Here is a 276,572-nt window from a genome sequence, read left to right on the forward strand (position 1 = left end):
CTTCCCGACATCCACCGACCGTCGACCGTCGACCGCCTACCGCCGCCCCACGCCCACCGACCCTCGCCCCGCGATCCACCCCTGATGGCTCGGCGGGCTGTTTACACTGGCGAGCCTTGTCTAGCATAAAGTTACCTTCTTGGCTGCCATTTGGAGATTCATTTCGCCGAGTCTTAGGTACATATTCAATTTTATGCTTGGCATGTGCCGCCAAGGTAAACTTTGCCCCAGCGCCGTCTGCCGTCTGCGGCAGATTCTGTATCTGGTTCTGAATCAGATTCAGATACCGCTTTTGGGGCAGACAGAGATTCGGATGCCGAGTTTCGCTGCTCGCTGATTACTTGACATACAGTAGGGAGCAAAATTGAGTACATGTTGAAAATTTGATGTTTAAGTGCTCATAACACATAAACGCGAAAGTAAATGGTAACACCTTTTTTTTCTAAGATTATATATCTTATTCATAACAAAATGGCATATTTATTTTAACCATTAAAAAAGCCGTTTACTAGATATAAATTAAAATCAGTAGCAACATGCAATATACTCAGTTTAGAACCTGACGTGATTCGAACTGTATTGTTGCTTTTATTAAAGAAACCCCTGTAATAATAAGTCACCTTTCACCATCATAACTCAGAGAGCGACACGTCAAAGAAAGTTTCTTCATTGATCTAAAATTTTCTTTTTGTTTTGGTGATAAAATGAAAAAAACATCGTCAGATCAAGAGAACAGCAGTATGTTGGAGCTGTTTGCTTTGTTCGGCGGCGTGTAAAACTGTTTTGGTTACTCTTCGCCATCCACTTCCTCTCGATTTGGCTTCTTGGGGCTTGTCGAAGGTTAATTTCAGCCAATCTTTGGTCGTAAAGTTTTTGGAGCCGCCGTTTTGCGCCCCATTCACCTTCGAGGAGTCACGGTTCTGGCTCTGTGGAAACTTGACAGCTGTGTGATAAATGAAGCGCATGAACGACACAAAATGCAACAGAAGCAGCAGCACCAGCAGCAGCCGAAGTGGCAGTAGCAACATCAGAAGCTGCAGCACAAACAGCAACATCGATGGAAAATTGCAACAAGAAGCCAAGAAAACTACGTTGACCTAGGCCAAGAACCCCTGAAGCTGGCCAAAAGCAACCCACCCACCAACCCTTCATAGTGTCATCCTCCTGCCAGCAAGTTTGTAACAAAATTTACTAATTTAATTTTAGCAATTTGGTTGAGTTTTTTCTTGCTCTTTTTCTTTTCCCGGCTGGTTCCTTTTGCATATAGGGCAACCACCCCGTTAGCCCCATCCTTGGTCCTTGCACGCTACCCACCCCCGTAGACGGGATGTTTGCAACGTGCTGCCCGTGGCACTTGCAACGTTTCGCGACTGTTGCAAGTGGCACGTTTCACGTGCTTGAATACCGAGGCCACCAAAACAAACTACACAGGACGAAAGAACGGTTCGTAATATATTTTTTATTAAAGTATAAGCTTGATTATAAATTAAATATATTATTAGGCTATTCTACGGGTTCTACAAATTTTTATTTTTATTTTTTTAAGAATAAAAATAATCTTAAAGCATTTTTGGCAGTGCCTGTGAGCGTTGTCATCGTGCAACTAATGTTGCATTATTAAGTTTTGAACTTTGTTGTGAGGCGACATCGTGCATCCGGGCAACAACAACAAGTGCTGTGGAAACAGCAGCCGGGGCGACATCCTTTTGCTTCATTGCTCGGAAGATGCAGCTCAAGGTGTCAATGGCAGTGTGTGCGCCAGTGTCTTGTTAGATCATTAAGAGTCCATTAGTCATTAAGTACGCCGGCGAATGTCGTTGCAGCTGTTGCCACCATCGCCCCCAGCCACCCATCGAGCGATCCGCCCAAATCGCTTGTTTTCAGCCGCTCTCGCCCTTCGGGATATATGAAATTCCATTTGATTTTAATGGAAAATTTGTTGGGTTAGCTTGACACCTAAGATGCTGGCGTTGGTTTTTTTTTTGGGACTCCTTTGAAAATCTTGGCAGTTAATAGACACCTGACTGCCTCCGCTCATGTGGAAGGCCAGATAGCGACACACGGTGGCGCACGGTGGCACACCATGTCAGTTGCTTGGCCTATCTCCTCCGGGAAATGGGTTAACAGGCTATTCACCGGACTGAAAATTAGTTCTACGATAGAAAAACAGCCAACGAGATCATAAAAATCCCGGTTACTTTCAGTTACTTTAACGGTTTTACGACCATCGAAATGCGTGCGGGTCCCAAAACGGTTAATTAAACGTTGTCTCCTTAACAACAGGGTGTGTATGACCTACCCCGGCTTGTGTGGGGGGTGGAAGTGGCACAGAAATCACTTGAGCGTGAAAACTAATTGTAGACCAGAATGAGCCAAGACGGGAGAACATTTTCGTATTACCCACTCGAAAGAAGGTTGGACTTGAAGCCAGCCAAGCGTTGGATGCGACATAATCACAACAGGCTGGAACAAGAGGGAGAAGCAGGGGGCGGCATATGGCATCGAAAATCAGTAACAGAATTCTCCATAAAGACCAAATAAAGATATTTTTAACAAGGTTAATTTAAAATAAATAAATCCATTAGGTTTATTTTAATTCAACCAGTTTTATATTCTTAAATAGGTTCTAGGAAAAAAATTTCGATTCCTATTTTAATAAAAGTGGCTAATGGTACCTCATCCTATGGTCTTGCTGCAACAAAAGTATCTCAACATATTGCCAAGCTTGGCCAGCAACATGCTCAAACCGGCTTAAACCGCTCAAAGCGGACTGGGCTTGAAAAACGTAAACACAACATGTTCGAAGGCCCATGTGGCTTGAACGCGTTGGCCTAGGTCGCTCGGCACCCACGCAACAACCCGAACCGAGCCCGAGCTAAGTTTCAGTTTTTAACGTTCCAGCTGCGCCCCATTTTTCTCGTTAGTTCCATTCGGAAAGTATCTCAACATTGTACCAGATATATGGCCAAATGTGGCTAATATCTAGCAACATGCTCAAGTCGTTAAATGGCTCAAATCCGTCTAAAAATGAGAAGAAAATTATCCCAACCAATACTATTTTTTAGAAAGATACTTCACAATTTTATGAAAAAAGAAAACACCATAAAATATCGAATACATTGTATCCAGAGGTATGTGTTTGTTTGAAAAATATGGTACATTTGATTTTGAAAATATTTAGGAATTACATAATTATTTTAAAGAATTCAAATCCGCAATAATATTAAGATTTAGGCTAGATCTCTTGAGATGTTGTTGCTTCTGTTCATGTTGCTGCTGCACATGTTGCTGCTGTTCATGTTGCTGCTGTACATGTTGCTGCTGCTCATGTTGCTGCTGTACAAGTTACTGCTTCGGCTTGGCTTTTCCGGCCCAATTCCAGTCAGTTCAAATCGGAACATCGTGCGGATCGGATGGATAGCCTGCTGTTGCGTCGGGTCTTTTGAAGACATTGTGACTTGTAAACGGTGATTTGTAAACGGTGATAAAGTGACCCGGTGACACGGTGTATCTGTATCGGCAAGCAAAGATTTGTGGCAACAGTGACTGTTGCACTCCGAATGGCATAATATTAATAAAGGTATGGCCCCAGGCCCGAGAAAACAAAGTGGCTTAGAGTGATTTTCTGTTTAAATTTTTAAGCAACGCGACTGACGGATTCCGGATTGTTTTGTTCCTTTTCTATAATCCGGTGTGCTGCCAAGTGCTTTACATATATCCCCCATATCTCGGATGTTTGTGTGTGTTTGTGGAGGTGCCGGGAAATACTTTGACACACTTTTACTTCGTGCACAACTCCCGGCCATCGGTTATGGCGTGTCCTCGAAAAAGTTACAGCTACAGTAAAAATAAAGTAAAGGCAGCAAGGACCCAAGGAGCAAGGACGGGGGAAATCTCGGCCGGGAGAGCAAGAAACTGTTGTTGTCATTGTCGTCGTCGTAGTCGTCGTTCGCCTTTGGCTCATCAATAAAAGTTTCCTTGACATTTTATGAGCCAGAGGATTTCGAGCTCGCTTTACTTACTCCTTTCGCAGGATGGCCAATATATTAAAAGCGACAACGGATTAAACGCTCGGGTGCCCTTTTTATGTCCGCTTATATTTATGGACAATTATTTAAAAAATTGTCATTCCCCGGACTGAAAGTTCACACACATTTATGGTCTGTGAATGTTTTATGGGATCGCCCAAGGAGTTGAAATCCTTGAAGCATCCAAGTCATCCCTTTCCTTTCCCTTTCGCTATCACAGTGCCAAATTTAATTAAGCCTCTCCGCGATTGTTTATAAATTCATGTTAATGATATTTGGACAGCCGGAGGAAAGTGTTTCTCGCCCTCATCGAGGCCCAGCCGAAAAGTATCTCCAATTACGTGGAATCGTTGGGCGCGAATTCCGCTGCCAAACTTGTGAGAATTTTCCGCTAATTGTTTTCTGTCGAGGAGCAGTTCTCAATCGTCGCCAGCTGCGCGGCAAAGGACTTTTATTCAGGCTTGGCTCGGCAGGCTGCTCCCCCTCGGTTTTGATATGCAAATGGCCTTAAATTCCACACTCGAATTCAAATGGAATTGCCTCAAAGTTTTTGTTTGCCCCCCACATCCTGCAACCAACAGTTTTTGGGGGGCGGCACGTGCGCCGCAGTCGTTTAATTTTAAATGCCAAACATTTTTATTAATGGTTATTGCCGTGAGTGGCAAAAGTGGAGTTCAGTCGGTGTAATAATCGAAAATTGTTTTGGCATTAGCGACGAGAAGAAACGAGTGTTTCAAAACTTAAAGCCGCCAGTGTGAGAGCGTGGGAATTTATTCCGTGGCAGAGATTGAAGCATCAGGCCGCAGTCCGCGCATCAAACAGACATTCATTTAAATATTTTTACAAACTTTGACGACATTTCGCGCAATTTCGACGCAATGTGTGTGATCCATCCTTGTTCCTGCTGTCGTTCCGCTTCCCCATCGCCAAATATCCTAAAGGATGTGGGAGCTTGTGAGTTGGCCCCGGCATTTATATCAATTTCTTTATTCCTCACGGCCTTCCGCTGGCAGCCGCCTGCATTTTGGCATTTTTGGGAAAAATCTTCTTTTTTGGCGGGGGCCGGAGCTGGTCTAGGAAATTTATGTACGCGTTTTATGGCTACGTGGCTCGTAAATAAGAAAAATGTTGCAGCACCACCAGGATATCAGGGTTTTATCTTTCGCACATATGGTGGCAAGTTGAGGGAGGCCTTCCACCTCCGCAGAGTCCTTTAGTTTGGCGCTCCTTCAGCGCCCCAATCAGCATTTGATTTGAAAATGGCAAAAGAAAATTATTTCATATATCACATGACACTCGGCTCAAATAACTGCCTCGATGGCACATTTAATATTTGATTTGTTTATTTGATTTCGTTGCCACAGCTTTCCATGACAGCCGGCAGGAAGCTCAGTCCTTTTGAAAAGGTTTAAAGAAAATTAAATTAAAAATTTTTCCCATCCATTTCCAAGAAAGTAAAATTGCATAAGAACTAATTCGAAAAATTTGAAATCAAATATATTTGGCTAAGGAAGGGGAGAGTTGGGCATGGAGTGGGAGGCGAAGCGAAACACACGCACACTTTAAATACAAATGTGTGTTCAGAGGGGCATGCAACACAAAACTAAGAGAGTGATTAAAGGAGAGTCTAAAATAGTTTATAGAGAAATATAAAAAAAAAATGTTTAGGTAAAATAATACTTCACAAATGTATGTATAAATATTATTTGATTTTCAACAAAAAATGTTTTTCACAAAACTGCTAAAAACTGTATTAATCAGGCAGGAGTGTGATTGTCTAAAGTTTATACTCCAAAATTTATGTTTATTTTTTTGTGTGTAGAGTGGACCTAAACAAAGCCTAGTTCGTTAAACTTGCCCGTTTATACCGCACACACATGCAGATTTCACCTTTTTTTGTTGCCGTGACTAGCCAAGCAGAACGCCACAGTCGACGTCGGTGTTTCGTTGGATTTTATTTAGTTTTCGGTACAGTTTGTATGTGTATGGGCATGTGTGTGTGTGGCGCAAGTTTGGAAAGCCAACTGAAATTTCCACCCCACCTGCAGGTGGTGGTGGTGCTGCTGCATCGGCCCGATGTTGCATCAACAAATGGACCTGCAGAACAGACCCTCCCTCCGATCCACAACCCTCATGGCCTTTTCTTGTTTTGTGAACCAAATTTGAATATTAAAACAGAATTAGCCAAGTGCAGCAAGTGGCTGCCCTCCCTCTCAGTCCATTCTACAGTTCACCGGAAACGGAAATGTGCTAGTGGGCGTGGGCAATGGTTGCATGCAAAACAGGGCCAATTAATGGGAATTATTGATATTCTCGGACGTGCCGACTCCGAGGCAGGGTCCTTGCATCAGAAACTGTCCTAGTCTGGTTGGAAGTGTTCCTTGAAATACTGTCGCACTTTTGATTTTCTTTGAATGCGGTCAGAAGGCTTTTCCCAGAAGCCAATTGCATTGAACAGGCTTTTGTTTTCGTGGAAAAATATGGCAATTAAATGCGATTTAGTTGGCTCCTGTGGGCCGAGAAGGAGGTGCCCACCTCATCAATTTGCATAACAAGGGCAATATGGGCAATCGGAAATCGTTTTCTGATCCACTTGCTCTAATGAGCCACACCACCGTCGCACCGTCGGTGGTGTTGAAATCCAATAATTGGAAATCTGAACTAGCCACCGTGAAGAGATTGCAAAAACAAACAAGCCAACAGGCGTTCAGCAGAGCCAAGCAGCAAAACGGCAAAAAAACGGCTAAAACAAGAAATCGAGCCAGAAATAGAAATGAAAAACAGAAAATACCCACAACAAAAAAAAAAGTGAGCAATACTACCTCCCGTAACTGTTAGAATGGCACCTGCCACAGCGTCTGTGGCTAAAATTTCAAATTTTCATTTAGAAAAACACCCCAGCCAGATGCAAATAAAAACAAATTTGTGTATGTGGCCGTGCGGCAGCTGCATGCGCAACTTTTCCATTGTACTCCCAGTTTATTTTGTATATTGCTCATATTTTTGTCGAATTTTCTGGCCCCCCCACCGCCACTGCGAATACCGATTCCGCCTCGCATTCCACAACTTTTCATTTTGAATATTTGTTTTTATATGGACTTTTTTCTTTCCACTAGGCACAAATTAATTAAATGCACTCGACTGTGATTTATGCGCTCCTGAGAGCCGAAGGGAGTAAGGGCTTGGGATATCATTCCCAGCCCCCAGCCCAGTCCGAGTCCCAGGCCCAGGCCCTGGCCAGATAAGCCTGCCACAGAAGCTGTTGCAATTAGGCAGAATATCGAGTAGGGGCGGCGAAGTTTCCACTTGAAGCTAATGTGAAAACCATTACGACTCACCGCGGGCGGGCAATGATCTTGCTTCATGGGCCTGGCATTTAAAAGCCAAATCCACTTAAGATTAACTTATCACAACGCTGCTTCTTTGTTGGTCTTAATGGAGGCTTTATACCCTTGGGGGTATGGTAATCACATATTGTTGTTTTCAATTTTCATAAACAGTATATTTCAAAGCAGAATCAAATAAGTAGGAAAGTAAGTATTCGTATTAGAAACGTATAGAGTTTCTGTATAAATATGTAAACTTAAATGTGTAAAAATCGAAATTGATTAATTTGTTTAAAGAAATTAGATATTTGAGACTGATTGACGGGTATACTTTAAGTCGAGCTTTTACCCTTTATGGCTCTGGCTTTTGTTAAAGGCCATCAAATTCGAGTTGGAGTCAAATGTCTAATAATTTTCAGCTTAAAAATTCATTAGATACAAATCGCCGAACCCATATCAAAAGCCCCAAAGCCACAATGGGCCACTGAGAGAGTCCGAAATGATTTACTCGCCCAGTTGAGATGGAGGGCCTTGTCTGACCCTGACTCGCATCTCCTGGCTAATTTCGCACTAATTGATTTCTTTTTGGGCCAAGATGAGAAGTCGAAAGGAGCTTTAATTGAGCGACTCCGCCTCCCTCTTTGGACGGCTGTCAAATGTTTTCTTCCGAGCTTGACACGCGTTGACAGTTGGGCACGGCATAGTTTTTGTTGTTGGGTGTCTGGGTCTCGGTTTCGGCTTCGGTTTCGGCCTTTATGTTTTGTCAGTCTCTGGCAAATCGAAAACTAAGTGCAGTCAAAGTCTCATTAGCTGATGACTTTAATGCCCGCGCCACGCCCCATTCCGCCCGGGCCTCCCCGCCTCATGTAGTTCCGCCTCTGATTGGGTTTTAATGCGTTTTGGCAGCCGAACATTGTCCACGATTCGTTTACAGAAGTTTCATAATTTGTCGCTGGCTCTGATTGATGGGCCGCGGCGATCCCCCTCCCAACTGGCTTTCCGCCTGCTTATAGTTTGTCATCTTTGGGCCATTATCCAAAATGATGTGGCCTAAGCTCCCAGAGATTCCGATCTTCAGCTAGACGCTTTCACATCTACCACGCGCAATTTGCCACGCACTGCGAATGCGGAGGCACGTGTTGCAGAAACGCCTCCAGTTCGACCCTTGAACTGTGGAAGATTGCCATGGGCTACACCCAGAGAAAATGTTTGCTTCTTATTCGATAATCATCATCGTAAACCCTCCGTCATCGAACAAAAATGTTACTTTCCCAATTACGATTTTGTTCTCAAGTGCAGGCCACTCGAGAGGCGTCGTAATGGTCCTTTTGGACAACAGACACATATCATTTGGTTAAAGAAAGAAACGAACAGATAAATTTTGCACTTTGTTTGCTCGCCACGCCCACATTAATTAGAGGGGCTGTGAGGGCCCGACGACTAAGAGGTTGAGGCAATGAAGATGGCTGAGGGCCTGCTAAAGTCCGCCAATGGATTTCGGAATGCAATTTGCAGCGACGACGTGACTCTGAGAGGCCATCGGAGTGGTCTAAAGTGGCGGGTCACGCTGCCGTAGCCGGTGATGGAGATGGAGCTGGGATCTCGGAGCTTGCCGGTCGGCTGCATGCACCTGTAGTACCTGTACAGGTACACACATGTGGGCAATTTAATGCCTCACGCCTCCACTGCTTTGCTTAAATCAGAGGGAAATACAAAAGAGCGACAGGCAGACTGCCAGACAGACAAACTGCTTTCAGTTGGATCCATTTCAGGGCCTTCTTTTTTTCTTGCCAGTAAATTATATGAAAATGCAGGCAGAGCGAGTCGAAATTGGCGATTCAACGCTCCAGTTCCAGTTCACAGACATTGACACACTTTTGGCCAGCTAGGCAGCTGCCTGGCTTGCTTTCTGTGGATTCCGTGGATGGATCACTGTACAGTGATCACGTCTCGGATGTGTAGGAGTCATCATCGCCGAAGAACCTCCGCTCACATTTCTGGCTGCAATCTAATTAGCAGCGTACAACGTGCAGCATGCAGCATGCAGCGTTCGGCGTGCAACGAGCAACTTGCAACGTGCAACTTGTAATGATCCGACAACTTCGTGCGGCTGCTGAATGCTAAAAGGCCTCATCAGAACTGGTTTTTTTGTATCCCAAAAAAGCAGAAAAAATGAGAAAACGACGTTGTTGGTTTTGCTCGGTTCGGGGCCTCATAAATCTTCAATTGTCATTATTGTTTGTCCGTTTATTTAACTTTATTATTATGGTACCCCTTCCGTGACTCTTGCCCCATGCCCCCTCAAAAATAAGCTGCTTAAAAGATTCCTGGGAATGCAGCAGAAAATAACCCAAAGAATGGATCTTCTGTACCCAGTTGAAGGCAGACAAAACTGCTAATGAGCCTGGACAGCTGAAGAAAGCAGCTTGGTCATCATTTCCCATGCAGCTTCTCCGCCTCCCGCCCATTGATGCTCTATCAAAAAATACCTACCCGGAGAAGTCACAAATCTGTGGCAATTATGTTAATTTGATTTGATGCCATTTACATTGCTTTTTCGGCCATTTCATGGTCAAATAAAATTTGTTGCCGCAATTGCATTAGCACAAGAACTGAATAAAAAAGCGGGCCGGCAGGATGGCGGTGTTCGCATCGAAATATGTGTTAAGGTCAGGACAAGGGGCCAATCCCAGGACGAGGAGCAGGAGCTGGGGCAGGGGCAGGGGCAGGAGCATCAGAAATGAGCAGAATAAAAAGATTGTTATGACAAAGAAAATGAAAATAAATGAGGCCGCAAATGTCGAGGACGGGGGAGCACCAAGTGGGCCACAGATAAGCGAATCGTATACAAATGGTCAACTTAACTAAAACAATAACTACCCCCCGATTGCCTCCGCAAAAGCGGGAAAGCAGAAGAATAACACTAAAATGAGCAGAAGAAAACCCCCATAAAAGAAAAGCGAAAACAAAAGCCGACAAAAGCGGGCGCCAGTTGTAGAGAAAACAATACAACTGGTGGGTGGCAGTGGGTTGGAGCTGGAGGCTTGGGGGGCCGACTGTCCCAAGGAAAGCCAGCGAACTGCAAATGTAAAATTAACAAGAAATCAATGCGAAAAGCCAAAACAAACAAAATCTGGGAAAATCGGGGAACTACAGCACAATAGACCGTTGCCAAAGATACCCTCTAATAAATATTGGTATCGGGTTTCTGTAGCTATAACTTCTACAACTTTTAGTTCATAAAACTTGAAAGGGTTGTTCAGTTTTCAGAAAACTTTTTAATATGAATGCTTTATTATATAATTATAACCAGAAATAATATTTATTCACTGATCAACTGTGTTGAATCGATATACCTTCGTTTGGCAGCAAAGCCAATCTGCAACTTGGTTGAAATGAAAACCGAAAGAAGTCATAAATAAAAATTGAATGAAACGAATTTCAGTTGGTAGACGCTTTTGTTATTTCGCGGTTATCAATTCCGACGCACAGCTGGCCAAAGGCAGGCATCGACTTGGATGGCATTAGCCAACAAGACCCCCACTTCCACTTCCATCGCTGCCGCCACCCCCACCACCCACAGCCGGCTTCCCTGGATAGTTTCCACATTCGAAGCGCTCCCACGCTCCACTGAACAGCTCCGCGAGGGGCAGATGGGGAGACGAAGGCTGCGACGAAGATGTTGCTTGGCTGGCACATCAATTTGCGATTATGAAAGGCTGCCTGGCCAGCAGCAGAAGCAGCACCAGCAGCATCAAAAGCAACAGCAGCGGCAGAAAAAGCAAAAGCATCAGCCTCAGCATCAGAAGAATGGGCCACTCTCTATTCAATCCGAAGAAATCTGAGCATTTAATGCGCAGCCAGCACACTAGAGCTAGCATCGTTAGCGTCGTTCATCAGAGGTCGAGGGTGCTAGTACAGAAAAAAAAATAGTTTTAAATAATAAGAATTTTTTAAACAATAGTTTTATAATTACGAGTGAAGTTTTGAACTAAAAGATCTTAAAATATCTAGTAGAAGTTACAAAATATTGCTTAACATTATTAATACACAATCATTTAAAATAAAAGCTATTTAGGGAATAGCTGAAAGGCTTAGAATTACAACTCTTTAGATAAAATATATAGTTCTTCAGATCAATAAGTAGATAATTCAGAAAGAGGCAAAGAAAATGCTAGTCTGATGAGATCATGTTGCTAATATTAGACAAGAATTGCTAATAACATCAAGAATATTTGATTTATAATTGTTGGCTATGAATATTTTTTTCTCTGCAGCTGTAGATCGTACAGCTGCATTTGGCTATTCCGAGGCATCTCCTAACGTCTGGGCCTCGTTTGGCATTTCTTTGGCTCAGGCATGTGGCCTTCGCATTTAACAATCCATTCATGTTGCTGCTGTAGCTGTTGCCGTTGCTGTTGCTGATGTCGATGCTGTTGCTGTCGTGATTGTTGTTGCCGTTGCGACTGCGCATTTATGAGGCTCTGTTTGGCTAGTTGTCTGTGGAGAGTCACTGTCTTGTGACTCTTCTGCCCGATCGGTGACAAACTGGTTATAAGCGAGGTAGATCAGGCTCGAGGGTAACATGGTGACCTTTTCGTGCAACACAGGGTAAATGGCATTCGATTCTCTGCAACTATTTTTGACCATAGAGAGTTGAATGGGTTTTGCAAACAAGTTGGCACAAGGAAGCCTTAACTTCATATGGATTGGTAATAAAAAACGCGAAATAAATGTAGCTACGTTAATTAACTAAAAAAAAGGAAATACAGGAGTTTATTTCGTTATGCAATATTGCATGAATTTTGTAATTCGAAGAGGAGCAACAACTCTTGTTGAAAGAAAGTATTTCGAAGCGAGAGTATCCTAAGATTCGGTTTTAAATCAAACCATGTTCTTGCTGTTTTTTCAATGGTTCTTCATTTGTTTTTTAGTTTTATGGCCGGCTAGTACAACAGGGCACAAAGCAGTGCCTCAGAATGATGTTTCTGTGGCTGTTGTTGCATTTGTAGCTGTCGTTCCGCTGCAGTGAAGCGCATCACCGCTGGCTGCTACTTCTTCTTCATGTTTCTGAGCCGCTGCAGCCGCGTGCTGATTCTTATTTATGCTGCCACACGCTCCACTCCGCTTCGCCCCACTCCACTCTACGCCACTCTACTCCATCCGCCTCAAAAACGCGCTTGTCCGACGCTCCTACTCTCCTACACTCCGATCGCCTCCAGATTAGTTGCAATCGGATCCGACTTTTGCTGAGTTATGATTAAATGGCATTTCGTGCGAGTCTCCTCTGGTGTCCGAAGCTCCCCCGTCCCAACCGGCTTTATGGTTATTTCGTGCCTTAAAACGAAAAGAAGTCCACGTCGCGGATTGAGAACGAACGAATGTTTGTGGCTGTTAATTTAACGCTAAATGAAGTGCGAAATTACAAAATAAAGCCCCCTCTGATCCCTCGTTTGTTTTGGCTATGAAAAATGAAATCGGTTCTTGTTTCTCCTCACAGCTTGACTCACATCCCGCCAACACCACTCCGACCCAATGCCCCTCCGACAAAAAATCTCAATAAACAAAACAAAGGCTTCGGGGCGCTGGATGATGAGTAGGCTGTTGTGTTGCTGAGCGAAAATTTGTTTTTTTCGGTGAATGCTTTTAATTGTTTGTTCGGTGGGAATGTCATGATTGGGCCGAGAGTCCCCTCGCAACTCCAGATTTCGGGGGACTCTTTACGCCTCCCTGGCTGCACACGTGCGCCGGAAATGACAGCTCGGCAGTTTGAGGAAATGCGAGCCTGATAAGCCGGGCCATTGACTCAGGATCGGTCAACAGGTACACAGGGGGAAAACACATACAAACATCAGTATAATTGGGAGAACAATCATTCGAAGAATTAAATAAACAAAATGTTTACTAAAATGCTACTATGCATAACTAACATGGTAGTAGATGTTTCCTAATTGATTCCCAATACAACCCACAAGATACCCATTTTATTGACATTAGCAAGCGCCGGTACCCTAGACAGTTTCAGTGACATTTTCTGACTGTGCAGGCGGCTGAGGAAACAGGCAGCCCAAAAACATACACACCAGACAGAGACTAATGCACATTTAATGCACTGCCCCTGATAACAACAGAAACGCAGGTAGACATCGACTGAATCACCGGTAATGGCCAGAAATTGCCCAACAAAACGCCGGCACTCATAGCGAGCACAGCACTCCTCAAACAATTTGCTCTGTGTCTATAAATAATTAATGTCCTCCGGGCGGAGGCGGAGGTGGACGGAAAATGCAAAGAAGGAGGCTGTCTGGACGAGCGCCTGTCAATTATCAATTCAGCGAACTCGGCCTGCGACGCTCCTTCGGTCAGTGCGGGTTAAAATGTTAACCCGTTCGGGGCATGAATATCGATGATGACTCCCACTCCTCGTATGATGAATCAACGACTCTGCTACACTACAAAAAACACACTTGGAAATATATTTTTAGATTCTAGATGTATAATATCACTAAGATTGATTATATGTTTGCTGAAAGTCCAAAATTTGTTCTCCGTGTGGCCCCTGGCTTGATTGCCTCTTGTGTCTGTTCGTTTTGTGTGTGCCGGAATAATAAGCAGAAAATAATGCACTCCCTCCGGGGACTGCTCCCACTCCAAGGGCAATCAAAGTGATTTACTCGCATCCCCAACTCGGAGATCTGCTCGGATCGGCTCATCTGTGTGACCTGTGGCAGCTGCAGTTGGGCGGGCGGCCGGTCGTCCGTAGTTTCAAACATTTTTGCATAATTTATGCAATTTTAATTTCCAAAAGCTCGACCAGAGTCATCATTATCGCAGAGCTGGACAGGGCCGGGCCGGGGATGCGTGGGCGGGATGGTTGGACAGAATTTGCACTTTTGCCTTTTATATTACTTTTTCAAAATTATATCTGAGGTTGCCGAAAACTTTGCCCTCCGTTCTGTGGCACATCCCCCGTTCCATCTACTCTCTGGCGACCCCTCTATCATTCTGCTTCTGTTACCAGTTTGCATTCAATTTTGCGCCAACGTCCGTCCAACTGGCCGACTGTCGTTGTCATCGTCATGGCTGGCTAACAGTTTTCGCCATTGTTCGTCTCTGTCTGGGCCCTCTGCCGCAGACCCCGTCCATTTCCAACTCCATTGGCGCATAGTACACCTTTCCCTGTTTGCGGGTTTATGGTCTATGGCCACGTAATTTACCTGTTTCTTTTTTTTTGCGCCCTACCACATTCGTACTCGCATTCAGATTTAGATTTTCAGCAGAATTGTTTTCGAAAAGTTCGTTAGAAAGTGTTTTGTCTGATGCGGGGCCATGCTCCGTCGAAGATCTAACTATTGCCATGGTCATGGATAGACTCCACTGGAAGAAAGTATTTTTAATTGAATAATAGCCCTGGGAAAGCTATGAGGTATAAGCTAATCAGTGTTTTGAGCGCAGGACTTTTTCAGCTTCTTTTCACTGCCGTAGGTCCTGCCAAGTTTGATTTCTTCCACTTTTGTTTTAGAGGCAATCCCTCTCTGAATCCACATCCACCTGCTTATGGCTCGTGGCGAGGCCCGGTGGTGGCCGCCCAGGTGCTAATTACACCGCACACCCCCCGCAGTATTATTGGCTTGTTTGTGGGAATTGGCTTCAATCTTGATTCAAGCGATTGCCCAAAGTGTTTTTGTATTGAAGTGTTTGCGTTGCTCACATTCGTCCTGTTGTTCTTGTCAATGGGCGCTTAATTAGCTTTTAAACGGTGGGACAGAACTTGGGGGGGCTAGCCTGCGAGTGCTGCCTGGGGAATGTGTAATTAATATTCAATATGTGAGAGCCACCCACTGCCAACTATACGCGACATTCAGCTAATTAATAGTGTTTGGCTTGACTGCTCGACCACTTGCGATATCGATATATGTATGTATGTATATACCACTGGTTGTGGGTGGCGCTTAGCTCGCTGGAAGAAGAACCACAGCGACCACAACAATGCCATGGTGAGCGAAACACACACGAGTGCGTCGCCAAACCCCATTCTCAACCGAAAGCGAACGGAGCGTACCTAACATCATTATCAAAATCACACAAATATTTACCCAAATAATTTGTCAAGTTGACACGAGAACTTAAACTTTAAGCGGCCGGGAATGTGATATTCTTAATGCGATACGAACAATGGCCAGAAGGCCTTTTTTGTTTCGCTAAGGATACCATCTACCATCACCAGCCACCTCAGCCAACACCTGACATAAAAATCCAGCGAGGCGAGCATAATCCTTTATGAAATTTGTTTTCACCTTTCTGGCTCTTGGCCCGTTTTCTGCAGCGCCTTTGGCTGTTGGCCATAAAATTAAAATTTTCTTTACAAGCATTAAACGCTAAATGAACCTGAAAATTACGCAAATCGTCAGTCCGACACACACAAAACCGGGAAAACCAGGAAAAACCAGGAAAACCAGGAAACCGGGAAATGAAGAACAACAACAGCGACAACAAAGCGGTGATAAAAGAGCGCCAACACCTTGACAGCAGGTGGAAATGAGAGGTCCTGGCGGATGAGTTGACATTGACATTCCGGGTTCGAAGGGGCGCTGTCAGAGGGCTTGGTTCGGATTGAGCCAACGAATAAATCTGGCAACAAAATTTTACGCCTCAATGTACCCGGGCACACCCACGTCTACCTCCCCTCCATACACAGCCACTCACACACATCCTGTTACCAAGTATTCGTGCGCACGTCAAATTATGACAGTCGCTAGATTAAGCGCTACCTGCCACCACCCACACATGCCACCGCCGCCACCACCCCCACTTATCGGCGGTGCAAAGGGCAACCTTTTTTTAGGCGCGTTCACAAATTTCGTTTACACTAAATGCAAATGCCTCCATGAGCGGAAGAGGGCAAAGGGTTCGACTCAGCAGGTTGAACTTACACGGATGACTTGTTCCTGCCGCAATGGAACTCAGGGCCCAAAAATACTACCACAGGTACAGGTTGCCCTCCCAAAAAGGGTCTAACGCTGTTAGGGTTTACCATTTTTGTAAGGATATTGGATTTTTGGATAGAATTTCATATAAGTAATCTTTAAGGTCTACACGAAAAGGTTCTTATAGTAAAGGTATACTTATAGTAATGTATATTTTTTCAAGTAGCCACAAGTTATTAACAGAAATATGAGAAAGGATTAGTAAGGAATATCCCTTAGAATGTCGTTCAAAAGATTATTACTAAGTCTCAGGTGGTTTCCATGGTTTAAAGTACTATTTTATTAAATATGGACAAAAGAATCTAACGAAAATACTCTTAATTTTTGTTTGGCAAAGGATATCTGAAAGTTTGGGAACCTAACCCAACCCAACTCGATTCCCTTCGGTTCGCTCAACTGGGGAACGATGTCTCATAATTTGCTTATGCGTACATGTGTCTGTCGCCGTGTCTTTTCCTCCCATGAATATAGATTTTCCCTTCCGCCCACTGGGCTGGCACAAATATGCGTCCTGAGCCATCGGAAAACATGTTGTCCCTAAAAGCAAGACACGCAACATCAACAAGAACAAAGATAGCTGCAGGGGGGATGGGTGGAAAATCGAAGGATAATAAAAAACAGAGCCACAGAGGGACACAATTTTCGGGACTGGGCTTTTTTGTCATTTTTGGGTGTGGCAACATAAAGGTGTTGACACATTCTGTGTTGATTCTTATTGGGACTCTAAGCCGATTTTTATTCCAGACGCAGACGCATACACCTACATCCGAGTGTAATGGGATTGTCCTTGAAGGGGGAGCTGGGGATGTCTTGGTGTCCTCCGGCTCTCCTCTTTTCGGGCCTGCAATCAATTCTCATTTGGCTGCCTCTTTTGTGTTTGGCCAAATCCTAACATACTTCGTTTATTTTTCGCCACTAACCCAAGTGCATTTTTCTTTGTATTCTTGCAGGTAAGCCAAGTGCCATCCGAAGAGCGATAGTATCGAATCGGCTAGATCTGGGAGGCAGAGGCGGAATAAGCTTCTGGTAAGTTGCCTCCAAGGCCCCAGTTGACAATGCCACCTGGGACAGGTGCGCACTCTATCGTAAAGTCTGCCTGAAAAGTCGTTGCACCTGTTGACGATGAAACTAAAGCGACGCCTTCAGGGGACTCTGGGAGGTGGCAAATAGCAAAAAGTATAAAAATAATAAATATAAAATCATTTTCGCCATGCTACAGCTAGCTGGGACACATTTCACTGGAAGCATTTCTGCGCCCGTCGCGTCGCTCAGAACTCAACAGTACTGCTGACACGATGCTCGCTCTGATAAATCTTAAATGGGGGAAAAGCATAAAAATATTTTATACACATACATATACGTATAAATATGGCAAAATGAAAATCTAATTTAAAGCAAGGCAGCCCAGCCGGGCGTCAATAATTGCCCCGAACAGAAATTATGCTGAAAGATTAAAGTCATTTATTATAATTTATTTATTCTTGTTTTGTCCTCCGCTGTTGCCAAGCGCTCGTATGGATCCCAGTCCGGATGAAGGGCAAATAATGGTGGCAATGTTGGGGTGATAGAGAGTGGGTGGTGGTAAGGGGGGCGGTAGTCCTTGGCAATTACTTTGAAGTGGCGCACTAGCCCAACTATGTACTCGCAGGGCCGTGGCGCCCCATTAAATTTGCCACACTTCATTGGCTCGCACAGAAATAATAATTTATTATTTAATTTCTCTCGGACAGCGGCGGCTGCTGCGTCCGGGGCGTGGCACTTGGGGGAAGTTGGTTTAAAGTAATTAATTTCGGGAAGTGTCAAAGTTGCTGCATGGCCACGCCAAACTTTTCGTCTGGCCAGGCACGAGGATACGCCAAATAGGAGTCGGCCATAGAGCCGGATGTAGCTGGGGGCTACACGGCCATGGGAGTCGAATTATAAAAACCAATCGGGTACTCGAAAAAGCATAAAACGTATTTATATTCATTTATTTACTTAACCGATATATTGAAACATAAATTTTACATTAAAAAAGCGTAAAAACATACGTGGTTATATTTGAAAAAACATTTTCCAGTCATTGTTTATTTGTTCTTTTTATATAAAACATATTTCCTTTATATAAGCTATATGGCAAGACACAATTAATTTCTAAATTATTAAATCCTTAATATGAAAACATTACAGAAATGGTATCTCCGCATTTTCCTTTTATTTCCTTTGAAATTTTTTCCTGACCTCGCCTCGGGGCGCAGTGGCAGCAGCAAGTTAATTTTCACTCGCGAGTGGCCCGTGGACAGTGTCCATAAAGAGAGGAAATAAATAAATTAAAAAATTTAAATTAATTTTTAATATGCCTGAGTCCCGCCGGCTCCGAAATTCATCATCTTCAAAGCTGCAATTAGCCTTTAATTTACGATGTGCCACGTCCCCGAATATGTTTTGAATGTATTTAGGTAGCTCGAAATGCCCAGACATAAATTAAAGGGTCCCTTTTTGCTTTCTTTTATCTTAATGCTTCGCTTTCTTGCACAATCATTTAAATGCGTAAATTCTCATAAGGTATTTTGTGTAGCGTTTTATTGCATACTTAGGGCCTCAGCCAGGAATCTTCACTGCGGGGTCCGAGGGTTAAGGGCTGATGGCCATTATTCAAGGTAATTTAATTTGAAGCGAATTGCGGACTTCTCTATGGAGGAGTGAAGCCACCGTCCAAATCGAAGGCTCCTTCCGACTGTCAGCCTTCGACAGGCGAAATAGGAAATGGCTGTGGTGTGAGAGTAGGTGGGCATGATGGTTAACCGCAGAAGGAATGGAATGGAATGGCCATAGCTCGCAACCACAGTTGAGCACCACAGTCAAATCCAAACAAATAAACGCTTGACCCACTCTGGCCAACAATGAGCAATGTGCCAAATGAACGGCCAAAGTTCAGACCGAGAATTGTGAGCTGGGAGCGAAAACTGAGCAGGCGAAAACATTTTAAATGCAAATGAAGTGCCGCACTTAGGAAGCCGTCAGCTGGGAAGCTGGGGAGCTGGAGAGCTAGGAGGCGAAAAAAATAGTATGGCAGGAGGAACGTTGAGAATAACTGATAAATTAGAGAAGCCCAGCTCGATTTTAATAAACTTCAAGCTGGAAAAGCTCCAACAGCGACTCAAAGTATGTCAAAACTGGCTAAAAGCACAAACAGCCTCATCGTCTCGCCACTCAATCAACCCTCGAGCTACCCAGCTTGAAATTGCAAAGTTTGGCAGCGGGATTTCAAAATGTGTTTTTATGATAAAATATTTTAAAAACAATTTTTTGTCTTCCACAATCTCCGTCCCACCAAAAAATAAAAGGAGGAAAAAAATCCTTGAACCAAGTGCTTATGGCTTTTGACTGCCCTCGAACAATCTAGCAAATTGAAATACTCGTAAATAATAATCAGTGACCACCGGACAGGAATTTCCTAGCTGCAGGATGGGTCAAGTTGTCCGAAACTTTAGCATACATTGAGGCGGGGAGCTTAGCCTGCTCGTTTCGGGGAATTCGCGTGATTTATTTGTTGCATAACTCGGCCAGGACGCAATGGGGGGTGGGGTGAGAGAAACTTGCAAAATAAATTGAAAGCAACATAAGTTTGTCAGTCGCACCGACTTCTGGAGCGGAAAAGTTTTGCCTTGCAAGTAATGTACTGGGAGAGGCGCTTGTAAAAAATTGCTAGCATACTTTTTGGCGCGCTTATAATTGTTTTCCATTCCCGGGACCCCACTTTCGATTCTCCACTCTCCGCTTTCCGCTCTCTACTTTCTCCACTTTCCATATAACTCATTAGGCAAAAGTTTAATGCGAATCCCCCCTATCCGCTACCGCCACCTCACTGTTCGAGCCCAGCTGCGGGAGTTTATGTTGAGATTTACTTTAACTACTCTTGCGCCTGCAACTATGCAATAAATCCTGCGAAATTTGTGTCCTCCTCGCTCTCTTCGTGCTGCCAGCCGCATAGCCATGACCCATATATAAGGATACCGAAAGAGGAGGAACCCGGAAGGAGGAGGGCCGCCGCCAACCGCTCAATGGAGTGGCTTAGTGAGGGGCGGCGGATGAAAGTTATATAATAAGCAGCATTAGCTACACATGTTCGTGGTAAATCGCTCGGGGGCATTGGGACAGTGGTTCAGTTGGCATCCTGGCCAGCTGGTGGACATTATTCAGTGGGCTCTGCCGCTGCTTGAGTGCAAGTGCCGCAGAGTCAGATACTCCACTCGGTGTAGCCCCCTTGGCTACTCGCCTCCTCGCCATCCAGCTGGACTGTCGAAACTTTTCCAATCTAAGCTAAATAAAAGGAAAAGTCTCTCGTGTCTATCATGTCAGTAGGTATTTTATTATTTTTAACCTCGACGCGCCACCACCACCACCACTACCACCAACCTCCAACGACCACCGCCAGTACAGCTGTCGCTCTGTTAACCCACCGCCTCACCGCCCCGCACAATATTGTGGGAGTGCTCGTGTTGTCTTCTGCAACTAATTTGTCAATGTCAAGTGTTATTTCTTATATTTCGCTTGGTTTTTTTCGGCTTGAATTTTTGTACTGCTGCTGGCTGGCTGATGCTTGCAAAACTTTTGCGCACGCACACCCACAGCGAGACATCACTCCAGGCTCGCCTGCTTCTTGCCACCCACAAGCCATCGGTGGTGCACGTAATATAGTATGCCGGGATGGTGTGTACTCTAAGGCAGTCGTGCATAGGGATCTCTCGAAAGGCTAGACAAATAAATATATTTCGGTACATAGGAGTAGATAATATTTTCTTCAGTCCTTGATCCTTGAATTAAATTTAAATAAAATAATCATTTTCCTTTTGCCATTCTACAAAATAAGCACTTATTCACTAATTCTCTTTGATGAATACATTTTCTTCTAGATCCAAAAACCTTAAAGGACATTTAATTTATGTCTTGTTCCAAGCATCATTTTCAGTTCTTTAGATATATTTTTTTTAACTTCAGGTGAGGTTTCAATTAGGCAACAGCCGCATTTAAATTCTCTTCCAGAGGTGACGTCAAGGAAGCATTTTAAAACTTTTCCGGGCAGCTTATAAAAATTGCTGAGCCGAGGAGACCTTAAGCAGAGAATGGTGCTCGAAAATAAAAGGCTTTGTGTCTCTGCTTGCAATAGTTTTTGGGGACCTGCCAACTTCGCTTAACAATCAGCGTCAGGCGGCAGCCAGGTGACAGTTCCCCACCTGAAGACACACCCGTGTGCCCTGTCCCGTCTGTCCGAGGCGCTCGCCTAATTGCCGACACCGCTCCTCCGTTGAATTTCGCTAAGTAGATTTTCTTGTACGGAATTTTAGCGAGAGTGGCAGGCCCAGATCGGAGCGAAGGAGCAGCGGAGCATCAGGGCATCAGAGCATCAGAGCAGTACAGTTGACACTTTGTGTCAAAGTTCATTGCAGCGGCAGTCGGTCAGGAGCCGTCAGATGTCCTTGTTGCTGTTGTCATGGTAGTTGCTGCCACTGCGGTTGTTGTACTTGTTGTTGCGTGCCCTCGAAGCATTTTTCGGTCCTTTGCTTCCATATATACATACTTTTTCCCCCGTTTAATGCTAATTAATTGGATGGGGCTTGGGGCTATGGGGTGAGGTCCTTGCTTGTTTGCCAAATTAATGGCCAACTTCTCAAGTGCTCAAGAGCAGCTCAAGCAAAATACTTTTTAGCGGATTTCAATGGAAAATGCCATAATTGTATGGCACTCGAGTGACGTTCGCATAACAATTGAATAGGATTTGCCAGGATGCAGGAGCGCGGGAGCCCGCCATGACGCGGCATGTGAGCTAAGGCACATGTGAGGCGCCCCAGCGTAATCACATGGCCCAGTGAATTTATTGAATGCCTCGGCAAAGACATAATACAAAATAATACAAGTACGAATATGTAGAATTTTGTCATGCCAAGGCTGCTGAGCTCTAGTCCGCCCCGAAGTACAAGGACGAGGGCGCAATCAATTCCGGTGGGGGGAGAGCCCCAGGTCTATTAGGCGCAACAATTGCTTTTTACGCTCATCAACAGCAGCACCCGAAATAATGCCCCTCAGCCCCATCACGACTCCCTCTCAGGTTTCGATATAAGGTCCCGGGGACGGGCCATATTATGATGGTGATGACGATGATGCGGATTCCGAACAGCTGCTGGCTTTTTTACAACAAAAATAACTTGAAGCACCCAAAGTAGAGGCACATATGCTACCGAAAAGCTGTAAAAAATGCTGCGACAAAAATTGCCTTGCAAAGTTTATAAAAATTAAGCGTCAAATATATATTTACCAAATTACTGTGACAGGCAAAGCACGTAGCTTAAATGCACTTGACGAAAGTGACAGTAATTTATATTGAATTAGACTTCATCGGATATTGGAAACAAAATGTTGCGGGAGGTTTTAAAAAAAGTGAAATGTTGGATAAAATTTAGGAGCATATATACTAGTAGGAGCCATTTAAAAACTAAAACTGTTTTTTTCTTGGCAAATATCATATCTAACTTACAATCCTTAAAGCTTTTTTTTCCCTGTGCAGAGGCCAGAGCAGGATACCTGCCGTTGTCCTTGTCACGACCCCACCTCCTCATTCGACCTGACCCGACTACTGCCATCACTTGCGCTAAATTAGATTTCGCCCGTTCCAGGCTCGTTCGGCGTTGTCGCTTCATTTTGTCAATTGTTTGGACTTGTTAGACTCTGTCAGAGAGACGGACGAGTAAATGGCCAGAAGCCAGGAGCCGAGCAGGAGAGGGAGCTGACGAAGGCGGAAGGACACAATGACCGCTGCTCGGCAAGGTCCCATTGTAAAGCGTGAGCCCAGGCCCGGCATTGTGTTTGGGGACTAAGTAGATTAGGGCCAATTACACTGGCATCAGCATCACCGCCACCATTGGCGGTCTCGCAGATGCGTCTGCCTCTCCTTCTCGCCATCATTGTTCGTGAATGAAACTTGAAGTCCTCGTCCTTTGACAGCAAGGAATTCAGACGTTTGAAAAGGAGCTCGCTGCTTCCCTTACTCCGGCTTACAAACCGCCTAATGTGCCAAAAAGCCAAATGAGTTTGCCTGCACAAACACCGGTCCGAATGCAAATGCGACTGCGGATGCGAATGCGGATACCTATGAAATGCAATCGTCAACCGCACCACGGAGCACGTGCAATGTGTGGCTTTTCTGTCATTCGAAAGCCAAGGCAAACACAAGGTCCAGCGCAATCGCAAACGCCCACATGCTCACGGGGCCAGGTGCCGTCATGCATACGAAATATTAAAGTTTCGGCACACGGATGTGCGGCAAAGGTTCAGGGGAATACCCTTTCTCAAGGATTTGCACAAATTTTGATATTTGTTTAATATTACTAACATGATGTTGAATTCAACTGTTGGGCGTGAATGCTCCCTAAAATCCTTTAACATTAATCCTATTTTTTGAATCCTGTTTTTGCAAATATATTTCTGTGTAAAATCAGAATTCTCTGAAAAAGGATTAATTTAAATAAATCTCTCCCTGCTTATTTAATGTTAGGCTAACTGCGAACCTAATTAAATGGTTTAAAATTACTTTCCAGGGTATTAGAAGCATTTGAACAGAATACTCGTTTTGACATGTGTGCATCATGAAAAACAACAACAAAGGCAAGAACATTATTATTCATAATTCAATTTTCTATCGGCAGGAGGAAGGTGCCCTGGGAAGGCACTCCCTGGGAAGGTGTGCGGCAATAATTTCACGGCAACCGCGTGTGGGTAGCGCAACCGTATTTGTGTGCAGTTAATGTGCATTCGGAATGCATACGGGGTTATGCAATATTAAGCATACGCATTCGACATGTTTGCACTAGGGCTGGAGCAGGAACAGCAGGCAATGTGTTGGTTTTACCTGGTGGGCGAACAGGTGGACTGGGAAGGACAATAGGATGGCAAGCAATAGCAACAGCAGCAGGTTAAACAAATGTCAAAGCAAACCGAAATTCACATCTCGTCCTCGACATTATATTGCCGTGTGTTTATTTAGTCGGGGATGCGACAGGCAATGCGATTCCAGGCCGAAACCAGGCTGGCATCCTGCATTCGGAGTTCAGCTTCGTGTGTGTGATGCGGCTCAACTAATTGTGTTTTGTGCTCCGTGCTGGCAAACAAATCTAAGCCCGGCACGTTTGCCGCACGGCCATAAATTGCCATCAATTTATGCATTTATTTCGTTAGTTTCCGCCTCAGATGCAGCTGTGTTTTGTGGATTCAATGCAATTAGGCCGGCGAAGATGCTTGCACACAAATTCTTACCATAAATATTTTGGCATCATAATTAAAACGAGTCCTGCAAGTGCTTGCCCCACTTTGCATCCAGCGGCATATAATTTAACGCGACATATCCGCTTGCCGGGCATTTAGGCTTCATTCAGCCACTGCAGCTGTCGTTGCAAACGAAACTGCAATGGAGACTGCACTTGCGACTGCAACTGCAGCGGCAGGTCTCACCTTCCGGCTCTCTGCAAACGGATATCCGGCAAACGCAGACCGCGACTCACGTTCCAGCTGCATTTTTCTCCAACTTGAGCCAAAGGAACAGGCCTTTGTTCGCAGCTCAGACATTGTAAAACAGAAGTAGCGACAACAAGGACGAAATGGAGAAATGGAAATGGCCATTAAAAGGAAACACTTTGCGCACTTTAATTTATTTTCAGCGCCTTGGAAAAAACTCAGAGGCATGCACAGAAAACATTTTGTTTGAAACCATACCTAGAGTCCTTGGCTAAATTTATCAAAAGCTTAATTTTTAAAATCATTTGACTTAACTAAGTACTAACTTACTCAGTCTTCGTATTTTTATACACTGCCCTAAAAGAAAATCTCAGAGATTTTCTTTCCACATGACCAAGTTAAGGTCTAAGGACTTCAACGAGCTGAGTGGTAGAAAATTCGCCAGAAACAATTAAACAAGTTTCGTTCATAATAATGTGTCCTGTTCTGGGGCTTTTGATTAACTCTAAAGAGTGGAGTTTGAAGTTTTTAGAGTTTCTGAGCAAATATTGACTCAAAAAACTGCACTTTTCGCTTTCACCGCCCTTTGGGATATCGCTTGCATGTCTAGTTGCTATCCTTCCATCGCTCAGGCTTAATTTAAATAAATGTCACACCATGTGGCCAGGGGCTATGGGACCAGCCCCTTGACCTCCCGCTGGCATCACCCGTTCAAAGGTCGCCCGCTGGGTGAATCGCGACATTTTTGTGCTGCGACACTGCTCAACTCAGGCAATTTGTTGTTATTATTTTGGTAACACTTTAATTTCTGTTCGCGGCCCTGCCACACGACACGCAGCGCACAACAACACAGCGTGAGCTAGTTAGTTGGCAATAAGGATATGGCGTTATCCTTTTACCAGCTATTTAGCATTTAAATGCTTAGCGCTTTGGCCTCGTTTTTTTGTTGGTATCCTGTTGGTTAATTCTAGGTTGAGGGTATATTAGGTCGGAGAAGCTTACAAGTTGGCAGTTTATTTTTAAACATTTTTATTAAAAGCAGCTCGCTAAGAAGAGTTGGCAACATAAAATACTTTATGATAACTTATAAACATTTTAATATCTCCAGCTTTTACTTTATTGCTACTTTATATTTTACAACTTGTTATTCATTAAAGTCGTGAAAAATAGTAAGTACTCGTCAGTTCTATTCGAAACTATTCTAACAAAGAGCATTATTTGTTTTATTTTCGCCATTCGTGGTTCTCAGAGCCACCCAGGGTGCGGTCTTGACTACGTGATGCCAATTTCCAACAATGTTATCGTGGTCTTATCTAGATTTTGTCCCAGCTTTCTGAAGCTGCTGCTCATTCTTACTGCTAATGAGTGCCAAACGCAGAACGCGACTCCGATTGTTGCAAATTTTTGTTAAGCTGTATTACGTATACGCAGCGGCACTTCTCCTCCAATATTATTCTGCGCACTTAATCAAGCTAGCCAAGGGTTTATTACACACATGAACTGCTCGAATACTGAAACTACCCCACACAGTAGCGCAACCGGGCGTATGCGTAATATTTGCTTGCTTAGGCTACATACGAAAAATATTTAAAAAATAATTCGTTCCAAGATTTCGATGCATATTGAATTGGTATCGCTGTGCAAATCGTTAAGGTATTCCGCTCAAGAATCGGATCAGTATTGGCAAAGATATAGCCATCGCTGTGGGCCATATTGTGGCTCCATGCGTTCTTGTGCATCTAAAAAATATTTATTTTCTAGATTTTGATGCAGATTGAATAAGAATCGATGTACAAATCGTTTAAGGTTTTCCCTTCAAGAATCGGATGATTATTGCTGGAGCCGTACATACGTTGGACTCGCTCTCTGGCCAAATGAATTGTGGGGTGTAAAATTTTTGCGCCATTTATTTAAATTCCCTTCGAGTACGCGGGTATGTTGTACACACTTCTAAGCGCATGTAAGCCGTCATTCCACCCAGCCACGGCAAGCAACTCAAGTCAGAGACATTAAAAGCATTTCTTTTGTGGTTCTCAAAGGGGCCAGAGGCTGGGGATAAGGGAGGTGGCTGGGGCGGGTGCCACTGACAAGCATTCACAATTTACTCACCACACGGCAGAACTAACCGCCATCCGCCCCAATGTAATAAGCAATAACAGTTACCCAAACGATGGGCATGATACGGGGGGATAAGGGGGTGGTCTGGCAAGGCGCGAAACTGAAATGGCGCAACTTTATTTAATATCCGTAAGCAATGTCAGCTAAACAAAGATAGCGAACTGAAGGCAGAACTGAAACTGACACACACAGAGACGCGCAACCGGGCGTATGCGCAATATTTGGTCGCTTAGGCGGCATAGGAAAATGTTTGCATTCGCCAAATTGCCTTGCGTGTCAACACTAAATAGCAGACAAGTCTAAATACTTGTACCCTGCCCTCAAGCCACCCACTCCTCAACCCACTCTGTTGGAAAACTTTTGAATGTCGCGCAGTTGTTTTGCGGTTCGGTCTTTCAAAAATATTTTCGAGCTAAATTTACGCGTTCTTGGCACACACTTCGAACATCCTTTTCAACTGTTTGCTCACACTCACACACACATAGAACACACATACACACATTTTCATATGCGTGTGAGCCAATATTTGTTGTTGTTGATTTTAGCCGAAAAGCAAAGGAAAAGCAGCTTAACTTATGTCAACCCGATAGCATCGTGAGACCATAAATGTCTCCCCAGACAACTTTGGCCGCCTTTGCCGCCTCTCCCCGCAAAACATCGAGACAGAAGAAATCGCTGGGACGTTGCGAAATCAGTGGAAAGCTTTTCAGAAAGTTTTTGTCAAACATTTGTGTGGCACTTGTAAATTTGTTGTGATTTCTTGATAGCTCCTTATGCTCGTGTGTGTGTGTATGAGTTTGCGTTCCGCCCACAAAAGGATATACCTCCCATCCTCCCACCCTGGTAGGCTGGGTGAGTTTTATGAATTTTCATGTGCTCTCAAGCGTGTCTGAAGAGAAAGCCGAGAAAATGCCAACATGTGAAAGAATTCGCTCACTACCCCCAACTCCTGTCATCACCACCCACTCCGCAGAAGGGTGTGTAGAACTGAGTGTGTGGAAAAAGTTTTTCTTTTTCAGGCTTGAGTAACTTCATTAGAAAGAATTTAAAGCAGCCGCTGGCGTTGATTTATGGCAGATATATATCCGCAAGCGGAAATGATTATGATAGAGCCAGATGAAGGAAATGAGAAACGAGAGCTTAACATCCCGAGAAGCCAATAAAGCCGTATTCGCTTTCTTCACTGCGCCATTCTGTGGCAAATTATGGGGCCAGAGCACTTGATTGAGTGCAGTGAAATGCACGCGGCGGAGGAGGGGGCGGCGAATTCTTATCGCATCCAAAACAGTTGGAGGACAAAATCAATTTCACCCCCCACCTAGTAGCGCACCACCCACCCCCAATTGGCCAACTTCGCACAGCATGTGGTCAGCTTGACATTTTTTGCTTGCAATCTGCGTCGCCGGAGGAGAAGCAAATTCCTGTGCAGCTTCTGGCACTCAATAAAAGCGACCAAAATAGAGGGAGAGGCCACGTCCTTGGTGCCGCGGGGCACGCCCTTTCGTGGCTGGCACTTCATCATCATTTGGGCCACCCACCCGACCCCCTCCATCAAAATGAAATGTCAAACTAAATGGCAACAATTTTGATTGAATTTTTTACAAAGTGCCATGCCACTGGGCTGCCAATTTTGGTTGACCGAAAATGTGCTGCAAATAGCACCACGTTCCGCCAAGGATATCCAACTGAATCTGAGGTTTTCGCACTCGATTTTAACTCACAGCTCGGAATTCGGAACTCGGGACTTGGGCCTTTAAAAGTCCCTCTCCGGGACGTGACGAGGAGACATGCGAAATGCCAACAATAAAGTGCAATTCATTCTCTAAACAGGCTGCATGTCCTCCATCCTTGCAAGTGGCACATGGAATGAGAAAATCACTGTGCTTCACGGGCGGGGGAATATGTGCTGGGCTTGGGAGGCATAAGAGTGGGCGTGGCACGGCATTTTATGACAATGCCAATCTAAGCGAAAGCGAGAAAGACGTTGACATATTTTTCTTGACAACGTGCAGTGCATTTCTTTCCAGGCCGCTGACAAAATGTGCCCGTTACCGCAATGCAATGAGCCAGTGGCGTAGTCGAGTCACAAGGGGATCTTTGAGTTTGCTAAATCATGGGCTGGCTTGAGCCTCCCGCCGCCCGTTTCCAACCTGTATCGGGACTAGTCAAAATATTGGCTTAAATTGGGATATCAAGCCCTCTGCCTCTGAACTGCTTTCTCGTCTGTCCCGAGGATACCCCGGCCATATATCCTGACTCACTTCGAAACTGACTGGGGCTTAGAACCCGGTGGCTCCGACGGCTCCGCCGGCTCCTGCATCAGCCGCTGCTGCATCAGACACAAATACTACATTAACCCAAATGCAAAGCCGTGCCAAGAGCCCGGCAAGTAAATGCCCACGGGACGTGTGCATGTGTGAGCAGCCATTGCTGTGCATCTATGTATTTGTATATGAGAGGCACAGTGCATCTGTGTGTGTGTCACCCGCAGCTGAATTGATGAGAATGCGGGGCAGAACACTGCCAGTTACCAGCTACCAGAGTTTTCAGCCCCCTTAAAGCGCCAGTTACGGGCGCAGTTACCCAAGAATACGACGAAAGGATTTTATTGCCAATGATCGCATTTGGTAAGCCCAGTCTCCAGTTGACCTAAATTGATGATGGAAAGACTATTAAATGCGTCCTCTGTCTAGGCGCTTTTTGTTAAGCAATAAGAGATTTTAATCATACGTATGAGGGAATATTCTAAATCAAATATTGAACGAAAATATTGAACCAGATTAAATGAAAAGCCAATCCGTTCTACTGCTTATACCTTTTTCCTAATGAGAAACTCAAAATTCCTCGTATTACCTTTTAAACTGAAGCCATTGCCAACCCACGGCAAGACCCTCAAACAGTCTTAAACTTGCGAAACGCAGTGTAATTGCTACTTGACTTGGCTGCCGCCAGAGCCCTATAATGTTGTGCAAACAATGGGACGAGTTTAAGCACCGCATAGTTAGCATTAATGCTAATGCCTTGAACTTGAACCCAATTTAAAAGGGGGCCCAACGTTTTGGCCATTTCATTTGCATTGAGTTTTAAATAATTTGAAGACGGCAGAGGCTGTCTACAAGGGCAACCGACCAAAGGATGTGTCACCCAAAAAATATGAAATGGACCGAGATGGGTGAGCCAGAAAAAGCCGACCAAAAGAAAGGGAAAAAGGTCAAAAACACTTGGCAGTACATTATCTGGGCCACTGGCTGAATCGGAGCAGCCAACCGATCCAAGGCAACTGACAACTGACGGCGGACAAACTGATGACAGACGCTTGGGCTGACATTTTCGTTATTATTCTTATTGCTGCTGTTTCTGGTGCGGCTTCTGGGAAGCATCTGGGTTTCATCTATAGCTGATGCCACACCCATTCCATTCCATTTCGCTGGTCTGCTGATGCCACTGCCACTGCTACTGCTGCTGCTGTTATTGTTGGCTCAATTTCCTAGCCATTTCCGGCTGTTCTTCTTCTGCCCGGCAAAATTACGTAAAACATACAAAAACAGAAGTTACTCGGGACAACAACAACAAAGTAGGTTTTGGGGCTTCGAGGAGGGGCAGAGAAAAAACACACAGACCGTGCGGGTCATTCCACTTGATTTCCGAAAAGGATACTGGCCACACAAGGGAAAAAATGCCCAACATCGTAGGAGGTGTGGTGGGGGGCAAAAAAAAACCGCAAGTACAAAAGAAATGAACTGCTCGGGAGGACCCTCACCGTCCCACTACCACTCGTTCTTCGGCCTTCAGTCATCGGCGTTCACTGTGCTGCTCACTCAATGGTCCATAAATCGGTTGTCAACTATTCAAATGCAGACAATTGATTACAGCGATAAAGCTGAAGAGCCTTTTGTGAGCGATTCATCCTGCTCCTGCCCCGGCTCCTTCGACCCCTTGCTCTTTCGCTTTCCGCCTCCTTCTTTGCCAGGCTCTAATGAAAGCAGCTGTGCCATTCACAGAGACCTGAAGAAATAGATGGCTAGGGATACGGACTGGGGGATTGCGATATCTAGGTGGTTTCCCTATTTTTCCTATTTCTGCTCCTCCTTTGATGTGTCGAAGCCATAATGAGATGAGTTGGCTTTGGGGCCGAAAATGAGGAGGCGCAAAAAGTCAATAGACGGTAAGAACATTTAAGCCAGCCACAGAATTAGGTTACAGCTGCACACACATTACCACAGTAAATACGCTTTGCTGCAAACTGCAAAATCAACACGCACTCGAGGGTGTCTATCGATTGAATGGGTTGCGGATGATCGCAGCTCCTCGGGAGCTAAGCTCCTATGCTCCACCTTAGCCCGCAAAATATTTATTCACAGTTCAATAAATAAAACTCCATGCCGTAGTTGTGGAGGAGCCAGCCAAGTCATGGATCTAATGGCTTGGTATCCATCCATCGACCCACCCATCTTGCTATCCATCCATCCAGTCAGCCAGCCAGCCAGAAAGCAGTAGTTTTAAATAAGAAATGAATACAACGCCTTTTGTTCGGGCGCGCCGACTTGGACTTAACTTCAAGTTGGATTGCAAAAGGGAATGGGATTGCTATTGGAATGGCTGCGAAGGGAGAGGAACTGAAACTGCAGTTTGAATTTGAGTTTTAATATGGGGTATATACGTGCACTCGTATTTGCTTAGCTTATGCCCGCACTAAGCCCCGGGCATTTAACACTTTGTATTTACTGCCGCAGCTAGAGCAATTGAAGTGCTCGTTTGTAGGAGCAATGGAAACGGCAGAACGACTTAAGCACATCTTCCCCTGCAAGCCATAAGAAACGTAAAGAAAAGCTATACACGGAGGAAAAACGAAAAACCATTTAGACTAAATGAGTTTACACCACAAAACTTAAATTTGAGGAGCGAACGTTGTACGTATTTTGGCATAAAAGAGCAAGATACTTTGGGGTTTATTTGTGTTTCCAGGATATGTATGCCACTGGATGATGATTTTAATATGATTTCTCCAGAATCACCTTGCTTTTCAACTTTTCAATTTGTAGTTTAGGGGGAAGACCCTTATGTAGAAACTTTTTTCTTTTCCTGTAAGAATAATGTTGCAGCAACGTTGATTGGCCTGCATCAAGCCGTTGCAAGCGGCATTAGGAAGTGCGGCCACGTCTGGATCTGGATCTGAATCTGGTCTTGGATCCGGGTCGAAAGAAATTGTTATGGCCAAGTGCGAGTGAATTTCCGACTGCCCTGTCGTTCTTCTATTTATCTATCAACTGCTCCGTGTGTGCCTGGCTTATAGATTTTCTGTGGCGTGCGTCTGCTAACTTAAGTTGTTGGCTGCATACAAAAAAAAACAACATTCTGGCCAGGAAGAGGAGTAAACAAATTGCCCAACGTGATATACACCCAAAGGAAACAAGGAAAGAGGGCTCAGCGGGACTAATTGGCAAAACTTCAGCGCGCCATCGAACTGTCAATTGTCAAAATGCAGCAGGTCGAATCTGGCCGCAAACTAAGTTAAGGAACTTGCCAAAACATAATTCGCCAGCCCCGGGGGGGAAAACGGCTATTGCCGAAAGTGAACTTTGTGGGTGGCAGTGGAATCCCGGGCGCCCTGGCGGTACCCGGGCTGCAGTTTGTATGGAAGCCAGGCCAATAATTTAAGAAGTTCACGCTACACAAAGTTCAAGTGAAGTATGCCAGGTCTGGCTGCCTCGTCCTGAAAGATGGCAAACGGAAATTTACTGCAGGCACGAACAGTAAATGGTGCGAGGAACTGAGAAGGTTGGAAGGGGTAAATACAAGGAACTCCAAGGACTCCGAAAGAGGTTTGGCTTGCCGGAGCGAAATATGCACATTTCCACACTTAATAACAAAATATGTTAAACAAAATCATTTGATGTTGGGTGTAATTTTTTCAACGCTGCATGGCTTAGTGTGTGAGTGTGGAGTTTTTCCTTACATATGTGTGTATGTGCCGTTTCCATGAGGTCCTCACACACACACACACACACACACGCCCACAGAAACCCACCAAGACACACTCGGGTAAACAAAACACATGTTTACATGCAAATTACATAAAGCAAGCGGCAGCAGTGGCAAACAAACGCAAATTATATGCTGCATACTTTTAGGCCTGCGACTTTATATATCGAGTTACCAAAGTAAATTGTATGGGGATTTTTTCCCCTACATCCATTTCCGCAGAAAAACGGCGTCCAGACAATGTCGCGTCGCTTCCAGGGCCCTTTATAGACGTCCGCCAGGGTCCCTTGCGTCTAGCCACCTCGCTTTGCATATGTATTTGGAGAATTTTCGTTTTGTAAGCCGTAGCAGAAATCTTCAAAGTGGAAATCAAAATATGTATAATTAAAAATGATATTGTTCTATATAAGCTGTTGTAATGACATGTAAGATGTTTCAATATTTCTCTATGTTTCTATATAATTTCAAAACTTTTTCAAGAGTATTTTTTGCTTCGCTCTAAAGTTCCCTACTGTTATTATTTCGTTTCGCCGCCCTTAGTTGAAAGTCGTTGGAAAAAAAAACACGCAAAAGCGGCGTAACATGTAAACAAACTCATTTAACTGATTTTCAGGAAGGAAAATGTGGCTCCTGGGCATGGTGTCTGGTGGTAATGGGCGGTGGGCGTGGTGGGGGATGTAGGATGGGGGATTGAGTGTGGCGCTGGAACGACCGCATTATCATCATCATCTCGACGCTTTTTGCCCGCAACTCTTTTACAGGAACAGCAGCAGCTGCCGTGGCCGCAACCTGAGGCTAGATTTACATGTCACTCGACTTAAGTTGGGCCTTGTCCCAGGATCCCAGGGTCTGGGCGCTTCCACTGGTCCAGGACCTCATCCACCTCACCACGGCGACAAAGTTAAGTTGCCCAGTCTATTTGGTATCCTGGATTCAGTATCCAGGATCCTCCAACCCTCAAGCTGTGCACATAATCTTTGCATAATTTCCAACTCAGCTTTTCTTTGTGCCAGCGCCTTTTTTCACTGGCTGAACTACAAAAACGGCAACTGTCAGCAGAAACGGCAGGATAAACTAAATACAATTTCATTCTATTCTTTTTGGTCCGCCAACGCTGGCCAAAAAAAGCTGGACAAGAGCTGTGACCATTTGTTTTTGAGAGAAGATTCCCGCTGTATCCTGCACGATAATTTCTAAATTATTCACTTTTTAGAGCCTACTTTTGAAGGCCGGCCATATCAAATGGCGGAAAATGAGATATAAAGATCCTGTTAGTTTCTGTTTAAAGTATTTTAATAAAAACTTGCCCATAAAGCAATAAAACCGAGAACTTTCAACTCCGTTGGCCAAGTTTTCACTTTGAAATTGGACCAACAAAAGCGCAAAACTTCATCCGAAAGGAGTGGGGTTGTTTCATGTGTACAAAATCAAAAGGATAATTGAGACATGTGAACAATATTCCTAAGTGCGAGACCCCAAGCAGCAAAAACAAGAACATCACAGCCGAGACCAACTCAATGAAAGGTCGCACATCAAAGGTGGCCCCCAGACATTTTCTCAGCTTGCCCCTGATGAAAAGCAATTAACAAAAGTAAAAGCAGGAGAGTACTGACTGGAGATGGCTAAAAAACACAAAAACAAAATAAAAATGAAAAAGAGCGTGGAAAAAAGAAAAATATTAAATGCTTGAAAAGGGCTAGGGGCAGGAGACAGGACCACCTCAAAAAAGTGCCAGGCACTCACAAAACGACGTGAAAGGGGTGGTCGTGAGCAGGCGTGTGGAGCGTTCGGAGGTTCTCCTCACACACGCACGACAAAGCAGAATAATAAATTTCAATTCAGACGACGACATGACGTCTCTGCCTCACGTCGACGTCGACATGCATGTTGATAAGAAAGTGTACAACCCTTCCAGCATCCTCCACCCACCGCCCCGAACTGGCTTTTTCCTCTCTTATCTACACCCAGAAAAACCATATCAAAGTAATCCCCTCAAATAAAACACTTTCTTTACATTTTCTAATTAGTAATATTCCAAGTTAAAAAAAAGGAAAGAAAAGCTATGATGAGATGATGTGGTTTGTTTGGTTTCCATTTTAAATAAATGAATATATAATTTTTACAATAGTATTTTTCGCAGTACACCGCCAGCCGGAGGCACTCACTTTAGCCCTGGCTTAGCGCGCTGAGCGCCTCTTGGCCAGGTCGGGATATGTGGGCGTAAAAAAGAAAAACCGTAGAATTCTGCATGCGAATGGGAAAAAGTCGCGTATAAATGCCACGTGGATGAGCACTCATACAGAGCGGACTGCGGAAAGGAAATGCGCAACGCAGCCCAAAGGTGTCAAGCGGAAAATAAAGCATAATAATAGCTGCAGTCCAGGAACAAAGGCCTCGATGGTGTGAGGACATAGCCTAGACACACGTCACTCAACCGGAGGGCGTGGGTTCAGAAGTCATATTATCCTCCTGACAATGACTTCCTGCAAAGATTTTTAGGAATGAAATAAGGTCCTCCGAACATGCTAATAAAATATACAGTGTCCTCGGACCGCCATCAAACGAAATACAAAATTAAGATCTATTTATATTTATACCTTCTAGGAAGGTTTAATTAAAAAATAGGCTAAATTTAGGGTTTTGGGGGAGGGAGTTTAAATATATCCTCAGACCAACACATTTAATGAATTTTATGTAATTATATTGCTCACTTGCCACTTTCTAACTATTCCTTCTTCTAATCCTTTTCAGATTCATGCGAAAAAGATGCAACGCCTGCTCTCCAGACAAAGTCTAGACCTAGATCCTGTGACCAGACCAGTGTCCTCGAGAACAGTCAGAGCCACTTGATGGGCAACTGAAGAGCTCCGATCTGATCTGGGGGAACTAGCAGAGGCCCCAGCAATAACGGGAATAGCAACAAACGTAATTTGAATTTGTGCAGTCACCGAAGGACTCGGGAGAGAGGAGCAAATTGTGTACATATTTCGCCTCTGTCTGTTCCTGTTTCGTATAAATAAATGCAATGCAAAAAGCGAAGCCGAACCAGAACCAAAAATAGCAAAAGCAACAGCACAAGGAACAGGACTAACAGAGAAATGGCAAAAAAGTGCAGTTAAGCGTGGAAATTGCATTAAAAATTGAGCAAAAAAATTGAGAAAACAAAAAGCTGTAAAAAGATACAAAAAGAAAACAGAAACCGTCGAAACAAACAAAGACACAAAACGAGAACGCTGAAGTTAACGAGCGCTAAAAAGCAACAAAAACCGGGCTTACAGACACCGAGCGACAGGGAGGGATAGAAACCCGGAACTAAGGGGGAAAAAATAGTAAAGTTTTGATTGAAAATTTCCACTGTGCTTTCATTTGACGGCGCGCCGCATCCTTTCTTGATTGTGTAAATTTTTGATTAAGAAACAAAAAACCATCAGAAATCCGCGTCGCGTGAAACGAAAAATAATATCTGCCAAAAAAACAAAAAGACTCTACAGTTTGGTCGGATTGGATTCGATTGGATTCGAATTTTGAAAAGACGAAACTAAGACAAAAATATCAAATATCAAATAATCAAAGGACTTTGTATACGAGACATACAACTTTGCAGTTCGTATTTGAGTTTTGTCATGACAGTTCGGGCCTACGTTATGCTATATTTTTTATTGTTTATGCACAAAAAGATCGCCGGAATCGAGTTCGGAATCGGAGTCGGGTGCAGTTGCGGTTGCCGTTCCCATAAACATATCTGACTGATACACAAAATTGAGCGGTAAACACTAAAAGTGAGTCGTGCAGTTAAAGTCAAAGTCTGCCCCACCTAACGTCCAAAAAAACAAAAAAAAATAAATAAATAAATAAAGAAAAGAAGCTAACGCCACCCCGAGCCACTCGGGTCGTTGACAAAGTAACGCATTTAGTGATAAGCGCCAAACGACTTTGGCAAAATGAGCAGCCGAAACAGGAGCACCAGCAGCAGGAGGAGCAGACGGAGCAGTAGCAGGAGGGGCACAAGGATGGGAATTGGCAGCACGGAGATAACAGGCCAACTATTGCTCCTTATCGGCATCGCAGTCGCATCATGTTTGCCGGGTAAGTGTCAACAGCAGTTCCCCTCTCATTTCGACCCGTTTCGTCCTGTCTCCTGTTTCCTGTTTCAGGACAGGGCGGACTTATCGGGCGGCGCCACCCCCCGGAATTAATGCAAATATTTAACGTGCTTTTTATGGATTTGTCGTCGTCATGCTGTGTCCTTTCTTCTCCTCCCCCTACTTATAGGAGGCAGCCTACTTTAGGGCCCTGTCATAATGCCGAGAAGATGGGAAAAAGTAGATGGGGATCTGGTTCAGGCTAAGGCTTTGGCTCAATCTCCCTTACCGGCTCCGGTCTCCACTTGACATGACTTGTAAATGGCTTTCGATTAAGTTGTCACATTAGCATTAATCTTGAGCTACGGAGGAGAAAGAATCTTCGAGCTCATTGAAGTTCAATCAAGTTGTCTGGCAGGACTCCCCGCTCCTTGAAACGTGCTAATGAGCCGTGAGCTGATGAGTTCGTTCTCTCTTACAAATGTCCCTCTAGAGTTGCGACTGTATCCTTTGAGGGGATCTGGGTCAGTAGAAGATCGCTTGAGTCAGTCACCATATAATTGAAATATAATTACCTGGCCGAAAGCCGCTTAAAGCGTTCAGCACGTAAACTCATATACATTCATTATTTCATAATCAATTCAAGCATTTTACAGCATTGCTGCTGAATTTTTAATGAGCTGAAAAAGCAACAGCAAACGGTTCAATAAATATCACTGCTTATTATGTATATGCATTCGAAATGATCCAGCATGTTGTTTTCTCACAAGTGTAATCTGCTTAATCGAACCAGCTCAGGAACAGAGTTTAAGGCAATTATTGAAACAAATTGATTTTCAATGTAAACGGTTATTGTGACCATTTTTCCAATTCATCCAGACTTTGACACAAAAATGTTTTTGTAAAAACTTGAGAGACAACAAGAATGGCTGCTAATTGGCTTCTGTTTGGAATTTAATTAAACAGTTGTTTACCTTTCTAATCAAAATGACGAATTAAACAGAAAGTTCACATGACATTACGTATACGCAGCGTTGACACACCCATTGACAGACCATTGCCGGACCATTTTCGCATGAAATACAATGGGCCAACGTCAATGTTAGTTTCGAATGTACTATTTTTTCGGGGGCATTTCTTTTATTTATCCATCACAGATCAGCAGCTGGGCCCAGAATTTGTCATTTGATTTCGGTCGCACGGTTCAAAGTCCCACCAGTTCGCATTGTTTCAGTTCGCCCGGCTTGATTTGCAATATTTTCATTTACAGCAACAAATTCCGGGCTTCCTGTGTTTGGGCTTTGTCTTTGCTCTCTATTTGCTCTCCATTTGTGCTGTTTTGCTAATTCAAACCGTTTTGAAATGTTTTTGGGCTGTTTTGGGGGCCGGGCGGCATTCACCAAATATTTGTTATTTATTTTGGGAGCCTTTCGTATATTGTCGCTTGTGTTTGCCGTCGCTTTCCTAATTCCGGAACCAGAAAATAGTTAATGCGAAATTAATTTCCAAATTGAAACGGACCTATAAATAAAACATTCGGCTTTGATTGGAACGAGCATTTCTTTTCATGTCTGCCGCTTTTATGGCAGCGACAAAAATTGGTCTCAATAAAAATTTACGTTTCATAAAATTTATTATGTATGCAATACAATGGTCTCAGCACAGCCCGGGCAGGGGCGAAATCAAAGCAGGAATGACCAAAAAACAACAAGGAAATGAACAACTTTATATGCAGGATAATGGCCAGGACATCATGGTGGCGAGAGTTCCTTGTTCCTTTCATTTATGTGTGCTTGTGTTCATGTGTGGCACTCAAGCAGTTTGAAATTTATTATGGCCCAGGCCTGGCCTGGGTGTGAGTGCGAGATAGCATCGGACAATCCTTGCTACGTTCTCACACTTGAACTTTGCACAACTATTTGGCTTTATTCGAAATCATTGACCAAATTCTTAAGTAATCAAACTGAAAGTTTCCTCCTCTCTCGACTTCAACTCGGACTGATAAGAGCTTTTCACTTGCCCAGATAAATACAAATCATGCAAACTGTCCAAAAACAGAGCCAAAGAAAGAAAGAACTCCAACATGACTTTTCAATTTTGTAATGTGTTTAATGGGCTTCGGCTTGGGTATCAGTAACGCTCCAACGTGTGTGTCTGACTGTGTCAATGTGTGTGTTAATGGAAATAGGAACCATGGCCCGCCTGGTTCGGGGAATGGAAAAATCACAAAAGTTGGAGCCAGGAAAAGTTGAGCGTAATACCAAGTTGGGTGGCAACTTTTAATGGCGCACTAAAATAATGAAAGCCAAAACTTAATCAAACCGGGTCCAGGTTTCGGATTCAGGTAACAGATTCTCTCCAATCGATATTGCGCAAAGGCACTACCAAATTGTAATTAAAGGAAAACTGCGACCCGCAGAATTGCGCGGAAAACTGGGGGGAAATATGAAAAAATTGTCGCTTCCTCTGGTGCGGTTGCCAAGGCTGCTGCGGTGGAGCACATAGCACAGAGCACGTAATGAAAATATAGCTCACATGTAAACATCGTGCTGAGCTGGGTTCTGTTCCGATCCCAGGACACAAAGGTGTTCGTATGCGACGCCTGATTGCAAACAGATTCCTGCGGTGGCACGCGCCTAATTAAATTAGAGAACGCAACATTTCGGGCTCAATTGAAGATACAGATGAGGACGGGGAATAGCAGCTCCCCGGGTGCTTAATCCGCAAACAAAGTGAGTTTAGAGAGCGCAAAAGGGGGAGGATGGGCGCCCGACATGTGTCCTGTCATCGATTTCCATGCTCCTCTGTTCCTCAAGGACCAAAGCATATTTTCGCCTAGCAAAATTATGCACAAATTTTTAAACCGTAGTGGATCTTTGTGTGTGTGTGTGTTCTGGCAAGCAAAGTCGGGCAAATATGTGCACACACACCCTCAGGGCGTATCCAGGGTGGCGGCACATTTCTCCCGGGCTTGATAGTCCTTTTCTAATGCAAAATAAGCCAAAAAAGCACACGAAAAACAAAGCAAAGGCCAAAGGCAGCCTTCAGCACTTAGCTTTTCAAAGGTATTTGCCAACAGAAAACAAATCAGGATTATTTAAAAAATATTTAAAAGTAACTATTAATCAAAGGAGACCCAAAAAGTTATTAAAGTTTTTTTCGTGTATATACTTTTGAATAAATCTTATATAAGCCAAAACCATTAAAGCTTTATTGAAAGATTAAATATTATGAAGTACTCTCTACAATTGCACTCCTCGAATGTATTAAACCATATTTGCTTATCACAAAATAGCTTAGTTTTTCAAGTGTACTTTGGGGCATCTCTTTATTGTATGAAAATTGGCACAGATTATGTATTTTCCAGCAAAACTTCAAGCAGCGTTGTATACGAATTTTCTGTTTTGTCTATTACACGGCCGGAGGGGCAGCCCCAAGCTAGTGCTTTCCTCGAGGCATGCGACGAGGTCATGGTCGGACTGCAGGTCTTTTGCCTGCAAACAGCATTCATTATGCATGCACTTTAAATTGTAAATTTTGCTACCTTGCATATACCAAACAATCCGCCGGATTTATACACCCACCAGACCTCCACCCGCTCCGTTTTCCAAACTGGATTTGGTGGCAGCCACAGCTTCTGTTCCGGCTTCAGTTGTTCCGACTCCTCCGCCACCGCCTCCCAGAAAAAAAGCTGTCAGCTCAGGGCCAGGCTAAGACCAGCTGATGCGCTTGATGAGCTTTGGCCGTATTGTTTGAATTTTCAGCAAACCAAGGACTTAGATCGCCGGACCGTAAGTCCATTATTCCCCCTGGGAATCTTGAGCCTTTGTTTGCCAAAAGTATATCGAAAGTTTAAACAGAAACTTGAAAACACTTTTTCATTAACAGCAGTCCCACACAAATTGGGTAATGAGTTGATCATTTTGATGCACTAAGCGGTAGGGTTAATTTAATGAAATTAGTTGCAACATCGGCATCCCGACAACAATTTGTGGCCGTTTAAAGTGGCCCAAGAACTTCAAACTGTTTAGCAAGTATTATTACGAGACGAGGAGCAAACCAAATTGAATATCTCCTTTCAGAATTGCCATGACAACTGTGGGACGGGGTGGTTCGGCGATTTCCAAAGGCAGAGCCACCGAAAAGTTTGTGGCGCCTGGAAACTTTTGTGCGAGTGTGAGTTACTGGTCGTGTGGCATAGATCAAAAACGTAGAAAGGGGTTAGGGTTAAGGGCTTAGACCGGAGCTCAAGCCGGGTCTGGCTATGATGGAGATGACGATAATGGCCATTCAGGCAAATAGGCAAATCCGATGGCAGGGACACAGACTCCGAGAGTGCGGGATGGCGAGATGGCGGGTCGTCGGGACGTCGAGACTCCCGGACAGGTCCCCTTTGTTGGCAAGTGGCAACAAAGTCAGCCAAACAAAATCCGACCAGAGATATATCTCTGTCTATGGACTGCAAGCTAAAGACTTCTTTCGCCTAGTAAAATACACACATGCCAAATCCTTTTGGGTCAAAAACTTTTCAAAGACCTAATCCCCATACTAGTGGGTAAGGGAGCGAAGAAAAGGAGAAGGCTTAGGGCAGGTCTCCGTTTCAGCACGATTATAAATAGAAAATTGTCCGTTTTCTTAGGGTCAAGCGTGTGTGAGTGACGAGCCCCGAACGGTTCGGCCATAAGTCTGAAGTCTAAGCTGATTCTCAGCTCTATTAATAGCTGATTGGCTCGGGCGAGAGCCAGCTGCACCTGACGACTCCTGGCAGTCATATTGATTCGGTTATGACGGCCGGCGTATGCCACAACCTGATCCCTGCCAAAACCCTAAGTGGAAAACCCTGTCGTGGCCGCCTTATGTTTTCACTCCGCCCCCTCCGGGCGAGTAGAGGTGGGCGCCTCGGGAAGAGCTTAAAGAGTTTTTTACGGCCCAGCCGGTGGGCTTACCTTTTGGCGCAGGCAAAACTTTCCGACCCAAATGAGCCAACTCGCATTCGTCTTTCGGCCACGACAGAGGAAATCAATTTGGGGGAATTCCAACTATTTGGCCCACCCAAAAGCCAGTGTAAATTGTTGACGGCAGCCACATGAAAGAGCGGACTTAGATAATTGAAACTGCGAGCGGTTGCCCCAGCAATGTCCGGCGGAACCTCAACGCCCGCCCCCCGGTACTCCCCGGCCCCGTTTTGGCCCGAAAGCTGCAGTAAAAATTAACGACGCCTTTCTGGTTTCTCGTTTGCGTTGGCTTTTGCGTTACGCCAAAAGTTTGCGCAGATAAGGCTAGAACAACAAAGTGGCAACTGGAAATTGGCCGGCGAGCTGGATGAAACATGCACTGAAAGAAAATCTCCCCAGAGATTAAATAAATTAAATAAGCCAACTTACAAATACGCTTTAATAAGCCAACTTGCTTTTGATTTCATAGACAGGACTATACTTTTCATTGTCCATCAGAAAACTTAAGCATCTCTGCTATTTTTCTGCGTGGGTCGTAAAGTTAGATCCAATCGATATTGCCGTACGTCGCGTCACGTCACAGCCAACCGAAAGCAAATAAATCACAATATCTTGTAGCGGTGGACAAGTCGCCAGGCGCTTGAGGTGAGGCCTTGACCACAGGGTACAGGATACAGGACACTGGATACGGTATAGGGGACTCGGAACACCCAAGTGTGCTGGGGGCAGAGTATCGCAGGCGGAAGGCAGCGCGTCAAGTTATCAAATGATTTATTTACGAGCCCGTCAGGCAAACAAACAAGTCCGGGTGGAGCCTGTGTGGTTTTTAGGTGGGGTCCACGACAATTTGCCGAAACGACAAACGCGTGCCAAGCGTGGTATAAATGTCACAGACTCCTCGGCAAGTTCAAAACTGTTGAACCCGGGCCCTCGCAAGAGTTATGGCCAAAAATAAAGACCCACACCGTCTCTTAAAGAGCTCACTTTTGTTCTTTTAACTAAATTGAACTGATACCGATAGCCAACCAAATTCAAAAAATGTTCAAGCATCTGCCGCCGGTCGTCTGTCTGAATTTTTGTCTATTTGGCCGCCTGTCATAGCAGCAGATATGCCCCCCAAATAAAATTTAATCATTTTAAAAGCCATTCAAAATTGACAAAAAGGACAACTGGTGTCCACTTGGCTTCTCCCACGAAGGATTGCTTTTAAATCTCAGCAGCCCCTATTCCGGCCCCTTTATGTTTATGAATTTAAATTAAGATCTCTTCCGCCCATTCTACACATTAATTCATTTACCTGCCGCTGTGCTCGGAGAGTGGGTCTCAAATTGAAAAGGTAATTCAGCTCGCTGCCACCCAAGACACTCACGAAGCACGGGCAACGCAATTTGCTGCAGAAACCACAGAAATTTATGTTTTAGCCAGGCGAACGCTGGAAGAGCTGCGATTCGAGGATTCGAGTGCGAGTCGAGCGCGCGCACATACAATAATTTTCAATTTAAAGGTAATTTTAACCCCGACTAACACACAAGGACTCACACATGAGCAGGACTCTCGCCAGGACTAAAACAGCAGCAGCAGAAGCAGCAGCAGTGAACAGCATTTCGACCATAATTTAACTTACAACAAGTTTCAATAAGCCAGAGGACACGAAGGGGCGGCTGGGAGGGAGGCCACCTTTGCCACCTGACTGTGTCCTGCTTCCTTCCTTCCACTTCCTCTTTTCCGCCTTGTATGATGGGATGCGGGTGTGTGTATAGACGTGTGTGTGTGTGTTGGCAAAGTGGATTTAGCCATAAAATGGCAATGTGCCGCAGCAGCGACTACGTCTACGAAAAGCACAACAAAGTAAAATGCAGTTGATTTTTGTTGCTGGCCAGGCAGGCGAGGGAGATTTTTGAAGTAACCGCAATTCATATTTCATACTGCCGGTGGCCATAAAAAGGCTGAAAGGAGTAAAAGGCAGGAATAGCGTGAAGAAAATGAAAATGACGCAAGGCGAAGACGACCGAGCAGGACCTTAACCCGCCGCTGACTTCGCTTGACTCCTGCAACACGGCAGGTGCTTGGCGCCCAGCTTTAAGGGCGGCTAAGCAACGTGGGGTGAAGTTGGTGCAAAGTGTTTGCAAAGTAATTTCCGTTTCCTGCTTGCCTCGAGTGGCAGGACTTGAGCTCTTCGGCAGGAACTCAGTTTGTGATGCAAGGGGCAAGGTGGAGCGGTGGAGCTGGATTATACCTGGCATGCTCATTAAATTGCCGTTTCAGCACATGCATAAACAGACCGAACAGCTTCATGTACTTGTCAACCCGACGCAACCGCACTGCTTAGTGCACCCGGACTAACCAGACCGACTAAACCACCGACTAGCAGGCCATCCGACTTGGACACTTTAATCCCGAACGGCATTCAAACACCGACGGCACCGAACTACAATCGGCGAACGGCAAACGGCGACGTAAGTCCGTAAAATCGAGAAACGGAAGGGAAAGCGCTGCATGTGAAGTGCATTTGAAACGTGCTTCTCGACAGGATTTCGGGTTCGAAAACCATTTAAATTCCAGTTAAAATGCAGACACAACAATCCAGCTCCGCCCACTTGCTGAAACGAAAATCAATACCCGAAAAAAGCCCGAGTAGAGCTTAAAAAAAATACAAACTCTAACTGGGGCAGCGAATGAGTACCTAGACAATTATTTTCAGCTAACGAGAAAGAAAGTCCAAGACTGCCTGAGTGAGAGTTACTTTAGAATGATTTTGGAGAAATCGTGAAAATATTAACAAACTAACTTAGTTTTTAAGACGAAATAGAAATACAAATAACCGTTTTTATCCAATACTCTTACTTAAGATGAAGCTTATTTGAAAAGAAAGAGAGAAATTTTGAATACTTATAACGATTTATTCCTTTGAAATGAAAATTCTAAAACTATTTTCCATTTAGTTTAAATATTTAAGCGAAGTATTGCAAACATTAATCAATGTTTTTGAGTATTCATACTCAGAGCAATCAAATCAAAATCAGGGCATCAAAAAGTCATTTGAGAAAAGTTTTTTCTTTAACACACGAAATCGGAAAAACATTGATGCCATGATTATGCAATTATTGGGGTGTTTACAGGGCCGGAAGAAGAGGATAAGGAATCGGAGTAAAAAATATACTTGTTTGCCAACATACAAGGACGAGTAGGGGAAGAGCCGGGCAGGGGAAGGGCCGGTCTCCGCATCGAGTTAATTTGATTATGCGGCCAAACAAAAGTAATCATAATAATCCGAAAATAATAATGGAAACGGAAAGCAACAAACGGTGGCAGTTACAGGAACAGGAACAGCAACAGCAACATTCAACAAAAACTCCATTAACTCATAACTATTAACAACTACAGAAACCAACAACTCGTAAACAACGGCGAAACTTATAATGGACACATGTACGGGGCAGTGGCACTCGCACACACACACATTGGACACTACAAAACCGCATTACATTCTGGCACAGGCTCACACACACACACACGCGCGCATGCTTACAACCACAGGCTCATTATCCTTTTTAATAAAGCTTATCAATGCCAGGACATGCGAGCTGCCAGCCGCAGCAGGAACATCGACAGTGGGAGCTGGAGCGGGAGCGGGAGCAGGGGGGCGGTCAATTATCCCGACTCAGACAAACATTCCCTCACACACATTCACTATCCTGGCCAGAGGATCCGTTGACAAGACTGCTCCGGTGACAAGAACAACGGACGACCAACCAACTGGCAACAACAGCAACAACGGACAACGAACAACGAACAACGATGAGAACGACAAACAGTAAATTCAAAGATAATTTATTATAGCGACACCTGTAATTACCATGAACCATAAAATAATACCCTCACATACACCCAGACACATGCATCTCCCAGTGGCAAGTGGCTATGCTTGTGCGAGTGTGTCACTGATGTTGCCACCACCAGTGCCTCCCCTTCCCCATCTCGAACCCCACTCGGCAGAGATTAATTGTGGACTCGGAAGTGGGACAAGACTATTGGTCGGGACAGGTTGAGCTCTCTCCACCATTTTCTTTTTTCCCGCTCCTGGGCTTCCCATCTTAATCAGGACACACACGGAAAACTAAATATGAAATTGCCACATTTAATTGTGCTGCGGCAACAATGTTTGGGACAACCAACCACAACGCCAACCGTTTTGTACTATTTGTACGTTCAAGCTTTAGAAGTTGTTTCAATCTTGTGGTTTTTATTTTTAGGATACCCTAGAAACCGAGCTGACAATGGAGGAGTTAGGAGTGCTCTCACAGCCCTGAAACTTTTGTTTAATTTATTACATCAAAGTAAAATAATATGTTTCAGTTTTGGGTAAAAACCATAATAGTAGAGCCGCTAAAAAAATAAAGAGGATTACCGCATAATATTCGGGGAGATGCGAACAGTTAACCAGGTTTTTTCCGCCATTTTTTTTAAGAGTATTCCTGGTGTCGCTCATCCGATATGAGGAGAATCGCTTTTTGTTTTTTATTTTTTCAGCCCCGAGCTGGTAACACTTTAATCTTGTTCAGAACACCGAACACGCACGTACATATTTTATATTTATGCTCCTGTTTGTCTGTCTGTTCCCCAACCGACTGGCGGAGTGACTGACTGACGGGCGGCAGCAGTGGCAGCCAACTAGCCCCGCCTTCTTTCGTGATGCCCTGACTCCCGTGACTTGTAGGTATTTTGTGGTCGTCGGTGCGGCATGAAACTAACAAATAGCGACGCGGATGGAGCGGAGCACAGAGGCTAGCACTCTCCTTGGAACAATACTCTTATCCTTTCACATCCTGCCAGTGGCAGTAGAATCCCATCCCCGATCCTCCGTCGCGTGCTCCTCCCCGTTGATTGATGTGCTTTTGGCCCGACATTGGTGTTTCTGTGGCGCGGTTTCTCATTTTATTGCTTGTCGCTTTTTGTGTCGCTTTGTCCTTTGTCTCCGTTTTAGAAATAGTGGTCCTGTGCGTCCATTTGCAGTGCAAGTCCCGTAATCGCATACGTCAGAAATTATGTTCGTTTGCCATACGAAATGGCAACGATGCCGTCCTGCAGTCCCGTCACGTCACAGTGCGAGAAATCTTTTCAGCGGCAGAGCGTTAAAGGTGTCCCCGAACGAGTCCCGACCGTCTGGCGGGATATCTTTTTAATTACACTAAAACGTGCCGACTCCCGAATGGAGGTCACTTGGGCTAACGAGCAAGCGAGTGAAAGTCGCTCTCCCCGAATATCCTTATATTTGCCTCCACAAGCCAGGATCCAGTCGTCCCACCCAAACACACGTTCAAAAAAACAAAAAACACTAAAAGAGGGGAGTAGGACACACTAATCCGATTAGTTTGGCTGACATTCTGCGCCCGGGAGGTGCAGCCGGTGCCCAGGTTCCTGGCCAAAGGATCTCCGGCTCATTCATTCATTTCATTCAAATGTGACAAGCCGACAAAATCCGGCAACAGAGGCAAAAGGAAGCGTCGCAGGCCAGACAACAAAAGTGGAATAATTAAAAACAACGAAAAAGCGTGAAAGCGGAGAAATAAATTCATCCTGACAAAAATGGCCCAAAACTGGGTCAACATAGAAACTAGATTTAGTGAGAGCCGACGGAAAATTTTTTGCAAGCTGTGCTTCATTTGAGGTACTGTGGAATGCACCGACCATATAACACATGTGCTCTATCGAATGCCTCCTTTTACGATTCAGGCACTTAAGCGACAACCTTTCGGCTGCCCGGCCCAAGGACTTTCATTTTTATCACATAATATTTTATTTTAACGGCAATAAAGCGTAATTTAATGAGCCTATAAAATGAAAATACATTATATGGCAGGCCGTGCTGGCCTGGCGCAGGATGTCTCGGTCTCGCCACCAGCATCCTGGATGGTTCTATTTGTCGGGGGAGGGACTACCTGCGTGGCCGCCCCCATCATCTCGGCCATCTGTCATCGCGGCTCATTTTTATGCCAAATTAAATGTCTTCAAGCCCTGCCGAGATTTCCTGCTGGTTAGAGGAGTACTAGGGGAAGAGCTGGGGTGTGCACGAAGAAAAAAAATCAGATGGAAATAAAACGATTTATTTTATAGAATAATTAAGCATTCGATTTATTGTCCACAATAAAAATCACTTATCTAAATTAAATGATTTTTATTTTTGATTTCCGATTGTTATTGGGCAGGGAAACTCAGCATATTATAATAAAAGCGCCCTATTCAAGGATAAAGTGCAGAGAAATGCAAGCTTTACGTTTTCTCTGTATTAAAAGACATTTATTAAGCCACGTCTCTTTAGTCGTGGGCCTGCCATCCCATTTCTTATACAATTTTCGCTGTCGAGCATATTACACATACGCCCCATATTTCTCGTGTTTACCGAGTCTCTTGGCCCGGTCTGGTGGTTCTGCTTCTTGGTATTCCTGGCTCGTGCCAGCCACTTGCCTAACAACCACCCACCACCCACCTGCCACCAACCGCTTCCCCTTGCATGTCTGGGAACAGTTCAGTGCCTGACTCTGACTGCGACTATTTATTCGCTGTCTTCGTTACATGGCATGACATTGATCGAACCGGGCTGGCTGGGGGATTGGGTTTGGGCTTGGGCTGGGTTGGACAGGGTTCAACTTGGTATCCTTGGCGCATCCTTGAAAGGCAATAGACTCCACTGCTGCTTTCAGCTGTTTGTTTTCGCTTGGCAGCCATTGTGCTTGTTGACTGAATGCAACTTGTAATAAATATTGCAGGCGCTCCACATCCACTGCCACTTTCTATCGCCCCTCGACCCATTCGACCCACCGCTTCCTTCTGCTATAAATATTTGTTAGTCGTTTACTTTGCCATTGCTGATTGTGATATTTGCCGGAAAATATTGCCAGCTGCAGCAGTGCTGCCCTATGGCATTCCAGAGCAAATTGATCGCATGAATATGGACATGTCCTGGCCCAATAACGGGCAAGCACTTAAGTATGCAACACATTTGCAATGAATTCATATTAATTACCCCGATAAGAGCAGCTTTGCAGCACTCTCCCGCACTGCCTATTTCAATATGAAAACGACATAAATTGCCCAAATGCAAAATCGATTGCATTCCGCAAAATTTGCACACAGCAGCCCAGGGACTGACTGAGCTGGCATATGCAATGGGGATAATGCGTGCAGGACATTAGAGTGCGCATGTGTCAGTAACTGGGGCGACGGACAATACGCTCAGAATAAATTTTTAATTAACCCAAAATTTCGAAAACTAATAAAATGGCACAATGTAGAGGACCAGTGGACACTGGACAGTTGTGACATTGGGCAATGAGGCTTTAATAATTCACGCAACGAAGCCCACAAGCAAATACCGTCAGAATACCTTCTGCCCAACCCAGCCGCCAAATGTAGTTGCCCCGTTTGTTCAGCGTTTGCGGCATCGATTTGACGGCGGAGGGCAAACAAGGAACCGAACATTGTTATTATGCAATTACGCCGTTACCGAGTTAATGTACTGCATGATTATTAAAATATTTCGCAGCCGCTCGGCAAACATTGCGGGCAAAAGGCAGGACTACGAGTGAGCTCTCCACCAGTGAGTGTGTACACTTTGTATAACAAATCATGTACAAACAGTGTCACAACAACACCTACTAGAGAGCCATGCCACCCCCGTCCATCCAGTTTTGCAAACAAATATTTGCACACGGGCTGTGGCTCACGAAGTGGTGGGGAGGGTGGTTCCCTGTAAGACCGGAAACCGCTGCTAAATGCAAGCGGATGTGGGACGCAACAAGCGGTATATGGCGAGGATGATGGCCAAAAACTTTAGCAATTAAACCAGAACCACTTAACCCAAAGTGATAACCCAAATGCCCCAAGCAAATCATGACAGCGGCAGGAAGCGTGGCCAATTCTCTCAACAATTAACTGGGCGGTAGGCCAGGGTCTCTTGGCTTTATTCTATTAACGACTAACTGGCAGCGAAGGCCTTGAACTGACAGCTGGGCGGTATGTAAGCGCCCCGGGGAAGCTCATAAACAATTTAAAATGTCATACATGGCGTATACGCAACGCCATCGTTGCGTCTGCCAATTAAATAGTAGGTTAGGAATTATTTAAGTCAGAGTCGGAAAGGCAGCCTTCTTGGCAAGCGGCTAAGAAAACAAGCCGTAAACAAGACCAGTACACACACACACACACACAATGGCCTGAGTTTACGAGCTTGGGCGAAATTCTCGTACGTAAAGTTGTTTTTACGGCACCCACGACTACGTTTGAATGACATATATGCGTTTGTGCGCTTGTATAGCTGCGTTTGTGTGAGCTTTGCTGTATGCCCTTGTATGTGTATGTGTGGTGGCGTACGTGTGTGCTCCTGACGTGCCTGTGTTTGTGGTATCAGTGGCCGAGTAATTAAGCAAAGTACAATTTCGTACCATTAAGTAATTTCACTCCATTCATTGACTCACAGCCCCTCTGCCTCTGCGACTCTTGCCGTCCGTGTGCGACGGACCTGCTCATGCGCCAGTTGTTGTTGTTAATTTATCGCCAAGCCAAATGGACTTTCCCCGGCAAGACCAAAAGCAAAAGCAGCGATGGGTGAGTGCATAATGCCCAGGCCCAGGCCCAGGCCCTAGCACAGGCACAGGCCCACGCTGCGTATGTGTAATGTGTTGGCTCATTTACGTGTACGTTTCGCTTGCTATTAAAAAGGATTTCCGGGGCAAAAGCAAGCTTATGCTCTAACGCGGACTCTATTTAACATGTGGTCCACCTGTCCCTCTTATACAGCCCCACCCCCATCCCACAATCCCTCAGCAAATGCCAGCCGTAAAGTACGCTACAGTAGGTCAGATGGTATCCTTTTTGGTTGGCCCGTCTTGGGATGAGTTCTGTTTATGGTCGGTTAAGTCAGTAAGTAAATTTTAATGCTCTTTTCGGTTAGTTTATCTTTGCCTTATTAATGTCTTCGGGAAGTGGAATTGGAAAGGGCAAGTGCCCGCAGGCCATTGTCGGAGGTCGCAGGTCGACCCTTCGATATGCATTTCGATGAACATTTCAGATCTCAGATGGCAACAAGGAATAACAATAAAGGCAATGGTAGCCCAAAAGAAGAGCTCACGTCCGGTGCCGACTGTTTGTCTGCCGGCTGTTGTTTGGCCCCACTCAGCAGGTTCGGATGCCACACAATTGGCCAAATGCCATGCCAACAAGGCAGGGCCCAAGAAAAACACACAAAAATTGAAACCAGTGCCGCAACCGCCAGTTGGTAACTGCCAGCTGAGAGAGTATCAACTACATGCACACAGACTGAAACAGTGGGACAGCCGGGACAGCCAGCCAGCCGGAGTCGGACTCGGAAAACACACAATGCAAATGTGGCCAGGAGCAGACGGAGTTGCTTGTCGGATTAGCCAAGTGTCCTGCATGTAAATCGAAAAGTAGTCCTTGTTGATCGGTGTTTGATTCGGCCTACAAATTGCCGACAAGCGCAGGAAAGGCTAGGCTCCGGGCTGCAGATGAAAATCTACATATACATCAGCTAAATGATACTTTTCAAAATAGACATGTACGGATACAGACACAGACACAGGCATTCGCATTCGCATGACTAATATGCTGCAGATGGTGAAATTGAAAAATGTATGAGAATCACAAAATAACAGAGTTTCTCCGCTCTCATAAATTATATTCCCTGGCAGACAGTTGAGACAAAAGTGCTCGAAATGCACAAATTAATTTAATCAAAATTACTCTAGAGTCGGCAAATGTTAAAAGTCAGCAGAAACAAAAACGGAATGAAAATCAAATCAAATTAAATTGCAAGCCGAAGATTCCAAAAATTTGAATTGAAATGTCCATGGCAACGGAAACGGAAATATAAATATATGGATGCATATTTTCTCTGGCCAATGCACTGAACTCTGTGGCGTCCAGTTGGGCATCCGTCCAATCAGCGGACACCGACTCCGGTTCCGTCTCCTCCGTATCCTACTCCGGCGGAGTGCCGAAGCATGTGTGTGACAAGCTGATGAATAATGCCGTCCTGGCTGGAGCTGCAAACTTTCTCTGCTTTCTCTGCCAAAAGGGTCAGGGCTGCTGGAACAAGGGCCGAGCAAACTTCTATACATTTAAAATGTTTTTCAATAAAAGTTTATCGTACTGCAATTGTTTTCCATCTCCCTCCTGGTTCTCCCCTGCTGTTTTTATTTCCTCTGCGCGGCTCTGCGAGGACACCTTCAGCAAGATGTCGCAGCTACCCTTGCCGAGTTCCCAACTGTCGGTTCAATTGTTTTGCACTTGAGGGGCAATTTATCTTAGCAGCTGAGCAAGAAGAGCACTCAGCTTGCCATGCATTTCCGGCATCCACCCTGAGCCCCTCTGAGTGCCACACACGAGTGCATAATCCTTTTAAATACAACTTGACTGCAGCAACGACATGTTCTCGCCGAGAACTAGAATAGAGCACTCAGAAGGACTTGACACAGACCGGGTACCGGGCAACGGGCAACGGGCACCGGGCTAAACTTGTTGGCCGACTACCCTCCCACGCAAAAATCAGGACAATCATTGGAAATTAACATTTAATTAGGCGAAGAAATGCCAGCCGTAATCGCGAACAGTCCGCCTGAGCCGGGACATAAATAATTTTATGACGGAGCAGGCAGCAGAGCGTAGCGCGACGGGCCGGAACATAAAACGGGACAAACAATGCGAGCCAAATGTCCATCCAATAAAAAGCAGTTGGCTGTGAAAAGCGGACATTTAAAACTTGATAAGTAATTAAAAACCGGGCGAGGACCTGGAACAACACCCAGCCCCGACCACGCCAGAGATAGAGGGATATCGCCAGTCAGCAGAGGCCATAAAAAATATGAGTTAGGTGCGTTACCACAAAGTTGTAAAGGATGAAGTTGCCACTGGGGGCAGCCCGTAAAGTACGGAGCTAAAAGTGTCGTCCTGGCTGGCGCAAAGGACATCGGCTCGTGCGGCAAGCGACTTGTCAGACAAGGCTAAATAAAACATGAAAACTATGTGACAAAATGACACAAACGCACTCGCATGGCGTTTCCCTGGGAATGTCAACAAAATAAAAATAATAAAAATAATGCCAACAACAAAATGCGACACTCAAATACAACACAAAAAAGGAGAGAAGCATCCACCCGGAGAGTGAGATAGATAGATTTTGGAAGAGCTGGAGCGGGTTATGGCTTTGTAGGAGCTACACCAGAACCGGCAAAGGAACTAGAAAAGCCAAGGAAAGGAGCTCGCGAGCGAATTTTCCCATAAAAACTGGAAAAAACGGAGCTTTTCCTATTCGTCCCCCCTCGTCGGCCCTGGGAGGCGAAACTATTAACAGAATACCAAAGCGATGGGGAAGGGGTAAATGGGACGAAGGGACGAAGGGGGCTTAAACTAGGTGAAAGCCGCACAAAACGACATCGTTGACAAAGGCTGCTATGGGGATGGGAGAAAAGGTAACGCTAAAAATGCCAAAAAGTGAGGATGTGAACGAGTATATCCAGTATATCCTTGTGAACGCACACTCCTACATGCTGGGATGCCTTTTATGTGCCGGGCAGCCATTTGTAGTTTATTGTTAAATGTGTGCGTGTGCGTGTGTGAGTGTACCGTTATCACTTTGCGTTATGTCTATGAGCAGCAGCCGTCGAGATGGCCATAAAATAATATTTTATGATCTGCGGTCGTTGCTCCCTCAAGGAGATTTTCGTTTCCGAATTTGTTGCAATAAGTTGTGAGCTAAAAAAAAGATACAAATCTGACCTACATCCACCGCACACATAGCCCCAACCTCCTTGCTTGATATAGAGATCCTGGCTTAAGTCGACTGAGCTTACACGTAAATTTCCCATGGCTTCTGCCGTTTTTTGCTGCTTGAGTTTATTTTAACATTCGCACACCAGACGTGAGAGCATTTTGGAACTGGGTGTTAAAAGCGAGTGCATTCGAAACCCCCAGCCAAAGCTCCCACATCCCAACTGCTTGTTTGCCATTTTCCCTGGAGTTTCCTTGTTTCCACCTCTACAAATATTTGCACGATCCGAGCTTAGACCGTGCAGTCGTGCACCTGAAGCTCCTGCGTCTATATATGAAAGGTCATGCCAAGGATATAACTTTCTGACGCATTCTTTTCATAAAATATTTCCTCTGTGGCGACAACTGGGCGTATGAGTGATGCATAATTGCCTGTGTCGCTTATTGTCTTCCTTTCGGCTGCCAACCACTGTGCAACTCTGCCCACAATGCCAATCAAAAGTCAATACTATAAGCATTCAATTGTTTGCCGCCACATTTACACAAACTGGCGAACTCTCACACAGACACGGGTATCCTCGCTCAAGGACTCACGAACACATGATTCATCTGTATGAATTTTTACCACGCTTTCACGTACAATTTTTATTCCCTTAACTTATAGGAGCTTTGTATTTTTATTGGTCAATTGGAATTTTCTGATAAAAAAAGTAATGTTTCCTTTTTTCCTTAATTCTTTTGTTCAAAGGTTATACGAATATTTCATTAACCTTTTTCAAAAATAATGCCTCTAAATAGAATATTATTTTTATTTTGTTTTAAGCTTAGAGTGTATTTCTATTTTACCATACTCCACACATATTTTTGCTACTCTTAAAAGTCCTTTTTCACTTTACTGATTTTCCCAATCATTTTCGCGAATGCGCTACCGAGAACAAAGCCATCCACTGGCAGTGCCCCGCCACTTCCGTCGCCGACATCGTGCAAACAAATGCGCATAAAAATCCATTATTTTAGCAAACACAACACGCACACACCCCAACACTCCGCAGTCCTAGCCTCCCCATACCCGCCCAGCACCCTTTACAATGCATTGCAATGTCTACAGAGCTACAAACAATTTTTTTCCGTGCAAAAATAAATATAAAAGCGTTGAAACGAAAACATTTTGGAACAATATAAAAATTGCAAAAACGAAAACCGAGCGAGGAGAGAGTGTAAAAGTGGAAGAACGTGCCTGTTGATAGTGGGGCAAGGAGTGGGGACTTCAGAGGGGTGTGATGTAGAAAAGGTACCCGTTTTCATTCCGAGTAGAGGGTCAGTGAGGGGGGCATAGGGCGGGGAAATGGGCCAAACTCGGGGCCAGCGTTTATTGGCAACAGTGTTGCTATTTGTGTAAACGACTCGTAAATTTTTATGTGGAAGCTGTTTCATAGTAGTGGCAGTGGCTTTTTTCCAGAGTTATTTCTATCCCCCACAGTCCACCCACTTCTAGGACCAAGGTCCTTTTTCGCATATAGGCCGGATTGAGTTGAGCTTCGTTACTTCGCGGGTGTTGCATATTTTTCGGCTGCAGTTTTGGTTGGCAAATGATGCAAATGATTGCAAACACTGATAACAATTATACGGGCGGAGGTTGGGGGAACGAGAGCCTTTATCTGAGCCCCGGTTCCCAGCCCCTGGCTGGTGCGTTTTCTTTTCAATTTGTTTTGTTGTCAGCCCGGGCAAAATTGACATCTATTTTATGTTGCAGCTGCATTTCAATTTCCCCCAGTCACATGGGTGCTTCATGGAATGAAATACATGTAAATATTGGATATTGATTGCATTTCGCTCCGCCTGCCAACTTGTCAATGTCAACACAGAGGGCCGACTGCGGGCGCATCATCGGGAGCAGGCATATCAATGGGATACGGGCCGGGACCGGGACCGGGACAGGGACCGGGCCCGGGGCTGGGGCCGGGAAATGCGTGATAGATCGCTCAACAAAGGCGCCACCGGATGAGCGGAAAACTTTTATTGAAATTCATTCATTAGTCGTGCGCTGAAAAACTTTACATATTTTTACTTCCGTCCTGTCATATAATTTCCCCAATTTTTTCGAACTTAATGAAGTGCAACTGACATTTGTGCTGGTGTCCCCTTTCGAACGTAATTTTGTATGTTTGACGGCCCCGGGAAAAAGTGCAACTGTCATCGTATGCTCACTTTAAAAATGTTAAATTTTTACGATTTTATGAAACATTTATTATACTTTTAATTTAAATCAAATTATTTGGATTTATTATTTTTCTAATGGGTTTCCTTTCAATTAATCATTTAATATTATTTTACATTGTATCTTATTCTTTTAATAATATTTTAATAGTACAACTCTATATATGTCACAATTGTTTAAATTTGGTCTCCATATTTTTTCAAGTGCTCCTGCGGAATCCAATGCTCCTTCACAGATTAGAACTCCAGGCCCCTTTCTGCTGATCGGTTTTGGGGAAACTGAAGAGCAAAGATTTAATTTGCTGATGAAGTTCGTTCCCTGCAGCTGCTGTTTGCTCCCAGTTCGTCGCATGCAAATAGCCGAATGTTGACCCACTCAGTGCTGGCAAATATGATCCACTGCCGGAATAGTCGGGCTAAGGGTCCTGCATTGAGCCAGCGATGTGTGTGCACTTGTCTCTGCGTCCCAAATTAGAAACAAATTTGTTTTAATTCAATAAAAAGTTGATTAAAAGCAATGCAGGCTAATGAGACCATACAGGCAGAGACTGTGCCGTCCTACCAAAATACATGCATGGAACACACTCTTGGGAATGGGCTGGCAATTAATTTTGCAGCAAAAACCCTACCGATATCTGACGTTTTTCCGGCTGCCAAATGGAATTATTTTAATTTCAAAGTTCCTGTGGGGTGGCGCACAATCTTCTAGCTCTCGTGCTTACAAAAACCCAAAATGAAATGCAACCAAAACATCTGGAAAAACTTTTCATAGCCCTTCAGTGTGTGTGTGTGTTGTGTTTTGTTGCTTTTGCCTGTGGCTTACTCATCATTGAGGTCACACAGAAGGGAGGGCACTGGGCTCCTACTTTCTGGTTTGGGTTGCAAATGAAAGTACAACTTTTCCGCTGCATACATTTGTTATTTATCCCGGATATTGGGGGGCGCCCGAAAGTCTGCGTGCCAGGAGGAAATGGCTTAATCTCGTTACCCACGAGTGAAAATAAGGCCAGGGCAAGGGTTAAAAATTAATGACGCGTCCCGGGACCCAAGGAAAATTTTGTCAAAGGCATCAAAGTGCCTGCCCACACACGCCCACACCCAGAGTCATACACACGCTGGCGCTGGCGCTGGCGTAGGGAGCGTTTCCAATTAAGCCAATCGAGCTGCAAAAAGCAAACCAGGAACAGAAACGGAGGGGATCGGGTGATGGAAAGGGTAGTGGCAAAGGCGCGTAATTAAATTTTAATTTGCGCCCAAAATTAGACTATGAAATTTCAATAAGGCCCGTTGGTCCTGTGGAAGGATCAAAATGTGTGTGCAAGGCAAATATGGCGCAGAAAAAAAATCCAAATAAAAACAGAGTAAATTAGTTAAATTTTGCCCAGGAAATTCCTTTGATTAAACGCACTGAAGTGTATGAGCTGGTTGGGTGAGCTGAGAAAAGGGAATGGCTATGGGGGAAGGGTTGCCCTGTTCTTGCCTTAAATAAATAACCAAGACTCCGCCAAGCAGCCAAGCAACAAGACAAACACGACATCTCATGTGCTTTCCCCCACACACCACTCCCTTTGGCATTCTACACGCATAAATTGTCAAAACGAAGCGTTTGGATTAAGCTGGGAGTTGTTGTGGCTGGCTCCGGTGGTGCGGAGCAGACCATGACCTCTGCTGGCCGGAGTGCACCGCCGACTCCGCCACCCACCTGCTGGCCAATTTATTTATACGCATTTAAAACTGATTTATGTGCGGAGCCAGGGCGACAGCTTCCCGCCCCTGCTGGCCAGAAACCACGTGAGTTGCGTCTTTAATTTAGCTGCCAACCGAAAACGCTTGAGCCAAGCGAAAGCCCTCCTTTCCTGCTTTGCTCCTGAAACCTCTCTTAGCCAACCACGACGCTCGCCGCAAATGCATTTTCAATGGAATTTCTCACTTGCTAACGTGTGTTCAGACCTCAGAGCTCCGCCACTTGGCTGCCAGTGAGCTGCCAACAATTTATGTTCCATGTTCTGGCATCCAGCGCCCGCTTAAAGTCGGACTTACCTTAAATCTGTTTTGGCACAATAACGCATACCCACACTCCACCAAGATTTCTTTTTTTTCCATCCTGGTAACTAGGCAACCAAGCCCAAAGAAGCTTTACATGGAGCACACACTCTCCGGGAAAATCTGTTATCGCATTAACAATTTCCTACTAATTTCGACGCACAGACTCAGGCCCGTCGCCAGGGAAAGCGGAGGGGACGTGGAAAAATCCAGTAAATATAATTAAATTGCGTGCAAAACTAACCAGCACTTTGGGGGAGAAATGTGGCCAAAAAAAACCATAGAGAATAAAATATACTCTTCAAAATATATTATAATCATACAGTTGAAGTTTAAGAGAAAAAAAATAAATATTTATGCCAAGTCTATCCTAGACTCATAAAGTATAGTTTTTAATACATATTTGAATCTTAAAGTACCTAATATTTCGAAAAACCTAAAGAGAAACAAACAATGAACACCTATTTTAATTGCATTTCTTATTTATGAAAATCATTAAGTATTAATCGTGAAAACCACCGAATAAATTGGGTTAATAATTTCCAAACATTTGCCTATTAGTCAGAAAGTCATTCATGAATAAAATATTATAGCCGGCGACATTGAAAGAGTATAGCAAGTGGGAATAATAATTTCATTAGACGGTGTGAGGCCTTGTCTGGCAACAAAAATCAGGAACAGAAACCTTAATATATCCCCCTTGTATTCGAGTAATTATGCCGGAAAAAGTCCCCAAGCGGGATGACTGAAGGGAAACACGCTTTTCTGTGCCTAAATACTGGCGTTGTCATTTATTCATACGGAGCAGACTTAGTTGTGTATAAACATGGTATTTATAGGACCGAAGGCGATTCGTAAACCAATTGCCAGGCTGGAATCGACAAGGACACCGGGGGCACGCACCAATGCAGTGTGTATGGGGCACGGGGGCTTGAGGCAGGGCGGCGACTTAAGTCCCTGCACATCGACTCAATTGATGACCCTTTGGCAGTTAAACTGCCTCAACATCGCTTAATGTGCAGTCCATCAACATAAATCACTCATACGTCACGTTAAACACGCTCAAACTTCAAATGACGTGTATTTAACCGGGGCGATAAGGAGCGGCGTGGGGCTGGGGGGATCGGATCAGAGCGGGGCCATGGCCATGGCCATAAATTAATTAAACCTGTCCGCTCAGCTCCGCTCGCCCCCGGGGTCCAGGCGCGCGACCCCCCAGCGCCACCTCCACCCTTAAGCTGCAATTAAACTGTAAAAGCGAAAAGCGAACGGACCCGCGAACGGCTGCGATGGCGGCAACAGCAAATTACAACCATTTACAATTAATTTGAACAACACGCTGCCATGCAAATGGCGTGCCATGGCTCATAACTTCCAATGGCCGCCGAAACTCCCAACACACTCACGTTGGACCATTAAAAAAGGACCAAGGCGAGCAAGACGTGCAAATACTCAATTAGCATATCAATAAATCAAGAAAAGAGTGTCGGCGGGCCACGCCCCTTGCCGCCACCTTTCCTTGGGTAATCAAAATTTAGTTAACAACGGCAAACAATTTATTAACTCGCTGCGCGATCCACGGGCTTCGACCTTGAGGCTGCCAACGTGACGTATACGTAATCTGATGGCGTGCCAAAGCAATTAATCAAGACGTCCTGCGGCAGGGCCATATTGGATTGCACTTTTGTCAGCATAAGCATAAATATATCATAAGGGTCGCCGGGGTACGACCTTTCCTTTGTGTACGCCCCCACAGGGCGTTAAAAATAACGCTTAATAATTAATGCCACCCCGGTCAATTAAGCTTATTTTAATTATAAAATGTTGCCAAAACCAGAACCCATTCGGGCTTTCAGTTGAAAAAGAGATGTTGCCGCGGTGGCTGATACTGGTTGTGAGGGAAAATTTGGACTACAAACCGAAGAATTTATTTAAAATTTTTATTGCCATTTAATAATGCAGGTTCTGTTGTGGTTCTTGAGCCTCATAAACTCTGAAATAAACTGCAAAGCAGAACGGAAAAAAGCCGCAGTAGGTAGGAATTATATTGAGGCATTTAAGTATCTGTGTCCTATCCTTTAAGGCTTTATCGATCATGTGCTGTGAGTTAACCCGCCCCAAACTAGACAAAGGAAACGCCGACTGCAAAGCCTCTCTAAACCTGCCCGTTGGGCGAAAGTTTAACTTCGCTGAGCTTTATACGATTAATATGGTAAGAACATGATTGGATTTGCCCCTAAAGATTTGAAGAACTTGAATCATATCAGTGCATAGAAGAGTGTAACTACATAAGCTCTGGCTACATAGAAGTCGATCCACCATATCACTTGGACCTGGGCAATATCCGCACCAACCTAGAGACATTTATGCCGCAGCCACAATTGGAATCGATTCCCTTTATGCTGGAAGCCTACAACAAGTGCGAGGTATTCCGATCGTTACACGGAGGTCGGTACACATTCCACTTGCCGGACGTAGACTTTATCGAGGAACCCTGCAACCCTTTTGCCCAACAGATCACAATATGTATGCGGATCCTGGCCATGCAAAAATGTCCCGCCGCTTTCCAAGTGGCCAGCGAGGAATGCCAAACGGCCAGGCAATACTTTATCCAGTGTGTTGGAGATATTGAATCGAACCTCGCCTAGAAAATAATGTAAAACAATGGGAGGAAAAATGTGAAAACTTCGATCCTGAACTGCTTAAAATTGTGGAGGAAAAATAAAAGGAAAAGTCATAAAAGTCGTCCAACATGAAATATGGCAATTTGACTCAACGCTCTAAATTTTGGGTCCTGGGTGCGGGTGACTCTGCTCCTGGCTGCAGTGTCACAACTGCAAATTGAATCAAACACAGGCACACACCCGTACACGTACACTCAGCCATTCTTGCATGTCAATGTCCTTTGCTGACTTTGCATAACTTCGCCTGCTCCTGCAGAACTCCTCCCCGGGCCTCTAAACTTGTTAGTTTTTTGACACTTTTTTTTTTAACACATGCATATTACTTGTAATGTGCAAAAAAAGGGCATGCACTGTTTTGGGAAAATATGTAAATTAATTACTAAATGTTATGATATGGAAATTAGTGAAGTTTAAAAAAGTGTAAATGGAATTTTTTATATTTGAATCTTTAAAGAAATTGGTAACAAAACTAATATTTTTAATGGGTAATTCATATTTCATCCTCCATTGCAGTATGCATCTTTTTCTCTTGCAGAGTCAGCAGCAAAAGTTGCCTCTATATATAACACGTCTGTCGGTCTGTCTTCGTTTGGTTTCACAGTGTTTTTTTTTTGTCGGTGTCGCAGGACATGTTATGCAACTGGAAGAAGGAAGCAAAATTTATGTGCTTGCTGGAGGACTGTGCCAGCCAGTGATTCGCCCCGAACTTCGCCCCTCGCCAGGCTCTGCTCTGTCAGGTTAAACGGGATTTATGTCCTCCAAGACATGCAGTCTCAGCCTGTTTTCTTAAAACAATTAACGTATTACGGAGCATCTCTTTTGCCCTGCTCGCTGCCAAATCCATCTGTGCTTCGTGTTTGTCCCTCACCCTAGGCCAGTCCTGATTTGCATTTCCTGCCGACACTAACTGCCAAGGATGCGACTTAAAGGACCCAAGGCCCCCCTGCCCCCAGGCTGACAATCAAAGGACTTTGGCTTGGCTTGGCATTTTTCTTTAATTACGCCCTCGAGTCGAATTAAAAGCAAATGATAGTTGTCTTCACTTCTCTTCTCCATCGTCATGCCAGTATCCTTTCTCCGGCTCGGCTCCTTTATTTCTTGCGGCTCTCCGAGATTTTCCAGTTTACTTAGTCAAATCAAAGCTTTCAAGAAAATTGTTTTTCTTTCTTTCTGATGGTCCATTGGCTGACCAAGGACCTCGTAGTCGTCCAGTGGCAGCCCACACCCGCACACATACTCCTCATAGATTCCTATTACATCTGGACTGCTTTGTTAGCTGCATGTCCTTGGGTGCACTTGAGTGGTCGGAGCTCGTGAGTTTGAGGTTTTTGTGGCAAATAATTTGTGTAATTAAGTGACCGCGTCCCCCCGATCGCCCTTCCCCAGCTCCCCGCGGTTAATTGCTTATTTGTGTAGCTAATTAGTTGGGTATTGCAAACAAACATGATGCTGTCGAGCGCAGTTCACCTTGCAGCTATACACGTAAACAGATTCTTGTATTCTTTTAGTTCCCGGAAACCTTTCAACATGAAATTTCAAGGGGTTTGATAATTAAATGATTATGTGTTATCAAAACAAACACTTGGATGGGGGATGGAAATGCCTGGGGTATGCCGATCGAAGCCAGTTACCTGAAGCAGATAATGAGTTGCAGGAATTTTATATTCTAAAAGTACTTCGCCCCGCCATCCCCATCCGAGTCTGTCTGGCACTCGTAATTAAAAAAGATGCATAAAAGCGTCGGGCTAACACAAAAAGCACATGAGTGGGGGCTGCATAATTCAGAGAGTCACTGCACCACCGAACCACCAGACATAACAAGCTGGTGGGGCTGGAGGCGTGCAATCAAAATTATTATAATTGCGACGCGTTCGCCATTGTGCGACAACAATGACTTCCGCTTCCGTGCTGAAATTCGCCAGTGTCTCTGTGGGTCTACTTGTAGTTCCATCTGCATGTGCCATGTACCCACTGCCGTCCTCCGGCTGCATTGTTGTCAGTGGGGGAGTGGTGTGTGCGAGGTGGTGGTGCAGCGCATTAAGTGCCTGCAAAAGACGCGCTACAAAGTGAACAGCCCCGGGTAGGAGGTGGAGCACGAAGTGTGCCATAGCCAAAGGATGGGGACAACGTGCTCAAGTCCTGACAAAGCTCAAACCAAAGGGAGCGCCGAGGCAGGGGTGGAAACACATTTTATGCAACCAGTTAGTATAATAGAGTGCAGCCAGCAAGCCAAGCTTATCTTAAGCGGCAACTGACACAAATGTCCTGGCTTAGCTACGCCTTCCAACTTGGCTACAACTCCATCTAATCAATCAATCAATCAGTCAATCCGTCAGCAACTCTGGGAAGTTAAACACCAAATGCCCAAGCCCACACACATTGCCGGTTTGATGAAATAATTCAATTTGCGCTTTTCTTTGGTATGATTATGATTATTATTATTATTACAACACTGGCAAGGCGTATTAATTTTGGACAAAGTGTTGGTCCTTCTGGCAAAGGCAGGAGCTCTCCGCCCGACTGTGATTGGAAGCCAATCAATGAAAGTGCCAGCCACACGCAACGTGCAATTTAATCAGTTTAATTAATAGGCAAACATAGTTTGTCCGACATTGTTTGTCAGGGCCATAATCGGTGTCCTGAATAGCAGCGCTGATTGCGGCTGCAACAAAGTCTAAGTCGCGACCAAGGCCTTTTTTAATTGACTTATTTACGACCCACAAATGGCTTCATTTGTCTGACTCTGACACTGACTCCGGCTGATTTATCAAAACTAAACGTTATTGCCGCGTATTTGTCACAATTTTGAATGAGAAGACTTTATCGGTTCGTTTCAATCCCGCACCGGCCCACCCAGTTTCGTTTTTAGTTCCAAGCCCTAATTGCCTCGCATGCGACAGGTGAAGCCGACCCTTTTTGCATATTTTGTGAGCCATACCAGGGGGCTTAGTGCCTCCGGCAACCAATTTCGCACAGGGATTTACAGCTGTATTCGAAACGCAACCTTTAGTCCCGTGATCGATGGTCGTGGACATTAATGGTGCTAAGTGGGCCATAAAACCAAATGAAACTCAGCGTCGACTGCAGCTGAAGGCGGTTGAGGTCCTCCTACATATTATATAAAAATTACATACATAAACTCGAGTGGCTACTTGACTGCCATATGAATTCGCAGAGCTCGAGTGGAGCTCTCAGACACAAATATTACAATAGGAGCGAGTACAATACAATAAATCAACGAGCTCGCCTCGGGCCCGGCTGCCTGCTACAAATAAATGCATAAACTTCGAGTGTCAAACAACAAGGAAAAGTGGAAAAAGTAGGAAAAGCAGGAAAAGTGGGTGAAGTGCTAGAATTGGGGGGACAAGGCCAGGGACAAGCAGGTTGGATCGTTCCAAGCCATTTCGTACGCCGTTCAATGAGCTATGAAAATATGAAAAACGTAAACGACAAAACGTGTCATCCATTGTCTAACCAAAATAGCAAGTGTGACATTTGATTTTGGGGTCCCTCGACCGCCGTCGGTTTCCAAACCCAAATCATTTTCCATCTGCAATGGGTGTGATTGGTCAGTCTGCGTTACGCATACGCATCGTAGCCCCAGGAACATTCCAAATAGCCACTCACAGGCACTCCCTATATGCTCTGCTGTTTGTGAACTTATGAAATAATACACGCACGCATCGATATAACCTTTACAAAGGCGTGGCAGGGGCCACAACAGGGAGACACAAAGCCTGGCAAAGAGCAGAAATCTGTTGAATATCAAATAACAATCACTTGGCAAGCTAAATATATCATTATGCTTAAGTAGGAGGTGGGTCGGTGGAAAAGGCAACCCACCCGGCCCTGTCGAGTGGGCCAGCAACAAAAAGCTTAGCACATGCGAACATGCGAGCCAAAGAAACAGGATCTGACATGGGACTGGGGATTTTGTTGCTTTATGTGGGGATGTGGGTTCTAAGATGGCTGTTTGTTGGGGCCATCCTTTTTTTTTGTTGCCATCCTTCATTCTTCGCTCCGTTTTTATAATCCTCACAGCTTGCATGTTTGCTTAGCACCTCCCAAGGAACCAAGGATGGCCTGATGATGCGGAACAGGTTTAAAAAGTTTAAGCCGAAGAATCCTGTTGTTGCGGCTGCTGCGGAGGCGCCTTTTTTATATTCTTTTTTTGGTTTTGTATATAATACATTTGGAGAAATTTACAAATCATCTTGCATATTTGATTTGCATACAAGATTTTTCATCCTAACTGCCAATACCTTTCCGAGAATATCCTCCCGGGTGTATGTGCCTGTGTGTGTTTGTGTCTGGATGTTCTTGAACTCGTTTGTATGTCGCCGAATTGCACAAGAGATTCACAAATTGCTTTCATTGATTGCCGACAAAGCCAAAGTGGTGGAAGGTGGTGTGGGATGAAACTGAACAGGGAATTCGTGTTCGGAGTCCTTCGTATGTCTGTGTGTGAGTTTTATTTTTGTGTGGAAGTGGTAGCTGTGGACTCCTTCTTAAATTCTCGGAGAGGAGTTTAGCAGCGGAGAAGAAAAATTCAGGGACCACGTTGCGAATGAGTAATGTCGCTGTGGGCCGGCACTGTTGAAGAGCCCAAACAGCATTTTATAACTGACCAGATGCTAAGAGCCAGGCCGCGACCAGTTGACCTACTTGACCGTCTCACCCCCCATCCGGCCCACCGCCTGTTTCTTCCTCTCCTGGCTATTTGTCGTTTGTTGCGTGCCGTGGACGTCTACGTGAAATTATTACGCTGCAATGCATCATCAAAAGTAAACAGCAGCAGCAGCAGCAGCCCGGCACTAGACAGGATGAGGAATGTAGGAGGAAGAAGGGCTCAGGGACGAGGGGACGGCGTACCGAAATGTGCGTCTGACATATTGGAGAGCGTCGAGAGCCGGAAAAGTGGGAGTGGCAGAAAGTGGGACGAAAACTATAAATCCAGCCAGGCACACGCTTTTCGAAGCGAATTTTGCGGGCAGCACCCCGAATGTATTTAAACAGCCAGTCAAAACATTTAGTTGCCAAACAATGGAAAAGAAGGAACTAAAATAAAACTAAATACATTTGTTTTCATACCCTGGATGAAGAAAACAAACAGGGAAAGCTATTTCTATGGCATAAATTACCCGTATTATAAATATTTCATCACAAATTCAGCTGCTATTTCTGGTAACAATTTAAGGCCATGAATTAACAATGAGAGTCATGTTTCCCATGATTGGTGGAACTAAAATAACATATTGGCCGTGCTTTGGCGGTGCAGGGTATCAGCGCAATAAAGTATTAAATGAGACAGCCAACAGCTAGCGGAATACAGGATGGCGGACAGCCACTAGAGTAATTGTTATCCTTGAAGGCTGTGCACAGGCACGTAAAGTCCTCGAAAAAAGTGGGAAAAGCGAGAGAGGAACAGGAGCCGGCTAAACAACAACGCCACTTCACTGCACGAGGCAAGCCAGCCCAGGCAGCAGCAGAAACAATCCTGTAAGCAGCACTCAGCGGCACGCACTTGAGCTGGCTGCTTGGAGGAGTTTTCGAGGGGGATATAGCCAGATCCGAGATCCGGGAAACAGGAAGCAGGACTGGTAGGATTGGCCGGACTGGCTGGACTGGCTGGGCCAACAGGCAGCTAAAACTGCAATCGCAGCTGGCTGCCGGGTTCTTGTCTGTTTGCCTTTTCCAAAATGGTGCCAGGACAACGGCAGGACGAACGCTGCCCAGCTGGGGCGGCAGTTTCATTTTACGGCACTGCCAAGGCTCAAATTTCTCATAGCCCCTGCTTATTTATTTTTAATATTTTTATTTGCCATGCAAATAGGCGGCAGCGGTTTCTCTCTGTTGTATTTACTTTCGCTTTATTTCGGCATTGCTTTATTTTTATTTGCCTGCGGTTTTTGGCCAGGCAAATCTTTACATTTCAATGCGTTTCAATTAAGTGGAGCGGCTCTTGTTTGGTCACGCAAAAATTAAGCAGCTCTCGGTGAAATTCTGGCACAGACCACGGCACGACCCCTCAAGCTTAGGCCGCATAAATCAACGAATTAAACTGCAATGGTAGAGCTTTCGCGGACATCATGCAACCGGGTCCTGGGCCGGGATTGGGTATCTGAATGCGGCACGCTCGCGCTTCCGTAATTGAAATACAAAGCCAATTTATACAAAAGCCCGATAAAGGGCACTGACGCTCCCAAAGAGCGGAACAGGCGACACCGCCGCCGGGGAGGAAGTTGAAATAAAGCAGCAAAGTGGCAATCACGCCAATCACGCGTAATAAATCATTGCGTGAGCGAATGTTGCCCAGCACCCCCAAAACCTACACACGCACCCCAACAATCCTCGGCTCCCAACACGTGTGCTGGGTGTTTTGGTCAGGTAAAAACGGTGACAGGACGAAAAGAACGAAAGCTCAGCGGGACTAACAGCAGTCACGTGTGGCTGCCGCACGCAATCATCTGAATGCTATTTTTTATATGAACACGGAAAGAAAAACAGTTCCCAAAAATGGATTCAATAGATCCATAAATATTTATATGTATTAGCTTTAGAGCTTGGACTTTATAGCTTGGAGTGAGGTCCTCTCCTTGCAAAAATTGGATTTTAATTCTAGGAAAAGCTTGACTCATTTTATGAGATATTTTATTTATAACTTCTCCCAAAACCTATTTCCAACAAATAATTTTGACAAGTGCACCTTTATGCGGTAGGAAATACCCGAAAGCACGCATGAAAATCGCAAGTTGACAGCCAAACAAAAGCCGAAAAGCTACCAAAAGTTGGCCCATTGTGAGCGATGACAAGTGCCGACTGGCTCCGGCAAACAGCAATTAAAAAGCCAAAGGGCCTCAATTAATCCCTGACCTCTTGATATCGACCTTCTGACCGAAGTGGCTGACCTTCTAGACCTCCTAGAGTTGGCAAGGAATGTCTCGGGGGTTTCTTGCCTTTTCCGTCCTTATCATTAGGGAGGCGAACCAACAAAGTGGCGGGCCACGCCCCTCCAGCAGGAGCACCATCCCCACATCCATTATCTTGAGCAAGCAGCGCGTGTAATTTTCCACCTGTAATTGGTGTAATTGAGTGCAAGTGCGGAGAAAATATTCAACATGCCAGCAATTAACATAAATTCTCCGCTACGCGTACCAAAAATAAAATAAAAAGGAAAAGGGAGCCGTGGCCAAATGATAATGAAAGAAACGCACACTCCCACACCCACACATACATGTGATAGCGAAGGGGTTGGGGGAGGTGTGAAGATAAGCAAATGGCCGCCATGCTGTGGAGCGTTCATAATTGCCCGCTTTTCCGGGCGAATGTGTGGGAGGTTGGGAGTGGGGAGTAGGGAGTAGGGAGGGCGTGACAAATGCAGCGAGTGATTTTGAAAAAGGCGGAAGAAGGGTTACGGCATACTTACATGCACAGCGAACTGAACCGGAACTCCTTCTCCTCAGCGGAAGTAGTTTATGTTAATGACCGAGCAGGCACTTGCCGCGATTTTCCACGATTTTCTCAATTTACTCGCTTTTTCCCCCAGAACATTTCCCAGCCAGAGTTCCATAGTGTCTCACATTTTCCCCATTTGTCTCGTTGCAGGAATCGTCGAGGGCTTCCAGCGATTCTCGGAACAGCCCAAATACACGGAGGTGAACCCGGCAGAGGACACCCTGCTCACATGCAAAGTTATCGACAAGCGTGGCACGTGCTCCTGGCAAAAGGATAACAAGGTAATTATATCAGCCCAGCGAGCCCATCTATCGATGGTCTAGTTTATAAACATTTTGATTAAACTCATAACTTGGCCGAAAGACTTGGCTGCTACACACACACACATACACACACGCAATCGAACTTCAAACAAATAAACGTGTCCTGGCCAAAGGAGCCTCATATGATATGCGTGGCGCGTCCTGCGGTTCAATTAAGTGTTGTTCTTTTGCCCTTCACATGTGGCGAATGTAATTTACACCCTGGCCAGGACGAGTCAATAATGAAAGTTTCCCATGGACACGGGGAGGTGGCACTGCCAGGGCTGGGGAGCAGGACATCAGACAGGAGCTGGACATGGTAACATGGCCCAGACGGAATTTCTTTGTCCGCCCTTGATTAGAACGCTGGACGGCGTAACTTTTAATCGAAAGTGCGTGACAGCAGCTGGTCGTGGTGGGCAAAACTCGATTGGCTCTCATGCCGTTGTTTTAGTCCTGACGTGTCATAATGGTGTTTGGCAGCAACAAAAATTCTTTTGTTTTAATTAATTTGGTTTGTTCCGTCATTGTTCCGGTCACCTTCATGAAACAACGCCAAATATTTTCATTTTTTCATGGGTTGTATCTTTTCATGTATTATTCATAATATTACAATGCATATTTTTGTTTACATACTTCTTAACAAACTTGTGAAATAAATCAAAATGGTTTAAAAAAGCTTAGTATTTTTCATTTCTCTTAAAATGCATTTAAAGTAAACCTTCAACTGTCACTAAAAGAAAGGTCAAGCTAATTTAATTCACTCCATTATCCAAAGGCCGCCCAACTTAAAGCTCAAAATTCCCATTTTTTGCACAATTTCATGTCCGTATTATATTTTTTAGTTTTCAAATTCTGCCAACTATTTATGAATACAAAATAGAGCAGGCACCTTGAATGGGAATACCGTTCAGGCCATTTGTTGTGGCGGAGAGCTGAGCAGAAACCTTGGCCTGGCCGCCTTCGTTTGCATACCATTCCAAAGTGGCCTCATTACGGATCAGGAGGAAAAAGCCGCTGGTGCTGTGGCTGAAGCTGGAGCTGGAGCTGGAGCTGAAGCTAGAGCTGGAGCTGATGCTGTTGCCGTTTGTTATTCATTCATGGCAATTGTGTGCGTTTGAAGCACAACTTTTATTCGCCAATCCCCCGCTGGGCGCTTCCCCGGCCTCCGGTTGTTGTGGTAGTTGCTTATGCAAATGCACGGGTCCGACGCCATTGTATGACAAAAATCAGAAAGCATTTCAAATGTCCCTTTTCATATGCTGCGCATCGCAAACTCCGAAGCTCCTCTCGTCCTGCACTCGGATACTTGGAGGTTTGGATGTTTACATCCTTTGTGTCGGCACTCGAACAAGTAGAAGAAGTGGGAGCTGGGCTGGGCGACGAGAAGGACATGGGTTCGGGGGACAAACGAAGAAAGGGACATTTGCATGCATCGGACGTTCCGAGCACAAACACAAAATCCAATGCTGATGTTGCTGTTTGGGGCTTCATTTAAAATTCTTCTTATTTCTGCATACTTATACCGCTTTTCCTATGTGTGTTTAACGTTTCCCAATTTCCTCCATTCGGGGCGTGTATAGTTCTGTCCATATATTTTACGTGTAGTTATCATAAGAGGAGACATTGGGCTTGGGCGGGGTGTCCATTTTCCCGAGCTGCATTCTAATTTCAGCAAAAAGTTTCGGATGAAAAATCTTAAATTCTCTCCAGGTCTCGTCTGTGTTTTCCTTGCACTACACTTCCTGATAATTTCAAAGCTCAAATGGAGTATGATATCAACAACAACCAAGCCCACCAAACATACAAGCAAACATGCTTTTATATCCAAGCCCAGCCATTTGAATAAATGTAATTTTTTCTCCGGGTATTGCACATTTTTTCTCCCCAAAATCGTGGCAAACAAAACCAGGCAGAGGGCTTTCCGCCAGACTTCTCCTTCGAGTTTGTGCCATGCAGAGGAAGCCTTTTTCATTCTGGAGTTGGGAAATGCGGAGAATTATGCCGATACGAATATCGATTGGAGAATGTTTTGGCAGCAACATCAGCTCCAATGGGCCAAAGCCAAATATTTGTTCGATTTCGGTTTTTTATCTCTTGGCAAAAAATTGTTTTCCTGGCAACTTGGCATCTCGGCAGCTTGGTCTTCCATTCCATTCAGGCTCCTTCCATTGTTGCCGCAAAACCTCAAACTTAACCCTCAATGGCCAAAGTCCAATCATGGGGTCAATGAAATAAAATTTCTGATATCTGAAGTGTCTGCCGCAAGCGTTTAAATAATAAAACCGACGTTTCTTAGTCTCTGTCTCCTGGTGGAGGTGCTCGAAAGTCCCTGTCACAGTTGGTCTTATCAGTTTGTGACAAACAAAATGCATTTGTGGTCATTTGCGCATATTTAAGCATCAAATATGAACTGGCCAGCCGGCAGATATTGGATTACGCACTTGCATTTCCTTTCATTTTCTTTTAATAAATTTGAATGCTCGTTTCGAGAGTGGCTATGGAACCAGTGGCAGGAAACGAATTCAATGTTGCAATTAATTTAACCCATTACGGCACGGACAACGGTCGATGCCGAAATGCAATTAGGCGGCTCTGTTTCGGAAACGGAGTCGGCTTGTACCCATAAATACTTAAATGCGAACGATGGGACGCTCAGAGATCACTAATTGTAATGTAATTTCCAATTAGCAAACAAACTAATGCCAATTTACGGACAGAAGCGGCTGGAGAGCGACTGAAAACGAAGCCAAATGACACGACGGTGGTGGCTGATGGTCCTGCGAGGGGAAAAGGGCGATTGTGGGTGGAAATCGGACTGGGATTGGGCCCATTTGTCCGTGTATGCTTGTGCAAATCGGAGACCAAATTAGACGCCTGACTGCATCGAAAAGTTAAACATGCTAAACATGTAGCAGACGACGCCCAGTTCATTTCAACGCCGTCATCCATGATGTCCCCTTCTCCCTATCAGGGCCGCTCCCTGCCACAATGTTCCGTCCAGACACTAAACGAATCAATTTTTCACCCTGTCCAGCCCGTTGGCATCTACACGAAGAAATACGAATGGGCCTCACGTCTGCCGACTAACGACAATGGCAATGTCCTGCATCTGGACCTTCATCCGCCGCCACCGGTGCAAGTTGGCGGCGACTGCTCCTTGTGGATCCGCTCGGCCACCCTGGACTTTGACGACGGTCTGTGGGAGTGCCAGGTGACGGCCAGCGACTTCACCACCCAGGACGCCCTGACCAGCCAGCCAGTGCGTCTGGTTGTACGTGGTAAGTGCCCAGACTCCTGCATGAGCTGCCTAGTTTGTGCATAAAAGGGGCCTGTCTTCTAATTATTTCCCTTGTTTTTCCAGTGGCGCCACAGCGACCAAGACTCGAGTACGAGGCGGTCCACGTGCCCCCGGGACACAATATCACCGCAGATGCCGGCGCCACGGCGACGGTCAAGTGCGTCTCCCATTACGGCAATCCTCCGGCCACCCTGAAATGGTATTTGGGTAAGTGTTGCATTCAAGCATTTCACGCCTGTTCATCAAGCACTTAAAAAAATAAAAATTGTACTTGATAGTCTTCTTTTAAATAATCTAAAATGGTGTAGAGAATATGTAGAAAAATAACATATTATTTCCTGAAAATTATAAAAGCTGTATATGTATTTTTCCAACTACCAATAACTGTCTCCAATCCAGAAGTTTTTTTGAGTGCACGATTAACCGACATTTCCCTGATTTCAGTTGTTATCTACCGGTCATTGTTATGTTAATTAATTTGCATTCCATTCTCCACCATGCAGGCGACCAGGAGATCTCACCCATCCACCCACAGACGAATGCCACGGAGCCTGATAATCCCCGCACCTGGTCGGCCACCTCGGTGGTGCAGATTTCGGCGATGCGAGAGCGGCACGGAGATATTCTGCGGTGTGCCGCCTTCCACGAGTCCTACTCGGCCAAGTCGGTGGCTGTGGAGGCGAGGCTGGATGTGAAATGTGAGTGGTGCGATAACGATAAGCAAACTGTACTACTGACTAGACGCAGTCGAGTATCCTCGACATCATTTGATTTGGCTTAAAGTCAAGACAACCCAGGGTAGATACAGAAACAGCAGCGCCGAATCAACAGCGGAGACAAAGACATGGTCAACACAGTTTGTAACAATTAAATTAACAACAATTTTCTGCAATTTCCTGTTTTTGCTGAGCAATTCAAGAGTTTACTTGTCCTCCCAGAAGCAGCCATCCGGCTTGTTGACTTGGCTTGTTGCTGTTTCTGTTTCTGGTGCCTGATTTCTATTGCTGTTTTTGTTTTGAACGTCTACATTTTGCCATTTCTTCGTTTCCTCCATTTTGCAGACGCGCCGAGCATTCGTCTAATTGGCTCGCCGGAAATCGACTTGGAGGAGGACAAGGATGCGCTCATCCTGCGGTGTGTGGCCGATGCCAATCCACCGGCCAGCATCGTCTGGCGACGGGCGGGTCGCTCCGAGATAGCCAGCCTGCAGGTGAGTTCTGGTCCCGGTCTCCGAGCTGCTCAGCTGCTCCTCTTTCTTGTTTATGTTGTTTCTAAATTGCCCCCGCACTCTGAAACAGGGGAGCCAGCCCCGCTCCGTGCTGGGTATTTATCTGGAGTGAAACAGAAATTTGTAATTGTATTAAAATCTTCTCCTTCTGCCACAGGAAACCCTGCAATTGCGTCCCGTCGGACGTCGGGATGCCGGACTGTACACCTGCCAGGCGCAGAACTCGGTGGGCACCTCCGAGCAACTGTCGGTGCAGTTGGATGTTAAGTGTACGTATCCCGAATGCACTGTTTACCTTGGACAAAGTTTTCACTTAGCTCTGGTCTCCGTTGCCCCTTGCATTTCCAGATCCGCCCAAAATTGTTTCAGCTGGCCCAGACCGCCTCACCACCGCTCCGCTCTTCAGTCCCGCCGCCTTCGAGTGCCTGGCCGACGGTAATCCCATGCCATCTTTCAAATGGGTACAGAGGTGAGTTGAATTTCACATAAATATATTCCTATTGACATCTCCAGCATATTATTTACCAATTAAGATATACAGTGGTGCCACGGAAAACACTAGCGATAATTTGCAAAAATTAATATAACAACAGGCACAATATAGGCCGCCATCGAACGCTATATCTTTGCCAAAAACTATCCGTTTCTTGAGCCGAATACCTTAAACGATTTGTAGATCGATTCTTCACAAATCTGCATCAAAATCTGAAATTTTGAAAATTTTCTGTATGATCCCTGTATGATTGTTAAATTTTCCTGGGGGATCCCCTTCAAGATGTACAAAAACTCATGGAGCCACATAAAATTGACGCTAAATTTATTTTCTGTGGCACGCCCTATGGTTTCTGCATTTAGCCTGTTTAATATCTGTAGCATTTAGTATCTGTTTATTTGTACACAGTCCTAATTATGCATGCACTTTGTGCAATAATTACGTAAAGCTACGATGGAGTTTTCTTTTGATGGCGGTTTCGTTGGAAAAACAACCTTTTCCTCTTACGTGAGCACGTTTCCTGTTGCACATTTCCATTTAAGACGCCTTCAAATGCTTCTCCAGGGGTTGTTGATATTTTGCGTAATTTTAATTAGCTACCCAACGGAAATTTTATGTAACAAGGGAAAGGTATACGAAGAAGGACTAAAATTTGATATAGAATTGTAAGGATACTTTCTAGTTGATCAACTCATTTACAAAATCATGAGTTTTAAAGAGTGCTTAATTCATCATTCAAATATGTGATCAAAAGAAAATTATGAAATAAAATATTCTAACCTTGACGGGTCGATCATGCCCTCCATTCGCCAGGGTAGCAATAAGCCATCCATAATACATGCCGGATTAGGCTCCTTCCGTTTCGACTTTGGTCCTTGATGTCGTTTTGCATTAATATGCAAAGCAGGAAAATTCTGTGGAAAAATCCAAACACTCCCCGCGCATATGATTGTCTATAGTTATCCATCTCATTCTGCCTGCTAGCCTCCTCTCTCTAAGGCCTCTTACCCCACAGAGCTCTTTGCCACTGCCACGTAAATACGTGATTTTTGTGATTCCATTTGTTTGCACTTGCCCCCAGACAATCGGGGCAACATAAAACATATACGGCTGTGGCAGATCGTGATCGGGTCTGGGGTTGGGGGCCTCGGGGAAGCGGATGTTGTTATGCGAAGGTGTCGCCATCTAATAACGAATGCCACATGCAACACATTGACGTGTTGACTTAATGAAGCAAGCGAGCGCGCGTGTTTATCAGAAATTAAATGTCAATTGTTGAAAACTAATTTCCACGCATGTACTTTGAGCGGAGCAGCCCCTAGGCCACCCACCGACTACCCCCTAGACCGCCTGGAAATTAAATGGCGCGTGCCGTGCTGAGTAAACAGCGGCAAACGCCCGCTGGGGCGTCTGGGTAATAAATCAATGCCACGAAGTGAGCCGCTGACAGGACGACGTATGCTCGAGACTCCTTAATCTCCTCCCAGGTGTCCTTGCACTGTTCTAAAACTGCAACCGTTGGGCGGTCGTCTTGCAAATGAGGCACTCAAGGACATGGCACTGGACACGGAGTTCTGTCACTTTGATTTACGTGATTTCTCTGTTCCTGTCCCGCCAGTACCCTGGCGAATAAACGAAGCCAAAATAAAGAGCCGTGCCAAACTTTTCCGACTTTGGCGATTTGCATTTCAATGGCTTTCTAATTTATTGCTTTTAATTGCCGGGGTTGCCAAAGGACCTCTTACTTAAAGATCCTGCTTGGCACTTTAAACGCCACCAGAATGAATGTATCGGTTGGCAGCATTTTTTTTCCGGCTTCCCCAAAAAGGAATCTCTATTGGAGCTGGGGGAGAAAAGCCTTCTCGCAGCTTGAAAGGCATTTCTCATATTAAAAATGTATCAAATATTTCTGTGCAGCATCTCTTTGGCCAACGAGCCTCGCAGCCTGGCAGCCTGCACCGAAAAATAACTCATACGCATACGCAATTTTCAATATTGCCAAGCAGGGATTGCACCCGTCCTGTGGGACACATGGGAGTAGTGAAATCAGTAAGAGGAGGGAAAGGGGGTAGCTGATAGGGAGACGAGACAAGAATGTTGGCTTCTACATGCATTTTCATTTTTTCTGACACAGAGACTTCAAAGAGCTGGAGCAAAGTATGTGGCATAAATGGTCGTGCAACCGATTGAAAAATCCTTGCTGTGGCAACGCGCATTTACAATTAACAGATATAGCGATTTATCAATAGATTTTAATATTTATCATTAAGTACAATAAAATTCTTTATAGGTATTTCAGCATCCCATGTTTTTAAACCGACTAATTCAACACTTGCATTTTGTATCTTCTCCCTTACAGAATTGCCCATGGCTCCAAATATGTGGAACGTGGCTCAGAGTCCCGATTGGTCATGGACAACGTCACCTACGAGTACCAGGGAGACTACGAGTGCCGAGCCACCAGCTACATCAACGGCCAGGAGCGGGTGGCCATATCCGATCCGGTGTCGCTGCAAGTTGTGGGTAAGTCCATAACATATCTGTGGAGCTTGTGTGGTGTGGCCATAAAAACCGCAACGCCACAAAATATGACGACAACGGCAAGTTACAAAACATGCAAACAACCAGGATGATGCTGCACGAACTCCCAATTCCCTCCTATCTGACGGAGTACCTCCGAGACAGGATTGGCTATCAACCCGGTGGAGAGAGTATTTGGGGTTAAAGAACGGACTATGTTTGCGGTCATAAATCTCCATGTACCCCCTTCGTTAGTTTTTCTTTTTGTGTATTTTTTCGATGTCAATTTTTGCCCAGACTGGAATGGAGAACAATGTCATGGAGATGACCAGCATAGCCACAGAGAAGGTGACAACGCAACCGGAAAAAAACAAACGTATTCCACCTCGGGCTACTCATTTAAGTCCGCCCCTCGTGCTGCTCCCGTGCAACTAATGCACACTTAAAACAACTAACAAAACTCCATTAAAAGCTGCAACCGGAAAGCGCCTGCAAAACATTTTAAGCGCTTGCGTTGCCACCTCCTAGTTTCTCCAGTTTCCCGCTTTTCCGCTGTCCCTGCCACACAATTTCGTGGTGGCCGGCAACTTGCAACTGGGCAACGGACTAAACCAAAACGTAACACAAAATCAAAATGAACTTATGACCGCAGCGCCAGCGAAAAAAAGAGGAACATCTACTGCCGCGAGCGAAAAACTGGACAACGAACTAAAAAAAAAAGTATAAAGAAAGAACTCTAAAAAAAAGGAGAAGCAAGAAATATTTAAATTTAGTGCTGAATACCACAGCACGTACATAATTTATGACCAGCCAAGGACACGAGCAATTTAGCAGAGTCGGCGACAAAAAAATGCACAAAAATAAAAGCACACGAACAATATATATTATGTATAAAAAAAACTTTCCTATTTATACATATATGTGCACTCTCCGGGTATATGTGATTGTGTGCCAAGCACTAAAAAACCCACTAACCATCGCAGCGTGCGAAAATGCCGGCAAAAAATTAAATAAGCCAGAGGATCTCATTATTTGACGAATATATCTCAACTTTATTTATGCCTTGGCAAGATGACATAATGAAAAAACATGGCCTTTAGCGTTTATTTGTCAAATTTAAATATGCGACCATGTTGCGATAATTTTTTTTTTATGATTTGTTTATTTAAATGGACACCTTGGTCTGCTGGCTATTTTGCACCTTAAAAAAGTGAAAAATAATATACCAAGTTGCATTTAATATTTATGGAAATATTAAATGCTTGCGTAGATTCAGAAAATGCAAAAATGGGAATTCAACTTTCACAAATGACTCCTTGGAAAGAATGGAATCCGTAAACCAATTAAAACGTAAAAGGATGGAACACTGAACCCCTTAACCGTCTAATAAAATTATCTCCGGCTGTGCAGCTCGTCGATTGCGTTGTGCCGCACCGCCACACCACCATCAGCCCCTCCAACTCAATTAAAATGTCATCTGACCGAACTAAACTCGGCTCCTCCGTGCATTTTTCACCTTATTTCCGCTGTCTTTGCAGGTGCCCCTCAGGTGCTGCGCCTGCACCCCTCTCCGCAAACCATCACCGTCAAGAGGGGAGAGGCCGCCGTCCTCAACATGGTCGTCTGTGCGGATCCACGGCCCCTCCGCGTCGCCTGGGAGTGGGGCTCTTTGCGTCTGGAGGCCGGCTCGGGCATCGGTGCGTATACTTATTTGATTTGATAGACAGTTACCGTTCGGGGTTAAGCATCCGCTCTGTTGACCGACGACTGTCGACCGGCGTAACGGTTAATGCAATTAGGTCCAGAACCTTAGTTTTGCCTATTCGGAATTCAATTAGCGCGGCTTTGCAGGCTCGAGGGCTCATTAGATTACCCGCTTCGAAAAATGTTTGGTGTACTCGCTATTCAGGAGTTCCGCAAATCAAGACAAATTACATGACCGAACGGAGTCGAAATTGGAGTCGGAGATTGGAGAAGCTGCCAGTGTCATGTCCGTGTTTCATGGGGTTTCTACCCATTTGGGTGGGATGGGGAGAAATGGGGTAGCCGCGAGCAGACTTCCCACGCCTGTCAGCCGCCGGTAATCCGAGCTGCAACAGACAACCAACACATACCACTGCCCGTATTCCAGTAGAAAGTCTTTTTGGATGTGCATCCGCCGGCAGCTGCAACTGCATCACGGCTCACTCCTCCTCGCTATCACGAACTTTGAACTTGAACTACAGTGTTGCCTTTCATTGGTTTCAGAAATCTTACTTTTCTTTTACTTAGCTCGCAATACAAATAATATATTTTTAAGGAATATGTTGTCAGACTTATACGATGTTGCCTAAGGATTTAATACAAAATTTAAAAAAATAATTACTAGTATAGTATGGTGTTTAGAAACAGAGTTTCAACTCCAATATAAGGCAACCGTTTTGGCACCACTGGTGCGTGGATTGCACTAGTCCGCATTATTCTTCATTTTCAGCTTGTCTGCCCGTGTCCATCCTTGGATGCCCTTCGTGCGTGTAATCCAGCGTGTTCTCCTGCCACTGACACAAATCAAGCGATTCACATTGCGAGCCATCCGTTGGCTCTCACTCCTTGGCATTTCGTATCCACTACAGTGTTCCCCTGCTAGTTAGCCCATCGAGTCGAATGATTAATGTCGGACGCCGACAAATTGTGTGCAATTCTAGTGCAATTACTTAGCCAGCCGCATAAGCCGTTCGCAGAGTAAGAACAATCCGTTTGCTTCCTTCCCCACAGATCGCTTCCGGGCCGACGACATGCAGCCGGACAGCCGCGAGGACTGCTACCAGTCCACCCTGAATATCCTCCACACGAACGAGCACGACTCGAGGCTCTACTACCTAGAGGTGGAGAACGAGCGGGGCACCGATCGCCACGCCATTCACCTGATTGTGGAGGGTACGTTTGCAGGTGCATAGACTTTTTATTTATTTTATTCACCCCATCAGTCATTCATAGCACCTGAACCACATCACTTGAAAGTTGCTCTTTAAATATTTAATATTTACTGAAATTTAATATTTACTGCTCTTGTGTTCACTCAGAAACCATTTCCGTTTCATTACCTTTTATTGGATTAATTTTAAGAGAAAATGTATTTATTGAAGTATTTAATTTCAAAGGTAGATCAGTCTCAGTCGTTAGTCTTTTGAAATTTATATCTTAATTTTAACTAAAAGTATAGCTCACATAGTGTTTCTGAGTGTATGCAACCTCATTAAATGTTTTCATATCCATTACATCAATTTCCATCGATTTTAATTAAAAACATTCACATTTACAATACTCAAATATGCCGTAACTCATACGTATAAAAACGAAAATTCCATTTAATGTTTGCAAATTCAACACGATGCCACCACAACGACAATAACTTCAACCACATCGAATGTGAAATCATCCGCCCAAATCTGCCGGACGGACAGAACCTTACGAGATGAGCTATTTAATGGGCGTGGCCGGGGGCTGCATGGCGGCCATTCTACTGCTGGTATGCCTCTGCATTTATGCCATCAAGAGCAAGAGATGCTGCTTCAAGGGTAAGTTTTGTGGTTAAACGGGAGGAGTGGTGGGGACGAATTCCGGGACGAGTCAGAAGCTGAACAATCATCGGGCCTGTATTAATTGCACCGCCTGGCTGTCAAGGCCGCGACAATTAAAACTTCTCTCTTCATTACGACGCCTGTTTTATCCCTCCCTTGGCACTCTACACCCTCCCCCTGACCGCTGTCACACTAATTGCAAAAACACAAAAACTTGCCAGAACACAAAGAAGTGAAATGCGAGACGGCAGCTGGGGAAATGGCGGAAAAAATGGCTGCCAGGATGGATGCGTCTCCTACTTTTCTTTGTGTGTGTGTGAGAGTGTTTGTATTCGCCTTTTTATTTTACTTTTCTAGTAGAAACTTGAAACTCAAATAAATCTCATAAAATATTCATTAGCGTCCAACGCCTGCGGTCAGTCTCCGCTTCCTTGTTCTCCTTTGCCTCCCATAACAAAAGGGTTAAGGGTTTCGAGCTGCCTTTTTGTTTGCAGCCCCAACATTTTTAGCTCTTCCACCGCATCCACCGCTTCTGCCAGCGATGTCTGCGAAAAGAAACTTTAAGCTCGGGCACTGCCTAATTAGAAATCAAAACGCAGACAAAACTTTTTACAATTGTAAAACAATTTGCACAGGGAGTCGCGAGCGGAGGGCAAGGACTGGAAGACTGGAGGAACTTTGCCATTGCCCAAGGACATTCGAGGTGCTCCGGCACACAACCTTCTTGTCTGGATCTGTATACACTTCGAGAGCTGAGCCCCTGCACCTAATCGCAATTTTTCAGTTGTCAATCAAGCTGTCAATTTGACTGGCTGTCTGACTGGTGCAGCTGCCTTCCAGTTGTCAAATGCCGCTTGACAGATCTCTCAAGTGCGACCTGATACTCCCAGATACTATATGCGACTAGATGGATTGTTGGGGATGCCGAGACCACCCCAACGAGATCCATCAAAATTTGCAAACGCCTCTGCGGGAATTTGCACGTTCCTGGCAATCAATAAGTCGCCGGCTCATTTATCACAATGTTGGGGTAAAATTTAACAAATATCTGTCTGTCTATCTGTCCGATTGTAAATTGCCAGCGGTATTTTCACAGCTAATTTCTACTATTTTGCAACCAGACACTGACAACCAACCACACCCTTCACACAACACCCTACCTATAATGGACGGAATTTATATTCCTGAATATTGCGAGTTCTAATATGAAATTTTCTCCCCTTTTCTTTCACGCTCCTCACCGGGTGCAGGTTCCACGGGCTATAAATCATCGGATAAAGACAGGTAAGTTGAAGCGTAATACGTACACACCCCTTTCGGCCCGTTCTCGCCGAAACACACACGCTCGCACACCCGTTGGCTCGCTTTTCCACTAGAGCCATAGATAAATGACCGTTTTGATATATTTTTATGCAGCGACTCCAACAGCCAACAGGTGGCGCTGGCGTGCCAATTTATGCGCCCCTACTGGCCGCATCCGGCAGCTCAGTAACCCATGCAGGGCACTGGAACAATGAAAAATGCTTTTCCCAACCGTGTGTGTGTGCGTCTGTGCTTGGAACATAAAATATTATACATTTTTCATATATTCAATATATGCAGTGGGTGGCAGAGTGCGAGTGGGTTTGCCTTTTTGGCAGCCAACTTTTTGTTTGGTCAAGAAAGCCAGCAGTAATACTCTAACATCAGGTAGAAAGTCTTTGGGGCTTTTGACCTATTTTTTCCTATTTTAATATACTTTGAAAGTTATTGGGTTTCAAAGACATAGCTCCTATAAATATTTTACTTTAGTAGACCACACATTTCTGTTTTGATTGTCAGTTTAAAATTCCTAAAGTCTCACATTCTATTTTACAAAACCCTTTCAATATTTAGAGTATTGAAATATTTCTTTGTTTCCGAATAATAACAAAACGGAAGAGAGTGGGTCAACCCATCGCTCATGGAAATACGGCCCCGGTAACATGAGTTATGAGTGGTTGTTTGGCCATTCGCCCCTCGTGGCCTCCCACAGTGGGTCTTGTTTAGGAGTTTTAAATTACTAGTATTTCATCTACGTAACTATAGACCCGCCGTACCACATGGATCAATATGGAAAGGAGACCGGAAATGTATTTTGAATTTCCGTTCCAGCCAAGTCCATTGGCCATCGACTATCGACCACATTTAGCCAAAAATTCGTTTTGTATGCCACCGATGTCGGTTGGCTCATTTAGGCCGAGTTTCTGCTCCAATCTCGGATAGGAAAGCATTGAGAGGAGGGCAGGGGGTATCTCATTTCCTAAACCCCAAGTAAACAATTGCCGGCGGCAAAACTAAATAGATATTCAGATATGCGTGAGGGATACAATTTGGCAATCAGTGATAGCAAGCCCACCCAACCACTTAGCCGCCACCCACACAATTGTCACTTGGGCAAACAATTTTCGATAACGATTTCGTCTGCTCTGTCTCTTTATTTCTCCCGTTCCCCGTTTCGCCCGCAGCGAGAAAGCTGATTTGAAATCCCGCTCGGATAGCACGAGTGGCCCTCAAGGAGATTCGATTTACACCACGCCCGCCGGCTTCCATCATCACCAGCAGCAGCAGCAGCAACAGCAACAACAGGCACAACAGCAACAGCAGGCGGCTGCTGCGGCGGCGGCAGCCCTCCACGCCGCGTCCCAGCATCCGCAGCAGCAGTATCCGGGCCACGGATCGCCGGAGGCAATGAAGGTACGCATGGCTGCAATGATATTACAACCGCCCACTAGAGTCTAGCAGGCAATTGATAGTGATACCAACGAACAGCAAACGCAACACAAACACGAACATGAACAACAGAACACACAGAACGAACAGGACGAACATGACGAGCAACAACTACTGGATGACAGTAATGTCATCCTGAACAACAACAACAAAAGTTCCACAACCACAACGGCACTGACCAATAGCGATAGCCAGACTAATCCCTTAGAGGTAGCCAAAAGTAGCAGCAGCAGCAACAACAGTGAGGGCAGCAGTTCGTTGAGTAGCAGGAAAGACTTGGAGAACAATATGAATAGGGAGATAAAGCCCCAGGCGGCAGCCAAGCTGCTCCATCTGAACGTTACCAGCGGGGGTGACCCAGTGGTCGGGGAAGCGGCGGGACCTCTGACCCCTGAGGAGACGCAGGTCTTGCTCCAGAAGCTGAGCATTAATAATCCGTTCTACCGCTTCCGCAAGCAGAGCAACTCCCTCAAAGAGCTCCACCGCCAGCGTAGGCCGGCACCCCACCGGTCCCGCTCCCGCTCCGAGACGGATTTGGGCCAGGTGGCGGGGCGTCTTCAGGCCATGCCGCACCCGAACCAACACAGTGAAGCCAAAGTTGTAGTTGTACTAGAGAGTAAGCAGCAGGAAGGAGTAGCCATAAGTAGGCCTAGGAGTAGCGTTAGCCTTAAGACTAGATCCGTAAGCAGTCTCACGCCCTCCGCTAATCAGGCGGGGGCTATGGTAGCATCCGCTGACAGCTCCACGGTGATCACGAACCCCTTCTCCATCTTCCACGACGACGAGATCCTCACCCTGAGCGTAAACACCCGACTACGTTGTGCGGCCAATGCGCGCAGTGGTCGCCCCCAGCGCCAAGGCACCGGTCGGGGTCTCCGCCGGCTTTTTGAGTCCTCAAGGCAGCCGAATCCCGCGCCGGAGCACCACTACCTGCACGGAGTACCAGTGCGTCGCTTTGAAAGACAGGACTTTGTCAGCGAATCGGAGGACTTGGCCGGTAGGAGAGTCCCTTCAGGAAGCGGCAAGCCCAAGAGGTCGAAGGCCATTTTCAAGCAGCTGTCATTGCGCAAGCTGCATCACCGGGCCGCCGAGGAACCGCCCTCGCTGCCCAAGCTCAAGCTGAGCTACCCCAACAGGACGCAAAGTATCCAAAGCATGCGCACTTCGGGCGGCGGGGCCTACGACATTCAGCACACGGCCTACCACCCACGACTAAACCACCATACCAGCACTTCTCCAGTAACCAAAGCGAATTACTTCGAACGCCTGCAGGCCAAGACGCGACAGGGAATCCAAAAGATTCGTGACAAATGTCGGAATTTCAAGGCAGGCCATGGCGATGGTGGATCGATAGGTGGTTCGGAATTCAGCGGCTTCCACACGCTGGCCAAGGACGAGAGCTTCCGCTTTATCAGCGACCGGGCGCATATCTCCAGCTACGAGTCGCGCTGCAAGCAGGCCACCATCTACAAGAGCTACAAGTCGGAGATCGACCTCAGCAAGAACCTGCACTACCTAGACGCATATCTAGAGCAGAACTTCGACCACCAGTTGAGCACCACGAAGCAGACGGCCCACTCAGTGGGCAGGGTAAGTGGCGCCCAAAGAAGAGCCCTGGCTAAACAGGCCAATCCAGATACGGACACGGATCTGGCGCCGGAGAAGGAGACCGCATCGCCCAGACGATTGCGCCACAAGAGAAGTCAATCCCAGGCGGCCAATTATGGGGTCAATTACGAGAACCTCGGCACACTGCCCATTGCGTCCAAGTCGAAGGTCAGGAGCTCAGCCTTAAACTCGGACTCGATGAGCAGTTCCGACTACGCCTCTGTGTTCAGTGGACCCACTACCACCACTACCACTGCTACTGCCAGAAAGGAAAAGGAGGAGGATCTCCGCTACGAGCACCCGGACAAAATGTGCGAATACTACTTTGACAACTTAACGAGCTATGCCTTGGCTTTGGAGGAGAGCGAGGACCTGCTGCTGGCGGAAAGCGCCAAATCAGCTACGTACTTTTACGATGACGATGATGAGGACGAGGCGGCCGAGGTGGATGAGGTGAGGGGCAGGACTGTAGAGGACGGAGGAAAGCCCGATTACTTGGCCCGCGACGTACGCATCCGAGTCAGCGTAAACGAGTGCGAGGATGCTGATTGGCATCAGCCAAATAGTGCGGCATCCTATAATGAGAATCTGGCCGAGAGCACTTTCTACCAATCCCTCAATCAGCACTTGCTACACCAGCAGGCTGAGGACTCGCTGGAGGACCAGAGTCTCCTGGCAGGCGGTGGTGGCTTAAGCGGTGGGGAAAGCTACCTGGACCACTTTCAGCGGGAGCGAGGAAGTCGCAGGGAATACCAACGTTCCACCTCCTCCCTCTACCAAAGGGGAGAGTTCTACGGCTTTGGCAGGTCCGGGGAAGGAGAGGAGCCGGAGGAGGGTGCATACCCGTCACGCCAGCGGAGGGCGGACCTAATGGAGGCTCACTATGCTCGCAGCTATCATGCGGGGGGCCGGGAAAGGACTCGAGAAAGGACAGCAAGGGGTGTCAAAACCCCCTCTCGCTATGGAAATGGCCTGGAAATGGAGCAGCAGCAGACACCGACGACTGCGTCAAGAGCATCCGGAGCAACAGCAACCACAATCCAGCTACCAGCTGCAACAGGCAGTGTCATCAATTTGGCTCTGCCAGGGCAGAGCACGGATGCCCTTTATGCCACCAGCTCCAAGCAGCAGATATCGATGCCGCTACCGCCCACCGCAGCAACAGTACAGCCGGGATTAGGAGCTGAAACAGCAGCAGCGGTAGCAGCCGCAACAGCAGCAGTAGCGGTTCCTGGCAGTAGCGGCAGCAGTTCAGCCGGAAATGCAAACAATCGCTACATGCTGGAGAATTTGCGCAAATACTATGCAAATCAGCAGCAGCATCCGCCTGCGCATTCCGTCAACTCCTCTTCGTTGTCGAATTCCTCCTCATCAAACTCGTCAATGTCGCAGCACCAGCAGCAGCAGCAACAGCACCAACTAAAGCTCAATATGCAACTGCAACCCACCGGCGCCAAGCAGCAGCACCATCATTTGGGGAGCAATCGGCGCAACTCCAGTACTTCGAATGCCTCCTCCACCGCGGACAACTTTGACACCTTCATCGCGTTGCGAAATTCAACAGCAAATACCAGCACAGATTACATGGCCAAGCAGCAGCATCAGCTCCGTCGTGGCCAGCAGCAGCAGCAGCAACAGCAGCAGCAACCCGTACCGCTCACCTCCGCTCTCAACTATTACGGCCACGGCGCGGTCACGCCCGTTGCCAGTGCCACACCCACACTGACGCCCGCCCTCGCTTACAATGGCAAATTAACGGCCACCGCAATGTTGTCGCAAGTAAATTTGAGCAGAGCAGCAGCCTCGACCAGCGGAACGACGGCAGCCCACCAGCAACATGCGAGGTCCTCGTCCAAGGGAGGGGAGGGGTTCATCCTGGAGTACGAGTGTTAGCGGCCAATCGATAGGGGGGGATACACTCTCACAGGATACACAGATATAGCGACGGAGGAAGGAATGAAGCACGGGCGGGGAGTCATCGAATTGCAAGTTGTTTCTTTCTCGTTCGTTTTTTGTTTGCCTTGCCAAAAATTACAATTACAAATTGGCACATTTGCTTCTACGCTGATTAGAACTCGTGTGTACAGCTACAGATACAAACTTATAGATACCGAACAACTACCGTTCGATGTGTAATATACGTGGAGGGGAAACAGGCGCAGAGGGCCGAGAAGCCAATTATTCGTATCATATCAGATAACAATATATCAGACAACAAAAAATTAAGGATTATATAAAGGGGAGAAAGTGAAATCGTTTGCATAGACCGATGCTTATCCAGTTGATTATGTTAGGAGGATAAATTAACGTAAACTACGACAATAATGCAACAATTCAATTAAAACCGACAAAGATTTAATGATTGCGGTGAAGAAAGACATACGATTCGTGTTTAGCATAGAGCATAGCCTAAATTTATTAGTCACAATCTTAGCGAGGCAGCATAAATCAAATTTATAGTTAAATCAATACACGCATCCATGTTACGCGTTCTCCTCTCTAGTGTATGTGTATGTATGTATGTATTTATATCCGTAAAGTGTACAATACTATTGTGCGTAAGTCACCCATATCCTTCGGGAATAACAGCGTTTTTCAAACTCAACTTCAATTAGCCGCCCCCACAATCGATGTTATGTTTCTCATTTTGTAAACCAACTTGAGCAAAGTTACTACAAGTACCATAAAGTACATAACTACAACTACATACCTTTATCAAGTATCTACATATTATATTCGTATTTATATAAAGTTCAGCGAAAGAAAACTGAACTCCTGACGGAGTTTGTTGAATTCTATAAAGGAAAATCAAGAGCACTAAGAGCTTCCACTCGATAAAACGAAACGAATCGAAACGAAATGAAAAATTCACTTGCTCGAGAACGTGTAATTATGTTAAACAAAATTGATTTGCAGAGGAAACTTTGGAAATTTTCCGATTGTAAATACAACTACAACTCTTAGCCGACTGAAGTTTTTTTGAAGCCGGAGCAGGCCAGGCGAGTGCCATCAGCGATCGACTTTAATGAGCCTACAGTGCGTATGCGCAATATTTTCTCATTACACATCCGTCCCTCCGTTCGTTGGTATTTTTGTGTTTCGCAACCACATAAATATTTTCACAGTGGCCAAAAAAAAAATACACACACACACTCGCACACTCTGGGGAGTAACAAACATGCTGAATGCTTTGCGGAAAGCGAAATACACTCGCATGAAAATTGCAAAAAGCTGAGAGACGGCGGGATACTGGGCTACGAAAAAAAGAATCCAACTCTCCGTTTGTGCAATGTATTTCATTTCCATGCCACAACGCCGTCTGGGGGCCTCCATGCAATTATCTGTGTGCGCGCAATTTATCTCATTTGCGGTTGAGTTATTTCCGACTGCAGCAAATAATACTGCCAGCGACCAGGCATCGTACAGATCGTGTTGCCTCACTTTTTGTTGGGTTCCTCTTTATACCCGATCCCCGATGCCAATCCGAGCCCCGAACCACCCTTTGCCGCAACACACTTTTCCGCTTAATTTACTGGCAGGCAGCAGCTGCCTTCACTGAATTCGCAGCACTGTCAGTTGACAACAGCAATTGCTGCATAATGCATGCCCAGGACTCTGTGCAAGTTCTCGTCCTGTCAACGTTCCTGTCCACTCGCCATTCTCCACGGTGTGGCCCCCGTCCTTCGCCGATTGTATATGTGGGCTTAATGCCTGGTGCCGCCTCAATGGCTGTTTGCTCGCCGGCAACAATAATAATTCATTGGCTGCTTTATGGCTCACCATCAACTTATCGGCAAAGGCAGAGTCGCCTCGCATCTGCAGCGACATGATGCAACATATAAATTAATAAAAGTCAAATTAAAATTACATACTTTGACGACAACAAGGAGATGCGATTGCAGCTCCACTGATGCGGGGATAAGATGGATGGAGAGACAGGTATCTTAACATTAATTTTGACCGCTGATATGGCCAACTCATTTGTCTTGCCCGGCCATAAATCTCTTGCCCATAGCAGGAATGTCACCATCCCCGTAGACCTCATCTAGGTGTATACAAATGTCCAATAGCTTTTGTCGTAAGTAGGTGTGAATTCAAATCAAAATATTTTGCATACGATAGCACTGCATTTAGTTTTTCTGTCTGAAGGATAAAATGGCCATTAAGGAAATAGCTTACATCGAAGTTTTATGTGAAAAATACTGTTTTACTTCAGTGATAAAGTTAGCAGATAGAGAGCTAATGTGAAATTGTAAAAACAACCACTGTTAGTTGAGCCGTATTTTTGTTAACTTACCGACTGCCAATGGACACGAACCGACAGATACGGATACAGATACACCTGCACACTCGATTTGAATATACCTGTGCCCAGGACAAGAACTGCCGCCAAGCGTGCATTTGTACAACTTAAATTTTTTCCACTTTTCTATATACTTATTTCTATATACTTTTACACATATATACCTATAATGCCTAAGTCCTATGTTCGTGTGTTTACGTTTGTTTACGTTTAAGTAATGCAAGATGAAGGAAAACCAAAAATGACAAAAAATCAGAGGCCAATGGCCGAATTTATTTAAGTACGATATATATATATATATAGCATTTTCTACATTACACACACGTAAATAAATATATATAGTTATATATATATTATTTATATATATAAATATATATGGTACCTATTGATACATACAGCGTATGTATGTGTAGGTGATCTTGAACGCATTCATTATGTTTTACGTTAACATGCTAATGCTCATTTAGTTTACATTATGTATATGTATGTATAACTTATGTTAATGATGTTACTACTACTACTACAAAATACTACTACTACCGACATTTATTCGATTCGATTAGTTTTCCTTTTCGATATGAGATTGAGATTCCCGAAGGTGCAACAACTAACTATATTGTAATACTCGAACAAAATCAAAAACATAAAAAGATATTACCAAAAGTACTCTATTTCACACCAAGCGGAATGTTTTTACCTTGCCCGCCCCTCAATGAACCATGTAAAGCATTAAATCAAAGCAAATAATCCAGTAATCAGTAATCCAGTAATGCTGTAATGCTGTAATCCAGTAAACAACTGTCTGTGCTCGATGCATTTTGTGCAACTCAAAACAATTCCAGTTACGTTCCCCAAAAACGTTTTATATTAATTCCAATTTTTTGGTTTGGCTTTTCTATTTCTGTTATCCTTTTGCCCTTACGTTAGTATTTTTACATTCTTATATGTATGTATGTATGTATGTGTACTTGAGTTACCATTTCCGTTTCCGTCCAGAAAACACTTTTGTATGTGACAGTCTTTAGCAAAAACATAAGCATCAACACAAATACAACCACAATCAAAAGCAAAAACAAGAAACATGCGAGCCAGCAATGCGAATTCCATAATCAAGTTTTTATTGCCTGCTTTTGGGCGCGCGCGTGTCGAAAATATTTACACTTTCGTTTTGTCCAACATGCAACGTTAGCTTGTCGTGTGTTTGTCTGCTTGTTTGTTTGATTAACAACCTGCAACATGTTTTGGCCTTATCTTTTCGTTTAACCCTCTTCCCACCGACCGGCCATCCTTATCCTCATTTTTGTTTTTTCTTGTCCTTAGCTGAATCGCAGCCAAGCTGAGAATGTAACCGCAAACTGAGAATGTGAACGTCTGTAACCAGATTTTTGTGTGCTTTTCCACATATCTATCTCTTTCTGTGTTTACCTACCTTTCTCTCTCTCTCTCTCTCTCTCTCTGTCCTGCTCATCGCTCACACCTTATTCGTGTTGTTATTATTGTTATGATTTTGCCTTGCTTCCTGCCTCCCTTTTACGATTCTTGTGATTATTTTTATTGCCGCAAGTACATACATCAGATTTTACTACTTGTTTACTACTTACAATATCCTTGGATGACTGCGTGTGCGTGCACCCATACACACATGAGGTAATTTCGTTTCTTTGCATTTTGAATCCTGGCTAGTGCGGCATGTGTATGCGTGTGTGGTGTGAGTACTGTTTTCTGTGTCCTGTGTAACAATTTGATCCGAAAGTTTTCCTGCATTTTAATTAACCGCAGAGAAAAGAAAGCAGACGGATTGAAGAGCCCAGAGAAAATACCATTATATTTTGCATACTTTTACATTTGTTTGCGTTCCAAGGAAGAAACAGAAACAAAACTCATAAATAAAAGGCCCAGGCACGCACCACAAACTGTCAGTGCATAAATCACAAGCAACTTGCAACTTCTACCCGACAAATGGCCCCCAGTACCAGAAACAGATTCGGGATCAGGACCAGTACCCGGACTCGGCCAAGACCAGAACCAAGACCAGTCCGTCTTAAGTTGGCCAAAAGTTTTGGCCCATCCGTCTGCTGGCGCAGACATTTCCATGCAATTTGTTAAGCGCAGCGTAATTTTCCCGAGTCAACAAAACGTTTCCATTGCATCATTTAGCAATTTTGCGCGCCCTATGCCTTTAACTGAAAACAAACAGATCGGGAGCTGCATGCCAAGATGAAGAATGTTTCTTGCTAATCGCATAATCCAATTAGCTGTTGATCCATGTGAAATGCTTCATAACTTTCAAAAATGTCTTGTTTCCTTGGTTATGCAGTGCCAAGAGGCCGAAAAGAGATGGTCGAATCCAAATCCAAGCTTTCACCTTTGCAGGTATTTGTTGCAATCTTTTGGACTGCACACACACACACACACACCAGTACATTGCCACACCCCCACATTCCCCCCAAGCAATGGCACACGCATGCTCACCCTCACACAAGCAAAGCACTTTTTCACTCACAAGGATATGGCTTAGATACTCGGAAGAAACTAATACTTTTTAAAAATTTTCGCAAAAACCATGCAGCTATAAATTGGGCTTTAAAAACCTGAAGCCAATCAAAAAGAGATCAAGAGATATCCTTCGTAAATGAATAGCAAACAGTTCTTGAAGATCAATATTGTGTCGAATGTATCTGTTCACATTTCACGCTCCGCCAGTTTGAACAATTTTTCTGCGGCAATTATGGTAGTTAATTACAAGCAATTAAGGACCGAGTCGAGCTTTCGAATCCATTGGGCCATCCACTCCCACACTCGATTTGCTGAATAATTCGCATCAGAGCGCAAACAAATCAAAAAGCAGTGCAAATAATAACAATAATAACACCATCGCCACAACAGCAATCATCATAATGCGCAATTATAATAATTTCATTCCGCTGTCAGTCACAAAATTGGTTTGCATTCATGTCCGAGCCATAAATAAATTCGTGTATTGTCGAACGACATTCTCTTTAAATAGTATTCGCACAGAAATTAATTAAAGTCCGAATGAAAAAAAGGATAAAAAAAACGTTTTATTTAATTAACAAAATTAAAAAAAAGAAAAGGAGTGCAGAAATCGGAAAAAGAGCAACATGCACTTTGTGCATATTAAAATTGTTCAATATTTTCACGGAACGTTATTCGATTTGGACACCGATTTTTTCCTCGGACTACAGTTTCATTCAAAATCACGTTCAATATTTGTTTGCGTGCAAAGCAAAGGGTAAAGTTGTGTCAAAGAATATTTAATTTAATTTGTTTGTCCACCTCATTTGTGTATGGTATGATAAGCCCCCCATAAGTGTGTGTAACCAATTTTCGGTTTAGTGGTTCTGAGCTTGATTATTTGTTTTGATTTGTATGTTAAATGTCCAATTTGTACTGCCACACCTTTTGTACTTTTGTATTTTGAATTTTGTGTGTTATTTTTATACCAAATTAATATTTAAGCAAGCCTACATTTATCCCCTTACATTTAGTTAAAGGTAAAAATATACGAAACCGAGCGTCTGCAGACGCCAATTAGAATTCAAATACCGAGGTCGAGCCAAGATCAGAGCGAGGCCGAAGACGATACCGAAACCGAAGCTTGATCCAAGTCGAAACGATTTTAGTTGAATCTCCATTCAGAGCAATGTATAAATGTATGCACCTTGTATTAATTTATGTTTATGTATAATAAAATCATTAATCTTAATCATAATATTTATTTTAGCAAAAACGATTTATTTTCAATAAAACGAATCTGATTTTTGTAACTGTTTTGTTTTTGCGTTTATTTTTACTAACTTCTGCAAGTGCTGATGTTTTTACTCACCTTCCTCCGAGTTTTTTCTCCTGCACCAAGCTTTTATTTTTTTAGTTTTAAAAACCTTTTTCAGATGGTGTCCATAGTTTAGGTAAACCCGTTGTTACCCGTGGACTTCATTAATGCAATGGATTATTAGGAAAATAATAATTGACCCTTTATCAGGACGTAATATTAAAATTTGCATTCAAAACGTAAACAGTCGTTGAAATTAGTTTTGGGAAATTTTCCGCAATAATTACAATCTTTTAATATTGAAAATCTGCATTTCCTTGATCAATAAGTTACTAGAAGACTTTGATTACCGTCCTTGCAGACAAAATTAGTCAAACTAGCCCTTAGAGTACCCATTATTCCCCTTCGTACACCAGCAACACACACACTCGTACTAGTTTTAATCGATTTAGTTTTAAATATCCATTATATTCCCATTTTGGCTCTAGCTCTGTCTCGTGTTTGTGGCATTTTGGTTTATTTGTTCGTACTTTATTTATAGCAATCTTTATGGAATTGTTTAAGCAAGAAAACTAAAAACAGAAACCCTGCAAACAAATAAGTTATATAAATATTTATACAATAATTATTAATAATGCAGAGCAAGTAATTTATAGAAAAAAAAACGAAAAACTATTACAAAAAAAAGTGCAAGGAGGGAAAAAAGCATAAGTAACACATTATGAATGAAATTTATAACGAATAAAAACAATTTAATTGCGAATGCGTGTGTGCGTGTTAATATTAATTCATACTCGTATTCACATGTACTCAGTTCTGTGTGCCTTAATACTTTTTCAGTTGAGTTTCCCATTAATATTGCATTGGGCATTATTATTAATATTGATTTCGTTCATTGTATTCCCACTATGTCGCTGTCTGTGTGCGTGCGTTCGAATGCGCGTGTGTGTGTGTTCCATGTGCCATGTGCCATGTGCCGTGCCTTGTGCAAACATTTGGATAATTTTCTCTTTGTATGTACGGATGGATATGGAACAATAAAACATGTTTTTCGTTTTTTCAGTTCTGATTTATTCATGAGAGCTCTGCGCTCCCAGTTATCCCGCCACTGCCCCATTTTCCCGCCCAAACGTTATGAATTTTTTAAAGCTCAGTGCGCCGATTTTTTTTCCCCACCAACCTACCATCTACCACCTACGATTCTACCGCCATCCATCACAAGACACCCAATCCTCCATTTTTCTTAGTTGATTGAAAACGATATTTTTAACACATGCCATCGGCAGTTTTGATGAGTTAGTAGATCAAGAACATTATTCGATCTTGGATACCATCAGATGACCACGCCCAGCTAGACACCTAGACACTTAGACACATAGACACATAGACACATAGACACCTAGACACAGACTCAAACATACACTCTCCCACCAAAAAAAGAAAACACACACTTACCACCTTTGGCATATGCTTCAATAAGAATTTGAATATGACTTTGAATGCGAAACCTTTTTAAGTAATGTCTGTGATTTGTGTTAACCAAACTTAGTTACTAATCATTCACCAATTTCCACGTATGAGATTCTTTCAAGCGATTACGACCAACAACTGACCATCGCCGGAAGCAGGCAACCGGATTCAGCTAGACTCAATAAATATAGATAATAAAAGCAAAGCTCATTCGAGAAAGGATGCAGCGATATGAAAGTAAAATAAATAAAAATCAGAGCAACCGAAAATTTTGATTTGATACTTCCGAGAGCCCCCAACCCATTCGAAATGATTTTTGGTTTCAGTGTATTTTGATTTCGATTACGTGGACTTGGTGAGCAAACCCCACCCAGCCAAATACCCTCGTCTTGTTCCTCTCTCACTCTCTCTGTCTCTTGTGTCTCTCTCTATATATATACGCATACATGTAAATTGTTTAATTATGGATTGATTGATTGACGACTGACCTTGAATATATACATATATATATATATAAAATCCACATACATATATCTTTACGATATGTACATCTTATATTAATGAATATTTATGTAAAGGATTACATTTTACTTTCTCTTTTGATGAACTTTCCATGATGTAATAATAAGCGAATGAACTGAATTGAATTTTTACTTTGATATCTATATATCCAAGCATACACTCCGTCACAGTCACAGTAACAGTCACAGTCACACCCGCAAACACATATACATATATATATATATAATAATATGTATTTATCCTGCCGGAAGTTGCTGCCATTCGTTCCTCGTTCGTTCGCCCGTTCGCTCGCTGATTGATGATTGATGATCGTGGTTTGCCAATTAAAATACTACCTACTACCTATATTATATACTCTATGTTCCCCAAACACTACAAATTTCGATGAGCTGAGTCATGATTTGTTATGTGGTGCAAGCGAAATGCGAACGTTTTATTGGAGTTTTACTTTCGTCTCATTTCGTTTCGATACTTGTGTCCAATAATCTAATTAAACACCAACTATATATCAATAAATATTTACCTATACGATGAATTATACTACAATCTAGCCACTAGTGTACGCATCATCCAGTGCATAATGTAATTTTAACTGAATGTCTTTCTTGTGATACTCAAGGAAACTCCCCAAAGACACTGAAACTCTGAATCACATTACTTCTACACATGTCCAAGACATAATACTATACATTCCTGCGCACATACGACATTTTTTTATCTCATTTTCGAACATTCCCTGATCATGGCACACATGGCGTATACTTGATATTGACAATTTGCTTAGCTGCACCACCAACCTCTTTTTATACGTATAGCTAGCTGTATATTTCCGAATGTCTCTCTCACTATTTTGCACTGACACGGCACAGATGCCACTGAAAAACTCATAAATTAATTAAGCAAGCAATTAATAATTTCACGTTCAATTTAAGTTTGTAAATGAATTAATGTTTCCCCAGCACCAGCCACCATCATCATCGTCACTGTACCCGCTAGAGACAAGGGCAAAAAACAGCCAAAACTAGTAACACGCCTACCCAACTAACCGAGACCACGCCCCCGATCCCAATCCAACCAGCTATCCAGCTACCATCCCGCCCAAAAGCCATACATTTTTTTCAAAGCTTTTGTTGTCGTAGCCTCTAAGCCAAGCATAATTACCCGTGCATTTTAACACCCTTAGCCCTAGCCCTTAGTCCTTAGAGCTTCAGATGTGCACCACCTCGTCCCGACACCCCGAAAGTAATTTACATATGGCAACAACAACTCCGTTTTAGCTTTTTTCGTGTTGTTGCCAACTAGTTGGTGGAGAGAGAAAAAGTTTTTAATTGTAAATACACAGTTTTTTGTTTGGTTAATTGCAATTTGAAATGTTTTAGCTAGCAAAAAATATTAACGTAAATTGAGTAAAATTGAATTAAGCATTTCACCTGCAGCCACAAACAAAAATTATAATTTATATTATCTCTAAACTTCCATCTCTTTCTGTGTCTCTCTGTCTGTCTCGCTTCTGTCGCCTGTTAGTTGTTGTGCTCCGTATTATTTTACCTATATTACGTTTATTTTAATACAATTTTTTTCTGCATTGGCAAAGTTTATTTTGCTTTAATATCAGTTTCCGAACGCAAATGCACTTATTATAAATTTCCCAATTGAATTATACTTTCACCAGCCGCACCGTCTCTCTCACAGCCTCTGCACTAATATTGCACAAAAATATAAATACTAAGATAAAGCTCGTTGCACCGGCACAACTTTGATTGAATCTTTCTATGGTATTAAGCAGTTGTATGTTCATACGAAAATTCGCAGCGGAAAGCGCCTTGTGAGCTCTTAAAATTGTCTGAGCACCTTATGACAATAATAAATAAATAAAATAGCGTAAGTACTGTCGTAAGCTTCCCAACCAGTTCCCCCCACATATGGTATTCTCTTTAGCAAGCTTCTTAAAATATGGCTAAAAGTAGCTGGCCTGCATATGGGCCAGAAATGATTTATTCCACTCGACAGTTGACTCCCGTGTTGTTGCTTTCTTAAGGCCTCGTTATTTGTGTGCCTTCTTTCAACGGTGCTTTAATGGCTCATTGCATTCGCAAATACGAGTCGACAGACTCGACGACATCCTGGCAGGCAGGACGACTCAGTTTGGAAAAGAACATATAATGCCTTGGCATTAATTTTATTACATCTCTGGGTGGACTTCTCTTTCCCCTCTTGCTGTTGGTCTACTGCTGCTCGTGCGTGGGAAAATGTGTGGGGAAAATACAGAAAAAAGCAATGAATTTTTGGACCCTGAGGCGAAGTCATCAATGCACTATAATAATATCAAATTTGTTTATTGGTTTTCATTAAAAAATCATTTATTTTTATTTTTCTCTCGTATTGAACTAGTTAATTACTAGATATAGTAATGAATAAGTAACTAATTTACGCACTCACTCGAAAAATATTTAAACCATTTGAAAGAGAAAGCTATTTATCAAAGAATGTCCTTCTGCTTTAAGAGTCCATTCATTTTTCACATACAAATAGACTTCATAAAAATTATTTGAGCAGAAGATATTTAATTCATACTTTTTATTATGATTTTTTCTAAAAACATTCTAAAATGAAGATTACCATTCGGAGGAAAAAGAAGAGTATGCAACGCCGACATAAATTTGATTATTTTTATGCATCTTTGTTTCCGTCTCAGTGGTGCTGAAAGTTCGCTGCATCGGACGAGCGGCATGCAGAAGATTTTATTGTATTTCGTTTTAAGTTCAATGCACCATAAATTTCCAAAATGGATTTATGTTGCACTACCGACCCACTGCTCCCCCATTTTCCATTGCGATCCAGTTGGAGCTGCTTTATTCGATTCTATCCCACTCCATTTCTTGCAGCCATAATTTATTGCGTGTGCATTTCCGCTCCGAGTTCATCGAGCCAGTCGATCCGATTCTCGGCGTCTTAAAGTGTTTAATTTGGCCATTCGGCAAATAATGCTGTCTGAAAATCAGAAAACAATTTGAATGCTCTGAAAGTTGGCTCGGCGGCGGCGGTGGCGGCAGGAGTTTACTTTTGGGCCACAGGCCACGTGAACTGCGAGAGCTGTAAAACAACTGAGAGCCCATAAATTCCTGCAGCTGCTGCAACCACTCCTGAGTTGCTGCCACCAGCTACCCCTTTGCCAGGAAACTAATAACAAGTCCCGCAAAATGAAGAAACAATGCGCGCATAAATTACGCTCAAGGCGGTGCCCGAAATTGCATAGCAATGGCTCGGAAGCGAAAACTAAACGCAGAGACAGTGCCATAGAAAAGTGGGTAAAAAAGACAGGATTCCCGACTGTCGCTGCAAAAGCAAACTGAATTGGAGGGGGCGAAGTCCTGCAGTGGGATTAAGGAAAACAATGGCGCATCAAATTACAGCAAACAACAAACAGCGAGTCGAACTCGACTTGGCAGACAACTGCCACGCCCATCGACCGAACTTTGCATTGTCGTGGTTCGGTTTTTGTTTCAAAGTGCCACACGCCGTATACGCAATTTGCTGCTGCCATGTGTGTTGGTGTTTGTGTTTGTGTCTATTGTAATTTGTATTATTAAAAATCCTTTATGATGCCTGGCAACGTGGCAGTAGCAGCAGCCGCTCGGATTTCAGTAAACGCATTCTGTGCGCTCTAATTGCGCCATTAAAAGATGACAAACAAAAAGCCCCGGACTTCGCACTCCTGACTCGTGGCTCGGGACTTCGGTTCCAGATTCTAGCTGCTTGGAAGACTAAGGCACCGAAAACAATGGCGACAGGCGAAAGGCATTTAATATGCTTTTTATGCGCTACCATTCCCTATTCTTCAGCCTTCCATTTTCTTTTTTTTTTGTACTTTTGGTACGCGGATGTCATAAATGGCATGCTTCATGGGAAAATGGCCAAGTGTGTGTAGGTGTGAGTGTGCGCTTGCCAAAGTTTCCGCCAACAGGACCACTATAAATATAATTTATGTGTGCGTGTGTGTGTGTTTGCAGGTGCATTTTATTTTTTAATATGCCCCGGGCAAACACAGCACATGAAATTTGCATTTTATGAGCTCCTCTTTCCTTTTTTTGGGCCAGCCAAGTAAAATAGTAAATATACACACATCTAGTGACCGTAAAACTAATTCAAACACGCATAGCAAACCCCTTCTAAAGTCCTGTTTACCTTTTCAGCATCAACGCACCTGCCCGGCAGAGCTTTGCAGCTTTGTTCGCTTGAATGATTTGCAATATAGCCATTTTTGACACAGTCGTTAAGTCCCATACAGGAATTAAATAATTAACCCTGTCCGAGATGTGAAGCCTTTCTAATGGGATTAAAGGGTCCACCGACCATTTAAACTGACGTTTAAATTTATTTCTAGTTCATTGGGCAACATTAAAACTTAATGCAATAAATGTTGTGTTAAATTCACGTTACAGTTCTTCCTTTTAGGGCTTAGCCCTTTATAGATGTATGCTCTAAAAATGTATTAGCTTAATACGACTGCCTCATAACATAACTTTAGTCCCATCTTAAGGAGCTAACACCTTCTCTTCCAAAGTAAGCATAATCCAAACTAAATAATGAACTCACTTTTTCTAAAAGAAACCCCTAACAGGTCTTTCTATCCTTCAGAATCTGACTTGCCTTGTCTCAGATCCTGTGCTTGAATTTCCCTTCTCTCCCGTTTATGCGGCCTTATTGAAAAATTAAACTTGTAATAAAATTTAATGACTTGGCGGTTTTTAATAAAAATGCGCCAACGCCTTAACCAACAAAAACGAAAGGAAACGCCCGCAATTTAAGCGCAAATTTGTGTTCATAATCACAATTTCGGTACCTTTTTTTTCTCTCCGTCGGTTATGCGGTAATGACCACACAGAAATTTTGGCTTACCCTCGACCTCTAACACCGCGCCAGTGCGTGCAATAAAAAGTAACGAGGCTGTTAACATTAAGGCAAACGTTTGCCTTTCACTTTGGTCAAGAAGTCAGACGGAGGCTGAAACAAAAATAACTACAGACACAGGACCAGTACGACGGCGACGGTGGCGGCGGCGATCGCCATCGCAATGGCGGCAATGGCAATGGCGACTCATCGACGTTAAGTCGGGGCGTTAATATTTAAATTTATATTGCGGCCGGGCTCTGGTCACGGCAGTCACGGTACTGCCACTGCCACTGCCATTGGCACCGGCACCGGCACTGCCAGTCGTACGGTCTCGTTTGGCCATCAATTCTGCGTTTAATGCCTGCGCAAATATTTGCGCAATCAGCAAACAAAACAAGCGCCGGCCAACCGCCGACTGTCGACTGTTTAAGCAAAGCAATTGACCGTTGCCCAGGACAGCCAGCAGGGACCAGGACATGAGGGCCAGGTGAAGGGGCTCGATGAAAGCGACACGGCCGCAACTTGTATTTCCTGTTGACCCGTGTCCGTGTGCGAGCTGGAACTACGGAAATGCTCGCAGGTGCGGCGCCCCACCTTTTTATTTATTTTTTGTTTTATCTGACCTGGCTGCTGTCTCGTGCTGTAAATATCAGTGTTAATCATTTAATTAAACTGCTCTCGCTGCACATATTTTTCGGGCATACATTTGGGTAATTTATGGTACGCTTTGGGTTTCGACAATTACTACCTCAATATGCTATCTTTAATGGGCCATTACTGCATATTTACAACGAGGCGTATGCGCAATAATTTTCCATGTTTTTTGCACCATCAAAATCCCTAGTTGCATTCAAAAACAAAGACAGTGGCGGTGACAATTAAATGACAGCAATATCTTTCTTTAAAGGTTCATTACGGCATTCTGTGAACATGGCGTATACGCAATATTATTTTCTTGGCGGCGAAATAAAGCGTTGCATACTTTTTTGGGCGTCATTTATGCACTATAACAATTCCGTATTTTTTTTTATTTAAATCTGAAATAAGAAAGTGAATACCCGTCGTCCTTCCCCGCGCGAAAATGCCAGAAGAAAGAAAAGAAAACCGTAAACATTCTTGCACTCTTGCAGCGCCAGAGCCCTAAAAAGTTTTCGGTAAACGCATTTCAAACACTCGCCGAGATAGTTATTACAATTGTACACAAAGCAGCAACAACAGAGGCATGCGTGAGGATACTTGCGGGGGCGAGGCCTGTGGAAATGGCGGATCCTATGGAAAGCGGCAGCTGCGGGAAAAACTTGTAGCATTTTTCTAAAATGAAATGCAAAACGAGCAGAGCCATCTTCCACTTCTTTTTCTTATTCGACATCAGCAAAGTAATATTTACAAAAGAATATTTTTGTACATTTTTTTACGTTGCCTGTGCTTTGTAGTGCTGTAGTTGTATGGCAGATAGAAGCCATTTTGAAGTGCAGTTAGCTTTGATCAGTGTGTGAGTGGAGGAGCTGCACTGAAAAGAAAATGTGGGGATTATTTACAGTATTTATTTTTACAATGTATTTTGATACAAATTGTTATCTTCCCACTAAGTTAGTATAATTGGAACATGGAACATAATCTCCCTTTAAGGCTATATTTTTTTCTGTGTCCTTTTGGCTTAGAAAATTTGAGAGATATAAGGACATGGGGGAGAAAGGAAGAACGGTGATTTGGGTGGCGGATGTAGCGAGCTTAGCGGAAACGTGGCTGCAACTGTCGTCGGCGTTGTCGCTGCCCCTGCTCACTCTATATCTCTATCTCTATCGCCCAGCTATGGCCCCGTCCCACTCTAACTGAACTTAACATCCGCCGGACAATTGATGAACGCCTTTGTTGTTGTATGCAGAGTGGATTCCAGTTCAACTCCAGTGCCTGTCCTCGTCCAAGTTTCGAGCAAGTTCAGTTACCATTTGCCGTGTGGAAAACTTTGTGCAGTTGACAGGCTGGGCCAGGGGAAACGGTTGGGGGTGTGGGTGGTGGGGAATCGCGATGGAGTGAAGGGGGCTCAGCCATTTTTATCCTAAAGGTCCTGCGGATCGTCGCCTGATGTTTTTCGTTTCGTTTCGCGCCAGCAGCAAAAGTGCCAAGCTCAAAGTTTTGTTTACAAAGTTTTCAAATTTTTGTGGCACTGAGTTGAACTTCCGCCGAGTACACCCCATTCCCGTTGCCGTTGGCAGTCTCTTTCCCATTTCCCATTTCCGGCTGCTGTTGATGATGTTGCTCCTGAGCTGGTCCTTCCTTTGAGGGGGACTGTGGTGCTCCTGGCAGCAGCTGGCCCGGTCTTCGATTCACAGTCATCCATCATTAGCCGACAAATGTTCGCCGCAATTATATGGCAAGTATATTAAATTTCCATCCATTTGCCCATGCAACTAAATGATGCAGAAAATGCCATGCAATGCCAATGGCACTGCCCCTGCCACTTGCCCCGATCCCGAAGAGAATGGGGATGCTTCTGGTTGTGTGACACTTACTTACGCGCTTATTTGCCTGCACTTGAGGGTCCGTGAAGACACATCCTGCGGCTCCTTCAAGTTGTCATTGCGCGTAAAATTATGTCAATGCTTGTCAACTTTTCCGTTGAGCCAAGTTGCTCGACAAGTGCGCCCTGTAGTGTCTTGGAGAGTGCATTGAGTGAGCGCCTGAAAGTTTTCCCTGCCCCCAAATCCCCATGCCCCCTTTTTTGCAACTCGCTAAGAATGGCTCCTGGCAATGCTCGTGTGTATGTGAGTGTGTGTTATTGACTATGCATAAAGTGCATTTACAGTGCCTCCCCAGACAGTGGAAAACGACAAAGATAGGAAAAACAGTTGCTCTTACTGCCGGAAACTTTTTTAATTTAATGTAAAAATTATCTACCTCAGACCCACATAATACGGTACGCAAATCGGAGGTCCTTACGACACGACAGCTTCGTTTAAGTTAACTTAATGCCAACTTGATGCTCCATTTTCCCAATTACCCCGGTTAATTAGATAGACGAGTGTGTGCGGGGGTTTGTAGCGGTATATTGCAACTGCATTTAATAAGTTTCGCCAGCCAATTAGCCTGCCTGCCCCGCCTGCAACTGCATCCATGCATGAAATACCCACCAAGTTCCCACCAAAATGCACCCGAAACTATTCTAATTGTAAGTTGAACGTTTGCCCAATGAATGTCTTGAAGCTCACAAGGCGCTAGTTGTCTTGATTAATCACCCTTATAACTATGTAAATATCTATGTAGTGCTACTGATTTAGATTTTACTTTGTGTATGCAAGCTGGTTCGATTTGAGCACTTGTACCTCGTGAATCGAAGCGTAGCTGTATGTGTAAAATACTATCTTTGTATATGGACTACGAACCGGAAACGGCAAGTGCCGCTAAGTCCTACGAAATCCCATAACGGACGCACTTTCCCAATCCATTCAGTAACCGAAACAATATACACCACATGGTAACCACACAGAACGACACCTACGTATACTCTCTTTAGCAAAAAATATTTATATACTTATGTCATACACAATTTATATGATAAGTGTCTACTCTTTTCCTTTTTCGTCTCTTTTTACGCTCTGACATTTCATTTTCCGATAACAACCAACCAACCAATGCGCATTTAACCAACACCAACACCAACTCCACACCGCACACCACTATTGTAATGTGAACTCCACACCACCACACCACAAACCGAAAACCGCCAACCAACCACACAACCACCCACAACAATCCCCCAACACCCACAACAAACACCACAAATCAGAGCGTGCCGGTACTTCGCACATTTGGCGGTCATCACATCGCGTAGCGCGAGCGGGAGCGGGAACTGGCAGCAGTCCCCCTTGCAGCAGCGGCAACCACTTCCAGCTCGCCGGCGACCACGGTGGCCACGCCCACCGGTACGCCGCCGCTGCTACCGCCACTGCCCAATGCGTTCGTGGCCATCAAGACCAAGTCGGAGTGCAGTAACAGCAACAGCAACCACAGCAACAGTAACAACAGCCTGACTCTGCACAGCGGCAACAACAGCTTCAAGTCGAGCGGCAACGGAAGGAAGTCCTCGCCCCAGCCGCCGCCACTCCCGATGAAGAACGGAACCAAGCAGCAACAGCAGCAAGAGTCACACTACCAGCACTTGACCTATCAGCCACATCCCGGAGCCGCACGCAACACACTGGATCGCAAGCAACAGCAGACAAGTGGCGATTACTGCACACAGATCAACCCGCATTACCTTCAGACATTTGATAGCCTGGACCACTACAGTGTGGCCACATTGCAGCAGCAACAGCAGCACCGCAGCCAGTCCAAGTCGCAGATCTATAGCTATGGCAGCAGCGGCACCGCCAGCGACAATTCGAACCACCAACAGCACCAGCAACACTATCACAGCAGCAACAACTTAGCCATTGAGCACCACTACCATCCGCAGCACGGTGGCGAGCGGTACAGCCATCCGCATGTGCAGCAGCAGCAACAGTCGCAGATGCAACACCAACAGCACCATAGCCTGAAGCACCCCAAGCACGGAAAGGGTCACAAGAACGGCAAGCACGGCTCCAAGGGCAGTAGCAGCAAGTCGCAGGACGATTTTAAGGCCATGCACAAACAGCAGCAACACCAGCAGCAGCATCAGCAACAGAAATGCGGCAGCAGCAACAACAAGCAGCTTAAGCGCAATGGATGCAGCAATCAGCAACAGCAATCGCAGCAGCAACACTACTCTAGCTCCAGTGATAGCCTACCATTTGATAATAACTACTATTAGATGCACCCACACTAACACAGCAACACTATATCTAACACAAGGATGGCATTGTAAAGGGTGTTCCAAGATCCAAAAAGACGAGCATAAAGATCTTATTCAAAAATCATTGTAATATTTTTCTTATTTTTTTTGCAATTTAATAATTATTAAATTGATTATAATCAATTAAAAGGCAAGAAATATTGAAACCTGATATCAAATTAGAAGATTTAGATTTTTGTATCCTTTATTGGTTATTTAATTTTTTTGACATCAAAACCAGACTTAAAATATCTGATGGAGTTTTTGGAACACCTTTTGAGTATTATACCATAATCGAAGCACTAGACACCACACATTTGTGTTCAGCAATTGGTTTTTTGATTGACGCATTCTTAATGCTGTATCCAGGATACAGTCTTGATGGCGATGAAAATTGATTTTGCAGCTGCAGGACACCGAATTTCGAGCATTTTTCGGTACGGCGGCTGCAATACGTGTACACACAGGCATCCACACAATTAAAAATACATACATATACCAGGCTTCAGTGGGAGTTAAATGTTTTAGATCAAATAATACGTTAGGCGCTTGTTGTTTTCGAATGAAAGCCTATAAATGAATTGAATATTTGCTTAGTCTATAAACTAAAATAGTTCTTAGGCATTGTCAAAGGCGTATGCAATTGAAAGCCATTGAGATTGCAAACAGCTTATTGTTTACTGTGTACATAGAATGGTTAAGACAACAAAACTAGTTATATCTATTGTAGACGTAAGCAAGGCCCACCAGCCCCCGACCCTTGGCCCCTTTTGAAAAACCAACCCGAAAAGCTCACCAACCACCCCGAACTTTAGCACCGAAAGCAGATCGTGTTTCTTGGCCATCCAAAGACTCGGCTAATCTCATTTTGTTTATTTGTTTCATTAATGAATTGCTTGAAATATCTGCCAAACCACACACCAACAACATCAACTACAACAACATCAACAACCACCACACCACAAAACAACAACTGAACACGCTTACACCTCCAGTCGAGTTCCCAGGCCAGAAGCGTTGGCCACGACGAACTGGGCAACCTCCTCTGGCAGCAGGATTCCTGCGAGTTCCTTGAGCAGTTTCCAGATTCTCGCTGCCCCGTGCCGCCTCTTAGGCACTGCCATGCTCCCGGGCATGGGCATGCCCATGCGCCCAACACGCTGGCCAGGCGGAATGCGGATCTTTTTAGCGGGGACCTTGGCATACCGGAGATCAACACACATGTCGGGAGCGTGGTACACACGTTCGAGACCCTGGCCCTGCAACGCCGCCTGGCCGAGGCGGAGGAGCAGGAGAGGCTGGACCGCGACCGGGAGCTGAGTAAGTATGAAGCCAGCAGCACCCAGAGCAAGTACAGCCAGCTGAAGCGCCGCTCCCAGGAGATGCGCCAGCGGTTGGTGCAGCAGATGCACCGCCAGCGATTGCAGCAACATCAGCACCAGCAACAGCAACTGCAGTTGCAGCAGCAAAAACAGTTGCCACTAGCACGCTCACGAACACAGTCGCAGCCACAGCAGCAATCCATGCACGAGGGCACCCTACTGACCAATAGCTGCAGCACCCAGACCTTGGCCTCCCACTTCTGGCAGCCTGCTCAGCGCCGATCCACGGAACAGCTGCCTCAGTCCACTTTCGAGGACTATCGCAAGAATCTGTTCGGCACCTTGGGTAGGCGTGGAAGCGTTGAGGAGCCTGAGGAGTTGCAAGACGAATCCTTCATTGTGAACGCCGCCTTCGACGAGATATTCTCTCGGTATGATGACGATGGAAGCGAGGTGGGCAGGGGTCAGGATCGCAGCCGAACCCACACCCACACCCAGACCAACACCGACGACCTCTTCGAGGATGAGCATATGCTGGTGAGTCTCAGCGAACTGGACGACGAGGTGTTTGCCAGTCGAGCGGCCACAGCAGCTACCACGCCCACCAACAGCAAGGCAGGACGAACGCCCAAGCACAGTACTCCGGCCCTGAATGTAAATAAATATCCGGCTCCAGCACCACCTCGATCCCGTACCCTCACAAACCTCTTCGAACGTCTGAAGTCGCAGGATCACAAGCTGCAAAAATACCCGGCGGAGTCGGCCCTCAACGATGCCGACTTCAATCGTGGCTCCACTGTGAGCAAGTCCTTTGTGCAGCAGCTGAGAAAACCTTCGCAAAAGCAGAAGAGGGCTCCTCGTCCGCCGCCCAAGCCCCAGTCCAGATCGCAAGTAGCCATCGCCCATGTGACACCTCTGCGCAAAGCCCTGATCTTTCCCAAGCGATCCAAGTCCTCCAGCGAACTGCTTCTGGACGATTTGGGTGTGCAGGCGCGTAAGTATCGCAGTAGAAAGGATCAAGGATCAGCGCTCTAAAAACAAAAAAGAAAAAAATAGAAAGGCACACAGTTATGCACCTGTTTTCTCACATGTTGACCCTCTTAACCTTTTCTCCCAGATAGCATTTAAATGTGGTTTCTTTCCTTATTTCTGTTTACCCAGAGGCGACGCTTTTGTAGGCTAAGTGACCCAAAACAAAAATACCCATAACCCTGATTTAGACCCTGACCCGAACCTGAATCCGAACCGAATTGAATGAAAAAGATAATCCGATGTAGTTGTGGAAGGAGTGCAGCTATCCCGCCGCCATAATGGAAGACAAAGATACGACCCGAAGCGAATCCCAAAGATAATTGAGCCATACAAGTGGATACACCCGATGAACTAAACTAATTTCGTAAAATACCATTAATTAAATTAAGCCAAGTACATTATTCGATAAAATGCATGAAAATCAAATCTGATGACTAACAATATTTATATATACACCCGTATATAGATATACTTATACATTACTGTACAAATAGGATTGGTAACGCCCTACAAGAGGGATAGATATGAAAATTAAAATCAAACGGCTATCTTGCTCTCAACCCAGTGCAAGCTATTACGAGTACAAGTTTGTCTCTTCAATTATAATTTAACTTCATCAAAGAATATACCATACAACCGCGATATACATCTAAATATTATACGGATATATATACATATATATACATATATATAAAGCAAGCATGTAACTGCGTCATTTGTTGTAACTTGTAGGATAATTGCGAAATCAAACAAAATGTAAACCAATTACAAAATGAAACATTACTAACTTTTACCTGCATGCAATAAAAGATTTGAAAATGTAAACTCTGTGTTAATTTCTTTCATTTAAGGGGATAGCAAGCCATGTATTTTGATTGATCATATTACAATGGTATATCAGCAAAAGGATATACTTTAATTATTTTTTGATGACCAGTATGCATTGGTCGGGCGGAGCAGCAGCTTGAAGAGTCGAATGGCCGGGCGTCCTGCCATAGGGCTTCCACTTGAGCAGAAAGACCAGGCTAAACAAACATTGATTAGAAAAATAGATACCATGATGTATTGACATTAACTCACAAGCGTTCCGGACCACAGATAGAGGAGTTGCACGGTTCAAAGGATTCCCAGGAGCTGCCAGCTGGCAAGCGAGCTATTTCCTGCTCCCACTTTTGCCATGTGTAGCGAATCGTTTCCTGCTCCTGCGACCAAATGGAGTGCGCTTGCGGGCTTTTCAGCACAAACCGCGGTGCCTGGTAAGTGCGCGTTGACCGGTCGATGAACTCCAATACGAAGAGCAGCTCGTGATCTCGCGAATGCGTCAAAGCGTACAACTTATCGGTTCCCAGGAAGTACTCTCCAGCCTGGATGCTATTGTACCCTTCTCGGAACTCCTTGGCGGTGCGTTTGGTGCCGTTAAAGCGTTGCAGCACCAGTGTCCAGCCACCCTCATTCAGAGCCTGTTCGCAGAACACATCAAATGGTTTGCTGGTCTCCTCCAACTGAATGCGGGTGTACCCGTACTTGTCGGTGAAGGCGCAGTTGCGAGGTATGGCTTCTGTTTTGGTGGATAATTGCTCCGTGGCATTGGCCAGACGATTTAAGACTTTGGTTTGCTCGTTAAGCTTGTCCTTAAGATCGCGGACAGCAGCCGTCAGGGCCACATTATTGTGGCTACAAATAAATACTTTTTAATATAGTTACAATAGCGTTCGTAATTACTTACCTGCCAGGAAGTTTTACGTGCACTCCTCGCCGTTTACGCCTCGAGGCAACACTTCCTTCAACCAGCAGCACTAGCAATATTATTCCAAACAACACTCGACTGAGGTTCATCTTTCTGCTTCGAGCTCTTGAACTGTTCTGAGCTAAAACCTAACCTTAGCTTTGCAAGAAGAATTCTACACCGCCGATAAGACTGCTGATAGTTAAAACCTTGACCGTTGCAAACTGCCACGCCAAAAATATCCGTCTCCAGCTTATCACTCTCCGGCATCATGACGCATCGCATTATTTTAAATCTAAAAGCCGGCTTCAAGTTAACTGCACCGATGCAACCGTTCACCAGAGTGGATTTCCTCTTCATCCTTTTATCTGGTATTTGTTCTTGTCGCAGCGATTAGAAGAGAAGGGCGACCTCAGTGAACTTAGACCCTGCGCCATATATGGTGCATTTATGCGGCTTCTCGCCTATGTCAATATGACGCGGTGCATTCCTGACAGTGGTATTTGGGAGATCTGTATCCAATCTCCGGACACGGGTCCATGCCGTGGAAACGCTAAGCGCTACGCCTACTATCCTCAGTCCCAGAGCTGTGACGCCTTCATCTATGGAGGCTGTTGGGGCAACCGGAACAACTTCCTCGCCGAGAACGACTGCCTGCACACCTGCAACTCCATCAGGGGAGCTAAGGTCTCTGGATATCCCAAGGAGTGTGTCCTGTCCGAGTGGTCGGGCTGGTCCGCCTGCAGTGTCTCAGCGAGGCCCAGAACGGAGGACGTCCTTGTTTCAAGAAGCTGGTCAAGCATCGTCCCTCCACAATGCCTTCCTGCTAGGCAGGACTAAAACGATTCTATTTCACTTATTTGAGAATTTCAAATGAAATCTAATTTTTGGAAGCTTCTTCTTAAAGAAATTTTTTTAATTATCTTATATTCAAGCAAAAATGTAATTTTAAATGTTTTCAATAAATTAGTAATAGAAAAATGTTAATTAATGACGTTATTTGTTTGAATTGCAAAAAAACCTTTTTTTAATTTAAGTGCAGTTTTCCACATAAATATCCAGAAAACTATTTGATTTTCAAACTATTTGGTTTTACTAATAAACGATCAAATCGAAAACAATGAACTCCCTTATATTTCCCTAATATAAGCCTCGTTTAAATTGCTTAATCATTCAAAATTTTAAATTGCCATTTTTACATTTCTGCACGGTATTTTCTGGAATATGTAAAATACTCGTTACGATTTTCTGGAGCCGTTTTACAACACTAATCCAGAAAACAGCTGATTTCTGTTGTAATCGATAGAAAATCGATTGGACCTTTGGCGCAATCTTTAAAATACCCTTTGACCATTAAATATTGGCTCCCACCGTATTATCTCATTATTTGTTTACGATCTACTGTTATTAACTTAACACGGTGGTAATGATAATCTAATGATCGTATCTGAACAGGTTGTCACATTAGAAGAGTTCGACTATTGGAATAAGAACATCATTTCATCATCAGCTTATTTAAAAGAAAATATTGAGATACCCATTCAATTTTGAGTTAGTTTATTTTGATTGGTATGCCTATATCTTGGCCAAAAATTATCCGATCCTTAAGCGGAATACCTTAAACTGTTTGTATATTGATTCTCTTTCGATCTGCATTAATATCTAGAAACACCATTTTTTTTCAATTTTTCTTCAAATTTTGTGAAGGATCTCCTACGAAATTATCAAGATTGCATGGGAGCCACAATATGGCCCCCAGCGACGGCTATATCTTTGCCAATAATCATCAGATTCTTGATCGGAGTACCTTAAACAATTTGTAGATTGATTCTCTTTCAATCTGCATTTAAATCTAAAAACAAATTATATTTTAGATTTTTCGTCACATTTTGTGGGGGATCCCCATCGAAATAATAATGAATGCATGGGAGCCACAATATGGCCCCAGCGATGGCTATATCTTTGCCAATAATCATTCGATTCTTGAGCGGAGTATCTTAAACGATTTGAAGATCAATTCCCTTTCGATCCGCATCAAAATCTAGGACCGAATTATTTTTTAGATTTTTTATCAAAATTTCTGGAGGATCCCTTCGAGATGTACAAAAACGCATGGAGCCACAATATGGCGGAGTTCCTTAAACGATTTGTAGATCGATTCTCTTTGAATTATTTGAATTAAAATATGGGAACCCTGATATATGGGAACTCTATTTTTTCAGCCAATATTACCAGAAACCTTATTCCATTGAAAGACAAACATGCATACTTTTAAAAGTCGTTTCGGATGGTTTATTATAATTAGGGAAAATCATAAATTAATACAAAATTAAAAATTAAACTATTTGATGGGACAGAATAGAGCACAGTGAAAGGAAAATATGTTACCAGGACAGGGATCATAAGTCTTGCAGCACTTAAAGCCAGAAATTCCTTCGTTTCTAAGGACAGTTATAATCAGAAAGTAACTAGCAAGGACATCAGGAGCATCGTCCGCTGCTTCCATTTAGAGAATATCATTTTTGGTTTTAGTTGGAGAGCCGCTGCTCTACTCGCCCGGTTTCCAGGCTTCTTAAATGCGCAGGTTGGGATTTGTGTAGCGGACGTACTTCAGGAGGGCGTCGTTCTCCTCGCAGACGAAGGACTTCTTGTGGTGGCAGGCAACATCGTGCCAGTTGACACCGTCATTGTAGAACTGGTTCAGCAGGGCCAAGCAGTTCTCAGGGGCGCCGTTCTGCTTGAATTCACGGTTGTCGGGCTGGGGCAGGCCGATTCCGCCGGTGGGAGACCAATCACCCTGGGAGCGCTCCGTGGTCGGGGCCAGTTTCTGGAGGGTGGCGGTCCAGAACCATCCGTTGATGTTCGTGGGCTGGAGGTCTGGGCGATCGCAGCCCTTGAAGTCGCACAAGCGGCCACTGGTCCAGATGTATTTCACCTAAAAAACAATAAATATTGAAGTTTTGCTATAGTTATACTTTAAGTAAATTTAAAAAAACTTTACAATTTAAGAAGCAATTTATATACTAACAAAAATATAATAAGAATATTAAACAATGTATTACAAATAAGCTGAAAATAAATATTTTCATGGAAAATCAGCATCAATCATTTGTAAAAAAATCTCTATTAATCAACATAATCAATATAATAATTCCGAATCTCCCAAAAGTTCATTGCTCTGTGTGAGATGCTAAATCAGAAATACATTTCTCCAATCAGTTGCGCCTACGCAAGAAAATGCAGCAAGTTTTTGGCCATCGAACTCATGCAGCACAGAAATAGTAGAAATTTAAGCTGCCAACAGTTTTGGGCCTGTCACGCCCAAACAGCCATTATTATCGCTGAAAGCGAACCCATTTCATTCCCGTTCCAAGTCCGCGCCCTTTTGTAGCCGCCGCACCCGAAACTGTCAACAATTCGAGGCAAGCAACCAGCAGACCCAGCAGACGCAACCGCGCAGCCGCAGCTCTGCGTCCATCAGTCACTTTCACCTTATGGGCCATAAAAATTGTTTTGTTAAAAAGGCATAAGCCATACAACAAGGCAGTCTAACAAAGAGCCAGCCGGCTTGGATGGGCTGTCTGCCCTTTTGGAAAACTCCAATGAGCGTGGAGCTGAAACAAATTTATGGACATTGATTTCGGTTTTGTCGGTTGCGAGTTCAGCGCATTTTTCCGGGCCAAGTGGGCCTTGTAATTGTTAAAATCGGACAATGAATGCATTTGCCCCCATGGCGGAAGCCTATGTTAAATGAATTGTGCTTTATGCACCTGTCCAAGTAAAAGGGAACTTGACTAGATGATAAGGAAGGGGAACTCATTAGGGAAGCGGTTTTGATGACGGAGAAGTGTCTTGGAAAGTTTTGTGTTCCTTTTTGGATATTTTTATATGTACATTAAAAATATCCAAATAGGAACAAAAAATGTGTGGTAAACTTTTTGATTTCTGATTTAAAATAAAATAATATATATAATTCAATCAAATATAACATTTCCTGGTATTTTCCATCAATAATATTTCATGAATTTTTAAATTATATCAAAACTATTGAAAAAAATTTCTTCTTCGGCTTTCATTTAATTTCCTTTTCGATTAGACGTCAATTTTGTTGGCAATGGATCCGTTTGCGTGTTCAGAGTTTGCTAATTTGTTAAGTAATTTTGTTTGGTAGCTTTTCCGGCGAGGCTTTCCCACCGTATACCAAATTTATGAACTTTCGTTTTCAATTTGCCACTAACTGCTTTCCCATGTGAGACCGACATGAGGTGAGCAATGAGTTGAAAGATGGGAGATTGGAGATGAGCCGGCCTGACCACAACTGTAAACTTGACACTTGTCCGTCTCAAAAGAGTTACGCAACAACTGACATCTTCATTCGTGTGCGAAATTGCAGAGACAACAACTGGGAAAGTTTTTGTATTTTTATGATTCGAATTTTTTTAGCTGTCTGCTTTTAATGCGTAATTTCACATTGAACTTTGCAGTGCGGTGTTAATGTCGGATTTTGCAATTACGTTTGGGTTTCTCTGCATCCTCAAAATTAAGGTCAATTTCAAGCTGTAAGCTGCCAGAGCTGGCACACAAAGCGCGTTAAGCAGTTCACTGTCGGCTAAACAGGCGTTATTTAACATGTCAAACAAATCGATAGGTGACATAATGGCATGCAAAAAAACCGGAGGGTAATAGTAGACATAAAAAAAATGCTAAGCGCAGATATCATAAATTATTGGCAATTTTTTTTCTCTTTCCCCGACGACGTCTAATAGGTGTAAAAAATTCACTTCGATGGCATCTATTTATGTTTATGAGGTGTGTGCGGTCAAAATAAAAGCATATGATACCTTTCGCTGGAAAAATTTATAAATAGCCAATGAGTTGCATATTTTAGTATATCATTGGTACCATTTGTGTTCACGATTAAAGCATAAAAGTCTGATCAAACAGGTGCATTGTATATGGTGAGATCAATTGAATGCCTTATATAAGGGTCTTGGCTATTGATAAAAGATTTATTGACTTTAAATTGTAGTGCCAAATAAATTTGTCAGTTTTATATTTTAATGACCCTAATTTGATATAAATAATCTTTAGATTTGGTAATCAAAAATTTTAGTTCATCATTTACTGAAAAAGTTCGTTGCCTAAGTCTTTTGATTTCCATTAGTATTTAAAGGAAAGTTGTATTGGTAAACAAGATTAAATGGAAATTTCCCATATATATCTCGGTAAGTTATCGCGTTTTAATACCTTCCCTAATTAATACGTTAATTAAAAGAAATCAATTAATTAAATTAATTATTTAATCTCACTTCAGAGAAATGCCTTGATAGTTTTTGAGTATTATTCACTTACATTCTCGCCCACAACGCGCTGCTTGATCCACTCGTTCTCCAGGCTGGTCTCCAGGGAAACGGAGTCCATGCACCGCCTACGGCAGTAGTTCCTGGCGGTCAGCCAGTCCTCCTCCACGCCCTTAAGTTGAGGGTCGCGCCACGAGAAGAAGTATCTAAGGGGATATAAGCAAATACGAATTATTGAGACTACTTCTATTTATTATCGAAGTTCCGGTAACTCACCCCTTGCCGTCGGGTGTCTTTTCGTGGATGATGCGCTGGGCGCAGAGCTGCGGATTTGGTGGCTCCAAGCGCCCATTCTGGAACTGGGCCGAGCCGAGGCTTAGCAGGCTCAAAACACACACACCGGCGACGATGAAAGCTTTCATTTTTTTTATATATTTTAAGTCTATGCAGGGCACGCACACACACTCGCACTTTCAGTGGCTTCAATTTCTCTGGGATCGCGTCGCGCTTCTTTCTACCGACCGTTCGGCTGGCACTGATCAACTGGAATGTCAAAAACATTCGGGCACCCCGGCTTTTATATGTATGGGCTGAGAGCCATGCAGCTACGCTCGACCTGAGAAGAGGGACTTACCCGAAAGAGAGACTTTTGGATAAGTGAATAAGTTGTTTTAAGGTTTTGATTAGTGTATGTTAAACACTTCAAATTTCAAGATATGTATTCTAGGACTTAAATACGAAATAAATTTAAGTATTTGAAGTTAAATTTTAAGGCAGAAAACATTTTAAAGGTTAGATGTACATATTTCTCCTTATATAAACTATGTACGTTTACTTTGTCCTCAGAAAAATAATTATTTCAGATAGTTTTTCGTTTAGTTTTTTCAGTGTATGTGGAAAAATTGTTGGCCGCTGCGTTTGGGCCAACTTAACATGCAATCTTGAATGTTAAGTGGGCAAAAGCGATGCACGGAAAAGGGAGCTGGTCGGGTGGGTGGGGAGGCATTGTTGGTGGGTCTTGCTCATCTTTTTTTTTGCACCACTTTGGTTTGAATGGTCGTCAAATGGATTGGCCTAACTCCCATCTAATTAGCTACACAAACACGCCACAACTTGGGCCAAAAATCTTTTTTGGCACAGAAATTTCGATTTTCTGTTGTGCGTCTCCCGACACTTTGCATAAATAAATGCATTTTGAACTATTGTTCGGCATATATTTGTATTTGTTTTGTTTCAGAGGTATGTATGTATTTTCCATTGTATTTGTGGTTTGGCGAATTGCATAATCGAAGCTGAATTGTTGACTAAAGATTGATTTCGATTTGATTCCGCAAGTGATCCATATACATTTTTCGAAGATTGAAGATTATTGAATGCTTCAAAGAGAAAGATTCAACCTGTCCCAAACTGGTTCTGTAATTTTTTTAAAGCATCCTAGTTAAAAGATATTCAGTCTTATTTTTAAAATTTTAAAGGCTCTCAAAAATATTATGCAACAGTCTCATAAAAGGCCAGAAGAAATCTTCACACTCACTTGCCGTTGCATAAGCATAAGAAATGATGCGAGCCCATATGCATTATTTTCTCCACAGCTTCGGACCCATATCAAGGTCAGACGCGACGAGTACGAAAATTTCACCCGATTAATGTGAAGAGCAATCCCGAAAACCCAAAACCCAATTCACGCATTTCAACATGATCGCCCCGATAAGTTAGTCTCCTCCTCGTTTGTACATCTTCCCTCACGTGCAGCTGAGCATGTCGACCCTACACAAATAAAAACACACCAAATCAGGCGGAAAAAAACAAAGATTTGTGGCTCAGTCCCTTGCCGGTGTTAAATTGTACTTTATGGCGATCGGTAAAACGGCAAAAGTTACACGAAGGCAGGTGCCGCTCATTACCTGACATAAGTATCTCGTGGGACACTTGATGCGGATTATGCCGAGAGCTAAGTCATGACACGCCTATGTTTGTGCATGATTTTTGAGGAATTTCATTTCACTGTTTAAAAACATGTGATATTTAAGATGTGAAAATTCGAGGATACAGAGAACTGGACATAAAATATTTTGACAAATATTTAAGAAAATGAAAGACAAAACTCATAAAAGTATACATTCCCATCACTGCCCACTAGTAGCCATGAAATTTCCCAACTTAAAATTGGATTGAGAAATTTATGATATTAAATGTTATATTCAAATTACTCTACGTGCAATTGTTGAAAAAAATTAAAATTAGGCAATCCATTTAAATGGTAAACACGTATTTATTTCAGCAGTGTTTTAGGTAAGCATAATTTATTTAATCATTGTGAACTCTTTGCATTACATGACTCCCCTCGGGCACTTTCTGTAAATCGTCATATTTAACGATAATTTTTGTGGCACTATTTATGTGATAAGGAACCGGGAACTGGGTCCAACTGTCAATATATCAAGAGTCTCGGGGCCTATTCAAAAAATTACCGCATCGCATACCCACATATTTACGCAATGAGTTCCCAAGCCAGGGTTCGGGGCTGGGGGATACGGGAGATCCAATGTAGATGGGTCTGGGGATGGGACCGAGATGAGATCCAAGTCTGTGGACTGGGCCTGGCCAATTTGTCGATGAGTTGGGTAAATATTAACGGAGAAAGTGCCGCTGTCAGTTGGGCTTAAAGGTTTTTGTGCTGGCGTTGTTTTTCTTTTCGGAAATATTTTTGCACAAGTTACATATTGTTTAATTATTTGCACAGAAAGAGAGTGACTTCAGGTGCAGTCGTCCCAATTTCCACAAGTGTCGATAATTTATGCAAATATGTTCACTAATAGTTATGCAAACGACAATTTATCTCTGTTTGCCCATTTGGATTTCCCTTCGAACAATTCGGTCTCAATGTCAATTTTGGGCTGTCTGAAATTAAAAATAAAATTATCCGGCATAGCAACAACAATTGCCCAAGTAATTTAATATTTATGTCAGCTGCATATGACTGTTAAAACATTTTATAATTAAAGTTTGCTTTATGCTTCAACCGTGATTTGGTTTCAAATATTTTCATTAAGCTTTTTCAAAGCCTACTATTATTTGATATTGAATTCATGCAAATTATTGGGATTTCTAGAGGAAGCACTCTCAAGATCTAGGTGAACACGTTGACCTAAAGACCTTATGATGATGCGTTTTGTTTTACTAATTTGAATAATATTAAATGAAATATCTTGGATTCCCATTTATCTTAAGAATTTTGATCACACATATATAAATATTATCACATTTATACATTTGAAGGCCAAGGCTTTCGGGCTAGTTTCAAAACTTTTTTATATTTAATTTTGGCACCTAACCAGTAGCCGTCAACACTAGGCGCCACTGAGTCAACATTGTTTGTTGTTTCTTGAATGCTAATGACCAGGAGACAGATTTTAATTACAAAAAGCCACAAGTGAATATTTCAGCAACAAACTGAGACTACACCTCCTTATTTTTTGGAAAATTGTGTTGCAATGCAAAGTACCAGAAGCGATTTCGCATATTTTTTCTTTTTTTGGTTAACTTTTGCAAGGTGTCCGTCTTATGGCGGACGTGGCGACGTGTTTTCAGCCCATAGTTGTACATTAATTGCATTTCAAATAGGTTTTCGATTTGGTTGGCCTTGGGGCACGTGATATCCTATGCTCTGGACATATTTATGGGACGCTCACTTTCCTGAAGTGCATTGTTGCATCAATTAATTGAGAATTGCCAAAGTTAAAAAGGAATAATCCGCAAACACAAAGTTCAAAAATATACATTTTTTTATTTGTTTTTTACTTTTTTTGCTAGTTTAAAATTTAAAGAAAAATTTCAATTTTTAATTTAATGAAATTTACTGTGTTAAGGATTGAAAAAGGGATTTTTTTTTTAAATTGCTAAATTTTATTCAAAGTAAAAGTTTCCCGATTTCTTTTAAAATATAAATCTCTTTTATGAATTGTCCTATTTTCAAAAAAACGAAAAGGTTTTCAGTTCAAACAGTAAAGCTGCCACCTTGTTGGAAATTCCGATAGAAATTATCGATAGCTTCCGATTAACAGGATTTATGTGTTATTGACGACTGGTCACACTCCAAGCTCATGTTTTTGCTGAAAATTTTCGCTTCGCTTTTATTTCGTCATAAAAACAAAGTGTGCCTGGAAGATAAAAACCGGTAATCGCTGCTAATACGTTTTATTGACGGTTAGAAAAGAATACTGCGCAAGATGGGCCGCCGATGCTGCGTGGCCAACTGTCCCTCGACATCGCGTCTTCTGGAGCACCACGGCGTCACCTACCATTCGTTTCCCCTTGACCCCGTCATCCGTGCCATTTGGATCAAGAACTCCCGAATCAGCCTCGGCCGCCAGATCACGAAAAGCGTGCTTGTCTGCTCGCGGCACTTTCGCCGGCTGGACTTCAACACCATCCGCAATGGCAAGTACCTGCTGAAACCGCGTGTCTTTCCAACAGTGTTCCCCTGGGGCAAAATGGATGCCTCCGAGATTGAGGCCGATCACCGGGCGCTGCAGCAGGCCAATGTAGAGGGTGCGGTCAACCAGGGCGCAGCCCACACCTCCGCCAACGAGGACGTAATCAAGGCCACTGTAGACCAGATTGTGGCCCAAATATTGTCGGAATCAGCAGAGCGCAGTGCCGCGGAAGCTTCTAAAAAGGAGAAGGACAAGGAAGCCCCGGCTCAGACCTCACCACCAGACACCAGCAGCACACCCAAACAATCATCGGTCGAAGAGACGACTGCCCCTACTCCGTCTACTCCATCAAGCAGCTCGGCTGCTTTGCCCAATACCGGGGGCTCCAGCTCGAATTCGCCGTTGCCAGCTTCGCCAGTCAAGTACAGCAATCCCACGAACCTAACCATCGGAGCTCGCTTGGAGGCTCTAAACGCGGAGGGCAACTGGATGCCGGCCAGGATTGTGGAGGTAAACGAAACCGAGCAGACACTGCTAGTTCGCTTCGAACGCAACCACAAGCAAAAGACCTCGCCGTCCACGAGCGGCGGCTCCCAGGAATGGATGGCCATCAAGTCGGAAAAACTCCGCCAGCGGCTCAGCAATCGGGTATTGCCAGTTTTTGCACTGGACGAGAAGTGCATGGCCCGCTGGTCGGGGCCGCGCAAGTTCCCCGGCACCGTGCGCAAGCTGCTTGGCAACGATACCTACGAGGTACTCTTCGACGACGGATACATAAAGAACGTTCGAGCGGTTCACATGAACAAGTTGCCCAGGCAGCAACTGCCACCTGCTGAGGCAGCCGGAAGTGCACCCATCAACGCAGAAGTGGCAGGAGCAGCTGCTGTACCTGCTCCTGGAACATCAACAGCGGTCCTGCCTCAGGCTGTGAAAAGGCCAAGTACTGGAAGCATTCCCAGCTCCGTCTCTACCAGCAAGAAAAGCAAGTCCACGCCCCAGCGCAAGGATTGGCCTCTGTTGGATATGTCTAGTCTGGATTTGGGCAAGTCTTTGGTCACATATTTATTTGATATACTTTCTAACCGAAAAAAGTTTCCATCAAATAGTTGCTCTGGGACTTCCGGATATTCCACACGACGGAGAGTGGACGTGCCATTGGGTTAACGACCAACCCATTGGCACCGAAGGTTTCCTAATCGTTGGCGAGCACCAGAAGCCTACGGTTATTGTGGAGGACTGGCGACTGCCTCCCGGCTGGATCAAGCACATGTACCAACGCTCCAATGTGCTCGGAAAGTGGGACGTTATCCTAGTCTCTCCCAGTGGCAAACGGTTCCGCTCCAAGTCGGACCTGAAGGTGTTCCTCGAGTCACAGGGTCAGATCTACAACCCAGACATCTACGATTTCAGCATTCACCGTAGAAGAGCCAAGGACATAAACGCCTATGTCTACACACACGATTACAATCCACAGCCGCCGCCAAAACCGAAGCCGATGGATGTTTCCCTAGACTCGACACTGGATCAGAGCAACACCACATTGTCCTCGCTGCCCTCGACCCCGTTACCCGTGAAGGACAGTCAGTACATGGAAGCGCCAGTGGCTTCGCTAGTGCCGCCTGCGGAGCTTATGTCGCCTCAGGCTCAGGTCGGAGATGACCCCAAACCCAAAACGACTCCAGAACTGTTGGAGGCAATAGAGGGCAGTGCCGGTTTGAGCTTGGAAGGTGATCCAGGCTTGGTCGAAAATGGATTTGGTGAGTAGATACCCTCTTGCTAAGCTCTTTCTTTAATGTTTTTCATTTATTGCAGCTTTTATTGGCGGTCTGAAAGTTCAGATACAGGAGAACCTATATGTTTGTCCCCGCGAGGGCTGTGGAAAGACCTACCGCAAGGAAGACTTTCTGCTGATTCATATTCGACACTACCACAAGGAGTTTGCCGAGTAAGTTCTTCCCAGAGTGCCAGTCTCCACTCCATTTTTAACTTTGCAATTTTTAGGTATGTTAGTCACTGCCCAAAGATGCAGGAATTGGCGGTAAAACGCACGCACGCCTCTTCTATCGAGCAGGGTGATGGGGCGCCCAAAAACCAAATACCCAATCAGCAGTTCTTCGCCAAGGTGCACCAACAGGACGTACAGCAGTCGCGCACGTTAAAACGCCAAGCTCTTCCAGTCACAGTCACGCCACCTAGACCCTCTGGCACTCCCCCTGTAGTTTCCCCTGCCAAGGCAGTAGTTTCGCCCAAGCAAGAGCCTTTGGGGCCCGTGACCCCCGCGGTAGAGAACACCAATATTACAGAAAATAAGCCTCTGGAGCCAGCTCCAAGTCTCCCGCTGAGCTCCGCCGCTCGGTCCAGCAAACGAGCTCGCTATTCACCCACAAAGCGGCCTTCAGGGTCGCGGAAAAGTAATCGACAGCGCACCCAGCGTCGCAGTAATTTGACGGACAGTCCTGGCCAGAATCCAAGCGAGCATGACACCGAAGATACAAGGCTGTCCTTCAACACGCCCACATCGGATCTTCGCACCGACTCCAAGAAGAGACGCATGGGTCCTGCTGGCACTCCAATCAGTTCCATTGATTCCCCCGCTACAGCGGACTCTGGATCGACGCCATCATCCAATGATCAGGTGGATATCAACGCCGCTTTGGCACCACCGCCAGCAGATACGCTTGGAAAAGCGCCACAGTACATCAAGGAGAATGGAGAACTTATACGGATAGTCCGTATGCGGCAGGAGGAGATCATTAACTGCATTTGCGAATACGGCGAAGAGGATGGGCTGATGATCCAGTGCGAGCTGTGTCTCTGCTGGCAGCACGGCGCCTGCAACGGTATTATCAAGGAGGCCGATGTTCCAGAGAAGTACGTCTGCTACATTTGTCGTAATCCGCAGCGCGGACGGGACTCAATGCGGTTCAAGCACGACCAGGACTGGCTCTTTGAGGGCAAGCTGCCTTCGGCTGCGTATCATACTTCGAATCCGCAGGCCTTCAAACAGGCTGACATGTTGAAGCGCTCCCACACACTTACCGGCAATCTCCTGGACGCCAAGCGCTCAATGCACTCGCTGCAGGTCAAGATCAACATTGCTCGCAACAGATGCCATCCGAAACTGTATTTGTGGGCCAAGAAGTGGGACGAGGACCATGTGGATGGCACTGCAGTGACACCAATTAAGCGCCCAAAGTCGGAGAATACTCAGGACTTCCCGCATATTCCCCAGCCTGAGGCAGCCATCGATCCAGAAGAGTGCCAGTACCGTCTGATAGAACACGTGAAAGTGCAGCAGGCCCTAATTTTGAACCGACTTAATGACATCGAGGCGGAAATGGATGGTAAGTTAATAGTCAAATAAATACTTTCTTGAACTAACCGTATTTTGCCTTCTTCAGAGCTCGAAAAAGACGACAGCCTTGATGACTTGAAGAATAACGACGATATCTCAACGACCAAAGAAGCTATGGCCACGTTCATCAAAGAGCTCGAAACATTAAAGCGGCTCGCGCGCCTGAACCAAGTGGCCAATCTGAAGCAGAGCCTTAAAGATCCCGTAACCAATCCTCCAGCTTGATTCCAAAGTAATCTATGAAGTTAGAATTAAAGAAGCAGTTACTGAGTGATCTGTTAGGGGGTTGTCTTTCAGGAGTTTCTGCAAGTCGCAGATGAATCTTTCATACAAACTTCAATGAAGAGATCCAATTCCCAGTTATACTTCTAAACTGTTGAATGTTCTTTGGTTTATTTTTATGAACAAACCCCTTTTTTACATTAATATGATACTTAAGAAACCCATTTGAAGTGTTAAAAAATATAAAATGGCTTGAAAGCTTAAAGTTTCTTCTAAAGGCGTATAATTACATAAGATTCTGTAATGCAAAAAATTATAATTTCAAGGTTTACTCGCAATTTGTTTCCTTTCAACCGCAACCAAATAATGTCATTCAAGCGAGGAATCTTCTGCGGAAATGTTCTGGGCTTATCTAGGCGGGATGGCCCTCTTCCTCTTAGCGTCGGCTGAAATCGAACCGATTCAATCTGCTGAAGGAGCGACTAATAATTCTTCAGAGGTTATGGATACTAGATCGGACGAGAATTCAATTGACCCAATCGCCAAAAGGAATCACAATCCAAAATTCCCGTACATTGTGTCCATAGGGGCCAATTCAAATGGATACTACAAGCACCTCTGCATGGGAGTAATAATTGCCAAGGAATTCGTCCTGACCGCTGCACATTGCATCAAGCGACCACGTGGGAGCAAGCCCAGAAAATTATATGTGGCTGGTGGCTCTGATCGTTTGAACAGCTTTTCACAAACGCGTTTCTTTGTGGTTAGTATTTTGACGCATCCCCACTTCAAGATCCTGGGTGGTCACGACATAGGCATAGTCCGGGTTTTTCCACGTTTTCCCCTGGACAACGTCCGGTTCCGAGCCATTAAGTTTCAAAGCAAAGAGCGGCAGGGTGGCGGTCTCAAGGCCTCTCTTCTCGGCTGGGGACGGGTAACCATAAAAATGGTGAAGATTTTGGAGGACCTAAGCTTCCAAACTATGGACAACGAAGTTTGTTTCCGGAAGCACCGATTTCGGTTCCTCACCAGCTCAGAAATATGTGCCATGCACTTCAATGGATCCAGGGGTGGTTGTGATGTAAGTGCTTCCAAATTCATTTTCACCTCCTTTTTATGTATTTATTTTTCCAGGGTGACTCCGGAGGTCCTTTGATAAATTTAAAAACGGAATTTCTTTACGGATTACTTTCCTACACTAGAAAAGCCTGCCAGCCGAGGACGCCATATGCCTTCACAAGGATAAGCACTCACTCCAATTGGATCGAGGAGTCTATGCCCAAAATGCTACAAATAAGGATCAATCCTGGAAACTATACAAAGTGGAAGGACAGACAATAGTCTTGTGTTCATTTAAACGACTATAATTGTATTGAAAAATAAAAGAACAAAAACGCTTTCCAAGTTTTTACAAAATTTCATTGTTTCAATTTTAATAGCATAATCAATTTTTATTAAAAATTTTAAGTTATTTCCTATTAAGCCATAGCTGCGTTAAAATTTTTAAGAAAAAGTTTTTTTTTAACTTCTATCGTGAGCTTAAAAATATTTTTTTTTCAGTAAAATACTTTTCAAATTTGTAACGTATTTTAAATACTAATATTATTAATATTTAAAAAAAAATGTTTATTTAAAATATTTTATCATGGTATTTTTAAAAGGTATTAGTGTGTTTTGGCCGTTTTTTAAATGATTTTAGTATTAAGCTTTTTAGAGATGGCCTTGAGATGGAACTTGCATGTAGCCATCTGGCAACGCTGTTTGCGCCGGCTCTTATCGCAGATAAAAAAACAAATAAACAGACGACCAAAACAAAGCGGCATTTGTTATCAATAATTGCGTATAAATAAGCTCATTGGCTACGAATTGCTATTCAGTAAGTGCCAGACTCTTTAACCAAAATGTGGTCAAAGTTTTTAAGGAATTTCCGCGCCCCTAGGTACTGCGACATGCCGGACACCAACTTACCAACAGCTAACTGTGAGGAGGCCATTACCAAGCTAAGGAATTTCGGATACGCCTTCGATGACAGTAAGTAGAACAGCAAATAGTTCTCGTGGCAGTAAACCCCAGAGACCCATATCTTCCTGCAGCTGGGGTACTTCGTAAAATTGATCCTGCCACCGGCGAGCCTGGAAACGACCAGTTCTCCTACAACGTTAGCAATGACGCCACGGAGAACGAGAAGCATTACCAGAAATTAGCAGATGTACGTATTCTCATTGAAAATGGGATATCTAATTTATGGATACTCACTTAATCTTATCAAATCAATTTACTTCTAAAGCAAATTCCGGAAATCGTCTATGCCCTACTGGAGAAGGAGGGCCTTAGGCGGACCTACATTCCTTTTGGACAGCCGCCTGAGCAATCTTCCTTTATATATTCCCTGCCTGCAAAGCTGTCCAAGTCCAAGAAGCTCCTAGTTCTTATCCATGGCAGCGGACAAGTCAAGGCAGGGCAGTGGGCGAGGAGGTAAGTAGTATTCGAGCTTCGATGAGTCATAGTTTTCTTGGAAAAAAGTCAGATGGCCTTTGGGGCCTAATTGTATTCGATAAGAAGAATAGGTCCCTTAGGATCCAGTTTGTGAATGTGAACAAATTTCGAAAGAAATACATTATACGCTGGAACATGAAATGAAAACATATTATTTTGTATACAATTTTCGCAGCTTGATCATCAACAACTCCTTAGATCACGGAACTCAACTGCCATATGTGCGACAGGCTCGAAAACTAGGATATGATGTTCTCATCACCAACACAAACGATTTAAAGAGATTTTTCGACGGCAAAGACAATCCCATAAAGGGCGTAGAAACACCAACTCAGCACACCAAGTATGTTTGGAAGAATATAGTGATACCCTCCAATCCCGAGAGTGTGGCGATTGTAGCTCACAGCTATGGAGGCTTTCTTACAATGGATTTGGTATGTATTTGAAAAAAATTGGAATCACATGCATTTTAATAATTCTAAAATTTTTTTAAAGGCGGAGCAGTTTGTGGACTTTTTTAAGGAGAAAGTTTTTGCAATTGCCCTAACCGATGCGGTTATGGGTACTATCCAGAGCAACAAAGAGTACATATCAGAAGTGGCGTGTGACTGGGTTACCAGCAAGACTCCGCTGGGCACAGCCGTTTTAACCACCAAGGGCAGCATCCGGAAGATTTCAGCCGGTCACACCAAGCACGAGTGGACCTCGTATTCGGCAATCGATTCCATATTTAAGTACATAGAGAATAAGTACGAGAAAAGGTCAAACAAGAAGTGACAGCATAATGTCAGTGTGTTCAAGAATTTTTTGTAAACCCCAAGTATATCCTAAAAATGTGAATATAAATTATATTTTTACCGCATTCCCACATTTGACACTGATCCCTTCTCCCCGAGGACAAACACAAACTATCGATTTGCTATGCATAAATCAAGCGAGCGGACAATGTCCGGATGTGTCACAAACACTTACATCAGGGCTATTTAATTTGATTTTCGGCACTTTGGCACATTTCGTTCGAGTTAATCATATTGATGGCTGATGTATTGCCCTCGATAAAACAAAAGTCTCCCGCTTGGCCCATCGGCGGCGGTAAAAAATCAACAAGAAAAATTCCCCAAACGAAGTGACGGGCCGGATAAGCAAGGGCTGTCATCTCAGGCATCTGCATCGAATTCCTTGGGGTTGCCCCTGAAGAGCCCTTCGCTCGTGCTAGTTACCCCTGTCTGGGTTTTTTCTAGCTATGGTCCATATCGTTTAACTAAGTGCGTCATAAAAAATGACTGGACTTTCTCATTCTATTCCATAAGTTGAGTAAACATGGAAATATAAATGGAGTTCTGTAATCTCTAAAAGTTCTTAAACGAAGTTTTGGTATGTTTCCCCAAGCACGTTCTAGAAATTATTGAAAAATTTAGTATGTCATCAAAAGCACTTTAGAAAATTTTAACCTAGTCTTAAGTCATATTAGATCCTTTTTCATGGATACCACTACAGGGTAATCGTCCTAGGGTAATCGTTTAATATTTCTTTTGGAGGAAAGGAAGATTGCAGCATGGAAATTCGCAAACATTTACCAGCTCATTAATTATGGGAGAGAACAATCATAATCCCATTGTGAAACTTTAAAGACTTTCCCTCACCTTTATTCAGAGGGATTTCTTTTGGCAAAGGCACAAAAAGTGCAACCAGTGCATAGAGGAGAGAAACGTTTGTCTTTAGCCTTAAACCGAACTTAATACCCACAAAGTGAACCGGGACTCAAACTCAAACATCCAACAAGGGGCGGAGAGTGGGAGGTGGTGCGAGGTGGCCGGGTCCTGGCAACCCTACAACTACGGCAGCCCCAACCTCCGTTTCCGGATTCCCGCCCTGCTGGCACAGCCCCATCCGTATACATTATCGCTGTCATGGCCGCAGTCATGGCTTCTGCTCCACCTTAGACATTTTTATATGTATTCAACATCGTTGTCGTCGTCCTATGGCAGCTTGCTATCTACACTTTGACTCCTTGCGCCCTACGCCCGCACAGATGGCGACTCAGGACTCTCACACACACACACACACACACCAACAGCCGACAAGGATGGCATCATGCTGCTTAGAGGGAGAACGCAGAGAGCTTGGTCGCCTTCGCCAGCTAAAAGCTGTGCACGAGTTCAGGAATGGGTCATGCGCCTGGAGCCCGAGTCTAACATATATAAAACTCGGATATATATACGTTGATAATACATACGGAAGCCAGTAAATAAGCTGAAGTTGCCCATGTAATCGCATTGGTTGAGTAAATAAAAACAAATGCCTCGCCTTTTGTGATATTTCACTTTAAAGTCGGACCCAATTTACACTGCAGTAGTCCTCGTGTCCTTAACATCCCACAAAACAATGTCTAGCAATTACTTACAATAATCCTTTTTCTTATGGTTATTTGATCAAATCTTAGACGGGACGCATCCCTCACATGCTTTCGAGGATTTCCAAGGACTAGCACTTTCCACATCTCAAACCCTTTAACTCTTGGGTTTCCAGCAAAAGTGTATTGATTGCTTGGGATAATGCTCCTTAAGATTTTCATTTTAGATTGCATAGAAATTTATTTGGCAATTTGTTTTTTTCGCTATATCCTTAGAAAGTTATAGTTTCTAAAACTATTTAAGGCTTTTACAAGTTAAGGAAAAGCTTATTCATTTTTGGGGGAATATCTGTGTTCAACAAAAACTTCCTCCATCTGTACATTTTCAACTCAATTCCGAGCAACTAATTTAATGAAAATCTCCATAAATCAAAACTCAAAATATCATTTTTGCCATTTTTTTAGGGAAAAAATTGTGCGCCTGCAATTTCCGGTGTAAGGAAATATTATTGTGCGTTACTTTATTGCTTGAAAAGTTCAAGCGATGTCATTCAAAAAGTCATAAATAATAATGTTTTCCAATAAATGTTCACATGTGAGTGGGCATCGAGGGGGAGTGAGTGACGGAGTGGGCGAAGGACCCCGGACTCCGGGCCATACGCACAGACGCATACGTTGCGGTTGAGTGCAGGAGCAAGACCAGACCTGGGACCAGGACCCGATACCAATCGATGCCTTGCTGAAATGACCGTTCATCGTTGAACCTTGCCCAGTTTGACTTTCTCCCATGGAAAATTTTTTATTTCGTCGGCCAAAGGACGCCCAAACTGTGTGGGATCCAGACCCCTGTAGAATCCATAACTTACAAGGTCATTTCATTGCACGCAACCATTAAGAATTTTTCCTTTTTTTCCAGCAGAGATATTCCGGCTTTTTTGTTGTATAATTTAATTCTCATGTGTGACGAATTTTTATGGCTGACAAATGATTGATGCGATTCTGCCACTTCCTGTAAATATCATTAAAATTGCCCCTCAAGGATACCCACTTGCTCTATGGTACTTTAAAGTTTCATCTTGTTGTTAAAGACAACAATTGTCTGGGCATTGTGGACAAAGGGGAAAGTGTTGAAATGCAGGTTTAACGCAGAAATAATACCAAATAAGATTAGATAGCATTGTGTCTTGGGGCTATGTCCTTTCGACAATGATAGAGGGATGGGGGAGGCTCAAAAAGAAAAACAAATAATGTTACAAATTGCAGCATTTGCACCCCTTTTAGCACAAGCCGTACCAACAGTGGGCCATTGTGGGGCCGGGAAGCCTTCTTTTATTATGTAAGAACTTCAAAAATAAAACTATAAATTTTTTAAAATATTTTTGATTGTTTTTATGACATTATATTTCCATTATGTATGTAAATCATAAAATTAAATTTTTTAAGAATTTCGTGAAAATTTACCCACTGTCCAAAAGAGTCAGTGAAAAAAATTTTAAATTTCAAACTCTTCCGCCGCCCCAAGAAATCACAAATCACGGGGAAATGCAATAACAAAGGGAACCCTCTGGTCGCTGAATGTTCAACTTATTTGCGGTTTATGTCCTTGTTGCTGTTCCTTTATTCATGTCGCTGAGGCGACAAAAAGGACCTTAAAGCCAATAAAACGATTTTTTCGTCTCTATCTATGAATTGTAAATGCTTAGCCCAAAAAGGACAATTGAAGTGGCCGCTTCCGTTGACAGCTTCGCATAGGTCTCAGTTTCCCTTCTCCTCGCGATTTAAGATAATAGTATCATCAACGCCACTTCAGGACACCCTCACCCACAGGATTCCAAAAGGGGGAATGGAGTGCCGGATTTGTCTGGGTTTCAGGGTCTCAGGACTTACTTCGGAGTAGGCGTTGTTTGGGTCCTGCCCAATGGCTTCAGGATTTGGTTTCGGGCTTCGATGATAACAACTTTGGCGGCTAATTTGCATTGAATTGGTGGGTAGAGAGTTTCGGAAAGAAAACTTAAAGCGATTTTGGTTTGGTTTTTTTTGCCACCAAGTGACAGATTCTTCACGCATATTTAAAAAACATTTAAAAAACCATTAAATGTTTTTTTTTACCTTTTCTTCTATTTTTTTGGGGTTGTAGTATCACACCCCACATTTCATGAATTCGTCCTTTTTTATTTTGATTTTTTACAAAGGCTCATTGTTGTTGTGGTTCCAGTTGCGGATGCCTTGGCGGTGCTCTCTAATCTTTGCGCCATTTATTTACACTTGATTAACACGCGACTGACATTTGTTTGACTTTTTCTTTTCTCTGTTTAAATTAAAATGCGAAGCTCGCATTGCACAAAAAAATTTTAAATAATTGGGCAGACCGCACTAGCAAGCACCCTATGCACAATAATATACAGTAATATGTGCATAAAAAAGAGTCAAAATGTGTGTTGAATTTGATTTTTAACCCTCTTCACTTTGGGTATTTTAAAATCAATACACTGCTGCTATTATTTTTTACATGGAGGGTAGTATTTGAGGTAGGATGCTTTCGTCATGTGGATTGCTAAATTAGATTGCCCTAAAAATTGTTTTAATATCAGGGTTGAATGCCTCTTGTGGAAACCATAATACCCAGTTGAGTTCACATTCAAAATATATATATGCACCGGGGCGGGCCTCAGTGTGACACATTTGTTGGGGGTCTGGTCTGGTGCTTTGCCTTTTTGGCTTTGGTCTCATATTTTTTGTGGCACAAAAATTATTCATTTGTGGAAAATTGTGTCCATGGCCGCAGGCCAAACTGATTAATAAAGCAAACGTCAAATGCGCACAATAGCCACGCATCACCGGAGTCAAAGTTTGAGCCGGATCCGGAGCAGGAGCCACCACCCCGTGGCATCCGGCAAAGGACCACAGCTGTCAACTGTGTGTCACACACAAATGCGACCGAACGGCCAAGAAACAGGACGAGCCGGAACATCCTTGCAAGTGCAAGGAGGCCTTCAGACGCATTGTTCTCTACTTGACTTTTTGCGAGTCCCGGAGATTCATATTCTTTCAGGGTTCAGCTCGGTTCGAGGGCGTTGGCATTGTCATCTGGTGGGTCACAGTTGGTTGCCATTTGGCCAGCAAATTATTTGCATATTACAACAAAAAATGCTAACAATGAACACTTGATTTCCTCATTGTGTATTTTTTGTCGGAAATGGAAAAATATGGCTTGCGGTTCAAGGTCATCACAGGATCTTAAAGACATATTTTGTAAACATTTTTCTGTTTGAAATGTGCCAGTAATATCCCCCAGCTATTTAGCTTCTTTGAATTTGTTGCCTTTGAGAATATACAGATTAAGTTATACATTTTTGAGTGTTGCAATTTATTCTATAATTGACATTGAAAATAATTCCAAGTATTTTGACGAGATTATAACTCAGCCTCTGTAATTTTATATTTCCAAGTAATTTTTGTTTGCTGTAGTATTATCAACCAACTCCCTGGGCACGAATTCTGGCTGTGATTTATAAAGATTTATACGATTACTATGTCGGTCACACGCCCACACACTCAGGGCGGTCATAAAATTGATAAAAAAATATATATATATGTGTATATACTTACCAGTTTCTCTGTTTTTTCGTTTGTTCTTATTTGACTTTATTAATGGGGCGACGTTTAATGGTTTTCTTTATGGAGTGTTTAGTGTTTTCTGATCCTGAAGCTGTACTGGCCTCTTCAAGTTTCTTTAATAGCCGAATATCCTGCAGGCAAGTATACTGGTCAAGCACTTGGAAGCCATGACAAATTGAGAAATCCAACTGTGATATGATGAGGCAGAACGATTTAAGGGTCATTAATCATTTTTATAGCTACTCCTACATATTTTTTTTTACGTAAAAAATAGTTCTTAAAGAGTAAGAGGTCTGAATATATAAAAGGAATATTTTTATAACCCTCCTGGCCTTATGCAATAATGTTTCTCAATTTTCAAATTCAATTTGTCAATCATAAATTTCACGGTCTCTTAAAATAAATTTGCTGCCAATTGAAAAATTTCAAGTGCCTGTGTCAAACAAGACTTTCCTCTCTATGTGTTGAAACATTTTGACTTTTTTCTGCAAGAATTTATGGGCAAACTTTTCGGGGTTTCGGTCTGTCACAGTTAAGCATCGGCCTCTGCTCTGACACATGACTTGAATGTCAATGGGCAGAGGACACACACCCCCAATGAGGCAAAAATTAGGGGAGGGCCCAAACAGAGAGTCCTTCGGCTCTGACAATGTCGCGTTAAATTTGCACAACTTGGAGGAAATTTTGCTATTCTGTCTATTGCAAATTGTAAACTTCTGTTTCGTTTATTTAAGTTTGCTCAGGGGGTTACGCCTTCCAGTCCTCACCCTCGTCACCACATAAATAACAAAATTTAAGGACAAAATATCAATATCCACTTTACGAGACGCCAACTGCATGCGAATGAGTTTATTTTTTGGTAGATCTGAATTGGACACCGCCTGAGCCAACATTTCGCATTGCAAATGAAATTCTGTTTCTATTTCTTACTTTTGTTTTTCGCCTTTTTCTGTTATTTTTTGCATAATTTCGATTCGCTGCTGGCGACAACATATTGCAAAGAAGTTGGTAAGATGCAGATTTTCACGCTTTCAAGTTGGCCACAATGCAAAAATTACTCAACTGAATATTTAAATTGGGGAGTGAGGACTTAGAATAAACATTATTTTACACAAAAATATTTTCAGAAATAAAATTAAATATAATAAATTTAAAAATAAAAATTAATAGACTATACTTCATGGTAAATTTTATTTGTTGGCTTAATCATTGGGCAGATTTTATTTCATATTATCTGATTATCTGACATCACAATCTCTTTATATCTCTATAAAAGAATAATCTTATTTGGTTTCATCTCAGTCATAATTCCGTGCATTTTACCTTTCAAGTCACAGATTATTTTTAAAAGATATCCGGATAAAAACCTTAAGTCATAAAATAAAAGAAGATTGTTTCCCTTTTCAAAGCTTTTGACCAGCGTGGTCCATAAGCCAAATTTAATTTGTTCATATATGACATTTACGGTCGTATTCAAATAACTCCGCTCTTCATACTCGAGTGGCTTTGATGTTCCCTCGACACAGGGGTTGAAGCCTGTCGCATAATGGTTGAGGTTTCGCTAGATTAATTTGGGGTCATGCATAAAATATAATTTTTTATGGTAGGAGAGTGGGAGGAAAAGGGGGTTTTCTCTTCAAACCGCAATCAAGTGGCATGAAGAAGCTTTTTCATATGAGCAATATTTATGGCTGAAAAATCCTTTGTATGTGTCTTGATGTTTTCAAATCCTTTGCTGCGACAGCGGAAATTTGATTTAATTTATTGCCTTCTTACTGGGAACATCTGTTTTTACAAAGTTTTCTTAATTAGAGCTAATTTATCATAAAAACTATGTGGGCTTTAATGAGGGTGGATATGTGCAAATAGAAAAGATTTTTAGAAAATTATTTATCACATAAAACTGTAGGGTAAAGGATCTTTTTTTACGATATGGTGTTCTATTGCCTGAGGATCCTTTCTTAAAATTAAAAACATTTTCCGATCATTATTGTCATTCTCATTGTCACTTTTAGGTCTTAAATGTAATATACGAAATATTTTCTGCATTAATCCATTTATACGATTATCCTGGCCGGATGAAGAATCCTCGCTTTTGGGTTTCTCAGGAATGGTTCTTATCTTAATAATTCGCATTAACCAATTATTCGTCAATTTTTCTTTCGGTATGATGTCGGGCTGGTGATTGTTTGGTATATTATGAACATTGTAAAAATGTTTTTGCTGCTCATTTGGAAGAAGTTCCTCAAAATGAGAATCACCATTAGCTGGGCAAGTTTTTAGGTACACAGGACCATCTATAAGTCGAAACGTAAAGCCAACATTTAAGCCCAATATCAGCAAAAATATTAAAATATTAAAACGCGTTGACATATTCGGAGTTATAATCGAACTGAGTTAGTGACTGAGAGGTATGGGAATCCATACCCCATTTATTTATATCTGTTTTTTAAGCCTTGAACTCGTAAAGGGTTATGTAAATAAGACTTTAACAGCTGCCCATGAAGATAGCTGAAATATATCTGGAAGTATTTACCTTTAATAAAATATTTAAAAGTATAAATAAATGAAATACATATTTCTTCATGGTTGTCTGGATATTTTTTTCGTCATCAGTTGGGCTCAGACCACGTAGCTGCCATTTGTGGCTAAGAGGCTGACTGCCCCAAAACCTTTCCCTCGGGGTCCCATGCCCACTGAATCACTGTAAGTGACACGCGTGCCCCTCTCTATTCCCATCCACTTGGGACCCACCCACGCACCACCATACCACCGCTCCACCGCGAATTTGTGAATTTTTGTAACCTCATGAAACTGAAACTGACACGAATTCGAAAAGCGTTTCGGGGCGAACATTAACACATTTATTTCTCCATTCCGCAGGTTTGTCCCTTGTCGCCTTCGCGTCAAGTGTGGGTTGAATAATTTTTTAAGTGACTTCTTTTATTTGCATTTAGAAGCGTTTAAAAAAAGTCTACTGGGAGTTGCGGGTGCGTTTATATGAATACATTAAACGAACAAGACACAGGGAAATGGTTTTGAGTGGCGGATACTAAATGAAATATGCTAGAACTGGGTGCTTTGCTTAAAAAACTCAACTAGTTGTTTTTAAATTTAAAGATTTGATTCCACCTACGAGTATAAAGAATCCCAAACATCCTTTTCCGGTCCCTTGGGCATTTAATCAGTGGCTACATAAAAACTACTCGTATCTGCCATTTCAGGAATGAAGTGACTACAGGAGACTTTTCCATTACCCACTTAGGAGAAATTGTTTCGTGTGCATTGAACATGATTTATTATGACACATAAACAACAGCTTAACTTCCGGCTAACTCACACACACATGGGTGTGTCCTAAAAAAATGAAGAAAAATTGCGAAATGCCTGAGATATTGACTAAAAGCCCTAGCCAGAGTGGCCGCATCAATGGCACTTACCTTTTCCGCTTAAACACCCCCAGCTTGGTGGCATAATGGTAACCTCCTCATCCTCTTCCTCCCACCTCATGTTTCTATGCATTGGAATCAGGTTCCTGGTTTGTCCGCTCCTTCCACTTTTTATTAGCCGGCAAGTTGTTCCTTAGCAGCAAACGCTGTTTTTTATGCAATAGAACGGCCCTGGTCATGCTCACCCGTGCGTCCAGAGTGGTCATCATTTTTCTTGCCCTCCCCCCGTTGGAACCCCCTTTTATGTCCTTACCACGACTAGTTTCATGTTCGGGTCCTCCTTTTTTTGAGGGCGCCCCTGGCTGGAAAAGGGAAATTTATTGTTTTCGCCAGCAGTTTGAGTCAAATGTTCCGAGTGCTTCAGGTGCACTGGACAAAGGCCAAAAAGCGGTGGTGAGAGCTAGGGCGAGGGTGTCACTTTTGACATTTAAGATGCCACACAATGGCCACTTGGCAGCCCCTCAATGGTGGCTCTAATTTATACGCATCGCCTGCATGTGACACCGCCAACAAGTTTGAGGGCGCATTTGTCGCTCCCAAAAAGTTTGCCCATTTTTTGCTCTCCATGTCTATCCATTTGCAATTCCAATGATTTTTATAGCCATGTGATGGTGTCGCCTCCCCTTGGTTTCCAAAAAAAAGCAACAAAAACTGTTGCATTGACAAATCTAATAAACAAATGACAGCCAGAAAAGCGGACCATTTATGTGCAATTGATCGGCGAAGACAAAGTTGAAGGCAGATGGGAACTTCACTTTCCTTGATTTCTTTTCTGGATAGTCTGTGGGGTGTTTCGTAAAAAAATTTCAGTAAATTAACTCTAAACATATTGAAGATGAACGTGATATATTTCCTTATTTAATAGTTAAAAAAAAGATTACATTAAGAGATCATTCCATATCTTTCTGGGTAAGAACCATATATGGTATCAATTATGCTGTCAAGTGCTTGTTTTTCACACGTCGTATAAGGAAACCCATTTCCCTAGCCTAGCCTTTGGTCTCATGTTTGTATGGCACAGAGCCAACATAAAAGGCTTGCTGCCGTGGCTGGTTTCTTGGTTAATTGCTCGCAGTACATTGTTCAATTGTTTTATGGTTCATATGCATCTCTCTTACCGCCACTCACTTTGCCTAATTGGGTCGCTCATTATAAAGAAAGGAGGCAAGGAACTGGCAGTCGAGTTCAGTGGTTATCCCCAACGTGCAACGTTCCACTTTTTTAGCTTAGAGGTTTTTCTTCTTTACTTTATATACCCTTTAAACTTTATTTAAAAATAACATATCCAGAACATATATCTGTAAGTTTTTTTCTAGGCTTTTTTACACATGATCTTAAAATGTATCTCTTTAATTTTTGGTTTCAATTCAGTTTTAGGGTATTCCAACGAACTAATCATTCCTCTCGCCTTTTTTTTAGAGTGTGGGTTGACAAGAAAAGACAACCATTTGACAGCTCCTTCCATGGGGCTTAACTGCTTGAGGTTTTTCGGTTAAATGCACTGATGCCGCACAGCCCCGCCTCTTTTCCGCCCACCATAAGCCATTAGGGCTAAGTGATTTGTTGTTGTTCTCAAGCTGCGCTTAGCACCTTGCAAATTGCCAACTCGAGAGTGGAGCGAGGACGGGATGCCAACTAATTGTGCGGAAGCACAGTACATTTTCCTTCTAGTCTGCTCTAGTTTCAGTCCTTTCTGTACTTTATATGTATATGTGCATCTTCTACACATTGTTCGATGGCTCTGAATCATCCAAGTTTGAGGCTGGCGATGGCAAAGTGTCAAAGTTTATGAAAACTCTGTGCATTCTGCATTGTTGTCGTGGCCGAAGTTTGCACAAAGTGAGCAAACTTTGCCAACTCAGATACCAAGTTTCCATTGCAAAGTTTTGTTCCTGGTATGAGTGGAAGCTCAGATGGATATTGAACACGGTCAAATATGTGTATATAAGTATACACATATCTAGTCACATATCTGGTCATTGTTGGCATTCTGACATGCGTGACATTTGCCTGATAGGTTCGGGGTGGCACAGGAAAGTAGAAAGTGTCACTGAAGCGTTGAAGCATGAAGGGTTGATCCGTGTCTATAATACTTAGGATGAAAAACTATACTTATTAAATAAGGTTGAGCTCTTTTCATCCGCAATAAAACTAATTTTCTGATGAACTATCGCTTTTTCTGTAACCACCAAAAGTCAACATGCAAATTGAAAAATATTTTCCAGTTATCCCCCCGACAACTTTCTCTAATGTTATGCAAAAGTAAGAATTAATCAATGCTCTACAAGAACAATACGTGTGCACATGTGCAGAGGCGACGGAGCACACCGCAGGGCAGGGCGTTTCGGAGTCAGTCCCAATCCTGGACCAACCCAAGACCAATCTGAATGTGGCTAACACCCGCTTGTTAGAAGTTGCTAAAGCCGACCCACCCACTGCCCAAGGCAAGCGACAGTGGTCGAAAATATTAAAAACAATACATAAAAGCTTACGTATTTTTGAATATTGTTTGAAATGGAAAAAGGAAGCTAATTTGAATAATTTTTTATATAATTTAAGTTAAACTGGCTTATGTTTAGTGACTTTTTCCACTGTGCACAACTTTTTGGACAGAGGCAGGTCAAGGGGCTGGTAAAACGGGGCAGGGTATCAGGGATCTGGGTCCAGTGCAATGAGCCCGAACACAAATAAGGCGTCTGCACTGATCCTTGTCAACCACCGACCAACCATAATTTCAGAGAACGGGCAGAGTTCCAGGTCCAGCCACAGCCCAATAACCCGAACCGCTAATAATTCAATTAGTTGCCGCAGAAGGATGCAGACCGTGGTGGTTGCACAGAAGTTTCCCTGCAGCTTGTTGCAGAATCTGGTTTGCGATTCTTTTTTGTATTCGCATACGGATTTTGGCTTTCATTTGGGTTGGGATTCGATTCAATACCCATAATGCCGGCGGCAAAATATCGCACCAGTGCATAAATTTGTAAGAGTGCAGTGCAAAAATGTGTTGGAACTGTTATTAAGAATTAGGAACTGGTGGAGTTGAAGCAAAGACGGAGAAGGTTGGGAAAAAAATTGAAAAATCATTTATAATCTTTGCAATAAATTATATTATCATTATTATTAGCTTATTATGTAATAGCGGTTCAATATACATTGTTAGCATACTTAACCTCTAATAATACAGGACATAGAATAACGAAAATTAATAATTATGACTACGCAATCCAGACAGTCAGAATTTAGAGTTCACTTGTTTAAATGATATTAATAACTTTTAAAGTAGTTAAAGCATGACTTTTATCGTCTAAACGACCTGAATATCTGGTTATTTTAATTTAAGATCACTTCAAATTAACCAATATCTGATATTAGACCAGAATTATAAGTCTTTTTTTGCAGGTATGTTTTGGAGATTTTTTCTTTGTATAATGAGGACAATGACACAAAAGTCTCTCAAATTTGTAAATTAATTATTTAAAGGGAGGTTCTTATTCGGAAAGGGTAATAATTAAAGAATCTAGGTAGATAAATTTAAAAAAATGTTACGTTGAACGCCATGGATCCACTAACTAGTATTTTAAGTTTTGTAAAAAATTAAAAAAAAGAGGTGTAAAAAATTGAGAAAATTAAACCTGATTTGATATTGCTGCTCCCTTATTTAGATTCCCATAATTAGTATAACGTTCACTGCTCTGAAGTGTTTTAAATAATGTAAAGCAAATAAGTAAAATCAAAATGTTTTTTTTGGCTTAAACTGGATTTAAAATATTATATAAAAGCCCAGCGTTCTCCTCAGAGTCAAGTTAGTCAATCAATTTTCTCCAAACCGTTCGGGTCGCGAAATCATCATGTTTTCGTTTTATATTTGCATTTTTGCTGCAATTTGTTTTTGGATATACTTTCTTTGGAGTCGGCGAAGGTTTTATAAGCTAATGTTCAAGGTACCTGGACCCAAGGGAGTTCCTCTTCTTGGAATAGTGCCGGAATACGTAATCAATAAATGTAAAAGAGAAAATGTGTTTAATGAATATGAAATACTAATCAATTGGTAATCGGCAGTGAATATGAACCTACGAACCAAGTATATGGACACATATGGCTCAACTATCCTAGTCTGGCTTGGTTTGATGCCAGCTATATTATCTCGGGATCCAAGTATCGCCGAAGATGTGTTTACATCATCTCAATGCGTCGATAAAAACCCACGAACCACACAGCCTTTGGTTAATATTCTTGGAAATGGAATACTAACACTGGAAGGTACCTACAGTATAAAACAAATCTGGAATTAATAAATTATTAATTAATTTTAGAACCCAAATGGAACGAACGTCGCAAGCAGATGAATGTTTCATTCAAGCACAATGTCCTGCTCAGCTTTTTTCCTATATTCAATTCCGAGACTTCAAATCTTGTCACTGTGTTGGATACCTTTGTGGGTCAGGGTGGAAAGAATGTTATGTATCACTTATTCAGATGGTCCTTTAGAACAGCGCTTCGTAAGTGTGTTAAAACCAACAATATAACTTTTGGTTCCAGCATCCTTTGATCGTAGAAACCACGATGGGCACGGAGGTCCAACAAGAAGAAAGTTTCAAGAATGACGCAATCGTGAAACCTTTACAATCGTAAGATCATCACAGATACATTTATTATAGAGTGAATTTTGCAATATTTATATTATTTTCAGACTTTTGTTATTGACCATTCTCAACGTACTAATACCACTGCGACAAAACAAAATAATTTCCAAAATTTGGGGCTTGGAAAAGCAGAAAACGGAGGTTCTTTCAAAAGTACACAGTCTCTTGGATAAGGTATGTAGAAACATTTTTATTAAAAGGAAAACTTGAGAAAAACTCTTTTTTAGATAATTGAAGGCAAAATACAGCAGAAAAATGAATTAGATTCTTCCATGAACTTAGTGGTTGATCAAGTCATTGAACTTCAACGGAAAGGCCAAATTGATTTCAATGACATGAGGAGCGAGTGTTTTAATATGGTTCTGGCCGCATTTGAAACAACAGCTCTTACAGTCAATCATGCGCTTATTTTTTTGGCCATGTTTTCCAAGTACCAGGACACTGTATTCCAAGAACTGCAGGAGGTGTTTCCGACTGCTGGGGAGTTTGAAGTTGGCTACGAGGATATGCAGAAATTGGTTTATCTGGATCGTGTTTTAAACGAAACGCTGCGCTTGATTCCCCCTATTCCTTTAGTTCCTAGACAGGTAAAGGACGACATTCGATTGTCAAACGGGGTTCTCGTTCCCAAAGGTCTTGTCATAGGCATCGATATTTTTAACGTGCACCGTAACAAGGACCACTGGGGCCCCGATGCCGACCGTTTTAATCCTGATCACTTCCTGCCCGATAATGTTCGCGAAAGGCATCCTTACGCCTTCATACCATTTTCGAAGGGCAAAAGAAATTGCATAGGTTTGTTTTATATTTCATTCCTAAGTATTATTTAAAAAATTTTTAATGTTTTCGCAGGGTGGAGATATGCCTTAATGTCATCAAAGATTGCTTTGGCAAAGATTCTCAGGAACTATAAGGTCAGCACCAGTTTTCACTATGGAGACCTCGTTTTTGTCGATAATATAGGTATGAAGTTAAGGAAAAGTCCATTGCTAGACTTTCAACGCAGAAATTAAATGCAACGCAGAAAATCTTTAACCATAAATTAATACAAAATAAATTTTAAAAACTTTATAATTACAAACCATATATGTATGTATTTCTTTTTATATTAAATAATTTTAAACTCACTATTTACTATTCTAAGAGCAATTCCCAAATTTAAGCTATAATCATTCACATTAAACTGGTAAATAAATTTAGCCCCATATCTTCGTGGTTAGATAAACAGTCGACTTTCCACTAAACAACAGCAGCAAATCCCCAAGCAAAAGCCAAGTAATTGTGAGATAAATAAAAAGAAAAATCAACATATCAAGATACAAGGCGAAGGATGTTGCTGGTTGTAAGAATCAGGGGCGCGAAGTGCGAGTTGGCACATGTAAATTGTAAAATTGTAAATAATCGTAAATAACGCAAATATCGCCCCAGACCATTTTGGCCAGAGCCGCGACAAAAGGTAAGCCAAGGCTCAGTGGTTATGGTTGGGGAAACCGGCTGCCGTGGAACGGTGTGAGTTATTTATCCACTCACACTTGCTGTAATCCTATAAGTCGGCGATGGATTCAGTCGAAGCCAGCAAATCAGTAGCTGGGAAATGACTGAGCTGCCGCGGGCTGTATTTCTAAGGCCCCCGTCCCTTCAAAAGCTTGTAGTCGTTAGACTCTAACAGATTTATAGAGCAGAGCTCCGCCGCCTCCTCAGCCAGCCGACGTGCTCCACTCGACTCTGCCGCATGCAAAGTGAATTTATTGAGTTAAAATGCAAATTTCTGGCAAGCATCGGTCCACAAGGTAGTGGAAGTAATCGGGGGAGTGTGAGCAAGGGATATAAAAAACGATTTTACAAAAATTTCCAACATAACACGATGCGTACTTCAGCTTCTTTTCCTTTGACAGATTGCCCACAGAAGTAGCTAGAATGGGGCCCAGAGGAGGAGGAGTCGAGTGACGAAGGCGCGTACTATTTATTTAAGCTGTCTGTACAAGTGTCTCGGCAATTTGTTGAAGATTAAAAGCCATCTCATGTGTTGACAATTTGTTATTCTTAGGTGAGTTCCTCAGGAGCTGGTTCCTAATAAATTCTATCAACTTAGAGTCTAAAGCTTAGACTTTTTAGCATTAAAAATAAAACAAATATGATCCTGATACTTTGTGTTGCTTCATTTTCACCCTCAACTATTTTAAATTGTAGACAACAGTTGGCTACATAGATATGCCTTGAATTTTTCGGTGTCTGCATCAGTTTAAAGAAGTCAAGACAGGTAACCTGTTTATCGAGATTATTTTATCTCGTCGCGAAAAACGAAAGGAAAAAATTGGTGGCTGTAGTAATAATTAAAATGCGAAAAAAACGACCGAAAACAAAAATGCGTGCACTCTTCGACGTTATAAATTCGGTTATATTCATATTAACAAAACCTTAAGCCTAGCTTATCTAGTGCGGCGAAGCGGGGCGAATTCATGGGAGAGCGCAAGTGAGAGCTTCACTTGCGCTCCCGCTCCGCCCTAAACTAACTTATACTAAACTAACTATATACTTCATACAATTCCACTTATTATCTACATCTAATTATACACCGGCCCCGTTGAAGGCCTTCCTTAGGCTTCAACTATTGGCAGCCTTGCCAGCTTATGGACTGCTCTCCGAAACAATGCTCCTCTACTCGTCCTGACGTCGGCGACCCTGACCCTTCCGTCCGCGCCGGCGTGAGTCTCGACGACCCTGGCGGTGATCCACTGCTGGGGCGGCTGGTCGTCCTCGGCGACCAGGACCAGATCGCCCTTCCTGGCGTCCTCCTGCTCCCGCTGCCACTGCGACCGCGCCTGTAGGCCCAAGACGTACTCCCGGGACCAACGCTGCCAAAACATTTGCTTGATTGACGAGACAAGCCGCCATCGCCGCAAGCACGTTAGACCCTGCTGGTCCGGGGTCCGCGGTGCTGGTGGGGCGATGAGCGGCCCGCCTGTCAACAGGTGCCCGGGAGTCAGCGCCTCGCCGTCGCTTGGGTCCTGACTGAGGGCGCCCAGGGGCCTCGAGTTCAGGACGGCCTCGACTCCAACGAGGACGGTCTGCAGCTCCTCTGCGGTCAACTTCGCGCTGCCCACCGCTCGTAGGAGTAGGTTCTTTGCAGACTTCACACCTGCCTCCCATAGTCCGCCCATGTGCGGAGCCCGCGGCGGTATGAACGCAAATACGCATCCTTTTTTTGATGCGTATTGCCGCAGCTCGTCCGCTTCGCTCTCGATCTGGTGCCGCAGTGCCGCGAAGTGGCGACTCGCTCCGACGAAGTTCGTCGCGTTGTCGCAGTGCACGGTCTGCGGACATCCTCGGCGCCCAACGAACCTTTGAAAAGCCAATAGAAAGGAATCAGTTGACAGATCGGAAACTACTTCTAAATGTACTGCTTTAGACGAAAAACAAACAAACAGGGCAATGTAGGACTTGTATGGTGGCCTACCACGAATTTTCAAGGTCGTCTCAATAGGGCCACAGAAATCCACGCCACATATGGAAAATGGGCGGAGAGCACGAACTCGATCTAGGGGTAAATCTCCCATGATTTGAGTCATCAGATGAGGCTTGCATTTAAAACATCGTATGCATGACCGCACTATCTGACTGCAGACTTCCTGCGCGTTTACTATCCAAACGCGCTGTCGCAAGAGACTCACTAGTGCTCGTGGACCCACATGAAAATTCGACTCGTGCAAGTATCGGACGTAGCTCTGAACAAATTGAGAGCGCTTCGTCAACAATACTGGAAACTTGGCATCGTACGAAATAGGAGCATTAGCTAGTCGCCCCCCGACCCGCAACAACGAAAAGGTAAGCCCAGCCTGAGAGGTTTCATGAACAAACGGACTTAGCTTCTGTAGGCTTGGGCTAACAACAAGATTTTTTCTAACATTTTTAATTTCCTCTTGGTACTCGTGCTCTTGGACTATCTGGACAATTTTATTAAACGCGTCTCGATATTCGACAGGGGAAGGTACATTATCAGAAGGAACTACTAATTTTTTACATTTCTTTATAAAGCGGACCATGTAAACGAACACTCGCAGCAGTTTTAAGTGAGAGGAAAATCCTTCTATCACTTCCAACAAATATGAGGTAGAGACCATTGCAGTCAGTCCGACCGCACTCTTCTTTGCTTCCATCTGCAAAATCTCTGGTGACGGATCAAACCGAGGGCTCGTTGGCCACTTATCTTCCGGCTCCGTTAAAAACGATGGACCTGTGAACCAAATTGATTCTATCGTTTCCTTTACGTCTCCACCTCTTGACACAATATCTGCCGGGTTCTGTTTAGTTGGTACATGCCGCCACGTGCTATCCTCTGACCACTCTTGAATCTCAGCAACTCTATTTGATACGAACGTTGACAACGACGATGGATGGGAACGAATCCAATGAAGACAAACTTCCGAATCTGACCAATATACACTTCGTTCGATCGGTGCTTTGATAAGAGGTTTTATTTTGCGACAGAGGTCCGCGAGAAGGTGAGCGGCACATAACTCAAGACGGGGGAGCGTCTTTGTCTTGAGCGGCGCTACTTTCGACTTTGCTGTCAACAATGAGACTTTACTACCTTCTGCAGATTTGCAACGGATATAGACGCAGGCTCCATAGGCTCTCATCGATGCGTCAGAAAAGGCATGAATTTCAATTGGTGACATTGGCTCACTCATCACAAATCTCGGTATTGAGATCTCTTCTAACTGTGACAAGGCAAGCTGAATCTTGTTCCATGCGGTTTCCAAGTGCAGTGGAATGGACTCATCCCAATCTAGCTTATTGAGCCAAAGTTCCTGTAACAGGATCTTTCCTTTAATAAGGATCGGGCTTAATAAGCCAAGAGGGTCGAAAAGCTTTGACGTCACCGAAAGAATATTCCGCTTAGTCGCCCTTTGACCCATGACTGACATATCAATTTCGAATTTAAATACATCATCTTTAGGAACCCAAACGATTCCTAATGTTTTTGTCAGCTCTGAGTCCGAAAGTGTTATTGGCTTAACCGTGCTCTCGGATGCAGTAACTTCAGGCGAGTTTGAAAACCACTTGCTCAATTCAAACCCAGCGTTTTGAAGAACCTGAGTTACTTCAGACTTAATTGTCTTTAGCTCCTCCACGCAACCAGCACCCGTTAACATGTCGTCGACGTAAAAGTCAGACCCAATAACTTTAGCAGCTCGAGGGAATGTATTTTTCGCGGATTCACTCAACCTCTTCAAACACCTTATGGCCAGGAATGGGGCTGGTGCAGTGCCATACGTAACGGTGTTGAGCTTGCACAATTTCAAGGACTCAGACGGGTCTTTTCTCCACACTATCAACTGGTATCGTCGATCTGCTTCATTTACCATCACTTGACGATACATCTTTTTTATGTCGGCTACCAGAGCGAATTTGTTTAGCCGAAATCTAAGAAGAGTTGAGTAAAGCTCTTCCTGAATTGTTGGACCCACCATCAACAACTCATTTAAACACTTTTGTGTGGATGTCTTGCAGGACGCATCGAAAACGACTCTAAGTTTGGTCGTTGTACTTTGCGGCCGCAAGACACACTGGTGGGGTATGACGTAGTGTGGAGAAGCAAGAACGTCATTGCTTGCAGGGGACATATGGCCTAGGGATTCGTATTCTTCCATAAATTCCAAATACATTTTCTTTAAGTTCGGATCTCGAGATAATCTTCTCTCGAGCGACAGGAATCGGCGTTTGGCTATCTCGAATGAATTGCCCAAAACGCTTGGATCCGACTTAAATGGAAGTTTAACTTCAAATCGACCTGAAGGCAGTATTCTTGTAGTCTTCCGATAATGTTCCTCACATAGCTCTTGTTCTGGCGACAACATCTTTTTAGAAGAAGGAACTTCTTCCAACGACCAGAATTTTTTCAAGTTTTTGTCTATTGACTCTAATACTTCCTCTTGGCAATTCAGACTAGAGACTGGCTGTGGAGGAGTTGAGGAATTTGCCAGATATTTTCCCGACACTATCCACCCAAGGAGAGTTTTTTGAAGGATGGGATGGTTCGGACCTTGTTTTATTTGGCCAACGGACAACAATTCGAAAAATGACTCAGCTCCAATTAGCATATCTATCCGCTGAGGTTTGTAGAAATATGGGTCTGCTAACGGCAAGTTCTTTGGTAGGGTCCAATCTTTTACGTTCACTGACTGATCAGGGTGATAGCCTGAAATGGTTTTCAAAACCCAAAAGTCGAACGGAAACTCGCTACCATTGACTCTCGACTTCACCACGGTGTGTATCTTTTTCTTAACTTGTGAATTAGTTTGACCAATTCCAAGCAAGTTGATGCACGATTCCTCCCTACGGATCTGTAAGCGTTGAGCAAGATCTTCTGTAATAAAATTCATTTGTGACCCTGAGTCAAGTAATGCTCGGGCCAAGATGTGCTCACCATTTTTTGTGCGAACGCTTACGATCGACGTTGCTAACAAAACCCTTTCTACAGACGACGCATGCAAAGCATGTGAAGTAGAAGGGCCATCATTCGTTAACTCTGGAGGAGGATTTTGTGTGGGTGGTGGTAATGCTAAGCTATTTTCGGTCACTGTAAATCGGTGCAGAAGTTTATGGTGCGATCTTGAACAGATTTGGCACCTGGTCGATTTACAATTCGCTACCGTGTGACCTTTTCGCAGACAATTCAAACATAGGGAGGCTGACTTAACAAACTCAAACCTTTGCATTACAGCAAGGCGAGCGAACGGACTACACTGGGCCAAAAAATGGTTGTTCGCGTTACAATAACTGCAAGCTGGTTTGGCGTTGGTAGAAGAACAAGCCAACGAAGTTCTATTTAGTTGCTTGCCGAACCCAGTTCTTTCTTGTTTTGGTTTGCCAGTCTCTTCAGCGGACAGATGCTGGTATCTACGATTTAGTATTTTTTCGAAATCGGACCACAGCGGCAATTCCTCATAATCCAGTGACTCTTCCCATTTTTGCTTGGTCACTGGATCCACTCTACTCAAAACTAAATGAATAATCATTGAGTTTGCAATTTTAGTATCATCTCCTATGGATAATAGTGATCCATAAATTGATGATACAGTGTCGATGAGACCCCTCAAGGACGACGCAGACGGCTGGGAAATTTTCGGAAGGCTGAACAGTTGACGTATTTGGTTCGCAAAGATGAGACATTCGTTATCATAAACTCTTTTTAAACTAGCGATAGCTTTGGCGTAATTACTCTCGGTGACCTGGAATGCCTTGACAGTTCCTAAGGCTTCACCAGAGAGGCAAGAAATTAAATGATTAAATTTCTCGATAACTGGAATGTTCACATCTTTGTCAACTAATGTCTCGAAAAGACTTATGAAATTTTTGAAATCCGAATAATTTCCACTGAATTTTGGCAATGCCAAACTAGGAAGTCGAGCTCGAGTTGGGGCTGCAGAAATTGCAGTAGCTGAACGGGAGTCTTCAGCTGAATTCAAGGCATTACATAAGGACATAATCCTTGCCTTCGTAGTTATTCCTAATTCTTCCAACTCGGCTCCGAAATCATCCATTTCATCGATTTGCTCGATCTGGTCTTGCAACTCATTTGCTTTAGAAATTGCCTCATCTAAAACCTGAAGCCTGCATTCTAGCTCGGTTTTGTTTAGAGGAAGTGATCCATCTTCCAAACGTTCCTCCAACCGGCGAATGCTTTTAACTTTGACATTTAATCTTTTTTTTAAGTCAATAAGAGTCGTGGAATTAAGTTTTTGTTTAGTACTTTCCATTTTAAAAAAATTTGTTTTTTCAATACAAAAACGAAAACGATGCAAATTTAAGATTTAATAATTTATTTAAAATTTTTTATTAATTTTAAAATATTAATATTAAAAATTTATTAAATTTTTTATTTATTAAATTTTCCTAAAATTTATTTAAAAATTTATTGAATTTAATTCAACAACAAGAAAATGCGAAAACGAAAATAATTAATTAATCTTATTTAAATATAATAAATAATTTATTAAATTTAACCAAATCTAAATTGATTAATTAATTGATAACGAATTATTGATAGTCGAGGCACAAAGTATCCAAAAAAAATAGTTGGTCGCCAATGACACCGAAACCAATATGCTTGACCAAATTGTAGGGGAGCGCGTCACTTGGCAGACCGGTAAACTATACGCGCCAAAAAGTGCATATACATACATACATACAGCAGCGGATAACGGTGGGAAACGAAAACGAGAATATTATCGCTGCATCTATTTGTATGTATGTAAACCAAATATATAAGCACCTTTATTTTATCTGAAATAATTAAAATAATTTTTGGCTGCACTTTATTATTTATTTGGAAGATTTGTAAATTCGAGAACGAGGGGTAGGGGGCGACAGTGATTGCAAATAATATCAATATTCTCTTTTTTATTTCATCCACAGGCAGTACATTTAGGTTAGCACATATATTTATAATTAAAATTTTAGAATTTTTATATATGTTGTTATTTATTTTTGCTCTACTATTTTTTCTACGTACGTATGCGCCAAGAATTGAAAGGAGGGTGCAATATTCCAGCACAAGACGGATTTTAATTTGTCTTATCTCAACTTTCAATTTTTTGCACAAATACCTGGGTTTCTGCTTTCGGACCCTTTAATCCTGCGGCCACTTTCCTTTCACAATTGATGCAGGTGCAGTGCATGGGGACGACGAATCCTTCCAGTAGCAGCTATGTAGAAGTTTGTTTCGCGACGCGGAGAATTCTTCAATTTGTGTTTTGAATTCACTGGCACAACCGTCGCGAGCAACTCTTTTTGTTTGGAATATATATATGTTATATATATTGTTATATATATTTTATGTGTCACTGTCACTATTTTTTGTTGCTTTTATATTTAATTATTTACTACAGTCCACCCGGGGGCGCCAAAATGTTTATCGAGATTATTTTATCTCGTCGCGAAAAACGAAAGGAAAAAATTGGTGGCTGTAGTAATAATTAAAATGCGAAAAAAACGACCGAAAACAAAAATGCGTGCACTCTTCGACGTTATAAATTCGGTTATATTCATATTAACAAAACCTTAAGCCTAGCTTATCTAGTGCGGCGAAGCGGGGCGAATTCATGGGAGAGCGCAAGTGAGAGCTTCACTTGCGCTCCCGCTCCGCCCTAAACTAACTTATACTAAACTAACTATATACTTCATACAATTCCACTTATTATCTACATCTAATTATACAACAAACAATACAATAAACAAATATGATCCTGATACTTTGTGTTGCTTCATTTTCACCCTCAACTATTTTAAATTGTAGACAACAGTTGGCTACATAGATATGCCTTGAATTTTTCGGTGTCTGCATCAGTTTAAAGAAGTCAAGACAGGTAACCCAACACCTCGTTTAGGTGACCCCCGCTATATATGTAGTCCCTGGGACACAGGAAGGCCAACGAAATAATTCAAACCGAGACGCGCTTATCTCACGCTTTATCCTCGAACAAGTGGGAAAGTTTATGCTTTCATGGGGCAAACACGAACAAAATAAACAGCGGCCGAGAGAGCAGAATGCGAGTTGTTTAGTGGAAAAGTAACCTTTATTTGTTTTGTGGCAAGCAAACTCGCAAGGATATCCGCCGCTGATAAGCCAAAGTGCCGAAAAAGCCATTAAAAATCCCTTTTGTCTTTGGCCGGATTGTGATACACTGGGAACACGATGTTAACAAATGCCATGAATGCGGCCAAGAAATTAAGCGTGTCAACATTGTGGTCGCGGCTTGTTGGCTGCCAAAAATGCCAAACTTGTGTGGATGGTAATAAAGTAGCGAGCAGAAGCCGCAAATTATAATTTTAACCTTTTTTGGCATCTGGGAAGGGGCTAAGGGAAGGACTAACACCCACACATGTGGTGTGTGTGCAACTGCCACGATAAGCGGTCTTGTAGCACGTCCTCCGAGAGTCTAATAGAATTAAAATCCGGGAACGGAAGTGCTCCCAGGCAAAGGTCGTGCTTTTTAATGGTTACGGCTGAAACCTCAACCTCCGCCCCTTCGGCCAACCTCTTCACCCCTTGGGGCATCTGCGGCATATGAGTGAGAATAATAATAACAGTAATTTGAATGCTCAACTAGAGGCGTAAAGGTTGAAAATTCATATGCAAATGATCCGGAAGCCTGGGTGGAAAGCCACTGAAGCCCTTTTAATTGTTCATGTGGCGAGTTGTTGGCCCCAAATTGAAAATAAACCATTAGGCATCTTTACTACTGTCAAAAATAATATTTCAGGATTAGTCTCAGCCCATTCAACACCCCAATCCCCCACCGATCTCTTCTGGCAATTGTGGCCAAGGTTAATTACGACATTTGGTCAGGTCGCTGTGACCAAAAGATAAGCTAATCGTTTTTCCAAAAGCATTGCATATTATGTTTCGTCTGCGAAGGGGTAAAACAAATATAAGAATTCTTCTATCAAGAATATATAAACTTTTTACGGCCATATAAGACTTCGTGTATAGTCCTGAATATAAGCGGGTATACAAATTCATATCATTATAATAGTCTAATCTTATCCCTTATCTTGAATTTTATTCTAAAAGAGTTTTTAGCTCTAATTTTCAATCACTTTCTATTCTAAGACGGTTCACGAAAGACGGAATTTCTGCTCGGAATGTAAAATATGGAGGAGTGACGAAGTGAAAAGCTATTTTAATGATCGGCTGTCTGTTGGCCAAGTAATCAGGTAAGTGCTGTCGGATTGGAATGGATATATCTTATTTAATATCTTTAGATTTCAGCCACTGAAAATACAGTTTTGACTTACGAGGAGCTACTTAAGAACTCGATTCGCGTAGCTTCTTATTTGCGATCACTGGGCCTTGGGTAGTCCGATGTGGTTGGAATGGTTGCAAGGAATACCACTCATATTTCCGCAGTGGCATATGCTTGTTTCTTTAATGGAACCGCTTATCATGCTCTAAGCCTCACAAACGATCATAGTACAATAGGAAAACTATTCAGTGTTACCAAGCCAAGTGTCATCTTCTGTGACGGAGATGAGTTCGAGAAGATCCAAGCTGCCACATCACATTTGAACGTGAAGATAGTCACCATGCGCAAACACCACCCAGATTCCATTCCGATTGAGGAGGTTTTAGAAACACCAATCGAGGATAATTTCCTTCCGGTTAGCCTAGAGAAGGGCAACGATCAGACCCTGGCCATAGTCTGCTCGTCGGGCACGACAGGAACCCCAAAGCCGGTGACAGTATCTAACAGAAGACAAATGTCGTCTATCAATCAGTCGTGAGTGGAAAGTAGTACCATTTTTTATTAAAAAGTAATATTTCCTTATAAATTCCAGTAGCCTGACATCAGCAGATGTGCAATATACCAGCAGCCAATTGGAATGGATAAGCGGTATAATGACGATCATCACTTCTGCGGCTTACAGCACCACACGAATTATAGACGATAATGCCTTCGATCCTAACTTTGTGCTAAAACTCATAGAAAAGTACAAGATAACGTGGTACATCTGCGTTACTTCCACCTTAGCCCAGTTAACAAACTGTGCGGGGTTTTGCACCGCCGATATGTCCAGTTTGAGGGTTCTCTTTTACGGAGGAACTCGACTGTCTCTGGAGATCCAAAGACGCGTGAGAAATCGTCTCAGCAGGGTATATGGACAAAGACGGTTTCCTATACATTCTGGATCGCATAGACGACATGTTAAAGTACCAGACATGTATGTACTATCCCAATGAAATCGAGAGCATCATCGCCAAAATGCCACAAGTGGCAGAGGTATGTGTCTTTGGCATAAACGATGAAATCAATGGAGACGAGGCTGCCGCTACGGTGGTGAAGACAAAAGGAAGTCAGCTCTGCGCCCAGGATGTTGTGGATTATGTCAAAAGCCAGACGGATTCTAATTACAAGCATCTGAATGCTGGAGCCATTATAGTGGCCGATTTAAAGCGCAGTACCAATGGGAAGACCAATCGAAAAGCCAACAAAGAATACTTTTTAACACAAATTAAAGTAGCTTAAGGGGGACTGGGATTCCCACCTATTTTTTGTTCACTCATTAGCACTTTTTCGAGATGTAAACATTTGAGAGCAAGCTCAATCAAATTAAATGCAAATTTTGCGGCACTCGACTTGTACGCAATCAGCTCTAGCTCACCGAGTTCACCCACGCAAACAAAAGATACTTGACTGCAACTGCTGCATTGCTTTGGTGGTTTCAATCAGCCAACAATCAGCAACAACATTTTCACCAGGCCAATAACAAAATAGAGTCAGTCTACGACTCTGGTAGTACAGTGTCTGGTCGCTTTTCTATTTCACATTTTCGATCCGAACCATTTTCTGCTAGCACTCCAAAATCGTTTCTGCTGGCACCGCAAATTGTTGTCAGACACATTCGGTGAATGAAACCAACAATCCGACAAACAAACAGACAACATAAATACAGGCCACAAATGCAAATAAAAGAGTTCGAGCACAGAAGCCAAAAACAAGAAATCTAAAATGGTTACACGACATAGGTAAAAACTTTTAGCAGTTATGTGGTGGCAGTCACTATTGTTGCCACTGGTAATGAAACCAGCCAACTGGCGCCAAACTAACTGAAAAGAATCTTAGTTTTTGGCAGTACAATTTATTTTGTGGTTTGTAAAAATGGAAGATAAAATAGCTAACCTAGAAATACGATTAAAGGTCTTTAAGCCATGCAATATTTAAATTTCTTGGGGTTGCTTTAGTAATTCAATTTGAAACATTTTAATTGCAGCTACACAAACAAATATCCAGTAATTAATGCCATAAGACCCTCAAAGCCTCGGGCAGAACTTTACATAATATCAATGATTTGTGAATTGAAACCTCACAGAGAGCAGAAATTATTCACGCTACATAATTAAGACAAGACGCGGCCAAGACTGAAACGGGGGTAAAGGGTTGTGCCCCGAGTCCTGGCAACCTCAAAGTAACCACAACCCCAACTCCCACCAGTCTGTCTCCATCTCCAGCTGTCTTGCCACAAAGTGTTGTCATTTGTTTTACCGAACTGGATTTAATTACACACAATTACCGGATTTCACAGGGCGATCCATTTACACAGAAGCCGCTGCGGGTTGGAAGTACCAAGGCACGGCAACAGGTAAGGCCCACCTTCCCCCGAAAATCGGAGTCCCGCTTATTAACGCCATCAGCTGCGTGGACTTTGGCAACAAATTTTATGCAAATTGTAAGCGGAAACTCCTTCAAAGGGCGCTGGTGGGTGGAAAGTGGGATAAAGTGGCAGCGAGTGGTGCAATCGTAAACCAAAGCTGCTCCCCCGGGTGTCAGTCCGTGGATTCGGCAACTCTTTCCTGCTGCTCCGTGTTAGTTGAGTTATTGTTATTGTAAATTAATTTCTGTTCATTAGATTTTATAATGTCGCAAACTTTTCACTGCACAGCTGAGGCGAAGTGTTTTCTTTGCTCCCTCGGGGTAAGGATGGGGTGAGTTAGACTTCAGAAGAAAAGTCTAAGACTTCGAAATATACTAAAAATATCTCAATTTTTAAAGAGGTTTTTGGGTAAAAGAAAAAGAGTCTAACTTTGAAAATCCCACATCAATGCATCCTGTAGATAAATTCACATATGCGCAGGAAACCGGTAAATAATCCTTTTTGAAATGGAGCACAAAACCAAATTAATTAATGTGCCACACAGCCGGAATTTATGGCCTGAATAGACACCGATCCAACGGCGCAGGGTGCACAGATGTTACAGGTGACGGTGGGTCATGGAAGGGGGCTGGAAACTGTTCAACTGGGGTTGGACGCGTTGAGCTCATAATTACACCCAATATGGCCAGCAGAGAGCACATCCACCCGGACACAAATCGATGCGATTGAAACTTTCAGTACGGGAACATTGTTTTTGCATATTTTAGTTGGTAAGTTATGGCCCGGAGTTGGCTTCTAATTGAAAGTACACAGTGATGGAGGCAGAGAGTGAGGGGATTGGGGGGTATTGGCCATTATGAACTCGAACTCATTGATTCCGCCAGCGATAAAAGAGTAGAAATTATGAAAATGAAATGTTTATTATTATCGTTGGCGCACACAGGCACAGGTCCTGTCGACCGAGATGACAAAGCATAATAAATTGCTGGATTCTGCTCCGGTTTGGCCTGGCTTTTGCTCTTTTTCAGTGTTCGGTTCTCCGGTCCTGGCCCACGGTCGCAGTGCAGTGTTTTAATGAATTTTTAATTAGTGGCAATTAATATGGTAATTTGTTTGAGTTCCAATCGCCGAGTGTCATGAATCCAGTTATATCATTTCAATTTTAAGTTGGGGCTTATGGAAAAACCTAGTCAGAGGGCATTAAAACTATTAATTCAGGTTGTTAATTTTGTTCATTAAAAATTAAATAACATCTTCTTGAATAAGAACCATGAATGAAAGGATTAAAGTGGACTTATAAAATCATATTTAAAAAATTTGTATAAAAATTATCCACCATCCTCACAGACACTTCTGAACCCTCGACTCGTATGTCTGCCTTTGTTTATAGGCTTAATGAATTCCTTGATTAGTAATAATCTCAACTTAATCTTAACCATTTATTTACACTCATTCCCCGAACGGGGAATTCAAGTGCGCCCCCAAACAACTCCATCAACTGCAGCCGAAGGAATCAACAGCGCTCTGATCCGAGTCGGGAAATTCAGCCAGCAGATTAATTGCATTAATTAATCGCCTAAAAAGGAGCACAAAAAAATGAACGGCAGTACTAAAGTACTAAAGCAAACAGATCTCCAGACAGACCGGTCCGTACAGATGTAATAACACGCAATAACTTTTCTACCCAAGAAGGAGAACGACTCAGACGGTGATGGGAAGCAAGTGGATTTCCGGTTTTCATTAAGCTCTGTTCGAGTCAGAATGCAAAACATTCTTTGATATTCCTGGCTGCTGAATGATTTGTTTGCCCAGCTACCCGGAGTCCAAGGCAAGGCGCAATTTCATAATTAACATGGGGTTTCCACGATTATAATGGAACTACAGAAACTGACCGAGCTCAGTCATCCGGAATGGCATGAAATTTTCGTCGTCGTTCTCGGGCTTGATTGATCATTCCCGGCGGGTGGCCCACCCGTCGAACTTGTAATGTATCCTGTAATCGAGTGTAATCCTGTAAGACCTGCACAAAAGTTACTCAGCTGGAGGCCGTGTCCTTTGTTCCCGTATCCTTGCTGCCTAACTATCCCTCAAATGCTTCCTCGTCATCGGTTCATGTTGGGCAGATGGATTGGCTTTTTACGGTTTTATTGGTCAATTGAAAATGCTTCGTTTATTGATATTTCTTTGTCTGAGAAAATAATTGGAGTAATTATAGTTTTTTAATGGCGTTTTTTTGCAAATTTTAATAGCATTTAATCAACTTTGATTTTTTTTAACTATAAGGATATCGCTTCTGTATTATTTCGGATTATTATAGCTTCCGTCATCATGGTTTCATCTTTATTTATTACCTGGTTCTTTTGATTTCCTGAAAAAAAAATCAAATAAAATAAAATATTAAAAGTATTATTAAAAATGTATTAAGCCCCACGGAAAATCTTACAAATAAATAGTTCAGTAGTAAAGGTATTGTTCTTTTCAGTGCATATAGATTTTGGTACTTATCCGTTGACATCAAAAGTCATCAAGCCCTATACCATTCAACTTTATCTGCCAGGGCTCACTCCACCAGGAATCGTCTGTCCCACGAGGGGAAAAAATCAAAATCAAATGCCATAGCAAAGTGGATTTTCCACCCTTTTTATTAGCAATTCCTCGTTGGTGGTTCGGCCTCGCATTCGGATGGTGGGTGGTTCGGGCTGGATGGTGGTATAGTTGGATGGTGGGGTGGTTGAGGTTGGTCTTTGCAGTAATCCCACAATGAGCTGCCATAATAGATGGCAAGCAAATTGAAGAGCTTTGTGTCCTGGTTGCGGTTGTCGCCGTGGTTTTTCGGCTTTTGGGTGGGTTTTCAAACGGAATTGACTTGTGTGTTGCGTTTAACATTTGCGGTTTCGCACTTTTGCAACAATCCGGACGCGACGACGTCGTCCGCGTGGCACGGACACGGAATGGTGGGGCAGAAGAACGGGTCGGTCCGAGCCATCCGTCCGGACTTTTGTGCCCGTGTCCTGCCATTGATTGTACGCAACAGGGTGGAAAGTTGAAGTGCATCCGGGAGTGGTCAGCTGGGGCCCTTGTTTGCTTGCCGGCCAAATTACCGGGCCGGCTTGGAAGCTGGATGTTCTGTCATTATGCGAATTATGAGTGGGATAAAAGGCATTAAACAGTTCATTCTTTTTTTTAAGCTTTTAGACACCGGGTTTTAGGCTAATTGAAAATGGCCGGCACAGGTGCAGGGACGCAGGTGCGCAATTTGAAAATGATGGTTTCGAATTTCATCGGAAGGGGTTTTTGTTGGACGCATAGTTGAGTGCTTTTCGTCATCCCAAAAGTATGCCACGTGAATTTCCGACTTATTTTTTAGAGTTGCTTACAACTGATGTCCTGTCCCCAAATATTTTTACCTTATCAGTCGTTCATGCTTGACATATTTCAACATTCATGCATATATAAATTATCGGGAGTTCTTTTCCGTGCATGTCAAATTTTGTGACATTTTTTGGGAATTTGAATCCTGACAGTTGATGAGGTGGCACATCCACATATGGGGGAGATTTTTCGAAGAGCATATAGCGGATGGACCTGGGGAGTCACCTAAATTTATGGCCAGCTTTAAAGCTCTGAACCAGGATGCTGGGGTAGAGATGCAGATGATGTAATTAAATTTGCCACAGTGACAATTTCATCTGCCCCTCGGCTTGTCCTAAAGTCACGACCAACCCTTTTGCTGTTTGGAAAACCCCCCCACCTACCTTTATATATCCTATGGCTTTTTTTTCTCTGGGCTTGCCAAGAGGTTGAGTGTTGTTACATTATCATCGACATCGGAAAGGGCGGTCCCAGCTGCCAAGTGTGTGTGTGTCCTGCGAATTTCCCAACTCCTGCGGAGATCTGGCGCAACTGTTTTGTAGTCGTATTATGTGTCATTTGCTCTGAAGTGGTTTCAAATGTGTTCTTCTCCTCTCTTTTTAAGTGATTTAATGGATTTTGCATACATGAGCCGCTCTGGTAAGTTGTTAATTGCTGCAGGCGACTTCAATTAATGGAAACGCTATGATACCGAGAATTGTCGTTTCGTTTTTTGAGTGTCCTGCAAAAAGCAATCATCCGGAAGTGACTTTCTGGCAAAAACTCGACATATGCAAATTAGAGACCAATTTTCAAGGAACTGGCTTACAAGTATTTCAGGTTGTTCTTGTAAGATTGGTATTTTTTAATGAATATTGGCGGTTTAATAGAATTTATCTGTAGCACCCAAAAGATTGCTACAAAAATTTATTAAAATTGGGTGGCATTGGAAAAACGCATAAAAACTTGAATAGCTTAATCCAAAACAAAATTAATCCTGTCCCGTTGTGCATTTTCTCTCTGGCGAGTTAAGCGTTTAATTAAAGAATAACAAAAGTCTAGCAAATCGACAGCCAGGGGATCATTCCATCAAACTGTCAATAAGCAATTCATTTGCAAATGCGAGTCAGTACAAAGCGAGTCGAGATAAAGTGAAAAATAAAAGGAAACCCAAAAGAAAATGTCTCTGCAATCGTAGGTGAGTTGGTCCATGTCATTGTTTGTCAAAAAGCCATTTGCGAGTGTATCGAATTTCATGGGAAAAAAAGTTGCCTCAAATGGATAAGAATTTGCATCAAGATCGAATGGGACATACTCTGAAAAAAGCAAAAATTTTTGCATAATATTTAGTTGATGAGACTAAAAATATTGATATTAATAACATATATTCTATATATATTTTTCCAATTTTCAAACATTTTCTAGAGCATTTAAAATTCCACTTTACCTTAACCAGTTCCAGTGGCAGATCAATGGGTCCAAAGGCACCCAGCTCACTCTGACTCTGGTTGGTGGCGCTACTTCCCCTCCGAGGCCCTCTGAGACCACTCGACAGAAGGACTCTGGCAACCTATCGGGGTATCGAAGCGCCCCATCTAACCGAAGCCCTGACATTTGCGCCTCCTCACTTCATGCACAATCAACGGCTCGATTTAATGGAAAAAATGAATTTCACTCTTCTGCGCCGGCTCTCTGCGGTTCCGCCATTGTTCCCGGAACAAAGCAACTCCGGCGGACGAATGTGTGTTTGGATGGAAGCCAGAAAAAAAAGTGACAAAAATATGGGTAGGTTTGGCCATAAGAAGAGCGTTTAATGAACGTGTTTTTCTCTTCGTTTTGTTAGACTGCCTTCTATTGGCAGTGGGAATCCTCAATTTTGCACAACAAATCGAAAAGTTGTAATTGAAGCTTTTACACTGGCAATGTGGAACTTTTTGTGGAAACGACTAGAAAAAAAGTAAACTGTCAATGATTTTTTGCAATTGTTGCGGCTCTCAAGAGCGTTTGGCTTAATTAAATGTGGTTTGAGGTTTGTGAGCACAACACACGGGGTTGGAGAAAAATTGCAAAAAATGAATGTTGAGATATCCGCTCGGCCAAAACTTGATTTAAATTTAAAATACTTGTGACAGGGAGCTGCGCAAAAAATAAAACCGATTTTTTTCCCGTATTTGGAGCACAATGCAACCGCGATAAGCAGTGTGAAACGTATAGGAAATTAAATTTTTTCCAATCAAAAACATTTCAATGGCAGTTCACACTCCCAATTTTTGGGAGATGGGAAAAGTCGGTGAAAAGCGAAGGGTGCTGGGATGGGAAACAGAGATATGCAATCATGATTCATGGTAGCCTGGTGTTGGGAATTTATTTGTTCGCAATTGTGTCAATAAACTGGCAAAAATATATATCAAATTGTATACATTTTCATGTATTTTGATGTGGAAAACCATTTTAAAGGCTTACTAATATAAACTGATATAGAGAATTTAATATTTTGCTAAAATATAAAAAAAAATAATCCTGTTGACCTGCCTCCTGTGAGGATTGAACTCACGACCCCTGGTTTACAAGACCAATGCTCTGCCACTGAGCTAAAGAGGCTATCTTGAAGGTGGCACTATTTCTCTCAAGATATTCTCCCCGAAGTTGATATCTTCATTCTGAATAGATCGAAATGATATCTTAATAGATAGAAGATAAAGTAGAATATCTTATCAGGTAATAGAAGTACATGTGTTTTTGGCTTTACAGGACTTTTACATTCTATTTAACGACAGAATTTTAATTTTGATTGAATTGCAATCATGGAAATCTTAGAAAAACTAAGAGGGCATGGTTTGAAAACAGATAAATATAACTTTCATGGGCCAAGTTCCATTTAATTTACTTACTCTGGGGGGCGTCCATTCATCGAGAGGACTTAAGCTTAAGAGGAAGTGGACAGAATGTCGGGGGTGCGAAAACAATAACATTAAATCACTTAAAGTGTCAACATAGCCCTGGTCAATGTACCAAGTGCAAGTCCAGATGGCATCATTCATTATCATAATCTGCAACATCATAAAGCAATTTGGCTCCACCGGAATGAGTTTGTTTTGCGCCTCGTGCACGGATGTGTGTGCTGGTGGCTCTTGGAAATCTTAATTACTTGCCCTCGCTGTTTGGACCAGAACTTGACCCAGGACGAGTGTGGAAAGCTGTCCCTCAGCTGACCATAATGGGGGTTAATTGGTCTGTGGTGCACGACACGCATACATCTTGGTAATTAACCAGAGGAGCAAGTGAAAGAGCGCCCATAGCGGGCCATATGGAATGACTTTCCAGGGGGACAGTCACTTTCACTCTAGGATCTCGCAGTGCACTTCAAAATTAATTTATGAGCCATGGCGTTAATATTAATTTCGCATGCTTTCTCCCCCATAGCTACTACACTACAGCCTAGTGTCATTGGACTTTCACAATTTATCGTTTCATTATGTTAATTATTGGCAATTGCCAGGAATTTCGCCCTTAAACGAATGCAGCGATAACCCCAATGCACTTTTTAATTCTGGGAAGTTTCTATTACCGCGAGTTTTTTCCTCCCCTTCCCAACCAAGTCCGGTTAACAATAGCGGCCGGACCATTAGCCATTTTCGTATTCACCTGATGGGGAACTCATCTTTCATATCCCAAATTGAAACTCATTGTTGTCTCAGCCGAAAAGAAAAACAGCTGAAATCCGCGCTGGACAATGCAAACAAAGTGCATGCAGGATAATGGAGAGGCAATGCATATATAATGAATGGATTTTGGGTACTTCCACAAGGGTCCAATCTCAGCGGAATTAAAGAGAAATTTAAAATGCGGTGGAAACAGAACTTTAAATCAGAACTGTCATTAATCAACTTGCATCACCTCCACGGACACTTTCACTCCCTTTGACTTTCATTAGCCAACTGTCAACTGCCAAATGCTGTTAACGATTTTACTGATTCCACTGACTGAATTCTGATTTCGAATCGTCCTCCCGCTGTTTGGGGGCGTTTGAGTGTCCTGTCCTGAGGGTGCTTTACTTGTTTTCTCTTGGGTTTCCCTTAATTGTTATTTGGACAAATTGTTTTTCGTTAACCAGCCGACGATTAATTATGTGGTCAGTTCTCTCCCTTTCTCCAGAGGGATAAGCCATAAACCGCATCGGTTGGCCTCACAATTTATAAGGGTTTCCACAATTAAACCTGCCCTTATTACCAACAAAAAGACAATTAGAAAAATATGCCTTCAATTTTACTCAAGGAGCCCATGGAGTTTTAAAAATGAAAAAGGAATATGCTCATTACATGCCCTTGGTGGAAAAGGGTTAATGGAGATTTGGGAAAGGTTTTATGGAGTTAAGTAGGACCTTAAGTAATTAAAACATTAAAATTTAGAAGAGTTTGCATCGGATTTGTTTGATGAAGTTTTTATGAAACAATTCCATGACGATTTAAGATTTGTTTCGTTTTTTAGATGATTCGGAATACCAACGATAATGCGTTAGAACAATTAAAACAAAGTAAATAGTAAGTTACCCCTTTTTTTGCTTGCCGTAGAACTCGTCGTCAGTTTCATATATTATATAGCTGAGTCGGGGCTGATCTGTCTTGACTGGTGGCGGAAGCTTCTCCAGGGCGGCCACAATGTGCTCATTGGCATTGAGTTCGGCCAGTATTTCGGCCATCATGGAATAGGAGACGCGAAGCAGGCGGCATCCTTCTTCGCGCCACTGTAGGATGAGCTCATGGTTGTCGGAGAGCTCGCGGTCGTTGCCAGAGAAGAGATACTTGAGGCGGCAGGCGCGGTAGCCTCGAATCCCCACATATTTCACAACCTTTACGGGACGCTCCCTGACTATCTTTCTCTTTGCAACCGGACGAACAATCTCCTCATCGCCTGGAGTTGGGCTAAAGGCGGGATTGCTCCTGTCCGAGCTACTTATGTCGAAGTCACTCTCGCTGCTGGACTCCGTTTCCGAAGCAACCCTGCGTCTCGGCAGACTCTCATTTTCGGGAGCTAGCGGGGATCGCAGGAGTTGGACTTGCCGTTTGTCTACTAGAAGCTGCAGGTATTGCAACTGTCCATCCGGACGTAGAGCCCTCAAGAAGATTCGTGTTTTCTCCAGATTGACTGGTTCAGCATCGTGGAGCAATCGTAGCATCAACTGCGTGACGGTCACGTGGCCAAAGATCTCTGCAAACTGTATTGGTTTGTCTTTGTCCCATTGCAGCACACGCAGGGCATCCGCATGAAGCTGCACGGCCACGTCGAGGCCGAGAACATCGCCCAGGCACTGCAGGCAACGGGAGCACTGCAGACGGCGTTGACCGCGCGTGTAGGTGACGCCGGGTCCGATCACCTTCGGATTCACAACCAGGTAGTTAAGTCCATAGAACAGCTGATCCTCCCTGGGATATATCGGTACCTTGCATCGACCGCAGAAGTAGTTCTGAGGCTTCATCGTGGTTATCGGCACCGGCTTAACCTGGGCGAAGTCCCTGGAAGTAATTACCTCGTTGGAACAGTTGCTGCAATGAATGGAACAGCTTATGGACGGCTTAATATGGATGCGCAGTTCACCCAGCTCGATTTCGGGGGCCATCATCCGGTGGTTGAGGCGACGCAGTGCCGCGCCAAAGATCACATTGTTCGCCTGCATCTCGCCCTGTGCGAAAAGAGGTTCTCCCTCGTCCGTCTTGACGCCGATCTCGAAGAACTTGTCCAGCTCGACGCGGTACTCCAGGTTCTGTTCGTTCCAGCTGAATCCATTCGTACTAACCTCAATCACCTCAGTGGGATTGCGGTCGAGAGTATTCAGCTGGTAAAGATTTAGGGAGCGCATCAGCAGTATATTGACCCAACTGCGATTGCGCAGAAGTCCGACGAAAACTTGATCGAGTGGCATGACCTTTAAAATTAAAAGCTTTTGCAATTGAATTTAATTTAAAATTTAATAAGAACTAGGAAGTTATCACAATTACACGAATTAATAGCAACTGAAAAGTTTTTACAAATTCAGCTTTAAGGAGGCAGTTTGAAGGAAAAAGCGTAGAAAGAATTTAGGGAAATTGGCCATCAGGGTATCGATATTCTTCATACACTTTATCGAATATCATTTTTGTATGACATATTTGAGTTCATCGATAATTTCATAGAGCTTTCAAGGGTTTAAAAAGAGAATTTTCTCCAATTCATTTAAATTTGAATTAAACTGTCTCAGTTGACCTTTTTCGATTAAGCCCTGGGTAATCATTTTATTCGATTGTGCCACATGAACAAATTTGGGTCCTTTGAAGTACCATCCTGCTCCTGCTGGTGCCACAACACACCTTTTAAAGCTCTTTACCTAGGGCTTAACTGAGCGCCTTTTTTGCTTTTGTTTTTTTCATTTCCCGGTGCGTGGGTGCCTTTGGATTTTGGGGTATGTTGTTTTTGGCGGCTGGCAGTCGAGACCCTTTGGCTCTTTCGGACAGGAGATAACGCGATGCGCTGCGGTCGGAAAAAAGTTTTGCGTCATAATAAATAATTTCAACGCATTCGTCTGGAAGGATTAAGTCCGCCAAAAGCCAGTTTTGGTTTTCCTAGACACTAGACGCTCCAGAGTTCTGAGATTGGGTTGGGAAGAAAAATATTTCGGGTAACATTAAAGTACAATTGCATAAGTGTTTCAACATAAAAATCATTAGAAAAACAAAGATGTGTATCTTTATAGGTGAACAGGCTGATAAGTGGCAATGATGTGACAACACATACTTCCAATAATTACTCTACTAGTTAAAGTTTGGACAAAAATTTCACTTCTCCAGGAAGGCCTCTTTAGCTCAGTGGTAGAGCACTGGTCTTGTAAACCAGGGGTCGTGAGTTCAATCCTCACAGGAGGCAAGAGTGTTTCCTTTTTTTATTGACTCTTTTAATTTGCTCCATTTTCAAATATCTAGTAGCCTTTTTTAAAATCATCTCAGTCTGGCTTTTCAACTTGACCTAAGTGGCTTTGAAAGCCATAAAGCTAAAAAGAAAATATCATCCAGGAATGTGTATTCAATTTTGTTGTTACCGACCCGTTGACAAAGCCAAATGTTTTACATTTTTAATTAGAAACTCACACAGACGGCGAAAATCCACCCGGGCGCAATCATGTGTGATTATCTTTGACAGGACATCAGCAGGGCTGACTCCTTGGCACCACCAACAAAAAGCTCTTAGTGGTTCAAGCAAACACTGTTAACAAGAGCGGTGCGATGCGTGCAAGGACCCTGCCAAGGATACTCCAGCTCAGACTATTAGTTGACATCGTTGAGTCATGGCAAATATTTACACAAATGTTTCTGAATAAAAACTCGACCTCCACATTGCGTGCTTTTAATTATTTGTTTATGCTAGCTGCGACTCCATTGCTTTCTTATTTGTTTATAATTAAAGCGCTGACGATTTTCTTCATTCATTTATCGTTGGCATAAATCACTTTAATTTTGGTTTTCATGCAAGTTCTTAATTAAAAATAAACATTGTAGTTGAGCTTGTCTGGTTAAATATTTTGGCCCCAAGTTTAATGAATATTAGTGTTAAAATTGAGTGTTAAGTTTTCATATAAAAATTTTAACAAGCAATCCAATAATGTTTCGAATATGAAAGTGAATCGTTATGAAATTGGCGCCCCAAAGTATGCTGCAACATTTCCGTTGAGTCAGCCGAAATTGAACTTTTTCTTTAAAATTTGTGTCGTGGCGGGGCAGGAGATGGCAATTTATCATTTTAGACTGTTAAGCAAGTGTTGACTGATGAGCCCCAGAGGGGGGCGGTGGGTGGTAAAGGGGGTGGTTAAGTCGCCGGCGCCCCCTTTTAACTTTTGAGCTCGCCGCAACTGACAATTGGCCTTACTGCTCGACTGCCTCGCTCCTTTGGTAATTAATTTTGATGGAGGACACATTGCGCTTAGTTGACGCAGTTCACCCACAGATGCGACCAGGTAAGGACAACTTTTTTGGGGCACTTTGTGGCTGGCTGGGCCGGGAATTAATCTGCATCTGGCCAGCAGCTGAGGCAGAGGACAGGATTTTTGGTGTTTCTCCTTTTTGGTGTTTTAATTTTACCCGCTTGCTAGCTGCTGGTCCATCAATGTCTGGCTGGGTCTAGCTAGAGACAAAAGCTATTAAGGGAATTAAAAATTCATGATGCTAAAAATGGGTTTTTGCTCCCAGCCCTTCAGCTGAGGCTCCAAGGTGCGTGGCACTTAGTTAATTAGAGGGATGTGGACTCTGATAGATGCCGGCGAGCCCTCAAAGTCTGTGGCATTTTGCTTCAGTTAAAATATTTCATAATTCATAGATTCAATTGTTTTCAGTTGAGATAAATTGCATGTTTCTTTGACTGCAATTACGCGGAGCAGAAGATCGCATTTAACTGTTTGTGCACTTTGGCTGCCACGGCAGTGGGCGTGTCCCCCACCGGCCACGCCCACCAGATCAATCTTGCTTGTGTGATCTGCAGCGAGCGGTGCATTTGCACCACCCGCACCCTTTTCTAATTTCTTGGGAATTAGAGTTGAGAAATTATAAGCTGGGCAACTTATGCACTCACCCATTCACTCATATTATTCACCCGCCCGCCCTCCGGCCCATTCATTCATTTATTTATTCATCTGGCTTAATTGCCAAAGACAATCATGATCATGAAGATTATGCTGATGATGAAGACGGTCGAACAAAACTCTTTTATTTAGTTTCTTTGAAAGACAGTTCCGCATGCGCCTGCAATACCCTTTCGAAAAAGGGTGTCATTGATGAGACAGCGTACTTTACTCAACAAGAAAACTTTATTTTTCGTTTAATAAATTATCTAAAAACAATTTTTTCCTATGTAGGAAATATTAGTTGTTTTTTCTGTTCTTTCAAAGTAAGAAAAAACATTTAATATTCGTTTTCTTAAGATATTGTTACAATAAACTTCGACATCTTTTTGTTGTCTCCTTCTAAGTTCTCGCTTTGTGGTTGCATTTTGCGGTTTGTGTTCATTAATTGTTCTATTAGTTTTAATTGATGGTGGCACTTGCAAATGTACAAAGTTGAATTGCTGTGGGATAGATACGAGAGATGCTTTCCTTACCAAATCCCAGAATGTGAGGCAGGGGCAATGGGAAGGTTTTTGGGAGCTGACGTCTTGCGGTCTACCTTAGCATATTGGTCATCGGTAGGTTCCACTTATTGATGCTGCCGTCGAGATAAGTTTGTGGCACAGTTGCCGGCTGCCTGAGACGTGATTATCGCTTATACCTTTTGCATGTCGGGTCAGCTGCCGATGCCGAGATCCTCAGATGCATCTGGAATGGCTCGCGACAACAGCAACCACAACGACAGCAAAAGAGACAACAACGATGACGTTGCATGTTGCATGTGTGACACAAAAAGTGCTTCCTCATCCTTTAAATTCCTTGAACTTTCCAAAGTGTTGAGTGGGAATTATGGCGATAAGCGATAAACGAAATGCGATAAGCCACCCGCTGGCAGTTGTGGTGGCAGGAGGAGAAGTTTTGCCATAGGAATTTTGGAACTACACCGAAAAAATTTTAATTTTTAGGGACTTTAATATTTATTTGAACAAGATTTCTTGTCTCTCCATTGGCAGCTGTGTTGGGCCTCTAGAATTTAGCCTAAAACCCCACAAATTACGTCTTGACCAGTCTGGAAAATCGCATTATCCGCTCAGTTGGCGGCAGAGAAATCTGAATCCACCCTCATCGCCCGCAAAACTGTCTGCTAATGTCGCACGCCCCTCAAAGTCCTTTGTCCTGCGACGGTCATTGTTTCTCTAACAAATTGATTCAGCAAAAACTGGACAAAACGGAACATCTTGCAGCATCTTACAGGCTGTGATCTTGGCTCATAGATTAGCCAGAGTCCGGTCGGTTATTGTCATGGAAATTGCGTATTGCTGGCTAGCAACTGCCACTGCAACTGCAACCGATATTGCAACTGCAACCGGCAACATCGGAGGCATTTTTCGGAAGCCAGGCGGGATGGACAGGACTGGGCTGGGTATAAAACAAACGCATTGTCCTGTACCTTGTGTTTGTCTTGAATTTGTATCGCCTTTTCGAAATCTACTTAGCACACAATGGCGTTGAAATAGCCTTATTGCTTTTTGAGTGCTATTTGCGTAAGATTTATGGTTTGATTTTGGGCACCGAGCATTCACATATTTTTGGTACAAAGCCTCCAGCTCATTATGCGAAAATTTTCACCGTTTGACTCGCGCTCAATTACCAACTGCCTGACAGATGGGTTCAACTTCGTGATTTAGCAGAATTTCGAAACTCAATTTAGGCAGCCCGGCCAAACGATATTCAAATGTTGTCAAAGTCGTCGAATATTCCAGGCAGAGTCTAACTACCGTTCCGGGAATGAAACCGCACAAACAGACACCCACCTAAGCACCTCGACACCTTGAGCCCAATACTCCACTCCGTGGCAATCCATGGCATCCACCATCCATCGCACCCACTCATCCACCCAACTGGCCCGATAAATTTCACAAATCTCTCAAATCGCGAGCCGCAAGTCGCGACTCTTCAAAGATGTTTCACTGGAAAAGCAGAAAGCTGAAAGCAGAAATTTAAGAGGAAAACTGGAAAAGAGGAGAAGATGCTGCCACTGCCGCAGTGACGCTGCCGTATTTATGGCATTTGCATATATTTTGCATAACGCAATCGATGGCATCGACATGGAAAATATGTTTGCCTCGGCATTGGCCTGGCTACGTACTTCGTACTAAGTATTCCCCTATTCTTAATTCGGCTCGGATACAGCGCACATTTGCATAGAGATGCGCATAGATTTGCTGGGAAATGATTGTGCTTCTTTTTTTTTGGCCAGAGTTTCTGTTTCGGTTAAGGCCCAACATAGCTACATAGCTGGCAGCATTTCCCACTGGCGAAAGTTGGCCAAAATGAGCAGAAGAAACAGCAGCGGCGACATCGGGCCGCCCTCAGTAAGCTCGATCCCCAGCTAATGTATTTATGTATTCGCGAAAAATGATAATTAAGTCTACTTGTTGTCTATCTGCGGAATAAAATCTAAACAACATATTTTTCATGTTCAAAGAAAAACTTTTCCGCTACAACCGAAACGTGCGCGCCCCCAAAACCAAAAATCTAAACTAAATCTAATCTAAGTAATGCTGGCAAGGGCGGGGAGGGGCCCTGTCGCTAAGCTCGATACCGAGATATTAATATTTAAAATTCAGTAGCAAACTTTTGGCACGTTATTGTTTGACTTTGGAGCATTTTCTGAGACCGAGATTTTTATCAAAACAATTTCTGTTTGTTGCTCTAACTTCAGATGCAGATACGGATCCAAAAAATAAAACAAAAAAAAAAGATTTTGTTTTGGGGCTTGAGCTTTTTTCGGTTAAACTCAGTAGCCGGCAGTTGCTTGACCCGGCAACTGAACTCAAATTTATTTTTTTCTCCCGGCAAATTGCACTGCAGCCCGACTGATTGTCTTCGGCGGCAGCAAGAGGCAATAATCAACGACAAGCTGCAACGCCGCAACAGCAACAAGAGCAAATAAAATAAAGTCATGTTGCGGCCGCAATTGCAAAGTTTGTTCAATTTGTTAGCCAAACAAAGTAGACATTAATTGAACCCGGAATCTGGTGGCCCACAACTAAATGAAGTAATAAATGCCTAGTTTTAAGTGGAGCCTCAAAACTTCTCTGCAGTTCAGTGCACCGGGGCAACCTGTAACGTGCAACCTGGCAGTCTGGTCCCAGTCTCTCCCAGAACCCTGTACCCTTCCCGTTCGCTTCTTAAACCTCCCATTTTCATCACGTAGCAAATGCCATAATTTGCAACACGTTCGCCTGACCATCATCACGGCGCGGCACGGCATCATCATCTTCTCGGATATCAACCTGATGGCATTTTCCAGCGGCAACATGCAAAGGAGGCACTCTCAGGTGGGGCAATCAACACCTGTCGGCGGAGCTGCAAACCCTTTCGAACGCATAATTTAAACTGGGCTCTATTGCACGTTGATAATCCGTGACGATCGATTGCCTGGTGATATCCTCGCCCGTGCAATTAAGTAATGCACCACAACAGTGCACAGCCATGCAACATGCAACACCTCAGCCCACATCGGCCAAGTGGGGGAAATTCAAATTACATTTATTACGATCTGCTTTAATCTGGTTATTTAGTTCACTTATCGAAATCTGCTGTGAGCCAGTCGGGCAAATTTGTTAAAAAGATATTGGCATTTATGTTGTTATTAGGTTTTATTAATGGTTGCGGTTGCGGCGGGCCAGCCTGGCTTTTTGATAAGCATTGACACCGCACATCCAGGCTCAGGCCAGGGTCATTTTCACGTTGCGCAATCCCAGAATCCCATTTCCAGCTAACAGAGACCCCAAGCCGGACTTGGGTTCTGGCTCAGATCGGTGATGGTGATGCTTTCGTGCTTTTTCTCGATTTTCTGAATATTTTGCTATAAGATTTTGAAAATGAATACATATTTTATGCTTTATAGATATTAAAGCCTTTTATCATCATTTAAAGTATTTCTTATAATTTCCAAGAAGTTTTATCTCTGCTACATTTTTTAGATGGTATACAATGATTAAATCTTGAACCTAATTTAGTTACAACCAAATTAAATTGTATTATTAACTTAACTCGTGTCACGCCACATGATCCATTTCGATCACTGGATTATGGGTTGCATTGGGTATCGGTTTTCTGATTTTGTGGGTTCTCGGTTTTGGTTTTTTAGTTTTTCAACTTTCCAGCTTTCGGTTTCCCCCCACCGAACCCAGCGGTCTCACACAGCGCGCACAATTGACGCGTGTTGGTGATTGCCATTGCTCGTACCTTTCCATTTAATGGTGTCCATATGATTCACGGCACTCCACTCCGGGACTGGGCCCAGTGCACCCATCGCGGCAGAGCCACGGCTACGACGAAAAATTCGTTAAATACAATTGGATTTTTCAGCTTTTTCTGCTGCACTGACGACGTGGCCGGGGACGTTGATGATGTGCCTCTTGCACCACCTCCTTGGGATCCCTGTGTGCCAGGGAATCGTGCAATCGCTGAGGCCTGGGCACTGGCTTGGGTACTGCGACTTGGAACTGGCATTGGCACTGGCACTCCCCCGCGGTGTGCCCTCCTTCCGACCGCCTCCCAGTGCCCCCTCATCGCCCTTTACAAAAACAATTGCAATTTTCAACTAATGCTTATTGCTGGAAATCAGTTTAGGAAAAGCCAAAGGAGTCTGTCTCGCCGAATATGTGTGTGCACTTGAAGAAAGTGGTTAATAATTTAATATACTTATAATCTACTTAAAAAATATAAAAGCAAAATGGAAATCTAAATAAATTAGTTTTATTCTTATGTGGACTTGAACTGGTATATATATAGCCATCATTATTGTGTGGAAAATATAAACCCAACAAATATTCTTTCAGTGAAATATCAAGCCACTATCAGAGGATGGAGTGGGAGCTTTTGCCCGAGCTGGAGCTGGGGCTTCGAAGTCATAGACAGAGTCACCGTCACAGTCACCTGGGCTGAACTCTGGGCGAACTCGCCGGCTGCTCGCAGAGCACAGAGCACTGTGAAAAGGTGAGTCCAGTCCACTAACAGTCGCCCCTTTGATGAAAACTGTAAATTTACGAACTTTACTTTAATCACCGAACATGAATCGCGCACAGCATGAAGCTGCCGAGGCCCGATTCTGATACCAATCCTGCAATCCCCCCGATATTCCACCTTAACCCATTCCCGATCTGGTTCCCGGTGCCGTTCCCCTTCCTTTCCTCTTCATAATCATCATCTTCATCTTGGTCTTGGTTTAAGTTTTAGTCTCGGCTTGGGTCTTCTGCCTCAAAGATGCTGTTCCTGGTTACTTGCTTTTGGTTACTTGGTGTCGAAATCTTTTGTCAGTCTGTGTGCCAGTTATTTAACTTTTGTTGCTTTATGAAATTTAATCATTTATACTGTAGATTAATTGGGTTTAATTAAGTGGTAACTATGAAGTTTAAGGGGTTTAGATTTTGCGAAATATTGGAGGAAAGTTAAAGCCACGACAGAAAATAATATGACAAACATGAAAGGAAAACTAACTTCAGCCAGACGCGAAAATTACCCGAAATAATTGCAGTTTAAAGGCAGCGTTAATTAAAAGGATCCATAAAGAAATTGGTTAAGGGGTTCCTTCACGATGGCTACGTAAAGCCATTGCTGTATTTTCCTTCTATGTCTACAAATCGTTTAAGATATTCCGCTCAAGAATCGGATCATTATTGGCAAAGATGTAGCCATCGCTGGGGGCCATATTGTGGCTCCCATGCAAACTTGATAATTTCGAAGAGGATCCTTCACAAAATTTGATGAAAAATTAAAAAAAAAATGTGTTCCCAGATTTGTAGGCAGATGGAAAGAGAATTGATATACAAATCGTTTAAGGTATTCCGCTCAAGAATCTGATGATTGTTTGCAAAGATATAGCCATCGCTGGTGGCCATATAGTGCCTCCCATGCATTCTTCATAGTTTCGAAGTCCACAAAATTTGATAAAAAACCTAAAAAATTATGTGTTCCTAGATTTTGATACAGATTGAAAGAGAATCGGTCTACAAATCGTTTAATCGGATGATTGTTGGCAAAGATACAGCCATCGCTGGGGGCCATAGTGGCTCTCCCATGTAGTCTTGAGAATTTCAAAGGGGATCCTCTACAATCGTTCAATTATGTAGTCGTTATAAGGTATTTTAGCCCGATCCCAATGAAATGGATAGATGGGAAAAATGTTGCTTATACAGCCCCATTCATTCGAAATTCCATTCTTCCAAATTAAAAACCAAGAGAGTTACCATTTCCGATCAATTAGTTGAGTGGGAGCAATAGAATATAGTCAACCGAACACGATTTGGTTCATATAGTGCGTGCAAAGGAAATTCGGAAATTTAACTTCTCCCTTTACTAAAAAATCCCTATAGAATCTTTTACATCAAGCACAAGCAGCTCCATAAGGTAAGTTGAACAACTTTCAGCTGTTTGCATGTTTTTGAGTGAAAATATTTAATAGCATTGCGACGCATGTTCAGAGTTTTGTTTGCTGTCGTTGTTTTCATGTTTTGATTTGCAACACACCGGGATCCCTTTGTCCTCTGGCCAGCAGGAGTGGCGAAGGACGATGAGAGGAACACTCAGGCCCGGCAGTAGGAGCAGAAGCAGGAGCAGCAGGCGATAACAGGGAGCAGGAAGGCGCTCATTGACTTTGCCCTCGAAGTTGTCATTTGGTGCGTCTGCCGTTGCTTCCGATAGCCAGGCTCCAGACTGGACACTTAAAGAATCTTCCTCAACTAATCGAAGGACTTGAATATTTTCTTTATAAAACAATTTGTATACTCTTTGAATTTTAAATATTTTCAATGAAACAAAACCCGAATTTTTTTCGGGTGTAAACTCAATGGAACTGGGACTTTTCGGAGTGTGCACCCAAGTCATTCCATGTCGCAGCATGTTGTCAGTGTTTATGTGCTGCTCTTGTCCATGGTTTTTGGCCATATACTCCTGTTCACTCCGCATTCTGGCTGCCTTTCGATGTGTTTTGTTTGGTTGTGTTTTGGGCTGGCTTCTGATACCGATTTCGATTCTGATTCCGATTCTGGTTTTGTTTTGGTCTTTTGTGTCGTCAATTGGTCGAGTGCGTGCTTTGTTGCCATCTCAGTCGGCCGCCTCATGTCCATCGAGTGTTTATGCCTTTGTTTTGACTTCGTCCCCGACTCGATTTTGTATCTGATAATTTATTGCCCGGCTTGTGCCAAAAAAAAAAAAAAACAAAAATAAGAAGAGGGAAGAAGATTTGGCCTAAAGGGAAAAGGTACTGTCTGTCGTGTGCCCGGGGAGATACTTTTCGGGCCAAGAAGATATGCGGGACTCCCGATGATAGCGGGTCGTTCAGAGGCCAATGGCAACACCTTCGCACCGAGCATCTGTTACTACTTTGGTAGCCCCTGATTTTGGTCACTTTTGCAGAGGTTCCTGTTGTTCCTACAACTTTGTTGTGTCCTCTGTTTATGGGATGCTCCTCTGGCATTGCCTCTGACTCGTTCCCTGCCCACCCCGATCCCCCAAAACAATGGCCAAATGAAAAATCCACTTCGGCTCATTGTGTCGCCTGTCACCTGGAATTAGTAACTACAAGTATGTTAAAAGGTTCATTCATGTTGCGCTTGTTTTGACTTTTGTTTCGCGCCATTTGCAGTTCTCGTTCTGAGGGACCTCGGGATTCAGTTCAGAGTCCGGAATCCGAGGATATCAGTTTCGCTCAGCGGCTTCACGGTGTTCCCTTGTCTGAAAATTGATAGCCAGCCAAAATAGTCTGCATATTTGCCATGCTAAATTTGTGCTTGACAACTGGGAAATCGAAACTGCACATACATTGCCCAAGTATAGGATTTTAAAGAGTTCTTTATTGCGAATCGATAGTGTCGAGAAAGAATGGTACATTTGATTTATTTTTCTAGTTTGATGCTACGCTCCAGGAAGATGAATCGTAATCTGCTACTTCCTCATAGTAAGCTCCATCTGATTCTTCATCGGAATTATACTTTTCCTCGTAGTCTTTTGACGACCTTCCATCGGGGCTATACTTTTTCTCGTAGTTCTTTGACGAACAGCTATATTTATGAGAAGCATTATCGCAGACAGCAATGGCCAAGTCCGTCTTTTTTTGGGAAATACTTAGAACCTGGAGAAGATCCTCAATTAAATCCAGGTCAGTGGGAATCCATTCTTTAAGAGTGTTTGATAAAGTATTCACACGGTTCTCCTGGGTTTCATAAAAAATAGAGAGTTCGTTATTCAGTAGACTCAGCTTGATAATGGATTCTCCTGTGAGATTTTGGATCAATGGAAGATTTCTCAATTCCGCTAAAGAGTTGACTTGGGACACATTAAGATGGTCAATGGATTCCGTTAGCCCAGATACCTTGGGCTTGATATAATCCTGAAGAATTCGGGTCACCAGCTGGAGCTTTTCTTCTAATCCCTTCGAGCTGAGTATAATACTTTCCTGAGTTTGGGAAACCTTAGCCTCAAAGTCTTTAACAATATTTTTAGTATTTTGTTGGATTTGAAGAATACTTGATAGGTTATCACTTGTACGGTTTGCTATAAAGTCAATGTTTTTAAGGGTATTTAGAAAGCCATCAAGCACTTCGGCTTGGGTAAGGTAGACATCCCGGGTCAAGTTTTGTAGCACATTTTCCAGGGGCTCTATAAGGTTAAGGGACAGTGCCTGCAGATCCAGGGTTGCATCGATGTTAGAGTATGAGGCGGAGATGAAGTTCACCAGGACAGTACTTTCAGCAATTGATTCGGCATTTGACAAAAGTAAAGCCAGAATCTGCTCTTCTTCTGGTAATGGTTGGGAGGTTGTGGTGGCAATCGTTGTAGTTTGAGCTTCAGTGGTGGAGGCCGGAGTAGTAGAACTAGGAGTAGTAGAGGCAGGCGTAGTAGAGGTAGGAGTTGTAGAACTAGGAGTAGTAGAGGCAGGAGTAGTAGAAGCAGGAGTAGTAGGTGCAGGAGTAGTATCGGCAGGACTGGTTGAAGTAGATGTGGTCGGAGCTTCAGAAGTAGCAGGAGTTGAGGTTATAGAAGGGGTAGTAGATTCGGGACTAGTTGCATCCGTAGTTGTAGAATCCGTGGCTGCAGACGCAGTGGACGTAGAATCAGATGTTGTAGAATCAGGACTTGAAGAAGAAGTTGAAGAAGAGGTGGATGTAGGACTTGTGGCAGAAGATGTTGTGGATGCTGATGTGGGGGAAACAGAAGTTGTGGCTGCCTCAGTAGTAGAACTAGTAGACGGTCCCAAAGTGCTACTAGATCCTCTAGCCAAAGTAGTAGAATCAGTAGATGAGCCTTCGGTGGTGCTTTCCGTGGTGGTGCCTGTAGTTATAGGGTTGTCGGAAGTCGGAATGACCCCTTCGATATCATCAAAGTCGGGAAAGATACTTCCAGATCCAGATCCATCCGTTTGACTTGTAGGTATTTCTTGAGCAAATGCCGCCATTAGGCAGATCCCTAGGAAAAAGACCACAGGAAAATACATTTTGTGCTAACTCTTGACGAAAACTTAAATGTTGAACTGTCTTCTGGTGGCCTTAACCCCTGGCTTAAATACGATTTAAGTAGCTGCCCACATACACGTTTCGGTTTGAGGTGCAGGTGGCTATCATCTCACTTTTTTCAGCCACCTCTGATTCGGCGAACTTTTTCTCTAGCTCTGCATATTATCGACTGCATGTTGTGTTGTTCTTGTGGGTTACCGTGTTCAGCACGAGTTTGATGTTTGAAGAAGCCACCGATTCTGGTTCATTGTACTGGGAAGTGTTGGGAGACAAAGAAAAGAGTGCCAGGGAGCAGCACATGGCTAGATTCCCCCGCGCGGCAATCGACGGAGATCTATCAGTAGAAGAATACTACATATTAACCACACAAAAGTCAACGCCAGCCAACATGAGGGTCACACTCAAAGTCAAATTTTAATGAAAAAGTGATTCATCATTTAAGGGGCTGCATCAATTAATGGCCTGCAGGGTGGGGGCGAGGGCGTGGTCAGGGGGCGGGCTCTAGCTCAATAAGCGGGTCAAATTAGAATAAATAGTTACACAAACAAGCAGACCCCTTTGCTCTTTCTCCCCCGTAGTATGGGGGAAATATTGCAACAAATCAAAAAATTAAAAATAAATAAAAATGAATTGAATAATTTAGGTCACCAATGTCTCGTTCGGTCCCTGAAGTGCACAGAACCCATGAATGAGTCGATTCAAGATGATGGTGGCTATTCCAAGTGGTTGAACGGGGATTGGGTTAGTTTCTGGTGGGTTCGAGTATTCATCATTAATTAATTGCCGCATAATTCATAGAGTGTATGATGAAAACCAGATACATAATGTCTCCTAAATACATTACAAATTTTAGGAAAAAATGTTTGTTTAGAAAACTAATATAATAATAAATTTGAATTATAAAAAAAAGTATTTAAAAGAGAGCATTTCGGCACATCCATTCGAACCTTTTCATGAAATGGAGTTAAAAATGTGCCATAAAACTGATCTATATTTTTGAGTGTAGATGAAAAACTTTCATTGCATAATCTATTATTCTATTGAAATACAGGAAAATATTTTGAAAATTGGCTTTCTTCCGAGGGCCCTTTTATGCTGGTTGACATTTAAACCCGTTTCAATAAAGAGCAGTGGAGTGGTGGGAGCTTGGTGGTTGGGTGGGTGAATGGAGGAGCGTTGCATGGCATGCAATTATGCATTCATCAAGATTATGGCACGACATGCGAGTTCCTCTTGTGTCTTTAGCAGTAAATGAATTTGTACTTTGGCTGGTTCTTGGTGTTGCTGCTGTTGATGTTGCTGCTGCTGCTTCTGATGTTGTCGCTGTTACTGTTGCTGCTGTGTTTTGATAGAACAATTTTGCTGGGTACTGTGGCAGCACACGCGATTTGGAAGCGGCGCGTAATTAATCGTCAAATGAGTTTAATTGTTTATGTCTCTCGCTCGCGCCTGTGAACTGAACGCGGTGTCTTAGATGCCTTTCAGATAGGAAAACAGAATCAGCAGACACATAAAAATTTGGCTCACAAGCACTTAACTAAGAGTTTAACTAATGGCTGGAGCTCTAAACAAACTATAGAGCGAATTAATATTTATTTAATTTAATTATAGATGCATGGCATTTCGGTATTTCTGGTGGTATTTCCCTAATGATAGGTAGCTTTCTCATTACAAGTTCATAAGTCGACCCATTAGCACGGAAATTGAGAATTAAAGGCCGGCCTGGAAAAATTAGAAAATTGTTTCTAAAAACAATTTGTAGCCTCGGGCCGGGAACCCCTGACTCCTGGTCACAGGACATACGCCGGGGTTCACCATTCATCATCAGCCAAGTGCAACCAGGAAATGAGAAATTGGGCTTGTGGTCCGCTGATTAAAACAAAAACAACAAAATTAACAAAAAAATTTGCATTTTAATTCAAAAATTTTCAAGCACAAACCAAGAAGAAAAAAATGAATATCCTCCCTGAACTCCTCTGTTTCTGATTTCTACAGGGGGCCCTGAAACAAAAGAGGGCTAATAATTTTATCAGCGACAAACAGTTGACAAAATCAGCAGAAATTTTTTCAGCCAGGTCCTGCATCCGTTTTGCCTGGAAACTTAAATTAACTGTGAAAGAGACCACGCAGCCAAGACATTTGTCTTTTCCCACTCCTGGCCCGCGAAATTTCGTCCTGTCTGGGGGCAGGCGCGGTTTTTGGAAGTCTCAGCCCGTCCTGGAGATTATTAATCATCTTTTGTGCGCATCTTTCAGTTTTTCGTATGCCTCATTGCAGGCAGCCCCTGACTTTTCCTCCTTTGAACTTTCTGGCTGAGCTCAGTGTCTTTCCACGCCAAAGGAAATCCTTTTCTAAGGAAATTATTTCGTCTCTGCTTTTTTCCAGCGATACTTTGTATACTTGTTTTAGATTCTACCTAATGAATTTCTGTTGATAAAGAACTTCATAAATTTTCAACTTAATTAAGTTGCTCCGATTCAGTCAGTTGGCGGCTTAGAACGTGAGAAATACTCGCTAACAAGTGTGTTTGTTGGTCGGAAAATACTGGCGAAGATGATAATTTCAGAGAGATTGATTTACGGGTGTTGCAGGTAATTAAGACTGTTATAATGTCAGTTATCAGAGACTTTGGACTTGTTTAATATTACATCTACTCATACTCGTTAGATAAAAAAGTTTATGAGAATAGTAGGAAATCTGTGCCAAATAAGTATTTTTTTTAAGACTGTTAATTAATCTCTAGGAAGTAGAGTCAGTCCCGGAAACCGAGGAAGGAGAAAAGACTCTGTCCCTACAGCTTCAACTTTTGGAGCTTAAAGCGTTAATTCGTAATTTATGTGTCACACAAATCGAAATTGAATGCCAAACGAAATTATGGAATATTTATCATTTCACACGGCTCCAACTTGCCGACCAGGTAAGCCAAAGGCAATGGGGATACCATATGCAAAAAATATATATGTATTCGGAGGGAACTCCAAGGCGACTGGGGCCATGGAACGTTTGTCAATTCGAATTACGAATTACGACAAAGTGCGCTTAAGTTATGTGCGTGTTCCGCCAGGATGGAGAAAGGGATCGAAACGAAACGGAACGGATTGGATCGGATCGGAGTCCGAGTTGGCCATAAAGTGGGTTTCCCTTGGGTTACCCAGCCGGGGGATCGCGGCCTGTTGTTGTGGCTGCTAACCGTAAAACGTGCACAAAGAGTGAAATATTTATAACGTTTGCAGATATTCGAACACACAGTCGAGAAGAAAGGAATGCAACCGCCGGCGGCCCATGTCCAGCGACTGGGCAGTCCTTGCAGCGGTGGCAAGTGTTAATTGGAATCAATTTGATAATCTCCTCACCCAGGCACTGGGACTCGGGCTATGCTCTGCTGAGTTCATGATAATTTCGCGGATGTGCGATTTTGATTGAAAATTGCGCTGTGGGGGGTTCCTTTTATCGCACAAAGCACATAATTCAAAGTGTATTAATTTAAATGCCAATTTATTGCCAAAACATTCCCTTTCCCTCTCGGAGTGAGTATTGTTAAGTGGAGCAGCAAGATCCAGGCAAGAATAACTGTATTTCGTAGCGACGGATTGATCATAAATAATATTTTGTATTTTTCGAAGTCGATGCGAAATTGTTTTCTTGATAAATAAATATTGGATAAAGGGGACAGTATAACTTATTTGTTATATTTCCACATGTAATGTTTCGGATTATATCCTTTAAATAATCCTTATGTGACCAGTTGGCTATCCCTCCCTGCTAAGCTTCTAATTAAGCCAGAGGTGAGGGTGCACCCACACTCCATTTGTACCAAATCCCACCCATATCGCTGACCAAAAACCCACCCGCAGCAGCAACAAGCCTGACATGTGGCTGATTAACATATTATGCGACAAAATGCCACTGGACACACCATACCACTCCAACACACACCCACACAGATAGGAGGGAACTGTGGCAATTCAACGCCTGTCACTGGCTGTTTGTGCAGATAATTCACGCCAACGCCAAAACAGAGCAGTTCGCCGAGGGGCGAATCGAGCTCGAAGCCAGATTCTGAATCAGATTTAGATCGGAGAGACCGCAGGCTGAGTGTGTCTCGGGTTTTTCGGGTAATTGAAAAAGTTACCTCGGCCTGTCTGGTGTATCTGGGCTTTGGGATCTGGCTATGACGATGACGATGACGATGACTATCGATGTCGGGCTGGAAAGGTGAATGAGGGACTCGGCCTGCAACCACTAAATGTCGCCCGCCTTATGGGCCAATTAAGGGTTCAACATTTTGCATATGCAGTCAGACTCTGTGGCTCTTTGTCTGTGATTTGCATAATTTCGGGTAGCTGTATCTCCATCTGTATCTTACATATATACATATCTGCTGTGGCCCAGCGATGTTGGTGTCCAATTTCATTAGCAACGTCCAATCCCCAACAAACCTTTCAGCCAAAGACTTCAGGTCCTTGTTTTGAATTGGAACTTTCAGCATACATATCTGTCAACAAAACGTGCGTGTGTGCATGTCCTTTGCCTTTTTGTCACATTACGAGCATTTACATAAAATGAAATTGAATACGCTGAACATTTTCGGACATGTGGCCAGGACATCCACCCTTTCTCTTGTGTGCCTTTGTCATAATTTAATTAGCAAAGGTAACAAATGAATTGTGACCCCCGTCTGCCTTGCCATGGAGCTGGCTCTGGCCAAAGGACATTGTTTGACCCCCGCTCCTTGAGGGACATAATAAATTTGTGGCAATTTCACAAAAGTCATAAATTAGGCAATCGGAATTTGTTTTCCAATTACACATATTTCACACCGCATGCCAAATAACTTAGCCTCACTGTCAGATACTCGCGGAAAAATAGCCGAGGGAGAATCGAATGCTATTTCTATTTGATAATTTATAACGCACAGCAGCCAGGCCAACAAGTACAAATTGTCAAAAGTATTTTGCATCTTGAGAGGCGACCAAGAGACCACCCAAGGTGCACCACCCCCTCCAGCTCCATCACCAGCACCAGTACCACTCCCCTGACCCCCAGACTCACAGGCTCAGGCCGCCACGCGTTCGTAACGAGTCACAAATTCGCATTGCAATTGACCAGACTCGGCGCAGTCTCCCATCATAATTTCTCAGCCAACAACACCTTCCTGGCCAAGTCCGGTTTGGCTGCAATCTGCCTTGGTTTCTGGGGAAGAGGAAGGGGAAGGGTTGGGGTGCTGCCACCCGCTTGGCCAGGCCTTGGCATTTTGTGCCACCCAACTGGTCGCTTATATTTACGTATTAACGCGCGAAATAATATTTTATTTTGACCATCGTCAAAGGATTGAAAAATGCCCCCTAATATCTTAGGCTCTTTGTGACGGCTTTGTGTGCTCAGCGGAGTGGTGGAGAATGGGCCATGGACCATGGGACATGGTGGATGCCACATATAAGCCTTCTCCGGGCTGCTTAAATAATTATTCTTTCTTTTCAGGCGACTTATTGTAGAGGAAACTCTGATTGTATGGTTTCCAGGAACGGTTCAAGTTGGTTTTGTTTATTTTCGACTTTACTGAGATTTTGAACTATTCAAAAATTGTATTAAAGCCATTTTCCTGACTATTTTGCAAGCCCAATTTGTTGTCTTTAAGATTGATTAAATTAGTCTCAGCTGTGCAATGGCTTGTCAAAATAATTTAATACCTCACAGTTTTATGCAATTTCTGGACAATTTCTGCACAATTTTGCATAGTTCATTTACGGCATGGTAAAGACAACAATTTGTTGTACGAAATATAGTTCACGGACACACCTCCTTCCGCGGCAAATTGCAATTCTTCAAGCCAAATTCCCACGTTCCACCACCGCAAGACACGGCAAACAAGCGCTAAGAGTGCGAATTCGAATGCAAATGCGGTGGATCGATCACTTGCCTAGAGGCGTACGATAATCCACTCGAGAAATAGTGGAAGCAACCGTTACCTCCTGCCCAATTGGTCACAAAATCTTAACACCTTGGCCAAGGTTGCGGGATGATCGAACGATGATGATCGCTGTCCGCTGATCACTCAGTGGCGGCCATTAAAGTCAAATCATTTTTCACATTTAGATGCCAACGAGAAGGTACAGTGCGGCTTCAATTGATGCCCAAATCCGAGTCCAAGTCCAAGTCCGATTCGGATCCATCCGTCTGAAATTGCACCGATCACGATTCGTTGCGGGGGGAGCATCAAAAATATATTCACCGTCAATTGCAATCTCCGAGTTTGTCTGGCCCTGGTACTGGTGGTTGGCGGTGGTTGGTAGTGGTACTGACTGGGCCTTACATAAAAGTAATCAAATCAACACCTTCATCAACTCCTTTGGCCATGCTCTAACCGCAAAATGCCTTCCTTATTTCGGTACCCCGGCTGGACCAATTTGAGTCTGGTAATTTTTCTCTCTTTCTCTCGAGGAGTCTCGGATCGTTTCTCAATTCGGCACTTGGGATCCGATGCGATCCGATCCGAATTGCCGGGGATTGGACTGAGCGGTGGCGATCGGCTGTCGATCAAATTGTTATTTTCGATATCTAATTTGTCATTTGGCAGCGCCAATTTAGTCGTTGCCCTGGGTCTTTGTGGCTTTAACTGGAGCTTGTGGATTGGAGCTTGAGCTCAAGATGGAGCTGGAGCTGGCTACACGCTGTCTGCGGTGCACGATCCTTAAGATGGAGCAACCCATTGAGCTGTGGGCAAAGTAGGGAATCCCGGCGATTATCTTGTCGGCGCGTGAAATTCCCCGACCAGAGTGAACTGGCGGAATTGACCTGCAATTGATACCAATCCACGGCAATCCATTACAGAGGCTAAGCGCACAAGTTGCATGTCTCATTATTGGCAATTTCGGAGCAGCCCGGGTAATTGCCCCCACCACGATCGGTGGGTGCTTGGGCATGACTTGGGCATTTATTCCGGCTACACATGATATTTTGTTGCATCACGTCCCTCTTAATGCTCAGAGATACATATATGCATGTTCGGTTTTGAGGAAGTTATGAAAGATTCGCTCAGCGAAGTTCAGCGGTCATCGGATGAGTGTTTCGGGGTTAAGGATCAGAGTGGGTGGGACCTACAAGAGCTAAACCGGAATTTCCTTAGAAAGTGCTCTACTTTCGGAAAAAATACCACCCCACGCCATTGAAATAAATGTAAGCTCTGTGGTTGTAATAAATGAGATTTTTATTTAACGGACACATCATTTAAATATCGAACTTATCCAGAAACGTAAAACAAACATTTTTATGCTAATTAAATACTTAAGTACACATTTCAATGAACGCAATAAACATTTCATGTGCTGCTCTGTTATCGATGCCATTTTTCTACTGCAATGGGTCTACAATCGGTGATACGGATATACGTATATATATAAATATATATATTCACGTTCAAGCACTCCCGCGCAATCACACAAGGGCTGACACTTGCATTTAATTACAGCTGCGTCCATTATTTGTTATTATCAGTAGATTTACATTATTAAATACCTCAGAATCACACTTAAAATTGTATTTACACGCGTTTACGTGATGCCTTCAATGAGCGATTGTGTTCATTTTAATATTTATTTAGACTTAATTTGTATTTCATATTATTTACACGAGTTTTTCAATTGATTCTCCGCTGGCTGTCAATGATTTATTAATACGCAAATTTGGTTCAAGCTAAGTCGGAATGCATTCAATTAACTTTAATATATACAAGGTTTGGCTGCAGTTGCTCTGAAATGTATAGCCCCTACCTCTGATATAGGATTGGGGAAACCAAAAACGAAAATCAAACACAATAGGAAATTCATTATAAACGCAAATTTTATTATTACAAAATATAGAAAACTTTTCATACTCTATACACATAAATAAGATAATGCTTAAACTTACGAAAAAATCGTTTAAAAACTGAAACTTGCACGGAACATTTTGTATTTTACTCGTTTTGATTACTAAATAAAAAATTCGCTAAATTTTGGATTCATTTGTAAACGAAAAACGTTCCCCTCATAGGGTTGGCATCTTTGAGATGCACTCCAAGTGGAAACCAAGTGTCGAGAATTGAATTTGATTTTAAATCTTACTTAAAATAAAAATAAAATTGCTAAAGCACACAAAACATTGCCACACATCAAGTAAACATAGCTTAAAATTTTTGGTATATTTCTGCAAACCACTGGGAGTAGAGTTTCATCTATATATGTATATATTCCATATATGCGATATATGCGCATATGCTACATTACATATATAAATATTTCAACTAACTTTATGTTTGTCTTTTTTAGAGGGAGTTTGGGTAGAGATTGTTTTCTTTCGATTTGAATTCATCTTAAACTTCTGCCTGTTTTTTTAAATTAAGTAGAACTCAGTGCCATATAATTATTATACACATTTATATATATATATAGACATGAACGGCCGCCGTTTTGGGATAAAACTTTAAAAGTTCTCTTGGATATGTCAGCTTAGATTCAAGAGCTGCAGCGGCCTAGAGAAAGTTGACATTTTCTGCGGAAAGTTATGTATAAAATTACAGTAAGAACGATATAGTGAAAATATTAGGTAATTATGCTACGGGGGCTCTTCGATTTTTTCTTTTCTTTTAAATTTTTTTCATATAGATTTTTTTTTGTTTTTTTTTGGGCTTTTTGGGGTGGCGGGGTATCTACAAGGTTGATTTTTAAGCCCCATTTCTAGATGCATAAATAATTACACTACTTGACATCCACAATGAGAGGAACTTCGCTGATATCGATTAAATTTGGCGGCGATTGTTGCTGTTGCTGCTGATGTTGCTGGGAGACTGTTGCAGTTGCCGTTGCATTCGCCGTGGCTGTTGCTGTTGCAGTTGCTGTTGCTGTTGGCGTCGATGAGGCAGATGACAGCGATCCAGCCGAAGACGAGGAAGGTATTGCAGCCGAGCTCAGATGATGATCGTTGCTGAGGCTGTGGCTGCCACTGTTGCTGCTCGCCAGCAACATGCGCTGGTGGTGTTGCTGCAGGCACTGATTTGCATTGACTGCTGCAGCGGCCATCATCATGGTCGCGGCATCGCAGTAATTAGACAGCATCGTGGTAGTGTTCACCGTGGATGTTGCTGCTGTCGCCGGTGTTGCATATGTGGCCATATAGTCCGTATGGCTGTTGCTGTTGCTGGTGGAGCTGCTGCTGCCGCCAAAGAAACTGCCTGCACTCATATGATTGCCACTGCCACTGCTGTTGCTGCTATTGCTGATGTTGTTGCTGTTGCTGTTATTGTTATTGCTGTAGTTGCTGATTTGCTGATTGCAATTGCTGTTGTGGCTGCTGCTGCTACTGCTGTTGTTGTTGTTATTGCTGTTGCTGTTGCTGTTGCTATTGTTGTTGTGGCAACTGCCGTATGTTGGATGCATGACAGCGACATTGGCGAGCTGGTCATGACTGCCGGCGACAATGTTGTGACTGCCACAGCCAGCGACACTGCCGCTGCCACTGCCACCGCTGCCGCCGCCGCCTCCACCAGTGGCTTCTGTACCGCTACCCCCCTCCCCCTGCACCCGCAACTACGCCGGGATTGATGTTGAGCGTTGCAGCCGCCACAGCTGCGGCCGATGATCAAGTCGTTGTCAATTGGCGCCACATCGTGTGTCACATCGAAGGCAGATAGGGCCAGGAGAAACTGTTGCCGCTGAGCAGCATGTCGCGTATCAGTGTTTCGATGGGTGTTTTTCCGACTAGACGCACAAAAAACAGTTGCTCGATGACCTGGCAGGGAAAACAACAAAAAAAGGAAAACACAAATTAAATAGGGTTACAAGTTGTGGGGTTTTAACTATTTTATAGATCATTAAATCAACGGGTTATGTATGGCTTTTTGATGGCAACACTATAAACATGTTTTTATGACCTTTAGTATTTTGGGTAATTGGAAAATTTTGGCAAAAGATCACAAGACAAGGAAAACTGCTTTTGGAAGGCAATTTGTTTGGCATCAAATCAAATAAAAACTTTAATATGCGTGTGATGTGCGTAAAAATATAATAAATAAATGCACTTACTTGTGAGGAAACAGTTCGCAGCGATGGCAGTCTCAGGAGCAGCTTGCCGAATCTGGTGGGCTGATTGGGATACTGGGTCCGGCAGTATTCCTCGAGGGCGCACTGCGACTTCTCTTGCAGGGATTCAATGTGCGTCACATCGGACAGGCCGCAGGCATCTGCAACACAAGTGGAGAGACGAAACAACAATAAGTACTCTGAGGATTGCCAAAAGATTCAATGCAAATACATGCGCGATACTCATTCGAGGCAGTTCACCTGGCGCCGACAGAAATTTTCCGACTCTTTGAGTGCCTGTCACGTCAAACAAATAACCGAACATGAGCCACGACCACGCCCACTCCCAGCTCAGTTCAGTTCATTGCGGTTCAATTCAGTTGAGCACACTACAAAACACAGCACAACGGCGGCGTATCGATGACGAAACTGGGGGGATTACGTCATTTTTTCTTGATTTATGTCCAATTGAAGTGGCTCTACTACAGTAACTGACTACAACGACATGGGTTAATTAAATTCGGGAAAATTAAGCCACAAGACAACGCCCGAATAGTCCGAATAGCTCGGATAGGTTCGCTTTTCCATCATGTTAGCCATGGCATTTAATTACAGCAATGGTAGATTGCGCATACGCAGCGTGTGCCGCGGAGTGTTAATTGCCAGGCACCAAAAGTTTGCTTATCAATTGCCAACAAAAAAAACATCAACAACCGCAGCAATGAGCGGTTCTTCTATTTTTTACACTCGCATATATGTATAAACATATATGTTTCGGTGTGTTGACTGTTTGAAATTCAAATTAGACATCAGCACTTGTAAATTTGCATAGCTTTAAAGCATTTTAAACGGCTATTGCCGTTAAGAATGGCGTTTCGAAATTGCATATGAAATTTTGTTTGCTTAATTAGTCACTGCACACACGAGGACTCCATTACGCAAGGCGAAACAAAAATGCGAAAATGCGAAAATACTGTACGAAGCTCAAGTCTGCAGCTGATATATCATTTACCGTCGAGTTAATGATTGGGCCATTTGCCAGCCGATATCATCATGATTCGGTCTCATATATCCGGCTGCGATTGCCCCACCAGCTGTCTTTGGCTGCATGTCGTTAATGGCTCTCTGGTGGCGATATTTTTTTACCAAATCTTTTTTGCACGCAACTTGGACCATAAAAGACGAGTGTCAATTGAAAGCCAATACTGGGCGGAAAAACGAAGCTTGTTGTGCGCGTTGAGATTTGTCTGGGCCGAGAGATAATCCAGCTGCCAAATGGCCAAACATTTGACTCCAGCTATCGTATAAATTTCCTTGGCTTAAACCGAAAAACCCCACACAAAGCGCGTAAATCAAGTTAACTGATTTGTCGCCGGCGGCAACAGAAATTCAATTAGCCATTATTAACCATTCGGCTTCATAAACAACAACGGCCAACAACGAAAACTGAACAACCAACCGCCGCCAACAACAACCATAATAATAATCGTGAAGCCCAGGCTTAACGAATTAGACATGGTCAGTTCGGCTGGCTAGGCGAATCACTTCATTGGCCATGGCCATAATTGTCAATTGACTTTCCATTAGCTCGGACGATCCTGGGACCCCGAATGGAAAATCATATCCGCGGCGGCGAGGGCATAGCCTGAGCGAGTGGAAATTGTGTCAGGCACAAGATTTTGGTTTCATTGAAATGCAGCCAAGATGACGAGGAGCTGGGATTTCTGCTCAGCGGAGGAGTTGCATGCTCCGAGTGAAAGACATTCCACTTCCAGGTCGGGCACTGGAGAAATGCAGTGCTTTCTCGAGGGGTTTGCCTTTGATTTTTGTGCAGTTTGAAATTGTTTTTGTTTTGTCCTCTTTGGGGATTTTTTTCTTTTTTTTGGTTAACCGTTTTCGGGTTGAAGTTATGTACCCTACGAGCCAGGCTTCGATTTGTATTTGTATTTGGTTTTTCGGTTTTCAGTTTTCAGATTTCGGTTTTGGGTCGTAGCAGTTACTAACTCAGCGGAGAGATCGTGACCGCGTGTTTTAAATGCATAATGACCGTAAAGTAGTTGCTTGGATAACCACCAGATTCAGACATATCGGAAGAGGAGCTTCGTAGGCGGGTGGGGAGGCTGGGCTTAACCCCTGTTTAACAAAATTATGAATTGCTGCATTATATTTTATTAGATCGGTGTTCTTTATGGCTCCAGTTCTTCTTCACGATCGCCAGAAACAGTTATAACTTTATTTAGTTTTAATAAGGACTGCCATCGGATCGGATCGGATCGGAAAGGGTCGTGTGGGGTCAACTGTGGGGAGAATGTTAGGCTAAATCTTGGGCAAACAGACGGCGACTGTCTGAATCTGAAACCTAATATCGAAACGCGCCCTTAATGATTCTAATCAACGATCCGGAGTTACTGTTAATTGCCCAACTCCCAGGCACGTCGCTGGCAATTTTCCGGGGAAAAGCAGAAAGGCAGAAAATCAGAAAAGCAGCCCAGGCACCAACGATCAATGAGCGCCACAAAACGATTTGAGCGGTTTCGGAGGAGACGCTATAGCTGCTCCCAGCTCTGCCGAGCCAGTCAGCCAGCGAAAAACACACACACAAAATGTTGGTCAAAAAGTGTGGCCAAGACATGAAAGCTACAACTCTTAACAACTGCAGCCAACGACAGCCACCAGGAGAGGCAGGCGGAGGATGCAACTCAGCCAGAGGAGCAGACATGTCGTCAGTGCGCCGCAGAAGATCTGGTGAGCCCGAACCTGGTACTTTACTGCCGCGATCGTGTCTGTCTCCCACAATCTAAAAGGTGGCCAAGAGAGAATAGGGAGGCAGGCGGGGAGCCAGAGCCATAGCCATAGCCAGAGCCAGAGCCAGGGGAGAACGCGATTGATCGGCTGCAGTTTATGGACTCATGCAGCCAATTCAAATGCAATTGCCAGCAAGCCAAGATCGGACCACGAACTCCGCGCAACACACACGCCCCCTCGCTGGTTTCGGCCGCGGCTTTGACCATCTCGCACATAGCGTTTTGGAGATTGTAAAGCTATTCCGACCCAGGCCTGGACGTGGTCCACTGCTTGTAGGCAAGCGACATAAACGAGTGTTGTATTAATGTTCATAATGTGGTATCGCGACGTCAATAAACGTCGCCACAAAATCCACCAACCGGGGCGGGTATGTCTTTAAGCCGAGTTGGAAAAACAATTGCGACGTGGACCGACCAGGAAGGAGGGGGCCATACCCGAGCTAGTACTAAATCAAGGCTTAACTCTCTCCCCAATCACTAATCGTAAGCTAAGCTACACTTAATTGCAAACTTAAGCCTATACTTGGAATAAAGAAAATCGATGTTCACTCTATTTGCATACAAAAGTTCTGTGATTTATTTCGCGTGGAACCTAATTGTCTAAAAATAAGTATATATAAGGCGTTTTAAAAATATTTAAATTATTCGCATATAAGCTGCCGTGATTTATTTGTGTGATTGTGTTTGTGTGCAGTGTGCATGTGTTAGGTGGGTGTGAGTGTGTGTGAGTAATCCCAAAGTCCAGAGTTTCGTTGCCACGTGCGGATGAGATTAAATTTTGTGTTTTTGTGCAAAGCTTTTGTTAAAAAATGAAATAAAAATGTGAAAAGATTAGTGTTAAATAAATATGCATTTTGAACCAAGGAAAACCATAAGTTTTGGTGAAATTATAGTATTTTAGAAACATGAAAAAATCAACAAAAATTAAAGTTTTCCAATGAGCTGAAATAGGTTTAATAAAATGGGTGTACCTTTACCTGGGGGATTATGGAGCCTCGATCACTTAATCAGAGAGTGCTCATCATTTTAAGAATCTTGGGCTTTTATTTATTAATTGTATTGTTTTTGTTTAAAAATCTTTAAATGGAAAAAATCATATGGTTTTGTTTTCATATGTTCTTTTTAAAACAAAATCATGTGATCACGCAATGAAATTTATTTATTGAAAATTATTTATTCAGAAAATCAATCTATTTATCTTTGAACACAAACAATGATTAAACTATTTTAATAGTTTTCACTAAAAACAATTTAATCATTGTCTGACTCTATAATTTAACAATTATTCTATATCTCAATCTCTTGTTTTTAAATTTATATAAACTCTTGATTGAAGTATAAAATAATTATATAAGCCTGAAAATTATAATACTGTAAATATTGTAAGAGTTTAAAAATTCAAAAATAAACAACTTAAACATTGTTTGTTTACGGCAACAAATACATCAAATATAAAGTAGGATCCCACTCGATATAATAACGTGATTTCTAATAATGATTTGTTAGTAAAGTAAGCAAATAAAACAAGGTTAATAAGTTTAAAATTAGTCAACAAGCGGTGTAAGCATTAGTAACAATAACGAGTAAAAACACAAGCCAGGATTAGATTTTTTGTTCAACAGCAACAGCTTTTGTATATTCATAAATTCTTTCATCTCCTCCCTCATCGATTTTTGGTATTTTGTCAAAGTTCACTAGACGAGTCTAAGCTAAGGATTACCACTAAAATAAATTAACTTAGCATAAGGCAATAAATAGAGAAATACTAGCAATAGGCACTAACGTAAGTACATGTACGGGGGTTTGACCTAGCAGCTATATAGATACAGATTACTGATTTACAGGCAAGTACAGGGTGAGATCCTACAACTGCCATCTACTGCCGGCGAGGCTATAGGGCGAGTACCTGTAGCTGGGGCTCCCGTAGGACCCCTGGCCCACGCCCACCCCGAAGGGCGTACTGTGGTGGAACATATCGAAGGCCGATCCGAAGGGGGCGCGCGGTGGCGTTTGGTAGTGGAACAGCGTCTGATAGGCTCCACCGCCCAGCGCCGAGGATGCAGCGGAGGATGCGGTGGTGGTGGTCACCGCAGGGGCTGCTGTCGAGGCGGGTGGGGCCAGCGAAGTACTCAGAGGCGAGGCGGTTAGGTGGAGGGAGGACGAACCGCTTTGCGATTGAGTAGGAAGCGAGGCGCCCAGACCGCTGCTATTATTGTGCCCGGAGGAGTCGCCTCCCGAACTGGGGGGTGTGGCCTGGGCCTGGGCATACAGGCTGGCCAGAAGATCCACCTCGGAGCCGGCGCTCTTCACCTGACAGCTGCTGAAGGCACTGCCGGCGGAGGGCACCAGGGGAGCAGCAGAAGCGGCAGCAGCAGAGGAGGCAGAGGAAGTCACTACAGCGGAGGAGGAGGCGGAGGAGGTTGTAGCGCGCTCCTGCTGCTGATTCTCGGCCTGCTGCACTGCAGCCTCGACGCCGGCCACGCTCTTCATGAAGGTAGCCAGGTGTATGGGAGCCTGTTGGGGCGCCTTGGACTCCAGCTCCAGGCGATTGAACTCATCCAGGTGTTCGCGCACCACATTCAAAACCTCATCGTTTGACACCTTTAAGCTCTTAACCAGCAGCCCTGAAACCTTGGCGAGCAGCGCCGGCACATCCTTGTACAGGATGTCCAGCAACTTACCGGTGGTAAACAGCACGATGGCCTTGAGGCAGGAGTACTCCGCCGAGTCCACGTGCAGCGCCTTCAGCTTCTCGACCTGCTCCTGGAAGATGCGGATGTGGTCCATGAAGGCGACCACTCGGTCGGCGGCCATTGGGGAGGCGTGCAGTCCGGCGGCGGCCAGCAGCGGCGCCACATGCAGCGGCATTGAGCACTGGCTGGCGTTCAGGACGAACAGTTCCGACCAGACCAGTCGCAGGAGCGCCACCTGGTCGGTCACCTGCAGCTCCGGGAAGAAGGGTATGTTCTTGGCCCACTCCACAGCGGAGAAGAGGAGTCGGGCGGCCAGTTCGCAGATGTTGTCGATGCCCATAATGTTGTTGGGCTGCATGCACTGGCCATATCGGGAGGTGGGATACGGCTCCGCCCGCAGCAGCAGCGAGATGTAGGAACTGAGGTACGAGTGCCCATTGAAGCCAGCGATTCCCATGGGGTCTCCGTTGGCGATCTGGTACTGTCCGTGCATGCCGGCCAGACCGGGCTGGGTGGGCGGAACGCGGCCACGTTGCACAGCTGAAATGGGAAGAACACAAATATTTAATTAGTATTATTTAAAAATAAAGTTTAAGTTATGTAAGAAATTCATAAAGTAAATCGTGAATGCCTGTGCCAGGCTGACATTCATGCTCAGGTACAGGCATCACTCCGCTCTAAGGACTCTCGCTATTGTTGGGATTATTTTGACCGCCACATCACACGCGGCACAATGCCGGGCATTCAGATCTGTTGGCAAAGCTGCCACAGCACACAATGCCGCTATCCGGCAATCGGCACTCGATCTCTGACGCATCTCCGGCCCAGAACTGCGTTGTTGTTTCCTCGGTCTTTGTCAAGTCCGAGACAACGTCATAAGATACTTTTACCCCTTGGGCCTGGAGCGCCTCGACTTCAACCCCTTTCTGCAGGACTGTATCTGGGAGAGTGTGTTGTCTCAACTGCTTAGATATGCAAATTGAACTAAATACTTTCAACGCATCTTTCGGATACACACAGTACACTGGGGGAAGGAAAAGGGCGAGTTTCTTGCAGATTTCGAGCCAGCAACGGACAGGTTTTCGCAGACAGCCCAGCTGACTATAAGCATTATAATTAACAATGTAAACGCTCAGGCTAAATGGAAAGTGAAAGGCCGGAAACGGCCGGATATTTCCCCCCTCGACATTGACATGGACATGGATATGGATGTGGATGGGGATGTGGCTGGTTAATATCTGCCGAAAGTTAAGTCGCAGCTTAATGCAACTAAGGCCACTTGGACACGCTCTCGAGAGCTGACATGTGAGCGGGAGCTTGAGCACGTGCTAGCGGCAGATTCATTCATTAAGCAATCAGCTAAAAGGGCAAGTCGGGCCAAGTCGCAACTCGAGGCAGTACCACTTTTCTGCTGCTTTAATCTGCGCTTGATCTCCCAAGGAAAAGAAACCGCAGACTAGGCATCTTCTGCTTTCTGCTCTTGGCTTTCTTGCGGTCAGACAATATTTTCCCAGGCGCATAAATAAGGCGCACTGGACAGACTGACCGGTCAACCGGTTTCCGATCATAGAACACCAAGTGCAGGACGCACCTCCAAGAGCAGGATGAGCAGAAGAAGTGGGAAATGGGCTTATAGGGTCCTGCCACCCCTCGACACAATTACGCAAATGTATTGTGTAAATAAGTGTCGCTGTCCCGCTTTCTCCTCCTCGGATGGACAGTGGTCAACTGGTTGGAATGGCCGGGACGGTGCAACCCCCTGCTTAATTGCTCCGCTGAGGCAATAAACAAACACCTTCGGACCCGGCACTGAAAGGGATTTCTGATTTTGGATTCGGATTTTGGATTTCGGGATATGCGACCATTGTCCGAGTTGACCAAAAACGCTTTCGCTTCCACTACAAAAGACGTTACGTTTCTGAGCCCTGCCCGGTTCTGTCCATCCAGGTAGAGATCTGCTGTGAATCCAGTTTCGGTTTTATTTCCACTTCCAGCTGCAGCACAATGAGCTTCGATCAGCAATAATAATAGCAATGCCTGTGCAGCTCGGCCAGCGCTTTGTCTTAGTTTCTGGCTTCGAATTGGCCTAGCCCAAGGCTGTGATTGCGTTGGCCAGATTGCGGCTCCGAGCTGTAGGTGTGCCTAGGATGTGTGAAAAAAGGTGTGGAGTGGAGGTGTAAAACCTTAGCTGACCCACTTTCCTAACCAGCACCGAGTATCTCCGTCTATTGTCTGCCCAGAAATGCGTTCGACCAAGCCCCCACGAAAAAAATGGGCGAATGCAGGTGCTGTTGTTGTTCGGCTGCACCAGAGGAATTTCAGCCGGGTCAGGGTTCATGAGCAAGAGTTCGCCCAGTTGCAGCCTCAGCCTGGTTGCCCCTCAAAAATCCCTTTATAAATTATAATAAATTCAAAATAATTTAACCAAATTTCACTACCCCTAAAAATAAACGAGTTTTCTGCGGGAAATCTTCGGACAAAATGCTTCTGACCAGTTCCTCCGCCAACTTCCCTTGACCAATTGACACTGCAGTTTAATTAGAGCGACCCGGAACACCGATTTGATGTTGTTTTTTCAGGTTTTGTGAGGCTTTTTGTGCGCCAAACCCGTACAATTTCTTGACCCAGGGTCGTTCCAGGCACAACCTTTGTCCCGCTTTACAATTAAGAACTCCAGCCCCCCTGCCCACCTCGGCGGACAAAAAGAGGGTAAAAGCAAAGGAAACCTCCTATGCAGAACTGAGATTTTCTCACGATTTTTCAGTTTTGATAGCGAGGGACTAGTTTTACGCAGAACTTGTCATTAAAGAAATGTGACTCAAGTCCAGAATGTGGCAAAAGGTGTTGAACTCTTTTGCGTTTTATGAATGCCAGCCAAGCGGTGGGGCAGGCTTCCTATGTAAGGCTGGGCTTGGGTGGGGAAAAGAGCCGGATTCGTAATGGGCCCAACAGGTAGATCGCTAGACCTGGACTGTGTCATTAGCCAAAAACTTGTCTGGCTTAGGTAAATTTGAAATGCTTTTTTTCACAATCCGTCGGCGACTAAATAAATGTTTATATTCATTTAATTACAAGTGCATTGAGGAGGAGGAGGAGGCTGCTGCAGCCGTAGCTGCATTTTAATTGCCCGTAGTCGCCATAAATTAACGTTTTCGTTCTTAACCCAAATCGATGTGTGTTCAGACATTTGTAGTCTGTCGCCGGGCTATGGGTTTAGCTATCGGCTTAGGCTATAGCTTTAACTTTGGCTTTGACAGTTGTTGCAGCTATATAGCTATATGCCTTTGTTGCTGCTGGCTATTAGCATTTTGCGAAAAACCTGTCAATATTAGTGCAAATAATAACAGCTTAGTGTCCGCTAACTGCAGTCAGTCTCTATCTTTGTATCTGCGACTCCCTGACAGACGCTAATTGTTAATGCTGACAAGTGTAACTGGCCATTGGCCATTGTCAGTCCGTCCGTCAGTCAGTCAGTCAGTTTGTCACTCAGTCAGCTCGGCAGTCAATCAGTTGGCCAGTGAGTCGATGCAGGAAAACGAGTCTCACCCAAGTATGCCAAATATTTGGCTTGGCTTGCTTACAAATTAGTTACACATTGGGCTGCATTTGATTAACTGATAAATTGCACAGCTCTCCCTGCCCTCGACTAGCCACTAGTTTCTCTCAGTGCACAAACGAGCGAACAAGTTGGCATTTGATCTGGCGGGTCAAGAAGCCGCATAATTGCTCTCAAGCTAAGCGAATTTGTGCGTGGAAGTAAGAAATATTGCCAGATACTTGACCCGATCCGAGCTGAACCGAACTGATCCAAGCTGATCTGCTCTGGCCGGTGGCCACATTCCTTGGCACAGCTCCTGCCACCCAAATACCCCAACTGATCCGCACCGAACCGAACCGAACCCAATTGCTCGCCACTGATCACATTCCTATATGCTATATAGCATGTGACATTTAGTCATCGCAAGCTGCTCTACTTCCGTTCTTCTGCCGTTGATTTAATTTATTTTTTTGCCTTTGGGTTTGACTTTTAATTGACCCACACCGCAGTCCAACACATCGATGAGTCTTCAGTGTTTTTGAATTTCTAAATTCTAAATAACAAATTTTGTTTTCGTTTCTGTGGGGAGTAGAGTGAGGTCTTACCTTCGCGTCGCATGCCCATCTTGAGGCACTTCTTCAAGCGGCAATATTGACATTGATTCCGATGGTGCTGGTCAATGGGGCAGTTTCGGCTGCCGCGGCACGAATAAGTGAGATTGCGTCGCACCGAGCGCTTGAAGAACGACTTGCAGCCTGAAAGTAGAAGAAAGAGAGTTTAAAATTTAGTTTTTTTTTATATTCACAGTGGGAAGATTCTAGACTAAGCCCCAAAGTCTGCCAGCCGGCCAGCCGGCCAGCTCTACAAATTCCTTGGCACCCCGAACTCTTCGAGAACAGAAAGCATAGTTGCCACTTGTAGGAACATTGAAGGGCTACAGCTGCACTCCATAACATCGAGTTCCTGATGCCCATGTCAATGGTCATGTTACACGTTTCATGGCTTAACGCCTCCCATAAAATTACCTTTAATGGCTTTCAATTAACAAAGTGTATCTTGGCCACGAAGATACTGAGCGGGCTGACTTGGGAGAAGACTGACTAAGCCAAGGGAAAACTGGCAGCAAGTTCAAGTTCGGCTCGAATGCCACGAATTTACTGTTAAGCCAGACGGCCGGATTAGCCATGGATCGTTGTTTGGTAAGTTCCAGCCAGCAGTGAGCAGTGAGCAGCCAGCAGCCTGGCTAAGTGCTTTAGGCCACAGTTGGGTGTTGCGGTGGTAGGACAAGCCAGCAAGTTAATGTCGCCGACGCGTATCTAAACATGTGTATCACTTTGGCTTTTTCTGCATAAAGAGCTGCCAGAGGATGGGACGCTTAGTCGCGCTTTGTGGCATCAGCAGCAGCTCCAGCACCAGGTTCAGCCATTGTCTGGCCCAGACCAGAGAGAAAAATTTCTCACAATAACTCAAAACAATGGCATATGCTCATAAAATTCGTTTTAAGCTGTAAAATCATCATCAAACAAAATATGTAAGCACTGAGCGTTTATGCAGACCCAATCCCTCTATATAGCATGCGATCACTGGCTATAAAAGATCTTTCAATGCCTCTTGCCATTGCGATCGTGTGGCTTTAGCCTCCCACCGAAATGGAAACGAAACGTGGCCAGCAAATTGAAACTGACTGAAAGTTAAGATCGAAGGCTAAATGCGCTTAAGAGGTTAATGAAAGTTAGGATATAAATTTTTTCATCCATTGAACTAAAAGTAAATAATATTTTAGCTGGAATATATTTTGAAAAATATTATTACACCTCTAGTTGATTTAACTTCCTCATAAACCATAGGGTATTTGCTATTCTTCACATTCCACTAACTTGGCTCGAAGACCAACCCAAACATCTAGGAAATGCCTGCACACAGATACGAATATCCACTCACACACCGAACCCCTTACACCATATGATCTACGAATAACGATATTGTACCAAGTCACGATTTCTGCCAAAACGTACCGTTGCCTTTGCCCCACTCGATTGTGGGAGAGGGACAGGCGATCGACGGACGGACAGGCGGACAGACGGACAGCTTGGCCCGAACGAGCCGAGGTAAATAAAAGAACTTGCAACAGAGGCAACTGCCCATATGCGCCTATCGCAACTCTATCTAGAGCTGCAGCTTCGAGCAGGCGAGCATCCAAGTATCCGAGTATCTGTATCTGCGGAGTATCTGTATCTGCGCGCAAGGCGATCCCAGTGGACGAGAGATGCGCGTCGTTATTGATGAAGATACGAGTAGAGGCCGCAGATACCGTAAACAAAATCCGAATCCGCGACTGGGTGGAGTGGAGTGGATATCGTGTTATATCAATAACCGAAAAAGGGTGGATCGCCCAGCGCCAAGACCCAGAGTGTGGGAAGTCCGGCGAAGCCCTAGAGTCTCAAATCCTTTTCCCCACTATGGTTTCGGCTTAAATGGTCTGTTTTGGCTAAGCCAAAGAACCGAAAGCTAAGACCGACTTGCGGTAGTTTCAATTACCGCTTCCCCTAATTGCGGCGGGTGGAGGGCCGCCGCAAGATGTGGTTGCAAGTTCGCGTGCGCTACGCGCCATAAAGCGTTCAATACAGTTAGAAGAGGTTCCGAGAACAGAACCCTGCCTGGCTAAGCTAACCTAAGCCAAGCTAAGCGTTTTATTAATTGAACTTCCTCAAAAGTGAGCAAAATTATCTGGTGGCTGGTGCAACACACGAGATACCGCATTGCCGCTTGGCTGCGCAATTTAAAGCGTTAAATTAGCTGGCCCCGGGAGTATCTGTATCTTTCGGATGGCAGATGGCCCAATCACTTTTCCCGTTCGCTGTTCACTGTTTGCCATTTTCAGCTTTTCCAGCCGCGGTCAATGATCGCTTGGCCCAGTGGAGGCAAGTCAATAGCCAAAGCCACAGACCTCGCCTTGACTTTGCCTCATTTTCTAATTATTAATGCACACAATGAGCGGGCGGGCGTGGGGCGGCCCATCATTAAGGTGCAATAATTAAATGTTAAGCTTACACGGCGCAAGCTAGTCCAAGTAATTAGCACAGGTACAGGCAGCTACTCCACTCCAGAGAGCGGCCAGACAAAATATCTGGAGTACAACCGAAACATAATTACGGCCCCCGCCGACAGACACGAAGCCTCAACTGGGCCCCATGCACTCCGAGTATCTACAAAATGCACTGATTATGACGAGGCCTCTTCTGGTTGGGGGCACTAAAAAGCTGGAAACGGAACAGGTGCCCCGGGTGGGAGACTGCCGCAAGAAACGGATGTCCCACCGGGCTGCTCGTCATTATTATTGGTATGTATGTGGGTCAGCTGTGTGGCCAGGATTTCTGGGGCACTTCTAACCAATGTCGCATCAAGAACCATCCGCACGTTGCAGCAGAAGTAGAAGGCAGAAATGCCGCCTCAGATAAGCGATTTGGCTTTGATTTAACTGATGCTATGTGGAGTTATGCAGCTCCGAGTCTGGTCATGTACTCCGAAGCACATGGCTATTAGCGGGGCTGGAGTGGCTCTTCGGTTCTAGCGGCCCGCAAGTGCAGTCTACTGACTGTAGTCTTCTCCCCCAAAGATGCCCCCAAAAAAGACACAAAAAAATAAAATAAAATGGAAAGAAACAGAAAACGTGCTGGGCAGCAAGAGCAAAAGCTGGATGCATTTCGCTCGGCCTGATCGATTAGACGAACTTAGTTGAAAACGAAAATTGCGCATGAAGTGGCAACAGCCAGCAGTGGAACAGTGGAGCAACTGCAGCCACTTCTGCGCCAGCCCAGAGCCATAGCCAGAGCCAGTTGGAGAGCCAAAGCTTAACATAATTAATTAAACCGTTACATTATAAAGCGGATCAAGTCGGTAGTTCACGATTTCTGCCTCTGAGACTCTCTTTTATTTTCGGGGGCCTTTTTCGAAATCGCATCGTGTCAGGATGAATTTTTTGCGCCTCATTTTCGGGGGGAGAGCTCAGCTGGGAGACTTCAACTGGAACTGAACTGAAAATGCATCCCAGTGACTTGGATAGGGATTGGTACTGAGTACTGGTACTTGGGCCTGGGCTTGGGTCTGAACTGGCTGGTTTATTGGCTTGAACATTTCTTCTAAGTACTGCGATTTGTAGTACAAGCCAGCTTTTAATGATTACAATGTCTAGCTGGCCTGGCCTGGCTTGGCCGGCTCTTTCTAGTTGTTTTTGCAACTGACTCCGGCTGTCTGTTTGTTTCTTCTGTCCCAACAATATCGCTACAATTAAGTTTTGTTTTCGGGGGATTTTCCTTTAGACGATTTTAATGAAGGGTTCAGCTCCGGGCTCATTAATGCTGACACAGAGTTGGGCAATCGCATGAGGACTCCTGTAAGTATGATTGCTGCGACAGTCGTTAACCCGCGATCAGAGCCAGAGCCAGAGCCACACATAAAAATTTGTCAAAATAAATATTGGGGCCATAAGTTATAGCTTTTGGGGGGAGAGCTACCGAGTTGTAAATCAAGTCCGGGGAACTGAAGACGCCAAATCGCACGGAAGTTATAAATGTTTATCAAAAGGCGATTTATGTGATAAATGGTATGGGCATTCCGGCTGAACATTTAATGCAAATTTTAATACAAGCCTCGAATTTATTTGGCTGCTTTGCTAATTAATAAATAAGAAATCCGTTGCCTGCGGGCGTTGTTTGCCACGCCCACTCTCCCCAAAAAACTGCAGCGTCATAAATTGCAGTGCTCGGTGGGCGTTGTTAATTTTCTGCATTCGTATTTACTTTGTTGCCCATACTGTAGTGGTGGGGTGGGGGACTTGGGGGCCGTATCACGGACAGCAAATTGATTTATGTTTGGCTTTTGTTAAATGCCCAAAGTGGAATGAATTTCCACGGCGATTGTCAAGAGGTGCAGAGCCAAAACCGAGCATTTAAAAGAGACTTTTCGACAAAGAAATTGCTGGAAAAATTATAAATATTTTTGTCGAAAAGATGGCTATTTTTTGTTGCATTTTATATTGCTGCACTTCCTTTCTGGTCATTTCAGTTATTTATTTGCCCACATCATAATGAAGTTAATTAAAAAGCCACACATGTTGAATACAATTCTGCACAAAGGCAGAAGACGGAGGAAACAAGATTCTTCCTCTGGAGAAGACACTCAGATACAAGATACAACCGCTGACCATTTTTTGGCCCCAAAACTTGCTCCCTAATTGCCGAACGTGGGAATCTATTTAAATGGATTTGATGTAAGCTCGTTCGCGGAAATTGTAGCAAATGGAACAGAGCTCCGTCTCCGTCTCATCCAGGGATTATTTATGCCACTCGGAGTTGACAATCTGGCTGGCGGCTGGTGGCTGGCGGGTGCACTTCACACACATTATTTGTGGCAGCTAATGGGCTCGGCTGGCGCTTAACAATTAGTTGCGATGGCAATTTCTTACAGCTCTTTATGTTCTGGCCCGCTCTGAGGCTTGGCTGATGTTTGTTTTAATTAATTGCATGCCAGGTACTTAGTAGTGGCCGTAATTTTTCGCGAAATTTATTAATCATTGTCATGTGCGGAGCGGATAGATAAATTATGCTAATACGCTTCTGACATGGGTGCTGAGATACTTTTCCTTCTGCAATTTGAAATTCAATGTTTTCGCAGAAACTCAAGACTACTGCTGACTAGTTTTTGATATTTTCCACACGCTGATTGATGGCTGGTGGAGGGAAAACTCTTTGGAGCCCCTAATAGCCATGACAAATGGCCGAATTAATAGCCGATACGGCGAGCTTGCCACATTAGAGCCGTGCACTCATCATTAATATTATCGAGGCGCTTTTATCAGCGCACATTTTTCAGTGAAGCCGTGACTTTTTCTGCTGGCTAAAGGTTACAAGCTCTGGCTTTGCTGCTTCTGCTGTTGCTGCTTCCTTCAAATTTCACCAATCCTCGCCAGCTGTGCGCGAAATCAAACAAGTTGCCACCACCACCACCACCAGCAGTAAGGAACAGGAACCGAAACCGAAACAGCAACAGACAACACGCATAAGCTACAATTAATCTTGCAGCTACGAGCTCTAGGATGGCGGGGTGCCGTGGCATAAATTTCACATACTCGCTCGCCCTGGACCCTGGACCCTGTACCCTGTACCCTGTACCCTGGAAACTGGACATTCCGACACACAGACATGGATGGACAAAAGGGACGGCAGACAGACGGACAAGTGAGCCCAACAGGGAACGAGTTGTGAGTTTCTTTCTAAAGTATCTGCACCTCGGAGTGAATCAGCTGAAAGGACGCGACTGGGCATAGGAAACTAAACACAAAAAAAAAGAAACCCTGAAAACGTTTTGGCAATGATATGGACTGTATGGGCTTTATTATGATTTTCCTACGTTTTATTTCGCTTGCATTTGAGTGAAGCTGAAGCTGAAGCTGAAGCTCGAGCTGAAGCATAGAACAAAATAGATTGCTATCGTGGCAACATCATCAGGCCAAGAGGCAGAGCTGCCAGAGATACCTATGCATGCACCACATACTATGCATGTTGCAGAAGAGTCCACAGGGGAGGGAAACACCTTCAGAATGCAACGAGGCGGTCACAGAACCGCATATCTCCTCCTGATGGCTGCTCGGTGTGAGTGTTGTGGGCTGCGCATGCGTACAAAATGCTCGGTGATTAATAATAATAGCAGCGCCTACAAAGCCGCAAACACCCGCCGCCAAAACAGTGGGAATGTATCTGGGAGATACTCGGGCTGATACTCGTATCTGTGGATCTGCCCGTGGAGTATCTCGTCCCACTGTGCCTGCCCAGTCATTCTGTAGCCCTGCTCCAGTGCCAGAACATTTGAAGAGATACGAATATGACAAGTTCAACTTGAAGCTGCACTAAATGCCAGAGCGCTATCTTCTGGATGCAGTTGTATCTTGTATCTTTCTTCTGGCCCGAGAGCGGCAGAGAGAGAAAGACAATAAGAAGGTGGGCGCTTCATTTAGCAGCCGCCGCCGTACAACAATTTGCATGTTTGCACAACAATTGTTTGGCTTAGGACAAAAGCACGGCCCGTATTTTATTTAGATAATAATTTTTTATCTGACGATAAGCGAGATGTGGAGCTGGTCGGCGGGACAAGGGGGACGGTGGGTCTGTGCGTGCCGGGGTCGTTTCAGGGGCCACATCGCTGTATATATTTCAAGAGCTCTCGTGCAGCGACTTGGAGGGTAACGGTGTGCTGACCAGCTGGGAAAGTGACTTGGGGAAATCCGAAAAGGCTCTTGGCATTTAAATCAACTTTTAGCGCAAATTTCTGGCTTATGGGACGAGGCTTTTGTGCAATCTTCCCGTGGCATCTTCCCTTGAAGATCTGCATAGATCCATGAACAGAATCCAAACACACTCAGCCGAGCACACCCACAACACACACACACCTGGCCGGCCGCCTTTTATTGCCAACTCATCAAACTGCCATAATTCACCGAAACTGTCAAAAATCAGCGGCTGGCAGGCACGCTTTTGTGTCCCAGCCTCTGCCTCCTCTTTCTATTACGTTTCTGGCTGGTCATCCCCCTGGATGGTGGAAGAAATCAATTGGGGGTCACCCAACTGCACCCACCCGACCCGATCCCGATCCCGATCCCGATCCCAATCCCAAAAGTTAATCTTGACTCACCTTCGCAGGTAAACTGGCCGTAGTGCTTGCCGGAGCTCTTGTCGCCGCACACCACGCACTCGATGTTCTGCTTGCTGTCGATCTGGGAGCCGCTGTTGCTGCTCTGCGAGTGGGAGCTGTTCGCCTGGGAGCTGGGCGTGGTGCTGCCACAGCCCACCGGCTGGCCCTTGATGGTGGTGAGCATTTCCTGGCCGCCATGTCCCTTGATCAGGGGCAGCATGTCGGAGCCGTGTCCCTGGACGCCGGCATTGCCTCCACCAGAGTGATGGCCGGCAGCGGATCCTCCGTTGGCGCTGGGCAGGCTGGAGAGGTCCTCCTTGATGTTGTGGTGGCCGCCGGAGCTCTGGTTCAGGCTCGAGAGGTCCTGCTTGATCACGGCCGACTGCTGGCTGGCCACGCTGCTGGGTGTGGTGCCACCGCCGGCGGTGGGTAGACCGGCACTGGGCGCACCACCACCTACGGTGGCTCCGGTGCCGGCGAGGGAACCGCCGGGACCGGCGGAGGCAGCGTGCAGGTGGCTGCCCAGGTTGGGCGGCTCGTGCCAGGCTGTGTGCGGCGGGACGCCCAGACCCATCGAGCGGGAGAGGCCCAGGTCGAAGGGCGAGAGCTCCGCGCCGGACTGGGTGCGGGGATTGAAGAATCCGGGAGCCGTGGACGGGGAGGCGCACATGACGCCGCCACCGTACACGCTCAAAGAGTTGTGTGTAATAATTTTGGCGGCTGGGTCGGAACACGTGGGGTAATTGCTGGAATACACTTTGTACGCACTCGTACCGCCCGCGACTTGTTCACTGGGATGTACTTTAAGCTGAGTCCTTGGCTCAGAGGTGGTTATCTCGTCAGCGGTTCGAATTCTTTTATTTATTTTTCAAATATTTTTGATTCAAAAATATTATGTATTTTTTTATTTTCTTGCTAACATCTTAGCACGATTCACTTAAAATCACTTGGCGTTTATTTTTTGTTTGCGATTTGTTTTAGATTTGGATTTGGAATTAGATTTCTATTCACGATCGGCACTCACGAAGAAGAAAGGCGGCTGGGACTTGAAAAAATTTCAAACTCAAGCGCAAGTATCTTTGCTATTTGTATCTTCGATATCTTCGAAATGCGCGTCATGCGGAGCAGCGAAATCTCAGCTGTTCTCGAGTCAGAGCCTGACTGTGGCACAACATTCGTGGCAAAAGGTACACGACCCGACCCGACTCGACCATTTCGACCTAACGACACATCACACAAATCTCTCTCCGTGGAGTGAGACACAGACACCCCGGCGGTGTCCTGCTGCTGCTCCGCTCGCACTTGGGGCCTTTCTATTCACCCAGCCAGTTGAGTGAAAGTCGCCGCTCCCGCTCGCACGCCATGCTCTCTCGCCAGCGGGGCAAGACCTTCGACGCGTTTGGCTGATTTGCTTTGCTCAGCCACCACCACACGGGCCAGCACCACCACCACCACCACTCCGGCACTCTCGGCACGACCACCACTACCACCACCACCACAACTGCTCTCTTGGCCGCTTCGTTCAGTTGCCGCCACAAAGCGCTCAGAGATTCACTCGCACTCACTCCGCAGACACTCTTCTCATTGGACTTGCCCCGGCCAGCTAGAACCCGTTTGCTCTCGGCTTATTAGCTCGCATCTGCCAGATACTTTACCGTTAAGGTTCTTATCGCTACTTTTATTTTTGGCTCTAGTCTTCCACCTAGCCGCTTCCACCAGGTCTTTAAGTGAGTCTCCACCCAGAAGAACTGCCTCGTTGTTTACCTTTCGAGTGGCGACCGGAGGAGTTCTTCGCTGGTTGGCTGGCGGCCTTAAAGTGCGTTCTAATTTGCCTTTCGGGGGGCTTTTCACCCGCAAGGGAGCTCCTCTTATCGCGCTGGGAAAGAGTTGTGCGGCGATAATGGCCGTTCTTGGCCAAATGTTTGCTTTAAAGCCGACTCTCCATTGGTTGCTGGGCCAAGATAGGCTGGTGGCTACCAGGATTTGGTGCAAGAAGTGCCTATAAAATTAAATACTTATTCAAATCCGCTTTAATGACAGTTTTTTATGACATCCAACCGCTTAATAAACTAGTTTGGCCAAGAATTTAATATCGTTAAGTTTGATTTACTTCAATTTTGATGATTTTCAATAAAAAAACAGTCATTAAAAGCGTTGACAAGTCCCAGGGAGCTAATGAATATTTAATCAATACCGCTGAAAAGATTAAAACTAATATATATTTTTATGAATGCGCCTGCAACCTTGGTCTGACCTGGATCGGACGTAACAGAAACCAGAAACCAGAAACCCATCATAGAGCCGTGTTATTAACGCTCAATATACGAGGCCTGCCCCCAAATACATAAAAGCGACCGAAGCCCACTGACTGCCCTAATATAATTATAATATTATTTCTTGGCTAATTGGATCAGGCACTTGGCTGTTACTTGCTAACTTGGCTTGTAACTCCCTGGTGGTGTGGGGGGAAGTGCCTCTGGAAGTGCCGAAACATGAAATCATATCCGTAATTGAATTCATTCTTAACGAGGACACCTCGCGCGACTCGAAATGTCCATTTGCTGACTGTTATTTCGCGGCTAAGCATTCAATTAGTATTTGCATTTTATGGCCCGGCCATTTGCACGCAACATGGCCAAGAGCCATGGAATTTAAAAGGAAACAAAAGAGATCTAAGAGCTTAAAGCCACGCAACGGTGTCGACACTTCATTTTTCAGGGCACCACAGTCGAGTGGCAGTGGCAGTGGGAGGTGCGAGGTGGGAGTGGGAAAAATTGGAAAATATTGGAAAAGTGTCGCAGGCTGCGACGGAGTAGCAAAAGTTGCAGGTCCAGTCCAAAGGGCCAAATTGTGGCCAACCTCCTTTGACCCCTTCCCGGCTGCGGGTAGCTGCTGCGACTGGCGCCCTCTGGCGGCGCTGGCGCTCCGAAGGGGTGGGAAGGTGGCGAAGGCCAGAGCGAAGTGCAAACGTACAATTGGATGATGAACGATATGCGCCGGGGTGGCTTCCAATTCCAATTCCGATTCCATTTCCACTCACTCACTCCAATTGGACTTGTTCCCACTCACTCGCCGAGTTTCGTCAAGTTTGGCTCTTTCGCTCACTCTCTTTTGGAGACTTGGGTGACGCCCCCATCGGCCGTCTCGCTTTGTCCTGCTAGCTGCCTCTCTTTCGCCTCCATGCCTTATCATTAACTGTATCGGAATTTTGCTGGCGTATTTTTTTTGTATTTTTGCTCTTTTTGTAGCTCCCCATCCCCATAAAAACGGAAAAAGGAGAAAAAGTGTGTGTTTGGTTTTTATTAACACCGCTAGATGTCTCTCTCTGGCAACCCCATTCGGCTCTAATTCAATTGGGAGCTCCTCTCTTTCGCACCGCATAAGTTAAATGGCGGGTGTGGAACCGGGGGTCTCCGGCGATGATCTCCCCAGCATCCTGACAACGTCGCTGGCTTTTCTCCTTTGCTCTGCCTGTGAACCTAATCCCGAGGTTCTCGGCACCTCTTGTTAAGGCCTCGTATGTTAGGGGAGCACCCCCATGCCCCATCCACCCCCATACACCGAGCACCCCCCCGGCACTCGTTACATTGCGGAGTTCGCGCAGTCGGCCAGCACCTCCAACCCCGGTGGGTTAAATACTGACAACCCCATTTGAGCGCCTTTTTGCACTCGCTGCCACAAAGGCCCCCCATTCCACACCCCCCCGTCCAACATTTTGGCCTTTTTTTCTTCAGCTCTGCTCTTTTTCTGCTTTGGACAGTTCATTGAAAGTGGGTGGTCCTGGGCGTAGATGGGAAATGGAAAAGTGGGAAGTGGGCTCATGCGGATGGGCCTAGGCATTGGCTGTACTAGTGGAGATAGTCACTAGAGTTGCATGTTTCATTCGAATATTTTCCGGCCCTAAGGCTGATATATTGTTTTTATATACATAAGTTAGAAAATATACCCAAAACCCGAGTATAATAAATCTCGGATTTAAGTCAAAGTTGTTACCTTACTTTGTTTGTTTATTGGACTGTGAAAGTTAAACTAAAAGGAGTTATATTTTTATGATTTTCCTAAAAGCTTATCATCTTAAGCTTAAATCCTTACATAATGTTCAGCCATATACAAAATTTTGCGCTGCATCCTGGCTTGCCACATATGGATGCACAGATGCACTCGAATGCAAACTGCACCCGATTCCAAGGACTTTTTTATGCTACTCAGAGATACATATATGTTTCTGCAAATGTATCTGTATCTGCGATTCTCCTATTCCCCCGGAAAAAGGAAAAGCTGCTTGGCAGCCACTCGCAGATGGCACCCCCTTGGGCCTCCCCCCCCACGTCTAAAATGGCAAACCAACTGGCATATAATTTACATTGTTGCTTGTTTCCTGCCACCAGCCCACTGCCCCACCTCCTCACTCTAACACTTGCCACCCAACTACCTTCCCGCAACTTTTACATTGATAAATTTTTAGTAATTCTTCTTCTCTCGGGTTTTTTGCCTTTTGTCTTCCGCTGCTCGCAAGGACTTTATGAATAAGTGCTAAAATGCCAGAGACCAGGACCGCAATGGACCGGGCCATGTCATGATGGTTAAACTGACGAACACGCGCCCGCCCTAGCCTCCCACCAACCACTTTCCAGCACCCACTTCCCAGCAGCCCACTCTGCGGCATCCTTCAGTTGGAGCGCAGAAAAAGTTCGCTTTGGATGTTGTTTTTAGTCGGATGATTCATTGTGAAAGTGGAGCCCTGTGCCACGACGGCTGCAAAATGCTGCAAATGTATGCTTTTGCCGAGAGTCGCGTCCACAAATATCAAATGTCCCAGACACAGGAACGACAAAAAAAAGTTCAAAATAAAAAGTTTCCGCTGTTAACAACTTTGTCAACCCAATATGCTTGATGAAAACTCATCTCTGGTTGACGAATGCATTGGGAAAAACTGTGGAGAAAATGTGGATGCTTTTTAAAGAGAATTATTTTCACTTTGTTAATAAAAAACAATGTATTTATCTTAGTCTTGTATTAATTAATTAAAAGCATTTATTGATTGTACGGTTTTTTGATATAAATATATGTTATGTGCTATATACATAGGAGCTGCTATTTAATATAATACCATTGAGAAGCCAATCCTCATAGTTACTTAACCAACTGAGTAAAAAATACACAACTTCCATAGAACCAATTAAAATCACAGCAATTATTTTATCTTTTATTTGTTCAGTTGGAATGTCATTTGAGCCAAAACCGATTCAAAGACTACTCCTTGACATGCGAGCCACAAATCAGTTTAGGGTTCGTTTGGCCCCAGAAAGCATTACATACAATATAATATACCCTTTATATTCAGTATATGCCTTACTCAAACAAATGGAGCGGTGGGGAAAGTGGCAGGGCCCATATGTTTGGGCTCCCTCCGATATGTATTTCGAGAGCGCATGTCAAAAGGTCAGCCCCCGCTCACATGTGTGGTATATATGTACATGTGTGTAATTACGAGCTAGCCTCCCCCTTTTATTTCCTAGTACGAGCTACTACTGGGCAGTCTGGAGACCGCCTTATTTATGTGTCCGTCGAAACCGAAGCCATGAATTAAACATTCGCCCAGAGAGCCTTGTGCTGGGGCTACCAGGGAACTGAACATGTCACAAATCATTAGCACTTATTCAAATCAGTCCAAGGGAGGAGGCCCTGGCAAAAGACAACAACAAAGTCGGCCAACTGTATGCAAAGATTAATGCAAAATATTCAAATGGGAAATGTACATATTTTTGACCCCAGAAAGTTTCCCTAATTGCGTGAGACAGCCAGAGGTCAGAGGCGCGGCGTTAACAACAATGAAGATCACTGGACCAGATGCCGGAGATGTCCTCCAGGACGAAGCACCGCCGGCAGCATCCCAGGTAGCAGTTTGAACTCGAGTTCGAGTGTCCAGCAGACGCTGACCTTTCCGATCGCCACCGAGCTAGCAGTAACAACCCCCAAAGAATAAGATCTCTGGACATAGTCCAGTTATTGTCCCTTGAAAATTTTCAGCTTGATTTTCTTAAAATTTTACACAATTTTATGGCATCGCCCAAAAGGGTTCCGCTTGTCCACCCCGAATACCTGGATTCCTCCGAGATATCTCCGTGGTTTTGGGGTTGCTTTTGGGTCGATTTTATACGCATTTCCATTTTAATTCCAACTCTGGCGTCTTGCGTTTTTGCATATGCGTAGCTTGAGGATATTCGGCTGTCCTTTCAGCGTGGGAATCGGACACTGGTCAGCTGGGCGTCCTTTGGCCGGACTCCTGATACACATTTATCCTGCACATTAATCCGATTTTAATGAAGCGCTACATTTTGCGGTCGTGATCGCATTTCCTCTGCCTTGGTCAGCCGAAAGAAAAACGCAATTTTGGCTTAGGTCAGTTTGGAACAATGAAAATATAGGATTTAAAAAAGCCGAAAAATTCTGTAAGAAAAACCGGAAAAGCTGAAACGGAAATGTAAGATTTTCACTAAATGGTTTCAATATTTTTTATGTAATTGTAACACAAGTTTTTCGGTAAGCTCCATCAACCCCTTCAAAAACATAATTTGTTTTTTAAGTCTTAACATGTTTATTATTTTAAGGCTTTAGGAAACAGAAAGAAAGGAAAGCTCACGGCGGAAACAAGTTAAAATGCAGTTTAGATTACCTAGTAAATTTGACAAAAAATAATTTGTTCCTGGATTTTGATGCAGAATGGTGGAAAATCGACCCACAAATCGTTTAAGGTATTCCGCCCTTAAATCGGATGGTTATCGGGGAAGATATAGCATTCGCAGTGGGCCATGTATGCGTCCCCATGCATTTTTCAACATTTGAAAGGGGATCCCCCAGGAAATGTGACAAAAAATGTAAAAAATATTTTGTTTCTAGATTTTGATGCAGAATGACGAAGAATCGATCTACAAATCGATTAAGGTATTCCGCTCTAGAATCCGATAGAAATGGGCCAAAATATTGAATGGGACCGAGAGACAGACAGACACGCATATTTTGACTATAGAAGACATTCGGCTTTGTACACTTGCGGCAAAATTAAAATAACCTCAGAAAGGGTATAAATATATGTAGTGCAGAACTTTCTCTATTTATTTTTTTAAAACTCTAGTTATCACTTTCTCGTGGCTGCATGTGGCACCCCAGGAAATGCCGACCCCATCAAAATCATAATTGAGCAGTCAAACTCCAGTGAACTCCAGAAACACCTCAGAGAAAAGGAGCCTCTGCGGCAACTCCAAAATGCTTTTTGTACGAACTGCAGCCCCTCAACAATGGCAACTCATTTTACTCGGTTTAAGTTTTTGATGAATGATCTCATCAGCGAGGTGTCGACCAGAGGCACGATGATTTGGTTTTGGATCTGAAGCCCACAACTAACAGCTCCCAAAATAGCCCCCGATGAAATGGGCATCATTTGCGGCCAAGTGTAAAAATTTAAAATTTAATAATTAACAATTGTTTTTTAATTTCCCAGCAGCCAATCAGCAAACTCGGCTGCCCAAATTACTTTCCTCCTTTGGTGGCTGTCAATCCCGCGATCTGCTCCGAGAGAGATCTCTTTGTTAGGCGGTGATTAATGGTGCAAAATTATGAACTCGCTTGTTCTGACCATCTGACTGACGGACCAGCCCCAGCCCCAGCTCAAGCCCCAGCCAGCCAGAAGTTGTAAGTAGTTTTGTAAATCGGTTAAAGAAAAATGACTTCATTAAATTCATTAGCGCCCATGTGTGAAATTCGTTCAATTGGTTTTCGATGGGTGCCTTCGGGATAGCTCTATTTAAAGAACCCGCTTAATGACACCTTACTTCAATCGGATTGGATCGGATCGGATCGCTTACCCACCGATTTTTGGTGACCCAGGGCTATTTGTTGCGGCATGGGAAAATCAATAGTCAAAACCAGAGACCAGCAATTGCCCAGGGTTATGGAGCTGAGGGAAGCCAGCCATATAATCAAAGTGAGCTGCAGTCAAATGTGCCGCATAGATGGATGGATTTGCCAGGTCCGCCGGCCTGTCTTGCTCTCAGACTCTGGCCATAAGTCATCGGCATTGATAGCCATCAATCGCGACCGCTTTTCACGTTACCAAGACCACAAAGCTTTCTTGAGTGGCGCGAAATCCAAGTACAATTAGTCGGGGGCCCAGAGCCTGTGGTTGAATCCGAATCTTGCCTCTGGGACTGGGCTATGGAAATCCATGCCTGTTCGTTACCGGCTATTACTCCAACGCATTTTCCAAACTTGGCCATTTTTCTTGGAGGCGGCTGCCCCGGCAACCGATGCTCGAAGGGCGGGGGAGCTGGGCACCTCCAGTCCATTGCAACTTGTGGTCAGTCAGTCAGTCAGCCAGTTAGTCAGTTAGTCACTTTGTCAGTTGCCTCGACTGGGCTCATTCGTTTGCCGGGCGATGGCTCGTTGAACCTTTTTAACCGTTGCTTGGTCAAGAGTTGTTAACCATATTAAAGTGTTCAATGATTAATTACACGCGTCCAAGATTAATTGAAATCAATCAAAGCTGAAGTTAACTAATGGCAACACGTTTGTAATCCCCCAGTGCCAGACCATTCTCATCTGTGGCTCTGTCTGTTTCTGGTATCTCTATGGCATGGTATATGGAATGTCTGTGCCCTGGACTGTTACTCCTACTCCTTTACCTATTACCACACTGGGTCCATCATACACTCCTTCTTCAACAGTTGGGCTCCACAGAAGGCATACGAGGCCCACTGTAATTTTATTGGCCACATTATTTGGGCTATTCGGTTTCGGATTTAGTTTCCCATCTTGTGTGGATTCCCATGCTTAATTACAATTAGGGATTTTGTGGGCCATACGCATTAGTTGATAGATGTGCAGTTGGAAAAGTAAGAGTTTGACTTGGCATGGGAATGGAATTGAAGTAAACTGATATTCTCACAGTGTGAAATTTTTTTGGCAAAGAAACAAATGTTTTGTATTAGGTTCATCTTAGTTTTTCGTTTATTGGTAGCAGTGTCTTTTGTCATTCATTTCTTAGCCGTAGAATCCTCCATGGTGATGACGTCTGAATCCACCGCCATATCCACCGTATCCGCCATAGCCTCCATATCCGCCGTATCCTCCATAGGGACGTCCGAAGCCGCCGTATCCTCCATAGGGACGTCCGAAGCCACCGCCGTAGAAGGGTCCTCCACCGCCGTAGAAGGGTCCGCCGAAGCCAATCTGCCGCTTAGAACGCTCCTGAGTATCCACCGCCTGACCGATTTCCTGCTCCAGAGAGGACAGATCGTTGGACTGCCGGGGAGAGTCCTCGAGTGCCATAACCAGGCTGAAAGCCAGGCAGGCAATCAGGCCAAAAAGAACCGCAGATCTCATTGTTAATTAGTTGACTAACGATGACTTCCAATAAGCTTGACTTTGAATTCGAACTGATACTGAGCTAGTTCTTGGCCAGCGCTTTTATACAGAGTCGAGACCAAGCGTTTAACGGTTCGATAATAAGGTGATTCAAGAACAATCTAAACACAATGCGTTGTCAAAACGAAAAACCTGTTATACAAAATTGACTAAAGACTAATACGAGTAGAATTCCCCATTTTCGGATTCTATTTTTTTTATTTTGTTCTAAAAACCTTCTTCAAACTTCAGTGACGTAAAGTTAGAAAACCCAGAAGCTATGTTTAGACTTATTAATTTCATAAATATTTATAAAGTGGCTTCTATTTTACATAATATATACTAATCTAAAAAATAAATATTTATTTTCGTGTCTCTTGGATAAATAAATAGAAGTTCTGCCAAATCAAATCGTCAATAATTATCCCTTTTTTTTAATTAAATAAGCCCAAAGATGTCCAGTCTTAATTAAAATTTTCCTTTTTTAATGATCAGGTGACTCGGCTTGGAAGTTGTATCAATTGTCGGCTAAGTTATGGATTATGCCCCAGGGGCTGGAACACCGACACCGACACGGACCCGGACTCGGATCGCTTACAGAATTACACACGTGACACAAACGGGAGGAAGTAACTTTAACCGACGAACGGAAGCAGTCAAAGGACATGCTAAACCGCTTCCCCCTTACATGTATGCACACTCACTCATACACACATGTGGTTAATTATAATTACGCAATTTTAATATCAAAACATGCCAGCCATCTGGAAGGGGGAAGCATGTCCAAGTCCTGCTCGGATCCGAGGAGGGTTGCTTGCGTTGAAAAGGCGAAAAGTGATGAATGAAATGCGATGATTTCCACCGGGCGACCAACCCCCGCCAGACAGGTTGAGGTTGGGCCCTCATACCTCACACCTCCCCCAAAACTCCCAAACTCCCACACAGCCCAGCCCCTCCCCGGCATGCACACTTTGAGCTTTGATTGAGCATATCCGGTGGGATTAGAACCGGGGGATGGCCGTCGAGGTTTTGTTGTCAGTTGCTCGGCTCGTCCAGCCAACCGAGAGTTATTAGCTTTTGTGATATTGATAGAAGCCGATGTCTATTGACAATTAAACAATGACAGCACCACCCGCTCCCTCTCCCGTCAAGGGCGTTCTATGTTTGGGGGTAAGTCACAGCGATGGGCGTTGTGTGTTTGCCCACACTGAACCCCTCGAACCCGCGATAACCCTGGACATTAGTGGGCCTTTCCGCAAATTAATATGCATTTCGGAGGGTTTTGGGTTGATTAGAACGGGATTAGTGCCTCGCTGCGGCAAGCAAATAAGACTCAGTGGCATCTTCAGCGCATATGCTGCCAATTTGAGAAGCCAGCGGCTAAACGGTTAATTGTTTACTTGATTTATGGCCGAGAAAGGCAACGAATTCAGTTTAGCACGCGCCATTTTTTGGCCAATAGTTTAATTTTTTGCCAATCTTTTAATTACCTATAATTCAAAGCCGAAAGCACTGATTTAAAAACTTAATGTATCAGCACAAATTTGACTTAATTGCCATAGATTATATAATGGAATTTAATGTACCCAGTAGCAAAAGATAATGAAATGTAAGTATGCCATTAAAACCGCTAATGATGGTGATCAAGGGGGTATATAAGAGTCCGCCATTACCATTTTCGGGAGTACTTCTTTCTGCCATTTTACCAGAACAAAGTCTCCGAAATGACAGCTAATTTATGCCAAGTTTAGCTGTATGTTCGGCCCGACAGCATTTAAATATTTACTTATTTATTTTCCTTGGACAGCTCGCAGTTGCTGCTGCAGAGCCAAACAGCAGAAGCCCTCCCCGAGTCAGGGGTCCAGCTAATAAAATCTAAATGATAATTATGACATTCGTACGTGATAATTGCCGCAAACCTCGGCAAACTCCCACACATGCCCAGCCGAGGCTGCAAGGCAAAGTGCCCCAAAAGACAGCAAACAGATCGTGACAGCTCCGGGAACGTAAACAAACACACCCTCCTGGACTTATAATTAGCATGGCTCTAGCTCAGGAGCGAGACCTGGCGAACGCACTAATAAATAAATGGAGATTTTCTGTTATTTATTTTTAAAATATTCCCCCACGTCACACACATTTCCAAAGACGAGGTCAAGTGGGAAGATAATTTGGGACACCTCTTCACATGGAAGAAACAAAAACGCACACTGTCTACATATTCAGTCTTCATTTATTGGTAGATGTAACTATTTAGCCGTAAAATCCAAAGGGGCCTCCAAAGCCTCCGAAAGGACCTCCAAATCCGCCGAAGGGACCACCGAAGCCTCCGAATGGTCTGCCGTATCCGCCGAATCCACCGTATCCGCCATAGCCGCCATAACCAAAACGCCGTCCATATCCGCCATAGAAGGGTCCGCCAAAGCCGAATTGTCTCTTAGCTCGCACCTCGGACTCCACAGCCTGGCCGATATCCCTCTCGACGGAGGACAGATCATTCGACTGGATGGGGGACTCTTCAGCTGCCAGGACGAGGCTGAAAGCCAAGCAGGCAATCAGGCCCAATAAAATAGCTGAACGCATTTTTATTTTGAATAATAATGACTTCCAATAACGTAGAACTTTCGATTTTAACTGATTCTCAGCCGGCTTTTGGGATCTCCTTTTATACCAAGCCGGGATCGCAGATGCGATCTGGCATTTAACGTCTCGATATTAATGGGATTCAAGAACAATCTAAACAAAATGCGTTCCCCAAATGGGGAACCTGTTCTAGAATGATGACTAAAAACAAACCGCAGACCAGAATCCCCATCTAGCTTTGCGGTTTCTTTTATTTTGTTTTTTTGCCAAAAATATTCCCAAAACCCGGTGACGAAATAAACAAATCAATGAACTGGTTGGAGCCAATATCTCGTGAAGCCTAATGAATGCAAATTTATTTTCACGTTATTTGTTGACATGATTCTGATGTTCCCAAGGGGATTCCTTTCTACAATTTGAAAGTAATAATTCTGAACACTCTGTTTGAGCCTGAGAGGCTTATAATTTAAATGAAGGGGAATAGTGTGAGCTATTATATCTAAATTCTGGCTCAATGAGATGCCAAACTTAAGCTTTCATTCGAGCATCACCTGAAACGAGTTTTCTTAGCCAGAGACACGAGGTGTGAAGTGCTGGTTTCTTTCTTCTCGATTTTGTAAACAAAGATTGTTTTGGGCGAAACCAGTGAGGCGGAAGACTGACTGATGGAATCGTTACGATTCTTAAGTAGCAAAAAATAAAGCAAGCTAAGTGGTTTATTGACTGGAAATACCCCGGTGTGGTCACACGTTCAGTGATCGATGATCGGTGCTTAGCACAAGCATATAGTATTACCAGGCCATAAAGCCCTGTGTAGACACCCTGATTTGCTTTGATCTGCTTCTGATCTGTCTCGATTCCAGGGCCATAAATCAGTTTGTCTGATCGCTTCGGTAACAGTATCATTGTCCGCCTCCCAGTGTCCCAGTGGCAGCCCCATTTCCATTTCCATTTGGCTTTCCACTCCCATTCCACTCCTCGGTCTCACATGTGCTGCCCAGACATTGTCGTCGCATTTGCTGTTCGATTCTCGATCTGTTTCGATCCGATCCGCGGTGTTGTCATGTGATTTAAGGGTTCCGTAAATCACGCTTCTTGTCTAATTTTGTCTCGCTCGAGATTCCCGACATAGTTGCCAACTCAATGGAATTATTTCTTCGTGTCAAGTGCTTCCAAAAAACAAAGCAAACAGGAAAACATTTGCACATGATCGCGCCACTTCGATCGCTGGCAGCTGCACCACACTGGCAACTGTATCTGCAACTGCATCTTTCACCGAATCTGTATCTGTATCTGTATCTGTGTCTGCATCTTTGTGGCCGTATCTGAATCTGCCTTTCATGCCAGCCTCCATGTGCAGATCTGGGTATCTGGGGATCCTCAATCGAGCGTAGCATTTACAGACATCATTGAGTTGTCTCTGCCACTTACGAAAAAGGCTCTGCCACGTCGCGTCTGGAGTTGTCTGGAGCTGTCAATTTGCATGCCAAAACTAGTTTGCCATTTGGGAGTGGAGTGTGGAGTGAGTGGGGTGCAGTATCTCCTTCGTTCACTATTAAGCCATAGACTGGCGCGATTGAACCCGTAATTAATTTACATATAATTGCGGCAATCAGAAACAAACATCTAGTGACACACCGCTGTCGCCATTTACCCAAACCGATGACGAGCTGTAAATTTGTGATTATTGCCCCACGCACCACAGAACATTTGCCGCAAACGGCTAGCGCCACCGGACACGCCCCACTCGTGAGGACGGGGCACGGGGCAGGTAATTGGGTGGCAGGTAGATAGCTGTCCATTTGGCTGACAGGTGAAATGGGCTTGGAAACAGAAACCATTTGGCGTGTCATCAAAACAATGGCCGAGGCAATCGTCACGCCATGCCGAGTCGCCGCCCCCCAAACTTTTCTAATTCGGTAATGTCACCGATTTGAGTGACGTGCAATATGATTTAACTAACTTTTATGACACCAATTATTGTGTTTGGACTGGATTTGGACAGGTGATGTTGTTAGTTCATATATGGCGTAGATATTTTTCTATCTAGAGAGCTTCTCCTGCTCTACCCCCACCTCTCCAAAAATAACAATTTCCGAAATTTAAATTTGCTTTTACCCGAAAAAAGATTTATGATTTATTCAAAGTAACAAAATTTGCACATTTCGATACGCAAATAAATATACGAATTTCCCTACCCATTTCCCCATTGTTCTGTGTAGCTTAATTTCGGGTTTTTCACTGGGATTATGGGGTAGATTTTCGCACTCGCATTTGTTTGCTCCAGTTTGCACAAAAGATCTGTCCCGATCGAGATCGTGACGTGGGTCTCCCAAGCAGCTGGATGTAGTCTTGCGTTCGTGATCGGTGGTTGCACTCCGGATCTTTTCTCGGCTTTGTCTTCTGGGTGAAAATTTACCTAAGATTTGCGTTCTTTTCCCAGCGCATAGCGCCATCGCCCCGAACTGCATGCGAATATTTGATGATCGGTTGGGCTGTATGCAAAACATGTTTGCAAATTTTTTAAGTGTTATTTTTTCTCGGCATCCCCGCTGGGGTGGTAAAGATTTGTTCTATTTTTTACTGGTCTTTGTTCGCATGGTCATAATAAGGCGGAACGTGTTGTAAGGCTGTTTGTTTGGGAAGAAATCGATGGTCCAGGGAGCTGGGAGGAAAGTGACCTTAATTAGGAGATGTTGACCTCTTTTTTATTTGAATTCTAGAAGTTTGAGAGTTTGTGGAGAGTTTTTATAAATGTTTGTTCTTTGGATTTGTGAATTCTTCAATAGAATATCTTACAATATTTATCTTTTCCTTCCGACTTTTAAGGTACCTTTCAAAGAAGGCCATTATATTTAGCCTTCTTTGAAAGGTATCTTATAAATCGGTAGTCTTTCAAACCTCTTTTTTTAAAGATATTAAAAGAACTTAACTACAGATCAATTTAATTTTTTAATTTCCAATTTTATAGAAGTTAAAAAGTTAGAATTTATCAAATTTTCTGATGAGAAAATGTTCTTTCCCCTTGCTATACTTTCTACAATTTCTTTTCCCGCCAAAACATGAAAATGTCGCTGCATTCTGTGCATATTTTAAACCCAAGAAAAACTCTTATTCAAATCCCAAACTTCACGCCTAATCAGCGAACTGGACAATGGACAAATGTAAATGCTGCATACATTTTTCAAAAACGAAATCAGAGCATTATCGCCGGCAAAACTATAGAAATTGTTTTGAAAATCTGCAACCCCTCTGGTCGGTCGGCCGGCGGTCGCCTTTCCCCTTGCAGCTCTGTCAACATTGATCTTTTGACCTTTACGCTTGAGTTGCCCAAATCGCCAGACATGCAAAATAATGCATATGAGACTGCATTCCTTTAGGGGTGGCGACTGCTTGAAAGGCGCGCCCAGCCCAAGAAACCAGAAAGGAGCCAAATGAAAAATGGCCTAGTACTGACCGGTAATCCTGAAGGGAATCTGGATCGAGCCTCTAGTCGAAGTTTTCCAGCTGTTGGAGTCATAAATGTCATATTAATTACGTTTTTCCATCAAACGATCATAAAACTCAAGTTATCAAAGTTCGGTAATTTCGGAAACCATTCGAAATGAATTGGGGATCTTCGAGTCCCAATCTCAGGTGCCAGTTGGCCACTTGAGCTCTATCAAATTTACGAGCTGGAGGCATGAACCCTTTTAGGGCAATTGATTCGAGGAGCGAACCTCCTTTCGGGGTGGAATTGTCAGCGCCAACTCAAGTGGCGATTTCTTTCCGGCTAGATGAAGATCATCCCGTGCCATCTCATCCCATTCGTGGGGCGATGACAGAATCATTTTTGGGGAGAAGATGTGGGTGCCGAGCACGCGCCAACTTGGAACTGCAGGCCGGGCCATAACTTCTCCGGTTGTCAGGCGTTTAGCTACTTAAACACTTAAGACCGAATGCGGGCTGGTTCTCTGGATGATTTGGCTGCCTTAATTGCATTTCTTCGATTCCACGCATGCCACTCAGTCAACTGCTTGGCGCTCCATTTCCCTCCGAGTCGAGACTCGAGTGTGTTAATTTTGGTATTAGTAAATTTATTTGGTTTTTGGCGGAGATTTCGTCTCCGGGAAATTTATTAGCACATTAAGATAAAATGAAGTCGTTTGTGCCTTCACGATCCCGCGGCTCCCCCGTCTGCATTAAGTTTTATTGCCTTTTTTGCCCATCATCCTCCAGATTGAGCTCCTCCTCCTCAGCTGCCTGGCATTTGGGATGCCTGGAATCTGTAGTTTTGGTATTTTGAATAATGTCAGGCATCTTTATGGTAGATTTATTCCAGCTAAGCATCGCCCAGAGCCGCGGATTGGTTTTTTTCGGGCATTAAGCGTGATTAACAAGTGATGGGCATCATCGAATTGGTGTCTTGTAATGGCATAAAAAACAGATAGATTACATGGAAAAGCTTGGTCTTACATTGTCAGTAAAGTTAAGGGGTGTACATAAAAAAAACATTAGCTTCAATAGACAATATTGTGTTTCTGTGAGCGCTTTGAATTTTGCCATCCCGGAGCTACAACACATCTTATTTTGGAAGCCCTTCTTAAAACAGCAGTTATTTTTGAAGTTTTTACCTCCGAATTCATTTCCCACCAAACACTTTCCTAAACAAAGTGTTTATCCTTGCAGCAATCTACTCAGAACTAGAGGAGCAATTAAAGGGTTCCAGTCACAGCACTCCACTAACTGCATCAATTAGGAGCTGCCAACATAAACCACAAAGGACCACAGCCACAATCGCTGATTACAAACTTTGGTCCTGGTGCTGTTGCCACCCCGCGAGTCCTGGCATTCCCATGGTAGGATAATGCCGAGGGTTCCGCTTAGGAAGTCCGACTTCCTGGAGGGGAACCGCGAAAAGTGCACTTCATCAGGGCGAGTAGGAGTCGAAGGGGGTGAACTACACCAGCGCCAGTGTCCTGGCCTGGACTGGACGGAGTATCCTGCCACTGATTGAGTGCATGACTGACCAAGTTGACGGACCGCCTTGTTGGCTGACTGACTTACTGACAATTATGTGACACACAGCGGAATACGTTGCATGCAACTTCAAAGCGGCTGCAGTTGTCAAAACGGCAACGGCCAGCGTGTGAAGCGGTGACTGGGAGATTTCCATGCTAAACAGGAAGTGGATGTTGCCACAGGAAATGTGATTTGTAGTTTTTCCTCTATTTTGCTCCTTTTTATTTTGATTAAAATTTGTTTGTCCTGCGACAGGTGAGGCAACATTCAGAACGGCGGCATGGCGGCACGGCTGACATGCAGCTTGGCAGCTGACTTTCCACATCGATTTCCTAGCAGCTTTTTAAAGTCCTTGCCAGGCCAGACGCCATTTTTATGGCTGCCAGCCAAGTCAACGATCCTGTAGCTTCAGCTCCTGCCGCTTTTGGTCCTTTTTTGCCGGCTGCTCAGGCTTTTATTTGACAACTCGTTCCGAGTAGCACAAAAGCCAAGCTGACATGGATACACATGAAAGTTTCGAGCCGCGAATGGATTTTTATTTCATTTTTTGTCGCTCCTCTCATTTCCTCAGATGCTTTCATTTCGCTTTTTTTTTATCATTTTCAATTTTTTTTGGCGCATGTCCTTTGGCGGGCTTGTGTGACTCAAAGGCGGAAGCAGTGGTCTCATATGTCGCCGTGTGTCGTTGTTGCTTGTGCACTTAAAAAAAAACTCTTTCTATGAGGGTCTACAATTATGTACTGCTCACTTACTTCTTATATTTTTTTCTAATAGACGGGATATTTAAAAAACCGCCGAAAGTATCAAAAAATTGATTTGTCCTTAAAATGGAAACATTTTTCTTTGCAGTGTCCTGTTTGGGTTGCTGGCTTTTCTTCGCTGACTGTAATCAACATTTTCGCCAGGCTTCTGTCTGCTGTCTGTTTGTTTATCAAAAGAGTCAACTGTGGCAACCTGGTGGCAGCCATCCTGCTCCGCCCGCCCCCTCTCCTCTACCCGCCCCCGGTCTATGTTGAAATTTTCAATTTAATTTTTCCCGCTGCCATTTCATTCTGTTTGCTTTGACTTCGTTCCTCTTTTTCATTTCTACTTTTTTGCTTTCTTTTTTTTTTGATGCATGACAAGACGGTTCTGACAGACGACGGCTGCACCTACACACACACACACACACACACACACACACCAGAACACCCCCGCCACATATGGATAGACTACTGTAACTCCTGGCAGGATATTCGCAAGTAATGCAATGAGGAAACACACGCGCTGCTCATTTGTCTCGTGTTATGCGAGCACAAGAAATTGAAGTGTCAAAATTTTTGACACCTCCGATTGTGCCTCATGACAGATCGGGGCGAGGATGGAATGCATTAGCAGGCATACATATGCCTGGGATTAGCTCATTCCGTCTTGGCCAGGATGCCCCATCAATGGGACACGTTCGCCGATCAATTGTGAGCCAAAAATAAAGGAATAATTCAAAGAACATTAACTGAAAGTCAAGAATGCAAAAACCGCCTTTGTGTTTCGAAGAATTGGAACTGCAGAATGTTGCATCTCATTACAATACATTGCCATCGAGGGAAAGTCAATCCGAAGGACACTTTCGCCCATATCCCTAAATCGGGCAAGGGTTGTCGCCGTGGGGTTGGGCCGAAGAAAAATTATGATTTTATGCAGATTCCCTCGGCCTGCGAGTGCCGTGTTGTGTAAGGGAGCGACAAAGATTCATTCCGTGTCATCAGTCAACTTGATGGTGTAATTATATAGCATTACAGGAACACAATGAGCGGACCAACCCGGACCAAGTTCAAGTGGCGAGCCCGTAGCCGTGAAAAGTGTTAATAATAATAATGAGGATGCTGCCGAAACTGGATGCTGGAAACAGGATATTTTCGGCCGAATAATTGACTGAAGTTACGCGCCTGTTACGGCCCAAAAAACTCGCTGGCAGTTTATTAATTTAAATGTCACCGTGCCCGCAACGCTCCTTGCATCTTACACTGGTACACGTCCTGCGAGTACATCCTGCGCCGATGTCAAAAGGTGAAATTTCAAACCCAAACAGTATCCCGTTCGGAGATGGTTTCTGTGGATAATGAATATCAACCTACGATTTATCTTCATTAAATCAAGGATTTTAACGAGCTCCGAATCTCCGGAAGTGGCGTGGATTTTCCAACAGTAGTCACAGTTTACGGCTCAGTTCAAAGTTGATATCTAAAGAGTCCAAAGAAGTGACAACTTCGGAGAGATCTTATGATCTAGTTTCATGACATTAGGAAATCCATAATTGAGCTGCAGGTGTCAACAAACTAAGCAAGGTGTTTCGGTCAAGTGGAGGTCGTAAAAAGAGCGACGGGCCAGCAGTTAAAGTGCCATAAAAAGTGTTAAATAAAACTTGTGTGTAAAGTTGAATTTCCTCCAAAAAGAAGTCTGTCCAAATACCGTTTAAATAAAATTAAAAAGAGTTGTTAATGGGCCACACGAGTCAACGACAAAAGTTCACTTGAAGAGTATATTTCGTGAGGAAAGAATACTTCCACACCGGAAGAGGCAATTACTTGTTAGTGCCTTTCAGAAAAATACGCTTTGGAAAATAATTCCTTATAATTTTTCCTTTTCTTCCATCTGCCCAAATGTATTGGCGCCAAATAGAAGCCTCAATAAACCTACGCGCCACAAAACTTTCATTGAAAATAAAAGTTTCCTTTGATTTATTTCATTTCGCATGGTCCTTGCCACAAAATGGCTACTTTTCAGGACTCGGCACATGCGCCCTGGACATCAACTATTGCCCTTTCGGATTGACCCCTTGATCCAACAAAAAATATAAAGAGTTAGCAGCAAGCAAGGTCCGAACATGGGACATTGGCCATTTTGGATGGGAATCATCGAGCCAATCCGGCCCGTCAGCAGGATACTTGTCCTTCTGCTAACAGGACACTCCCCTGGGTGCTGGAGGAACTGACCAAACGAGTTGGGGCAAGCCTCATTTGAATACAAAAATCATTAAAATTCGTCGTGAAAACGTCTTAAGTTTCCCGCTGCTCGGGACTGTGAGAAGAAATGGGCAAAAGTACGGTGATGACCTCTGAACTCTGCCTATCCGGATGCGCCTGGTTGTTCCGAAGGGGTTATATAGAAATTACGTGCGTGACTGACCAATGCGCTGACCACTGTCCAGTTTGTAAGCCCTGACCGCATCCTTTCAGGACATCCCAAGCCACCCCGTTGAGCCCATCGCACCCGTTGTCCTTCAACTGTCTTCGGGTTGTGTCCCGTCTTGGACCGTCGCTTTGCTGCCTTGCTGTCTCCTTAATGATTAATAAAGTCTAATTTATGAAAATAATCTGTTTGCTCTGCTTAGTCTTCGGTCCAGGTCCAAGCCCAAGCCCAGGTGTAATCCGAGTCCATTCCGGGCACCCAGACAATCGCTTTTGCGTGGCTCCGTCTCCTTCTCCATCTCCGGCAAACTGACAAACCCGAACAATGCGGCCATCAATCAGCGGATTTTTCGTGTTCAACAAGAGGTTGCGTTTCAGTAAAAATTCACAAATGTTTGCATAATTAGCCTAATGGCCAATCTGCGTAGCACCGAAAGTTTATATAAGCTCTCAGATTAGTGGGCCTGCCATTTCAATTATTTGAATTGCGCCCAAAATTTGTTTGAGTAACACAGAGCTGATAAAGCGAGGGTTTTAAATAAAATTGAATTGCGTTTGCCACTTTTGATAATTGAAAGTGCGAACTATAAAAGCTATTAAGTTATTGAAAATATAAACACACATGTGTCTGTGATAAGCCACATAGTAAGCCATAAGTTTCATTCATGTTGAGAATAAAAGACTAAACCTTTCTCTAATTGTTATTCAATGTTAATTAGCCAATTCCATGCCCAACACTGCATCCTTTTACCTTTCCCTAACAGATATCTTTCGTCCAGATCATCCCGGCACGTGCATCAAACCAAAGATGAGAGTGCAAAAGTCAAGCCGAATGCGGAGCAGTCCTCAAAACAGCAGTCGCCTGTCCCAGATCGGGATAGTCGATATACAAATATATAAATCACATCAGAGGTAAAGGGATCTCTCTGCAAAAAAGTAAATAAAGAAAAACAAGATCAACAAGATCAACCCTTCGATGCAAACATTTTGATCTTGGGCATTAAGAATAAAAAAGAGGCCAGACAAAAGATCCAAAGGCGAACAAAGGCCACTGGAAGCTGAGTGCCCTAATTTGTCGGAGTTTGAGAGTTGCGAGTTTTGTGAGTTGGGAGTTGTGTGAGTTTGAAACCCCGACACAAATGGGTTAAACACCCGACGAACCGCACTACTAAATGGTCCACAATGGAATGCCCTCGGAGTCTGCACGCTTCTGAAGGTTATAGATACATCCATGGGACCCTTTGCAGGACGCAAGGGTTTCATCCTGATCGGCTTAAGTGGCGCATTGAAAGGATTAGAAATCCGCGATCTCAGAGTTTCTATCTGCATCCGGATTTCAGCCTCCTTGGCCATTGTCTGCCTTTTTTGGCACTTGAATGCTCATTGAGTTTTACGCAACTGACGATTAGCATGGACAATCCGCTTTCGGCTATGAGAGGATCTCCTCGATCTGCAACAATTGCCCTCGTCCGGATCCTTTGTGATTTAACACTTTTGTGCCGCTGGGAGGGTTGTTCGAGGGTGTTCCCAAGGTGGGCGTGTGCTGACAAGTGACGACGATTTTCCCACATTAAGGGCTCTCTGCTCGAAAAGCAGCTCAGCGGGATTCCCCTTTTCGCACTATTGCACAAGTGCCATTCAAAAGGCGTTGAGGCGGGCAATTTTGCATGTTATTTTCGCTAAATTGCGCTAATCGCTTAAACTTTTCAGCGCCCACTCATCGAGGTTGGGACTGGGACTGGGGTAGGGGTGTTTCGCAAATTGCCCGCAAACCACATTGTCTACGGCTTAAGACTCATTTAATATGTTGTCATGGCGCAAAAGGTTTATAGCGCATTTAAATTTGGCTTTTCTTTGCCGACACAAGTCACTCGTCGCTGGCAAGCTGGGAAATTTTCCACTTAATTTTGATTCTTTTCATATTTTTGCCAGATCCTCCCTCACCAACTGCTCAATGGCCACTCGAGGCCTTTTGTCACACATCCTTTTATTCATGTCCGGACCAAATTACATATTCATGTGCAGAGAGCCCCCTCTCAAATGGGTCTCAAGAGCCCATTTGCATTATCCTGGCAGTCACTGCTGCCCAAGGAGCTGAAATGTATTTAGCAAAAAACCTTAAGAATTGAGGCAAAAAGCTGACATCGGTTCTTACTCAACTGAAAACATCATCAGATGGTTACAAATTACGGCCTTTCTAATCAACAGTTTTATGGGGAAATGCAGTGGGAATAAATCCTTTGACCAGTTGACGCTGCACATTTGGGGCCCTAAAAATCCAGGGTTTAGGGCCTGTCGAGAAGGGCGGAAGGAAGCGGGTAATTCAATCGATTATGGCCACTTGGCCAGAGTCGGTTCTGTGGTCAAACAATAAAGTTACAAGAGTTATGGGCCAACAGACCCGAAAAAGCCGAAAGAAAAAAATGGATTTCAATGAGAATAGGCAGCCGGCTAATATCCTTTGAGTGACTTTTCCCCCGCCTCCTTCGCAGACGAGGAATAGTCAAGCTGTGTGCGCCTCATTAAACGGTATTTTTGTGGCCATTCGTATCTCTCGGATGCATCTTGTTATCTCGTCAAGAGATGCCAGCTTGTGTGTGTGAGAGTGTGTGCGTGGGTAAACGCTTCGAGACTCTGCTTGGCGACAATTTTGCGTCATTTGCGGTTGTGGATATGGTGAGAAGGAAAATGAGATGGAGGTGGAGAAGTAGATGTGAACCCATCCATCCAAGCAGCCAACAAAAGGCGCCTTTGTTTGGATCCTAAGCAGCAGCCGTCGCCGGTTGAAGTATCTTGAAGTACGCTGCGTGTATGGGTATGTGTGTGAGTGCTTGTATCTTTCAGTCTGCAGCTTGCATGTGTCGCTGCTCCTGTGAGTGGGCACCCTAATGCGATTCTAATGCCAGAGGCATACCGCATGAATATCCAACTATTGTCCACCGCCAATGGGCTACCATTGTCTTTGGCAGCGTGGGACTCAGATATCCCGTCATCCGTCCCGTACTTCTTGGCGCTGATTAGCCGCAGTGTGCGAATTGAATGCAAATCGACGATTGCACAACAATTGCTGCATTATCAGAAACTACTGGAAGTGTTAATCTCAATCGCGGTTCAACGTGAACCTAATTGAAATTGTTCACCCCAAAAATTGATGTCGCCAGAGATCAGGGAATGTGGCTGCCGCAGGACAAGAGTTCAGTGGAAAGAGGCAAGCTTAATCGCTGAAACAACTCTCTCCAATTAAAGGCCTTATGCGAAAACAACAAATCGCATCCTCTACGGCCTGATAACGAGCCCGGAGACTGTCCGGACACTGTTGTATGGTTTCTGTCAACACCAAGTACGTATGCACATATTCGCTAAGAGCTATTTATTTGTTCATTATAGGCGTGTGGAAGTTTTTTATTCTATGAGCGGTTTGTTTACATTTTTTGCCTGAAAATTGACAGCCCGACGAAGCGAAAAACAAAAACGGGCCCTCGCCGCCCGGATCGGAGGGGCTGGCGGGTGCCGGACGGAGGGTGGCAATCTCAAAAGCACTTTTTGATGAACGGACGTGCACAAGTCGTTGCTTAAAAGCAGGTCAATTGACCTCGCCTCCGCTGCCGTCTCACTGGCTCTTTGAAATGGCGCTTATCAGCCATTCGAAGAAACAAAATGCTCCTTATCAACGGCTGTCTTGAAAAACACAGACTCTGGATGGAGCGGCCACAGCAAAACATCTATGGATCGGCCCAGAAAGCGATGGAAATGGATGATTCTCCCTCTGTATTCAGGAGAATTCATAGATACTTCTGCCTGAAAGTAATAATTTTTTGTGCCGACGATCTATGAATTGTTTTTTGTATATAATGCGAGAAATTCCAAGTGTCTGGGCTGGGCTGGGCATTTCTGAGCTTTAAATTATTTCTTTGATGTAGATACATATACGTACTTTTAATAATTTTATAATTTATACTTTAGATGCAATAATCAAACCATAGCTATAGCAGTATTTTCTGATTTCTGGTTGTAAGAGATTCAGTTCTGCATTACTTTCGCTTGATGGAAAGGTACGACCCTTTCGTTGACCATCGATTATCTGGTCAGTTTGGGTAATTTCAAAACCAGATACAGTTACAGAAAATAGGATACTCCATTAATTATCGACCTAATCCATCAGCATCCGTCAGCAACTTGGCCTTCTAACCTCCTGAGGTCTCACCTTTTGCCGTACAGCCTACGGGGGGAGTGGCACTTTCTCACACTCGGACTCGAACTCGGACAGCGCTGGATATTAATTAACCATGGAAAAATAGCGAAACTGACCATTAACAGCGGAGAAACAGCCGAGGTATGACAGAAACTATTATCTCTCTAATAGGCGAAAACACACGCGCTGTGTCTAGAGTCCTGTGTCCTGTAAGGGGATACTTTCTCGCTCCCGGCTCATCAGATTCCGGCACAGACTTTTCATGATTTCCACTGACCGCTGTCCTGCCGAGCAACCCTTTCGTGCAGCCTGAGACTCCTTCAGAATCCTTCCGCTCTCTTTGCTTAAGCCTTTGTTTTCTCGGCATTGTCCAGGGCAGCGGGCACTTTGCATAATCAATAATCCTTGACGCTGACCAGCCATTGTCGCGCTGACCAACACGTCTGAAAAGATAAATTATGGTTTGTAGTCAAATTGAAGGCAAACAATCCGGACAAAGGACCTTCCAAGGGAATGCAATGGCTTGGAATCGCACATCGGGTGGGGTGGGATGGACATCGGATAGTCCCGAAGACAGCTGCCCTGTGCTGGAAACAGGACGTTAAAAAATGTAATGGGTTAAGGGGTTCCTGCTCAAGAACAGGACAAGGTTTGTTTTTGTTCTTGGGATTTATGTTTTAATTTGATTGTTCTGAAGGCAACATAAAACACAATATGGAATATGAAATCTAATAAAATGTTGGGGCAACTGTTGACGTAAATGATAATCTTAATTTAGTAACTAAAAATAGGATAATCAATTCAAATCTTATTCAAATATTTGCAGTTTTTGCATCAAATCTACAAACCTTATTTTATTCAATCAATCGCCTGCCAAACTTTTTGCCATGCCAAATATTATTATCCTTTTATTTCAATTGCAGGACAATGGAAGGGAATGATAGTTGAAAAGGTCAGTCGCAACGACGGCCAAAAGTCCCAAGACAAACGGCCAGCTGTGCAAATGTCAAGACGTAAGTGTCAAAACGCTCATTAATAACGTCATCCTTTTTGGTCGCGGGAAGTAGAGGACGATGGCAGCGAGGTGGGATGAGGTCCTTTTCCTGGGCAAAGCAAACACACACGGACAAGGAATCGATGAGAATGCAAAAATGAAAGTACAGCTAAGCCGATAAAGCAAAGTATGGACAATGGGCAAAGTTCGTCAAAGGATGTTTGCACAAGTAAACACTGGAAACTATCCTGCAGGAAGAGCGATATGAGGTGTGCCTTGGAGGAAGGAACGGTGTTAAATTGAAAAATTATGATAAACAGCATGAATGGGATGGATGATGGAGAATTGAGGACTCAGAACTGAGGACCAAGGACCGAGGAAGTTGCCCAACAACCCAACCCACATCCCACTGCGAGAACGTCTTATGGCACAGTGTGAGTGATATGCAAAAGGATATTAATACCCGCACAGGACTCGGAAGACGTAAGGGTTGGGCTCGGGACAAGTCATTCCGTGAGTGAGCGAGTGTTGCCAAAGTGTGCAACGGGCCATAAAGGAAACCCATTCGCTACGGGATATCATTTACGAGGACGTGTCGTTTGACCGCCCAACGGGAATAAGAACCGCCTTTACCCTTTCGCTACCATCCTCGATGCTGCCAGGTCCATTGTCCTTTCACTTTGTTTATCTGCCCGGCAATAGTTCACATGAGCTTATCATCCTCCCAGCGAATGTTTGCTAAAAACCAAAACGAAAAAACAAAAGTTTGCCAATTTCCACGGGGGTGAGCGAAGGGGTTAGTCCTAGTCGTAACTTTGGCTTTGGTCTGGTGGGATATTCTCGGCTTAGTGGTGTAATGCCCTAATACTTTGTCTTTGGCGGATGATTACAGGACACCAGGTCTCTATATCTTTGGGGTTTTATTAGCCAACTAAAGGAGCATGAGGTTTGGTTAAGTAACCTATGCGTATGGGTTCGTTTCAGTCGTGGAGCTGCCCTTGTAGCCGCACTTATGCCGCCACTCGGTCAACTCTGTCTCCTGGATCATCGGCCGCGTTGTCACCGAGTCGATGGTGCAGACAATGTCCTCCAGCTCTTCGCCGGCCTGGTCCAACTGATCCAATCGATCGTAAATGATTCCCACCACTCCCATCCGCTTTAGCCTATGACGATTCTCCAGACACGTGGTTTCTTTGCCCCACACCATGGTATGTAAGTGGTATTGATGAAGATACGCCACTGTGGATGGACACTTCAGTACTGTGGTGGCATGCAGGCTCAGCCCAAAGAACTCCAGGGCGTTGGCGAGCTGCACGGCCGTCTCCAGGTCCCGGACTCTTTCGTCCGCATACTGCACCTCCGAGTCATGGTTTTCGGTGAGAAGGGCCACAGGATAAAGGTTCTGTTTGTAGCGAATCATGGTACAAATATCTGCATCGAATGAGGAAAAGATAATGCGCCGCTTCCCTGCATTTTTCAGTACAATCTCCAGAATGGTGTCCACGTAAAAGTTCCTGTCGAAGGTGGGCTTAAAGCTGCCCTTTTCCCAGCGCCTTGAGGTGTCCAGCTGCGGCCACTTGATCTCGATATTAAAGCCCAAATTAGTGGGCAGTAGGTCCTCCTGCTCAAAGAGTTCCAGCAGCAAGGGAAAAGGTCGCTGCTCAAACAACATCTGGGAGCAGGACAGATCACAGCCTTTTCCGCCAGCGAAGCGCAGGACCTTAGCTCCCCGCAACTGTTCGTAGGTAAAAGCCTCCAAAGGTACAGCAATGTGGTCCTTGCGTTTTGAGCCACCCATGGACAGTAGCATAAGCCTGTTGAGCTTTTCATATGCGAATACTATTAGATCCTGATTGAACAGCAGTTCATCGACGGTGGGAGTACGCTGCTGCAGGAAGCGCAGCACAAAGTCATGGAACACCACCACCTGGGCATCTTGAGTGAGCTGAACGTCGAACTCCACCATGTCGGCATTGGCCCCGGCCACTTGCTTGAACCCAAACAGCGTGTTCTCCCTCACAATATCCTGACCTATGCGGTAGGTGTTCCCCGAGCCCCTGTGACCAATGTTCATGGACATGCGTCCCTTGCGCCAGTAACGCTCATAGCAGAGGCTCATATCACAGCTGAAGTTCTCCAGCGGCCGAATCATCAGATATTTTATATTCATCTCGATCAGAGGGCGGTGGGTGGAGGCGCACGTGATCTTCACCCGGGCATTGCCCTCCGAGCCCTCTAGTTGCTCCGGCATCAGGAACCCGTATCCGTAGTGATAGGCCGGCTCGTCCAGTCCGGCCTTGTTGGCATAAGTGTACAAGTCGATGCGGTACCTGGTCTCCGCCGGAAGAGCAATGGCGCAGTGAAAGAGCTGCATGTCGGCCGGTCCACAACGAACCCCAAACTTGGGCTGGTAATTGAGTGGCCTTGTTTCCTTTAAGTTAACCGTCTCGACGTATGCCAGTCTTAGTTTAAGGTCGTTGGATATAATATCGGTATCGGCCAGATAGCGGGAAAGTCGCGGAGGTGCGACTTGGCTAGTCTTCGTGACATTGTCGTTAACGCAATCCGGCTCAGGAACCTCGAACATGGGCTGGACTCGGACGTAGAGCAGACGCTGTTGTTGTCCTTGCCATATAAACGGTGCGTTGAAGATTCGCAGATGCACAATAGTCTCGGTTGTGGCCCAACCGCGGTCCACCCGATCGCTCTCATCTTCGTTAGGATGCCCAAAGCAGTCGCACTGCTTCAGCATGTTCTGGCAGGTCCGGATGACACGCGGACGGAGCTGCGCCTCCCACGTCCGAATGTAGACTTCGTCCAACTCCGGGTCATAGGCCACCACACAGTAGCGGTATTCGATGTCAATGTTACGTGGAATCAAGACCATAGCCTCATACTGATGGCACATGCACATGCAGTCGTAGCACTCGGACTTGGCCATAACATACACCTCCTTTGGATTCCAGTCCCCCAAATTGTGACAGTTCCCCGTAATAGCAATGTACTCATTGCCGGCCAGTTTCCGGTGGTAGCTCACACAGAAGGGCCACTCGGTGGTGGGTACGTAGGGCGCGACAGGACGCTTATTCAGATCATCGTCCCCGGCCTCCTCGACAATCTCCTCGAGCTTCGGCTCGCACTCCTCCCGCTCGTTGGCGAAAAACCAGCGATGCATCGTATCTGAATAGCAACGGAAATTTCGTCAAAGTCTTAAAAACTCACAAAACGCGGCTTGAGTAAAAAATTGCAATTTGGATAAAAAATAAATGAAATCAGCAGACTTGTGTGATTGCTTGACAGCCCTATGAAAGTGTGATTTGATCTATATTTTTACCATCGGGAATCAAGAATCTATTTAACTGTCTGGGAATTTTTCCTAGTCGCTGCTCTCCGTCATATCATATCATTAGCTCACCACAAATAACAAGGACTAAATATTTGAAGGTCCCACAAGAACTTTCCCACCAAAGCCAACCGAGCATCCAGTCATATTCCCGGCAGGAAATGATCTTTTGATCCGGAAACTATAAAATTGGTACACCGAGCCGGGAAAAATCTCTGTGTCGCGGCATAGGCACGCAAGCCTTCGTCCCCTCGAAAAAAAATATAAAAAAAAAACTCTGAAACGAGCCACCTGCGACAGGATCAAGGGGAAACAACAAGGATCGCGGCCGGGACACGCTAGAACTTAGAACAGGGGGTTGCACTCTCGACTAGGGAAATTAGGCGTAGTTAGAGTCAGGGGAAAATATAATTGGTGTTGGCTTTAAAATTTAATTTTAATTGTAGTCTCTACAGAGCCTCCCCTTGGGGTAGCGACTGTGAGAAATTCTGAAAGTCCAAATATAGAAACGTCGCTCGAAATATTTGTGTCCGTAGTTGACAGTTGTCAGTGAAACCATTTCGAGCACTTCCCAATTTGAGATCTCACCTTACCCGAATCAGGGCAGCACTTCGCTGGCTTCCACTTTTTGGGGCGATCTCGGATTTCCCTGGTGCCTAATCCGCTTGTTTGCCCAACAAATCAGCTGCAAAGGGGTGACAAGAAATCAATGGGGATGGGGGTGAGTCCAAAGAGGAGAGGCTCCTTAGTAGGGGAAATGAAATTTATGCGCGTCAACAGCGATTAAACAGCAAACGAGGCAATCAAATGCCATAGAGACACATGCCAAGAAATCCAAACAAAACCGCAGATGCTGCAGCATGTTAGGAATATATAGTCTGCAGTTGCTCTCAAGCTTTTGGTTTTTAAATAATGAGTATGTAAATAATTTTAGTCATAACTTCCACTTAAAAATTAATTTGTCAACCAATGCAAGGTCCACACTTCAGTTTCAAGTGCTTGACCAATATTTGGCCTCACCTCCTCCAACCCTTCTGTGGGCACAACCACTTCACGCCTGTCACGAGTGTGCCCTTTTTCCGGGCCGGTCGTCCTTCACTGACGCAGCACAAAATCCGGACACATGTTCGCTAAACCGCAGAACGAGTGCCAAAAGTGCTGTCCACCGACCATGTCCCTGTTCTGACCATGTCCTGTGAGACAGCTGGGAATGAAATCGAAACCGAAACTCAAATGCTACGCCTGCGCATTCGAGAGCAGGTAGAAGGCCTGCGTCTCCTTCCGTTTTGCGGGTTTCCGACTACCACTTGACTCTGTTTGCCCAGATTTGTATGGGCGAGGTGCAACGTGCTGTTGCAAGTGCAATTAAATGGCAAACAAAGGGAAACAAAGAGAAACCGCAGCATGCGTCCAGGTAGAGCAGAGATCAACTGTCAACCTCGGGCTGCAATTGCTCCGAGCACTTCCTGCTGTCTTCAGAAAGGGAAAATTCAAAACAAAGTCCTAATTAAGCATAAAGAGACTAATTTCCCCTCTGCCCCAAGGCTGTGTGGGAAAATCGAATTGGAAATCGGTGAGCCAGCTCCCCGGTGGATAAGCCACTCATTTTTCTCGCGGTCTTCAAATTACTTTCATTGCAAGATCCCAAAAAGAAAACAGAGCTGGGGGAGTACTGTGGAAAATTCAGTTTTCCTGCCTTTGTTTTTGTGTAGTTGAATATCCTTGGGAAAGGAGATTTTACTTTCCTTAGGGCCTTCCTTTGTGCGGTATGTAAATAATATTTTCTACAATGTTTACGTGATTGTGGAGCAGTCCGATTTCCTGGTGGATGTCCTGGGGCAAATACGGATGCAGGATGTCCACAGGATATCCCTGGATAAACAGGTGTACACCGATACCTTTCCCATGGACGAGCTGGGAATCGGTAACCCCAATAGGAACTAATCCCCCCTTTCCGAAACGGTAAACATGTCAATAAATCATCCCAGCACTTTCATGTCATCCATCTACTCGATGGAAACCAATAGCCGGAAAATGGTTTTCCAAGGCAAGCGTAACACAAATCCAATACCGAAAACACCAGAAATCACAAATTAGCTACACGACAACTAGAGTGTGAGAACCAAACCCAAAGACAGCCACGACATTTAAATACAAAAAAAAAAAACACTCCATTGACACATGGAATTGAAGTCCTCCAAAACCCTACTGCAACATCTGGACAAGTATTAAAAAAACAATAACAGCCCCAAGTGCCATCCAATGCGCCAGGATCTTTAGCGACAACTCGCCCGTGGAAGATTACAATTTATGACTGGGGCTGATTCTACAAATATTTAGCCAGAAGTTGGGGGGTTCCACGTGCATTTCTCAAAGTCTATGGAATTTGTTACACACCAGTGGGGATGAAAAAAACGGCCACAAAAAAGTTGAAGGAATTTGGAAGATTTCCGTGAGAAGCGATACAGGATGTGGCCCATGTATGTAAATACAAGATTTTTTTAATTGGACTAAGGGGGATAGAGTCTTGTGGCAAGTTTCATTGACTTTGAAACTTGACAAATCCTTTTGCTATCACTCCTCGGAGGAGTGATACTACTCCTCCACGCTGATTTATTTACGAGTTTTACGAACTGCGATCTGAAACCCGATGCTGGTCTATCTCCCTTTGGACTGATCCAGTTCCAGCTCTCTCTCCCGATAAGCCTTTATCGCCGCCGAGAATTACACTGAAAATTGAGCGGTTCGAATGTAATTTACGAGCCAAGATAAGCCAGTGGAGATTACATGGGATCTAAACTGCCACAAACAACTCAAATTTCACGTCCAGCAAAAGGGGACAAAGAAGACCAAATTATGACTCAATAATACTTTCAATATTTATATCAATAGCCGTTAAATATTATTGGCCACCAGAACAATCCTTACCCTCGCCTTGAACCCTTTCGCTCCTGGAAATTGGAAACCGCAGGGAGCAATCAAAGTCGGTGGCGAATGTGAGAATTATTGGGTTTCAGCAATTAAGTTCCTGGCCGAAAACGAGGGTGAGTATTGGGTGTCTCTGTTCCGGTGGATCTCTGTCGCAAATCCGACCAAGTGGACACTCGGTATTTAATTTAGCTCCGATTAGCTGGCCCTAAAGGAAGTAATTAACCGGCTGGGCAGAACGAAATCGTATATCAAACGATCCCGGATGTGCCCTGACCAGCAGTTACATTTGCATATGTCCCGGCTCCCGGGTAGTAGAGATCCATTCCGGACGAAGCCACAGATGTTTCCACATCGGAACCACCTTTATCTAGCCCCCGACTTCCGCTTCCAGTCCAAGAAACTTCGAGATCGCCTCCGGCAAGAGGTCTGGTTTCCCACCAGAGAGCTCACCTGTGGAAAAATCATCTCAAGTCTGAGACCGAGACCGAGACCCTACCCAGATGCAATGCAATCACCACTATTATCACAACAAATATTTGCCTGCAGATAAAACTCGTTTGCCAGAGAACTATTCTATTCATTAGTTGGAGTTTAGTTGCTTGTTGACTTGTTACTGCATTACGCACCTCGCACTTCCTTCTGGCATAATGAGTCTTCTCAGTGGGTTCATTCATAAAATTAGATTCCGCTCCGGGGGCTGCAGCAATCCGAATGGCATCCCGCATATCTCTGAGATATTCAAAATGCCAACAGAATGTTGCCGCTAAAAGTAAATAAGTTTCGGGCAAATTCGTTTGTTTGCCCGCGGTTATCTCGCCGTGTTTTCTTGATAAAAGTTATTTTCCAAAAATGCGGTAAGCAGCTGGCCATATCCGAGACTGTTTCCCACACGGCACTATTTTCTGGGCAGGGACTGGAAATATTGGCCCATTCTGGATTTTTGGGCTAAGTTCAGAGGTCACGATCAAAAATTGTGTACAAGAAATAGAACAGAATTTGGTAGTTAAACTCGTTTTTCTATGTCCGAAATCGAGTTGGTTCCCGATTTATTTTCAAGCACCCAGCTGACCCATGAGAAGTTTTCGTCCATTTTGACCTTTGACACTGACCGACCCGGAAACCACTCACCCCTAAGTAAAGCCCGCTCGGACGGGATAGTCGGAAGCTAGTGCCGAAAGTAGATAGCTTCCACTGGGGGGATTAGTGTTGCGTTCGCACAATTTGATTACGAATTAAAGAGTCTGCGATCAGAGTTCAATTGCTCAATTAGTGGATCGGAACTCCTGGGCTCTAAAGCTATGAAGTTATGAATGAATCCATGGAGCGAGACATTCATGCAGAGAGCCCCATGGTTCCAGAGCCCCAGTGCCGACCGGCCCCACACTGGCTCTTAATCATGTTAATGGCATTAAGCAGCTCAATCGACGGCAAAGATCTAAGCTCGGCGTCGATAATCAGCCAAGACCACCCAGAATCCGAGTACGACTTCAACTGGAGTCGACTCCCGGTCGTCTAATTAAAAACAAAAGTCCGCCGCCTTGTAAATGTCAAGCGATTGCCACAGATCACGAACTTCTGCCTCGTTGCAAAATCAAAATGCATTAACAGCAGAAGTAGTAGCGGCAAAAAGAGCCAGCCACAATTAGCCAGCAGTTCGGAGTCGGCAAATGACAAACAAATGAGATGGGCAAAAAACAAAAAGACAGTGGAGAATCATAATAAAATAATTGACGGGAACTGGGGATCTGGACCCCTTGTATTGACATTTGCCACCGGAGGTTGACACGTTTGTCTGCCTGACATTTTAATACAAATGCTTGCGAAACGAGAGAGTTTTTTTTCAGAGTTTCATAAAGGTGTACGAATTGAAAGGGGTTAAGCAGTTGAACTCACCGAAACACAGCAAACTTTGGACTTCAGTCTTGTAAATATTTATGTAAAACTATTTCCAACTATGTAGTTATCTTTTCTCCGACCAACTACAAGCAAATGAGTCGTAAATCTCTCCATCCCAAGTGCCCCAAACCTTCGACACCTTTTTGCGGCCCATTCTCACACCCCGGGGAGACATTTGTCAGGCAGCATCTGGCCAGACCAAAAGACAATGGGCCAAGCTAAAACGCCCACAAAATGACCATGAAATTGCTTACGGAAGGAAGTTCGGGTGCCACAAAAACACGGCCTAAAACAATTGCTTAGACATTTAGCACACGGCACGGCATGGCACGGGAGGACGAAGGACGATGGTCGAAAAACTAAAATAGTTGTTCGGTATGAGAATCGAATGAATGAGCAAAGGAAGGCATGCCGACATCAAGACATAAAAGGCTAAAATGTCCATAAATATGGTCAATTATTTTGGTAGCCGGCCAAACACGGCGTAGGAGGTGGGCTCAGGTCCTTTCGTCAGACCGTAAATCACGGCCAGGAAACAAAGGCACTCGGTAGGTGTGTCACCTTGCGAAACAATGGTCCGACACCTTCTGGCCAAGACAAAGACATCAGAGGCCGACTGACTGACTGGCTGACTGACTGTTCGTCCAGGGCTTAAACTATTTCCAATGTGGTCCACACCCACGGCAGCTGATGATGCTGATGCGGCTAATGCGGTAATTAGATAATGCCCCTGGCCGATCTGAGCACGCGCCCCTTCCCCTTCCTATTCCCTTTCAAATATTTTTTATGTTTAGATCTGCCTCTGGGCTGACAAATACGGGTTAAAAGATTGCAATCAGCCAGGTAATGCGATACTCGCTCTAGAAAAAAGCAACAAACAGAGAAACTCTTCATTTGTCGCAACCACAGTTGCAACCCCTTCGGGTAGCAGGATCTGTATCAGTTTCGGTGACTCCGGGCATCCCTCAGCGAGCATCCTTTGAAATCAAAACCGCAATCCATTTTTAGCTCCCTTGTTTGGCGGCCGCAATTGTAATTTTATAACCCAATTTGCGATGATTTTTTTCCGGCCAGGGGCAATTAAAAAATGCCACTGCATTGCTCAACTCAATTGAACTGCTGATATTTGATACTACGAGATGGATGTTTTGATTAGCGGAAAAATTCACTGCAGTTTCCGTTACATTTTCCAGCCTCATTGCGGCTGAACCCTTTGGTAGTTCATCTTGGGGCTGAACTTTGTGCTGGTCAACCCTTTGACCACTGCACTGGTCAAATGTCACAGTTTCGAGAGCAGCTGCTGTCACAGATCACCGAGATCTTTTCTCAAGATGCTGCTGCATCCCTAAGTCCAACGAAAAGTCAACCCCCGGGGTTAACATCTTGTTTCGCAACTTTGTCAGACACAATTAAAAAACACACACGAAATAATAATGGAATTTTGATTGAAATGCCAGCGAAGTGTCAATCAAAGAATTAAGAGGATATTTTTCAAGGATCAGAATTCGCAAAATGGTATTGTAATATTAATTAAATGAAGTACTCAGGGAAGACAGTCAAACGGAAAAAATATAAATAAAATGGTTCACTGAGCATTGGTACTTCTAACGTCTTTTTTTTTTATTTCGAATGCCCCTGAGAACGGAAGAAATTTCATTAAAAATACCCCTGATTTTATCCCAAAAAATTCAAGTTTTTCTTTTGAGGAAAATTATACAAATCATGCACCCAAAAAAACCGAACAAAACTCCTCAAAATTCATGATGTATGCAAATGCAGAAACCGTGGCGGGGTCATCGGGGTCACTCTTGTCCAGCCGAAGGGTTGCTCTGCTGTTTGTCCAGGTGTGTCCCAAGAAGCTCGAAGATCTCATCGCGCTGATGTGATTTTTCATTAGAAATCCATAAAACTGAAATTGCAAATTTCACTGCCGGACGGCTTATTATGCGTGACAGCATTTACGGGCATGACAATCGTATCTCGGATCCGAGGCAGATGTCCTGTTCGAAGTGTCTTTACGTCAGATACTTGCCGGATTCAATTAGCTCTAGCTGAAAAAGAGTAAGAGGGAGGAAATCCTACGCTTGGAGTCCCTCACTTTTATGATTTTATGGTGCTTATCAAATGGACTTCAATCAAGCGATCTTCCCAGCGAATGGCCCTCAATTAGTTCGATATTTTCTTATTCTGTTCCGACTTTATTGAAGTGCTATAAATTCATATCAGAGCGAAGATTTTTGGCGGGATTTTGCTTAAATAATACATGAAAACTAAATCCTATTTCCGTTATTTTTCTTTATAGAAAATCTCTTTTAAAGTGCCAAAAATCGATCATAATCTTAATGAAAGTGTAGCAAAAATCCTGCTGCCCTGAATGTAAAGCAAAACAAATCCAAAACATTCTATTGTATGGTCCGAGCTGTCAATAATTATTTATGAATATAATAAAGTCAACTTTGAGCCAAGAACAAAAAACGAAATGATGCCACGCGGCTTTTCCTTGGGCATTCTACCCTCTCTCCCCTCCGCGAAGGAAAATAAATTTGTTTGCTTTCAATGCCGCTGAAATATTCAAAAGAATCAAGACGGCGGCATATGAATATGCAAAAGGTGAGCAAAAATATTTGCAGGGCCCAAGGAAATGGGTCAAAGGTTACTTCACACACACAGAAGCAAACATATTCAATTTTCAATCGAGGAGATTTTCTTTCTTTACGGCGCAGCGGCAGTTCGCGAATCCGCAGCAATTTTCCATGCCATCGCATATGCAAAAATTGCAACACTCTCCCCTCGATATTCCCTCCACTCACCACGTTACGCTTGGCAAATTATTTTTGGGCTATTTTCAATAGATTTTTCCATGATTTCCGTTTGATTCCAGAATTTTATGCGCTACAATTTTTTCACCCATTTCTTTTTTTGGTGCAGTGGACTGTACGGCAGAACATTCACGTATGAAAGTGTGAAAAATTTCATAGTTACCAGCATCATTAATTATCATTTTCAATTTGATGTGTTGCCGTGACTAATTCGGATTTTATATTCTGTTTGTTAAATTCCGCAAAAAAGTCGGTTACATTTTTGTGGAATGTGGACCAATGGATGTTTTCACATATATTCCTGATTTTTTGAAATGAATAAGTTTATTCCATTAACCTTTTCTATGAGAACGTTGGCTAAATTATGAAAGTTTCCCATGGAAAACTGGACTTTGCTTTAGTTGTAACGGTCAAATGTCCATCAGATGGCAAAAGTTCAGTTGCTTAACTGGACCAAAGCCAGCTTGTCACCTATGAACCCCGCCCCATGTCAGCAGCAATTAATGAGAAGAGTTCAAAGATTTTACCCTAAAAAAGGAGAGAGGTGAAGGCACTTTTTCTTATTCGGCACTAAATGGTCGAGCATCTTTGATCTGAACCCCTCCTCAGCATCATCCCTTTGCCCACTCCTTGCCCTTTTCTTCGGTTTGTTCCCTTTTTTTGCCTTTGATGAACTCTTTAACAGAAATTAATTTTTTTCGGGTTTTTTACACCCAAAATGTTGAAAAATATATACTGTGAAGAAAAGGGGAAACTAAGCATCTTTGGATGAGGCAGCATCTTGGTTCAAGGGTTCAAGGGTCTTTGGTTTTTGGATTTTGGAAGAAAGAAGGGTGAATGATTCGGTTGTTACTTTATTGGCAAAACAGCAATTTATTAATTGCTGCAATCGGGGTCCTAAGGCCAATCCAAAAATAGCGAGAATATTTTGCTCGAAATTGAACATAGGCTCCGCTTGAAATTATCTCCCAGAGGTTACGTCACTTTCCATACTGTGGATGCGCTCTCAACTATGTATATAATACTTTGTAGGCGCTTTAAGAAATATAATCAATTATTTCTATTTTTTAACGCTTTGCTGATAAGGATTGTCATGTTATATTCCGGAAAAATATACATTTTTATAGCCTTCAAAAAACCGATTCGAGAAGCACTAAAGAAATTAACAATCCAAACAGTGATAAGCGGAAAAGAAGTCGGCCTGATAAGCCACACTATATGTTTTAGTCGAGGAGCGACTATATGGAAGCGAATAATTCATCCGTATCCGTTGGATGCCCTCGATGCTTTTTTGGATGCCGCGTGCGCTCCACTTTACCGCTGCCTTTGTGGTCTCCAACTGGGAAAATCTCTTGTTCCCGGGTTTCCTTTACAAATTTCTATTTTCCCCCACCATCTCCCAGCCCCATTTTCCCGTCTCGCTCACTTGTGCGTTGGAAAATTGTTCGGGGGGTGACCTGGGGGAGCTGGGTGTTTGATTAACAAATAAAAAAGAGCCCTGCTCTCAATCCCACAGATACAAGAGCTCACACACACTAAGATACTGTAGCGACAAGATAGCAGTCCAAAAAGGGGCGGGGCCTTGGTTGAGTGAGTTCGGTTTGAGTGGAATCGAGTTTCGTTAAGAATATTTCTTATTGAACCCGTCAGTGGGTAGTTTTCCAGTTGGGCTACCAAACAGTCCCCGCTCTGTTAGTTTACAGCCTGTTAAAAGTTTTTATAGCAAATAATGATTTTAATTATGGTTTCGTATTCAACAGGAAATTCCAAGGGTTTTATAACTAGAATAATCTTTAAATTCTTTTTTACTTTTTTCATATTATTATGGTAATAGCCAGCATTCTATAAATGCGATTAAAAAGCTGCTTCCTAGAGAGTTAATTTCATCCCAACTTTATAAAACTTCTATAATAATGGGGTCTACTTTACAGAAATTATTTTTGAATAATTTATTTTTTCTTTCAAAAAGTTATCTTTCAGTTATCAAACCTATAAGAGATATATTTCTATTGGCAATCCATACTCACTTTAAATAAACCTTCAACCTATTATGTCCATCAATCAATAAGAAGTGGCACCGCTTTTCAATACCGTTACCCTAATATACAAATCGACGGGCAGTGAAGAATGCAAAATTGCGAAATTCCTCTGCGAAAATTCCTATTAATTAAGAACCTTTTCAAGGCAGTTCAATTCTCAGCTCGAGCTTCATCCACTCCCAAGACAGCTCGCAGCTTGTACCTCAAATAATTAATGATGTGGCGCACTGCGGCAGCGGATTCTCAACTTTGCGCTGTAGCTGTGCAAATATTAGCAAATTATTTTAGTTTTAGGAAATCTTGCCTGGCTCTCGGTTGTTTGCATTGCGCCAGCCGTTTACCAGAAATGTCAATTTCCTTAAATACAAACGCCCTGGTGGACTTCGTCTTTGACTTTGTCTTCGAAGGATGAAAGTCGGGCAGTGAGCATCCCCTTTCCCTCGGCCCTCGTTCATGGGGGCACTAATGATGTCCTGGTTCTGTGTGGGTTACACTCACTCTCTCACAGTCACCCTTCCCTTCGTCCTGTGTTCATTCTGACAATATTTGCACTTTTCCATTCGGTTAAATGCTGTCCTGGGCTGTCCCAGTTGAACCTTAATTGTTCCTTTGTCAACTACTCGGAGTAATTAAAAACACCTTTCAACTGTCGGACGAAAGGAACTCCAAGTGAAAGATGTTCTTCTAGCAATCTGTTTGATTAGCGAATTTGTCAAATTTGTGGCAAAAATCCATTTATCAATCTGCTAATGATTGTCTCTACGGCAAGCTGACTGAATTCCTCGACAGTACCTACTTAACTGGCAACCATTTCTCCAGGCTCTCCACGAAAGTACCAAGACATGCTCCATAATTTACATACATATGTGGGTAATTTGAGCAAAACAAAAAATTAATTAAAACCGCAAACGAGGAGCAACAAAAGCCGCCATTAATTTTCAATTTAAGCCGCATAAACATTTTAATTGTTTGTCTGTAATTTAGCAGTCGGAACGAGGCAGAACAAGCAAACATATGTTCCACGATGGGGCAAATCCCTTAACCATATAGGCCCATATGTACTCTGATTCAGATTAACGCTTCGGGCACGCTCCAAGCTTCCAGATTGGGGGGTTTGCTCCATGAATTTCAATGCGGCTTTTCGCCCCGCCACTGCCTCAAAATGTATCTGTATCTGTGCGGTGGGCTCATTTATGCCGCAAAGCGTAAGCAAACTTTCAAGACGGCAATAAAATCGCAGGACGCCATGTTTAACTGCCGCACAGCTTCCGTATCCACTAAATTCACATGGCGCACATCCTCCGCGTACATTTAGAATTATATTTGCATATATGCCTGAAGGATGTGAAGTGCGGCTTCCTTGTCATATTTCCATTAGCATTTGCCATTTAACTCATCATGTGTACATACGGATGTGTGGATAAGTGTATCATCTTGCCATGGCGCATTTATTACCCATATTCCAGCATCCGGCTTTTATCCTTTCGCTCCACGCGAGTCCCGAGTCCCGACACTCACAATAATTGCCGCCTTTGGCGCTTCCTGCATTGTCATGGATGGCGAAACTTTATTATTGCCTTTGTTCGCTGGAGCTGTGGGATGTCCTGGCGTATGTGTGATGCCTGGTAACTGGCAAATTGTTGAAATTGAAACGAAAGAATTGCTTTTCAATCAAAATTCAAAAACATGATTGTATTTATGGGAAAGTCTTAAATGTTTTCCAATTTTTTGTTTAGATTTTTTTTACTAAATCAGGTATTACAGTTAGGAAAAAGAAACAAGCACAAGTTTTTTTTACTAATAAGAAGCAACAAACAAAATACTCGCCAAGTCTCATTCTCGAAAATTTCATTCTATTTAACGATGAAAAGATGTTAACCTCGAAACCGGGCCACATAATCGATGCCAACTGGAGAGGCTACGGATTGTTGAACTCTTGAACTGTATCGGGACTTAATAGAAACGCAATCAAATAATTGCGCAAAGTGTGCCACAATCAAATATAGCAACAAATTAACCAAACGCCAACACCACCAGCAATTTTCCTACTGCAAATCGATAAAGCCGGTCGGGTCCGGCGATCTGCCAAGATGGAATATCGGATGGAGATGGGGATGAGGATGAGGATGGGGATAGGGTTGGGGGAAACCGCAGAGAGAACATTATAGCATTATCCAGCAGTGGACGGATCGGGCAGACCGAAAAGCGATAAGTTTACAATTGCTTATGACTTCAATTAATCTGTGAAAGCGCCTACGCAGGCAGAAGAATCCGAAGATCGGGCTGCGAGGGGTAATGCTGTCTAGATGTCGGGGAATTTGCCAGCACGAAAATAGAAATTGCAATTGAACTGGGCAAGAACTGGCTGCGGTTCAAGTCTGGTTCTGGCTCTAGGTCTGGGTCCCAGGTTCGGCTTTACATTCGGGCTTCGCGTTTGGATCCCAGACCACAAAAAAAAAAGAAATCGCAAAAAACGCAAACGCAGCCGCCGCAAGACAATTGACCTGAAATTTCATTGAAGATGTGCCCGGGGTCTGGCCCCAGAAATCTATACCCGGCAAAGAAACGGTAAATTGCTTAGTCACTGGTCAGGTCCGAACTCCCATCGACCAGGCCCATCTACCATCTGAGCCCGATCGTGGGGATCACGATCATTATAATTATTTTGCTGTGCCATTATTATCAAAATGGAATCGCATGCATGTCCATGTCCACGTAGCCCGCTGGGTGGGTACTTCAGCACGCATCCTTCCAAAGAACTAAATCTTATGTGGCCATAGGTGGGTGTGTGAAAATAGGTTATTTCAGTTTGCAAACTTAGTTCCCCAAAACTTCTTGTTCCGGCATAATGTTTGCAGGTGTCTGCATCCTTTTTTCCACTTCATTTTCAATTTACGCAAATGGAAACCAATTCGCGGCGCAGTAGAAAATGGAAAATGATCTCCGCAAGTGGCACACACATGTACCATATTTCGCCGCCAGGTGCTCAAATTGCCGCAGGCACAAACCGAAATTCAAGAAAAAAAAAAATCAGGAAGGGGTTAGGCGAGCAGAGTTCACGGCCAGGGGACGTGTGTGTGTCTTTCCATCGAGGCATCTCCATCATCATCTCCTCGATTGGAGCTGCACTTTCAGTTGCAGTTGCAGCTGTGCGGTAGCTACACATATTGTTTTGGCCAGGCTCGCGGCAAAGTACGGATGTCATTTGGGCCACCTTTGAACTCCTCACGCGCCCACTGAAAATGATGAAAGCGCCGCATCTAATAGGAAAAATGGCATGGATTTTTCTTATTTTTCCAGATTTTTAATATTGTTTGCTTAAGAAAATTGAAATACATGCTGCTTGAAATTTACCATTGATCTTAGGGATATATATATTTAAGGTAAGACTCTTACCAATTTTATTAGCTAATACCAGTAATTAGCAGTTTAAGACTTCTCTAATAGTAACTTTCTAGCTTTGTTCCAGAATAATAAAACCTGTCGACCTGTCGAAAAATGAAAACATGTCATTTTGAGTCAAGACTTAAAACTTAAGATTTGTTCCTTTTTGGTGCGGCTTCCATTTCCACGGGCCAAGGAGGACCCGTGTCCATAGACCATAGTACAGAAGCAGTCATAAAGAAGCTTTTACGGCCACTGTACTGAACTGGAGGCAAAAACGAAGTCCCAGTCGAGATGATAAATAGCCTACACAGGCAGTTGGCTTGTCGGACGTTTGCCGATTATTTCCCCGGCCTGGTGTTTTTTCTTTTTGTGAATATTTTGCACGAGCAGGTCGCCAACTTTTCACTGCCGAAGACACTAACGGCCACCATAGATCAGATTCAACCTGGCCGAGGACTCAGTGGTCTCCCCTGAATGCCAAAGGCTGGAGACTCTCTTTCCGAGCATTAGATTAGACAATTTGTTGGGGCTCCGGCGAACAGTTTGTGACCGCAAGCGCCAGGCTGCCTGGAATTTATCAGAGAATCCCAGCCCCCACTCTCCCCCAAAGCTTTTCTCTTCGTGTTAATTGAAAATTGTACGGTAATGTTGCTTATCGCGGAGCTATCAAACCCCAGACATGGAGCCTCCCATGGTCCCCACCAATGGCATCTCAAATGCAGCCGGGGGGGATTGCGTGTGCCGTGGCCATGTTCGTGGGCACACCTTGAAACACCTTGAGACACATCGATTTTTTGACTTTTTGTCCGTTTTGTGTGTGGCTGCGGCTGTGGCGGTGAAAATTTCTAACACTCTTTGACAACTTTCCGGGGGAACGCACTTAAAGACAATTTATCGCCGCTGACATTTTTTGTGGCTTTAATTGCCCCACACACGCTCCGATCAACGTTACCTGTTGGGGTTCAGCTTCTTGTCTGAAGCGGTCGAGTTTTAGCCTGGTAAGCAGCGCCTTAGCCTGGTAAGCTTAATTGCTTTTTGTCCCAGTTCGGATGATGGATGGCACCGATAGTGAGGGGAGGTGCCAAATGGGAAATGGAAATACAGATTTACAATTCGGAAGTAAACAAGCCATATACATACGTTATAAGCTTATTTATAGTTAGCTGATGGCAAAGCCACTTGTAAGCTCGTTCCACACATTGTTAACCAATTACGACACTTTTCACAGCTGAGGGTGAAATTAAATTTCAAGTAACTTCTAACTTACAATGTTAGCTAATAGCTAAACCTACCCCGATCTATAAAAGCTAAAGCCGTAACTCTAGCGCCAACTTAGTAAGAAAAAATACTTTGAAGTGTTCGTTTTCTAAGAACTCGGATTTCATGATCACCTTTTACATTTGGGTAGTCGCTGGAATATTGCTATGGCTTCACTTCTTGTGGAGCCGGCGAAGGTTCTACAAACTGATGCTTGAAATACCAGGACCCAAGGGAGTTCCTTTCCTCGGCACAGTACCCGAATATGTTATCAATAAACGTAAGCTCAATTATATCACTATCAACCCAATTCTAAGCAAGTCTTCATTATCTAGTCCAAATTATACAAAGAACGAAGCATATGGACATATACGGATCTACTATTTTAATTTGGATGGGTATAAATCCAGTTTTGTTAACTCGGGATCCAAAAATTGCTGAGGATATTCTTATATCTTCACAGTGCCTTAATAGAGCCTCCAACATAACAAAGCCAATTTCTGATACTTTTGAGTCGGGACTGCTAACACTTAGAGGTACCTTTAATTACACACTGATATTCAAAAGTAACAAGAAGGCACATTTCAGAACCGGAATGGCAGCAGCGTCGAAGAAATTTGAACTCCTCCTTTAAACCTAATTTACTTCTAAACTTTGTGCCCATTTTTAATTCGGAGGCGACAATATTGGTCAACATAATGGATAATTTTGTGGGTCAAAAGGATGTCCTGCCTCACTTACTAAGATGGTCATTCAGAACTGGTTGTCGTAAGTCGGTCATTTTCAAAATATATACATTCCCTGACCAAGCATTTACTATAGAAACCATATTGGGGACTGAAGTCAAGGAAGATTTAGACAACACTCTCATAGAATCTTGGCAATCGTAAGAATAAAACAGAAAAATATTTGAAAAGGCTTATAATTAATTAAGGATATATATATATTTAGGGTTTTGAGATCTATCATGCTATGTATAGCTCTGCCTTTCCCTCGAAACAAAATTTTTTCAAGCATATTCGGATTTGAAAGACGCAGAGCAAAGCACTTGGATAGGCTCAACGCATTTATGGACGACGTAGGTAATTAAACTTGAGTCGAAGAAATAATGAAAAATATTTATACCCAGATTCTTCAACAAAAGCTTCGCAAAATCTCGCAAAATGAGTTAGATTCCCCAATTGTAATAAACCGGCTGGTTGACCTTTTTCGAAGTGGCCAAATAGGTTACAACCACATAAAGGGAGAATGTAATAGTACGATAATTGCTTCATTAGAAACCACAGCTCTTACGGTCACACATACTCTTATTCTCCTGGCCATGTTCCCTGAGTACCAGGACATTACTTTCGAGGAGCTCAAGATGGTCTTTCCGACTTCTGGAGAGTTCGATGTGACCACCGATGACCTTAAAAAATTAGTGTATATGGATCAGATTTTAAATGAAACTCTCCGTCTAATACCCCCCGTTCCGGTCGTAATGCGAGAGGCAAAGAATGATTTTCGGCTCTCGAATGGAGTCCTTGTTCCAAGAGGAGTAGCAATGACTGTAGATATCTTCAACACTCATCGCAACAAAGATGTATGGGGCCCCTCTGCCGACACCTTTAATCCAGATCACTTTCTTTCCGAAAACATTCGTGATCGTCACCCTTATGCGTTCATACCATTTTCGAAAGGAAGAAGAAATTGCATAGGTTCGGTATATCAGTAACATTTATTATTATTATTAATCTCCTTATTTTTCAGGTGGCAGATATGCCCTAATGTCTGCAAAGATTGCCTTGGCTAAGATTCTCAGGAATTACAAGTTAAGAACAAGTTTTCGGTATGAAGATCTCGTTTTCATCGACAACATAGGAATAAAGCTGGATAAATTACCATTACTAGATTTTCATCCAAGGACCTAGTCTTGGCCAAACTTAAAAAAAAACCTTGAAATTAGCTATAGAATTTTTTAATTATGTATCAGAAGTATGCGAATTTGAATCGTCATGAACAAACAGAACTCTTTTAAAACTGACTTTGCTATTTGTATTGCAGCGAGAACACATTTGAACTCCTTGGACTTTAAACTTATTTAGTTAAATTATTAAAGTTCAGCGTTTCAAGACATAAACTAAAGTTCACGTATCTAATGTTTTTAAAATAAAACCAGGTCAAAATTTTCTGCGGAGAGCATTAAAATACAAATAATTAAAATAAAACTTGAAAGCCATCTTTATAGCTACTTTTTATATAAAAGCTTGATTCAGAGGTTGGTATTAGATTAGTTACCCAAAAAGTGTTGAGGTGTTTAATTCCCGATATCTCCAAAGTACACCAGCTCAAGCATCATGCCTCTTTTGGTTTTCGCTGGATTATTAGTGTTAATACAATTCTTATGGAGTCGGCGGAAGTTTTATAAGCTAATGCTTGATATACGCGGACCTATAGGACTGCCATTTCTCGGCTCCGCTCATGAATATTCAATAAATAAACGTAAAAAAATACTTCAAATATATTCAACACTAAATAAAACTTTCCTTCATTTAGTAAATATGAATCAGAGAACCAAGTATATGGACAAGTAGGGCTCAACAATTTTGGGTTGGGCTGGTATCCAACCAATTGTAGCTACTCGAGATCCCAAGATCGCTGAGGATCTTCTTACTTTACCGCAATGCCTAAACAGAAGCTCGCGGGTAACAAAGGCTATGGAAAGTATCTTTGGACGGGGAATGTTGACTCTTGAAGGTTTGCGATACTGTGTCTAATTCTCAAATATATTTTAAATTTATAAAAAAAATTTTTTAGACACTGCCTGGGCTGAACGTCGAAAATGTATGAATGTCAGTTTTGGTCAAAATGTTTTGCTCAGTTTTATTCCCATTTTTAATTCCGAGACGAAAACCTTGGTAACTGAAATGGAAACTATAGTGGATCAAGATGGAACTGACATCTTGCCGTACTTATTCAGATGGGCATTCCTTGTAGCTCATAGTAAGTCTTTATACAAAATGTTATAGTATAGTTTCGAGCTTAATAATTGATCTCTAATGAACTCTAGAAACAACACTGGATACTGATGTTAAGGATGAAACAAATTTTAAAAATAATTCCCTTATTGAGTCTTGGAATTTGTAAGAAAATTGTTTCCATATTTATTATTAAAAGTTATAATACCATTATTTTATAGGCTCCCGTTTTACATGATTCTTAAAATGCTCGTGCCCATTTTGCACAACAAAATAATTTCTAAAATTTTTGGATTGGAAAAGAAAACAACAAAGCTGTTTTCAAGAGTTGATGCTCTTATGGATAAAGTAAGTAATCGAATGACAAATCAGCTACTTAATGAAAATAATATTGTCATCTTTTCAAACTAGATTATTGCCTCCAAATTAAATTCCCAATCTGAAAGCAGTACGGATTTGTCGTCGAACATTGTTATTAATAGAGTCATGGAACTTTACCGAAATGGAAAAATAACTTTAGATGAAGCTAAGGGAGAATCCTGGAACATGGTGTTAGCAGCGTTTGAGACCACAGCTCTAACGGTCAATCATGCACTCATTCTCCTGGCCATGTTTCCCCAGTACCAAGAACTTGTCTTTAGGGAGCTCCAAGAAGTCTTTCCTTCTGGTGAAGACTTTGAAGTGGAATATTCGGATCTCCAAAAATTAGTATATCTAGATTGCGTTCTAAACGAAACTTTGCGTCTAATTCCCACCACCCCAGTAAGTCCCAGAGAAACAAAGGAGGACGTTCGCCTTTCGAATGGAGTTTTAGTTCCCAAAGGAGTCATTTTGGCTATAGATATATTTAACATACACCGCAATAAAGACATTTGGGGCCATGATGCCGACACATTCGATCCTAATCGTTTTTTGCCCGAAAATTCTCGCCAACGGCATCCTTTCGCCTTCATACCCTTTGCAAAAGGAAAGAGAAATTGCATAGGTTGGATTCATGTTTAATATATAATTTTTTGATTACTTAAATTCATTATTTTCAGGTTGGAGATACGCCCAAATAACTTTAAAGATCGCCTTGGCCAAGATTATCAGAAATTACAGTTTTAGCACCAGTTTTCGGTATGAGGACTTAACTTTTGTTGATAATATAGTAATGAAACTTGACAAAACTCCACTACTTAACTTCAAACGAAGGACAACTTAGTTTAATCTGAAAAACAATGTTTGAAAATTAAATTGAAATAACAAAAGGAATAAATATTGGCTAAAATATGAATAAAAACTAGTAAAGTACAATATAAAATGAAAATAAAATTCTTTCAATATAACTTTAAATAAAAATGACAATTCGGACCAACAACTGTATCGGGAGCAGATAAGGTTGTGCGGTCTTATTTTATGGAATGTGTATATTTTATAGAAATGATATCATCTAAAAAATAATTAGTGTTCTAACCTTTGGTTGGGGCCAACCCATAAAAACCGCACCTATATAAAAGAGCGCTCATTTAGAAAGCAAAAGTGTTTAATTTAATTCGTCTCAAGGAAGCTCAGAAACCAACAGTCATGCTAACCTCTTATATTTTGATTATCGCTGGAATATTATTGTTAATGAACTTTTTATGGAGTCGACGCCGGTATTACACGCTTATACTTGATTTGCCAGGACCTTTGGGACTGCCTCTTCTAGGCTCAGTACCCGAATATTGTATAAACAATTGTAAGTTATTCGCTTTCATGGTAAGACTATACAATTCTAAGACCATCTTATTTCAGTTAATATAAATCAACGTGCCAAGTACATGGACAAGTACGGCTCTACGGTTTTAGCCTGGAGTGGTATTCAACCAGTTGTACTTTCTAAAGATCCAAAGATCGTCGAAGATATTCTAACATCTCCACAATGCCTTCATAGAGCCTCGTTGGTAGCAAAGGCGATGGAAAATGTGCTAGGACCCGGATTGCTATCATTGCAAGGTTTGCAAGGCTCGAAACATGTTTAACACATTTTTCTAATATTTTAAAGAAACATTTTAGGTGCTGCATGGATTAAACGTCGAAGATTTATGAATGCCTGTTTTAAACAAAATGTTTTGTTCAGCTTCTTTCCTGTCTTTAATTCTGCGACTCATCGTCTGGTTACCCAGATTGACACTTTTGTGGGCCAAAAAGAAACTGATTTTCTCCCACATTTACGTAGTTGGTCCCTCAGTATTTCTTATCGTAAGTTAATTTAGGGAAATTTTATTTCATTCGCTTCATGTTTCATTTACTTTAGAGACAACGATGAACATTTCTCAGACAGAGGAAAATAACTTTGGGGCCCACGGCGCCTTAGACCCTTTTGAGTCGTAAGAATTTTGTTGTGTATCAGTAAAACCCGGGTTTTAATTCAAAATATAATTTCAGAGTTTTGAATTCGATAGTCATTAATGTGTTGACGCCCCTTTGCCTAAATAAAACATTTTCCAAAATTTTTGGTTTGGGAGAGGCAAAAGCAACGGTTCATTCTCTAATGGAAAAAGTAAGTAGTCAAAATCCAAATTTAAGTAAAACTAATTAAAATGAAAATGTTGTAAATAAGATAATTAGCAGTAAATTAAATTCACAACCGGAGGAAATTTCTTCAAAGTCTGTCTTTACCCGAGTTATTGAACTTCATTGCAAAGGAGAAATAAGCTATGAGGAAATGAAAGGAGAGTGCTTCAATATTATTTAGGCTGCCATCGACACCACCACTGCAACTGTCAATCATACTCTTACTCTACTCGCCATGTTTCCGCAGTACCAGGACATTGTCTTTGAAGAGCTAAAAAAAGTCTTTCCAGATGTTGAACACTTCGAAGTGGAGTATGCGGACCTCCAGAAATTGGAATATCTTGATCGCGTCTTAAATGAAACGTTGCGCATAATCCCACCCGTACCCACCGTTTCAAGAGACTTAATAGAAGTCATTCGCCTCTCAAACAATGTCCTGGTGCCCAAAGGTGTATCCTTTGTGGTCGACATATTTCACATTCATCGCAACAAGGAATATTGGGGACCAAACGCCGAAACATTCAATCCCGATAATTTTTTGGCCGACAATGTGCGTGGACGGCATCCATATGCCTTTTTACCCTTTTCAAAAGGGAGGAGAAATTGTATAGGTATGGCTATCATTAAATTTGTTGTTTTATGTGTTTTAATTATTATTTTCAGGCTGGAAATATGCCTTGCTTTTGTCAAAGATCGCCTTGGCCAAGATTCTAAGAAATTACAGAATAAGCACGGATTTTCGGTATGAAGATCTTGTTTTTATTGATGGTGTAATAACGAAGCTGCGAAAATCACCACTTTTACGATTTCAAAGGAGGACTTCTAAGTAAAATTAAAATGAAAAATAAAATTTAAAATACAATCTTTTTAATGAACACGACCGTAAAAATGTTTAGTCTTTATAGAAATATTATTTATATTTCACAAAGATTTAAAAATAAAAGTCAATAAAGCGAAATCCAATAAAGCCCTCAGGCCGTAACTTGGGCAATAATCCCAAGCAGAATTTGTTAATCGATTTGCATTTCGGATTTTTCAATATATTATTTTTTAGCTTAAATTCTTAGTTCTACTGCTTGTTTTCTTTGGTAATGTGTATAAGTAACAGAAAAATATTAAACTAAGTTGAGTTTGACAGCTGTTTCACACAAAAAGCTTGCAAAATTAATGGCGACTAAAAATTCAATAACCACATTATTTTGTATTTCAAAAACTTTGTTTGCCAAACAGTTGGACAGGTGAGAACGATAATGAATTGGAGGTAATGAGTGGGCAACCTGGCCAAGTCTACTGATTTTCTATAAATACCAAAGCCTACACATAGCGTTAATTTAGAAACCCACACGGTTTTATGTTGTTCGTTTCGGGAAAACACAAATATCATGGTCATGATAATCCCTCTTACCTTGACCATCGCCGGATTATTAGTATTAATATACTTTTTGTGGAGTCGGCGCAGGTTTTACAAACTTATACTTGAGTTGCCAGGACCTTTGGGACTGCCCTTTCTCGGCTCAGTACCTGCTTATTTTTTAAATAACTGTCAGTAAAATGATTGAAAAAACTTATCGTAACACCAGTAACCTAACCTTTCTTACATATTAGTAAAAATGATTCAGAGAACCAAGTACATGGACAAGTATGGTTCAACTATTTTAACCTGGATCGGCACTCATCCAGTTATATTGTCTCGAGATCCTAAGATCGCCCGGGATGTTTTGACATCATCGAAGTTCCTAATTAGAAACTGGCGGGTAACAAGCGCTATGGCAAGTATCTTTGGTCTCGGATTAGTGACTCTTCAAGGTGTGAGTTATTGTCCCATAAAATAGGTCGTGTGTAATGAAATATATGAAATAACCTTGTTAGGCACTGCATGGAATACACGGCGGAAATATTTGAATGCCAGCTTTAAGCACAATGTCTTGCTCAGTTTCATTCCCATTTTCAATTCTAAGACGAGAACGCTGGTCACACACATGAATACTCTTGTGGGACAGGATGAAGTTTATTTTCTGCCACATTTACTTCGATGGTCTTTAAGTGTAGCTTATCGTAAGTCCATCAAACTCAACTAATTGTTCTCGAGTTTATATTTCGTTGATTCTAGAAACAACTCTGGGCATTGACGTAAGAGACGAAACAAATTTTAAGAACAATGCTCTCATAGACTCTTGGCAATCGTAATAAGTCATTTTTAAATTGATAATATAGGTTTTTCATTACAAAATATCATTGCAGACTAGTGAAATTGATCATAATTGGAATTTTCATGAATGTTTCCCAAAATAAAATAGTTTCCAAAATAATCGGATGGGAAAGGAGAAAAGCACACGTGTTTTCCAAAATTAATGTTCTTATTGATAAGGTAAGTAATAAATAGATTATTAAAAAGCCAGGGCAACCAAAATCGACTTCGTTATACTCCAGATTATTGATTCTAAATTAAATTCTCACCCGGAACATAATACAAACTCCGTCATCAACCGAATGATTAAGCTCTATCGGAATGGCAGCATTAGTTTAGAGGAAGTAAAAGGAGAGTGCTATAATATGGTTCTGGCTGGCATCGACACCACAGCTGTCACGCTCCATCACACTCTTATCCTCCTGGCCATGTTTCCCCAGTACCAGGACCTTGTCTATGAAGAACTGAAAAAAGTCTACCCGGACAGCGGGGACTTCGAAGTGGAGTACGAGGACCTCCAGAAATTGGTTTATCTAGATCGCGTTTTAAATGAAACCCTGCGATTGATTCCATCTGCTGGGATTACTGTAAGAAATTCCAACGAAGACTTTCTCCTCTCAAATAAAGTCCTTGTTCCGAAAGGTGTAGCCATTATCGTCGATATATTCAACATTCACCGCAATAAGGACTATTGGGGTGCAAACGCCCACACCTTCAATCCTGACAATTTTTTGCCCGATAACGTCCGCGATCGGCATCCGTATGCTTTCATACCCTTTTCGAAGGGGAGGAGAAATTGCATAGGTTCGATTAAGGTATAATTTCTAATTCTATTAAAAAAGCATTAATATATTACTTTCAGGCTGGAGATATGCCCTAATATTGTCAAAAATCGCCTTGGCCAGGATTCTCAGAAATTACAAACTAAGCACTAGTTTTCAATATGAAGAGCTAGTTTTTGTTGATAATATAGTAATGAAGCTGGAAAAATCACCTCTTCTACACTTTCAACGAAGGTAAAATGTAAGAAAATAAACAATAAAATCAAGAAAAAAAAAAAAATACACAATTGCTTTGAAAATAGTACACACCTTGCAATTCATATCTATGTTATGGAGCTAAAAAATTCGTATTTTTTAATGAAGGTCGTAAAAGGTTTCGTCAAATTTAATGGGTTGTACTTATTATAAATCATTATTTTTGGAAGCCTAGGATCACAGGTGAGGAAAATAATATGTTTTAGGTCAAAACTTCAGACCAGGCACTCTATGAATAAAAACCCCTGCTGTAACCATAGGATAATTTAGAAAGCAAAACGTCTTTAAATTTTTTGTTTTTAAAAAGCTAAAGTTCTAGTTAAGAATCGAAATGTTATTTTCTCCACTTTTGGCCACAGCTTTATCATTTGGGTTCATATACTTTTTATGGACTCGACGCAAGCTTTTCCGGCTAATTTTCCATTTACCCAGTCCTGTAGGACTCCCACTTTTCGGCTCTGAGATTGATTTCTTCAATAGTACATGTAAGTTGGATCTAAAATTTAGTGACACGCACTTAATTCCTTATATAATTTATTTATATGCAGTACCAAATTTCCAGAAGACTCAGTGTTTTTATGTAAATGGCTCAACATCCTTATTTTGTGTGGCGTTGCAGGCATTTTTATTTACCCGAGATCCAGAGGTTACCAAAGACATTGTAACATCCTCACAGTGCCATAATAGACCTGAGCTCTTTACAAAGGAAATGAAAGAGTTTCACGAATTAGGGCTATTGACCTTAAAAGGTGCAAGAAAATTTAATTAAAATTTGTCCTTTTAAAAATGTAATGACTTGTTTCCATAGAACCAGCCTGGAATGAACGTCGCAAGCAAGTAAACGCTTTTTTTAAAATCAATGTCCTGCTCAGTTTCCTTCCTATTTTTAATGCGGAGACCAAATCTTTAATTACTGTGATGGACAGTTTTGTGGATCAGGGGGAACGAAATGTGTTATCTGATATACTCAGATGGTCATTTAAAATTGCTAATCGTAAGCATAACAAGCGTACACTCAAAAGTTTATCAATTATCTCAGCTAACCTGTAGATATATATTTTATTTAGAAACTATAATTGGCACTGATGTTGAGCAATATGCCGAGTTTAAAAACAATGAAATCATCAATTTATTCCGATTGTAAGAAAATACAATTTTCGAAACAATTTTTTATAAGATATTCTTACAGGTACTCGACGATGATCTTTCTTAATATTAGCCAACCTTTTCGTAGGAACAACTTTATTTCTAATATATTTGGTTTTTGGAGGGAAAAGGAAGAGCTCTTTGAAAAAATTGATCCGTTCATCGAAAAAGTAAGTAGGCATCTTTTGTCTTGATAATTATTAAGCAATTTATATGCGCAGGTAATTGATGCCAAACTGAAGTCGAGTCCTGAAATGTGTTCAAAATTCTCAAAAAACACAGTAAAAAGCTCGGTGATTGATCTTTATAGGAATGGCAAATTGGATTATATCGACTTGAAAGGAGAGTTTAGTGGGTTGATAACCGCCTCATACGAAACCTCAGCTTTTACTCTCACACATGCACTTATTCTTTTGGCCATGTTTCCTGAATGCCAGGACACCGTCTTTGAGGAGCTCAAGGGGGTCTTTCCGATTTCTGGACCCTTCGATGTGACCTACGAAGATATCCAGAAATTGGAATATATGGATCGCGTTTTCAATGAAACCTTGCGTCTATTTCCAGCGGTTCCGATCATTCCGAGGGAGGTAAAAGCAGATATTCGACTGTCGAATGGTGTCCTCATTCCCAAGGATGTTATTGTTTTGATCGATATTTTCAACCTTCACCGCAACAAGGACGTATGGGGACCCGATGCCGATATCTTTAACCCCAATAATTTTCGACGAGATAAAACGCGTGTTCGTCATCCTTGTGCCTTCATACCATTTTCAAAGGGAATGAGAAATTGCATAGGTTTTTATAAATTTCGTTCTTCACAGGTGAATATAATTTATAAATTTAAATTTCAGGCTCAAGATATGCTCCAATACCCGTAAAAATCGCCTTAGCCATGATTCTCAGAAATTATAAACTAAGCACAAATTTTCGATTTGAAGATCTTGAATATATTCAAAGTATCCCAATATCCCTAAAAGAAATACCTTTGCTGAACTTCCAAAAAAGGATTTAAAAATGAAACGATTACATTTTTTTATATTATTTTTTTGAGCTTTACACTTAAAATAAAATATTTCCCATCATGGTAAAATATTATAAATATTTTTAATATACATATACTAGAGAGCTAGAGTATAAACAAAAAATAGCCCTCAAGTAATTGAAAAAAAATTCCATAAAAGTGATATTTAACTTTACGACCTAATGTTAAGGTCTTTGTTTGTGTTTTGTAATCTAAATTACTGTGGATTTTGGGGCTTAATACACTGGGCAATCGATATCACCTGTTATGGTGCTGTATTTTTTTGGTTTTAACGATGTCCATTCTTAAACTGTATAGGGAGAAACAGGTTTTCTGCACAATTCGGAAGATGGATGACCCATAGACTAAGCTCGGTACTTAAAGTCCGGAAGTAGGAAAGCCACAAACTTCAGGTTCATGTTGATTTTTTGGGGAACTTACACCACATCGCAAATGACATTAGGTCGTTTCGTAAGCATCTACCTTGTAAGTTAAAAACGTCGAGATTGGTAGGGGTAAAGGTGACTTAACATTTTGGATACCGTGTTATTTAGTAGCCAGCAATTAGTTGAACCTACCCGAATCTATAAAAACACAAGCCGTAAACATAGACTCAAGTTAGTTAGAAAACGCGATCAGAGGAGTAAGCACACCCATCGTCATGCTCTGCACTTACCTTTTGGGCCATGTTGGAATATTACTCTGGATTTACTTTTTATGGAGCCGCCGCAGATTCTACGATCTTATGTTTCAGATGCCTGGACCTAAGGGTCTACCACTTATCGGCATCGCTGTTGAATATGCGATCAACAAAAGTAGGAGAAATGTATAATTTTATGAATCAACGATACTAACATTTGTTTATACTATTTTGTATTTTGTTTTGGCAGTAAGAATCATTCAGCGCACCAAATTTTTGGACAAGTATGGTTCAACCATTTTAACTTGGGTCGGCATTAAACCAGTTATTCTTACACGAGATCCTAAGACCGCTGAGGATATCCTAACTTCACCAATATGCCTTAATCGAAGTTTACGGGTAACACGAGCCATGGAAAATATATTTGGGAGTGGACTTTTGACCCTACAAGGTTAAAGATTGTATGCCAAGGCTTTTAATATTTTAAAAATATATAAATAAACACTTTTAGGTACTGCATGGGCTGAACGCCGAAAGCATATGAATTACAGTTTTAGAAACGATGTCTTGCTCAGTTTCCTTCCTATTTTTAATTTTGAAACAAAAACTCTAATCACTCAAATGGACACATTCGTGGGTCAAGGTGAAACCGATTTGCTGACACATTTACTCAGATGGTCTTTTAGAATAGCTCACCGTAAGCATAACAAGCGTTTTATTTTTTATTAAATTAATATTTCGTTGACTCCAGAGACCACACTGGGCACTAATGTAAAAAGCGAAGCGAATTTTGAGAACAATTCTCTTATTGAGTCCTGGCAGTGGTAAGTAGTTATTTTCGTTTTTACACATGGAGATATTTCATTACTATCATTTCAGCCTCTTAAACTTGATTGTTGTTGAAGTGATGCTGCCCATTTTACGAAATAAAACAATCTCCAATATTTTGGGTTTTGAAAAAAAGAAAACCCAGGAGTTTTTAAAAATTAATTTTCTAATGGATAAAGTAAGTACTAAAAATCAAAGTTTAAAGTCACAACACAACTAAATAGAAATATTTTCAAACTAGATTATTAGCTCAAAATTAAATTCCCAACCGGAGACCGGTACAGACCCTTCTAAAAACACTGTCATCAACCGGGTTTTGGAACTTTATTCGAAAAACGAAATAGGTTTACATGAAGTAAAGGGAGAGTGCTGTAATATGGTTTTGGCTGCCTTTGAGACCACAGCTCTAACAGTTCATCACACCCTTATCCTTTTGGCCATGTTTCCCAAGTACCAGGACATTCTTTATGAGGAGCTTAAAGAGGTCTACCCGGCTGGGGGAGATTTAAAAGTGGAGTACGAGGACCTCCAAAAATTGGTATATCTAGATCGTGTTTTGAATGAAACCTTGCGCTTAATCCCGCCCGTTCCGATCGCTGTAAGAGATGTCCAGGAGGATTTTCGTCTTTGCAATGAAGTCCTTGTTCCCAAAGGCGTGGCAGTTGCCGTCGACATATTCAACGTTCACCGCAACAAGGATCATTGGGGCCCCGATGCTGACACCTTCAATCCTGATAACTTTTTGCCCGAAAATGTTCGCGAACGGCCTCCCTATGCGTTTATACCCTTTTCCAAAGGAAGGAGAAATTGCATAGGTTCGATAATTGCATCATATTTTAGATCATTGAGTTTCTATTATTTCAAAATTTTCAGGCTGGAAATATGCGTTGATATCGTCGAAAGTGGCTCTAGCTCAAATACTCAGAAGTTACAAGTTAAGCACTAGTTTTCGATATGAAGATCTTGTCTTTGTGGATAATATAGGAATGAAGCTGAGTAAATCTCCCCAAATAAGTTTTAATCGAAGAAAGATTTAAGCATATTAAAATAAAACTCTTTATTTATAATTGGTTTTATAATTTTGTATAGTCTGGTGACATTCCATGACACCATTGCCATGATTCTCAGAAACATATTTCTAATTTACATTCGATCTTGGGTACTTAGAGTTAGTTGTTATCGTCACCGATCACAACTACCCAACACAGTAGTGTCGAGTAGACCTAAACAATAAAATTTAATGAGTATGTAGTGTTGTTGTTACATCATTCCAAATTATACGTCTTCCATAATGTTGGCTCTGGCCAGAAGCTGCGCCAAGTGCCTGCGCCGCCTGTCATCCGCCAGAGTTCTGCGCTTGTACTCTAAGGGATCCTCTGACTGTAAGGAAGAGAAAGGAAAGTACCAGATCGTGATGGTGCGACACGGGGAGTCCGAATGGAATGAGAAGAATCTATTTTCTGGTTGGTACGATGCCAAACTGACCGATAAAGGCATTCAGGAAGCCTGTGCCGCGGGCTTGGCCCTCAAGAAGGGCAATTATAAGTTCGACATAGCCCATACCTCGATGTTGAGCCGTGCCAACGATACGTTGAAGATCGCCTTAGAGTCCTGCGAACACAAAAAGATACCCGTGTGCAAGTCATGGCGACTCAATGAGCGACACTACGGCGGACTGACAGGACTGAACAAGGCGGAGACCGCCAAGAAGTTTGGCGAGGAAAAAGTTAAAATCTGGCGCCGCAGTTTCGATACCCCACCACCACCCATGGAGAAGGACCACAAGTACTATGACAGCATCGTAAAGGATCCACGATATAAAGACCAGTTAAAGGCAGAAGAGTTTCCCAAGTCAGAGTCCTTAAAGCTTACAATCGACCGCACGCTCCCTTACTGGAGCGGGGTGATCGAGGCCCAGATCAAGGAGGGGAGGAGCATCCTGGTGGCGGCCCACGGCAATAGTCTGCGGGGCGTAGTCAAGCACTTGGAGTGCATTTCTGACGAGGGCATTATGGGCCTTAACCTGCCCACTGGTATACCATTCGTCTATCAACTGGACGAGAACCTAAAGCCCATCGGCACGCTTAAGTTCCTCGGCGATCCGGAAACCGTAAGAAAGGCCATGGATGCGGTGGCCAATCAGGGCAAGGCCAAGTAGCCAACAATCAACTCAATGCACTTGCATGCCAACCTCAAAACCGCGTATGAAAAACTCACGGAAAATGGGAAGATTGCGGGTCTGGCCAGGCGAATGTCAAGCTGCAAATAAATTTATTTGATTTTAATTGACAATGAAAAGTCAACAGCAGAAGCTGCTTCTTCGGGTCCCATGGCCTGGGGTCTGGGGTCTCTGGTCTGGATATGGCTCCGGGTCTGGGTCTGGGTCTGAGCCAAAGTCCAGCCATATTTATATGTGTTTCCATTGGGCTCGTTTAAGAAATCAGGGAGTCGAGTGTGTCGCGTCAATTTTAATTGCCGGGGGATGAGTCTGGCATTCCGAATGGGTCGAATTTTAATTTGTTTAAATGAAATACTCATTTAGGTCTTATTGACAAACAAATTGAATTGATTGATCTAAATGAATTTATATGGTGAGCACTGACCGACTCGCAGGCCCCACTCTATCTGTTTTGGGTTTTCGACGGGCTTTGGATGTCTTTGACTGGCTGGCTAAGAACTCAGTGCATTTGACCCGTTGTCGAGGCCAGATTTGGCGTATTTGCATGCTATGCTTCGAGAGCGTGGCGAGCTTTGATCTAGTAAATTGAGAGCGTGAAACGAGCTGGAAGACTTGACATACCTTCGGCACCTTCTCCTTCGGCCGGAGGAGGAAGCCCGGCCAGCGTGTGTCTGGCAGAAGGCATGAGCTCCACATTATTTGAACTTAATTACACAGCCAAAGTGCGAGCCGACCGGAGTTAAAGCTAAAGTCAAAGACGGAGTCAAAGTCGGCGCCCCGTTAAATCGTTTCCACCACACATACCAGACGCAGCATAGAAACTACAGGAACATAAAAATGTTTGCACTTCGTATTTGTCGCGCATAAAGTCTAATATCGAATTACAGGCCCGAACCAAGTCTTTCGAGTTTCGGAGAGGAGTCTCCTCCGAGTGGCCCAGTGTGCGTGTCAGCTGGCGAAACATTGTGGCATTCCACCTCCTGCTCCTGCTCCTGCTCCTCCTCCTCCTCCGCCACCTCCCCCAGAATCCAGCGACCATAAAGAAACTGAATTGAGTTAAATGCGCGATAAATTGCTTTTTGCATTTATCATGGTCGCCCTGGCAGGCGGCAGCCGAAGTTTTGCTGGAGCCTGGCCAAGCCTAGACCATGAAGTTGGAGAGGCGACTCTGGCCGCCCCACCCGACACCTCATCCTCCTTCCCTTCTCTTGGTTGTGGCGAATATTGAACAAGATTTTTAATTAGTCGCCTAAATGAAGCAGAGGAGATGCCCAGAACTTGGGGCTTGAACGCAAAGAAGAATTTAAGTTCAGGCTTACGATGCAGTTGCTTTATTTATGCACAGTGTGAGGCTATTTATTGGGAGAGATCCTGGTTGATCACCTGGCTGATGTAGGGCAAGAAGCTGGAGACTCGTGTATAAACATCGGGCCTTCCCTGGGCACAGGTGGACGATCCATAGGACACAATGCCCACTAGGTGTGGCTGAGGTCCAGCCCTAATCAGAGGTCCTCCAGAGTCACCCTAATTTATAGAAGAACATTATTATTAATATATTTTAATTGAATAATATTGAATTTTATTTACCACACATGCTCCTTGGCCCTGAACTGCAAGGGCGCAGATCTCGTTCCGGGTCACCCGAAATCCCTTCTGGTTACATTCCTCGTTCGAAATGGTCCGGTAGTTTAGAGCCTGCAGCTGATCCGGCAGTTTGGCGGAGGAGGTGGCTGATGTTGTGGATCCCCAGCCAGTGAGGCGAACCGGCACCTTCTCGCCTATGCGATCAGAGCCACCTAGCTGGACGGCTCCAAAGTCCGCTCTCTCCAACCGGAATGGAGGCGTTACCCGTACCAGAGCAATGTCGTTGATGATCTTTGGACTCATGGAGTACTGGGGATGTACGTGCTTGGCCAGAACTCGGTGGCGCAGACCACCCGTCTTCCAGTTCAGAGTCCCCCCAACCACACTCACGTCCTCCACCTTCATCTTCTCCATGCAGTGGGCTGCGGTCAGGACATGCTGGGCACTGATGATGGAGCCACCACAAAAGTGCTGCCAGCGACCTCGTCTCTGGAGCTGCAGTGACACCTGGAAAGGTACCGTCTCGTTCACCGGCTGGCCGCCATTAATCCGGATAGGGGACTCGGTGGCGCTTGTGGGAGTAACTAAGTCAGACCAGGACTGATGAAGGATAAGAAATAGACTGAGTAACTTAAGGACTTCCATTTTTCTATAGTTAATCACAGGTGAAGTGATGTAAGTGATTGATAGCTGCATCCTACCATCAGTGGTTTTTATACCAGCCAGATCAAGGTGCTTTTATCGTTTACTTGGGAGTGCAAATGTTTGTGATCTTGAAAACAAAGGTAATGTGGGTTGAGCTTTAATAAAACAATAAAGCTCTTAATCTGTATCTTTTGGCTCAATTGGACACATACATTTTTCGACAATCAAAGAATTATTATAAAAAATAATTATAATATAAAAATACTTATTCATTCTTCATTTCCTCATTGCGTGCTAGTTTATCATCAGAAAGGCAAAAAATTAACTTTTTGGTGTGACAGAAGCGCCTACCTGTTGTCATCAATTAGGTAACACGCTCACGCGACCGATAAATATTATACTCCAGCTCTAGCCTCGACAATATTCGTATCTGTATCTGCCTCTGAATCAGTATCCGCGTGTATCTGTATCTGCGCTCTGCTCTGTGGCATGATCTTATCTGATTTGCAAATAAAAATCTGTTTAATTTGCCCAATGCTCGGGCCAGAGCCTTTGCCAGATCGCTGCATGTGCCTGGACTCGAGAGCCATAATTTACAAGACCAAGAGCAGAGCGAAGGGGAACCCATATAGGATCGGTTCGGGTACCTGGTGGTGCGAGACTGAGCAAATTAAGTACTAAAATAAACGACCAATTTACTGATTATGCAAAACACGCAATTAATTTTCCACATGGAAACGAATGCGAAAATTAATTGCCTAAGAGAGTGGAAAACTCATTCGGTTTTTCGAGTTGATCTCGTTTATTCGTACCGGACCACAGACACCATAAGATTTGCATTTCCAAAGGAAACCTTTTGCTTGGATCCCACACCTGATCCCACACTTCGTGACCTCCAATCACGGCGGTCACAATAAATCCCTCTTGGCCGGCTACTGGATTTCGGAGCAGACATAAAAACGCCACTACTGCCACTTCAGACAGATCATAAAACCAGCGGCTCTGCTTTATGAAGTCGGCCGATAAATCACTGCGAAGACGGCGGCGGCAAAACGACAAACAGGAAAACAAATCCCGAAAACAAAAACCCATAAAAATTGCACCGAACCCGAATGCGTTCCTCTTGGCCACACGCACAATTCTCCAGAAGTTGGCTGGCGAACATGGCCATGAATGGAGCAGGCAATCAAGCGAAATGTCATAATAATGATGGCGTCCAGTTGGGCCGGACCGGACAGGTAGAATGAATGCTTATCTTGTTAACACCGAACCGATTCACAAGCCCTCATCCGTATCCTCCGCTCTGTAGCATTGCTGATGAAATGATTAAAGTGCATTTTATTAGCGAGAATTTTGAGCATCCACTGGGGAATCACAAGATGTTCCAAATTTACTGGAAACAAGGGAATTAATTATCCCTTTACTGGGATGCAAAATTTTAATAAAAAACTTACCTTGACATCAGTTCCTGATTATGTAGAATTTCATTATAAAAAGTCAGCGGGAAATATTAAATTTTTCACCAATTAATTATACTTTAATTGCAATAAACAATTTATATTCCATACCCCCCTTAACTATATTAATATTGAGATCAAATCCTTTGTATAAACTTTCTTGGCTAGAACACAGCCTAATGAGTTTACATACGGATTAACCCGTCAACCTGGCTCAAGACACCGAAAGCTCATATGCAAATTAGATGCTGGAATTAAGAATAAAAATCCACAGATAAGTCATGCCTTGACAGGGTGGTCCAATTAACAAAAGCCAAGCACAGAAGCAACACGACAGGCGCCAGAGCCGAAGCCAGACTCTGATTCAGATGGCACATCCTGTGGGAGGGGCTGAAGGCTCGATATAATAAAGCCATTTCGGGTTCAAATCGGTTCGCTGGCTTCGTGGCTGGAGCCACTGCATCGCGGCTCAGGACAATTAACACAGTGGTCCAAAGATCAAGACCTCAACAGCGTCCACAACGCAGCGGAATCGCCACGAAACCAAGAGGTGTGCATAATTAATTTGCGCCAGTGCGCCACACACAGTCCACTAGGAGAGGGAGTCTTATGCACTGGAAATAAATCTTTATTCCTAAAAAATTGTATCAAAAATTAAATAAATATTTAAATAGAATCATATAGAACTAGTTATATATTTTAATCTCAATAAAACCTTCATAATCACGTTTTTTTCTCACTGTATTACAGCTCCGCCCAAAAGGAGTAGCAAAATGATTCATTAGCGGATGCAATCAGCCCCGGAACTGACACATGCACCACTGACTCCGACTGACTCCCGATCCGAATGTGGACCAGATAGCGCTTCTGCCAGCCCGCCCAGGGATCAGGCAAGAAAACACACAAATCCAAGAAGGAGTAAGCCTGAAATTGAGCCAGAAACCGAAGCTGCAACCGAGCCTGATTTGCATCGAACAAGTAAGATAGCTGCTCCTTCCTGGGGTACTGCCTTGGAGGTGTCCAAGGTGTTGATTGCCAGCGGCAGGTCTCCATGTCCTCCGACCAGCACATTGAATTAAAAGAAATGTCCGCTGCCGTCGGAGACGTGCTTGTTTAATCGGAATATTTAAATTATTCTCTGATTAAAACTCTGAGACAGATCGAGTTGAAAGGAGGTGGTTGGTTGAGGCTTCCGATCTTCCCACTCCTTTTCTTTACTTGATGGTATTCCCAAGAATTGAGGAAGTCTGCGTGTTATAAACGACACTCCAGAATATGATTGGAGATGGTTCATTTTTAATGGGAATATGTATTACTTATAGCTACTTTTCAAACCACTCTTTGAGGTGTCACTTCGACAACTGTCTTTTCCGTTCCCCCAATCCGAGATATCAGTGCCCAGCGACCTTGTAACCCAGTGCCATTACATTGGGTGGAACGACCACCCACAGCTGCACTAGATAAAATTCAAATGAATCGAATAGAACAAAAAACCCCACTTAATTGGGGCTCAGGAAAAGGTATATAAACTTCGGATGCACCGCCAGTTCTAAGCAAAGTCTCACCATGAATGGAGTAACGTACATCCTGCTGCTAGTGGCATCCTTGATGGCAGGGGCCCAGACTAAGCCTATGGGCAGTGTAATAGACTGTAAGTGTAGTGTCTGTAAGTTCATCAAATGAAAATAACTAAATGCGAAACTTAATTAGTGGACAAGTACTTCGAGGAGGCGGACACCAATTCTCAGGAACGAGTTGTGGGCGGCTACGATGTCCCACAGGATGAGTATGTGCCGTACCAGATTTCCATGCAGTTCCTTACCCGCAGTGGCAAGCAACGCCACTTTTGTGGTGGCTCACTTATCGCTCCAAATCGCGTCCTCACCGCCGCTCATTGTGTCAATGGCCAGAACGCCAGTCGCATTAGCGTTGTGGCTGGAATCAGGGATCTGGAAGACACCACTGGCTTCCGTTCGCAAGTGCAATCCTACGAGATGAACGAGAACTACCAGGAGCTGGTGACCAGCGACATCGCCATTCTTAAGATCGATCCTCCTTTCGAGCTGGACGAGAAGCGTGTGTCCACCATTGACGTGAGTGGCTCGGACATGGTTGGCGCCGGGCAAGAGGTCCTTCTTACTGGCTGGGGATCAGTTTTTCATTTTGGCACTGGTCCTTTCGCCAAGTATCCCACAGTGTTGCAGAAATTGGACTACAAGACCCTCAGCAACCAAAAATGCAAGGAAACCATGACCCAACTGACGGACACGGAGATCTGTGCCCTCGAGAGATTCGGCAAAGGGGCCTGCAATGTAAGATTAAACTCAGACTCAAGCTTTTAAAGATATTGTTTATAATATCCCCAATTTTAGGGCGACTCTGGCGGACCTCTGGTAATGCGCAGTGGAGAGACTGTAAAGCAGGTTGGCGTTGTCTCCTATGGAACTGCTTTCTGTGCTTCCAATAATCCGGATGTCTATACCCGAGTGTCCATGTTTGATGGTTGGATAAAAGAGAGAATGGCTTAAACATTTTTTTAATATTTTGTCAATGGTTTAATAAAGATAGTTTCCTAAAAAGCAACTACTCTCTTAAAGCTCCTACGGAAAACAGCTCACGTTCGCAAAATAGATATTCGCCAAAAAGCTAAGTGGGTTACGTTACCAGCAGAATGGCTCATTATAATTTCAATTTCAAGATCAAATTTAATGGCATAACCAAGTATCCCAACTGGGCCAGATATCTGCGATATCTATGCTAATTTCTCTCCACATGGGGGCCAAGTTTTTACTTAAGTAGCGAGACTGATGCGAAGCCCCCGACATTACCCAAGCGACAATGGCTCCCATTGAGTTGCTGCTGATTGGAGTACTAGCCATAGAAGGTGCCTTTGGGCGACTAAATTGTGAGACCTTAAAATGAAAGAGTGCCATAGTTTCAACAAATATTTTCTAGCCCGCCAGCCCAGTGGATACACACCCCACAGAATTGTTGGAGGAGCGGATGTCCCGCCGGGAGAACATGTCCCCTATCAAGTATCCCTCCAATATCAGACTCGTAATGGACAAATGCATTTCTGCGGGGGATCCATCATTGCCCCCAACCGCATCCTAACAGCTGCCCACTGTTGCCAGGGCTTAAATGCGAGTCGCATGTCCGTAGTGGCTGGAATACGAAGCCTGCAAGAAATAGGATCCCGCTCCAAGGTTCTCTCCTTCACCATTCATCCAGATTACAAGGAGCTGGTCACCAGCGACCTGTCCGTTCTGTATATAGATCCTCCGCTAGAGTTTGACAACACAACCATCGGTGCCATTGACTTGCAGTCGAATTACGTGGGCGGAGGAGTTCCGGTGACCCTAACTGGTTGGGGCTTACGCCTATGGGTACCTTTTCCCTACCTGGACGATGTCAACTACCCTAATGTCCTGCAGCGGATGAGCTATCATACGATTACGAACCAGGAGTGCAGGAATGCTGGCATGGACAGTGTGACGGATACGGAAGTCTGCGCCAGAGGACCTTTCAGGGGGGCTTGTTCGGTAAGGCTATGTGGATCATGCATTATTCGAATTGTGTCATGAAGTTTATAACCTTTAGGGCGATTCTGGTGGACCGCTGGTGATGAGAACGGACGAGGGCCTAAAACAAGTAGGCATAGTATCCTACGGATTGGTGGTTTGTGGCCTGTTCATATCCCCGGATGTCTACACCCGAGTGTCAACCTTTACTGAATGGATAGTGGGTCATCTGGAGTTCTAGATGAATCCTTAAACTTTTGTGGCTTCTTATTGTTCATTTGCCGCAAACAATGATTTAACAATAAACCGAAAAAAATAAATCAAGTGATAGATTCCTACTCGGCTGCTGCTTCCTCAGCTGGCGGGGCTTCTGCTGGGGCTTCTGCAGGGGCTTCTGCGGGGGCTTCTTCGGCCGGTGGCGGAGCCTCTTCTGCGGCTGGTGCTGCTTCTTCTGCTGGTGGTGCTGGTGGCGGGGCTTCCTCGGCAGGGGGAGCAGCCTCTGCTGGCGGTGCCTCTTCTGCAGGCGGGGCTTCTGCAGCGGCTTCTGCTGGCGCCTCTTGACCTTCAGCCGCAGGTGCAGCTTCTGCTGGTGCAGGAGCCTCGGAGGGAGCATCTGCTGGTGGAGCTTCTCCCTCGGCCGGAGCTGCTTCATCCATGGGGCTCACATTCATATCGGAGCCGCGTGCAGTAGCTGGAGCCGATGCCGGTGCAGTTCCAGGAGCAGTTCCAGCAGCCGTTCCAGGTGCAGTTCCCGGTGCAGCTTCAGATTCAAGTCCACTTGTAGGTGCAATAACGGTTTCATCCTTCGTAGCAGAAGGCGTAGAGCTGTCCTCCTTTGAAAGGTGTGGAGACGGATCTGCACATGGATCCTTCACCGGCTTGGTGGCTTGGCGCTGTGAAGTGGGTAACAATTGATTTCTTTTCATTCAAAAATTGATAAAATCAACTTACTAGCATAACATTGCGGAAGAAGCGTTGAAGAACCATAGCCGCCTCGTTCCTGCGCCTCTCTTCCTCGTCGTCCTCTTTTTCCTGCGGAATAAAACTTAAAGATGGATCTTAATTGAATCGAAAATCCCTTTAACTAACCAAGGCACAGGTGCAGACACAGATATGCTTCGGGAACTGGGTGCGCACCCAGTAGCCGCGCCAGGCCGCTTGGATTGTAATAGCCGCCTGTTCGCGCATCGACTCCTGGATTCGCTTCATCTCCCGATCGCGGAAGTACTGATAGAGTAGCTCCGTACCGTCGGTTCCCTTTTGAGCCGCCATGTAGGCTTCAACGAAGCGCTTGTACGCACTCTCTATGGCAGGTCGTGAAAGAACCAATTCCTCTTCGGAGAAGTGACACTTCTGGAGCAGTTCCTCCAGGATGTCGACATCCTCAAAGTTGATGGTCTGCTTGCCGCGACGCATCTCGCAGCGGCGCTTCTCTAGGAAGTTACGGAAGCAGTCCTCCAGTACTTGGCCCATCAGCTCGGACTTTTCCTTCGAAAGGTCGCAGATGCACAGGTCCGAAATGATACTATCCACTTGGCGTAAAGCCCTGTCCAAAATGGTCTTGGCCACTGAGAGAGCCATACAAAATGTGGTTTAAAAATCGCGCTTTCTTGGGTTAAGCCACATTTACCTAGTGCCTTCTCCCTGGTCACGATAACGGAGTGCAGGTAGTCAATGATGAACTGGCATAGGCACTCCTTGGTCGGCTGGCACCTCAATACCTCCCGGGTAATGTCCGAGAGTATCTCCGGCAATCCCTCCGGCACATTGATAGCCTGCTGGCGTACCTTTCCACGTTGAATCAAATAGTTCATGTCGTATTTTGGCTAAAAAACTGTTTTCTAGGTAATAAGGAAATTCAATAATTTGGAACAGTATATGAGAGGCCAGGGGCTAATATGAATATGTTAGAAATGTTAATATTTTTAAGCAAAATTGTTTTTTTTCGGCCTACTACGCTTTTTAAAACATCGGTTTGAGCCTTTACTAAGTATTTATTAGCGCCATCTGTGCAGTGCACAACTGAACTAACAGGTTTTTAAAGTCCAGGTAAAAATAAATGTGACCATAAAAAGATACCATTTTTTCGCAGCGGGAAATTTGAAAATGAAAGGAGGTGAACGACCAAAATTAATTTAATACTCCCATCGCCGAGCAGCTAGCTGCAGGATTTTTTGGACGGACGCAGAAAGAAGGTATCCCTTCTACTACTACTTCCCGTGATACTACTACTTTCCCCCAAGGATAAAAAGCTTTCGAACCGGGTTTCTACCTATCCGGGAATCGGATTATATGGAGTGCGAGGGTATACCCATGAACTTTCTAGTGGCCATTATCACGAGTTGTCCCCAAGGAAAAAGTGCTATATATGATATAGTATAGGTAAAATCGAATTTGTTACTAAAGGAACACTTCAAAGTCCACATTTACATTGTAACCGATTTAGCAATTCTGCATGTTAATTATTTTGGACTTTCCCTCAAAAAGTGGGTGTGTACCAGAGATTAGCATTGCAAATTAATTTCGAACAGCCTATCAACAAACTGTTTTATTGATGCGAATTTTCAAAAGCATTGAACCTTTCAGCATTTCCTTACCCACCACCTGACCTTTTCTTTCTTCAGCTCGTGGCTTTCAAAAAAAACTTTTCATAAACGATTTTTTTTGGATTATAGCGTTAAGGTGGCTGGCTGCATTTTAATTCATCCATGGCTGTTGTAATTTCTATGAGGGAAGAAAAAGAAAACAAATAGATTATTCAAACCATAAAGTATCTAAGTGTAAAATTCAGAGATTATGATAGTCTTCAAGATCTTCAGAATAAATTCAGTGGAATTAATTGAAATACTCTGCTAGAATCCCTTTTGGGAGACGCTCATAATATTTCATGAGACGCCTCTGACATGCTCTCCAGAAAGCTGCTTATAAAAGCTATTTTCTCGGATCGCTTCCTCAAACTGAAGAAAGCGAAAGCAACGCCAAAAAGCTTAAATATATGTACGACATTTCAACATCAGCTGGAGGCAAGGGCTTTTTGGATCAGTTGGATTAGATTGTGGAGAGCGTCCGGAAAATAACACCACCACCAAGTTCGATCCGGGTTGGATCGCCCAGTGCTTGGCGATATAAAAGTTGTAACAGAAGCGGCAGCCAATCGAGTGCTCGGGGCCACACTATGCAGCAGCTGATTAAAGTGGTGCGGTCGCTAGGTAAGGAGAACTGGTGCTTCTCCACCACAATCAGAACCAGCTGGTGGATCGGTCACTTTACATATCCCTCATTTTTGCAGGTCAATGCTCGGCGAGCGGCGCATGGAACTTGAACCGCATTGGAGGAGTGGGTGGCCAGAGGAGCATTGCCTGCCTGGCATCTCTATCTGAGACCCATCAGATTTTGCAGAGGACGTGCCGGGAGTTCGCCAATGCGGAACTGGCACCTAAGGCTCGCCACCACGATCGTGAGGAGCTCTTTCCAGCAGAGCAGGTTCGGCGTCTGGGAGAGCTCGGTCTGCTTTCCGTGGCTGTGAGGGAGGAGTATGGTATGTCCTGAGCAAGAGATAGATCCTAAGAAGTAAACAAAAAGTATTTGAAATCATTTTTTTCCATTTGCATAAGCTAGAAGAAAAGACTTTCGAAAAATGTTTCGTTATTTTCGAAAAGCTTTTTTTGAATCTTGGAATCTCATTTGAAGTACAAAATACTTAATAACCAATATTTTTCCTCAGGTGGATCCGGATTGGACTACCAAGCGTACGCCATCGGTATGGAGGAAGTGGCACGGGGTGATGCCGCAGTGGCCATCGTGATGGGCGTGAATAACCTGTTCCTGGGTGCAGTGCAGCAACACGGAAGCGAAGAGCAAAAACGTGACTTTCTGATTCCATACACGCAGGGCGCCAATATTGCCTTTTACGCGCTTTCGGAGCCTGGAAATGGATCGGATGCAGGCGCTGCCAGCACCACAGCCAAGTTGGAGGGGGACAGTTACCTCCTCAACGGCACCAAAGCCTGGATCTCGAACTCAAAGGAGGCCAGCGGAGGCCTGGTCTTTGCAACTGTCGATAAATCACTGAAGCACAAGGGTATCACTGCCTTTCTCACGGAAAAGGATGTTCCAGGACTTTCCATAGCCAAGAAAGAGAGTAAGATGGGCATGAGGGCCACCTCCACCTGTCAGCTGGTCCTTGAGGATGTCCAAGTTCCGCGTTCCCGTGTTTTGGGCAACCCCGGCGATGGCTTCAAAATTGCCATGCAATCTCTGGATTGTGGGAGGATTGGAATCGCCGCCCAGGCCACAGGAATCGCCCAGGCGGCTCTCGAGTTGGCCGTAGACTACTCCCAGAAGCGGATAGCCTTCGGAAAGCAGTTGGCCCGGATGCAGCTCATTCAGCAGAAACTGGCGGACATGGCTAGTAGGGTGGAGGCTTCTCGACTTCTCACGTGGCGCGCCGCCTGGCTGAAGGACAACGGATTGCCCTTTACCAAGGAGGCAGCGATGGCCAAACTTCACGCCTCTGAGGCGGCCACCTACTGCAGTCATCAGTGCATCCAGGTGCTGGGCGGGATGGGCTACACCACTGATCTTCCCGCTGAGCTCTACTACCGTAATTCCCGGGTAACTGAGATCTACGAGGGAACCTCAGAGATTCAACGCATAGTAATTGCTAATGCAGTGCTCCGGGAGCTGGGTAGCGAGTGATGCTTATCCAGGTACATGTTAAAAGGAGGTAGCTTCACTTTTCAAGCCTTTTAGCCAGATATTGCATTTAAAAATCGTAAAAGACTTTGTTGAAGTCATAGCTTATTACTTATTAATTTTAAATAAATTACAAAAAAATGACCAAGAATAAGATTCATTGACTGAAAATACGTTCTTCAATAAAATTAAAATTTGTAGATTGCCTTAATTTTAATTAAGCGGGAAGCTTTCCAACACTAAAATACACCGATAACAAACAGCTGTTCACAATGTAGTGTTGCAAATCACCTATCTGAGCTCCCTTCAAGTGCTGAGAAACATTTAAGACCTGGCCCTAGTTTGTTTTGAAAATTGGGGTTTTCTTTAAATGACGTCCAATTTGTTAAACTTGAACGTGGACACGCTGTTCGAGCAGCACAGTGTGTCCGAGATCGATGCGATACACAAGCGGATCCAGTCACTCGTTGAGAACAAGCGGGAGGAGCTTCGCACTCATGTTGGGTAAATGATGTGGCACTTGGTGATTCGGAGTTTCTATAAATTAAGTCGTTTTCTTCGTCAGGGAGCGATATAGGGATCTACTGCAGGCGGCAGACACCATTGCCGCCATGCAAACGTCGGCGGGGACTCTCATTGAACAGGTTCAGCGGGTGCAGTCGAACTGCCGGAGTCTGAACGAGCAGCAGCTTTTGGGATTTCAGAGCTCCGCTGCTGAGGACGCAGGATCGGCCGCTTCAGAGGCAGCCTTGCAGCAAAGGAGCGCGAACCGCAAGCTACAGAACTACTACGGCACCTTGGTGCAAATTAAACTCCTCACTGCCCTGCCTGAGCTAATATGGACGCATTTGGACAACGAGCGCTTTTATGCCGCGGCCGAGCTGTTCGTGTTTAGTCGTCACATCAGCACTGGGCTGCAGCTGGACGGGCAGAGTGCCTTGATGCAAAAATTGCCAGTGGCCCGCAAACAATGGGAAATACTCAGGCCTTTCCATGTCACCATCAAGCAGGCGGTGCTGGCTGCCCTTGAACGAGAGCAATTGCCTTCCGAACTGGCGGTGGATTGCCTGCAAAGCCTACTCCTGCTGGAAAAGAGCGACCTGGCAGCCGTGCTGCAGACATTCATGAGCCTGCGTTCCGCCGCCTTCTTAAGATGCCTGGAAAGCAGATCATCGGAACCAAGGCGCGTCAAGGAGCGCATCTTGGCCAGTCTGGGAGTGTTGAACAGCACAGTGGATCTGCTAGACAAGTGTCTACTCGGTAAGCTACCATTTATTTACGAAATCGATTAAACAGGCAAACGAGAAGCGATGCGATTAGAAAAACCAAAAGCAATTCCCAGAAGAAATGGCTGCTGGCTGCAGAAGCTGCAATTTTCCGGACTTCCTTATTGGGTTCGGCGTAGTGGAACACCGTTGTTACTGGCTGGGGACTCGATTGAACGCCGCAAGCTGCTAAGAGGTCCTCGGTGTATGAAAACACTTCTTTCACACATGTGATGTGGGTGGATTTTCCCAAAGAGACCAGAGTAGAGGTCCTATCGATTCCGTTGTAACACTGAAACTCTATACCCTTTGTGGGTTGCAGTTGCCGGCACTGCTTCGTATTGTAATTGTGGAACAGCACAAAGTAAACGCTAGGGTGCCTGTCCATGTTGTATATCCCGTAGCTGTCGCCTGGCATCATGCGGCTGTCCTGATATTGTTCCTTGAGCTTTTCAGTCAATTCAGCAGTGCATAGCTGTCGCAGGACAGTGGAACGGTTCAGTTCAATGCCACAATCTTTAGCAAACTTGAGAACCGAGTCTACCATTTTTGTAAGCAGCTATGCTCTTAAAAATATGTTAAACTCAAATCTGAGTTCAAAAGGCTACTATTACTCTCGATTTATGTTATTTCCTACTGTTTTTGCAGGTGATGGTCTTCTCTACTCCCGTTTGGATGAGTGTGCCGCCTCCACCTATCCTGCAACCATCAGTCGTATGGATAGCAGCGAACGTCAACTGGCTCATCTGTTGCCCGACATAATATCTGGGTTTAAGCCCCAATTCCAAGTGGTTCAGCTAGCCCCAGAGCAACTGGGCGTCTCCCTGCAACAGTGGCTGGACAAAATGAACGCCCTGGCAGCAAACCTACAGCAGGTCTTCGCACTGGTCAGCAGCATGCAAATTATCCAGGACATCAAGTCGGAGGCCACGGCAAGTGGACGACCAGACTTTGGCCGGCTGGAGCAACAGCTAAAGTTGAAGCACAGTCAACTGGACTTCTACGCAAGGAAGTACATGCCCCTGATCAACGAAAGGGTTCGCGAGATAATCCGAGGTAGTTGGGCGGCTGCCATGAAACAGACGTACGAACAGGTGCTCACACTCATCGAGAACGGACAGCTCCAGCCACCGCACCAAATCTGGCAGGAGCAGAGCGATGATCTGCCTCTCAGCCTGGCAGCGGCTCTCAGTGACCAACCCAAGCGATTGGCCAACCGCACAAAGGGTTACGATAGTTCTACTATAGACCTGTGCCGGAAATTCGACGCTCATCTGGCGGACATCGTGCAAGAGCTTAATGTTATGCTGCAGGAGCAAACAACGCGGGCCGAAGACAAGCTGGCTCTGATCAAGTTTCTGCGCGAAACGGCCCGGGAGCAGATCACTGAGTATTTAAGCAATCTGAAAAGCCTGCAGTTGCGGGAGCGTCCTGCCCTTCTACTCGCTTTGCGCAACACCCTGGCCCTGGTGGAGTTGTGTCCAAGCTTGAAGCTGTGCTTTTGCCAGCCACCCGCTTGGCGTCAATGGACTGGAAACCTAACTGGCGTGGGTATTGAGCACTGGCAACGTATTTGCGGACTCATAGAGGAGGAGATGCTTAGCTTTTGGCTTCTCATCGTGGAAGATGTGTTGGCCGGTCATAGTTGCGAGGACAAACTGCCCAAAATTATTAACAACGAAGTGGTTCTAACTGATTTTGCGGTAAACTTTTACTTTAAAACACTGTTCTTACATCATAATTACATCTTTTTAATCTTTCTTGAAGCTTTGGCAGTCTCTGACCTTAGAGCAGCGCGACGAGGAGCAGGAACAGAGTGTCCAGTCAACCATTCGCATTCCCAGCCAGCCGCGTTTCTCGCTGCAAATGTATCTCCATCAGTTGATCCAAGCTCTCAATGAAGCGGTTCCCCAAACCCTGCCGCCAAAAGTGCTCCAAGCTTTCAACCAACGTCTGCTGGGTCAACTGCTTACCCACTATGAGGGATTGGCCAGGGCAGACTGTACAAAATCAAGCCAGAATATTGCCCTGCAGCTGTTTTTCGATCTGAAGTTCCTGGAGCGCGTTTTCGCCATCACCCGTGAAGAGCGGGCTCTTTACGATCGAATCCACGAGCAGCAGAATCAGTTGCGGGATTGCATTGATCCCTTTGACTTCGAGCTGTTTGCCGAGCACATCACTTCGCATGTGTCTCGGGCTACGTCTCGTCTTCAGGGCGAACTGGGAGTGTTGACCCCCGCGGCTTCAAGCCAGGGAGCATCAGGAAACAGTTCCTTGGCCCACGAATCTGATCCGAATGTGTTGTGTCTTAGTTCTTCAGGGGCCACCTCGCTTTGGTTCCCATTGCTGCCAATTGTGATGCCGCAGGCAAGCGGAGAGAACAAAACCCTGGTCCCAGAACCGAGCGAGAAAGTAAGTAGCGATTACAAACTCTCCGAATTCAGCTTCGGCATTCATTGGTATAATTATAATATTATATTTTATATATATTTGCTATTGATATTTGATATTGAATCTTTGAAAGTGTCTGTTATAATGTTTCTTTCCTAGGATTTCTTTACATTGCAATCCTAAGTCTATTGTTTCATCATTCGGTTGGGTAGGAATTGAACTTAATAGTTTATATATTTCGTTTTCGTTCTTCGTTTGCATGTTGCATGAATTAAGTATTTTTAATTTCGAAATGCCCGCACTGCCACTTTTGCTTCGGAAACCTCTCCAATCTGAAGCAGCCATTTAATTTAACTAATTTGGGCGGGCCAGCAATAAATAAACCAGAATGCCGCAAGACAAATTTTAATTAGGTGCAACTTTCCGTTGCCGCTCTTCCCATTGGCGCTTCGGATGCTGAAGCTCCTCCACTTTGCCCGCAAGTGCTTGGGAAAAGTTTCGCTTGCAACCGAAACCAAAATTTCCAAGTGGATGGCCAGGACATCGGCAGGATGATTATGTGTTTCGGTGTATGAGCTTGTGAGTTTGTTGTGGTGCGGCCGAGTGGGCCTTAGATGCTAATTAATGAATCGCCGCAATTATTGAAATCAAATCGCTGGGCAAATGTTAATTTATGGCCAGGAGCACATGGCCGTTACTCGCATGTTTTGTAATTAGCTGCGATCTCCGCCGGTATAAATCGTCCCCTAATTATGCCCTAAATGTCCGCACTCGGCTTTCCGTTTGTTGCCCGCCATAAATCCTCTAGTTCAACCGCAAATTAACAGATTAATCACACAAACTACCAATTAATAGTACTAATTAATTAATAACCTATCTCTTCTACTCCACCACCAGATAGCGACAACGACCCCGACGAGGAAACCCGGGGGTAGTGGGTCCCGCAAAGGAGACTCTGGCAAATCGAAATCGGGCGCTTCTTCCTTTTTCGGGATGTCCCAGGAGTGGTTTCGCTAACGGACTCCAGCCAAGTGGCCTGTGAAGTGCATCCGAGTGGAATGGAGGCGGGCTGTAAACTGTTTCCTTGTTTAACCGAACATTTAAATGTTGAACGTGTGTCTAAAAACAAAATATTGTAAATTGTAACCGTAGGAGAGTCACATATATTATAGATACATATTTATTCCCTGATACCACATTAAATTTCAACTTAATTCTAAATTTGTAATTTTTAATGCGCTTTGATGTTGCCACCGTTGCTATTTCTTTCCGCCTTTCTTGCCACCGCCTGCGGCTGACTTTTGCTCTTGTCCTTTCTTGGCTCCGCCTTTGTCACCGCCTCCTCCGCCGGCTTTGTTTTTATTTCCAGCGCCACCTCCACCGCCAGCACCACCGCCACCGCCACCGCCTCCTCCTCCGCCGCCTCCTTTTTTCTGTGGACAAAGAAGCACGGAAAGATTTCACTTTGAGCTGTGACCGAGCAAATAATGAGCTTCGGTTGTTTAAAGTTGCAGTGCAAAGTCAGGTAATGAGAAAAAGGTGAGATTGGTGCTAGGAGCGCAGGAACAGAGTCTCTCCGTCAAAAGGTGAAACAAAATAATTAATTTGAACAAACCTCAAGGATTAATATAGTCTATACTGAGTTTATAGTTAATCTAATATGTTATCCTAATATGAATAGGTATAGTAAGCCAATCAGATGATTAAAAATAAGTTGAAATTATGAAGAACTTTATAGGATAAAGCTTGAAGCTTAATCTGGCACTACGACTATGATTAACAGCAGTTCAACTCACTTAATTAGTAGAATGTTAGTTGCATAACACAAATATTGCTTACATTGGCGCCGCCACCACCACCTCCTCCACCACCTCCTCCGCCTCCGCCGCCACCACCGCCACCGCCTTTATTTTTGCCCATCCTATTAACTCTTCAGGGTAGCAATTATTTAATTATTTAATTTATTTGGCTTAATTTCGGGGAGAGCAAACTTTGGCCGCAGCTGGCAAATTGCAACTAATAAGCATCGCCATTGCCGCAAAGCGAAATGCATGAAATTAAATCATTTGGCCAGGAAAGAAGGCCAAAATAAACGCTGAGAGCAAAACACAAAATTCACAACACCCAAGGCGGAAAGCGGAAGGCAAAGTGTTTCTTATTTCTAGGGTGATACTGCTAGTGCGGAAGGGGGGTTGGGAGAACTGGCTGCTATGGCCAATGGCTCTTAACTGATTTAATCATCGCCCCGCCACCTCTCTGTTGGCCAGAAGGAATGCCAAAGGGAAGTGGCTCTCTCGCGGCGTCAGTTGGATTATTTTGTAGTGCTTTCCTTCCTCTTTTTGGCACTTTCATTCCCATTTTGTTTATGCTTCTGTTTCGGTTTTGGTTTCTACATTTGCATTTGGCCGGGTCGGCACCTCTACCCCTACCACCACCCCCAACCGCAATCCCCACCTGCTTGCCAAGGCCACGCCATTGACATTGGCCACCTCTCGCGCTTCTGGTCTGGCCAAGCAACTGGGTCTGTATCCGTGGCCAATGGAAGGCAATGCGCTGATAATCCCCCAGCTCAATGACGTATCCAACAGATACGAGCTATGCGCCGCGGCCGTATTTATAGATGCATTGAGAATCGAGGCAGATCTTTATGGCCAATGGAGAGATTAGAGGATTTGGATGCAAAAAGATATGATCGGATCGGCAGAAGAGGCTTAAATGCTCTTAAATTTCAATGAGGAGCAACACAGAGAAAACGAATAAATTGCGTGGCTTAAAAGTTTAGAGCAAGGATGAGGAAAAGCTAGCTAGTTTTAGGAAAGAAAAAAAACAAATGATAGTAGTTTTAAGTTGCCACTAGGAGAAGATGAGATGGAGGAGGCACTTGCAGTGGATCGGCTTACTCTCTGGATCGGACCTCTTCCTGGAAAGCTTCGTGATCTGCAAGCCAGGCTTGAAGATCAGTTTATTACGGGAGTTCGATGAGTAAAGATGATATCTTGTTAAAAAATATGGATAATCGATAATAAAGTAAAATAAAGACAAATCCATTACCTAATGTGTATATTCCAATACCATTTATTCGGGAAGCATCCGTGAGATCAAGTGTATATTAGAATATAATTTATATTTAGATGAATACTATCCTGGAAGCTTCTCTAATCTGCAAACAAAGTTTGCATTTATCCATTAATACTTAAAAGTAGGACCCAAAGTTATCCACCCATAATTACTGAAAAGATCCTAATCAGAACCGCATACATTAAACGAAATGTGGCTTTCCACCTGCCTGCCTCGCAAAGAAAAGTGTAGGAGTCCGATTTCTCCATATGCTAATTACGGTTATCAAAAAGTTTTTATGCCACTGACACTGGTCACTGGACACTGGACACTGGAAACTCAATGCATACATAATGAGACCTGTCCAGCTCCCCGTTGTCCTTTTTATCTTATTTTTCCCAACATCTGATGTTGAATGAGAGCTGGACAAGACAGAATATATGTAAGGCCGGTGTCGGCTAATTAAATTAGATGACGTGTATGGCTGGCCGTAAGTAAAACCGATACCGGAGGTGGCTGGGAAGTTGAAAATGAAAGTAAACCGAAGCCGAAGTTGGTCCATTCAACAAGTCGAAATCTGCAGTGTGGTGCCAAATTAGAAGGGAAGAGTATGAAATAATCTCATAAAATTTCGTACATAGATGGTCCTGGAGACAGGTGGAGGCGGGTGGATGTTGGGGGGTAAGCCATGGCCGCAGGCGTGGCCAACAAAGTCGCAAGTTCGGACATTTGCTGCAGGTGAGGACGGTGAAACTTGCACCTGAAAGATAAACCCAAAGAGCAGCAGAACAGACGGACAGACACTTTGAATTTAAACGCAATGGGACTGGCTTTATACATATATACACTATATACATATATAGTTGCCAACGTAAAGGAGAAGGATACGCCGAGGGAGAGTCGAGATCGGGAGCTGGTTTTGTAAAAGTGCGGAACTTTAATTAAGTTTTGGTTCTCCCAGCTGACTGACATCTTGAATTACAAATGAAAAACTTGTGTGCAGCAGTAGCAGTAGCAGTAGATATAGCTCTAGAAGCACAAGAAGCGGCAGAAGGAAAAGCGGCCAAAGGAAACGGGCCAAAAAGAAAAGCGTCAGAGGAAAAAAGCAGTGCATAATAACACACTGAACTGCAAGAGGTGGAGCTGCAGCAAAAAGCAGTTTCTGCACCAGAATGCGAATAAGTTGCACAGCCAGCAGTTGCACTGGGTCCTTCTATGTATATAAAAGTCAGGAACAAAAAAAAAGTTAAGGGAAAGCTACCAAGGATGAGCGGACAGACGGACAAGCGGACAATCGGACGGACAGCTTCAAATCACTGACAA

General features: G+C 43.7%; 29 protein-coding genes, 2 long non-coding RNA genes and 2 other non-coding genes across 55 annotated transcripts in view; 19 read left to right on the forward strand and 14 right to left on the reverse strand.

Moving 5' to 3' along the window:
• Positions 1-3,349: 3,349 nt before the first annotated feature.
• LOC6500508 (hemicentin-2) lies at positions 3,350-106,332 on the forward strand. 7 transcript variants are annotated; one of them, XM_032449841.2, is made up of 17 exons: positions 3,350-3,580; positions 17,292-17,367; positions 35,680-37,014; positions 68,299-68,429; positions 71,488-71,731; positions 71,815-71,958; positions 72,255-72,449; positions 72,813-72,961; positions 73,137-73,248; positions 73,328-73,448; positions 75,832-75,995; positions 77,531-77,689; positions 78,747-78,920; positions 79,436-79,549; positions 80,803-80,836; positions 82,039-82,267; positions 104,701-106,197. In XM_032449841.2, the coding sequence occupies exons 3-17, from the start codon at positions 36,870-36,872 to the stop codon at positions 106,060-106,062; spliced, it is 3,477 nt and encodes a 1,158-aa protein (XP_032305732.1). In that variant the 5' UTR covers positions 3,350-3,580; positions 17,292-17,367; positions 35,680-36,869; the 3' UTR covers positions 106,063-106,197. The 7 variants fall into 7 exon arrangements, with proteins under 7 accessions (XP_032305732.1, XP_032305733.1, XP_032305734.1 ...); XM_032449842.1 differs by lacking the exon at positions 17,292-17,367 and having other exon boundaries at positions 35,680-36,707; positions 36,786-37,014; XM_044714036.1 differs by lacking the exon at positions 17,292-17,367 and having other exon boundaries at positions 3,351-3,580; positions 104,701-105,025; positions 106,189-106,332.
• Positions 59,592-60,875, forward strand: LOC6500506. The gene is made up of 3 exons (XM_044714037.1): positions 59,592-60,040; positions 60,093-60,221; positions 60,277-60,875. The coding sequence occupies exons 1-3, from the start codon at positions 59,966-59,968 to the stop codon at positions 60,655-60,657; spliced, it is 585 nt and encodes a 194-aa protein (XP_044569972.1). The 5' UTR covers positions 59,592-59,965; the 3' UTR covers positions 60,658-60,875.
• A 541-nt stretch (positions 106,333-106,873) lies between the features above and the next one.
• LOC6500028 lies at positions 106,874-107,945 on the reverse strand. Its single transcript, XM_001953331.4, has 3 exons — positions 107,786-107,945; positions 107,140-107,733; positions 106,874-107,084 (listed from the first exon to the last, which is right to left on the reverse strand). The coding sequence occupies exons 1-3, from the start codon at positions 107,893-107,895 to the stop codon at positions 106,979-106,981; spliced, it is 810 nt and encodes a 269-aa protein (XP_001953366.1). The 5' UTR covers positions 107,896-107,945; the 3' UTR covers positions 106,874-106,978.
• A 2,106-nt stretch (positions 107,946-110,051) lies between these two features.
• On the reverse strand, positions 110,052-113,659 carry LOC6500027. The gene is made up of 3 exons (XM_001953333.4): positions 113,362-113,659; positions 113,138-113,291; positions 110,052-110,720 (listed from the first exon to the last, which is right to left on the reverse strand). Exons 1-3 carry the CDS (start codon positions 113,505-113,507, stop codon positions 110,358-110,360), a joined length of 663 nt encoding a protein of 220 aa, XP_001953368.1. The 5' UTR covers positions 113,508-113,659; the 3' UTR covers positions 110,052-110,357.
• On the forward strand, positions 112,275-112,630 carry LOC116654522. The gene is made up of 2 exons (XR_004309743.1): positions 112,275-112,464; positions 112,552-112,630. It is a non-coding gene; the product is annotated as an uncharacterized LOC116654522 (long non-coding RNA).
• A 3,475-nt stretch (positions 113,660-117,134) lies between the features above and the next one.
• LOC6500511 lies at positions 117,135-121,429 on the forward strand. Its single transcript, XM_001953334.4, has 5 exons — positions 117,135-118,563; positions 118,628-119,278; positions 119,334-119,466; positions 119,523-120,865; positions 120,923-121,429. Exons 1-5 carry the CDS (start codon positions 117,315-117,317, stop codon positions 121,099-121,101), a joined length of 3,555 nt encoding a protein of 1,184 aa, XP_001953369.1. The 5' UTR covers positions 117,135-117,314; the 3' UTR covers positions 121,102-121,429.
• Positions 121,430-121,455: 26 nt separating this feature from the next.
• On the forward strand, positions 121,456-122,514 carry LOC6500512 (granzyme M). Its single transcript, XM_001953335.4, has 2 exons — positions 121,456-122,179; positions 122,233-122,514. The coding sequence occupies exons 1-2, from the start codon at positions 121,496-121,498 to the stop codon at positions 122,437-122,439; spliced, it is 891 nt and encodes a 296-aa protein (XP_001953370.2). The 5' UTR covers positions 121,456-121,495; the 3' UTR covers positions 122,440-122,514.
• A 314-nt stretch (positions 122,515-122,828) lies between these two features.
• On the forward strand, positions 122,829-124,456 carry LOC6500513 (FAM172 family protein homolog CG10038). Of its 2 annotated transcripts, XM_014911107.3 has the most exons (6): positions 122,829-122,974; positions 123,038-123,129; positions 123,192-123,307; positions 123,386-123,573; positions 123,770-124,028; positions 124,090-124,456. In XM_014911107.3, the coding sequence occupies exons 2-6, from the start codon at positions 123,048-123,050 to the stop codon at positions 124,369-124,371; spliced, it is 927 nt and encodes a 308-aa protein (XP_014766593.1). In that variant the 5' UTR covers positions 122,829-122,974; positions 123,038-123,047; the 3' UTR covers positions 124,372-124,456. The 2 variants fall into 2 exon arrangements, with proteins under 2 accessions (XP_014766593.1, XP_001953371.2); XM_001953336.3 differs by lacking the exon at positions 122,829-122,974 and having other exon boundaries at positions 122,991-123,129.
• Positions 124,457-131,271: 6,815 nt separating this feature from the next.
• Positions 131,272-131,979, reverse strand: LOC116654586. Its single transcript, XM_032449965.2, has one exon. The coding sequence runs from the start codon at positions 131,936-131,938 to the stop codon at positions 131,459-131,461; it is 480 nt and encodes a 159-aa protein (XP_032305856.1). The 5' UTR covers positions 131,939-131,979; the 3' UTR covers positions 131,272-131,458.
• A 4,837-nt stretch (positions 131,980-136,816) lies between these two features.
• LOC26513837 (probable cytochrome P450 313a3) lies at positions 136,817-138,787 on the forward strand. The gene is made up of 7 exons (XM_044718356.1): positions 136,817-137,016; positions 137,074-137,274; positions 137,328-137,513; positions 137,570-137,642; positions 137,705-137,831; positions 137,885-138,452; positions 138,510-138,787. Exons 1-7 carry the CDS (start codon positions 136,863-136,865, stop codon positions 138,668-138,670), a joined length of 1,470 nt encoding a protein of 489 aa, XP_044574291.1. The 5' UTR covers positions 136,817-136,862; the 3' UTR covers positions 138,671-138,787.
• Positions 138,788-147,357: 8,570 nt separating this feature from the next.
• On the forward strand, positions 147,358-150,146 carry LOC123256977 (probable CoA ligase CCL7). The gene is given in 4 exon segments (XM_044718336.1): positions 147,358-147,420; positions 148,428-148,942; positions 149,001-149,314; positions 149,316-150,146. Coding segments are annotated over 4 exon segments (1,266 nt in total). The 3' UTR covers positions 149,690-150,146.
• Positions 150,147-153,043: 2,897 nt separating this feature from the next.
• LOC26514286 lies at positions 153,044-160,267 on the reverse strand. 2 transcript variants are annotated; one of them, XR_004309952.2, is made up of 4 exons: positions 160,163-160,267; positions 158,717-160,089; positions 154,571-154,908; positions 153,044-153,183 (listed from the first exon to the last, which is right to left on the reverse strand). XR_004309952.2 is itself a non-coding variant. In XM_014911776.3 (2 exons), the coding sequence occupies exons 1-2, from the start codon at positions 160,084-160,086 to the stop codon at positions 153,156-153,158; spliced, it is 1,398 nt and encodes a 465-aa protein (XP_014767262.1). In that variant the 5' UTR covers positions 160,087-160,231; the 3' UTR covers positions 153,044-153,155. The 2 variants fall into 2 exon arrangements, 1 of the variants encoding a protein (XP_014767262.1); XM_014911776.3 differs by lacking the exon at positions 154,571-154,908 and having other exon boundaries at positions 158,717-160,231.
• On the reverse strand, positions 156,696-156,767 carry Trnat-ugu. The gene has a single exon. It is a non-coding gene; the product is annotated as a tRNA-Thr (tRNA).
• Positions 160,268-160,991: 724 nt separating the features above from the next.
• Trnat-ugu lies at positions 160,992-161,063 on the forward strand. The gene has a single exon. It is a non-coding gene; the product is annotated as a tRNA-Thr (tRNA).
• Positions 161,064-170,634: 9,571 nt separating this feature from the next.
• Positions 170,635-172,605, reverse strand: LOC6500026 (cell wall protein DAN4). The gene has a single exon (XM_032450972.2). The coding sequence runs from the start codon at positions 172,292-172,294 to the stop codon at positions 170,705-170,707; it is 1,590 nt and encodes a 529-aa protein (XP_032306863.1). The 5' UTR covers positions 172,295-172,605; the 3' UTR covers positions 170,635-170,704.
• A 7,528-nt stretch (positions 172,606-180,133) lies between these two features.
• LOC26514582 (probable WRKY transcription factor protein 1) lies at positions 180,134-181,726 on the reverse strand. Its single transcript, XM_014911818.3, has one exon. It carries the CDS (start codon positions 181,724-181,726, stop codon positions 181,049-181,051), a length of 678 nt encoding a protein of 225 aa, XP_014767304.2. The 3' UTR covers positions 180,134-181,048.
• LOC6500025 (steroid receptor seven-up, isoforms B/C) lies at positions 180,134-200,900 on the reverse strand. Of its 2 annotated transcripts, XM_032450958.2 has the most exons (5): positions 199,090-200,517; positions 192,009-192,158; positions 187,854-188,405; positions 182,372-182,529; positions 180,134-182,078 (listed from the first exon to the last, which is right to left on the reverse strand). In XM_032450958.2, exons 1-5 carry the CDS (start codon positions 199,757-199,759, stop codon positions 181,962-181,964), a joined length of 1,647 nt encoding a protein of 548 aa, XP_032306849.1. In that variant the 5' UTR covers positions 199,760-200,517; the 3' UTR covers positions 180,134-181,961. The 2 variants fall into 2 exon arrangements, with proteins under 2 accessions (XP_032306849.1, XP_001953374.2); XM_001953339.4 differs by lacking the exons at positions 180,134-182,078; positions 182,372-182,529 and having other exon boundaries at positions 185,726-188,405; positions 199,090-200,900.
• Positions 200,901-208,065: 7,165 nt separating this feature from the next.
• Positions 208,066-208,559, reverse strand: LOC6500024 (keratin-associated protein 19-2). The gene has a single exon (XM_001953340.3). The coding sequence runs from the start codon at positions 208,468-208,470 to the stop codon at positions 208,129-208,131; it is 342 nt and encodes a 113-aa protein (XP_001953375.1). The 5' UTR covers positions 208,471-208,559; the 3' UTR covers positions 208,066-208,128.
• A 2,147-nt stretch (positions 208,560-210,706) lies between these two features.
• On the reverse strand, positions 210,707-211,150 carry LOC6500023 (glycine-rich RNA-binding protein 1). Its single transcript, XM_001953341.3, has one exon. It carries the CDS (start codon positions 211,072-211,074, stop codon positions 210,745-210,747), a length of 330 nt encoding a protein of 109 aa, XP_001953376.1. The 5' UTR covers positions 211,075-211,150; the 3' UTR covers positions 210,707-210,744.
• A 12,323-nt stretch (positions 211,151-223,473) lies between these two features.
• LOC6500516 (probable cytochrome P450 313a3) lies at positions 223,474-246,362 on the forward strand. 3 transcript variants are annotated; one of them, XM_044718354.1, is made up of 12 exons: positions 223,474-223,575; positions 224,358-224,447; positions 242,252-242,380; positions 242,436-242,636; positions 242,689-242,868; positions 242,923-242,986; positions 243,052-243,178; positions 243,230-243,797; positions 243,850-244,357; positions 244,419-244,581; positions 244,636-244,836; positions 244,897-245,082. In XM_044718354.1, exons 2-9 carry the CDS (start codon positions 224,372-224,374, stop codon positions 244,008-244,010), a joined length of 1,506 nt encoding a protein of 501 aa, XP_044574289.1. In that variant the 5' UTR covers positions 223,474-223,575; positions 224,358-224,371; the 3' UTR covers positions 244,011-244,357; positions 244,419-244,581; positions 244,636-244,836; positions 244,897-245,082. The 3 variants fall into 3 exon arrangements, with proteins under 3 accessions (XP_044574289.1, XP_014766594.3, XP_014767422.2); XM_014911108.3 differs by having other exon boundaries at positions 243,850-244,581; XM_014911936.3 differs by lacking the exons at positions 223,474-223,575; positions 224,358-224,447; positions 242,252-242,380; ... (3 more) ...; positions 243,052-243,178; positions 243,230-243,797 and adding exons at positions 245,150-245,222; positions 245,279-245,405; positions 245,469-246,042; positions 246,098-246,362 and having other exon boundaries at positions 244,162-244,581.
• Positions 225,332-227,754, reverse strand: LOC6500022 (glycerophosphocholine phosphodiesterase GPCPD1). The gene has a single exon (XM_001953342.4). The coding sequence runs from the start codon at positions 227,601-227,603 to the stop codon at positions 225,390-225,392; it is 2,214 nt and encodes a 737-aa protein (XP_001953377.1). The 5' UTR covers positions 227,604-227,754; the 3' UTR covers positions 225,332-225,389.
• A 1,113-nt stretch (positions 246,363-247,475) lies between the features above and the next one.
• On the forward strand, positions 247,476-248,547 carry LOC26513640 (probable cytochrome P450 313a4). Its single transcript, XM_044718359.1, has 3 exons — positions 247,476-247,581; positions 247,642-248,206; positions 248,259-248,547. The coding sequence occupies exons 2-3, from the start codon at positions 247,831-247,833 to the stop codon at positions 248,423-248,425; spliced, it is 543 nt and encodes a 180-aa protein (XP_044574294.1). The 5' UTR covers positions 247,476-247,581; positions 247,642-247,830; the 3' UTR covers positions 248,426-248,547.
• Positions 248,548-248,926: 379 nt separating this feature from the next.
• On the forward strand, positions 248,927-251,430 carry LOC6500517 (probable cytochrome P450 313a2). Of its 6 annotated transcripts, none has more exons than XM_032450983.2 (8): positions 248,927-249,137; positions 249,201-249,401; positions 249,465-249,650; positions 249,706-249,778; positions 249,837-249,963; positions 250,026-250,587; positions 250,646-250,799; positions 251,180-251,329. In XM_032450983.2, the coding sequence occupies exons 1-8, from the start codon at positions 248,978-248,980 to the stop codon at positions 251,280-251,282; spliced, it is 1,566 nt and encodes a 521-aa protein (XP_032306874.1). In that variant the 5' UTR covers positions 248,927-248,977; the 3' UTR covers positions 251,283-251,329. The 6 variants fall into 6 exon arrangements, with proteins under 6 accessions (XP_032306874.1, XP_032306895.1, XP_001953380.2 ...); XM_044718353.1 differs by lacking the exon at positions 248,927-249,137 and adding an exon at positions 251,369-251,430 and having other exon boundaries at positions 249,232-249,364; positions 251,180-251,305; XM_044718352.1 differs by lacking the exon at positions 248,927-249,137 and adding an exon at positions 251,369-251,430 and having other exon boundaries at positions 249,315-249,403; positions 251,180-251,305.
• A 29-nt stretch (positions 251,431-251,459) lies between these two features.
• LOC116654744 (probable cytochrome P450 313a3) lies at positions 251,460-253,051 on the forward strand. 2 transcript variants are annotated; one of them, XM_032451034.2, is made up of 6 exons: positions 251,460-251,569; positions 251,629-251,814; positions 251,888-251,960; positions 252,010-252,136; positions 252,188-252,761; positions 252,818-253,051. In XM_032451034.2, exons 1-6 carry the CDS (start codon positions 251,530-251,532, stop codon positions 252,976-252,978), a joined length of 1,161 nt encoding a protein of 386 aa, XP_032306925.1. In that variant the 5' UTR covers positions 251,460-251,529; the 3' UTR covers positions 252,979-253,051. The 2 variants fall into 2 exon arrangements, with proteins under 2 accessions (XP_032306925.1, XP_044574293.1); XM_044718358.1 differs by lacking the exon at positions 251,460-251,569 and having other exon boundaries at positions 251,758-251,814; positions 251,871-251,960; positions 252,818-253,047.
• Positions 253,052-253,112: 61 nt separating this feature from the next.
• LOC6500518 (probable cytochrome P450 313a3) lies at positions 253,113-255,552 on the forward strand. Of its 2 annotated transcripts, none has more exons than XM_032451016.2 (7): positions 253,113-253,802; positions 253,878-254,078; positions 254,139-254,324; positions 254,379-254,451; positions 254,507-254,633; positions 254,697-255,270; positions 255,329-255,552. In XM_032451016.2, exons 1-7 carry the CDS (start codon positions 253,649-253,651, stop codon positions 255,490-255,492), a joined length of 1,479 nt encoding a protein of 492 aa, XP_032306907.1. In that variant the 5' UTR covers positions 253,113-253,648; the 3' UTR covers positions 255,493-255,552. The 2 variants fall into 2 exon arrangements, with proteins under 2 accessions (XP_032306907.1, XP_044574290.1); XM_044718355.1 differs by having other exon boundaries at positions 253,680-253,813.
• A 61-nt stretch (positions 255,553-255,613) lies between these two features.
• Positions 255,614-256,740, forward strand: LOC6500519 (phosphoglycerate mutase 2). Its single transcript, XM_001953347.4, has one exon. It carries the CDS (start codon positions 255,747-255,749, stop codon positions 256,611-256,613), a length of 867 nt encoding a protein of 288 aa, XP_001953382.1. The 5' UTR covers positions 255,614-255,746; the 3' UTR covers positions 256,614-256,740.
• Positions 256,741-257,942: 1,202 nt separating this feature from the next.
• Positions 257,943-259,308, reverse strand: LOC6500021 (chymotrypsin-2). 2 transcript variants are annotated; one of them, XM_044718357.1, is made up of 3 exons: positions 259,215-259,308; positions 258,222-258,818; positions 257,943-258,158 (listed from the first exon to the last, which is right to left on the reverse strand). In XM_044718357.1, the coding sequence occupies exons 2-3, from the start codon at positions 258,630-258,632 to the stop codon at positions 257,991-257,993; spliced, it is 579 nt and encodes a 192-aa protein (XP_044574292.1). In that variant the 5' UTR covers positions 258,633-258,818; positions 259,215-259,308; the 3' UTR covers positions 257,943-257,990. The 2 variants fall into 2 exon arrangements, with proteins under 2 accessions (XP_044574292.1, XP_001953383.2); XM_001953348.4 differs by lacking the exon at positions 259,215-259,308 and having other exon boundaries at positions 258,222-258,908.
• Positions 259,309-261,871: 2,563 nt separating this feature from the next.
• On the forward strand, positions 261,872-262,897 carry LOC6500520 (chymotrypsin-2). The gene is made up of 3 exons (XM_001953349.3): positions 261,872-261,971; positions 262,031-262,632; positions 262,693-262,897. The coding sequence occupies exons 1-3, from the start codon at positions 261,887-261,889 to the stop codon at positions 262,846-262,848; spliced, it is 843 nt and encodes a 280-aa protein (XP_001953384.1). The 5' UTR covers positions 261,872-261,886; the 3' UTR covers positions 262,849-262,897.
• A 126-nt stretch (positions 262,898-263,023) lies between these two features.
• Positions 263,024-264,082, forward strand: LOC6500521 (chymotrypsin-1). The gene is made up of 2 exons (XM_044718340.1): positions 263,024-263,862; positions 263,921-264,082. The coding sequence occupies exons 1-2, from the start codon at positions 263,239-263,241 to the stop codon at positions 264,080-264,082; spliced, it is 786 nt and encodes a 261-aa protein (XP_044574275.1). The 5' UTR covers positions 263,024-263,238.
• Positions 264,083-264,090: 8 nt separating this feature from the next.
• LOC6500020 (fibrous sheath CABYR-binding protein) lies at positions 264,091-265,764 on the reverse strand. Its single transcript, XM_032451030.2, has 4 exons — positions 265,472-265,764; positions 264,931-265,409; positions 264,793-264,873; positions 264,091-264,734 (listed from the first exon to the last, which is right to left on the reverse strand). Exons 1-4 carry the CDS (start codon positions 265,653-265,655, stop codon positions 264,177-264,179), a joined length of 1,302 nt encoding a protein of 433 aa, XP_032306921.1. The 5' UTR covers positions 265,656-265,764; the 3' UTR covers positions 264,091-264,176.
• Positions 265,765-266,803: 1,039 nt separating this feature from the next.
• Positions 266,804-268,736, forward strand: LOC6500522 (short-chain specific acyl-CoA dehydrogenase, mitochondrial). Its single transcript, XM_001953352.4, has 3 exons — positions 266,804-267,050; positions 267,131-267,379; positions 267,566-268,736. The coding sequence occupies exons 1-3, from the start codon at positions 267,017-267,019 to the stop codon at positions 268,537-268,539; spliced, it is 1,257 nt and encodes a 418-aa protein (XP_001953387.1). The 5' UTR covers positions 266,804-267,016; the 3' UTR covers positions 268,540-268,736.
• A 75-nt stretch (positions 268,737-268,811) lies between these two features.
• LOC6500523 (conserved oligomeric Golgi complex subunit 1) lies at positions 268,812-273,413 on the forward strand. 2 transcript variants are annotated; one of them, XM_032450953.2, is made up of 6 exons: positions 268,812-269,040; positions 269,102-269,796; positions 270,450-271,504; positions 271,569-272,213; positions 272,352-272,400; positions 273,090-273,224. In XM_032450953.2, the coding sequence occupies exons 1-5, from the start codon at positions 268,907-268,909 to the stop codon at positions 272,373-272,375; spliced, it is 2,553 nt and encodes an 850-aa protein (XP_032306844.1). In that variant the 5' UTR covers positions 268,812-268,906; the 3' UTR covers positions 272,376-272,400; positions 273,090-273,224. The 2 variants fall into 2 exon arrangements, with proteins under 2 accessions (XP_032306844.1, XP_001953388.1); XM_001953353.4 differs by lacking the exon at positions 272,352-272,400 and having other exon boundaries at positions 268,814-269,040; positions 273,090-273,413.
• Positions 273,355-276,572, reverse strand: part of LOC6500019 — a 5,932-nt gene continuing 2,714 nt past the window's right edge. For all 3 annotated transcript variants that reach the window (XR_006506920.1, XR_006506919.1, XR_001409001.2), the window contains one exon: positions 273,355-273,625. This is a non-coding gene — a long non-coding RNA (uncharacterized LOC6500019). The remainder of the gene's footprint in view (positions 273,626-276,572) is intronic.

This window comes from Drosophila ananassae, chromosome 2L (assembly GCF_017639315.1).
Source record: "Drosophila ananassae strain 14024-0371.13 chromosome 2L, ASM1763931v2, whole genome shotgun sequence".
Taxonomy (NCBI): Eukaryota; Metazoa; Arthropoda; class Insecta; order Diptera; family Drosophilidae; genus Drosophila; species Drosophila ananassae.

What these genes read in the sequence shown, in the direction of transcription:
- LOC6500026 (XM_032450972.2), bottom strand. Translation starts at nt 172,294, where the DNA reads ATGTATTTTCCTGTGGTCTTTTTCCTAGGGATCTGCCTAATGGCGGCA.
- LOC6500523 (XM_001953353.4), top strand. Translation starts at nt 268,907, where the DNA reads ATGACGTCCAATTTGTTAAACTTGAACGTGGACACGCTGTTCGAGCAG. An exon ending in TGGTTCTAACTGATTTTGCG is followed by an intron (nt 271,505 to 271,568) that starts GTAAACTTTTAC and finishes TCTTTCTTGAAG; the next exon opens with CTTTGGCAGTCTCTGACCTT. An exon ending in TCCCAGAACCGAGCGAGAAA is followed by an intron (nt 272,214 to 273,089) that starts GTAAGTAGCGAT and finishes CTCCACCACCAG; the next exon opens with ATAGCGACAACGACCCCGAC.
- LOC116654744 (XM_032451034.2), top strand. Translation starts at nt 251,530, where the DNA reads ATGAAAGAGTTTCACGAATTAGGGCTATTGACCTTAAAAG. An exon ending in AGGGCTATTGACCTTAAAAG is followed by an intron (nt 251,570 to 251,628) that starts GTGCAAGAAAAT and finishes TTGTTTCCATAG; the next exon opens with AACCAGCCTGGAATGAACGT. An exon ending in ATCATCAATTTATTCCGATT is followed by an intron (nt 251,961 to 252,009) that starts GTAAGAAAATAC and finishes ATATTCTTACAG; the next exon opens with GTACTCGACGATGATCTTTC.
- LOC6500508 (XM_032449841.2), top strand. Translation starts at nt 36,870, where the DNA reads ATGAGCAGCCGAAACAGGAGCACCAGCAGCAGGAGGAGCAGACGGAGC. An exon ending in AGTCGCATCATGTTTGCCGG is followed by an intron (nt 37,015 to 68,298) that starts GTAAGTGTCAAC and finishes GTCTCGTTGCAG; the next exon opens with GAATCGTCGAGGGCTTCCAG. An exon ending in GGTGTCGCTGCAAGTTGTGG is followed by an intron (nt 75,996 to 77,530) that starts GTAAGTCCATAA and finishes CTGTCTTTGCAG; the next exon opens with GTGCCCCTCAGGTGCTGCGC.
- LOC6500513 (XM_001953336.3), top strand. Translation starts at nt 123,000, where the DNA reads ATGTGGTCAAAGTTTTTAAGGAATTTCCGCGCCCCTAGGTACTGCGAC. An exon ending in CGGATACGCCTTCGATGACA is followed by an intron (nt 123,130 to 123,191) that starts GTAAGTAGAACA and finishes ATCTTCCTGCAG; the next exon opens with CTGGGGTACTTCGTAAAATT. An exon ending in GCTTTCTTACAATGGATTTG is followed by an intron (nt 124,029 to 124,089) that starts GTATGTATTTGA and finishes ATTTTTTTAAAG; the next exon opens with GCGGAGCAGTTTGTGGACTT.
- LOC26514582 (XM_014911818.3), bottom strand. Translation starts at nt 181,726, where the DNA reads ATGCATCCAACATACGGCAGTTGCCACAACAACAATAGCAACAGCAAC.
- LOC6500512 (XM_001953335.4), top strand. Translation starts at nt 121,496, where the DNA reads ATGTTCTGGGCTTATCTAGGCGGGATGGCCCTCTTCCTCTTAGCGTCG. An exon ending in GATCCAGGGGTGGTTGTGAT is followed by an intron (nt 122,180 to 122,232) that starts GTAAGTGCTTCC and finishes TTATTTTTCCAG; the next exon opens with GGTGACTCCGGAGGTCCTTT.
- LOC26514286 (XM_014911776.3), bottom strand. Translation starts at nt 160,086, where the DNA reads ATGCCACTCGATCAAGTTTTCGTCGGACTTCTGCGCAATCGCAGTTGG. An exon ending in TACGGCAAGCAAAAAAAGGG is followed by an intron (nt 153,184 to 158,716) that starts GTAACTTACTAT and finishes TTTTTTTTTCAG; the next exon opens with GAAATCAAAAGAACCAGGTA.
- LOC6500516 (XM_014911108.3), top strand. Translation starts at nt 224,372, where the DNA reads ATGATAGTTGAAAAGGTCAGTCGCAACGACGGCCAAAAGTCCCAAGAC. An exon ending in GGGACTGCTAACACTTAGAG is followed by an intron (nt 242,637 to 242,688) that starts GTACCTTTAATT and finishes GGCACATTTCAG; the next exon opens with AACCGGAATGGCAGCAGCGT. An exon ending in GTCATTCAGAACTGGTTGTC is followed by an intron (nt 242,869 to 242,922) that starts GTAAGTCGGTCA and finishes CATTTACTATAG; the next exon opens with AAACCATATTGGGGACTGAA.
- LOC6500021 (XM_001953348.4), bottom strand. Translation starts at nt 258,863, where the DNA reads ATGGAAGTCCTTAAGTTACTCAGTCTATTTCTTATCCTTCATCAGTCC. An exon ending in AGGGCCAAGGAGCATGTGTG is followed by an intron (nt 258,159 to 258,221) that starts GTAAATAAAATT and finishes TCTATAAATTAG; the next exon opens with GGTGACTCTGGAGGACCTCT.
- LOC6500028 (XM_001953331.4), bottom strand. Translation starts at nt 107,895, where the DNA reads ATGAACCTCAGTCGAGTGTTGTTTGGAATAATATTGCTAGTGCTGCTG. An exon ending in CACGTAAAACTTCCTGGCAG is followed by an intron (nt 107,734 to 107,785) that starts GTAAGTAATTAC and finishes ATTTATTTGTAG; the next exon opens with CCACAATAATGTGGCCCTGA. An exon ending in ATCTGTGGTCCGGAACGCTT is followed by an intron (nt 107,085 to 107,139) that starts GTGAGTTAATGT and finishes ATGTTTGTTTAG; the next exon opens with CCTGGTCTTTCTGCTCAAGT.
- LOC6500024 (XM_001953340.3), bottom strand. Translation starts at nt 208,470, where the DNA reads ATGAGATCTGCGGTTCTTTTTGGCCTGATTGCCTGCCTGGCTTTCAGC.
- LOC6500522 (XM_001953352.4), top strand. Translation starts at nt 267,017, where the DNA reads ATGCAGCAGCTGATTAAAGTGGTGCGGTCGCTAG. An exon ending in TAAAGTGGTGCGGTCGCTAG is followed by an intron (nt 267,051 to 267,130) that starts GTAAGGAGAACT and finishes TCATTTTTGCAG; the next exon opens with GTCAATGCTCGGCGAGCGGC. An exon ending in GGCTGTGAGGGAGGAGTATG is followed by an intron (nt 267,380 to 267,565) that starts GTATGTCCTGAG and finishes ATTTTTCCTCAG; the next exon opens with GTGGATCCGGATTGGACTAC.
- LOC6500521 (XM_044718340.1), top strand. Translation starts at nt 263,239, where the DNA reads ATGAAAGAGTGCCATAGTTTCAACAAATATTTTCTAGCCCGCCAGCCC. An exon ending in CTTTCAGGGGGGCTTGTTCG is followed by an intron (nt 263,863 to 263,920) that starts GTAAGGCTATGT and finishes TATAACCTTTAG; the next exon opens with GGCGATTCTGGTGGACCGCT.
- LOC26513837 (XM_044718356.1), top strand. Translation starts at nt 136,863, where the DNA reads ATGTTTTCGTTTTATATTTGCATTTTTGCTGCAATTTGTTTTTGGATA. An exon ending in GTCCTTTAGAACAGCGCTTC is followed by an intron (nt 137,514 to 137,569) that starts GTAAGTGTGTTA and finishes CTTTGATCGTAG; the next exon opens with AAACCACGATGGGCACGGAG. An exon ending in TACACAGTCTCTTGGATAAG is followed by an intron (nt 137,832 to 137,884) that starts GTATGTAGAAAC and finishes ACTCTTTTTTAG; the next exon opens with ATAATTGAAGGCAAAATACA.
- LOC6500020 (XM_032451030.2), bottom strand. Translation starts at nt 265,655, where the DNA reads ATGAACTATTTGATTCAACGTGGAAAGGTACGCCAGCAGGCTATCAAT. An exon ending in GACCAGGGAGAAGGCACTAG is followed by an intron (nt 265,410 to 265,471) that starts GTAAATGTGGCT and finishes TGGCTCTCTCAG; the next exon opens with TGGCCAAGACCATTTTGGAC. An exon ending in GTGTCTGCACCTGTGCCTTG is followed by an intron (nt 264,874 to 264,930) that starts GTTAGTTAAAGG and finishes TTTATTCCGCAG; the next exon opens with GAAAAAGAGGACGACGAGGA.
- LOC6500023 (XM_001953341.3), bottom strand. Translation starts at nt 211,074, where the DNA reads ATGCGTTCAGCTATTTTATTGGGCCTGATTGCCTGCTTGGCTTTCAGC.
- LOC6500025 (XM_001953339.4), bottom strand. Translation starts at nt 199,759, where the DNA reads ATGTGCGCCTCCCCGTCCACGGCTCCCGGATTCTTCAATCCCCGCACC. An exon ending in CGGCCAGTTTACCTGCGAAG is followed by an intron (nt 192,159 to 199,089) that starts GTGAGTCAAGAT and finishes TTCTACTTTCAG; the next exon opens with GCTGCAAGTCGTTCTTCAAG. An exon ending in GATGGGCATGCGACGCGAAG is followed by an intron (nt 188,406 to 192,008) that starts GTAAGACCTCAC and finishes TTCCCATTTCAG; the next exon opens with CTGTGCAACGTGGCCGCGTT.
- LOC6500022 (XM_001953342.4), bottom strand. Translation starts at nt 227,603, where the DNA reads ATGCATCGCTGGTTTTTCGCCAACGAGCGGGAGGAGTGCGAGCCGAAG.
- LOC6500520 (XM_001953349.3), top strand. Translation starts at nt 261,887, where the DNA reads ATGAATGGAGTAACGTACATCCTGCTGCTAGTGGCATCCTTGATGGCA. An exon ending in TATGGGCAGTGTAATAGACT is followed by an intron (nt 261,972 to 262,030) that starts GTAAGTGTAGTG and finishes AAACTTAATTAG; the next exon opens with TGGACAAGTACTTCGAGGAG. An exon ending in TCGGCAAAGGGGCCTGCAAT is followed by an intron (nt 262,633 to 262,692) that starts GTAAGATTAAAC and finishes CCCCAATTTTAG; the next exon opens with GGCGACTCTGGCGGACCTCT.
- LOC26513640 (XM_044718359.1), top strand. Translation starts at nt 247,831, where the DNA reads ATGTTTCCGCAGTACCAGGACATTGTCTTTGAAGAGCTAAAAAAAGTC. An exon ending in AGGGAGGAGAAATTGTATAG is followed by an intron (nt 248,207 to 248,258) that starts GTATGGCTATCA and finishes TATTATTTTCAG; the next exon opens with GCTGGAAATATGCCTTGCTT.
- LOC6500506 (XM_044714037.1), top strand. Translation starts at nt 59,966, where the DNA reads ATGCAGGTTCTGTTGTGGTTCTTGAGCCTCATAAACTCTGAAATAAAC. An exon ending in CAGAACGGAAAAAAGCCGCA is followed by an intron (nt 60,041 to 60,092) that starts GTAGGTAGGAAT and finishes CTATCCTTTAAG; the next exon opens with GCTTTATCGATCATGTGCTG. An exon ending in AGCTTTATACGATTAATATG is followed by an intron (nt 60,222 to 60,276) that starts GTAAGAACATGA and finishes GAATCATATCAG; the next exon opens with TGCATAGAAGAGTGTAACTA.
- LOC6500517 (XM_032450983.2), top strand. Translation starts at nt 248,978, where the DNA reads ATGGTCATGATAATCCCTCTTACCTTGACCATCGCCGGATTATTAGTA. An exon ending in TTAATGTTCTTATTGATAAG is followed by an intron (nt 249,964 to 250,025) that starts GTAAGTAATAAA and finishes GTTATACTCCAG; the next exon opens with ATTATTGATTCTAAATTAAA. An exon ending in CTTCTACACTTTCAACGAAG is followed by an intron (nt 250,800 to 251,179) that starts GTAAAATGTAAG and finishes TTTTGGCCACAG; the next exon opens with CTTTATCATTTGGGTTCATA.
- LOC6500511 (XM_001953334.4), top strand. Translation starts at nt 117,315, where the DNA reads ATGGGCCGCCGATGCTGCGTGGCCAACTGTCCCTCGACATCGCGTCTT. An exon ending in TATGTCTAGTCTGGATTTGG is followed by an intron (nt 118,564 to 118,627) that starts GCAAGTCTTTGG and finishes TCCATCAAATAG; the next exon opens with TTGCTCTGGGACTTCCGGAT. An exon ending in CTTGGTCGAAAATGGATTTG is followed by an intron (nt 119,279 to 119,333) that starts GTGAGTAGATAC and finishes CATTTATTGCAG; the next exon opens with CTTTTATTGGCGGTCTGAAA.
- LOC116654586 (XM_032449965.2), bottom strand. Translation starts at nt 131,938, where the DNA reads ATGTCAACGCGTTTTAATATTTTAATATTTTTGCTGATATTGGGCTTA.
- LOC6500518 (XM_032451016.2), top strand. Translation starts at nt 253,649, where the DNA reads ATGCTCTGCACTTACCTTTTGGGCCATGTTGGAATATTACTCTGGATT. An exon ending in GTCTTTTAGAATAGCTCACC is followed by an intron (nt 254,325 to 254,378) that starts GTAAGCATAACA and finishes CGTTGACTCCAG; the next exon opens with AGACCACACTGGGCACTAAT. An exon ending in AGGAAGGAGAAATTGCATAG is followed by an intron (nt 255,271 to 255,328) that starts GTTCGATAATTG and finishes CAAAATTTTCAG; the next exon opens with GCTGGAAATATGCGTTGATA.
- LOC6500519 (XM_001953347.4), top strand. Translation starts at nt 255,747, where the DNA reads ATGTTGGCTCTGGCCAGAAGCTGCGCCAAGTGCCTGCGCCGCCTGTCA.
- LOC6500027 (XM_001953333.4), bottom strand. Translation starts at nt 113,507, where the DNA reads ATGAAAGCTTTCATCGTCGCCGGTGTGTGTGTTTTGAGCCTGCTAAGC. An exon ending in AAGACACCCGACGGCAAGGG is followed by an intron (nt 113,292 to 113,361) that starts GTGAGTTACCGG and finishes ATATCCCCTTAG; the next exon opens with ATACTTCTTCTCGTGGCGCG. An exon ending in AGCGCGTTGTGGGCGAGAAT is followed by an intron (nt 110,721 to 113,137) that starts GTAAGTGAATAA and finishes ATTGTTTTTTAG; the next exon opens with GTGAAATACATCTGGACCAG.